The 288,358-nt window shown below is 40.8% G+C and overlaps 2 protein-coding genes across 9 annotated transcripts; one reads left to right on the top strand and one right to left on the bottom strand.

The window, feature by feature from the left end:
• Positions 1 to 49,062: 49,062 nt before the first annotated feature.
• LOC136115555 (uncharacterized) lies at positions 49,063 to 70,874 on the bottom strand. Of its 6 annotated transcripts, XR_011736560.1 has the most exons (5): positions 68,834 to 69,769; positions 68,600 to 68,662; positions 59,874 to 59,945; positions 57,464 to 57,572; positions 49,063 to 57,310 (listed from the first exon to the last, which is right to left on the bottom strand). XR_011736560.1 is itself a non-coding variant. In XM_071802416.1 (4 exons), the coding sequence occupies exons 1-4, from the start codon at positions 69,343 to 69,345 to the stop codon at positions 57,566 to 57,568; spliced, it is 654 nt and encodes a 217-aa protein (XP_071658517.1). In that variant the 5' UTR covers positions 69,346 to 69,769; the 3' UTR covers positions 49,063 to 57,565. The 6 variants fall into 6 exon arrangements, 2 of the variants coding, with proteins under 2 accessions (XP_071658517.1, XP_071658518.1); XM_071802416.1 differs by having other exon boundaries at positions 49,063 to 57,572; XR_011736561.1 differs by lacking the exons at positions 68,600 to 68,662; positions 68,834 to 69,769 and adding an exon at positions 70,525 to 70,874 and having other exon boundaries at positions 49,063 to 57,572; positions 59,858 to 59,945.
• On the top strand, positions 69,485 to 183,471 carry ZSWIM6 (zinc finger SWIM-type containing 6). Of its 3 annotated transcripts, none has more exons than XM_065860568.2 (14): positions 69,485 to 70,019; positions 131,893 to 132,249; positions 142,298 to 142,446; positions 142,976 to 143,126; positions 157,041 to 157,220; positions 158,764 to 158,940; positions 159,230 to 159,376; positions 162,297 to 162,443; positions 164,643 to 164,903; positions 167,727 to 167,862; positions 172,673 to 172,830; positions 173,353 to 173,516; positions 178,655 to 178,736; positions 180,860 to 183,471. In XM_065860568.2, exons 1-14 carry the CDS (start codon positions 69,509 to 69,511, stop codon positions 181,720 to 181,722), a joined length of 3,483 nt encoding a protein of 1,160 aa, XP_065716640.1. In that variant the 5' UTR covers positions 69,485 to 69,508; the 3' UTR covers positions 181,723 to 183,471. The 3 variants fall into 3 exon arrangements, with proteins under 3 accessions (XP_065716640.1, XP_071658516.1, XP_071658514.1); XM_071802415.1 differs by lacking the exon at positions 69,485 to 70,019 and adding an exon at positions 70,935 to 71,010; XM_071802413.1 differs by lacking the exon at positions 69,485 to 70,019 and adding an exon at positions 82,451 to 82,502.
• The last annotated feature ends 104,887 nt before the right edge of the window (positions 183,472 to 288,358 follow it).

The raw sequence follows: 288,358 nt of genomic DNA, 5'->3' as shown, positions 1-288,358 counted from the left end.
TTGTGCTACATGGTTGTCTCTTACGCTGTGTTTAACATCTTTCACCCTAAGTTGAGGATGCTTTAAAAATGTACTGAACACAATACAGTAAAAGCGAATGTAATAATGTAATGATTTCATGAAATTGTATCAGGTCCTTTAAAAATACTTTTTTACTATCTGTCATTTGGTTCTTTGAAATGTTGGCCAGTTCACTAATGTGGTCAGTAAATATGGGAAAGAACGTGAGATTCTGGCATTTGCCTTTTGCATGAGAGTGAATCACTTTGTTTACCACTTCTGAAATGTTTTCCTTTAGGCATATTGCACTTTGATCTTGTTTGTACTTATTATATATTTGATATTCAATTCAGAAACTTCTTTGACTGCAGCTGAACCAGGAGTTCTTCCTTGGCCCCACTTCTCTGCTAACTGGGGCAGTCTATAGCAGTGAGAATGCTATATAATGGTGTGCACTGATGTATTGTTAACTCTAATTTTAATGATGCACAAGGTAGGAAATTTAAAACTTATTTTCAGAGATGTTTCTTCCGTAGTTTTTCACTTTTACGCCCTGACAGGGCATTGAATTGCATAATCCCAAAAGATCAGGTACCAAAATGTAATACAATACAATCAAAACTGAACTGCACTGTTGTCTGTAATAAGCCATACAGATATATCAATATATCTGCATATAAATATATATATATACACATATATTTGTACACATACATGCATATATAAACACACAGAATAGTGTTCTGTCATACTATATTTGGGGATATGTGTTGTACATTCATGTAGTATAAAGGAATACTAAACAGTAATGTTTATCACTGCTATTTTTAAAGGCACTTGGGATTATGGTATGTGAACACCAAAATAATTAGATTTAATGCTTGTGAAGAACATGGAAAAATAAGAGGGAACTTAATTCTATAAACACAATTCTTAGTTACACCAAGGCTGCATTAAGATGAGCCTAATCATATCTACATTTATGTTTGCTTTAACGCCCTTGTGTCTTGTCTGAGTGATACAAAGGGACCATAATGTGGATATGGCTGTCTTTGTTGTTAGCCTTATTGTACTTATGTTAAACGTTTTTTCTGCTTTCGGTTTTAGTTTGAAGGGAGAGTTGTATATGTAACTATTTATTACTTGTTTGGCTAACAATTTTAGTATAAATGCAATGTATTAAATAACCTCACAGAATGCTGAAACTAGATATAGCTCAGACCACTTCAGTTTTCAGACCACTTTAGTATTATTCTAGCATTATTGTGTGAATCTTTCTCAGTTATGAATTGTGCTGTTTAAGAATACTACTGACCAAAATTCCTTCAACCATTGCATTTTACTTTTTCTCATAAAAAAATAATGGACAATAGAGTGGAATTACTTCTTTTTACAGTCTACATTTCTTTTTATTTATTGATTTGATTTCTGCAGCACCAATTTGATTTCTTGGTTTATAAGGGTACGTTAGTGTCTCTTTAAATCACTTGTGAACCTTTCAATAGCAGAAACCAGTCAGAGCAGCAGCATGCCCCTAGCTATATCTTGCATGTTTGTGTATTATTTAGTAAGTGAGGTTATTTGGGACTCAATTACACCGCATAGTTTCTTCACACTGTTTTTGTTGTGGAACAAGCAAAAGACATGCATAATGGCCCACAGCTCTATGTACATTTCAGCATTTAGCATACTGAAAGCCTACAAGATTTCAGTAAATACTTCGGTTCATCAGAATTTCCAACTGTGAATGCTCCTATTTACATATTTTCCCACAAAAAATAAAGACACTCTAGGGAGAAGTGTTATGAAACCCCACCTACATTGTTCTTTGTATTTATCTCTCAGGCCTCATCCTCTTTGAACGCCTGCAAGATAAGAGGGACTATGTAGCATGCCTGGAATGCTTCTAAATCCAGGGACTTGTAGACCAAAGGGGGAAGCAGATTCCAGAGCCCAGGGCCTCGCATGGGAAGTACTCTGTTATTCCTGAACTCCCAAATAGTTTGGAAGGCCTCTGATTTGGGGCTTTAGTTTTGGACCACAGCTATCTAACTGTTGTGATAACGTACAAGAAATATAAAGAAGAAAATAAAGAATATGTAGCTGCTTTGTCTAAGTATTGGTTAGCAGCTGTAATTCTGAAGGCTAGAAGTTTTTTCTCTTTAAACATAATTACTTCTTCACAGAGAATCTATATTTAATATGACAAAATTTTCTGCTTATTAAATATAGCTAGTTAAACTCTGTGTTTAAAGAGGAGAATTCTAAACAAAATAGGAGTCTATGTAAAAACATGAAGTGTCCATCTCAGAGAGACTGTGGCATTTTCTATTATTTGCTCAAGATTTACTCTTTGTAGAGCAAATAATGCAGTGGTAAGAGTCACGTGTTTGCCCTGTATGTTGATCCCGTACTGCAGATGTGTGCAGAGACTGCAGGAGATGCAGGTTTCTTCGTGGACTTGATTGTGGTATCACATTTCTTACACCCATTTCCCCTTCCCTAATAGATATAGTTAGAATGTAGAATTTCCACTTTTACATAAACTTTTTACAAACCAAACAATTACATGGGTTCAGGCCAAATACACTTTGCATTAAGCAGGAATTGAGAGGAGTAAAATTTGGGCCAGTTTTTATGTAGGTCGATTTAAAGAAGGTACACTGAATTTCATTTTTCATCTTTTTATTAGCTGTGCATTATTCCATATGAAAAACCATTTACCACTACTACCAGTGAGTCAAAGTATTTTTATTTGTAAAATCCTCAGTGGAAGCTAAAAGACCTCCTTTCCTGGATTAGATTGCCACCAGATTTTTACCAACAAAACAGCTGTATAGTTGGAAGTCATCTGCTTGTTGCTGTTATTGTAAAATAAAGTGTGCTAAGCATTATAGAGTAAGTCCATTTATGGACACTCACATTGTGTAAACAGGTTTTCCTGTTTACGTTGTTTGCTCCAAAGTGAATTAAAAGCAACAAAACTCAATTTTGCCTTGGTCATTAAGAAATTTGATGCTGACGTGGCTACTCAGTTCTTTGACAAATCGTTGTCAAATGAACTGCTTATTTTTGTGTCAGGCTGTCTCTCTCACCCATCTCGCTGCTATATAGACAAATGCCAACCCAGGTGAAGGAGCAGGACCTATGTGCCAGCATTCTCCCATACACACCCCACTGATTCTCTTTCGTTGAGTCGGAGAAGTTCTTCAGACACACACATTTCCCCCTGTCAGGGCATGGGGAAAGTGCACTGAGTAGAAATAACTGCCAGTGTTGGTAGCAGCTGACTGTTGCATTTGTCTGTAGTGTCCACCTACATCATCAGTAACTGAGTTATGGAATTTGTCTGCCACACAGCAGAATCATATCAAGCTTTCTGGATCCAAGTCCTTTTGGGGAAGAAATAGGATATGGTTCTCTTGGAGAGTAAGAGTAATACATAGCAATTTAACTGTAAATCAGGATTTTGAAATTTTGGCCCATGGGTTATCTCTAAACTTCAGAGCACATCAACAAGATCTGTCTCCAACAGCTGCCAATCCTTAGGACAGACCTAGGTTGTAGTGTCACCCACCAAGCCTTTCATGTAAACCAGAAAGAAAAGCTTCTAGAAACTACCATTTGAATTGGCTCTGCTAAGCATCGTTATATCTACTACCTCAATTTTCAGCTGTTCCAAGCAAATGGATGGTGCTATCAGAAATATTGTGGATGTCAGAGAAGTCTGCTCAAGCAGGAGTCCACAACATTTTTTTCTTCTACATAAAGCTGGGAATCAATCACTTGCATTTTGGTGCTGTGCTGGGAAACAGCTGTGCTCTGGGTGACCAACTCCATTCACTCATTTGCACTGTGCACGCTTTTAAGCATTTTGTCTGCATGGACTTCTCTCTCGAGCTCCTGGAACTGTATCCCTCCAGCTAAGGATGAGATTTCTTCCAGAAAGAAAGAACTGTTCTGTCCTTAATGCTCTCCTGTCCCATCCTCACCCAGAATCAGGTCACTTTCCCAGACGCTTTTATATCTGCCTCTTCCTCTACTTCATGAACTGGATTTTTTTTTTTTTTTTTTCTGCTTCTAATTCAGCTACATCTTTTACAAGTGTTAGTGAAAGGATTCATCTTGCCTACCTGCCACAACTGAGCCCTAATACCTCATCACAGCTGCTAGAAAGAAGTGCTAATTTAAGAGTGAAATTTATCTGACCCAACTCAGGTGTTCAGTTTGGGATAACATGAAGAGTAACCCTAGAAATGCCTACTTCTTTCTGCAGTAATATCAAAGGGACCTAATATGAGTGGATCATCCATAAACATCTACTTACAGTTCAGTTAATCTGAACTGTATGTGTTGCTCCTCTCCTCCTTCTTCTCATGCTGTATCATAATAGCCCTCCCACCAAGAAATTATGTGACTCCTCCTCATCACTCCAGAATTGTACATGTGTGCCTCAAGCACACATGCTCTTCAAACGCATACCTTGAAAACTGGTATAGCAGTCTCACAGCAAAGAGAATGGCATGCAGAAGACATTTTTCCTCCAATGTAAAATTAATTTGCACTGCATAGTTTTCAGGACAACCCTAGGCTTTCTTTTCATACTGCATAAATAGTATTATCATTAGTAAAACAGATTCTCTCCTTGCCTTCAGAAAGAAACACAATTTTATGTTTCAGTTTTGTATTTAAGTATAAATTTTTATATTTCCTTTGCCTACCACTTTCCAGAATGACATTGTGCTTACTGGATTGTATAATGAACTATTTGGTATTGCCGAAACAGGTTTGAAAGCAGTTTATAAACCAGAAAGTAACATCTGGAAGAGCCTTTATAAATACACAAGTGGATCTTTTCATTACATCTGAAAATTAAAAGCATTTGTTTTGAGATCGTGTGGCAATTTTTAACATGCATGCTGGGTTAACATCTTTGTCTGTAGTAAAAATACCAAAAAGCAAATAAAAATTTATGATATAAAAAGACATCTTAGTTTTCTTCTAATAAAAACAGTTTTATGAATAGCAACATTGTGTGTATGAACATCTATATGAATTTAAGTTATTGTCCATCACATAAAGGAGAATAGTCTGGTCTCTCAAGCCAGTACTGTCCCACATAACAATAAAATCAGGTAGAGAATACTGCAGCATCCTGGCAACAGAATCTCCTTGGAGTCATATGGTGAGGAGGTGGGTTTTGTGCTCTCATGCATATCTATGAAGCAGTGCACATGGCAAGACCTTTACCAGCTAAAGGAACATCAAGGTGCTTGTCAAATTGCTTTTCTTATCACTCATGCTCTAGCAGTACAACTCCTTCCTGAGTCCCATTTCCATTATTCAGGCCCCTCACAGGCCTCCCTGTGCTGCTGTGACCTGCAGAAGAGAATTGCAAAAAGTGATGAATGACCCACAGCTGCAAACTGGGATGCACAGGGCACTTGTGCTCTGGCTTGCACTCTTCCCATATTCATTTCACAGGAAGTGTGTGTGTGCATCATTTATGAAATTCTTTGTGTTAGGTGTGAGCACTGTAGAAGTTAAAAGGTAGAAATTAACAGATAAGCTGGCAACATTTTTGAGAATCTTTCTGAGACTCTCATATCTTCTACCTTTTCACTCAGCCTCTTGTTCAAAAGCAAGGAAGCACATAGGTCCAGAGTCTATGCATAGGAGCTGCTGTGCTCCACATGGAGGAAGTGTTTCTGTATACTGTGTAATGCTTTTTAAGTATTTCTGCAGGTGCTTGAGTCTTCTTTTTTTTTGGAAGTCAGCAGCTTGTCTCCGAATATCCCTGAGGTAGCCCAGCAAGACTCTGTAAGTAATTCTTGTTCCCAGTGTCTATAATGCTTATATAACAAAATCACGTATTTCCTTTAGGTTTTGAAAATAACTGTTTTCATTTTCACTTTGTTTGGTACTTGCATGCGTACACATCTAAAATGTTGTGGGCATCCCCTGGGGCTGGGTACAAGTGGACTGAATGGGATAGCTCTCACCTTTGGTAGTAAACTGTGGCCAATTTTTGTTCTGCTGTGCTATGTTTTTACCTATTCATAAGAAAAAAAAAAATAAAAAGAAGCTGACTATATTTCTGCTGTCCTAGACTGGACTAAAAATAGCTCTTTGTTGTATCTGTTAAACTTGGTTGCAGTCATCTTACCTAATATGGAGTGAAAATGTTAAGAGGTAAGCATATGAGAACCTGACAAAACTCTTATCTTCCTTTATCCATGCAACAACTATTCTATTTAAGCCATGTTTGGACATGCAAGATGTTTACTTTAAGAAAACCTAATGCCTGTTTTCTGTTGAGCACGAGTAAAGATTTGTAAAGAGAATTCCACTTTAGAGATTAAAATATATGAACAACCTACCCATTTATTTGTAGTTTTAAAATCATGCACTGGTGACTAACCACATGATTCAGTGCACTTAAGAGTCAGTGGAAGAATGTCTAATAAATTCAGTGGGTGCTGGATCAATTAGTATGGGACCTCCATTTTGGGACTTGGTCTGATTTATGCTTAGATAGATTAATGGATATAGATGTCTTTCTGTGTTCACAAGTGTGATACTTCAGCATTTTAAAGAAAATACACTAATGCAAATGGACATTCTCTCCTGCATTAAATGAAGTTATGTTAATATTTACTTTGAACAACTGTTTGCTTAGTGTAGCTAATGTGGAGCACAGTCTACTTTGTCCACAGCATGACATTTCCAAGTGTTGAGTAAATGGCTAAGGAATTATAAAATTAGTTGTTCAAAATTTAGCCAAAGGGATGATGCATTTCTGCAGAACTGTGTTTATATTCCAGGTATCAAGTAGTTTCTATTTCATTGCTCAAGTGTAATAAACCAATTGTAAACAGACGCGTTGCAAGATTTTTTTCCCCCTAATTTTTTAAGAAAAGTATTGCATTATGCCTTTTTTATATACTTTACATTAAAATCATATTGAACAGGAAACACTGAAAGAAAGCCCTCTCTGAGATTGTTCATACTGTTTATACAGTACTTTCCATGCACAAAAATACAGTTATGAATCCAGGAGTGAGCACACAAAGAAAACGACCTGTTAGAGTTTTTTTTCTATTTTTCCATGTTTATTTTATAACATACTACACTTCTATTTATAGGCTAATTTTTCACGGCACAAGCTGCCTTGTTTTTGTGCAGCTTTCTTGCCTATAGAAATCTCGTTCTTCTCTGCCTACAGTCATACCACTTTATTAATTTAATTTCGCAGCTTTCTTTTGGATGTGGAATAATTCTAGACATGTGATTGATAAAGGCCACTTTCAGGTGATGAAAATTATTGTTGCTGAATGGACTGTAGTCAGTACATAAATAATTACTGTGATTTCATAATGATGCCCTAATGTGGTTGCACATCACATTGTCAATGTTCAGAATAATATTTAGATGTTAATCTTTAATATTAGCCAAGTACAATCAGTTATATATAAAGCATGAATTTTGGGATATTGGTGTATGTTTGGGAGCAGGGCCCATATTTTGTTCATATTATCAGATTATAGCAAGGTTATGGGAGTATAACCACATAGCACTGGATTTAATTATTGATCATAGTTAGTGTTTCAGTCAATATATCTATTTGTAAAATAGTTGTATTAAGCAGAATTAATATGACTGAATTGGTTACTGCTATTGCTGTTGTTACTGAGCTGATGGATTTTTTATAATTAGTTGCTGTCAGATGTAGTTTGGTGCTTCTTGTGTTCTTCTTCAGGTAGTCTTTCATTCTGAAATGTATGGCAAAGAAAAAGAAACCCTATCTTTCAGCACCTGTTAGCTGTAAATATGATTTCATGTTTAACATCTATCCTCCTTTTCCTACTGCCATGCTGACATATCTGTCTCCATGGGGATGTCATGGTGAAATACCGGGTGGTCTATATCTACAACATCTCCTAAGTTAACTCAGGTGCAGGGAACAACCTTTTACAATTTAGCCTGAGAATCCTGAGCCTCAGTGTGCTGCTACTGCATACAGACAATGGATGAAATCTTGGCTTCAGTACACACGGGTGCCAAAGATCGTGCTGCCTTCTTCAGTATATCTGGGATGTCTCTAGTACCTGAAGCAGTAGTCCCCTGGAAAGGCTGGCTGTTCTGCAGTGGCACTGGTGGAGCAGCAGCTACCCAACCACAAGACTTTTCCTCCCAGGTGATGAACTGGAAGCAGCAACTCCTGTTGGGCTCTGACAAGAGGCACTGATTGAGGAGTGCTGTTTCAGGGTACAAGGAGCAGCAGCACAGCTGGAGTGAAACTCCAGCTGTCCACCAGGTACTGGGAGGTGTGACCAGCGTGTGAAGAGAGTGTGTACCACCCACACTGTGCTGCAGCAGTGGGTGTGGTAGCTCATGCAGCAGAGTGCAGAGGTTGTCACTCCTTGCTTGTTAGACCATCTCACCCATTGGCAGTCTCCCAAACTGCAGCTTACCACAGTCTCCTCCAGACAGAGAGCTTGTCCCAAAAAGACTGTGGCGACCCAGACAGAGGGCCTGCCCCGAACCATGACTGTTCAGGTCTCTGGCTGCAGGGAGCACCAGAGCCTGCTGCTGCTGCCAGGGGAGGGAGGCCAGCATTCCACCTGCGTGAGGTGTGAGCAGGTGCAAGATCTGCTCAGCATGGTGGTGAAACTTAGGGAGGAGGTCGAGAGACTGAGGACCATCAGGGAGTGTGACAAGGTTGCCTGGTGAAGTAACTCCCTGGTGTGCCAACCAGAAAGGCCCCAAGGAGATACTCCCCAAAATGTGATGGACCCCCCACCCTGTCAGGCAGAGTGGGGAGACCTGGGACAGCCCCTGCCCCGTCACTGTTGGGCAGAGGTAGTGGACCAAAAAGATGAAGAGGGTTAGAAGCAAGTTCCAGTTCAGCGCTGTGGGCAACCTCCCTCCCTACCTGCTTTGCTTCCCCAGGTGCCCCTCTGTAATAAGTTTGGGACCCTAGATCTTGAAGGAGAGGTAGATGAGGATGTGGTGCAAGGCCCGCCTACAGGGTCACATAGGAAGAGGCCGTTGACTCCACAACTCAAGACTGCCTCTGATACAAAAGAAACAAGGGTAATTGTAGTAGGTGATTCACTTCTGAGAGGGACAGAGGGCCTGATATGCAGAGTTGACCCTCATCGTAGGGAAGTTTGCAGTACCTGAAGCATGGATCAGGGATATCACCAGGACACTCCCCAACCTGGTGCACTCGACAGACTACTACCCACTGCTGATCTTCCAGACAGATGGGGAGGAAGCTGCATCCCGTAATCTGAGGGGAATGAAGAAAGATTTCAAGGCCTTGGGATGGTTGGTGAAACAGTCTGGGGCGCAAGTGATTTTCTCTTCCCTCCTTTCATTTATGGGTGCCAATGTGGGATGGAGTAGAAGAATTCAGTCCATAAATGATTGGCTACAAGACTGGTGCTACAGACAGGGCCTTGGATTTTTTGATAATGACTGGTTTTATAAGACATCAGTCCAGACAGTGATACATGGGAAAGGTTTATCTCACAGGGTCAAAAGGATGCTGGGGCAGGAATTAGCAGGGCTTATTTGCAGAGCTTTAAACTAGATTCAAAGGGGGATGGGGTTGTAGCTGGGCTTTCACCAGTGAGGCAGCACTCTAGAACTGATGAAGACTGGGAGGCCTCCCATCCCCCTAGGGTGAAATTGGTGTGCTCAGCTCGGTCCCTGAAATGCCTGTACACCAACCCACGCAGCATGGGGAATAAGCAGGAGGAGTTAGAAACCTGTGTTCCGTCAGGAGATTATGATCTGGTGGAAGTTACAGAGACATGGTGGGACAGCTCACATGACTGGAATGTGGTCATTGATGGCTATGTCCTTCTCAGGAAGGACACGCCAGCAAAGCAAGGTGGTAGAGTTGCTCTTTATGTGAGAGAGCAACTACCATGTATTGAGTAGTGTCCAGGCACAGATGAGGAGCGGGTTGAGAGTCTGTGGGTGAGAATCAAGGGGCAGGCTGGCAGAGGTGATACTGTTGTGGGTGTCTATTACAGGCCACCAGATCAGGATGAGGAAGCTGACAGGGCATCCTACAGGCAGCTGAGAGCAGCCTCACAGTCACAGGCCCTGGCTGTTGTGGGGGATTTTAACTACCCTGATGTTTGTTGGAAGGACTACTCAGCCTGTCAGTACAGTCCAGAAGGTTCCTCCAGTGCATTTCTGATAAATTCCTGATGCCAATGGTGGATGAGTCAACTAGGAGAGGTGCACTGCTGGATCTCATTTTCACTAACAAGGAGGGTCTGGTTGAAGCAGTAGAGGTCGAGGGCTGCCCTGGTTGCAGTGACCAAGAGATAGCAGAATTCACAATCTCATGTGACAGGAACAGAATACCAAGCAGAGTCACAAACCTGGACTTCAGTAGGGCCAACTTTGGCCTTTTCAAGCAATTGCTGGGGGAAATCCCATGGGAAAGGGTACTTGAAGGTAAAGAGGCCTAAGATTGTTGGTTAGTGTTCAGGGATTGCTTCTTCCAAGCTCAGGATCAGAGCATCCTGACACATAGGAAGTCAAGGAAGGGAGTCAGGAGACTGGCTTGGTTAAACAGGGAACTGCTGGGCAAACACAAGTGGCAGAGGAGAGTCTACAGATCGTGGGAGGAGAGTGTGGCCACCTGGGAAGAATATAAGGCTGTTGTCAGAGGATGCAGGGAGGCAACTAGGAAAGCTAAGGTCTCCTTAGAATTAAACCTTGCAAGAGGGATCAAGGACAACAGAAAGAGCTTCTTCAAATACATGGCAGATAAAAGTAACGCTAGAGGCAATGTAGGCCCACGGATTAATGAGGTGGGTGCCCTGGTGACAGAAGATACAGAGAAGTCAGAGCTACTGAATGCCTTCTTTGTCTCTGCTTACACTGCCGGAGGCTGTCGTGAGGAGCCCTGTACCCCTGAGGCCCCAGAGGAAGCCAGGACAATGGAGGAGTTTGCCTCGGTTGATGAGGACTGGGTTAGGCAGCAATTAAGCAATCTGGACATCCATAAATCCTTGGGTCCGGATGGGATGCACCCGCAGGTGCTGAGGGAGCTGGCTGAAGTCATTGCCAGGCCACTCTCCGTCATCTTTGCTAAGTCGTGGGGAACAGGAGAGGTGCCTGAGGACTGGAGGAAAGCAAATGTCACTCCAGTCTTCAAAGAAAGCAAGAAGGAGGACCCAGGTAACTACAGACTGGTCAGCCTCACCTCCATCCCTGGAAAGGTGATAGAACAACTTATCCTTGGTGCCATCTCAAGACATATCAAGGATAAGTGGGTCATTAGGGGCAGTCAACATGGCTTCACCAAGGGAGGCAAAGCGGTGGATGTAGTCTATCTTGATTTCAGTAAAGCATTTGACACAGTCTCTCACAGCATCCTCGCAACTAAACTCAGAAAGTGTGAACTGGATATCAGGTAGTGAGGTGGACTGTGAACTGGCTGAAGGAAAGAAGCCAGAGAGTCGTGGTCAATGGGGCAGAGTCTAGTTGGAAGCCTGTATCTAGTGGAGTGCCTCAAGCATCAGTACTGGGACCAGTACTATTCAATACATTCATCAATGACTTGGATGAGGGAACAGAGTGCACTGTCAGCAAGTTTGCTGATGACACCAAGCTGGGAGGCGTGGCTGACACGCCAGAAGGCTGTGCTGCCATCCAGTGAGACCTGGACAGGCTGGAGAGTTGGGTGGGGAAAAATTTCATGAAATATAACAAGGGCAAGTGTAGAGTCTTGCATCTGGGCAGGAACAACCCCAGATATCAGTATAAGTTGGGGAACAATCTGTTAGAGAGCAGGGTAGAGAAAAGGGACCTGGGGGTCCTGGTGGACAGCGGGATGATCATGAGCCAGCACTGTGCCCTTGTGGCCAAAAAGGCTGATGGCATCCTGGGGTGTATTAGAAAGGGGGTGGTTAGTAGGTCAAGAGAGGTTCTCCTTCCCTTCTACTCTGCCCTGGTGAGACCACATCTGGAATATTGTGTCCAGTTCTGGGCCCCTCAGTTCAAGAAGGACAGGGAATAGCTGGAGAGAGTCCAGTGCAGGGCAACAAAGATGATGAAGGGAGTGGAGCATCTCCCTTATGAGGAAAGGCTGCGGGAGCTGGGGCTCTTTAGCTTGGAGAAGAGGAGACTGAGGGGTGACCTTATTAATATTTATAAATATGTGAAGGGTGAGTGTCACAAGGATGGAGCCAGGCTTTTCTCAGTGACAACCAATGATAGGACAAGGGGTAATGGGTTCAAACTGGAACACAGGAGGTTCCACTTAAATTTGAGAAGAAACTTCTTCTCAGTGAGGGTGACAGAACACTAGAACAGGCTGCCCAGGGAAGTTGTAGAGTGTCCTTCTCTGGAGACATTCAAAACCCGCCTGGACACATTCCTGTGTAACCTTGTCTGGGTGTTCCCGCTCTGGCAGGTGAATTGGACTAGGTGATCATTCGAGGTCCCTTCCAATACCTAACATTCTGTGATTCTGTGAAACTAAAAGTGATAGGCCTGGTTTCAACATACAGGATTGATTGAAAATTACTATACAGTGGTTGTATTTCAAATAAAGTGAAATTGAAACAAATACATGTGTTCAACAACATTAATAAGGAGGGAAGTGTCAATGATGAGAAAGGGATATAGTGAGCAGGGTTGTTAAAGAAACATAAGGATAAGAACAATTTAGTTAAGATTTCTGTTTATATAGAGTTTCTTTTAGTCTTTGTACTTCCCAATTCCCACTAGTGTAGTCGTAAATAATCTGTCACCATCTCTATTTTACAAATAGTGAGACTTAAATGAATGGTGAAAATAAGAAATATGGGTTCAAAATTCGCCTTGAAATGTGACTGTCTCAGGGTAAATCCTTACTCCTCCTTACTGCCTCCATGCTCTCCTGCACTACTTCAGTGCTTGTGAGGCCAGAAAGGAGGATGACTCAAGAAGTTAATGCAGAAAATATGCAAACCCCCACAAGTAAGTATTTCTGCCGGTTTAGCCCCTGGCTCTGTGAGGTTTGACCTATCCCAAGAAAAGCAAAAGCAGTATGTGGGAGAATCAGGTGGGAGCAGGGCAGCTCTTTTACCAGCAGCTAGCTGGCCGATCAGTTTTGCCATAACATGAAACCTCACTCTTAGTTATTCAGAGCTTGGCTTCAGATATTTATGACTTCATCCAGAGAATATCCCATCTGACTGCAAAGAGAGCTGCAGGTGTCCAGCATTTTTGAAAAGACAGACTCAGGGTCTAAGGCAAAGCATCTGGAATTAGAAGCTGCTTTTGAATATTTGAATCTTTGTGATTCACTCAGTTGAGAAACAAGCCAGTGACACAGTCTTAAATAGATCTGCTGCCTCCTGCCTCTCAGCCATGCTCCCTGTGCAGTAATGCTCATGCTAGACCCTGCCATCTCCCACGTACTTTGTGACTCATTCTGTCCCTAAAATTATTTGCACCTGGTGTTTTATTAACAGTGTAATGGTTAAGAATATAGCCTTCAGAAGTATTTAATTAAACCACAGTAATTTTCTTATAATAAATATTCAAGCTTTTATCCTTAGCATGTTCCCAAGTATCTGTATTCTTCCTTGACATTTTGCCCTTGACTCTGTTTAGCAGCAGTTAGTCTCAGATGCACACATATGGGGAGAATGTAACATCCATCTCCCTTACTTCTGGTTCCTACTTGGTATGCCCAGTGTGCTCTTCTTTACTGACTTTAAATCCATCTTTAAAATCCCTTCCTTCCACAAAGCTCTCCTCTAGTGCTCCTCAGCAAAGACAGATCACTGTTGGGGTTTTTTTGTTTACTTCTGTACTGTTCTGTGTTGATAAGTCAGAACGTAATATCTATAGAGCTGGTACATTGTGTGCTTTACTAGAACAACAAAGGCAACTGCAGCCCTCATTAATATCAGTACTGCCATCGTTCCCTCAGAATCTCTAAACTCTTGTTCCATTCTACAGCATAATCAATTCCTTGTCTAAGAGTTTTGTATATTTTCTAGCACAAAAGTAGGCAGAGCTGAGTTTGTGAATTTGACATGCATATCCCAGAAACTGAAAGACAGAAGTCAGCTGACTAGCTAGCCAGCTAGAAATTTCTTTGATAGAATAACCATTTAGGATTGTTTCAGTGATAAAAGCATAGTATTTAAAAAGACACATGCCTGCATAGTGATAATAGTGTGAGAATTGTGGGCCTTAAAATGAACCCTGCACTTATGTTTGGTTTACTCCTTCCCATACAAACATGTTTGGAGTTTGTAAGTGGAAGAGAACCACAAGTTGATTCTGATATTTTTTTGGCAAGAGGAAGCCAGAGAGCCACTAAGCACTGCAGAATTATTCTCTTTGTGTACTGTTCTGCTGTCCAGTAGATCTTGCTTCTGTGCTTACATTAGCTTCACAGCCTGTATGTTGGGCATTTGGATTGTCTTCTGTGAAGGGAGATTTGCAGGTTTGAACTCACTGCGGATAAAGAAGGATCTGAACTTGAATTTCCCACTTCAGATAAATGCTCTAGGAATTAAGCTGGATAGATAAGTTACCTCTGCCACCAGGAACAGGGACTGAAAAGGCTAACAAATGCAATTGCATTTTGTGAAAGATCTCATTCTGTCAAATTCGATTGGGTGTGCTTGGAGAACATTTTCTGAGCAGGGCTTATGTGACACTCTCCAAGTTTCTAGGTCCTGTGGCAATTGTAAAGGGCTTGTCTGGTCTGGTGGCAGCAGTCACAAATCGGATAGTGCTTATGGGACTCTAAAGCACAAAGGCTGTGAGCCTAATTTATGAAATGGCCACTGTGTGCGTGAATGGTGACATCACAGATACGATCTTAAAACACCTCAGTTATGCCTAAAACTGATTCTGATTGCTCAAATCCATTGCTTGATCCAAGACTTCAAGAGTTAGCAGGCCAAAGAGAGCAGAATCCAGGGTATCCTCTGGACCAAACTTTTCTGCTCAAAGCTCAGCTTCTGCAGAATTCATCTGTGTAGGTGCGAGTGTTAAGTTCTCTCAGTGACTTCAAAAGCATGCTTGGCTAATATAGGTGTTCTGGTTTTGTTAAAAACAAGACCAATTCTCTATTAGTGATTTTTCTTTCAGCTAAGTTCTTCTAGGTGGCTGTACTTTTCTGAGTTTTAGCCTGTATATTTTTCCTTGGATGCTGTACTCAGTGCTGATAAGAAGACCAACGGAATGCTGAAGAAGCTCATGTTTAGATTTATTACTATGGTAGCCAAGAAAGACTGACTGATAAGTTTCATGACTGATGGTTTCATGACAATAGGGCTTTGTTGCATTATATTAGTCTCAAATAAGTATTTTTTTTTGTTCTAAGACATTTATAATTTCTGATTTCGATTCCTAAGGACATTATAGAAAAAGAAAAACATCAGTAGCTCCAGGCTGTCCACTGAGCTGATCCAATAAGGAGTAAACTCTGGGTACTACCCAAATGAGACACAATTTGTTCCTTGCATTTCAAACTTTAGCACTTCAAAGAGAAGAGTGGAAAGGAATTTTTAGAAGGAAATATTTGTCTTTCTTGAATTCTCAGTGATAAAGTGTGACTATAAATTATTTCATTAAAAGTAACTGATTTGTTATCAACTGAAGTATGTGAATAACCAGACTCAGGTGGAAAGATTTTGGAGCAACATTTTATATACTGGAGTACCATACTTTAACTAATATACTAAGCCTTTGTTAGATGACCTAAAAAATAGCTTTGGGAATAAGGATTGGGTTTTAAATGAGCTTTCAGAGACAAAGTATATTATCTGTGATTAAATTATACATTATAGAACAACATATTTTTTAAAGTGAAATAAAATTTGGTACTCTTATATCTCTCATAGCTGAGGCCAGCGAATTCAGATTATTTTTGTCAATCATAAGTGACGGGTTTAATTATCTACAGGATTTTGTGGACCAAAACTAGTATATTCACAGTCCTGGGGGTCCTTAACACCAGCCACCAAAAATAGTTCCTTTCTGTGAAAGTGTCTGATCTAAACCCAGCAGAGGCAGCTGCAAATGGAGATGAAATCAGGTTTGCCAATGACAGCTGAGTTGAGGGTCATAGTTCCCACCCAATTTTACTGTGTTTTTGTGTTTTGTTTTATTTTTAATTTTGTGGAAAATACACAACACACTGTAATCATGAGCAAAGAATGGCAAATGTTGTCCTGGATTCCTGGACAACTACACCACTCCTGATAATGGCAACCATCAGAACTACCAAGGAATGCTGAAACAGGACATACGTCACATGCTCTTTCCCATCTGTTTCTTGGGTTACTAGCTATGTGTTCATTTCACTAGGACAAAAGCATTTTTTATTATTTTAATAAGTTTAAAATGAAATATTATCATATGTCAGTGATTTTACTGGCCTTGGGGCAATGATTAACATGTGATAAGCTCCCCTGAGATCAAAACCATGAAGCTGTTAATAAGTTACACAATGTGGGCATGTAGACTTCACAGTACTGAATGTCTCCTGTAAAGTGTTTAAGAGTGGCTGAGCAAAATCCTGCCAATTGAAGCCAGGGTAGCTTTCCCATTAACTGCAGTAGACTGGGATTCCATGCATTGGGGATGGCTACTGGAAAGAATTTTGAGAATAAAAATCAATATTAGCAATCTGTTTTTCTCTAATTCTGGAACTTAACCTAAAAATCAACTTACTAATGGCTTCATGGTAAGTGTTTACAAATCTTGTGACAAGAACGACGGGGGGATATTTAAACTTGATGAAAAGTCTTGATTAAAAAATCAGCAAGGTGTGAAAAGTTTATTGCTCGTCATCTCCTCTCTGGGGGGACACCACCCTGCATTCCAGTCAAGTTACTTGCTTTGAAGTGTGAAATTCCTCTGACATTTCCCCCTGCATGGAAAACACCTAACAAAACCAGCCAAACAAATAATCAAATAAACAGTAAAACCAAAACCAAAACAACCTTTGATAGAAAGCTTATGAGAAACTACAAGTTTTTGGTAGCCAACCAGATGTGTCCAACCAATATGCTGTGGAAGTGCACGGGGGACAGATGCCACACAGCAGAACTGACTATTTACCTTTGACTTTCTCAATTATTAGCCTTCAGGATTATTCTTTATTCTCATTTTAGTCATAGTGATTTTATATCTTAAATGCCTTTGGGAATTTAAATTCAATTGTGTCAGAACTTTATCTGTAGCATCAGTTTTCTTTAACAGTAGAAAAATATCTACAGCAGGAGCTGACAAATGCTCTCCTTTACGTAGCAGCCACTGACTTTGAAATGGAAGAGTGCTTGTCTAGTCCAGCTCCTAATACACTTCTGTCTCTGTATCAGAAGCCACTGTCACTTGTTGACCGGCTGTATAGAATGGCTCCTGAGAATGACTGGATGTTGAGACAGGCCAGTTTTCTGATATTTACATACTGACCCTTCAATAGCTCATGATAGACATCTGCACTCTGAATATGTTTTTGAAATTCAGAAGTAAAGTGCATTCTGAAAGCTGCAGCAGTAGGGTTTGCATTCAGGTTAGCTAGGCCCAGAAAAAATGCCCAAATTAATCCTGTCATATGGATGTATTCTGGTGAAAGGATGGAAAACTTATTTGTGGAAGCACATCTGTTCCCATGGCACGCACAACTCAAAGCTAAATTGTCAAGTCTTTCTCCTCTGAATGAGGAAACCTGCGGAAGTTCTGGTAGAACAGTGCAGCTCTATAGAAAGCAGTATTTCTGTCATTTCAATTAACTGTTAGAGAGAAATTAACTTTTCTGATCATGCAGTTTTGCAGTTGGCAGTTAAAGACCACACAGTACTTTTCTATCGTGGCAGATTCTAGATGTTTTACACAGATTTGTCTGTCCCAGTGAACAGGAGTAATCAGGGAGAATCTTACCAATATGTCTAAATACCTGACAGTAGAGAATGAAGAAGAGGGGTACCAGACTCTTCTCAGTGGTACTCAATGGCAGAACAAGAGGCAATGGGCAGAAATTGAAACACATGAAATTCCACCTGAACGCAAGAAAACTTTTTACTGTCAAACTGTGCTGGTTCTGTCTGAGATATAATTAATTTTCTTTATAGTAGCAAGTATGGGGCTGTGTTTTGGTTTTGTGATGAAAACAGTGTTGATAATACAGCGATGTTTTAGTGATTGCTGAGCAGTGATTACACAGAGTCAAGACCTTTTCTGCTTCTCATCCCATCAGTGAGTGGACTGGGGCTGCACAAGAAGCTGAGAGGGGACACAGCTGGGACAGCTGATCCCAACTGACCTCAGGGATATTCCATACCATATGATATCATGCTCAGTATGTAAAGCTGAGGGAAGAAAAATGAAAGGGGTGGCAATCGGAGTGATGGTGTTTGTCTTCCCAAGTCACTGTTATGCATGATGGAGCCTGGCTGTCCTGGAGGTGGCTGAACACCTGCCTGCCCATGGGAAGTGGTGAACTGATTCCTTGTTTTGTTTTGCTTATGTGCACAGCTTTTGCCTTACCTGTTAAACTGTCTTTATCTTAACCCATCAGTTTTCTCAGTTTTACCTTTCCAGTTCTTTCTTCCATCCCACTGGAGGGGAGTAATTGAGCAGCTGCATGGGGCTCAGTTGCCAGCCAGGGTTAAACTGTAGCACAAACACTGAAACTGTTGTCCAGAAAAGTTGTAGAGTTTCCATCTGTGAAAATACTCAAAACCAAACTGGACATGGTCCTGGGCAACCTGCTGTAGCATGCTCTGCTTGAGCAAGGGGCATGGATTTGTTGATCTCAGAAGGTCCCTTCCTGCCTTTAATGATTCTAACAGTGGCAGAGACTCAGGGTAGACTCTTTTCAAGTGTGTCATTTCAAAAACCCAAAAGAAATAGCAGGGTATATTTCATTTCACCAGCACTGACAAATACAGGCTACTGTAAAATGCAGGATTTTTTAAAATCTATAATTGAGTTCCACGTTATCGTTAATTCTTTACCTTGCTGCCAACATTACTCTGGATTCATGGCAACATGGCTTGAGGGGGTTTTTGTTTTGTTGGGTTTTAATAAGCAAGATCTGAAAATATTTCTAATGTTAACAAAACTAGGAAGATACATTACGTTTTATCCTTTAAGTTGGGTGAATGACCATTGCCATGCCACAAAAACTATGCCACCAAAAACAGTTTATAAGAAATAGGACAAATCTCTAGAAGGGAATCACATCCTGAAATTAAAATGGAGAAATGCTTTTCCTTGAGGAGGGAAATTCCATTCAAGTGCAAGATCATATTGAGAAAGCTACACTGTGAAGACACGTTGTGAAGGCAAGTGACATGATTGTTTGATGTTTACTGAGAACGCAGCAGGAAAGAAGGATCTGCTTTCACTCTGCAAATGGTTGTCAGGGAAGCAAAAATTGACTAGTGTTTAATACTGAAGAAAGACAGGTACATAATATCGAAGTATTCATGTAAGCAGAAGTATGAAACATCCAGTACAAGCTGACACCATGTAATTCAGAGAGAGACTTAAGGGCAAAATTATAGTCTCACCCCTTAAGCTTGTGTTTTTTCCTTCATTTTTCTGATACCCTTAGAGTTTTTAGGTACCCCTAGAGGCTAGACAGAAATCTTTATAACCTTTTAAGTTGCATGCTAATGTTTATTCTATGTATCATTTCTCTAATAGACAGTGTGTTATTTCAATGAGAAATCCCACATCTGAATAGTCAATTTGATGGTTTAGAAAATGACTACTCTGATAAATGCACTGTAGTGTTTACAAAAATGTGTTTTATTTCTCTCTCATGCAGATTTAATCACTAGATTAAATGGTAATTGTGCAAGGTCTAATAAGATTTTAATGGCAAGAATTTGGAGCAAGCATGCTTTCGCATACATTTCTTTTGCAGAAAATCTGAAATTTTCAGTAGTTAAATGTCCATGGTACCTGTGAGCATTACTGTTTTGCTTATACAACTTATTTTATATTTAGATTTTTCTTCTTTCTCCCTCTTATATGCTATTCTCTTGGAGAGACACTATTTTCCAGAGAAAGAACATTGTTATTGCCCTAGAGATTAATCTAGGCGTTGTAAATCAATTTTAATGACACTTAAAATGTTCACATTGTTTTTGATAAATCAAAGTTTCTGATGATTCTTTTGAGGGCATGTCGTCAAAGTACGCTTATTACTACCAATAACTAAGACTACTCCTCCCCCGTTATATTAATGTACCTATATTATATAATGTACCTGTTACCTATATTGCATACCCATCAAGTTTAGATGCGCAGCTTTGTTATGAAGGAGATGCTGGTAAATAGTTTGTGGAATGTTTCTGAGATTATTTTGCTACATGAGATGACCTTTTATTTCTAGTTTACTTTTAAATCCATTGGTGATTTGTGAAAAACAGTTGTTTTGTGCTAATGTGGTTATATTCAGCGTGCCTGCACTGCTGTTACAAAGCTAGCCCATCACTAGATGGAGCACATGCTAATAAATAATTATTAATCCCAAATTTATGTTGGAATCATACATGATTAATACACCAAAATAAAGAAAGAAGGATCTCATTATATCATTCCCCTTAAAAAGGGTTGTTGCAATATTTCTTAAACAAAACTGGCAAACAAGTGCCTGCTATTTTTGATTTTTCTCATATTACAGTCAACAAGGAATTAAAAATAAATAATAATGGGATTCATGCTGTCATAATAATAATAAAAATAAAAAAGGACTCAGGGCTAAAAAATGCCAAATACTACTTCAGCATTCATGTAGAAGACAATCCCCTTGCCATCTTTGCTTTTTTAAATCCAAGTTGATTTAGCTAATTTGACAGCGTATGGCCCATATTTGACTCCGTTACAACCTTGTCCATTCACAACACCAGCAACCAGTATAACGGCAATTGAGAAATATTGCCAGGAGAGAGCTACTACAGGCAGTCTTAAACATTCTCTTCTTCAGGGAGTAGTAGGAGCTGAAGTGGAGAATGCAGAGCAGTTTCAGGAGCCTGGGCCATGAACAACTTGTGGATAGATGTGCAAGGTGACCATGCAGAGGCTGGTCCCTGGTGTAAGCTGCAAAGCTGTGTGGGAGCATCCTAGCAGGTTAGTCCATACGTCTGTTGGAACTCATGCGCAGTAATGATGTGCATACTGGCCTTTCTTCAGGATGAGCTGAGATGCTGTTGTAGGTCTTCAGGGTAATACCTAATTTGTCAGGTATTACAGTGCTCTTCTTGCATGCAATGGAAATATTCTCACTGACTTTGGTGAGTTTTGGGACAGTCTATGATTAGCTCATGATCATCCTCAAAAGATCACCATGGACATACGTATCTAATTTTCCATTTTAGAACTGTGATCTTCCAGCTGTGTTGTAATTACAAAGACCTATCAATTAAAAAAAAAATAAAACAATTTCTTTATACAATAAACAGCAGCTGACGCAAACAATCAAATAGGGCTTTTTAAATCACCATATAAATAGAAGTTCTTAGATCACTTAACACATTCCAAGCTTCACCAAAGTCATTGGGAGCTGGGAGAGAAGGAATGCTGCCTTGTGACAGTCTGATGTGCTTCAGATGCAAAACCCCCCACTGGCCACTGTTGCAATAACATGCCTGTAGGGAAAAGTAGAAGGGCACTCACTCGCCTTTTGGGATTACTTATGTAAATTGGTTCTAAAAGATGTTTCAGAAATTATAGCTGGAACACTCAAATGCATGACTAAAGCCTACATAGTTTGGACCCTTAAGGGCATCATGTAAGACTAGTCAGAGTTATACTGTTAACACATGCTCCAACCACATGCACACATGCTGTGTTGTTTAAGTCCATGACGACTTTTAACCTTTGATGTACTTGGGAGTATGTTCAGGGCAATGATACAGAACAATCCGAACTATTAAAAATTACGCTGCACACTTCCTTCTACTGGTGTGTGACTAACCATGAGATGGGACAAAAATCACACACAAGCTCACAGCTCAGTGCTATAAGACAGAAAAAAGAGACTGTTTTGACTACTTGGATCCTATGAAGTTTGTTTGTTTTTTGTTTTTTTTTTTTTTTTTTTTTTTTCCATTAAGTCTGAGGGGTTTTTTTAAGCATCTAAGTATGACACCTAATCCTGCTGCTTATACCCCTTTGGACTTAAATCCTATTCATCCTGTATTTATGGGTTTCCACATATTCCAGCAATTTCAGTAGCATTACATTTACTTAAGTCTGCAGTAAGATCAGAAGAAAAACAGAATAGAAATAAAAAGGAGGAGAGGAGAGGAGAGGAGAGGAGAGGAGAGGAGAGGAGAGGAGAGGAGAGGAGAGGAGAGGAGAGGAGAGGAGAGGAGAGGAGAGGAGAGGAGAGGAGAGGAGAGGAGAGGAGAGGAGAGGAGAGGAGAGGAGAGGAGAGGAGAGGAGAGGAGAGGAGAGGAGAGGAGAAGGAGAAGGAGAAGGAGAGGAGAGGAGAAGGAGAAAGAAGAGGAGAGGGAGAGGGAGAGGGAGAGGGAGAGGGAGAGGGAGAGGGAGAGGGAGAGGGAGAGGGAGAGGGAGAGGGAGAGGGAGAGGGAGAGGGAGAGGGAGAGGGAGAGGGAGAGGGAGAGGTCCTATTACTGGATCCCAGGCAGAAGATCCCAGCACCTCCCTCTCCACGTCCCCTTCTCAGGAAGCTGCAGAGAGCAATGAGGTCACCCCTCAGCCTCCTTCTCTCCAACCTAGACAAACCCAGAGTCCTCAGCCACTTCTCATAGGATGTTCCTTCCAGCCCTTTCACCAGCTTTGTTACCTTCCTCTGAAAGCGTTTGAGTACCTTCACATCCTTCTTAGACTTGTGGGACCCAGACCTGCACACAGTGCTCAAAGTGAGGCCTCTCCAATGCTGAATACAGTAGGACAGTCACCTCTTTTGATTCGCTGGTTATACCATGTTTGATGCCGCCCAAGACGCAGTTGCCCTCTTGACTACCAGGACACACTGCTGACTCATGTCGAACTTAGTGTCCAGCTAGCAAGCTCAGATCTCTTTCTGCAGGGCTGCTCTCCAGCCAGTCATCTCCCACTTTATACTTGTGCCCTGCATTACTCTGTCCAGGGTGCAGAATCTGGCATTTTGACTTGTTAAATTTCATCCTATTCACCATTTTCCAATGCTTCAATCTATCTAGATCTCTCTACAAGGCATTTGGTCCCTCAAGAGAGTCAACACCACCTCCCAGTTTGGTATCATCAGCAAACTTGCTAATGGTGTGTTCAACTCCTGCAGCCAGATCATGAATATATTGAACAGGACTGATCGCAGACTTGAACACTGAGGAACAGCACTGGTGACTGACCACCAGCCAAATGTAGTCCCATTCACTACAACACTTTGAGTCCTGCCCTTCAGCCAGTTCTTCACCCAGCACACTGTGAACCTGCTCATTCCACAGCTGGACAGCTTGTCCAGCAGGATGCTGTGAGAGACAGTATCAAAAGCCTTTCTAAAATTCAGAAAAACAACAACCACTGCCTTCCTTTCACCCACTAGAATGGTGACCTTATCATAGAAGGTTATCAAACAGATTAAACAGGACTCTCTTTTTGTGAACCCATGTTGACTGTGCCTGATGATTGCACTCTTCTTTCAATGCCTTTCAATAGTTCCTGGTATAATCTCCTCCATAATCATTTCAGAAACTGAGATTAGACTGACAGGTATGTAGTTTCCTGGGTCTTCCCTCACACCCTTTTTGTGAACTGGAATAACACTGGCGGGCTTCCAGTCAGCGGGGACGTCCACAGACTTCCAAGACCCTTGGGAGATCATTGAGAGGGGTCCTGCCATAACACTCACTAGCTCCTCCATTACTCTGGGATGAAACCCACCAGGCCCCATGGACTTGTGAACATTCAGCTGGTCCCTTACAATATCAGTGCTCACAAATGGGAAATGGCTGCTCCCACACCTGTGGTCCTCCTATTCATGGGACTGAGCAGCCCAAGGTCTATCAGTATTATCAAAGCCTGAGGCAAAAAGTGCATTGACTGCCTTCACTGCTTTTTCATCTCTATTAGTTAGATGACCATCTTCAACAAGTCTCACTCTAATGTATTTTAGACCTCTTCTATTAACATTCTTGTAAAAGCTGTTCTTGTTGTCTGATAGAACACTTGCCAGCTCCAACTGTACCAGAGTTTTGGCCTTTCATGTCTTGTCCCTTCATACATGACCAACTGCTTTGTAACCTTCCTGCAAAGCCTGACCTCTCTTGCAGACATCATATAATTTCTTTTTCCTCTTGAAGCTCCAAGGAGAGCTCCCTGTTCAGCCAAGCTGGTTTTCTGCCCCATTTGCTTGACTTTCAACACAGTCAATTTGCCTGCTCCTGTACTTCTAAAACGTGTTTCTTAAAGACTGACCAGCACTTGCGGACTTCTAAGCCCTCAAAAGCAGACTTCCAGGCTATTCTGCCAAGCAGCTTGCTGAATAGCTTCAAGATAACTCTCCTGAAGTCCAGGGTAGCAACTCTAATGTCCTTTTTTCTCATTACACTGAAAATTTCACACACAATCATTTCATGATCACTGTGGCCAAGACAGTCACCATCATCTCCCCCATGAGTCCTTCTCTAGTCACCAATACCAGAATATAATACCAGAGTGAAGGAAATAGTTCAATGTTGAAATATGCAGGAACAAAGTGTTGTCCCGGTATATAAATGAAAGGTCTTGAGTTAGTTACGATAGTTTTAATAGTTCTGATCTCTAAGTGATCACAAAATCTCATTCTATTGGATTGTACAGACAAATACGGCTAAGAATAATGGCACCAAACAGATGGGAAAGATGTGTATACTGAAGGCAACAGCAAGAAAAATCCCCTTCTAAAAATATATTCCTTGATTTTATGGAAGAAGAACCACACATACGTATGAAATGTAGATAAAGTTTAGAAAAATTCTAACCAGCAGAAAGGATGGCAGTGAGCACAAAGAACATGGTGGAAGTAGGAAGATGGGCTGTGAAGCATGGATCTTCTTCAAAAGGTCACAGCTCACCTCCTGTGCTCTCTGCTTTCTGCAGTAAGTCTCATATTCAGTGGTTATCCAAAAAGGCAGTTTATGTATTCTCACCAGCAGAACTTTTTCAGCTGAGCAGGCACAAACAAGAGCCCAGTATGGGCTCAGTTTAGTGACTGGGCCCTCTCAGGCATGTAGCAGTGTAGAAGTTTGCTCCCCACAGAGACCTTCAATTTGCTTCTGAGGTGTCTTTGAGGCCTGGGGTAAATTTGGACTAGTTATTTCATCTTCTTGTGCCTTTCTTTCCCAGCCTGTCAAAGCAGGGTGGGGGGAAACACAGAGGTGAGATCCAGTGATAAAAAATACTAGCTTAAACGCGAAGCCCTGAAAGTAGTGTTCTTTGAGGTTTTAGTATTAACATTACTCTTATTCAGTGAAGTCATTGAATTCCATCACTACTGATCATGGAGGGACTGTGTGCACACACATTTCATTCAGATATTTGTTCAGAAACATCCAAAAATTGCTTTTTGCAATCACCTTTAATTGCAAATTTGAGACTCTTTTATTAATGCTTGTCACAAACACTCAAAGAAAGCACTTACAAAGTATCTAAAAGTGTCTGCAGTGAGTTTGTTTATGAAGTGTATGTGCACATTTTCAACATACACAGCCAAGTGTAATTGTTACTTCTAATCAGAATAATTTAAAAAGCTTATTTCCTGGTTCAGTGCAATGTGTTATTTTTTTTCCGTGAAATGAAACTTTTATTAACACTGCAATTTCATACTAGGAAACTGTAGACAAAAACTAACTGCAGATCTGATGTGTAGTGTATGTGACATCATAAACAAAACCTAATCAGCCAGCCTTGTTTGTTTGTGTGTTAAACAAAGCAATGCCTTCCTTTGTTTTGCATCTCTACAGCAAACTTGTCACTGGATATTTTTTTCTCCTGTTTGCCTCTTTGGTGCATGTATATATATATCAATATATAAGTAACTGTATTTATATGTACAGTAGGTTAAACCCAACTCCCAAGCATATCACCTGTTTAGAAATTGTTTTTCCCTTAAAATAGCATGGATAATGAGGAATTCCCCTGAAGCATTCCAGAAGGAAATCTGATTTTTCAGCTTGGGAGAAATGGCTGCTGATTCTAAACTACCATTTCAATTTTTCTACAGCAGAAATACACATTTTCCCCAACCATAAAATTTTCTCATATTAGAAATGAGCCAGTCCCCAAGGGCGTGGTTATCAAAAGATAATCTCACCCCAATCTGATTAGAGGCATAAGGCTCATGCCTCAAAATGCTCCAGGGTATGATTATCTTATGATAACCATACCCTGTATCATGTCTTATTGATTAACTAATAAAGCTTCGGCATTATTATTCAGAGGAGGAACTAAGATATCAGCAAGAGATCTGATGTTGGAATGGGAAAGATTCTTTGAAGTTCTCCAAATAACCTCTCTTCTTCTGATTATAGCATCTCTCAAATTATGGGGTCATCAGGTGCCAGTTTTTGTTTCTTATTGGTCATTATATCAATGGTGTATTAAAACTGAGCCACACCGAGATATGTACTTGGGTAAAGACATGTTTACACTAAACTGCTTGTTTTGCATTTATATTGCAGATTTAGGTTGTACAGCAGAATAGAATTATGTTCTCTGGAGAGGATTTTGTAGTCCAGACACTGACTGCATTCTTCATTTGGGGCAGCTCTTAGTCTTGTGTATGGGTACAGTGTGGAGGGATCTCTGTTCTGCCAGCAGGTTGCACCCTCTATGCCCACACACTGTTCACAAAAAGGGACAACAAAGCCAGCCTTTGGGGTCCTAAGTCTCCCAGTCCCAGGCATCCAGAGCTACAGGCTTAGTAGAGCTGTTTATCCCTCAAATCTCCTAAACAGTAGCACAAAGAAGCCTTAAACCAATGCTGGAGCTTTAACTGCAAACCCACCTCCCCCCCTCTGTAGTGTAGTTTGTTCTGTACAAAAAAAACCCCCACTTAATGATGTGGGACTTGCTTGAACAGGCAATCTGAAGGCTAATGTCACAGCCAGCAGACTCCGATCTCCCCTGCATCAGTGAAAAGCTGGAATTATTTCACTGACTTCAGTGGAGCAAAACTGGGTTAATAGATACATCTAAGAAGAAAATATGGTTAGTGTATGCAAAAAGAACTTCACTGGGAATTTTCTCACAGTGCAGCTTCTATGTATTGATGGCAAAGGGGGAAATATGCCCCCTCTATTAAGAGTTAGATGCTTTTTTTTTTAAACAAAAGGCAATATTTACATCTGTATTGCAATCTCATCTTTGAATGAAAATTTAAAACGATGAAACATTCGATCAAACCTCTCATGTAGGGCTGTGCAGCTTACACCTAACAAAGGGATCATTATACAGCAGTGCAATCCACACCACAGTAATCCACTATAATGAATTCTTTGGCAAATTTGCTGTGTCTGTTGTGTTGCCATCCACTCTGTTAATGGAGAATGTTAATTTCTGGAGCTAGCTGGAGAGTTGTCATTGTGCCCTTTAATGCTGTGTGGCAAAAATAGCTTGCTGTTTCTCCTGCCAGCACAGCTGCCTTTAGGCTAGTCACAGAGGGAATGTGGGTACAGATTGGGCTCTGGGAACCACTGACATTTGCATTATCATGTTACCTACAACATCCTGAAGAAGGTTCACATGAGAAGTAGCCAAAAATGTTGTTTTCCTTCAGCATTCTCACAGATGCTTCCACCATGGTGGTAGTGTTGTCATTTTGTATTGGAAATTGCTAAAAGCTCTAGAAGAGACAAAGTGTTAAGACTGTAACCTGATGGTATTCAAAGTTTCTTTTAGAAGGTGAGTGATGTTATCCAGGGCATGCACCCATAAGAGGAAGGATAAATCACCCTCTAGAGTGTCTTTCTCTCACAACTGAAAACAGGGAAAGAGTCAAGATGACTAGTTTGGATGGGATGTCTAGTTTTTATCACAGCCAGGTGAGCTGAGGGGATTTCTGCCTTTATTATAACCAAGTCTTAACTGGTACTTGGGTTATTAATATACAGTTTTCACTGTTGCACTTCCTTTCCTGATCCATGTAGTAAAAGCTGCTTTGACAGGCTGCACATCATGGAGCTCTTTGCAGCAGAGCTGCCTGTCTTCTGCACCCAGGGTTTAGTGCCAGATGCCAGGCTTGCTCTCATCTTTCTCTGTGTAATGGTTCTCCCAAAGAGAAACATACAGTTCCTACTAAAGACACATCCCACTGAGGAAGTCTCCCCCTTCAATAGTACCTTTCTATTCCATTGTTAATTACTATGAATAGAGTTCATCCTGAATTGTAATACACATTCTTCTTGTCTTGAATAGGTTACAGCCCAGGTGTCCAAAAGGGAAGAGGCAGGGCAGATTTAGAAGCACAGAAAGAAAAATGCACCACTCATAAAATGGTCTTTTATTTAAATGTCAAGATATTTTATCAGTCTCTTCAAACTATGACAATTACAACTTTGTTTTTCTATGGTGTCCCTTAAGAGTTTTTGCAAAAGTGTTTCTGGTTTTGTCCAGACTTTTGTAGTGGAAAATGTCATGTTCTGTACATATAATCCTATGTACCATGAGCTTAATCTTGTTCCAAGGTTTTTCCTTTTTTTTTTTTTTTTTAAATTTTCAGAGAGAAAAAAAACAAATGGTTATCCTGACCATCAAAAATAAGGTTGGTATCTTTTAATTCCCTGAAACATCCTTGAATGAAAAGCACACCGTCAGGACAGGGCAGATGAGTGACTAATAAAGCAGAGGATGCCCATGCTCCTCACTGTACATCACACTTTCTACTCATCTTAAGCAAAAGCTCACCAGCTGAAGTGTATGCAGCAAGCAGTTGCCCAATAAGATGGGCAAGTAATCTGACTTGCACTTCAAGAGTTTTGTAATAGTCCCAAAGCCCTTTTGAAATGTACGAACTAATTTTCTGTTTGCAACAGAATTACTTTTCATGCAGGAAATTTTTACTTGAGTATAAAAATTTCTACTTCTTCAAAATCTGAGGCATATCATCATGAGTGAAAAAAAACTCTTGGGGCACTCCTTGTCAAATTCGGGTATACACTGAAGAGCTGGTCACAGATATACACACCAACAACATATGCTGTGAGAATGTCCAAAATATTATATCTGGAGAATACTAATCCAATATATATATATATATATAATGTAAGCACACATAGTTGACCATGAGGAAGGATTTATTGCTTGTTTGCTGATTTGTTTAGGTTTTTTTGTTGGCATTATCCAGTGCAAAATATTTGGTTTGGTTCATGCTTACAGTTACAGAGGCACTTCTGTAATGAAGGGTTAAATGTCAGTAACCTCACTATTCCCAGATGCTGCCTTATTCCACAGATAGTTTCACTGATTCAATAGGAAAACCTGTACAGTAAAATATTCTTTAATACCAGAAAAGGAATTAGAGCATAGTCTTGTGCTACTTGGGAAACAGTTTAGTCCACTGGAAGTTGAAGAGTAGTTTTAAAAAATAAGCATGTTATTTTCAGCCCTGCAACAGGAAATGCAGCTACCTAAATCAACACATAAAAAGGCAACCCATGGAGTTAAGCCTGATGCCTAAAAGTAGTAATACAAGAAAAATGATACTTTAAATGCTGTACAGTGCTATTTTAGGCAGAGGTTTTTGGCAGATATTTTTTTGTGAAGACCACAAAAGTGTTGTTATTGCTGGATAAAAATAACAGCTGCAAGGGAGGCTGAAATTCTTTCTGAGATAACAAAGAACAAAGGAAATACTTTGCATCAGGCTTTGTGTCAGCTTTAACAGCTAAATTGTGCTCTCAGCTCAGTGGGTAGGACTGCCACTGAAGGCATTGTGTGACCACGTTAGGCCATGCCCAAGGGGAGAATATGGCCGAAACGGATGACCAAATCCAGGGCTGAAGGCCAGTAGTCAGTGAATGAATTGTCCTTTCATTGAAAGCTCCAGAAAGTGAAGAGGCTCATCTCTAAGTCTGTGTACTCTGACAGAAAAGGCAGCAAGAAGGATTTATTATAAGCCATGTCAGTCCAGTGCCCTAGCTGACAGAGCAGCCCAGCAAACTCCAGTGGCAGCATGAAGGAGGAGGGAGCACATTGCAGTGCAAGACTGAGTACCTACATTTCTTGTGACTAAGTGGAATACACCTGAATGCAATTTTTGGAGTGCAGATTCTTTTTGTTGCTGCTCAGAAAATTAGTAATATCTCCAACTGAAATATTTTATTTGCAGGTCTAGGACCAAACACAATACAATTTCCAGTTCCCTAAGCCAGAAGTGATCCTTTGTATGCTGTGTATCAGTCTGGAATGTTTATCCTGTGCAAACCAAAGAACAGCAGGATAAAGCAGAGTTTTCTCATTCCTGAATAAGATAGTACATGTGCCCTGAAATGTTCTCATCTTGTAGACTTTGGTCTGTGGCTTCAGAAAACTATATGCTTTTCTGAGTCTCGAAGTCTTTCTTTCAACAGATAGGACTGGCTCTGAACATTTTGGCAGTGCAATGTGGGGTGAAAATCGCACATGTGAATGCTCTAAGGACATATTTTTTTAATTACTGGAATATGTGTTTCATTTCACTGCAAAGACAAAAGGCAGCAAGGATGAGCAATGTGGAAGTCCCTCAGAGACTGAAGCTAAGGTGAAATATAGCATATCCTGTCCTGAACAGTGGCTCTGAATCACACTGTCACAGATGCAGTGGCTGATCACCACCTTTATGGGGTGATAGACTGAGACAGCAGGATGGAACTCCCATCAGACACAGCCAGTGCCAGTAGCCACTCACAGGTGATTAAAGTAATCATCACCATCACTGAATTCCAGGTTGGAATGGACCACAAGAATAATTTGGTCCAATCTTTCTTGGCAAACTGAAGTCTAGCCAAGATGGCACCACCACTGTCTTCTGGTGGGTTCCTCAACATCAAACTTATTTGGGACCTAGACTAATGCATGGCCATGTGCATTGTGGTTCTCTTGAAAACAGGTTTTCTCATTTTGGAAAATGATAGTATAATTTACTTCCAGTTACTTTGGATGCAGCATGGTTTTTCTGATTTAAAAGCTTTTCTCCATTTGGGAAAGAAGGACAGAACAGAGTAACTTCATGTCGGATCCTTTCCCACTCTATGGGTGACTTACAAGTTATAATTTAAGCACAATCTCATGTTTTCCTTTTTTTTGCCTCGAGCTGGGCAATATGGACCCCTGTGAGATCTAAATCCAAGCACGTAAATAAATAAATCCCAAACAGATGTTACTGCTGAACAATACACATCTAAAGACAGGTAAGAGAATGAAGAGATATACACATGTTTGTTTGAATATGAACAAGATATTTGTGGCCTTTTTGTTAGCTTCTTACAAGTATTTCCATACTCTCTGATTACTGCAAAAATTTAATATAAAGTTAGACCAGAAGCAAATAAACCCCCGCACCAAGTCTGTAAAAAGCATGCGAGCCCCTCATGAGCCACTAGCACCTTGCTCCCACTCCTCCAGTCTGAGCCACCAATGCCCCCAGGCCATGGAGGACAGGAGGCAAGTAGGTAGGGCTAATCAGATGGGGTAATGAGATAGTTTCTCCACACCATGCCGCAAGTATGGGGTAATGGAAAGCAACCTGGCAGCCTTTCCTCCCCAAAGCTAAACTACCCAGTTTCAACAATGATTTCCTGTAAGGGAGTCCTCTAGGGTCCATTGCACTCAGCAGTATGGCTTGTTTGGATTCCGTATACCTTTGAATCTTGTTCTTAACATAGCACCTTCCCTATGGATGTTGTTGTAAAACCTGAGTCTTTTTTCTTTAGAAAAGGGGATACTGACCACCCAGTGTTCTGAAGATTGGAAACTAGCAGGACATTATCTGAGGCAGCCTAGAAAGAGATGCCCTATTGCTAGCTGAAAAGTATGTGAACAGACTCTCTATTTCTCTTTCTATGAGGCCCTTCAGTGTCTTTGGTCCACAGCCAAAATGATACTTGGACACTGTAATGCTGAAGGTCATTGTTGTTGAGTTGTAGGCACCCAATGGCATTTCTAACATCCAAATCTGATCCATGGATATGCTGGAAATTTGGCACCTTGGAGTACGATTTGTGGAAGGCAGCTGAGTGGGGAGCTGCCAAAGCTGGGCAATAGTGCTGCCAAGGAAAGGATATGTTTCAAATCGTATGCTTTGCTGAGAATTGACAGTGTTACTCTGGGCAACAAAAGATGCCATTTCTAATCACTCTGCCGAACTTTCTCCTTCCTCTGAAGGAGCAGAGAACTTCATGTTTGCCACTGAGAAAGCCCATGTTGCCCTGGTGCTCTGGAGCCTGCTGCAAGCCTTTGCAGAATGCCAGCTTGTCTCCACCAAGCTCTTTTCTTCCATGAAGTTTGCAGAGGCCTGAATAAGGCAGGCTGCAGATGTGCAAAGTGTACTGCCTGACAAGCTGTCTGTTACTGTCATTTTTCTTGTACTCCGCTCTGTGCCTGCTTAGTGTCTCTCTTTTTTTTTTTTTTTTTTTAATATATATATTAAGGCTGCAAGGCATTCAGGGAAGGATTTTGCTCTTTGTTTTGTGTTTTGGTCTTTGCATGACATTAGTTCGTTGTGGTCCTAGACCAGGAAGGAAACGCAGATTTTACTCTGTGTGTGTTCTTGCATCTATTCAGGGAATAGAAGCAGTGTCACCTGATGTGTAACCAGGAAGGCAGAAATTAGGACTATTGGTGGTGAGCTTTTCACAAACAGTCTGTTGGTGAGGAGTTACTCGCTGATTCTGATTCTGTCTCGCAGATAAGCAATTTGGAAATCTGGAGTGGTGGCAAATTTCAAAGAGTGCTTATACTATACACTGTATATTTATATGTGGCCAGCCACCTTTATATCTGAGCAATTCTTTGTTTGCTTAAGCAGAAGGGAGTGAAAGAGAGAAACCTTTGAGAATTTTCTTTGTCGTAGCTGAGATGGACAAACGACATAGACCAAGTTCTTAAGTACAAACAGCAGTCTTCATTTATTGCCACAAATGCCTTTTTATATAGTCTTTACCAGCTCAAGTGTCTTTTTGTTATTGGTTACAGGCTGCAATAGTAACATCTCATTGGCTAATTTTGCTATTGTCAATGTTACTCTTTTACTCCCTTCTCTCTCACGGGTACATCTTAATATCTCCAGATACTCCTTTACTCCCATCTTTCTCACAGGTAGGCCTTAATATCTTCAAGACCAATCTCTGTTCTCATACCCTCTGTCAGGGAATCCACAGACCCACTGTAGTCCCCAACATTTCCTCTGAGATGTCATGGGCTCTCTGATATCTGGGACAGACTTTGACTAAAAGGCTCCCATAGCATAGGATGGGAATGGTGCATTAGTTGTCTTATGTGTTAACAAAACTGCTGGTAATCAACAGGTAGATCTATAATAGCTGGTTCGGCCTGTTTCACTGCTAAATAAATATTTGGCTTCAGATAATAGCTAACATTAAAAAAGAAAAAAATCAACAACATTAACTTAGTAGAAGAACAGCTGGGGGATGGTATCCAAAGGAAACTCTCATACCAATGTTTATTTTTACCTATATTGTATTGAATTAATCTAACCTAATTTTTGTCATCCGAAGTTTAGATACCTCATCTACACTTCTTTTCTAGTCTGTGGAGGAAGTGCTGGGTGGGACAAATCGCCTGCCATGCGTGCTGTCTTTAGGTTATCTGTCTCGGATGGCATGAATGTGTCTCTGGAAGTGCCTGTTTTTCTGCTTTGTCTATAGGTGGAGGCTTGTGACTACCCCAGCTAAAAACCTAACTTTTAAACACCCCACCCTTCCATCTGTGCATTCCTCACCTTTCCATCTGCTCTCTTTCACTGGAAATGGAAAAGTTTTTTAAGTCAGGAATTGTCTTCTACGCTAAAGTGATGGTGAAGCACTGTTCCCCTCACTTGTCAGCTCATTGTAATCCCCAAGTCTGGGCAGGGAAGTCCTGGGCTGCTAAGACACCTCATCTCCCATGAGAACCAGTGGGAAGTGCCAGGGCTCCTGACTCTGCTGGGTGAACCAGCATCTTCTGGCCTCACAGGGCTTGGGGTTGGATCAGCGGGGGTTTTGCAGGTTACCTGTGGCTATGGTGCCCAGTAAATATGCATGTGCCACTAGAACTGAATGAGTAGAGGAACAGATGTCAGATTTGCCTAGGGAGTAGGAAATAGTTTTCCATGTGTTAATAGCGAGACAGACATGGAATATACATGTTTTTTCATGGGGAGGAGAGACTGGTAGAACAGCAGCTACATCCCCTCCTGAAGAGCTTCTCCTTTACCTCGAGTAATTTAATCTGTAGTGAACTGGTAACTTCGGTCCCTTGCAGGAGGTGTGGAAAGAAAGAAGACTGTCTGCCTCTTGCTTCTGCCAATGAAGCAAGAGTTGTTCAAGTCATTCATTCTTGTGCTCCATGCAATAACAATCAGTTATGGGCAAGTTGAGATGATTACCCAATTTCAATTTTCTTAGTAAAAAAATTAATAAACTGCATTGTGAAGCTCATGTAGAGCTAGCCAACTTAACCAGCTGCCAAATTCTGCTCAGGAAAGAAAGCAGACAAAAACCAAATACATTGTCACTTCACCTTAGCTAGCCCATACCACAAACTTCTTTCTCTCCACTTGTCTGCCACTCAGACATTTAGACAGGCTGTCATTATCAGCCACCCACTGCCCCAGTATTACCCCAATTTTTTTAAGCCCTACAGCACTTTCATTTGATGTGTCTGGTGAGAGAATTAAAGTAGATGAAGACTGAGGACACCTCTCCCTTAGGTAATGATATATTCTGATTCCCTCCAGCTATCTTCCTGACAACTCAGTCCTCCTCATCCTGGCCCTACTCCCCTCTTCCACAGACTGAAGAATAATTAAAACTCCTCTATGCAAGGCATGGCTTCATTCAACATTCAGCTTAAAGTCTGTTAAAAAATACTTGTGACAGATGGGGTATATTCTGTGCCACAGAAACAAGTTAGTTGGCATGCAATAGCAAGCAGGGAAAGCAGACAAAAATACCTAGTATGCAAAGGTCAGGAAGGAAAAGAGAAATAAAACACCGAAGTGTTATGTACTTTTGAAACACAACCTTAAATAAGGCCTCATCCATTTAAACAAATGCTAGACCCTGGAGGTACTGTCCTGAATGTATTCGGCAGAGGTAGTCTGAATTATATCTCTTGATTCATCAGGTATGCAAGAGACTTTAGGATGAGTTGGGATGTACAGTTATTTTGGAAATCTATCCATACTTCAAGGCAGGAGAGCTGCACCTTGGAGGTCTGCATCAGTGGGCCAAATTTCCTTACTCCAAACTGTACTGGAAAGCAAATGGGAGATCTTCAATCAAGTGAAACACAGTCACATTATCACATTAAGTCACCTTGGTGTGACTTGGGAACTTTTGGGAAGAAAGTTTCTGGAATAAGCAGTTTAAATACCATTAGGCTGTCAAAAAACACATACTGGGGTGATCCTGGAAATGTTCATTCTCAGAACTTGTTCTCCTCATCAGTGGTAGCACTGCTTGTCTCTGGTGTAGTTAGTCACATATTTGGATGCAGCATTTGGCACTAGCAAGCTTCCTTCCTATCTTAAAAACACAGGCAAGGAAGTCAAAATCTGTGCCCAAAAAACCCTGCAAAACTAATTTTTAACCCACACCCAGTGGTTCTAACAAAATGATACTCTCTCAAAAAAGCAAAACTTTCATGAGTTGTGACATTATCACAGCCTTGGAATGTGTGCACAGTCGTACTTGCAGAGTTACTGTTTTTTTTTTTTTCTTAATTATATTAAATAGTTGATAGATCTCATGCTATTGTAACAAGAAAAACAGGTTTGGTAAAACAAATGAAATATGTTAGTGAATAGAACTTGTAGCGATAATTATTTTTTAAGAGATAAAATAGGCAAACATGAGATTTAGGAACTGAGTAAGACTGACTGTGATATGGTTTCCTTAATTATGTGGACACACTTTCATGTTCCTCAAAAGAGGTATAAAAAATTTGCACTGGCTGCTATGCTCTCAAGCAGTTTATATTTCCTGTGTATTGGGCAAGGCAGCACACATGGCTCTAATCCAGGCTGCAAAGGGAGCCCCAGAACTGAGCTGGCTTAAAAGTAAACAAGATCTAAAAGGTGGATCCAATACATAAGTCCTGTGACTACTTCGAGAAAGGAACTCAACCAGGGCTATAACAAGAGTTCCTGTGGGCAAGGGACTGTGGCCAAAGGTGCCAGATGGTCCCAAAAGCAAGTCAGTACAAGTTTTGTAGGTCTTCTTTTTAGTTTCGTGACTTTCATAGATACAGTTTTCAGGAGGTGTGGTTTAGATATCAGACAACATGCACTTGATTAAGCTTATTTGCATGTAAAATCCTATGCCTGTTTCATCACATAATTTAATGAGCTTTCAGATGCTGTTTTTTCCTGTTTGGTTGGTGCTGGTAGGCATAAACTTTGGGCTTACATGGTGAAGAGACTGTAGGGATACAATACTGGGTAGAAGTATTGTTATCACCATGTGTGAGGTATCCACTCTGCACAGAGAGTTATGTATGTAACCAGCCAGTTACAGAAGAAAAAAAGGCTGTTCCGAGTTAAGAGATCTTTCTTTAGTAGCTAATCAGAGAGACTTTCTGCCAAAGTCATGAAGGGTAGAATGTATCTACCTTCTTACCTGGGGAGATATGCAGAAGGTGGCTTCCAAGAAGGGAATCTGCTCAGGTTTGTTAAGGAAGAGGTTCTGCCTCCTGACTCTGCCTCAGTCATGCTGAGCTGGCTGTACCAGGAAACGGAATTTCTTTCATGTTTGGACTTAGCTTTAATATTTTGTGGTAAATAGTTGACCTTCTTGCCTAAGATTCAGAGGAAGTTTTATGGGAACAGCTCTGCTGAAGGTATAGGCTTTAATATGGAAGATTCTGAGTTTTCTTGCTGGCATCTGTAACTAATAAAGGAAGAGGAGTCACTTTGCAAGTCATGCACTTTGCACTCTGTTGCCTATTATTCATGGAGAGACCTGGGATAACAAATAACGCACTGAGCAGAGCCAGCCTAACCATTTGGAAGAATATTCACACCAGGAAAAGCAGGGAGATGGGATGAAATAGCAGCCTCATTCCTGAAAACTACTTTTGTGAAAAAAACCCTGTTAGACATGGGTGGCCTTGATACTATTTTTTTTTACCTTAAGGGAAATAAGCTACAGCAAAGCATACTGCCTGCCAGTGATTGCTAGCTATGTCAATTGATTGGATAAAAGAAACACATTAAAGAGAATATTTTTAAAAGAGAAAATTGTAAAGAGATGTCACGTTCGGTATTTTTTTGTGAGTACATTGATCTGAGGTTTGTCCTTTATAAAAGGAATACCATAATTAATTAAGTCTGAATGCATTTTTAACACATTACTAGTTTTCTAACAGCACCCTGATGATCTAACCTGAGAATATGACTTTTCAGTAAATTGCAATGGTTTTGCTTCATTTTCCTTAGATGTGTTTGAATGTATAGTACATGAAGTAAAAGTAATGTTGGGATTGAGAGACCAAATATTAATATAAAAATTCTCCAACTTCAGGGTGCAATATTGTCATTGTGCATGTTGTGTGTTTTACAGGGGGAAGGTAATAATGAACTGCTGTAGGCTTTCCTTGGGACTGTGTATGATGAGTATACATTTGTTGTTCTTAGGTGTTTAGTCAGCCATCTGAATCATTGGGCTTATCTTAGTGAGAGTGTTGGAGCACATCTGAGACCAAACGGTTTCTAGACCTGCCTGCTTCATGTTACCTCTCTTTCTCCCCCGTCGTTGCTCTCCACCCATCTCCCTTGCTATGGTTTCCCTGCTGGAGATTTTCTCATTGCTCCTTCCCTATCCGCTCCAGCAGCTCCCGCAGCTCTGCAGCCTCCCTCCGTTACATGCGTACCCACTCTAGTCACTTTCCCAGCTTCTGTGACAACCTCACAGCTCCTGTGGGGTCTCCCATTTCCCACCTTTAAGTTTTGTTGCTGAATTCTACAAAAAAAAAAAAAAAAAACAAAACACCAAAACCCAACAACAACAACAACAACAACAACAACAACAAAAAAGGGAAGAACTAAGAAATCTGAGAAATTAAGTAAAACATGACACTCATGGAAGAGTTGTGAATGCTTTGGTGCTGATCATGCAAAGGGGCTCAGCATGAGCCCAGCTGCATAAGTCACCTTCTGCAGCACAACTGTGTGTGTATCTGCTGGTCCTGGCTCTGTCTGCATCGAAGGCTGTGCTTATTTTCACTACAGAGTTATAATTCCTCCACTTAGTCTCTTTTTTATCTGTCCCTACACAGCGAAGTAGCAGGCACACTTTAAGCCTTGTAACAGAACAGTGTCAAGAGAGTAACTGAGATTAATGTTGGCTGGAGTGAGAGTGAACCAGTGACAAGAGAGAACATTAAAAGTTCACTATTGGTGATATATGTTTTTTTCAATATCTGAGGGGCATTTATAGAAGTGGAACACTAGGTCTTTATTGATGCAGCTCTAGAGAGATGTAAAACAGTGCATTCAAACAGGTAAAATGCTGCTGAAAATAATTTTGAAAACATTGTAAATGGAAATATTGAATCATCATTCAAGGCCTCTTTTCTGTGATATGAACATTGCTGCCATTATTGGTGATGCTAAGTTAGCATTGGCCAACATCATTTACAGTGGCATAAACTCTGGGGTTAAAATTAAGTGGAAGTCTTTTCAGAGATGCCACCCCAACTGCAGTTATTTTCTGGGAGCGTGTGTTGCTTTTGTCTAGGATGGGGTTAATTCACTTCCTCCAAGCTCAAGACCGATGTGTACCTATGAGAACAGATCAAGTAAAGGGAGTAGAAAGCCAGGAAAGTAAGGAACTCCTGTCAACACTCAGGTGGAAGAAGGATGTTTATGTAAAGCGGAGAAAGGGACAGACCACCTGGGAGGAATATAAGGTGACTGTTAGAGTGTGCAGGGATGTGGTGAGGAAGGCCAAGCTCCACTTGGAATTAAATCTGGTCAGGGTTGTCAATGGCAAGAAGAAGGGCTTCTTCAAGTACATCAGCAGTAAAAGATAGGTTAGGGAAAATGTAGGTCTACTGCTGAATGGGGAGGGTGCCCTGGTGAAGAATGATACAGAGAAGGCAGAGTTACTGAATGCCTTCTTTGCTTACATCTTTACTGCTAAAACCAGTCCTCAGGAATTCCAGACCCTAGAGGTAGGAGGGAAAGTCTGGAGAAAGGAAGACTTTCCTTTGGTTGAGGAGGATCAAGTCAGAGATCATCTAAGTGAACTGGACACCCACAAACCACAGACTCACAGAATAATAGAATCACAGAATCACAGCATGGTTGGGTTTGGAAGTGACCTCTGGAGATCATCTAGTCCAACCCACCTGCTAAAGCAGGTTCACCTATAGCAGATCACACAGGAATGTGTCCAGGTGGGTTTTGAATGTCTCCAGAAAAGGAGACTTCACAGCCTCTCTGGGCTTCCTGTTCCAGTGTTCTGGCACCCTCACAGTAAAGAAATTTCTCCTCATATTCAGATGGAACCTCCTGTGCTTCAGTCTGTACCCACTGACCCTCATCCTGTCATCACACACCACTGAAAAAGAGTTTGGTCCCTTCATTTTGACACCCATCCTTGAAATACTTATAAGCATTGATAAGATTCCCCCTCAGCCTTCTCTTCTCCAGGCTGAACAGACCCAGCTCTCTGTCTTTCCTCAGGAGAAAGATGCTCGAGACCCCTCATTATCTTCACAGCTCTCTGCTGGACTCCCTCCAGTAATTCCTTGCCCTTCTTAAACTGGGGAGCCCAGAACTGGACACAGAACTCCAGATGCAGCCTCACCAGGGCAGAGTAGAGAGGGAGGATAACCTCCCTCGACCTGCTGGTCACAATTTTCCTAATGCACCCCAGGATATCATTGGTCTTCTTGGCCACAAGGGCACATTGCTTGCTCCTGGTCAACCTGCTGTCAACAGAACTCCCAGGTCCCTCTCCACAATGCTGCTTTCCAGCATCTAACCTGTACTGGTGCCTGGGTTTGTTCCTCCCCAGGTACAGGATCCTACATTTGCCCCTACTGAATGTCATTAGATTCCTTTCCGTCTGACTCTCCAGCCTGTCCAAGTCTCACTGAATGGCAGCACAGCCTTCTGGTTTGTCATCCCATCCTCTCAGCTTGGCATCATCAGCAAACTTGCTGAGGGTGCACTTAGTCTCTTCATCCAGGTCATTGATGAACAGGTTCAACAAAACTGGACCCAGTACTGACCCCTGGGGAACCTCACAAACACCAGGCCTCCAAACAGAATCTGCTCCATTAATCACAACCCTCTGAGCTCTGCCATCCAGCCAGTTCTCCATCCATCTCACCATGCATTCATCCAGCCTGCACTTCCTGAGCTTTCCTATAAGGATGTTGTGAGAGATGGTGTCAAAAGCCTTGCTGAAGTCAAGGTAGACAACATCCACTGCTCTCCTTTTTTTCTACACGGCCAGCCATGCCATCACAGAAGGCTATTGGTTTGGTCAAACATGATTTCCCCTTGATGAATCCATGATGTGTTAATACGATTCAGGCCAGAACAACTATATTTAAGCAATGTATTTATTAAAGGAGTATTTAGGCTGAGTCTCATATTTCAGTGATGCAGAAATAAGCAAACAATTATTTTTCCTCTTAAGGTGGAGTATATTAGCTTTTCTAATCAAGTTGCAGTATTAGAAGATGGTGCCTATGACACATAAGACAAGCATACCTGATCCTAAATGGATGCCATTGCTTAGTAGCATCAGTTTCTGCAGTACAAGGAGAGAAGGAAGTACTGAAATTGGTAAGAATTTAAATTCTGGGATACTTTAACTTGTTTTTATTGTTTTTAACTACTGAAGAATCACTTTCCTCATCTCCACAGTGCTAGTTTTATACTATATATTTATATATTCTGGGTTTGTTTTTTTTTTTTTTTAATGTGAGGAATCTTGTTCTAAAAATATCTAACCAAAAGGAGAAGGAAGATGCTTTTATTGCATAAGGATGATTATTTTGCACTAGTTTATAGATCTACTTGAGCAACCTGATATCTTTCTACAACAAGGTGGCCAGCTTAGTGGATGAGTGAAAGGCTGTGGATGTTGTCTACCTAGATTTTTACTAGAGCCTTTGACACCATAATGCACAGCATTCTCCTGGAGAAGCTGGCAGCTCATGGCCTGGATAGGTACACTCTTCACTGGATAAAGAACTGGCTGGATGGCTGGGCCCAAAGAGTTGTGGTGAATGGAGTAGAATTCATTTGGCGGCCTGTCACGAGTGGTGTTCCCCAGGGCTCAGTATTGGGGCCAGTTCTGTTTAATCTCTTTATCAATGACCTGGAAGATGGGATTGAGTGTACCTTTAGTAAGTTTGCAGATGACACCAAGTTGGGTGGGAGTGTTGATCTGCTGGAGGGTAGGAAGGCCATACAGAGAGGGATCGGGACCAGCTGGATGGTTGGGTTGAGGCCAATTGTACGAGGTTTAACAAGGCCAAGTGCCGGGTCCTGCGCTTAGGTCACAACAACCCCAGGCAGCACTACAGGCTCGGGGAAGAGTGGCTGGAAAGCTGCCTGGTGGGAAGGGACCTGGTGGTGTGGATCGACAGTGGCTGAACATGAGCCAGCAGTGTGCCCAGGTAGCCAAGAAGGCCAACGGCATCCTGGTGTGCATCAAGAACAGTGCAGCCAGCAGGACCAGGTAAGTGATTGTCCCCCTGTACTCAGCACTGGTGAGACCTCACCTTGAATCCTGTGTTCAGTTTTTGGCCCTCACTACAAGAAAGACATTAAAGTGCAGGAGAGAGTTCAGAGAAGGGCAACAATGGTGCTGAGGGGCCTGGAGAACAAGTGTTGTGAGGAGCCACTGAGGGAAGTGGGGCTGTTTTTCTCTGGAAAAAAGGAGGTTGAGGAGAGACTTTATCGCTCCCTACAATTACATGAAAGGAGGTAGTAGCATGGAGAGTGTTGGTCTCTTCTCCCAAGTAACAAGCGATAGGATGAGAGTTAATGGCCCCAGGTTGTGTCAGGGGAGGTTCAGATTGGATATTAGGAAAAAATTCTTCCTGTATTGGAACAGGCTGCCCAGGAAAGTGGTTGAGTTACCAGCCTTGGATGTACTCAAAAGACATATAAATGTGATGCTCAGGGACATGGCTTAGAGGTGGACTTGCTAGTGTTAGGTTAACGGTTGGACTTGATGATATTAAGGGTCTTTTCCAACCATATGATTCTATGATTCTGTCTTTTCATACCTGGAGATCAAAGCAAAGATGGAGGTCACCCTGGGGCACTGGCTACATCCTGCTGCCCTTACTCAAACCAAATGCTAATCCATCATGTGTATTATAGTGTTTTGTAGTATAACAGAACCTGTTATAGAACGTGGATGTGGGGAACTACGGTGCATCTGTGGATTCCCTGACGGAGGCCATGGGAACAGAAATTAGCCTTGAAGATATTAAGGCCTACTCGTGAGAAAGATGGGAGTAAAGGAGTATCTGGAGATATTAAGGTGTACCCGTGAGAAAGAAGGGAGTAAAAGAGTAATATTGACAATAGCAAAATTAGCCATAACATCACAGACTACACAAATAAACACCAAAATTCCAGCTCCTACCCGATAGATGTTCTGTATCACATGGTGTAACAGCTTTTAGTAAAAGGAGGGTGAAGGAGGAAAGTAAAGGGAAAACAGTTTGAGCAGGGTTTGCACAGCAGATAAGAGCCTTCTCAGCTGCTTAGTTGCTATCAGTTGGCACAGTTATGTAGTATCTGTTACAACTTCAGTCATTGTTGTTATGGGTTCAGTTATGATTTGTTTGCATTACTCATAATGTTCAAAACCCTCAACTGGCACTGCCAGAACCAGATTATTTTCAGCAAATCTTTCAGTGTATCTGTGCGAAGTTTTTTAAGCCTTTAACAAAGTTTGAAGTAAGGCTTAAATAAAACTGTTCCACATGCTCCCTTTAAAAGATACTTAGGATGGCTGTCATATGCATCTGATGTGCTTGTTCATTTTATTAATGTCCTGATACCAGCATGGCTCTGGCACTGATCCTGTGAGTGCCGGAGGTGCAGGCCAGTTGTTCGGCTGGTCGCACGGCAGCCAGCGGGCAGGGAGCTGTGATGGGCAAGTGCCGGCGCTGTGGGAGGTGTGTAACAGATGGAAAGGGTAGTGCTGGTTCCACCTCAGTCAGCTGCAGTATGAGACCCAGTCTTTGCCTTCACTGGATGGCTTGTGCAAATCCACGTTACCCTGAGGGTTTCTGCTCATGGCCTTCTTTCCCAGAATGCTGATTTCTCCTTGGTGCTCACCTCACTGCAGGACCGGGGGGGGGTTACATTGCAGTCAGCCTTTTTGCCTGTGCACCATGTTCAGCCTTTTTATACTTGTTGGGCAAAGTCCTAAACTAGTGCTTTGAGCCTCTACACTTCTTCCAGCTAAAACTGAATGGATTCTTTAAATACTAATGCTGTACTTTGAGTTCTTGAGGTTCTAAAAGGTAAACTAAAATTATACTAAACTTGCTGCTGTTCCTGAATGTACTGCTGTGTCCCATCTTCATCTGGTTTGAATGGTGGGAGCAGACTGGTTTCACTTGCAGGTTCTCACAGATGAGAACAAAATTATTCTTCTTGTCAGAACAGCAGTATTTTTTCATCATTATAATTGTTACATTCACCTCATTGTTCTTTCACCCTTTCTAACATTAAAACTAACAATAAACCCAAAAAGTGACAATGAAGCACATTCTGTTCCTCTGTTGCCTTATGGGACACTGTTTAGTTCATTATATCAAAAGTAAGGAAATACAGTAGTTGATTTGATGCTTTTAATGATCTCCTGGTTTTATTAAATGTTTTTATCCATTTTTCATGTCTATGTCATAGTCTTTTAGCCTAATTTTCCATACTTTCATATATATTTTCTGTCTCTTAAGACTATAATTTTATTAATACGACAGATACTGATGAAACAGAAATCTGCAACTTGTGCATGGCATAGAACCAGAAGTGGTACACAAAACTGGCATAGAGAGATGTATATTTATTTAAGCAATTTTTGTTTTGAGTCTGATAACATCTTGTAAAAATCACAGCAAATGCATTTCTCATGAAATTTCCCACAAATTATCTTGCAGCAAGTACAGAGTAACTGGGTGTTGAAAAAATGTGCTGTAGAAACAGCTCTAGACAAGTACAGTCTGTATTACTCAGGAAGCTGTAACATGTAAGTACTTAGAGTGCATCTTTGAAATATAATAATACATAAATTCCTAGTCTAAGCATCATCAGCACAAGGACATTTATTGGTGTGGGTGAAAACATTTTGGAGATAGGAAGCTTGTTTCTTTTTCTCTTTGTTTTGTTGAAGTGAAATATAACACTAAAAATGTGATGGGGAGCTGGCCTTGACTTGGAGAACTCCAGAAAGTCCTCAGCCTTGTTAATCACAGGTATTTGATTTCTTTTTCTTGTTGAGTCTGGTTGATAAACAACAACTTTGTCCATGATAACATTTAAAATGTCTTTTATTTCTATATTGGCATGAAAGAATTAATTCATTTCACATCTTAAAGTGTGAAACTGCATTTTCCAATAAAAGGAGAAAAAGGAGAGACGAAACAATCCCGCAGTGACCAGTTCTGCAGAGGCACTGGTATCTCCAGTTGCCTGTGGAGGCTTCAGCCCTGGCTCCTGCCTGCAAGGCCATGGTGGGTGGCTGGAGCCTCTTTCCTGCAGCCCAGCCCTGACAGCTCCTGATTATTTCTCTACAGTAAAGTATCCCTAGCAGGAAAGCAAGAAGTACAGAGCCTGGCTCTGTGGTCGGGACACTGGCCAGGGAGACGGGAAAACCTTTTTCTCCTGATGCATCCAACCGTTGTGGGGGCAGCCCCTTCCTTCTCCTCCTGCAAAATCCACCCTGGCCCAGGGATGCCATTCACATTTCTGTGGTGGTGGTGTTGTCAAAACTGTGACATTCCTGGGAAACATTCAAACAACTCTTACTTCTAGATGGAAAAAAAGCTTTCCACAAAAATGTTTCCACCTGCTGTGATGAACACATACTCCTGTGCACAAGCCAGTTGTTTGGGAAGTACTGTTCGCAGCAGCTGTTACTTGTGAGACCCTCACCTTGGCCTGGTACCCCATTATTTTAACTGGTGAATATAGTAACACAAAACTGAGGGGGCTGTTATGAATTATTTAAGGCCTTCACACTGCTGCTCACTTAGAAATCAGACCGTATGAAACCAAAGCTACTGTAGACATCCAGATTGCCAGGTGATCAAAAAAAGCAGTTGTTAAAAAAAATTGGCATTTTGTCTTCAAACTTCTTAGACTTAGTAATGCTGACAACATGTCTGCCAGCTTTACAGGAAGAGGAAACTTCCAATGCTGCCTATGGACATTCTTACAAAGACGAAAAATGTTTATTTGGTTTCTTTTTTTTTTTTTTAATGAAATAGAAACATACAACAAATGACTACCATAACTTAAAATATCGCTGTCTTTGTAACAATGCAAAGCAAAGCCTGCCAGTGCCCGGACTGATCGGACAGAAGTGTATCCAGCTAGATGAGTACTTCAAATGAAAAACAGAGGATAGGAGAGTTGTTCATTTCCATTAGACACCAACTTGTCAGGAATCCTTTCTCCCACCAAAGCAGCCCTAGGGCTGTGTGGAGCACCCCCACTTGCATGCCAGCCCAAATCTGGGGGCATATGCAGGGTGACCTCCCACCTCTTCTGCTAAGCACAGCACTGTTCCAGAAAGGTGCCCCTGGGAGGGCAAGGAGGATTGGCACGGCAAAACAGGCAACTTAGCCTACTTTAAGAGCCTTTTTTACAGAATTGCTTGGTAATTACAGAAAATACGTTCAGATTCAGTATTTACATTGTAATTGGATTTATCCAGGAAAATCATTTTGGATTTGGTGTGACAAGGTTTGAATTGCAAAACAAGCTTTGTAACTGCATTAATCAAGTCAGCTTGCTATGAGAATGACAGCCTGTTTTGCCACAGTGGGGTTTTTTTGTTGTTAGACTCAAGTGCCAAAATAAGCAGAAATGATGAGCTTGTTCTCTAGGGGCAAGTATAGGCCAGTGTGTTTTCAGTTCACCCTTTGAAGGTTTACCCACAAAATGATACAGGTGTAAGCCCTGCCAGAAGTTCCTTGCAGCTGAGAGGACAGCATGGGGACCCTGGGCGTGGGTCCATGGAGCACAGAGCCGTTCTCTCTAGCTGCAGCTCACCTGCACAGGAATGCTCAGTTTAAACAGAGCATCTGGAGGCTGGCAGTGTGGCTCCTTCATTCACTGCCTTGCTGGAGGCTGATCAGTGAGCCTGCATCTCCATAACCCTGTAGCTCGCAATCCACAACCAAAACTGAAACACATCCAGGGTGGGGATGCTTGCTTAGGGCTTGCTGGTGCTGCCCAGCCCCACAGAAGACCCTCGACTGCTACACACTGCTCCCCTTCCCCTCAATGGGGCCAGGAGATTGCCCTGGTAACTGTTTTACTCCCATCCCAAGGGCTTTGTGCATCTTTCTCCACTACGTGCTTGGGAATGCACCTATCTGGGCCCCTGATGTGATAGGTCTGTTCCTGTGGCTGGAGGAGTATGTAATGCTCTCTTCTGACCACATTATAATGGAAAGTTGGGGAGCTGGAGCCTGTGAGTGCCCCAATAGGAGGTAATGGGGTCCACCTCCACTAAAAAACATCAGATAAAGCTGCTCTGACGTAATAATAAGCCCTTACGTAAGCACTTTTGATGTGAATGTTCAGACAAGAAACATTCCTCACCAAGGTCCCATCCCGAACTACTTAATTAAAGGAGTAGTCCTGTTAATTTCAGAAGATTACTTGCCTACATATTTACCAATTCTGTGAAGAAAGTGGTGTATTATTTAGCCCTAAACAAATAAGGCTATGCTAAGTAGATTGACAGGTGAGACCATTAAAAGATGAAAAGGCAACACAGTCTGTTTTGTTTTGAGTGTTTGTTTGATTGTTCTTTACAAGGGTACAGAGTGAAAGATGTTCGCATTTTGTTTTTATCAAAAATAATCCAACCCTTTCCTAACCTTCATTTTAGGAAGCTAAATAAGCCAACATACGGAAATATCTTTGATTTGCCACTTTCCCTCCGAGAGTGGTTGCTGTACGTCACCAGGACACTCTGCCCCTGCATGGCTCCTGTACCCCAAGCACCTCAGCCAGCTCACTGTCCTAGTTCCTCCTGTGGTGCAGATCCACATGAGATCATCTGGAAATCTTTTGCTGAACCTGATAGCCTTCTGGGAGATATCTGTGCTGCTTCAGGTTAGGCTGGATAAGCAGCATCTAGAACACAAAACCTCTTTCAGAAGCATTAGGTGCATTGGTAGAAATGTAAAATAAAAATTGGAGAGAGTGTGATCATTTCTATCTAAATCATGGCTGCAGTTTCTTATAACTTTCTTCCTGAAGGCACATTTAAAAAAAGTTCAGGCAATTTTTTTTTCTGTACAATCAGCTAGAGGGCCTCAACACCAGGGTAGAAATAGAGAAGTTAGCACTCAGGCTGATAGCAGAGTGCCTCCGCATGTCCCTGTGAATTTTGATTTTACTTCAGCTAAATGCTAAGCCTCTGAAAACTGGATTTATGTGGAGTTATTGATGACTGTTCATATAAGAATTCGGCAACAACTGCTAAAAGATCTGCACTCTGATTCTTACCTTGTTTATCAGCACTCAAGTGTTTAGAGCTCTGAAGCCAGACAAGTCCTACACGCAGATATATATCTTTGCCAAATTAATGCCTTAGAGAAAAAATAGTGTTATTTTTTGCCCTTCCTAAAATTTCATCTTTCAGCTCAGAAAACAGAAGGGATGTTACTAGTTGCTGGTACCTTAGTAGTACATTAGTACTAGTAGGTAGTACATTACCTTTCTTTTGCCATCACTGACTGCTCAGAGGCTGTCACCTTCTATTAGAGTCCCAGGGTATCATATTCTGTAAGCTGAAGTGTTTTTTGATGAAAGAGACTTTATAAATATATTTAATAGTTTATTCTAATTCAGTGAGAACCAGTGTATCAGATCACTTCTATCATTAAGGTATGAGCCTCAGAAGCAACTCAGTCAATGATACAGGTTAAGAATATAAGCTTTGGTTTCTGAAGAAGCTGACAAATCAAGTCTAAATTAATGGGAACAAAAGAGATGTTTATCTAATTTTCTTTCTGCACAGTTACTTTCTGTAATTGCTCGGGTTTTGTCTCATGTACTTTCTCTAATCGTGAATATTGTCAAGGATGCAATGATAGTGAGGAACTCTTCTACAGCATACATTAATGGTGCTTTTTTACATATAACAGCCATATTACTTACTGAATGTAGGATTTTAGATTAAAATATAAATTTGGGTATTCGAGGTAATATAACTAAAAAGCCCTTCAAGGTAACTAAAGCAATTCCTTTTTAATTATAGCTTTATTATAACATGTTTATTAAAATAATTCTCAGCAAAATTAATTTCCTTCCAAGGAACAGAACACTGAACTAAAAGTAATTCTGAATCATGTACTAAGATAGCCAGTTGTGATTCAATTTAATCAGTACGCATTACATCTATTGAGTCCAGTTGCAGAGCTACCCAATTAATGTATCCTTGTTATGTCAGTTAGTCTGAACCAAATGCATACTACCAAGAAGGAACCAGCTATTTAATCAGCTCTGTTAAGACACTATGTTTCTTACTCTGTTACTACCTAAAGCTGCTACATAATGAAGAAAATATATCTGTCAGTAAAGACAGGAACTTGATATCACAGACTGAGACATCTGTTTTACTGCAAGTATCCAAACAGCAGGTAACTTTAAGATAAATTTTCTTCAGCATTGGTTTATTCTAACTAATTAAAAAAATAAAACAAAGGATGGAAAAAACACTTGAATTAGTGACTCTGACAAACTAACATTGAGGAAATCTTATTAATCTAACATTGCTCAATGGGTTGAGTGGCAAAGCAGCTTGGAAACCAGAGTGAGTGGAACAGAAAACATAAAAATACGGTAAGGTTTAAATAAAACATAAAAACATTTTCTGTATATGTGTGTGGAGGGAGAACCATTACATGTAAGTCAGTGTTTGATATGTGGCTTATAATTACAGGAAGTTTGTAAAATGTGCCATGATACCTGTCAATTATCAGCAGGCAGAAAACGCAGATAACATACATAATTCATCAGCATACTGCTCTTTGTTGTTAAGACGACTGATTTAGCTCTATAACATAACTGCTTATTCAAAACAAGACATTTAAATTCAAATGAAATACTGTTACCTCTTCAAAATGTATTCAGTTATTATACTGATTCAGACGTATATATATGCGCTGCTAAATGTTAGCAAGGAAGACTAGAACTACACAAATTTATGTGTGCACGCAAATCTGTGGTATTACGTGGAAGAAAAGAGTTGTTATCAAAATCAGTCAGCTCTCATATTCTTGCATGAGAGAATGTCTTAGCCAATTCTAACTTCTAATAGAAAACATTTAACAATTAAAATTATTTTAATGTTCTTAATATATTTATTATTTATTCTGCTAGTCTCACACAAACTATCTTAATACTTGCAAATATACTTTAAAATTTATTAAAAAATTAGTGTAGAGGTTAATTCAGCTTAATTTCTCCTGCTACAGCCTTTAATTGTGCCTGCTTGAAGTCAGATGAATCTTAATAAAAACGTAAACTAGACAAGGGCTAGCATTAAGTACTGATTGGATGTTGTGTGGAGGATTTCATGCTTTTCTATGAGTACCCTCACTTAAAATAAAAGAAATAAAAAAACCAACATCTACCAAGATTTTAAAAGCCTGAAAAAAATACAGAGGTTCTGGAAATTATAGTATCCATTGCTTGCGAGTGAAAAGACAGAAAACAGTTCAATGTTTGGAGGTACAACAGAAATTTGCGTACAGCATAAAAAAAACACAAAGAGGAAAGAAATAAACTGCTTTTATTTACTATTTCAGAATATGAGAAGAAGAAAACACACTGTGAAACCAAAAGGATATCAAATAGAAAACTCATCAAGGGAAATGGCTTCTACATAAAAGACTTGCACAGTTGGAGTTCACTCCTATAATGTGAGCAGGAGCAAAAAGCTCTTCTGTGTAAGCAGGATTTCCACGAAATTTGAAATTTTATGAGTGATGAGTGCATTCACATCTATATACAAAGGAAGCTGTGAATGTTGTCATTGTGTATGAAGGTCCATGGTGCTGTACCAAAGCTGCACTACCTCATGGGTGCATTTCCTTTATGATGAGGGTGTCTGCATTTGCCTGTGTGGGGTCTGATTCTGGATAGGTAGATGTACTTTGCAGCTAGAGTACACTACATCCTGTGTTATTACTAAATAAGTATAAAAACCTTTCCTGATGCAAATCTTTTTTATTCAGAAAATTATTTTCCTATAATTTAAAATTCTCAGTGAAATTTTGCTTCTTATTATAAAGTAGCTTCCATATCATGGCCTGTCCTCAACTGTAGTGATGACATTTTTAGGTCATACAGTATACATTACTGATGGCAGCAGGACCCAAGGTCGAGGAAAGCTTTGGGTTGCTTGCTCTACTGGATACACAGCAAGTGGCGTGGACAGAGTTATTACAGCTGCTATGGTCTTGCGAAGCTGGGTTTGGTCTTTTTCTCTTCACTTACATGACAGTCTCTAGCCCTTACTGCCTGAGGTTCACATGCTGTTTAGGCTGAGAGGATTTATGCTTTTTTTTTTTTTTTTTAAATGGCACTGCTACTTAGAAGAGAGAAAGAACGATCTATTTTCAGACCTTTTGAGCACTAAACCATTCACCAAAACACCTGTGGCATTTGGAGTCTGTGTTAGGGTCTGTTCAAACTAGAAGTGAGGTGGTGATTGACAGACAGCTCTACCACCTTCCTCAGGCAGCTACTGCCATGGAGGCAGCTGGCGTCATTCTAGTCTCTAGGTGTAGCTGCACCAACAGCAGTGGTGAGCATGGCTTGACTTTGGTCCAACAAGTTTGCCTGACATTAAATGGAGTATGCTAGAACATGGGAAGAACAGGATCACAAGGAAATTGAGAAAGACTGTGTGTTTTGTTATTATTTCTCAGTTTTTCTTAAGGCAGCATAAACAAGCATTCAGTAGAATGGGGTAGGAATAAGGCTCTGTAGCTGCAGCAGACAGATAAGGTAGATCAGGATGTCAGGTGGCAAGGAAAAAACAAACAAACAAAAATCCAGTAAATCAGAAGACATGTAGAGAAACGTGGAAGTGATCAGAAAAGGAGAAGAAAGGTAAAAAAGTGGACAAGGGTTCTGTCCTCTCCTCCTGGGCTGTAGTTAGTCAGAGACTCTCACTGGCAGCTTGGCCCTGGCCTGTAACCCTCCCCAAGCTTCTTTATTTCCATTACTGGCCTGAATGAGGCTTTGAACAATCTCTCACAGCTGAAGGGAAAATCCTACCAGTTCAGCTTAGCAAAACGTTTGCGTTAAGTTTTCAAAAGACAGTTGATGGGAATTGCAAAACAAGAAATTACTTATTACATCCCAGTTTATACAGCAGGACAGGCTGCAAAACTGGCTTTGTGGGAGGATCTCAGGCTGCCTTCCTTCCCTGTCTCTGCACATTCTGCCCAAGCCCAAGTACCCTCCTGCCCAGCTGCCAAGGTCTGTCCTTGCTGTGTGGGTTCTGGTGGTATCCTTTGGCTAGATCCGAGGAGAAGCTGCAGGTAATGCATCTCATTTTCTATTTATCATCCAAACTCATCCCTGACATAAGATGCTGTTTATTTGTTCCAGCAAACACAAAATTGAATATCCATAGTTAAGACCAGGTTTTGGTTAGCTGCAAATCAAATCAATTTGTCAGTATGTAAAAAAAAAAAATGCAAAGTGTTGCCATATTTGTGTCCAACACATAATATACGCTATTTTTTTATACATAGTGGCATTGCAAAAAGCAACATATTTTGAAGCACATGCAGAGTAGAGCCATTTCTCGTAAGTGGGTAAAGCTGTACTAAAACATATGTGCTGCATAAACAAAATATTTATTGTACTCACAAATTATCTGTACATGCTAAATGTGAAAACGACTGCACTACTGATTATTTCCCCTGAGTACACATAAAATAATGCCAAAGGGCAGAACATTACCAGACTAGTTCAACCACACCTCAGGCTTCCTGCAGGCTCACTGAGATGATGATCTCCATACATTTATTTGTCTCTGTTGCCCTTTCTCTCACCCTTAGTGATTACTTCACACACATGGGCACTGCATGGGAACAAGATGGCAAGAAGATGAGGAGTTTAAGAGCTGGAAAGCAGCTGCAGTTTGAGATGGGCAGAGGGTGTCATCCCTCTGTAATAAGATTGAGTCACCCAAATATTTGGACAGTGGTAAAACAGCAGTGAGGATGAAAACACTGAGAAGCTGAGAAAATGAAGGAAGAGAGAAGTCTGGGGAGATCCTTGCTTAACTTTTGCCACCAACCTACAGACAAGGAAAATTTGGCTGCGCTTGACAGTGTTTTATTCACCTAGGGTCAGCTGGGTAATTTTTGCCACCCTTCTGAAGGGTAAATTTGTTCCTTTTGCATGTAGCAGGCTCTGTTTGGTGATGTAGCTACAGCTACTGTCCAAAGCAACCCACTCAGGATCCCCCTAACAAATCCCATGACTGTAGTAGAACCTGACACATATTGCTAAAACATTTCTCCCAGTCTGGGATTGTAAATACCTAGTTTCTTTAGGCTGGTGGTTCATAACTTGTTATTGATTACACATTTCTAAGAAAACGTGACAATGGAAGAAAAAGCAAAAATACTTTCCCTGCCGTCCCCCAACACAATCACAATCAGAGGGTTTAAGAGTTAGCACTAGCTAGAGATTTCCTGAAGTATGTAGTAAGGTATCAAACAAAGGGGATGATGCAGAAAAAACATGAAGCAACCAGCCCTAGAGATGTAAAAGATGACCTTCGGGTAGCAGGAAAACAAAGTTTGTCTCCTAAAATCCAGCATTCTGTCATTTATCAATGCTTCTACTTATGCACATCATGAAAAGTTACCTTTAGGTCTACATGATTGTAATGTCTTTGCAAGATGTAAAGACAGTCAGACCAGTTTATTCTTTTTCTTGCTGACCTATTAAGGGTGGATTTTTGAGCATGGACAGAAACTTCTGTCATTCACTAAGTGTCCTCACTGGGTAGCAGCCACGGAGTATGCTTGAGCCAGGGCTGCACCTGATTTATAAAAACGGTGGTGTTTGTAGCTACTCGCTGTCATTACCAAAAGAAAGAGCACAATTGTATATAAATCTTAAAGTAATAGGGGAAATTTGATGCTTTATGGCAAAAATAGTTATTTACAGGCAAAATTGCGTAACATACTCTAGTCATATAAAAATGATGGTTTTTTCTGTGTGAAGAGTTAAATCAAGAACTGTAAATAAAGAAGACACATTTTCTTTGAACATATAGTGATAGGTACTTTACTTTCAGTATTGCACTCTGCAATAGGTCAGAGACCATGTTTTCTCTGAAACTCTTCACAAGTTCCTCCCATATTCTTGATATCAATTTTGTATCTGCGCAACTCATATTCTTTACAAGTTCAAATTGATACCACACATCAAGTAGTGCTCATATGGCTTGAAGATGATACATAAATCAAAACTAAACCACACTGAATTGACAAACCTAAGTAACTGCTTTAAAATATTGCATATGTGTAATACACATGATGTTCCTGGTCAGTATAGAGATTTCACTAGCTTCTAGCAGAGCCAAATTCAAAGGCTTTGCCAAGGGAGTGTTGGCTTTTAGGTATCCCAGGAAAGTTGTTGTCAAGGATGAGGTTAGTCTCTGTTCAACTTGCATTTTTGATAAAATACAGGACACAATACCAGTTACTCAGATTCAGGACAAAGGACTTCAATTCTCCAGTATGCAGTGGTCTGCTGGCAGCTGATTAACAGGTATTAAGATAGCTAGACTCAGACACATACTTAGGCACTTACCATTTTTCAGATTAGTTAAAGAAAGTAGCAGCTGCTTTTTATTAGAGTTTTCAGACGTAAAACTTCAGATGGCATAAATTATCAAATCCCTTGAAGTTGGCTGGAACTCTGATAATTTACACCAGATGAGAATCTAAGCTATCATTGGAGATACAGTCTCACTACAGGAAACCGAAATGAAAAATGCTGCCTAGTGGATAGAGCAAAAAGTCTGGAAAATCATTTGATCTGACTGTGTCAGTCAGCTCATACATTAAAAACAAAGTGAGATAGTCTGGGGAATGCCTGCCAGTTTGTGGATACGATTTCACTGAAATTTAAAGTGCAGATTAGACTCACCATTTTGTAGCAGAGACAAGCTTATATCTATGGAGACGAAACAGCCTTCAAGAGTACCTCAGTCAAGTGTACTTTCAGCCTGGAAGAGCAATTACATTGCCGCTACAAACAACTGACTGCTATCACAGCACTTTGATGTCAGCCTGGTGTGTATCCCCAGAAAATCTCACTGTAACTGTAAAAGACTTGGGCTCTTTCAGAAGACAAACCTCCTTCATTGCAAAGACAGAAAGAAAAACTGGGGAAAAGAGACAAAACCTTCTGCATCCTCCTTTCCCCACAGCCATGGATCAAAACTTATTTCTTTGGATGCCCATGAGAAAGGGGGAAATGATGGTCAAGTGTGTGTAGACCAGCAAATGCTGTGCTGCTTTCCAGGTTCTCTCCTTGTGACTTCATTGCAATACAAACAACAGCACCTGAGACACAAGACTCCACTAGAAGAAGGTAAATATTAACTGTGGAGGTCTGAGGGTCTAAGCCGTGGTTTCATGACAGTTGTACTTCGGAACCTCCTGTCTCAGTGAGAGTTGTCGGGCAGAGTCTTTACCATGAAGGGGACACAAGAAGATTCACAGTTAAACATGATTCTTACAAGCACTCAATAGGAAACTGGAATTCCCAAGGCACAGAATCAGGACCATGCACCTGAGAAGTTCAGGTACGTGGCACTAGGCCTAGTTAGAAAAGTGATGCTTTTCTTACCTGTGGATTTCCAGAGTACTTCAAGTACAATCAAACAGCTACCTGATCCAAGGATGGATGAGGAAGGAGTGACACATCACACGTACTCTTCAATGAGCAGTGACCAGTGAAACCACAAAGAACATGCAAGGCAGTCCGATGAGAATGTAAAAGATAAAAGCTACCCTAAAAGATAATAAAGAATCTCCTCAGCAGTAAAATATTGTTTAAGATCTTAGTGAGAAATTGACTTCATCTGAATAGAGGCTAAGCCCTGGAGCTACTGATCCCAAGGGCAGTAATTATTACAATAATAGCACAGCTCCTTCCTGGTCAGTGCTGCAATGAGGAGGAGACCAGAGTTACCTACTACTTCCATGACACTACTGTGGCTCTTCCCTGTCCTGATTTCTTGAGATCATGCAATTCATTAGCTTCTTCAATACAGGACAGGAAAATACAGGGTACTTTGTGAAGCTTTGTTAAAAAAAAAATTTAAACACATCCCTTCCTTACCAGTATCAAAGTAATTCAAGAAGTTGGGAGGCTTGCATAGGTCAACTTTGCACCAAAAGGTTGTTTAGAAGGATTGCTATCAGGTAAAAGTTTTCAGCTTGGAGGACATTTAACAGAAAAATTCAGATGATCAGTCATAAAGAAAAAATAGTAGCAACAGAGATAGAAATATCCAGTTGTTAGGGACCACTTGGAATGCTGATCTAATTGAAACATGCTCTCTAGCTTATTTTAAATTTCTTACATAATTATGCTCTGTTTTCAAGTTCTTCTCACTGCACAGAGATCCCTTTTGTGTAAGTTCATATTCAGGTTGAGTTCAGAGAGGCTTCATAGCCATCAGAGACAATACACTGTCCTTCTGCCAATGCGGTATTGCCCCAAGCTGCAAGCAGGCTGAAGTAGCCACTGTAAGGGATATTTGCATTTTTTATCGCTTGCAGAAAGGAGGTTTTCAGCCAAGCGAGGATGTAATTTTAGTCTTCTATGCACAAAGAGGGAATTGGTTTGCTGTATATAACAATAAGCTAATGTTACTGATTACTTCTGCACTTTTTACTTGAAGGACTAAGCATCACTTTACAGGCAAGAGTCTAAATACAAGTTGCAAGTTTTGGACAAGCTGAAAAATCAAGTGTCAAAATGGACATATTCCTGGTGTATTTAAAATCATGTAAGAGATAATACATCAGCTAAAACTTAATCCAAACCAGTATTCCACCTTCATATAGCAGCAGAGAATCACCAGGTATACTGTTGATTCACTAGACTGTGGCTCAGAAACCAGTATAAACAAGGAAAAGGAGTCCTAAAATTCCACATGTGGCTGCCTATCATCTGCGGACATCTTTAGAACAGGTTTTTATGCAGTCTGGATCCCTTATCACACTACACTATTTACAGATGATTATGCCATTTCTTAAAAGACTGCAGCTGCACTGAAGCTCCAGTACAAATGTTAGCACCCATAGACAAAAAACTGGACCATGAAGTAAGCCCACAGTAGAGTTGAAGGAAGAATCAAAGCCATCTTGGTCTCCATCAGTGATAAGGCTAGAACATCCACTATGACGATCTGCGCAGATCTGTTTTGTTGTAGAAGTTCCTGACAATTCCTGAACCACTGCTGGTTCAGTTAGAATATGTCTCTTAAGAAAGATCTCCCTTGAGGTTAAAACTCCTAGAGATAGAAAACCCATTATAATTTTTATCAAACAGTTCCAATGAATAAGTGCTCATTATTTAGAGAAAATTGTACCGCTTGGGTCTAGTCTGATTTTTTGAGCTTCAACATCCAGCAATCAGATCCTGTTATATATCTGTCAGGTAGATGGAAAAGGTAGGTATTAAGTTTCTGTTTCATTGCAGATACTTTTGGACTCCAGTCGATACATCTTTCTGTTTAATAAACCAAACAGAAAAACTTCCCTGTATCACATCACTTCAATTAATGAGTTTTCTGGTTCTTCACTCAAGCTTTTCTGTCCACCAAAGGTCTTCTTGAATCCTAAACTGGACAAAGCAAGTTTCAGCAAAAATTGTTTCAGTGCCAAAGACAGAGTCAGTATTGCCTTTGTAGTCACTAGAGATTTCTCTTTTTATAGCCAAGAATTACATGAGGTATTTTGACCAAAACACTGTATTAAAGAGTTCACTCATTGTTACCTTCCTTGACAAATCTCTCTGCACTTCTTCATTCTTCCTCCAAATCCCCAAATAAAAGCTCATTAACAGAATAAAAATTCCAACCAGCATTTTCAGATCTTCTTAGGTCCTGCAAAACACAAATTTCTGAAGATGAAAAACGCAACAGCAGCATTAACTTTGCCATAATGTGACTGAATATTAAGACTATGGGAATTATCTGCAGACATGATTTTATTCCCTCTTTTGTTACAGCTGTACCAATGGACTTGCTCAGAAATGATCCGGAGCAATTTTGTAAGCTGTACCTCCTAATAGCAGTGAAGCTGGAAGAGACAAAGAATGAGTGCACAGAAAGAATAAGACATACGTTTTTGTTGAACCCCACCAGGTAAGGCTGCCTTGCACAAGTTGGGCCAGTTAGAGAGCTAAAAGATCATCTGTCATGGGGATTATCTTCACAGGGGAAAAACACAGTCTGCAAATTTGCTTGATGATTAGATGATAGCGTAGTCTTGGATGACCACAATTACAAATACACGTGAAAAGGCTATGCAAGGCAGAGAAAGGGTAGCAGTCATGATGCATCTATGATATAAGACATTTTAAAAGACTGGCTGAAGGTTCAAAAGCAGAGTCGACCTATAGCATGGAAATTTATTTTTTCCAGAGAACACCTTGCTGAACTGACCTTCAATGGCCCCACTTTCGAGTGCCTTGTGTGTTCTTGAGCTCTGGTATTTGGTGTGCAGACCAAATGTAGAAGTGAAAACAACAGTCTGCTTTCACTGTTCACAGATGTATTACTTAATAGCTAGCCAGAAAACACTGCTTGCACTTATCTTTGCTACTTACTACATTCCCAATCTATGGGGGTCATCTAGGAGTATCAATAATTTTACACAATTTTTTGTACCATTTAAAACAAACATTAAATAATGCATGGCCAGAAGCAATTCCTAAAATAACCGTAATACAAATATACTGACTCAGCCAGAATCCTCCATTTACTATTTTGGTTTTGACTGTCAGTTAACCAATATTCTATCAATTAATGGGTCACATAGATTAAATTAGCATGACATATAAAAAGTGTCATGCAGTGGTAAGTCAAAATGTTTAGAAGAAATCTAGGTATTACATAAACATTATTGTTGTGTAAACATCATACTTTTTATCAAGTGTGTTATTTAATAAAACTGTGGTCAGATCTGTTTTTTGTGTACTTGTATTGACCAATGTTAGTTCTACTGATTTCCTTTAATAGCTTACATATCAGTTATACATTTTTTGCCTACATGGATGCTAGCCAATAATAATCTCAATTGTCCTATTTACCCTTTTTACTTCCAGTCCTTTTAACTTCATCGAATCCTCTGGATTGTCTTTCTCAGTTTCAAATTTATTGAAAACAAACAGTAGCAATACAGATAGCTGGTTGGTCAGTTTAAATATGAACGCTGAATTAAAGTTATCTGAATGTATCCCTTTAAACATAGCTTTGATGGCTAACACATTCCTGAGTGACTGCTTGGAATAGGATGTGTTTTCTCACCTTCCAAAATGATAAAAGTTTAGGGTTTACCTACATGCACCAAACATAGAAAAAATATTAAATTATTCGGTCCTTTGTGTCTTACTAGCAACACTTCCATCCTTTCTATAGTTCCATATGATTCTTAGGACTAACATAACCATCACTCTAGAGATCTTCTCGGTGACAACCAATGATAGGACAAATGGCAATGGTTACAAACTAGAACACAGGAGGTTCCACTTAAATTTGAGAAGAAACTTCTTCTCAGTGAAGGTGACAGAACACTGGAACAGGCTGCCCAGGGAGGTTGTGGAGTCTCCTACTCTGAAGACGCTCAAAACCCACCTGGACACATTCCTGCGTAACCTCATCTAGGCGTTCCTGCTCCAGTAGGGGGATTGGACTCGATGATCTTTTGAGGTCCCTTCCCATCCCTAACATTCTGTGATTCTGTGATCCCAAATTGTACCAGCTCCAGTGATGAGGGCAGCAAGGGACAGGAATGATGTTGTGTTCTCTGCAGATGTAATTGCCATTTACAGCACTGACTCATCGGAGGTAGTAATTCTACATAAAATATTCCATCAAAGTGGCTGATGTGTTATCCCAAGATGGTGTGTTCAGGCAATAAGAGCAGTCACTGTTCTGTGCCTCTGTTGAAAGGGCAGAATCAGCTTAAAATCTAGCCAGCCTTCAAAAGTTAGTTAAAAGCAGTTCTATATTTTCCTCCACATCTCCCAAATGACTTGTGAAATTTGCTTACAGAATCATGTCCTTCCTGCTATGTGACAGATGCACACAAAAGAAGAAACTGACTTAAACAAAAACCGTGAAGGTAAGTAACCACAGATAAAAGAAAAGAGTAACCAGGGAATTACTTTTGTTCAGTATTACTTGCAACAGCTGGTATGACTCGATGAGAAAGGTGTAGTTATGTTCACACTGATCCTTCCAGAAAGAAGTGACCTGTGGAGAGACATGAAGCAGCAAGGTATTATTAAATTCACCTTAATTCTGTCAGACCATGACTTCTCATATAAAAGATTTCTGCAAGAACATCACAACATTCAACAATAAAAAATATATATTAGATCAAGTTTATCAACAGTATATACCTGGAACAAAAAAGGACTAAAGCAGATACAGAAGTTTCTTTTATATTACCCTCCTTACACCTATTGACCCCACACCTTTCTTATTTATATGCAGACAGCAGAACATCCATCTTGTCTACAAATGATCATTATTTATTTTTTTGCAAGTAAACTTGCAAAAATATTTTAACTATCTTTGCACTACAGTTGAGCATAAAAGGCTAGTAGTAGTTGTATTTTTAAGTATACTTTCTACAAAATTGAGGCTGTTATGGGGCTAGTCAGAATTACTACTAACTATTATATTTCTACCATTATGCTTTCACTCATCAAGGTAAGATCTACACAAAAGATACCACAAATATTCTTGCTGAGATCAGCAAAAGCCAAAGTAGTAAATGTTGCATAATGTTCACTCTGCAGACACTGACGTGTACTCTCAATTGGACTGTAGTCTGAAATCTGATTTTTCAGTTCTCAAGCTACTTTCAAACACTTGTCTCCTGCATGCTAATTTCAGGCTTGTGTTGGCAGATCCATAAGGAGCATGTCACGAATGTTGCCATGGTTATACTCTCCATTTAGTAAACAGTATAAAATAAATCCACAGTTGACGGCAATAGTGCAACTTAGACCAATCCCCAGGTACTCTTAAAGTGGTTCCTCTTCATTTACGCTTAAAATCTGAGTAAGCAGAGACCGTGGTTTCATTTCCAAGTTGCCAGTGTAGGCGACACCATCCCTTCTAAGAAGTGTTCAAACTTAGCAAGCAATTTTTCACTCCTTGGGTCATCATTGCAGACAAGGTAAGGGATTCTGAGCAAACGGAAAAAGTTACCTTCCCCCCCTTAGCAGATGTGGTGACTGCGACTCATGAGTACCAGATGGAGATTGTCACCACAGCATCAATTATTGGGAGACAAAACTGTAACTTTTGCAGGGCCCAGAGCTATTTTAGGAGGATTTTCCTGACGCTTGAACCGGTTCAGGGCGGATCCAATTTCCCAGGCAGTAAATGCCACTTAGAGGGTGGAGTTGGCAAGGGACTCATTTACACATTCATCCTTCAAATCTTACTCGCATTAGTTCTGCTCTTCTCTTCCTCAGTTCTTCCATTCCTGAATCATACCCTAGTGATTTCATATTTTCTAGGGAACTTCAAAAGCAGCCATACAACTCCAGCAAGTAATCTTTTCTTTTAAAAAGAAAGAATCAAAGCTTTTATGTTTGCAGAAATAAATTGAAAGGTCAGAGTAGAACGCAAACCGACTCAGTACTGGTTGTCCCAAGTGTCTATGTGGGGAGCCTTGGTGCCTGCACTGCTGGCCCGGGCACAGTGAACACAGTGCTCAGGCTTTGCTGCTGCTCAGAAGCACTGAAACCACAGAAGAACAAGCTGATTTTGTGCTGTCTGTAACAAAGCTCTGAGAAGCACATACTAAAAGTACTAACTGAGAAGCAGTTCTGAGTTGGGGTACTGGAGAGATTCTTCCACCTGCTTCCATCTGGGTCCAACAAGAGTGTCAGACCTTCACTACAACGGGATGAATTCAGAGGCTCCATAGAGACCTGTCCTTACTCAGAGGCTCCACTTTTTGAAAGCACTAAAAAATGTATTTTACATGAACACACCAGAACAGACTTCTACCCCTCCCGCTCATGGATCGCATCATCCGCAGGATGACTGATGGTGACATCTGCCTAAGCTCTCAGTCACAGTATCTGACACAGTATCTCCTGCAGCATTGGAACCCCACCACACACAGTGCCTCTCTGTTCCTTCTGGAGGACCCCTGTACAGCCCAGCAGAGGACAGTGTCTAGCCACAGGACAGCTGCCCCATGAGTCCTGCCTAATTTATTGAAGCAAAGCAGCATGGATACTTATTAAGATGTCCCTTTCTTTTCAACAGTAAAACCGCCAAACTCATGCAACTCCTAATACTCCCCCTGCAAGAGGTTGGAAATATATGACTATATTGTTCCACCATAATTCCAAGTGTCGAAGTGCAGCAGGGGCATATCTCTCTGCTCATCTTAATCCCTGGAGCACAAAAGAAGAGAAAGAAGAATGCCTTGCCCTTCTATTCAGAGCAACTTCAAAAGTTAGATGTTCTTTAGTGACAGACCAGTGGAAAAAAAACCAAACAAATCCCCACTCCAAGACAGGGATTCCAGTGAGACCTTTGAAGCTACTGAAATAGAAGTACTGGTTTCTCCAAAAACATTTACTGCAGAGCTCTAACTATAGCTGATCTCTAGCTTATCAATTTGATTACAAGGCTTAGCTTGAGATAGGAGCTCTGGTACAATTTCCAAGACTGCAATACATGAAGGATAGGAAGAAGGTAGGTAAGTGGATGCAAAATTTACGGGACAGAAAAGCATAGTGCACAGTGAATGGGCAGCGCCCAAGTATGGTCAAAGGAAGATGAGAATGAGAAAGAAGGGACAGAAACAGGCAAATAGACAATGAAAATACCTACAGTTGGGGTATGAAATAGAGGTGAAAGTGTATCAGGATCACTCAAAATATAAATCAATAAGCTGTGTTTAAATTTGAAAGCTGACTGCTCAAAACAGATGCAGTATTCCACAGCTCAGTCACTCAGTGTTGTAGTGATAATTTGGTAAAACACATACACATCAGTCTAATTAGTGCTTAGGCTACAAAATTTCAAATACTTTCTGAAGCTCTGGGACAAATGCCGAAGTTTTAATTAGTTGAACCCAACCTGCAAAAGTACCTAAGCGGCACTTTGCTTAAGGACGGAATTGACACCAAATACTGCTATACAGATATAAACAGACTATGAAATCTGTGTGGAAAAACAAAAAAGTGAAAACAATTCCCCAAAATGTTATACTCTTGCATGGGTTCTTTACTAATTATTCCTCAGTGTACAGTCCTCTTTGACCAATTGAAGCTTAACCAGATCGCACAGCATAATTTTTCTGCCATACATAAAAATCTCTGTCTCTAATTTCATAGGGTGTCCAAACTATACAGAGGACCTTGTATTTAGAGCACTACCTTATAAGTTTGTCTCTGATACAACCTAAGAAAAGAGTTGTCCATAAGTCCTGACTAGGGGTTTCAGTCCCCGAAAAGCTAGAGGCAGGTTTACAATATTGTTCAAATACTCATAAACTAAGAATTTAAGTACAGTAAGAATCAAATTTTAAATAGGCTGTTAATAATAATAATAATTAAAAAAAATCTTAAAGTCCAGCTCAGTTTCCCCAGCATGCGAAATGTAATTACCAGTGACCAAGTCAGGGGAAGCAGACATTGTACTCAAACTTTTTGGAAGAATGCTAGTTATTCAAATGGAAACTGTTTAAGCGTTGCTTAGCTATCTCTGCCTTTTCTCTGCCTCCATACTTTCTGTGGGTCTTCAGTTATGATTTATAAAAGCAGAGAACTTCACAGAAGACTGGGAAATATCTGAAACAACTGCCACTCCGTTAGCTATACTTGCTTTTTCCTCGTCCTGCTCTCTTGGCTGTGCTGGTGGGGACAAGGAGGCACCAGCACAGCAAGAGTCCTACTGATAGGCACCACACCTCTAGAGCACACGAGCAAGAGCTTCAGTTTTTGGAATATTTAGCCTGTTGTCTTGTAAGTACAACTCTCTTGCCATCATGAACAAATCCAGACTCAGACTTCTTGAAATGTTTGTTTTTTTTTGTTTGGTTGGGTTTTTTTTTGTCGTTCCGGGGTTTGTTTGTTTTTGGTTTTTATTTTATTTCTTTTTTTTATTTTATTTTTTTATTTCTCCTTCCTTTAAAGCCATCCTATCAGCACTAAGCATCCTGAAAAATGCACTTCTGAGAATTTTTACATATGCTGTTTCTCTTTGCCACAGGTGAAAATCTGCATAAGCAATGCCTTTTATTCCTGACATTAGCTGGTAGAGGTCTGCATGTCCTTCTCCATGCAGAGTTTCTGCCCAGGAATTATTATATTGGCTGCTGCAGCTAGGTAGTTATTTGGTGAAATGCAGGGAAATATAAAGGAAAGTGCAGTTTAAAGCGAGGAAGCCCGAGTAGATTAAAAGGAGGTTTGTTAGTGCAGGGTGCTTATGCTCAAGAACGCAATAGCATCATGTTTCCTTTTAGACCATCAGTCCGCTTCACTTTCTGTACCTTACATGTGCTGAAGTGTTTCTATACATGCTGGTAGAGTGATTGCTGGCATTTTGCCCTATCACATTTTTGGTAGAGGACATCAGATCAGAAGACGATAAAGCTTAGGGGAATCTTTTATTTATTTATTTTTTTTAACCACTTTACCTCAATTAAGTGTATGTACTTGCAGCAATGAGAGAAAATACCTACAAGAAAGTAATTATAAAACCTGAAGTTTTCATCAAGTTTACTTTTATTCTGATATTAGAAAAAATAAAGTTTACAAACACTTGTAACAGGAATAACACTGGTTTTACTTTGAATGTTCATGAATTCTACAACGTATCTATAGAAGGTCACAACAAACCCACAGTGATGTTAAATCTGGAGTCCTCTCACAGACAGGATTTTCTGCTTTTGAGTTTTTGTAAATGGTTAGAGAATAAATTAAACTCTAAAGAAAGGTGAGACACTCTTACTCCTCTATTCTAAGACTTTGAAATTCTGAACCCTCTAAATCAGTTCAACATGCTTAATTTTAAGAAGTCACTTGCACACTATCATTCTACTTGTAACAGTGATGCTTTTATCCCCAGTAACTTTGTAGTGAGCTAAACTGTCCCAACAGATATCCCAACACAAGGCTCCTTATAAGGAAGAAATAATTTATTCCCAGGGTCTATTCTCAATAAATGTAAACTGAATGTGCTCATTCCTTGAGGAAATACAGAGCAGCATTAATTCACACAGCTCTGGGACTCTGGCGCACACAACGCCCTCCCGTTCAGTCCTTCTCAGAATGACTTCATACATCAAGTATCAAGCCACAAAAAGGCACAGGACACAGAAATCAATGTCAAGAGAATTCAGCACAAATTAAGATGTTTGTCTCATTTCATTATTCCAGAATACTGGTAAAGCATGCTTTGTCTTTTAAGTACATTTTCCTAAACGCTTTCAGCTTCTAATCTCTCACTCTAGTTTTGGAATCATCATCATGGAATTTAAATAGAATAAAAACCTACACTTTGAAAAGGCTCATTCAGTGCTGTTAGTTTATTTTCACTTTAGTAGAGAGACTCTAAAGAGCTGGCAATATTTATCCTACAGTATTTGATTTAAAAGGCTAGTAAAAGGCAGGTTCTTTTTTTTTAACTCCTTAAAGATAGTTTCTGAACAAAATGAAGGAAACTATTCTAAGAAAACGTTGTAAAACTGAAGATATTGGCTGATAACACTATCTTCTTCATTGACCAATGTTAAGATAACTTAACCAACACTCATGACTACTGTATTTTTTCCTGTATTTGGATTTCCAGAGTTACTACCCTTTAAAGTGCAGTGATATTCACTACCTTTTAGAGCAGTGTTTTTCATGTTTTCAAATGATGTGTTAGAATGCATTTGGCATCTGTAAAACCTCTGGCTTTCTTATAAGAACTAAAGTACCTAGCTATATAAAAACGCCTAGAGAAACAGGATAAGAAAGAATTGGTTTAGCATTGTAAATTCAGCTGTTTCAGTACGCTCATTAGTCTTTCTTGTATTTGATTATTTTAGTGCTGTCACCTCAAGCAATCTTTTTTTTCTTATAGCTCTAGCTCTGAGAACCCCTGTCTTCCCTCGCCAAGTTTCCTCTTCTTCTTCTTTGACCCCCTGCCCTCCCAGTGTTTAGAAATATTTTATGCAGCGCATAAATCCAGATTCTTGTTCAGTTTCAATACAGGAATGCTGAGTATCATCTTTCCAGATAAGTTTTAACCACCAGGGCAACTTCTGTTGGCCAGCATTAGGTTGCCTGCTGTCCATTTTGCTACATTTAGATGATTGTTTGCTTCTTACAAAGACAACTGTGCAGTTGTATGTGATCTTTCTTTTAAATTAGCACAACTGGTAGAATGCTCAAGCCCTGTATGTTTTACTGTAATCTACAAGAATGACTTTGAGTGGCCTAATGCTTTGAAACATTGATAAGAAGGAATTTCACTCAGTGGTGGCAACAGGTTTTTTTCCAAGTAGCTTATAGAAGAGCCTTTGATTACATCAGGAAGTTAACCAAGTTAAGGTTGCTGTTCTGCAGCCCATTCCTTCCTCTCTGCGTAACTCTGGACCTCCCAAAACTGTGAGGCAGAAAAGGAGGAAATGAAAGCTCAGGCTAGCAAAGTCTTTCCACAAGAAGAATATCCACTGAAAGAAAAACTAACTAGAAAATACAACAGAGCTCAGGTATGGCTTTAATTCATTTTACTTTCTTCCCTGGAGTTAACACACCTTCCCACCTCCTTTCAGAACATTAAAGGAACTCAAGGAGTAAGACTGGCAGGACAAAGGAACTTCAGCCTCAAATGATAATTTGCAAGCTGTTGTGGTGCCACACCAGTGCAGAGGAAGCCCAAGGAGAAGCATACCTGGTGCTCATGGCAGAAAGTCAAGAGCAAAGATGCCATTATCTCTCTGTGTGCTCCCTAGCCCAGAAATAAAAAGGCTTCACCAGCATCCAGTGTAGCTATTAATATGCATAGACTTAATGGGAAGTAGCTATTTCTGCTGAGTGGTGGATGGATGTAAGAGGTGGATCTATGGGATTTTCCACCTGCTTTTCTCTGGGATTTCTTAAGGAAACTTAATAATTCCTGCCAGATCTGAAAAGGCAGAAGAACTACTAAGTTGAGATAACTGTCACGTGGGCTACTTCTGCTTATTATGGATGTTTTATTGTTCCTTGGCTTTCATGCCGCTCTTCTTGTTTCTCAATTTTTACTGTAAAGCTTCTTTACTATGATGGGAAGAATTCTTCTGGTGGCATTAGTGTGTTATTTTTATTACAGCAGATGGCTAAGACCTGGTAAAGAACAGCCATTACCCGATTTAGAAGTGCATTTTTACTGACTTGCTTGTCACTTGTTTAAAACAGAAATAGCACTAGAAAAACAGAGAAGAAAAATTGCTTTGAGATTGCTTTTGAGACACCTACAAAATTTAGTTGCAGTTAAGTTTATAAATCCAGTAGATCATGTGCACAATACCTGTCTAAAATAAGGAAGAAGCCAGTTAATATGCCAGCAGGGTATTTGTGGATTTAGGAAACTGGCACCTCAAGAGTAATGGTTTTGTGTGGTCTACACTCAGAAGAACAGGCATCAGTTTAAACTAATTTCTTACCCAGAGGGTAGCTTTTACGATCCCAAAGAAGAAACAATTTGTAGGTTATGAAAAAAATAAGCTATGCAGAACATAGTTCAGGCCCTGTTTGCAGCCTGCAGTTTAAACTTGGTTAAAAAAATATCAGTCATTTTCTTAGTTTATAAGCTAGTGACAGCACAAAAAGAAAAAATTATATACCTAGACATAAAAAAATCCTCAATGAAATTTCACATCAGTGCTACTGTCTTCATTTACTAGCATATAAAGAGGTCAGTACATGCATATTCTAAACCGTCTTTAGGTTTCTGCTGATCTTTCTTTAAAGTCAAAGACAGCTATTCTGACGCAATTCATTTCCCATCCATTTTTAATAGAAAAATGCTGTTTATGCAAAGCTCTTCAACCCCCTGTTCACAAAATATGCTATTGTTCTAGTTTGGGGTCATGGTTGAAGGAAAAAGCAGATATGAAGTTTCAAGTCAACGTGATGCTGTTTGCAATTCTCAGACCTTATGCCTGGCACACTTGACATTCTTTCCCTGCATTCCCTGACAAAACCACCTCCCGCCTGCAGACCTTCCAGTCCAAGACCTGCATTGCACCACGGAAAATGCAGTACAGCTGGGTGAACCAGCCTAGGTGAACAGCCCGCGCCAACGAGCCCACTGGGCACCCAAATTATGGCTTCTGTACCGCATGTGAGCGAGCACGGCTCATTGCTAAATCCAAGCCAGGTGAACAAGTACTGTTTTCAACTGTGAGTCGTCAAAAATGCCATTTGCAAGCCAAAGTTCCAGAAAATTTAATAGTACAAAATGTTTATTGTTCTAAAACGATACATCAAAGTTTCTCTCCACAGGAAAGATAGTACTGGCTTTATTTGCTAGCTGTGATTATTTAATAATATTTTACATTCACAGTGTAGTTGTAATTAGGGTCAGAACTCCCTGCTAGAAGCAGAGGTAGCTTTTGGTATTTGTTGGGTGTTTACCCAGGGCTGTGCAGGAGCTCGACATCCTCAGCTTGACACTGTCGTTCATTTTCTCTTGTTTATTTTTACGAAGGCCGTTTAACTTGAGGAGTCGGTACGGCCCCGTAATGGTATGCTTTTTATATGAATACAGAAAAATAAAATTAATTCTTTCGGCTTCACTCTCTCCTGCAACCGCACCGCTCGCTAAACATTAACCGGGACAGATGGCCAAAGACACCAAGGCAAGCACAACGCGCTAACTGCGTCCAATTGACTCACCGCGGGTCTGTGGCGCCAAGCCCCTTCCCCTCGGGCGGCCGGAGCGGTTCCCAACCGGAGCATCTGCGGAGCGAACCGGCCGCCAGGACCTCGCACGGGGCTGGGAACCCGCCCGCCGCGCGCGCGCGCCACCCGCGGGGCCTGCACGCGCCGGGCCACCCGCGGCCCCGGCTACCGTAGTGCCACTAATAGAGGGGGGAAAAAATAAAATTGGGGCGCGCCTCGCTGAGGTACCTGCTGCGTAAGGGGTACCCGCTCCGTCTCCTGCTCCAGAGAAGGTTGTCCCCTTTCAGTACCCCTCTGGGACACGAATCTGGGCCTTTTTCCTCGTGTGGGCGCTTCTCACCTGCCCGCCGAGACTCCCCCTTCTTTCCGGTTCCGCCGTTACCGTATTTTCGGGCTGTGAGGCGCGGCTCTCCCCGCCCGCCGGCTTTCCCAGCAGAGGTGACCGGCCTGAGGCCGCGGCGGCCCCGCCCCCGCATTCCATTCCCTATATGGAGGCAGAGAGGGGCGCCGCCGGCCACGCCCTCTTTTCCCACCACGCGCGAGAGGCGCGCCCGGGTTTGCGCGCGTGACATCAGCGGGGGGGCAGACACGCGCGCCAGCCAGCCAGCCAGCCAGCCAGCCAGCCAGCCAGCCAGCCAGCCAGCCAGCCAGCCAGCGCGCCCCTCCACCCGCCCCCCGCCGGCGCGCGGAACGAGCCTTCCTCGGGCCTTTCTATTTACGTTCGTGGCGCTGATTTGCATAGAGCACCGCCCCCGCCGTTGGCCCCGCGTCCGACACCGCCCCCCGCCGCCATATTAGGGTAGAGGGGGCGTGTCCCGCGGGGGCTCGCGGCCGTCCGTTGCCTTCCTGGAGCCGTTTATAGGGTACAGCCACTTCCGCTGTCTGCTTAGAAGCGGCGCGATCATGGCGGAGCGCGGTCAGCTCCCTCCCGCCGCCAAGCGCCTCTGCTGCAGACCCGGCTATGGCTCGGGGTGCAGGCCGGGCCAGCGAGCGGGCGGCGCCGGACCCGGCAGCGGGGCGCTCTGCGCCGGACCCTCCTCCGCAGTTGCCGCTGCCGCTCTGGGGCTGCTGCCACTCGGCAAGACTCAGAGCCCCGAGTCCCTTCTGGACATCGCGGCTCGCAAGGTGGCGGAGAAGTGGCCCTTCCAGCGGGTGGAGGAACGGTTCGAGCGGATTCCGGAGCCGGTGCAGCGCAGGATCGTCTACTGGTCCTTCCCCCGCAGCGAGAGGGAGATCTGCATGTACTCCTCCTTCAACACCGGCGCCGAGGACCCCACCGCCGCCCCCGGGGGGGCCGCTACGGCGCCCGGCGGGGCCGCGGACGCCGCCGCTGCCGCCGACGAGAACCGCCTGCCCTTCCGCAGGGGCATCGCTCTGCTCGACGGCGGCTGCGTCGATAACGTCCTACAAGTCGGTGAGTCACCGACCGGGGCCGCGCTCCGAAGCCGGGCCGCCGCCACCGGGGCAGGGCGCCGCAGGCCTCCCCCGCCGCGGGGCTCCCTCTGCGTGTCACACGCCTGCCATCCGGGGAGCCGCCTCCCGCCGGCCCTTCCTCCGCGGCTCCGGCAGCCGGAGCTTCCCCCGGCAGCTCCTGTGGGGGTCCGGCAGTGCGGGCGGGGGAGCTGCCCCTCATGGCCCGGCCCGTACGAGCCCTTCGCTTCTTAGCTGTAATGCGGCCGGCAACTTCTTCCGCCGGTCTCCTCCCCTTCGCAGCAGGGACACGGAGTAACTCCCTCGCTCCGTGACACGGCCGCGACCCCCGCCGCTGGGCGGGCCACCCCCCCGCCTGTCCCTTTAACTCCCCCCCCGCCTCCGCCGGCACCGCGCCGTGCCCGCTCCCGGTAATTCAGTCCGTGTAATCCCGTTTGGCTCTGCCCCCTCCCAGCGCCCACCCCCGGTAATCCGGGTCATCGCCTTACCCTGAGCCACAATAGCGAGGAGATGCCGCCCCCCCATCCCGGGGGGACCGCCGGTGGAAATGAATCAGCAGAAGGGCGGCCGGCGGGGGAAGGAGCGGGGCGGGCGGGGGGGGTGGGGAGCGAGCGGGATGCACCGCCGTGCAAAATAAAGACATAAAAGCGGTGCGAGACCCCGGCAGCGGGTGTGCGGGGCGCTGGGTGGGAGGATGGGAGGATCTGTGAACAAAGGCATTTCTAGGGCAGCGACGGCGAGCCGGAGGGAGGGGGCGCGATCCGCCCCGCCTCGGGGGGTATGGCGGGGTTTTGCTTTGGGATGAGCCGCTTCGTGATAGGGCGGGGGGGGTTGCGGTGCGCTTCCTCCTCCTGGAACAATACCCCCCCCCCTCCTCTTCCTCCCCCCCCAGCCCCGCCGCCTGCCGCTGCTCTTCACCCGCTGCGGGCGCCCCTGGTTAACTCCTCCCTGCCTGCGTTTAAAGGGCTGCAGAGGTGGGTACCCCCCTACTTTTGGGGTGACTGTCTGCCCGGGAGAGGCTCCCCCGTGAATGGGGGAGAGATTCTCCCTGTCAGACAGCCCTCCTTGCCGGTGGGTAATACTCTTTGTGCGACCCGGCCACTTTGTTCTCGTTTTCGTGTTTGTGTCTTTTATTATTTTCCCCCCCCAGTTTTCTGTCGCTTCCCCTTCTCCTCCCCTGAAAAGGGGAAGCCAGACAAAAGAAGCTGCTGCTTGCCTTTTGTTAGCGGTGGCGGCTCGGGGTTGGGGGAGACGCCGGAATTCCCCCCACTCCCCCAAACCCCTCAAAAACACTGGGCCCTGCCCGCTGTGGGTTTGACTTGGGCAGCTTGCAAACGTGCCATCAGTTTTTTTCCCTGAAGGGAAGCCGTGTCCCTGCTCCTAGGCTCAGTGCCCTGCCCTTCTGCCTAGGGGCAGTTCAATCTTTTTTTTGTCTTTTTTTTTTTTTTTTTAATCTAATTAACTTTCTTATAAGTTTCATTTTCTGGCTTTCTCTTTCTAAAGGTCTGAGGGAGATCTGGGGTTCCTCAGGACTGGCAAAACCAGAAGTAGGGCTTTTTTAGTTTGGTTGGCAGCGTTAAGATTTTTTTTTTTTTCTGCTTTTGCTTGCACTTTATTCTGCTTGCAAGCAATGAGGAATGACAGGAGTGCACATAGGGAGGGTTTCTTGGCTGATTACGTTTAAACCAGGAATTCACTGTGAAAATAAAGCCAAGGGGCGATAAATAAAAGATGCAATCTTCTCTAGGAGACAGACACCCAGTGTGGACTTTGCTTCATTTGCTTTCAGCAGTGGAATAGGCCTCAGTGAGCAGTTGTGAAAGAAAAAAAGTAACTTTTTGTATGGCTTCGAAAGGGGAAGGGTGGGCACTGAGTAATGTTGGCAAGGGTCAATGTGAAGAAAGAAAATATGCATAAATACAACTGAAGTGTTGACTGCTGCTTCTGGAGCTCTTAAACGCATTCCAAACAAATGCTATACCTGCTGCTGAAAATACATTTTCATTTGTGGCTTTTTTTTTCTCCAACCTTATGTGAGCCTCTTTTGGAAGGCTGTGCAAAAATAGTAGTGGAAACTGGTGATATGAAACATGTCAGTTGTTCTGACGGAGGCTTTTGGCTTGTCTGGCAAGGGTGTTGTGGAGCACTTGGTTAAGCTGGGTCCTGCTGTAGGAAAGCTCTTGTGTAACTTGGGTAGGTAGCCGTGTCATTAGGACTGGCTCTTGCTGTTTAGATATTCCTTGTGAAGCAGAAAGGTACAACTGTTAAAGCAAATTCAACTGGAGTGAGTTATATTGGGTGGAGAATGAAATTGGTTCCATATAATATGACTGAATATGTAGCATTGAGGAGAACTTACTGTTGAGTGTATGTAAGTGCGTGTTTAGTGGCCATATAAATGTGGACTTATGTTCTTTGCTGTATGAGTAATGGAAACTCTGTAAATGTTTACTATTGTACTATGGAAAAGTGCAGTTATTGGACAAAGTACATTTTATTACATATCAGTTCCAACAGCCTTACTTGTAACAGTAACTATTACTATAAACAGGGAATGCAGAATTTGATTTCTGAGGGAGACACATATATTTCAGTTCAGTGGTAGTTAAGTGGAACCACTTGCTTCTGGATTTTGTTTTTTTTTTTTTTTTTTTTCAGTCTAGCTGTGAATAAACAGACAACTTTAGCATCATAACTCATTTCAAGCAGGAGAATTTAAAAAACCTTGTGTCTGTGCTCTGCTAAAAATCCTCATGTCATCCTGCTTTGTAGAACCTCAGCTTCATCTCATGGGTGTAATGAAAAGAGAATTCTAAATAAAAGGAAGATGACACATTTGTGATATACACTAAAAATGTTCATAATAATCAAACAGTAAAGTTTCTGCTAGCCTATTTTGAAGTGGAATGATGTTGTCCCAGCCTAATAATTAGCATCACTTAATTTTGAAAGATTTTTCACCAGAGAAGTTTGCTTCAGAATTCCATTTCCATCTAAATTATTGGTGGTTTTGTAGCTTTTTGATATGTTTCAGTTGAATGAGAAGGATTTGCTTTTCAGTCTATTTAAAAAAAATACAAAATGTGGTCTCCTAAAGCAAACCTTTTTTAACTGTGTAAAACAGAGCTTTTCTACCATACATGCTTTTCATTTATTTCAAACCAACTATTTTTAGTAAAAATTACATTCTAAACATGAAAACACTTTGTGAGTAAATACTGCAATCTGGAAGGAAAAGTAGAAATTGGCTGTGTTTCCTTTGGCCAAGTTTGTGAAGATGCCAGGAGACAGCAGACCGTTTTAGATGGTGAAGTGACTATTTGGTTTCTGAGGTTAGTCCTGAATTAGTATACGGTACTGTATTGTCGTCACAGCTCTGGCTGTCAAGGTTAGAAAGAGGTGTGATCCCTCAGTAGCATAGCTGACCTGAAGAGAACCCTTAATGCAGCTGTTCTAGGAGAATTAAAAAAACCCTTGCCTCTGCTGGTGTAGCTCTTCTTGCTTGGGGAAAGATGGAGACTGTCTTCACTGTAGTATTATAAAGCTTGGCTTTCCTACTGTACCTTTGTCCATGCTCTAAGTACTTGAAATGGTGTGTTGTGGTTTTTTTTTTTTTTGATATGTTGTATAAGTACTCCTAGACTATCCTGGTCTGTCTGTAATTTGAGGTTGGTTAGTCTTTGTTGTGTAGACCCTGCTTGCTCATACAGGACTTCCTTTAGGGTGTTACACTCCTTTCCAGGGCAGCATAAGGGTTTGTAATCACAGTAGTTGTGCCTCTTAGGTGTGAATGACAAGGGAGTGAGTTGGAGGGACGAAACTCCTAGGGAAGGAAAATAATGTAAAGAATTGACTGGCACTTACCACAGAATTTAATGTTAGTATTGTTAGCTAGAAAACTGCCTTGTCTGTGGAAGAGGGCTCAGCTGAACAGCATCATCCGTGTGGAATCAGAGACTTGTTTTTCTGAAGCCTCTCAATGATATGTGATCAGAGGGATGTAACCAAAATACTTTTACAGAAAAACAAAGTCAGATTTCTTAAATGTGACATAATAGTTGGAGCTCCCTAGGTGCTTTTTTCATTGATTCTTAAATGAAGTTAAAGACTTGGTTTTTTTCCCCCAATTTTTCTTCTAATGAGCAATATTTATCTTCTGACTCAGAGGTACTTTCATCATCTATGGTTACCGCTGATTACTCCTCCCCCATATTTATTTATTTATTAAAAATATGAGCTAAAAGTCGGTGATTGCTTTCAAAACCAGGAAGAGCTATTTTTTTCACCAGGAAGAAGAAACAGCTTTACAAGATTGTGTTGGTAACTGCTGAATGTAATTCTGGTGGAATATGTGTTGTACTCAGCAAATTTCTGATATTTTTAGTGGACAGTTATTCTAGTTAATTTTTTTTTGTTCTTTCTAGCCATTTTTAGTTGAAATAATGTGAAATTGTGGAGCGAGTAAAACAAATACAGTTTCTTCCAAGGCTTAGTTGTTTTAGTGCCAACAGTATGATGTGAGACACCTTTCTGTTGATAATATCACACCAAGTATTTTATTAGCAAAACTGGCACAAACATTTTTGTGCTGCAAGTTGGAATGTGTCTTCTAGTAGGTACGATGATCTTCACTGTTACATGTGACATATAGCAAATTGTTGATGAAACCTGTAGGACACATGGATTTAGTAAAAGATTGTTTATTTAAAGCAAGTAATACTAAATTGTGTGACAAAATGAGGGCTGTCATTTTTGGAGATGCACACACAGTGTTTTCCATTAACATCTTCTTATCCTGTGATACCAAATTGTCCTGGTACATGCAGTGACCTTTTTCCAAGGGGAAAAGGTTGTGTTAAATTCTGTCTGTTTGAGGAGGATAAGTTTATCTGCTGACATACTGAAGCAACAAGCATGGTTTCTTCCACAGTCAGCCTGATGTTGGGTTTTGGTTAGGAATGTGTGACTAAAACAAGTAATGCAGAATTTGTTAATAAGATAATGTGGGTAAACAAACGATGTCTGACTTTTTGCTGGACTTTTTTTGACTTAGTTCCAAGATTGCTGAAGTCTTGTGAAAATATCTTCATTGATTCCAGTTTCAGTTTACTTGAAGGAATAACTACCAATATTTCAAAATTTCTCAACAGAAACAAGTAAACTTGTTTTTAAATACTTTTTTCCCGGAAGGGGAAATGTGTGAATGTATTCTAATTGCCTTGTTAGATTTCAAATGCAATGCATTAATTAGAGAATGCAGAAGCTATTTTGATTGCGCGTGCATGTGTGCTCAGATGTACTATCCTTGACCTTGAATAATTTCTTTGGAAACCCAAAAAAAAAAAAAGAGAAAAGGAGGAAGAAAAACTTTCCTTCAGGACCACATCACTAAACGTGGAAAATTTTGTAAACTGGCTCATACGTTTTTTCAGTCTTTCTAAAAACAACTAATCTGAATTTCAAGAGAAAGTAAACATTTTAGAGTGATTTCAATATATGAAAATGGAAGTCTATACTACTGATATAATTATGAGTAGTGGGATAAAGATAAATGTAATAGGACAATGCCAATACTGCCCTATGTTTTATTTTTTAAGGAGAAAATTAATATAAATCAGTTCTCATCACAGTTTTAAAAACAATGAATCTTCCTTTATAGAAGAGTTTTATATTGGATTGACCTAAGAAAATTTTTGCGTTGTCTGTTTTAGGTCAGTTTTTGTGTTTCATTTTTCCCTTAATTTTAAGGCTTTCCTCACTTCCAAGAGAACAGTTTTCATTTTCGAAGCTTGCTTTCTGTTTTAGAAAGTGATTCAATCTCTGTATCTGATCAGATGTTTATGTAGCAATTCTTGAATTTGAGCCAGTGTCAAGCCAGCAGTTGATGCCTGTTTTCTCTCTCTCTGCCTGTACTTGAACTTTCAGAGATGAACAATTAATTAAAAGCAAAATCTGTGTGTGAGGATAGGCTGGAACTATTTAGGAGTCAGCACAGGACAAATGAGTTTCCTTAAAAATCAATTGCCAGTTGCTGCATTTTGCCTGATCATTTGCTTTTTTAAATGAACCTGCTAAAATTGAACCCTTGCATAAGACTCTGGTAAAGTTCTAATTAAAAAGTATAGCCTACTACACTGAAAAGAAGTATATTATCACATGCAGCACTTTTTACTGGTGAAGGATAAAATATATTAGATGTCATGCTCTAAGATATTCCTGCATGGCTTCAATTTTACTGTCACCTGCTATCTAGGTAATCTAGTTGTTGTGTCAAGACAAATTGTGTAGCTCTGTAGCAGTGTAGCAAAATATGAATACAAAGCTATGGTAGTATACCAATGCAGCTGACATCCCTTAGCTTGCTTTCTTTGCAGCTGTTTTTCTTTGGGGATCAGGTGGGAGAATTTACTGCATCTTTAAAAACACAAAACAAACAAACAAACAAAAAACCCAAAATACGACATTATTTTAACTGACAAAAACTATCCTAATTTATGAATATCCTGTCTGTGACAGGAACTAATTTTAAATTTTAAAAAGCTTTTATGTGCAACAAGGGTACAGATTCAATGTGAATTCTGATTGCCTGGAATACAGTCAGCCTGACAGCATGTGAATACTTGAGTACTGTCCAACAACTGCACTTGTTCTGGGAGATCTGTCTCCTTGAACTTCCAGTTTCTCCTCTCAGTTCACTATCTAAGGCTACCTATGTAAAATGCTTCTCTCAGCTGGAGTTGTGTGCAGCTTTTGATACGGCTTCATAACCTTCGGTGACCTGGATCACCAGTGAGGTCGGCTGGTACTGTATGCTGGTTTGCATTCTCCTTCTAGCTACAAGCCAATTACCATGATTTATGTGATGCCCTTACTGTGCATTGCCCTGCTGTCCTCTGACAAAGCAGCAATGTGCATCCAGTGTTTGTTGCCGCTGCCTTCCTATTGAAGGATAGGGTATCTAGAAAACTTGTGATGTAAGTCACTGTCTTAAAATGTTATTTTCTGACATAATTTTGCAGATGTGCAAACAGACCAGAGGAGCGTAGCTTTCTAATAGTAGCTACAGTATAGAGAATTCCCTTGTGGTTAAATCAGAACTGATAAAAGACCTGCTGTAGGAGCTGAGCAGTTGCGCGAAATACTTTTTTCTGTTTTGACACAACTCAGTATAGGCTGAAGTGTCTCCTACTGTGTGCTTTTTACCAACACTTATTAAGCCCTCCTGAAGAATGAAAAACAAATTGTGAAAGGGGACTCTTCAACAGTGTTTAAAGTGTATTTTAAGGCAATTGTGATGCGCACTGTCACCTGCTTTAAAAAGGAAAGCTTAATTTTTTTTTCTTCATTATTTTTTACTCTATCCTCCTTGCTGCAAGTGAGTGCATTTGACAGCCTTGAAATATCTGGAAATATTTGCTTTGGAAATGCATGGGCAATGACTGAGAAAGTCTGACATTAATTGGTAGGATGCAGTAAAACCTGTCAGTAAGTTTAAATCTACACCAGTACAGCTAGCTGATCAGATAAATCGGAGGTTCATTTAATAAATTAATGTGCTAAAAATTCAGGTGACTTACATTTTGTCCTGCTGTATTTAACAATCTGCCTGTTTACATAAGCCATCTTTCATTGTTAATTGGTGTCAGACCTTCAATACGTTGTGGGATTGTTGGAAAAAAAAGTGAGTGAAAAATGACATAATAGGAAGAAATTTCATGGAAGTAGGTGTTAATATATATCTTTATTATGCCTTTTTTGACAAAAGTTGATTGTATTCAAATGATCATTTTAAAGGCTGGGAAAATCAAATGTTGCATAGCTGTATGACTTCTAAGAAATTAGATACTTTGTTGTATGCATGCCAAGTTTAACTGCTAACTGGTTACTGACAGCCAGTAGTAATGCAGATACAGTGCAGGGAGTGTGCAGCTGACTGCAATGTTTAATTTATATTGACTAATGAAATAAAGAACATTAGAACATTGAGGCACTTACAATTGGATAGACTTGTTTTATAAAGTGTGAGGCAAATTTACAGTCTGTAGTAGAGGATCAAGTTTCCATGTATTCTGATTACTTTTGTATTTTTAAGCTTGTGCTAGAAGAAAAGTTTTGTGTTAAAGATTTTTACCAGCACTGCTTCTCTTGGATTTGTTTCCTTATGCTTAAAGTTTGACTCTTTTTTTATGCTAGTGGCCTGCCTTCTCGCTGCATAGTAGTGTTCTGCTATGTGTGCAAGGCATAGTGGCAGCACAGACTCTCTTTGGCACATCAGCTCCTAGCTTACCCTTGTCAAAAGCAGCTGGTGAGCTTTGTTATCGGTATTTATTTCTACATTCAGCTTTGGTTTTGTCTGGCTTAAAGGTTATAGAGCACCATTCCATATTAAGTGATTCATGATAGGATTCATTGTACATTTATGGAAAGTATAAATGAATACAGGTAGTGTGGTCTTCAGGGTTTCATATGCTTGGTGGTTTTGCTACTCATCTGCAGCTTTTCCTATGAAAGTACAGCAGATAAAATGTCTATGTTAAGAATTCGTTAACCAGTATGTCTATGGGTAATCTTCCTGGAATCTTCTGGAAAACGTAAGCAAATCAGCAAAGTTGAGCAGAGAACCTTACAGTAAGCTATTGATTACTTGCACAGCAGTTGCCTCAATGAAGTACTTATTCTGCTTCTCCTGTGTGTTGGAATACAATGCTCTGCTTTGGAAGGGTAAAAAGTAGTCTTAGTAAAGTATGTGTTTGCATATATACAAAGCTTGCTTCAGTGACCACATCAAGCATGGCTTGTGCTTCTTCAAGACAATACTGCTGTGTTTGTTGATATTAGGTTCAAGAACAGGAAAAAATCGATAGTCCAAATGAATTGTTTAACACATTAGCTAAAGAAAGGAAACCTTGAACACTTTTATTCAGAAATACTATGTTACGAGCAATGACAACTGGGACAACTGGCTGTGCTGCTGCTGCTGTTGTACATGTGAAATGAGTCTCAGTTGCTCCATTGATTTAGGTTGTAAAGTGAAACCTTGCGAACTGACTACAATTAGTGTCTTGGGGATAAAATATAAAGTTCATTATATTCCATATCTGTGTCTGGATTTAGTGTAGCTTTATTGCACAGAGGCATGGAACTTCATTTTTCTGCTTCTAGAGCAGGGGGATGAGGATGACATAGAATGTGTAGCTGTTTTTTAGCTTTTATTGCAAGCCATGGTAGATGAGAGAGACATCCCTTGGCTTTCCTGGTCAAATCTAAATGCATTAATTGAGGTGCCTTCAGCTAAATGTGCTACCAATGCATGAATTGTAGGCAGTGACTAGGAACTGGGCTTGATGTAACAGATACCGTGGCAGTCTTATGAGATAAGGAAGCTGAGAATAACTTGATTAGTGCTTCTTAAAAGTTTTAGAAGCAGCATAGCATGTAGTTTTACTGGCAGTTCTCAGTGAGCAAAGTACGTTGTCATGTATCCTGGCAATAATTTACAGGCTTGATTTCTAGGTAGTTTTGTGATGATAAATGTAAGTGGCTGTTTGGTAGCAGTGGAGAAGTGTTTAGGAGTAAACAAGAGTTTGTCTCATTGAATAAGATGTACCTGAAGAGAAGAGAGGTACTAAAATGCTGAATTGACCTTTATAGATGAGAGGCTAGGAAGAGACGCAGGGAAGTGGTGGTGCTTGAGATAAGGCAAAAGTCAAAGACCTCAGCAGATCCCTGAAGAGGTGTATTTAAGGAGGATATAGTCCAAATGACTGTTTCCTCTATATGGTCTACTTTAAAGGGCTATTAGTGAAGGCATAGAAGCTGTAGATTCTTTCCTACAAAATGAAACAAAGCTTTCAAAATGGGAAGCAGGTTAGCAAACTAACTTAGCCTTCCTCCAGTTTTTGAAACTGTGAAATATGTTTAAGTTATGAAGTGGGTGTTCTCTCAACTCTCTTTCCAACCTTACATCCTAGTTTCAATTTTATAAGATGTATCTGGTGCACAAAGGAAACTGCTTTTCCGAAAGTGCTGACTTTGTTTGAAGGATCTATGTTGGACTGTACTTTATCAGAAGCAGAAGCTATTTCTATTGAGTCATGCTGGAGGTTCCACCATTACAGTGGTAAAACAAACCCACTTCATTTCTGTACAGCTGTTTGAAACAGATTTATTCATAGAGTTAAATATGCCTTGATAAGATCACAGAATATGACTGAATTTATTTTACTATAAGCCGTGGTAAAGTTATAGTTTAATTCTCCTCAGCAGACAATAAATGGCTTAATTTGAAAGCAATGTTTATTGCAAAATGAGGAGACATGTTTTCTTATCTTGTTTTTCCCACAGTAGTGAATATTTATGGTACCCAGACTTGTGAACAACAGTTTTTTCTTTTTTTCCCAGGGCTGTATGTTGTGCTGACCTAGGAATAAGGATGGGGGTGCAGTGAGGAAAGAGGAATTTGCTGAAGAGTAATGCACAGCTTTATTAGGCACTTCTTTAGACAAAGGTAGGAAGTAGGGAGGTGGAAGCGGAAGACAACTGTCTGAATTGCTACAGTGGTGATCAGAATGATTGGAGGAGTTTTTTCTGTGGGTTAGTGGCCATGTGGAAAACAAACCTGATGTTGGTAGGGTTAAAAGATAAAGAGTGGAAATGTAGAACAAATGTGAGCATTGTAATCTCAGTAGCTAAGAGATCCAAAGTTTTGTTGGTTTAAAAGGAAGAACTTGTATACATACGGGGGACAAGGAAGGGTGCTGATGTGGTTGAAAAACTGAATACTCCCAGCATGAAGAGCAAGCTTGAAAGGAGCGAGATGGCACTAAGATCAAAGCTACTACTTTCTGATTATGCAAAGTGTGAAACGATAGCTAGTGCAATGTTAGACTGGATGAATGGAAAGAGATGTGAATCATGGGCATGCACTTCAGTGAATCCTGCCTGTTATGAGGTCCATCTTCCCCTCCCTCCTTGAATAACAAAAGGAAGTTGAGAAGTAGAGATAAAGTGTTGAGAAACATCTACTGAAAGGAGGAAGCCAGGGAGGATGACTGTGCAATGATACACTAGGCTGTGATTTTAGGAAGGAAAAGGAGAACCACAAAAGCCGATAAAGGTCAAATGTTCTGGGAGAGGAATCATCAACTTATAGAAGCACTGAAAGGTTAAGGAGCCCTGAAACACATCCAGAAGAGATCTCCAATGGCAGAACCACATTCCAGGCAAGGGCCTTGGCATACTCAATGACTTGGCTGTGGGAGCAAGAAGATGGTGATGTTGTGATATAACATAAGCACCTCAGGCAAAAATTAATGGGTGAAAGAGGTAGGGGAGTCAGCAGAATAAGAGGGCAGAATGCAGTTTGTATATTAGCCTAGTACATGTGTAGTTTGACTAGTAGGCATGGTGGGGTTATCTGTAGCTGTGTTTGCACCAGGCAGCCTGGGAGGGACAATTCAGCCTTGGTGAGGAAGTGAATGTCCTGAGCCTGGAGGTGGAGGAGTGTGGTGTGAGCAAGTAAGACAGAAAATCGTAGCAGATCCACCCATATTGCCGCTGATGCTGGTTTGAAGTGCCAGAAGTAGAGTGGGAAGGGTATGTTTGTAGGGCAGGGTGGAGGCAGGACTGCTGCAGAGGTAGCCTGCAGTTTAATCTTCCATCAGTAGCTGGTTACAAGTAGTGTAATTTGCCAGCAGCATGTTCTGCACAGGCTGGAGGGACCTTTTGGCTCATCTCCTGCAGAACTTGGTGCTCTCACACCCTGCTCTTCTCCTTTTCCACAGGCCTTCTTAGGGCCTATAGTCAGTTTGGTTTTCTGCAGGACTGAATGTGTTTGGGAGCAGGGAGCTGTTGTGAGGTTTGTTAGCAACGTGTGCTGTAGGTCCCTAATAGCAATGCCCAGTGTGGTGGTTACAGCTTGCTACCCCTGATGTAGGCATACTGGTGCAGCAGTACAGGGCGTCCATTAGCTTGAGCTTTGCCTGTCAACTCTTCAGAGGCTCTTGTACTGGCCTACAAAATCCAGCTTGTGTCATAAAGGTGGAGTGCTGATCAAAAGCCGAGACTGGTAGCCTACGCTCCTTGTAAATACAGGTTTAAAGCTAAAATAACAGCCTGATATCTATTTAAGGCAGGTAACCTTAGGCTGCCTGGCAAAAGGCCATACACTTTACTCTGAGAGAAGCTGAAACTGTATTTTCAGTTACAATTTAGCAGTGTTATCACTCTTGCCACTCCTTTTTTCTAGGGAGTTGGCACATTCCTGATGGACCAAACCTGCTGTCCTGCAGAAAGTTGCTGGTGCAGCAGCACTGCATGGTTGTGAGTACAGGAGTCCTTCTCCAAAAGCCCATGCCAGTGGAATTGCTCCCTCTTGACACTTAGTGAACTCCTCCAAGCATGGACTATGAAACAAGCCTATGAGAAGAAATGTTTTCCATTGTGAAACACTCTAGTCATGAATATGGTAAATGAAATAACTGACTCATTTGCTGTGTTGTGACTCATTTACTGCTCTGTGCCTCATCGTGTAACTCTTAAAACACAAAATGCACGTTGCTGTGCTTATAGCTTGTATTTTGGAAAGGTTTTTTGTTTGTCATTTGAAAACTTGACCCACTGAGGAGACCACTGTAACTTCCACCCTGAAGTTACATGGTTGCTTTAGGCTGGCTTAAATGCAGACTGCAGTCAAAGGGACACTGCAGTTCTTCTCAAGGTTGCAGCTTGTGCCAGGGCTTGTAGAGCTGTATGATGAGCCAGAGGACTGGCCTGATTTATGAATTCAGATCTCACTGGGTGAGTTTTACCTGGTTTATTGGCCAAGAGAATGATAGTATTGATTCAACGAACATGAGATGGCAAGAGGGGGCCCCTGAGAAGGGGAGGGCTTTTCTCTCTGTCATTCATGCTTAGACTGGCTTAAAGTGATCATGAAGCCTTGACTGATGCCTGGGGAAAGGAGATTGATGCTGTGCTTGGGAATTCACCTGTGGCCAAAAGTGGCCTGTTTGTTCCAGAGACAGCAGCATGGGCCTTTCCTGAGCCTAGGTTGTGTGTTGGGCCTGTGTGAGTGAGTGGTCTTTCACATCTCTCCATCCACTGTGTTTTTCTGTGTTACAAAACCTTGGCCAAGTGACAAGTACTTCTCCCACACTCCACCAGTGGTTAAAAGAAGGACAAATATTTACTTCAAAAGTACAAGAAGGGGGAAATACCTAACTATTTACTCCAGTTGTACATCTTCACTTCTCTCTATATCTGCACAGCTATTGCAAAAGGTGCTTTTTGCCTTCAAAGTTCATATCATTCCTCTTCTTCTGGGATGGTGCTGAGCTTCAAGCATAGCTATTCATAAGGCAGATATTGGAGGCAATTTTTCTGCTTATTATATTTGGTGACCAAATAACGTGTTCTGTGTTTATTTTCATTCATAGTGTTGACTTCCATTGCTAATGTAAGCACTTACAGCTTTTTGTCTAGTTAGGCCTGCTGAACGAACTAAGAATGAGCTGAAGTCTCCTCTTTGCTTCTTGAACTTTGATATGTTGCCAGTCAGCAGTCTCACTGGAGGTTGCAGGGTCATGGTGGTGTAGCAAAGACTTCAGTTGTTTTGCATGGTCTTTATTACTGGTAGTAATGCCTGAGAAAGAAATGGTGGATCATGACTTGGAGATCTCAGTCTGAGTTTGTAGGGCTGGCACATAGTAGGGGGAAGAACCCCTGTTGCTTGTAAACTGAGTACTTTTGATATGGACCGCACTGAGAGTCTCAGATAGCTTTGTGGAGTTCCAGTATCATTGCTGCTTCCCCAAGGAGAACAGCAATTGAGTGGAATGCTGGTGCTTTTGTGTAACTTGTTTAATGTGGAAGCTAAATGACAGCTGCTCCAGTAAGTGAGGCATATTTAGTGAAACTATCTGTTTCCAGGGCTCAAAGGCAAGTGTGTGATCTATTCCACATGGACTGAACTATTGCAAAACCAAGCTTGCCCATAACTGGTGGAGGGAAGAAGTGCATTGGAAGCCCTGTTGCATGCTTCACAGTGCAGATGAGTCCATTTTCAGGGCAGAAATTACTTCCCTTTACCAAAAAGAGATTTTGTGGGACTAAGTGGAGACCTGTCTGGGATAAAATGCTTTGACTTTCTCAAGTGCTTGCACTTGGGTTGATTAAAGCTTATTACTAGCTTTTTTTTCAACAGAAACCCACTTCGATGAGGAGGCATTGATCTGGGTTGCTCGCTTCCTAGAGCCCCTGTGCAGGTCTGCCTGGATAATTGTGGCTGTCAGGCTCATGAGGATTCATGAGCAAGAGACTGGGTCTTTTAAGTTGTACAGAGCTTAAGCAGGTTACTTTACCTTTCTTGGTTGTCTCCTGCTAGAAGGGAGCCTGCATGACCTCCGATCCTAATTGAAGCATTTACTTTCCTTCATAATCTTTGCAGGTGCTGTTTATTGTACACGCTTATCCAGACTCCTAAACTAAGTATTTCTTATTTGAGGAGAGTGAAGTTAACTTAGTATGGCTTCTTCCCTACTCCATTGCTGTACTGCTGATAGTCAGATCATATTTTAGGCTGATCACAGTGTTTAATGTGATACTTTTGTAAGCTGAATGTTTTCTGCAAGCCAGGTTTGTTAAAGTATCAGCTTGAACTCTTGTCCATGTAGTACAGTGAAGAGCAGGTGTATCAGTCCTTCAATTTTATACCAATTACTGTGTTTTCCTGGCTGTCTTCCTTTTAGCCCCTCTACCTCTCCCCCTATTTCCTCTTTGCTATTTTGAAGACAAGTACAATCAGGGGAAACTGGCTCTTCAGAACAGGGTATTGAGCTACATGCATTACTGTTGCTCACATGAAACTAACAAATAGAAAAAAGAACAATGCCCATGAGTAATGCAAGAGGTTCTTTAAACACAGACAAATAAAACAAAAGTGTTCAGTTTTGAAGCTTGACTAAGTTATATTCAGGGTAAGAACTATCCCAGGAAGGATCAAGGCTTCCAGGACCTGAGTGGGGGGAAGAGGAAAGGAGCAGTGCTTGTAGGCTTGCTTTACCTTCATAAAATTCTTAAGTTATTTCATCTGCTATGGGTGGATGGGTGTACTTTAATTACTGTATTTGCACAAGTCTGAGATTGACAGATATTCACGCTAGTCTAGAAAAAGTATTTTAGCTCACGTTTTATTTATAACTGAGTATGGTTTGTCTTTAATCTGGGGAAGCCTTTTTCTTTCCTCAGTGAATAAACATTATTTTATTGGAAAGACAATTAAAAGAGGGTTAAAAACCTGTGATTTTTGTGCACTACAGTTAAGTGAGCCTCCTGAAACCTGCCCAACTTAAAACTTGTTGTGACTGATGTTTCTTAATGGAACAGAGAGCTCAGAGTGAATTTTCTCATCACAGCTCTGGGGTTGACTGACACACAGTCTGCCACCAAAAACCAGAAGAATGCGCTTAGCTCTTTGCATACACATTTGCTCACAGGTTCAGAATTTTGAAAAACTGGTTCAAGAATCCTGACTTGCTCTTGCCATCCTTGCCAAAACCCTCCAGAAGCATTATGTAAATATCTTTACATCAGTTGCAGGTGAGGATGCTGCTGTGGTTGCATGGCCAGAAGCTGCTGCACGTCAGCTGCTCACTGTAATTTCCTCTCTTGAGACCTTTATCTTGCACCTTCCTGAAAGACAGCTGACCACTTTCCACCAAGGGATAAAGTCCTGTGGGTTGCTTTCCAGTCACTGTTGGGAGACTGTCCACAGGGCAGTTTCCATGGAGCGATGAATGTGCCACCAGCTATGCCTTTATGTAGTTTTTGTTGCTGCAGTAGGTGTGAAGTTATGCATGTTGTTTGACCTACTAGAGAAGTCTAAGGCAACTCTTGGATTTTACGTTTTGGAGGTATGAGGAAGAAGTCATACTGGATTCAGGTAACTACTACTAGTACTGAAATTGTGTGGTTTCATTCAGTCTGGTGCTATTTGAATTTGGGCCAGAGTTCCTTTCAGTTATGCTGTGCAGACGGCAGGTTTAGTTCATCCAGTACTGTCTTTAAATATCTATCTTTAAAGATAAAATTGTGTGCAAACTAGAAGCTGGAACTCATGAAATGACTTCTATCACAGAAGTTGTGCTAAATGCATCTAGAATGTGCACACTGATTTTTTTTGTTGTTGTTGTCCCAAAACCGAGGTTCTTTCTCCCCATTGTGCACGTAAATGAGCCAAATTCAGCACACAGAGTTCAGATATTGTTTATTACAGAGTTGAACAAGTCTGGATTCTGGAATAAAGCCAGCGCACACAGAAAGAAAAATAACAGCCATCAAATACAAAACCTTGTCACCATATTCTCATTCTCAGGGTGGTACTAAAGAGCCAATTGGTTACATATTTGCATATTGGTTACATAATCATTTTAGCATATAATAAGCAACATTCAGCTAAAGAACACTTTATCCAACAGTCTTGAGATGTGTTAAAACAAGACTCAACTAATTGTGCAGACATCAGAATGTCTAAAGCTTCAAGGTCAGTAGTCTCTGTAGTTTCTGATTTGGTATTTTACAAGTCACTCTTATCTTTGTTAGAGGAATGGACTGGCCTAAACTGAAAGATTTACATATCTTTAGGTTAGCAATTGCCAAAAGGATTCATTCTTTTAAGCAGTAATGACTACAGTTTGATAGGCTTCCATCAAGTTGAATCTGGTACAGATTTTGGATGCAAGTGCTGGATCTGTTTTAGCTCGGAACACTTGGGCAGAAACAACAAGCGCAAAATTGACTAGTCTGAATCTTTAAAAGATTCCCTTTAGTAGTTATCTTCCTAAGAAAGAAATACCAGGAAATAAAGCAAATAGAAGATGTTTTGTGTATCATTGTTGGAAACTTGGCTATTGGGAGGCCTCAGAACATTGTTCACTCAAATCAAGTGTGTGAAACTTGCTTTTACATAAGTGTGACTATTCCTGACTTAGACCATTGTTAATTCTTGGCAAACAGAGAAATTAAAAGCAGTGTGTCACTTTTGGAATTACTAGCCTGCTTAAAACAAGGAAGAATCTACACTGATGAATTTTGGTGAATAGACAGGTCTACACTGTGATTCTCATTGAGTTTCATGATGGTTTCAGTTCATTTCCTTTTCTTCCTCCCCCTGCCATGTTGTAGTGATGAGAACCTCATACTGTGTGTCATGAAGAGACAGTTGAGACTCGGACCACCTATTTGTAAGCAGAATGTGACACTGACCTCATTAGATGCAATGGTTGTGAACCTTTTGAAATCCTTCAACTCCTAAGTGCTAAAAACCTGAAGAACAGTCCTGATGATTGTAAACTTTTTAGTATCTTTTGCATTCTGGTTATTCTGTATACAATTTGACACATCTTGATTAAGCCTACTTTAATTTGGTGAAAATGAAGACAGTGAACAGAACACAAAAGAGAAATCTCGGCTGACAGTTGGAATAGCTTCACTCAAGTTGGTCATTTAGGAAAAAAAATAAAATATTTCCTTAGAAGATGGGATGAAGTAGGCATGTGTGATGTCTTTGTCATAATTTGAAGTTTATGCCTGAAATAAATATCAAACTGGGAACTGTACCATAATTTGCAGGTTGTTTTAGACAGGAAAAACATAGCAGGTGAAGGGAATCTGTAGCTTTTAACTTGTTCACTGGACGTCATGCAATTCTTGAGCGTACCTGGAAAGGTAATTTTTTTCTTTGACAGTATTTTGAGTTGATCTACATCTATGCTATTAGATTTATGTCAGACCACCTGGTGTTTCACTTAAAACAAGAACAGGACCTGTAGGAAAACTTTAATCAACCCTGTGTGCTGCTCCTCTTGCTAATGCTTTCACATTAGCACTTAGCAGGGGGATAGCCTATTTTTGCCACTCTGAGGTTTGATTATGTTTATCATGCTGCATACACAGACTAATTACACAGGCTCATACAAAGTAGCTGTGAGGAGGAGGGAAAAAAACCCCAAACCTCTTGGAATATATTTAAATACTTATGTATTTTGGAGATTTTCTTCCATTGTAATCACAAACTACTTGCCAGCTTTCCTTTTCTTCCAGTGGTGATAGGTTTTCCATACATCCACAGCTGTTTATTGTGTGAACAGCTGATGAAAACTCAGGCTTTCAGGGTTAAGGTGAACTGTGCTAAAAGGCTTTTCTTTTCTGCAGAAGCACAAATGTAAAGGCAGCTGGCACATGAGTGCAAATCAGAAACATATCTGGAAACTTAATTCCCCTGATTGCGGTGTTAGTGAAGAGCAAAGATTTATTTTTGTCTTACTATCTTTAAAGACGTTAGTATTTAGCAAATAAAACTGTATGCTGCTTTATGGATTGTGAAAAATGCTGTAATGCACAGAGAATAATTCTGTTAAAATAGAGGAAAGGAAGTGCTTGCAAAAGTGGTGCGATTTGTCTTGTGAGGAATGAGGGGGTCAGTGGGGTTAAAGCAGATTAAATAAATAAGCCCCGTAGGTCCTGGAGCTCTTGGGTTTTCCTGAATTCAGCATTATCATGGAGTGTTATGGAAATACTCATTCAAAATAAGCAGTCCCTGATGTTCTAAACCAGTATCTTGATGTGCTTGCTTTTGTAATGCTCTTTCTACAGCCATAGTAACTCCTAATTTGCATATGTGTTATTACTTAGATAACCTTAAAGGAATGCTACTCATCTCCCTCTTATTTTTTCTTTATATCTAAACCATCACCACAAACCCTTGATCTAGCTCTGTAACTGCTTTAGCTCTTGAGTTGTTTGTTTATTCTGCTGATTTGTTTATTCTGCTGTTTAACACTAGATCAACAGCAATGCTCAGACGGAGCTTTCTTAGGGAGAAATGCATGTTCTGCTTTGAAGGGTAGTGGCTACTAATATGTGTGACTGGGTTGGGGAGGGCTGTGCTGGCAGAAATCAAATCAGGTTCTCCAGGCACAAAGAAGAGGAACTTGAGTGCAACAGCATGATAACAAGAAAGCAGCACAGTTGCAATATACAGGCTAAATGACATAAGTAAGCTCTTGCACGAATGGAGCAAGGCGATGTTACCCAATTAATCTTATTCATTTGCTGAGAGTAAATGTATTTGCCTTGAAGAGCAAAACAAAAAAAAAGGCTTTATTACAGCCTTCATTATTGGCAAACAGATGTTTTCGTACTGTAGTTTATAAACTCTTATGAATCTACCAGTCTAAAACGCAGAACAGAAACTACTTTAATTTCAAGACCATTTCTAATGCAACATACTACCTATTTTAAAACTGTGTGCTATTGAACACTTTGGGAGGCTTCCTGAAGGAAAGAGGCTTGAATCTAGGAGAGTTACATGATCGCAAGTGAAATAACATTTTCATGTTCAACATTTCTTTGGGAGCTTTAACTGATACTGAATATTGAAAATACTTAAATTCACTAATTAGAATAAATTATTATACTATATTAGTTGAAGTACATTTTTAATCTTTTTGAGTTCTATGCCAGTCATAAAAATCTTAAGAACATCGCTGATTCTAAGTTCCATGTCTTGTGTGTATTGATAGGCATTGATCTTAGTTACAGCAGACTTAAGTGCTTAGGCTGCTTTTACAGAGGATAAAATGCAGTATGTTCATTGAACAATAGAAAACAATTTAAAACTGGTTACAGCCACCATTTTTCTAAGCTCTTTACGCTACTTTACAATTATTAGACTATGTTGTCTGTAAAAAGCAAGAGATTGTCAGACTTTACGGTTCTTTTTTTAAAAGGGCATAGTGCATATTTGAAAACCATTGAGTTAGAACAGTTCACTGACTTACTATGTAGAGGGTTATCTAAACACAGCACTCTCAGCACTAAATGATGTAGTGAATTATGCTATTCAAAATTTTATCCTGTATTAGAGATAAAGCTGAGGTGACTCTGGCATAGAAGGATTGTGGATGGCAATCACTCTGTCCCACCAAGCCAAAATGACTCATCTGTATTGTAGAATTGACACTTTTTTTTTTAATCTCATTTGTGGCAAGCTCTTTGTAAGCTATTGAAGGCACCTTTTGGGTTACGGAGAGCAGAGTTACTGGAGCTCAAGAAATCATTTTGAGTTCCCTTTGCCCAAATACTGGTATCAAGATGTTCCTTTTCCTGTTCTCCTGGCCCCCTCTCCAAATAGTTTTGTTCTGTGTTCATCTGTTGAAAATGGATAGTGGGATGAGTCTCTTGTCCAAGATCCTCACTGTTATAGGTTTTTTCTTATCTCGTGTAATTTGAAAGCTTGGTTGGTTTCTTTTGTAGTATGATGCTTTGATCTGTTCTTTTTCTTACTGAATTTATTGTGGGTTTTGTTTTTGAAAATTTGTATAAAGAGTCTTAAACCATTTTCAAGAGCATCTGCAGTTCTAGAAATGTGGTTCATCCTGTAAAGAGCTGTATGCCATAAGGCAAATTGAAAGTTAATAGTTTAATTTTTGTCTGCTGTTTAAAAACTTCATTGCCTCTGTAGAAAAATGGGGCTGCATTATACTATGACATGTATCTTCACAGAGTGTCATTGGACGTTCCTGGTGCTAACGTGCAGTTGAAGAACATCTACTCTGAGTGCTGATGACCCTTAAATTGAGCTCACGTGAATTACATGTGCTGTGAGGCATATGCTGCTAATGTGGAACCTATTGAAAGCTGATAAAGTGATGGCAGAACTTAAACCTAATTTTCGTTGGAAACAGAAATGGCTGGAGTTGGATTTGTAGAGTACTTTATACCCATCTGTAGAAAAGCATGTAGCTCAACAGTAGTTACACAACTGATCACTTGGTACATGTTTGTATTTGTTGGCACTAAAATGTCTTTTAAAAAACAAAACAAAACAACAAACTAGGTCGTCACTGGTTTCTTTCGAGCAATAACTGCTCCATGAAGAATGAGCTTTAAGAAGAGATTCTTAAACAGAAACAACACTGCCTGTTTTCTCTTGAGCTTTTCGAATCTTTCAGCAGGCATTAAACACTTCAAATTGTGTGTTTGCTAGCAGCTGAATTTAAGCCTTAGAACTTTTGGACAGTTATCGGTATAGCTTAGTCCTACTGTCTGCTTGGTGTGTGTGTGTTTTGGGTTTTTTTTTTTTTTTGGCTAGCTGAGAACTGAAACTCTTTAGTCTGGATTTTTGGCAGAGTTAATACAAAGAGAAAACTAATTCTGTTTCTGGGATTTTGGCCTCTCAGTCATGATTAAAGAATATTGACAGCCATGTGCTGAGCAAGGGGGAGGACCACCTCCCTCAGCCTGCTAGCAGCACTCCTCTTTCAGCAGCCCAGGGTGCCACTAGCCACCTTTGCTGCAAGGGCTCTTGTTGAATTTGGTGTTTGCGAAGACCCCCAGGTTTTCTTCTGCAAAGCTGCTTTCCAGTTGGTTGGCCCACAGCACAATACATTACACAATACAAATATTTGGCCACATAAACAAAATTTCTTTTCTGGCTGTTGATGGAAGATAATGTTGCATTTTCGGTGCATCAGTACAGATACAGCTTGCATTACTGCAGAGCTCTGAATGTCAGTGACCAGAGGCTTGCATGGCAGGTAGTGCATTGGAACTTGGTCTGTTTGTGTTCTAACTTTTTCTGGTTTCAGAGCTTCAAACTACCCTTAACCCCAAACAGCAGTGAAATAAAACCACTTGCTTACAAAACCATCACAACTCATTTGCTCTGCCTGTGCGATTGGAACAATTTCATGCATAACTCGTAGTTCAAGCTTGAATTTTTATCACCAGCATTAATGCCAGTTAGTGGACAGGGATTGGAAATGGTGCAGCTTTTACTTGGGAAGAGGTACAGAATTATTTAATGAATTACGTATTTTCTTCTCTGTTAGCATATTGTTTGTTACAGCATGTTAGTTTGTTACAGCTGTTTCTATGATTTGATTTGATTTCTGCTTAACAGAACTTTGTTTCAGGTGACCTGCTGATGCTTTGGTTCTCAGGTCTCTTGGGGCATGAGGGTGCTAGTGTAATGTTTACCTGGATTGCCCCTCTTTCCCTCCTTTTCCAGTTCTGCCAGGGCATCCTGAATAGAGCAAGACATTGGGTAAAGAGGAATTTAGGATATCTCCTGGAGAAATTTTGATTATTGTATCTTCTGTTCTGCATGCAATAGAAAACTGCTGCAACTTTTAATAAGTGCTTTTAATAGGAGGTAATCAGAGAGCTCTGCAGTAGTGTAACCTTCTGGTTTTATTACTAGCCTCAGCTGAAATGGAAACGGCGGTGTAGGTGGAGGTAGTGATCTGTCAGGATCTGTTCGTTGCCCTTTCTTTTCCCTCCTGGTCTCCCTCCCACCAACAAATGTCAAGATCTTTCTGACTCTTCCAGAATGTAAATAAAACTTATGATGAGTCTGCTACTACTAGGTGATACTTAAAAATTGTAATTGCAAAATACATCTGAGTGGCTACTTTCTGGTCAAGTGGCGAAGATGTTTTAATGTGGAGCAGGTAATGCTGTGAAAGTGAAGTAGTTTTCGAGACAATGATTAGTTGTCCTTAACCAGAGCTATATTTTTATAGGTTCAGTTTATTACAGTTGGAGAAAATGACAAGCAAGGAAAACAACTGAAAAATTACACTGGAGAAGTGACATTATTTAATGTTCTTTTAAGAAAAAATCTTTTCCCAGAAGTTATCAAAGAGACTCTGTTTCCACAGTCTATGTGACTTTTCTGTGTACAGTAAGACTTACCAAATAAGCATTTTCATGCAGGTGAAGGGGTAACTAAATAGCAAGTGTGTACTGATGACTTTTTTTACCTTCCCTGAAGAAAAGTGAGGTTTTCTGTTTGCAGTTTAACTCAGAAGCTCATTTAAAAATGGAGTGGTAGACAACTGATCCATGTTCCCCTCTGCTCCCTCTTTCATGCTGTTTGAGAAGTCACTTGTATTTACAGAAGGTAAGTAGTGCAGGAGGGACTTAAAAAACCAAGCCAAAATAAAACAACAAAAACACACACAGGAAAAGAATAAAAATAATTTAAAAAAAAAACCCCAAAAACCACCACAAAGAAATCCAAACAAACAAAATGACAATAAAACCAATAAGATTGTGGTGGTGTTGTCATTATATTGTTCTTGTTTTTTTGATTACACTTGAGAAATACAGGTAGGCTACAGTTTGGATAGTAAGCTGGTGTATGGATGGGAGACTGAAAAGTAAGCAATAGAACAGATGAAGATACAGACACCACCGTGCAAAATTTTAGCCCTCAGGAAAATATGAAGTGCAGTTAAAGATACAGCTTTATTATAGTTAAAGGAAGCAAGAAAATGTTCTGGAAACAAGTAGGAAATCATCTTTGGCTTTTAACTCTACTTCATGTACTTGACTGCTGCTTAGTAGAATTCTAATACATTGTTTCTTTTGCAAATTCTTGTGTTCTAAAGTGATATTTCTTAGGGGTATTTAGGAAAAAATTCCTAATCCATTTTTATTTTTTTTTTCCCCCGATAGTGAGGATCTGCTTATGTCTTTGAACACTTGGTGTAAAACCTCAAGCATTTTCAGCCTTTACCTCTGAATGTGTAAGAATGAAGTCATAGCCAGAACCTAATTGTCAAATATTCTCTGCATGTTCTGTGTATTCATTTAGGTGGACCTAAGCTGATTTATAATCTGTGAAGCTCTAGCCTTCCTACATACTTTTGAGGACATCTTGCAGCAGGTGGAGATAAACATGCAGGAAGAGGTCATGGTACAAATAATATGGTTGACTCAAAGTGCTTTGTTTAGAATACGTTGCAGAAATACTACTGTTGCTTATAAGGAGATGTTAAAAAATAAGTTATAGAAAAAGACATGGAATTGGCCTTGAATATGATACAGAAGATTTCATGGTAATTAAAGATAAGTTAACATACTGTGTAATGGATCATTGAAGATGTGTGGCTGGGTAAAAATATAAAATGTTTAGGGTCATGCCAGACACAGGAAGGTATCTCAAGTACAGCCAGAGGACTCATAATGATGACATCAGTGACAAGTGAGCTTTGCTGATTCACATTCCCTCCATGCCATGAACATGTCTAGTGAAGTATTCATTTCACCCATGCTATCCCCACTAAAATTTTGCCTTGCACCTTGTTTAAAATTATTGTAATCCAGTAATTGAAATTGTTAAGAAAATGTATGAGTGCAAGGGAGCTGAAGTAAATTAGATTCTTCCAAATAAGATGTAATTAGGGAGAATTCAGGGTTTTAGAAATCCACAGTGAAGTGACATAGGAATGGAAATTACAGACTGAAGGGCATGTTGATGGGTTTGAATTCAAATACCTAACCAAATGAGGCAAACAGATTCTTGCAGTCCAAAAGGCAAAGTTATTTGGGTCTAAGCAACTTGATTTGGCAGGGGTGTTCATGCAAATATGTGGGTAGGGTTTATGTTTGAGTTTTATTTTTTACTGACATGGAAACTGGGAACTAATAAAACTCATCTTGGCTTCTTCTGTTCAGGTCCTCTGACACCACAGTTCACCGTCACTGTCACTGGAGAGCTGTATGACTGAAATGACACTGGCATGTTTGGGATCCTCTTTAGAAATTCCGCACACTTTATTTAGTTTTCTGATCTGTTTTGTCAAGATGACAGTGACAGAAGAATTCTCATCAGCAGAGACTGTAAGCAGGCAAACCACAGTCTGGCTGTCTGTTTGTGCTTCAGATCCTTCTCTTGGTAATTAAGATGGCAGATTTGGCTAAACTTTGTCTTGCCTAAAATTTTGGGAACACAAAATAGAGCTTTGTGAGGTTCAGGCTTTGGTGAGCAGGTGTGCTTCTGTTTTGCTGGCACAGAGACCCTGTCTTTTCTTCAGTGTCTTTAGGTTAAGAAGTTATTTTGTCCAGAGATTAGGCCATGTCTTGTGAGGCAACTAGGCTGATGCCATATTTCCTCCTCAGTCTCTCATTCCTTGCAAAGCAACAGGAGAAAGTGACTTGCAAGTACATCAGTAGATTCTACCGAGCTCATTTCATTTGACAAAACAGGGAAGTGACACTTTTTCTGACCAGCACCATCCTGGAGGGAGAAGATAATGTAACTTTCTAGCTCAGAAGTAGATGTTACTGCAATCAAATCTGTCACAGTAGTTAGTTAAATATTTTGGTTTTACCTGTGAACCATTCTTGTCTTCACCTTCTACCATAATTACTATAATAAGGTTGTCCCTTCGATCAAAAGCCAGCTTCCTTGGAACATGAGACATGGAGTGAATTCTCAGTAGGAGTTTTGGCATAGCTTTGGCCTACGTGTTATAATTTATGCCCTTGCATGCTGACTAAGTATGGTATCAGGTTTTCAGATAAAATCTGAGGTAACCACCACTACCGAATGAAAAGACTTGAAAGGCTGTTCTTTGTAAAGATAATTTTTAAAAGTTACATTCCCTGAAGGAACAGCAATTAAATAAAAGGGTTGCAAGTAGAGAATTTTATTTAGGAGCAATAAGAAGGAAACTGTTTATATTACATTGTTGTTAAATTCTTTGTATTAAAATTAGGAGACTTCTCCAACAAAGTTGCCAGTCTGAGAAAACGGGTACTCCCTGGGAACTGTTTTCTTCTACAAAAATCTTTGGAGAAGATGGCTTAGTCAGCTATATCTCAGTTTTGCAAGGCCAATTTCTGCTTTATCTGTTGGCAAATTTCCAGGAGCTTACTGAGAGGTTAGGTGTCTGCTAATCTGTTTTAACTTTCACCCTCATCTTCTCCGAGAGACTCTCTCTTTACAAAGGCAGTCTGGATCAAACTTCTTGGGACCTCAGTACGGTTGTCATTAGCTAGGACAGTCCTTCTTAGTGTTGTTGTGTGTGGTGTGTTTTTTTTTTTTCGTCCTATCTTTAACCTGGAGGCAAAATCTTGTATCTGATACACTAAAAATTACTCCCCCCTCTCCCACCAAGCATTCTGTAAATAGAATTAGGGCCTGGAGGCTTTGTTACTAATTGTGAACATTACTGCTGTAGGCAGTTTTACTGCTATGATGTTTAAACATCCTTCAAGTTTGGCATTTTTACCAAGGTCTTTATTATATTTTTTTTAATAATGATTGCTTTTCTTGCATAGTAGATGTGATATTTCCAAATTTTTTTGCATTTGTTGGGGTGACTTTGAGTCACTAGTGCCTCTTAAGTTGGCCCCATAGCAGTTATACTGCTATGTTTCAATGCACTTGGCAATCCGGTTTGTTCATTTCATTTTATGTTGTGTATCAGCAATACAATGGTATTAACAATTGGCTTTTCTGTGTTGATGCGTGGCAGGAGTGTTTCCAATTGTTTCTGATCCATTAAAATGTCAATAAGAATGAGTAATTCTTCGGAAGAGCCTGTTTTGAACAGATAATTGGCCAGCAGCTTATGATCTATGTTTAGGTATCTGAGGTTCCTTCTTTGTGCAATGATTTCTGTTGTCCAATACATGGTTGTAAGGGCTGTTAATGCTGGAGCATCCTATTATACTGCTGTGTTTTTTTTGTGGTGTTTTTTTTTGTTTGTTTGTTTTGTTGTGTTTAATTGTGTGATGACACCCCTTCATTTGCTAGAATTGTGTTTCTAGTTAGCTGATGATGCTTCTTGGCAGATTATTGCATTTTATTATAAATCCTGTATTGTAGGCAGAAAGTACAGGAAAGTTTGTAGTTTGAACTAGAACAGCTCTCTGCAGAACTCCAGGATGTTGTGTAAGCAGTGTTCATGCTTTATCTTGTAGAAGCTTGAGATCTCAAGAAAACAGGTTTAAACTTTGCTAGTGGTTTGCAAAACTATTCTGAAAGAGTAACTAGCAGTGTATACCCTGAACCATCTCATAATGAAACACGAATGTCGGAACTTAGTGCTTTTTCCTTGAAATTGGTGTGGGGTCCACTTTTGTGTATTCAGGGTGCTTGTGAAAGTTTCAGACTGCTTCATCAGTGTTCATCCCGTGGTGTCTTGTAAGCTAAAGTAGTGCTGTTTTTATGTCAGGTTTGCATAACTGATGTGTATGTTGTGGGCTTTTTACAATTTGAAGGTGCGATGGTGAGGGAACAAGTGTTACTGGTGTATGTTTTTACCTACTGGCTTTGCATGGAAGCTGTTTGCTGGTTGTTTTGTATTTTTGGTTTAGCCAGTTTTATTTTGAAATTTACACTTTAAACTAGTAAAGACCTCTTAAAATAATTCCTAAAATGGGTTAAATATTTGCAAGTCCATTTTGCCGTATGCTGTGGCCAGTGAGGGAACTCAATGCACACTTAAGTGATTTAAGTTGTGGATTCACATACACTTCTTGCAGTGCCAGTATGAGCTGGAGTTGCTCTCAGCTGCTTCTTTCTGTCTTTACCATATTCCTTTACTTGTGCCAGCAGCAGTGGGGTTTTTGTTTTGTGTGTGGCCTGGTGTGCTGATGTGGGTCATGAAACTTAACCAGTGAAAGATGGTTTATTATTTTTTTTTTATCCTGGCTGGGTCTGTTCCTTGATTCACTTCAGGGCATAAGAACACCAAGAGGAGTTTTGGTGGAACTTCAGAGGATTGAGTAGAGGGCCAAAATGAGTGTCATTGTCTGGTGCAGTCTTTGGCAGCTTCGGTCACTTCCCTAGTGCTTAAAGTGACACATTACCAGGTCATGGGTGTAGGTATGTTAGCCTGAGGTGCTATGGATTTCCCAGTCCTAACCACAGGCCATCTGTGGAATACTTTTATTACCTTCTTTCTTCTGATCTGTGCTTATGCTAAGGGAGGAAATCTTTGTCCAAGGAGTAGCAGAGTCCCCTTTGTATCTGGCTTTTCTAGTTTCTCCTAGCCAGTTGTTAAATTACATCTGGGCTGTCTGCTGAAGTTTTTCTAAAAAACAGGATGGAAGGAGGAAAGGATGGCCATCCTCTGCACCTAAAACTAAGGAATAAAAATACCTGACAGTGAATGGTCCCTTTCCCCCAGGTGACTCTTTCAAGGGTTTGCTTTTTCTGATGTAGCTGTACAGGTAAAAAAGGCTGTGTAACAGCCTCAGTGGGCAAGCCTTCTTCCTACTCCTGTCTTTGCTGACTGAAAGAAAGGAATGTATGCTGCCATGCTTCCTGAAATATGTCCAGGTTGGCTGAGAAAATGGAAGGAGAGTTGTTCCCTCTGCAGCATCTGTTGTTCCTTAGGTCTTTGCAGTAGAGTTCATGAAATAGCCTGATGCTCAAAGCTGTGCTGACACACAGAGTGCAAGGTAGTAACAACTGCTTGAAATTGCTTTCTATCTGTGCACTTCTTAGTCTGCATAAATGAAACACAAGAGTTCAGTTTGCTCTTAAATAGAACTTGTGAAGAGTTGCCAGCTTCAAAAAGGGTGCAGTTTAACTCTGGAGTTTCTTTTTAAAAATAGTTGCAAAGCTAGTAATTTATATTTATCTGCAATAAAAATAAAGTTGCATGTTGGGTATAAGATCCACCTTAGCTCTTCTCTTGAAATGGAAATTTTACCTGTATGATCTTTATGCTAAATTGTCCTTTCCTTTACTTCCTTGTTCCTGTGGTACAGAAATTTTTGCTCTCTGGATTTCCTCTTTTGTATTGTTAGGGTTTAAAAGCTTTTTATAATAATTCTCATCAACCTTACAAAGAATGAGTGATTTGTTTAGAGTTTATACAGTATGATCTTTGGTTGATTTGGTAGAGATGTCCTTAGATGACAGAAGGATTTCCTCAGAGCTTGTGTATGCTACTGCTCCAGTTCTTCCCCATCACCTCTGCTCTTACTCACCTATATCCTACTGTATGGTGTTTATATTTTGTCATCTTTGTGCTAGATCCTGTATAAACTCACATTACCAGTCAGTCCTAGCTCTGAAAAGTTCATTCTTAAATTATGATGCAAGAGGGTGTAGCAAAAAAAAAAAAAGGGAAGGGGAAGAGTGAGTGAGAACAAAGATGTGAACGTGTGGTTTCACAACCTAAATAGGTACGTAATTACAGTGTTGTGTAATTGTCAAGTGAAGTGTTCAAAAATCATGATTAACAACTTCTGAAATAAAACACTTAAAAATAATAATAAAAACCCTAGGAGATAATTTTGGAATTCCATAGTTATTTGCCTCTTGTCAGGCTTGGGGGTTTGCAGTTTTTAAACTGTTCTCTGCTACTGGAAAGACAAGCTTAAAAATAATCCAAAGGCTAAAATGCAGACACAAATTAAACTTTACTGTTTTAAATGAGAGAAGCCCAGTGGCAAGTAGAAAGCCCTGGGAAATTTAAGATTGGTATTATTCTAGGAAGACTTTTGAAGGTAGCAGCAGCTGCCCATGCTTGTATTGAGATGTTCAGCTTTTTCAAATGCTAGGCTACTAGTGAAACATAAAACTGGTGATATTAAATGCTTCTGAGATTGTAACAACATGTAGACCATCAGTCATTTTCCTGTTTTCGAATCGCCAAGAGGAGCTAGAAGCAGCACATGATGTGATTGGCTTTTGTGCTGAGGATACATTTTCTTTTGAGGACTACTGAGATAATTGCGATTATGATACAATAAAAACCACCCAAAGGACATGGTTTTCAATGAGAGAGCTACTTGGAATCACCCTGAGGAAGTGTTAAACATGGTGGAAAGTTAAATCTAAATTCAGAATGTCTGTCCGCTTCTACATGTGAAAGTAATTGTTAATTTTGTAACACTTTGTAGTGTCTAAAACTGAGATGTACTAAATGTTTCTTAGCTCGTATTGTATCAACAAAGGTGATTTAGGACTGTTACTGGAACAGAAGAAGAAACAGGTGAGGCTCATGGAGATCTATTTTTAATATTTCACACAAGGTACCACAAATGAAAAACTACAAGTAGGAAGGAGGAAGCTAAATAACTGAAATCCCTTTAACACTGCTGTCAGTTATACAGTGGAACATTTTAGTCTGTTCATGGAATTGGCATTGTTAAGAGTATTTCAGGAAGACTGTCTTTATGAGAATCGTACACTGCAATGATCCACTAGATTAGATATAGCAACAGATCTTTTTCCAACTCAATTATCTATAAAATGTCAAAGAAATACAGTGCTCGCATGTTTGAAGCAGAGACCAAATTTGTAAACACCAAGAAAATGGGAAGTTGTGGCCCCCACAGCAAGTATTAAATCATCCCCCAGTGCAGTTGAGTTTTTTGCTGTATATGCAGATTCAATCTTGCCTTAAAATATGTATGTTGTAGTGGTTATAGTAGCTATGGGGAACTTTTATTCAAATAAGCACCCTGATTCTTTGAAGGTGTCAAACTGATTTGTTCCATGCATTTATATACTGGTGTCACTCATTCAGATAAAATGCTTTTACTTATTGTAGTTAACTTTTCAATTTGTCCAGTTTGCCACCACAATGCAATCTGTGCAAGATTTATAAAACTTAATATGAAAGGAGTTGTAGAAATGTTAGGTATTTGTTAATATTTGAAATCCTATTATCTGTTAAAATTGTGAGTGCCACATATGTTGCAGTGTTATAACATTGTAAAGCATCAGCTCTGGAGCCTTGACAACTGGAGCTTCTATGCTTCCTAATGCTGGTGGTTATAGAAGACTGAAAAATGGACTTTTCTTGAAACCATGCTTTAGACTGCATAGGTGGCATGTAGGGAATGTGAGGGAAGAGGCACCCTTTTTCTCCTGTCCTACCCGCTCATTCAGTTTAGGAGCACAGGTTGAAACTATGATCTATCTTTCAAATAAAAATGTAGTGTGAGAAAATTATCATTCAGAAGCCAAACCTTTTGTTTTGCTTTTACCTGTCCCTGAGCAATCTTCTGAGGAATGCTGGATGAGATGCCTATCGTTTTGTTTTCACATGTGGAACTTTAGAAATCAGAACTTGTTTTTCTGATTAAAAACATGAGCATCCATTTTAGGCAATCTAGTTCGTCATTTAACAAAAAGGTATGAGTTCTCTCCAACATAGTACTTGCCCCTCTTCAGACAGTAGATATTTTCTTCTTTGGACTTGGTCATTGGACATGTCTGTAAGAGTATGATTACTTATGTTGCAAATGGTAGTGGTGATCTGGAAACAGCTGATCAAAACTAGATGTCTGTAAAATGCTCACCTGCTTTTTGTGAAGAATTTTCTGTGTGGCAGTTGCACATTGCCAGCAATATACCTGGTAGCTGAATTAAAAACTATCTCTAACTTTACTATGACAATTACCAGATTATTTGATTCAGGTTTACAGTATCTGTAATGCTATGGTACTGTGGTGATACTGACAGTCAAAATCAAAGAATTCCATACAAATATTTCTGAAGGTGATAACTGTTTTAAAATGAGTGCCCCTTGCTGGATGAGGCAGCATGTACTGGGTGTTCGCCTAAAGGTGCAAAAACTCTTATGTTCTAGGAGAGTATCTTTTGTATGGCACATGCTAAGAAAATGAAAGCTAAACCTGATGGTGTAGAGTAGGAATCTTTGAAGGAACATTACAAAATGGCAGGCTGTGAGTGTGCTTTATCTGGGAATTTGTTCCCATGCTATTCTTGGCACTTGAACTTGACTGTGTTTAACTAGGTTGAGCTCTTGGTTTAACTTCACTCTTGAATTTTTTTTTTTTTAAAGGTTCGGGGATAGTGAAGCTTTCTTTGTCACTTTTCTTGGTATTAATTGCAAAACAACTGGTGTATGTTTGGAGGGGAAGCAGTGGTAGTCTGGTGGCTGTAGTCTGGGTACAGCAATCTAAAAACAGGTTGTTGTCTTCAGAGAGTCAAAAAACAGTGTGGGTGGGGTGGTGGGAAGGCATTTACTACACTGCTGTCTTCACAGCTTTAGAATTGGAACAGTGTAGTCTCACAAGTAGTAGTGCTATGTGAATGAAAAGTGGAAACTAAGGTTATGTGACCTTCAGAAAGCTTCCTCCTTTTTTTTCACGTTTGTAGAGATTATTGGAAATTATTTGCATAGCATGTGTAGCAGGCTGTTCTCGGTCTCCTTGCCACCTCTGGTTTTAGATCTGCTTGTTTGGAGTCTGAACTTGGGGGGGCCAGCTGGATGTTGACAGGGGCTGCACCTTTGTGTGCTCTGTGCTCTGCAGCCAGCCCCTGCCTCTGCTTGAAGGTTCGATCTGTGTAATGAGTGGCACTTTCGGGATTTGTGTACAAGTGTTGTGTATTAAAATCAGAGCTGTTTCAAATACAATCTCTGACTGTCAGCACCCGTGTTTGGATAGAACCAGAGGAAATTAAGGTGATGTGGCTGTGAATGTTACTGCCCCGTTTGCATCTGCTTCGGGGTACTTGGTTTGAGTTCCTCTTTTTCAAGCACGAAGTTTTGAAGAATAAACGTGACATAACTGCCTGGTCGTGGCAAACTCTGCTTGTTTCCATTGTTTCTGAGGGAGAGTTGTTGTTCTGGTGAGAAAGCGCTGCAGCTGTAAACCCGATTTTGGGGTGCGGGTGAATAAGGGGTTAAAGGTGGAAGGGGCCGAGGCATTATGCAAGCTGTTAAGTAAAAAGGAAGTGCATTACAAAATGCTGAGCTCAGTAGTCTGGCTCCCGGCCAAGTCTTTGCTTTCTTCGCTACAGCTGAGGGCTTTCTAAGCTTCCCACCAGCGGGCTCGTCTGAACTGTTGAGGAATGCGGCCGCCGCCGCCAGCTGACGTCAGGGCGGGCGGTTCAGCTGCGGGCCAGGCGGGCGGGCGGGGGCCGTGGGCCGGCTCTGCGCCGCCCTGCTCCCTCCCGGGTGTTCCTCCCCGCCGTCCTGCGGCCACCCCGCCGCTTACAGGCCCGTGTCTCGCTCCATGAAGGCGAAGTTGCTGTTTAACTGGAAAAAAAACAGAAACAACTTTGCCCCGCCCCCTCCTCTCCCCCGCCAATTTCTTAAACTAGTGGAAAAAATCTGTAGAAAAGTATTTTGAGGGTGGCAAGGTGTTAGCCTTTCAGATAAAAATTAATAAAATTAACCTAGTTTGGCTTTGATTGCCTTCTGGGTGATCCTCTCTTCAGCTCTATAACCATATTGAGTGCAAATCTATGGTTCTGGATTGTTACGAAACAAATACAAAAAATGAGCGTATCTGGAAAATATGCAGGCTGCAGAAGAGTGACAGAAAACATGTTCCAATATCAGCCTTACTGGCAATGTAGGTAAATGGAGCATTATTTGTTTCCTTTTTTAAAGGATTTTGGGAGAGCTGTTGGTTGCAGAGGGTTCTAGGCTGCCTGGATACTTGCTAAGCAGGTCCAGGCAACTTCTTTGAAGCTGCTTCCTTGGCTTTTTTAGTTCATTTTTTTTGGGTTACCTTTCCTCCCGTAACCAGTCATGTTGCTTCTAGTCTTTGCCCCAGAAGTTTTGCAGTTTTACTAGTGATGTTCCTTATCACAGGTCTCTACTCAATGTGCACTTGTCACTAAGTGTTGTATAAAACCAGCTAATCTTATTGTAAATTTGCGATAGAGGTTGCAGAACTCCATTTGGAGTTTAAATATAAACACATGATGAAATGAAGCTAATAGTCCTATGAAGGAGAGGGGAGATGGCCAAGAATCTTAAGAGAAGTCCTTTTCTCCTTGTTCTCTCACTTCATTTCCTATGAATGATGTTGCAGATGGAGGTGGCATCAGTGTAGGTACCTGTTCTTAATAATAAAGACAACAAATAAGAGAACAGTCAGCAGGCTAGAGATAACAACTTTGAGACTGTTAAAAAGAACTTCTTTGTGCAAGACAGGACTAGTTAATGAAATTCATTCTCAGATGGTATTGGGGTCAGGTCTGAAGTGGAGCCAAAAACACCAGATGTACTACTATGGAAACCACCTCTTAAAATTTGAGACATAACCTAGTTAGTGGTTGGGGCTTTAGGAGTCAGAAGTGAATTTGTTCTGTATTGCTGAGGTGCTGCATGACTCTGGGTGAGTCAGTCTGCTTGTGTGTATTGCTTTCTCCACTGTCCTTTTCCTGTCTTGTCTGTTGGAGATCATTATTAAATTTCATGTCTGCTGCTGGACAGTGCATACCGCAGTGGTGCCTCAAGTTCTGTCTGGGGCATCCAGGCAGTACTATTACAGTAGCATGACTACAAGGAAGCCTCTGGGTTCCCTCTGTGAATCAGACTAGTTTTACACCTCTAATTCTAGTGAGCACATTCTGGGATTACCTCTTTTGCTATAAAGTGACTAAGTCTAGTTAAATGCAGCATAGACCATATAAAAAAGGAGTTTGGAGCTTTCAGGCTTCCTAAATATTGCTGCATATTGAATAGAAATTTGGTATACTGGGTTTGAGCCATGAGAGACTCAAAGTTCTGCATTTCTGCAAGGAATAGACACCACATAAAGGTTAACATATTGCTTGCTTCTGAAACTCACTGTCAGAGGTTTAATGTGATGTATGGAGATGGATTAAACTTTAAGGTTTGGTATTTACTAAAATGTCTAAGTGTGCATTTTTCTTTTTTTGATTAAATTTATGAATTAGCATGGTAGAGGCAATCTTGGTTGTGTGGTTGGTTTTCATTGGTGCTATGGTAGCTAGCGTTCATTGTATATGCTGTTTCACTTCTCTTTTTCGGAGCCTATTTTTTTTCAAGGTGCAGTTCTCCTTGTTCTTGTACTTCAAAGTCTCTCATCATCATGATTCATGATGAAAGAAACCTAGCAGCAGTTCAGGTAGAGAGGCCCTTCCTCTGTAAACTGAAGGACGACATACCCAGTAATGTATCCCCTAAGAAATCCTGTGCAGCATGGCATTTATTGTAATTTTGAAATCAATGGAGATACAGAGCAGTGCTGCAGTACCTGTACCCAAGTGGCACATTGTTTTACCTCTGTGCTCCACTAGCTGATGGTCAGGTCTTCCACAAGTCTTGCCCATCTATACTGATGCAGTGTTAGCAGTTCAGTGCAATGTTAATGTAAGCATGCAGGAACAAGACACCAAAATGCTTCTACAGAAGCTAAAACAGTGTAATAGCAACTCCTTTTCAATTTTATAAGTTGTGTCCCTCTGCTAATGGGCGAAGAGTAATAGTCAGAGATCAAACTTCTAATAAACGCCGTATACTAGCTGCTTTCACTGGGTGATCCTCCTTTCCATGACAGGGTATTAAGGGCTTTTTTTTTTTTTTTTTGGCCGTTTGGGCAAAGGGGTATCACGGTATCACAGTATGTTTGGGGTTGGAAGGGACCTCAAAAGATCATCTAGTCCAATCCCCCTGCTGGAGCAGGAACGCCTAGGTGAGGTCGCACAGGAATGTGTCCAGGCGGGCTTTGAATGTCTCCAGGGAAGGAGACTCCACAACCTCCCTGGGCAGCCTGTTCCAGTGCTCTGTTACCCTCACTGAGAAGAAGTTCTTTCTCAAATTTAAGTGGAACCTCTTGTGTTCCAGCTTGATCCCATTGCCCCTTGTCCTATCATTGTTTGCCACTGAGAAGAGCCTGACTCCATCCTCATGGCACTCAGCCTTTATATATTTATAAACATTAATAAGGTCACCCCTCAGTCTCCTCTTCTCCAAACTAAAGAGCCCCAGCTCCCTCAGCCTTTCTTTGTAAGGGAGGTGCTCCACTCCCTTAATCATCTTTGTTGCCCTACGCTGGACCCTCTCCAGCGGTTCCCTGTCCTTCTTGAACTGAGGGACCCAGAACTGGACACAATATTCCAGATGGGGTCTCACCAGGGCAGAGTAGAGGGGAAGGAGGACCTCTCTCGATCTACTGACCACCCCCCTTGTAATACACCCAAGGATGCCATTAGCCTTCCTGACCACAAGGGCACAGTGCTGGCTCATGGTCATCCTGTTGTCCACCAGGACCCCCAGGTCCCTTTCCCCTGCACTGCTCTCTAATAGGTCATTCCCCAACCTATACTGGAACCTGGGGTTGTTCCTGCCCAGATGCAGGACTCTACACTTTCCCTTGTTAAATTTCATCAGGTTATCCCCCGCCCAACTCTGCTGCCTGTCCAGGTCCCACTGGATGGCAGCACAGCCTTCTGGCGTGTCAGCCACTCCTCCCAGCTTAGTGTCATCAGCAAACTTGCTGATAGTACACTCAATTCCCTCGTCTAAATCGTTAATGAATATATTGAATAATATTGGCCCCAGTACTGACCCCTGAGGCACTCCACTAGATACTGGCCTCCAACTGGACTCCGCACCATTGACCACCACTCTCTGGCTTCTCTCTTTAAGCCAGTTTGCAACCCACCTCACTACTCTATTGTCTAGACCACACCTCCTCAATTTAGCTGTGAGGATGCTGTGAGGGTACTGGGGCTAAATTTGCATCCTTGTATTGAGTTTTAATAACGAAAGAAACTTGAAATGCAACATGTCTATGCCTTACTTCTTTTCTAGATGCAGTAACTAAAAGGCAATGTCACGTGGAGTTTCTACAGTAGAGTACTTTAGGAAGGACTGTGATTAAACCACCATTTTTTCTTTCCTTCCTTTCCCCCACTAGGTCTGTCTTTGAGGACTGCTCTTCTGGTGAACTCCTGCAGCCAGATAGCTGTGAGCACAGTCCTCTCACAGCTGGTGGATATATTAGGAATAATAAATTAGGCAGCTATTTGATTAGGTAAGAAAATAACACTCAACAGAACTAGTTTCCTGAGTATTATGACTAGTGAAAAATAATTGGTTTTTAAGTGCAGCAAAAGGCAGGTCTAGTGATTCTGAGTAGAACTCTTTACAGAAGGTGAATGTGAAAGTTGTCATGGGGTGGAGATGGAAGTGCTCATCTAGTTTTAAAAGGCTGAGAGGTTTTTTTGTTGTTGGTTTGTTGTTGCTTGGTTGGTTGTTTTCCTTCTCCCCTCTGATTTGATGACTTGGGAGAATGAAAATCTTGCTTCATGCTTGCCTTGGTGGAATTTGGACATGGTAGAAATGACAAACAACCTTTCTGTCCCATCCCATTTGCTGCACCTCACTTCCTTTTCTGTCTCTGCTTCCCCAGGCAGTTGGCAGCTTTCACTTCAGGTCTGTCTGTCCAGCATCCCGTGTTGTCACTACACCAGGATGTGAGCCATAGTGGCAGTGTAGTTGGTGCCTTTTGTCTGGAGGTCCTGGGGAGCTGCAGGTGCTTCAGCTGAGCAGCAGCAAGGAGGCTTTGAATATTCATGTTTCTGGGATCCCTACATCAAATGCCCTTCTACACAGAGTGGGTTTGACTCTGGCTGGCTGGCTGGCTTGACTGATAACAGTTATTTACATGTTTGTCTTAATGCTTCTAATAACAGTAAAATAGCTGTATTCACAGCAGACTGTAGCTAAATGTATGAATGGAGCCTTTTCTTAAACTTTTGTTAAAATGTCTCTTCAGTCCCTGTAAAAAGTGGTTTTGTTAACTTTGAATTCCAGTGTCTTTTTGAATTTTGTTTTGACCACCTTCTGCTCTCGCATTATTCTGCAAAATTTAAACAGCATTTTCTTAACTTTCGGGTGGAAATGGCACAGCTTATTGTGCTGAATGTATCTGTTGTCTGCATACCCTAAGAAAGACACCAGTTGGCATGGCTTGGATGTGTGTGGCCCATGCTAGTAGGAGGCCCATAGTTAGGAAAAACTGGATCCTGCTCAGGTAGGATTTGGTTGAAGAGATTTTTCATTCTCTTTATTAACTGCTTCTTATGGCTCAAGTATGGATCATTATTTTCCATAAAACATGGTATAACCTTGTTCCAACCTTGAAACATACAGGGCTCTTTCGTACTAGCTGACAGATTCTTGTAACACAGTGTGGTACTTACGTCACAGAGATACTGTAATAGTACCTTGAGATACAGAGTCATCTGCATTTCTCCAGTGCTTTGAGATTTATTGTATCTGTAGGAACAGAGTGCAAGAGTAGAGGCTCGGTTTTGTCTGACCTCATGAAATTTTGGAAACTTTTCCTCTTGAGGTTATTTCCAAGTATGCTCTTTGAAGCAACAGTTGCTGCACAGACCCTTATAATTGACATGTTGATGTAAATCTAACTGAAATTAAAAATAATAAGAGAAAGGATTCACCAGTTTTTATATAGTTGCTCTTCCCTATCTGGAATAATATGGTGGTTTGAATAAGAGTTTCTTTAAGAACTTGCTAGCTGCAAAATTTGTAATGTAAAAGTACAGTATTTGGCTTTTTGTGCTGATAAATTCAAACTCTGAAAAAATAATTCCCCTGAGCTGGGAAGTAACTTCTGTGTGTAACTCTGTACTAATACTCTTTCTTTTCTGTTTCAAAAAATAATACAATTACAGGAAAGTGACAAAGCAGCATTTTTATAAGCAGATTTATGCAGGTTGGCTTTTTCTTTGCTCACTGATCTTTTCCATGTTTTGGCATAAAACAATGAGATACTTTGCACATCAACAAGTGGAAACATGAAGAAAATTTTGACTTCACTGTCCTGTGTAAGGGTGTGTTGTCTGAATTTTTTTGCTGCCTTCAAAACAGCTGTTTTTGTACTAGCAATTTACAATTGTATTTACTATGAACTAGTGCCTAGCAACATATAGGCAATACTTTTGCTGCTATGGATTACTCTGTCAGACTCTATGCTATCCAGTTGATTTTTAGCTAAGCAGTATCTGTTGAAGATACAGTGAAGTGTCTGAGTTTGTATGAGTCTTGCCCTGGCTGGAAGTTAATTGTTACATTTGGTAATAACTTCAGCTGTCAGGGATGCTGAGTCTGAAATGGTTCTGCCTGTGCAAGAGTAGAAAGGAGATTCTTCTTTTTGCCTGAAAGGTTTTGAACAATTCTTAAAAGTTTTTATAGTGAATGTGTCTTGTTTTCTATAAATACAAACTTCCCATTGAATGGAGCATTAAAAAACAGCCCCCAGTGAATTCTAAGTTACTCTTTTTGGCAAGTGGGGATGTTTCCCAGGGAGGCTGCCAATATAAACAACCTGTGTGCTACTTTGGGCTCCTCCTGATGCCCCACCTCTTTGAAGCAACTTACTATAGTTGGCACTGGCTTTGCTAGCTGCTGTTGCACAGGCTGCTAGAGTTGACCTGTTGGTGCTATTGTTTGGGAATTGCTGCCTAAAACAAGAGTGTCTTTAGCCAGCAGACCTCCATGTGGTGGGGAACATTATCTGCATTTTTGTCTTCCTGCTTCTGTCTACTAGTGGGGGAAGATTAATGCAACACAGATGACCAGATGTCAGAGAGCTGGAGGAAGCAAATGACCAGGTATGAGCTTTTGCTCAAACTGTACATGTTTGGAATAATTGTTTTTGAAGAACATTTGTGGTTTTGTGAACATCCTGTAAGTTTGTCAGCTTTTTAACAGAAAGACAATTCGTAACTAAACTGATGCTAGTTGTGAAGGGTTAATGAAAACCACAGGTGCTTTCAGAGCTAGGGAGTGGAAGGTCTAAAATTAGAGAACCAGGTCCCAAATACTTACAGTTAACTAGTTTAAAAGCACACAGGCTGTGTTTATTCATTTTTAAAATGCCAACACGTATAAATAATTGTATTTGTGTTATGAGTAGAGACATAGTTTACTAAAATCAGGACTAGCAAGATGATCAGTATTGTGTTAAAAATTGCAAGTCAGTGCAAAGCATGCTTGGAAGCTCTTGCTGTTACTGGGAATTTCATGTTGTGAGTATTGGAGCTTGTTTATGAGTAGCAGAGGGAGAAGGTTGTGTATGATATGCCAAAAAGTATTTCTTCAGTAATTAAACAATATTCTTGTTTAACACCATTTAAACTACCTGCTTAATTTTTAAGGTTTAATTAAGATGCAGTCAGGTTGTGCTGATATAAACATAAAATCAATGCCTAGTTTGCTGTAGGAAGAGGCTCTTTTTCCTCTTGGGGTCTGGTTATGTCTGTCTTTCTTTTAAGAAAAAAAAATCATTTGCAATTCAGAGAGAAGCAAATAGCCATTTTTAAAATCCACATCCTCAAATGTTAATTTGATGCTTTGAGGCATAAATGACCTTTCTAACCAGCCCAAGCTTGTCAAACAAAGGAATGATAGAAACAAGCTGCTTTGTTCTAATACAGCAGGCTGCTTTTCAGGAAGAATTTCAAAACAATTCTGCCTCCCTCTTCTCAACAACATTAAATTAAACTTTGGCCTGTGCTGTATTTGAATTTAGATGTGCATGCATCATGGGAGGAGATGGTGATGGGATCTAGACAACCTGTGCAAACTGAACTGTGAACCACAGGCTCCTGAAGCCCATGGCAGGTGAATAATACTTTAATCCATAGCTACCCCAGCTGCTATTAGCATTGGAAAAGCAATTAGGTGTGGATCAGAAGCTGAGGGGAGGATTAAAAGGAGATTTCTTGTTGGTGCAAAACTGAAGAGTGGGGGTGGGAAGTGGGGAGGAGCGAAATAAAACCACCACCACCACTTCTTGAAACCTTGTATTTAAGTGTTTAGATTGCTGTATCCACCTTGGAGGTCAGATTTTAGAAGTGAATATAAGTATTTTTCTAGCTCTTAGGGATTTTATTGAGACTGGAACTGTGTGTAAGTATATACTACACAAACAGGAAAAAAACACTTAATGCATCAGTGCAAGCTCTTTGTGTTTATCTGGTAAATCTGATAATGACATAAAAGGTCAGGGTGGAAGATACAAGGCAATATCAAAAAATGGCTTTATACAAGGCAATGCATTATTTTTTCTACCTCTTTCCAAAAATAAATTAAATTAAAATTGGTACTTGAATACTGTTCTTCCCTGCTAGCTGTGCCTGTAATTTCTGCAATTGATCTCTTGGAGAAGTGACATGTTTCTGAAGCAAGCACCACATTAGTAAACTTTTTGTCTAGGACCTAAGTACAGTTAGGGTAGTAATCTGGTGTTGCAGTTCTTGTATCTTGCAATTCTGTCTTCTCTGTATTTTATTTCTATTCACTCACTGATCTGCATCCAAAGAAGGAATATGTAATTCTTGAATTTGCTCAAGCTTTAGAAATGGAAAGTTGTCCTGTAATGTTTCTATTACTTATCTGCTCAGAGATTTACCTGGAATGTTCTGCTCTATAACCTATATTGGTTTTATTTATATAAAGCACAAACCTGCCATAGGTTTCCCAGCTTGATCAGAGGATGCAGACAGGCACTGGTAGTTCTCAAATGCTCAGCAGTTGGACAGTATCATAAAATTCAGGGCCATGTTATTACTGTTCGTTAATAATTGGTTATTTTTTTGTTAGGTTTTATTTTATCTTAGGGGTGAAAAATGCAGCATGTTATAAAAATATTTGAGGAAAGCTAATGTGGTTCCTGCAGCTTTCCTTTTTAGATGATCTTCTCAAAGCTGTTTTGTATTAAACAGAAAGAAAAATATCTTTCTGGTTTCTCTTTTTGGCCTAGTAATGCTTCATATATAAATCCTAATGGTAACTTTCCTGACACTTCAGGATCCATTCATGAAGGTATTTTACAATGACAGACTCCCTGTTTTCCATGGTGTTGTCACATGATTTTCTCAGTTGTGTGGTGTTGGGTTTTTTGATTGTTTATGTATATATGTTTTAGTTTATATATATGTGTGTATATGTGTGTGTGTGTGTGTATATGTGTGTGTGTGTGTGTATATATGTGTGTGTGTGTGTGTATATATGTGTGTGTGTGTGTGTATATATGTGTGTGTGTGTGTGTATATATGTGTGTGTGTGTGTGTATATATGTGTGTGTGTGTATATATATGTGTGTGTGTGTGTATGTATATGTATGTATGTATATCTATTCCTAGCAAGAGGAAGCTGTTTTTATGGCCTGAAATCTTATATAAAGCACTCAAATCAGTTCAGGCTAAAACTTGGCCAGATCCTGTAGCTGTGTCAGGCACAGTGGATTGAAACATATAACTTCTTACAAGGGTTAGCGTTATCTGACTCCAGAGAGGAGAAACAAAAGTAAAAGCCTCATCATTGCATTAAAAAAATCTGGATTCTTTCTAAAACATTGACATGTGAAAAACTGTAGGATGCAAAATTCTGCTCTCTGGATGAGAACAGACAGCTACTTTCTACTGTAGTGTCTGCAAAATCAGCCTGCAGAGCTGTTCTGTACTGTAAAATGCTTCATCAGTTTGCAGTCTTCATTCAGATCTAGGAACAAGCTGTGTCTGCCACGAAGAATGCATAAGCGTGTACCGAACTCGTACAGAGTTACTGGTAGAGAACTTGGGCCAACAACACGTAGCTCAACATACTGACATACGCATGAACGCTCATTAATTATCCCATAATTTAAGTTTGCAGTTGATTCTGGTAGTTGATCCAAATTGCTGTCAGATTGTATTTTCTTGCACACAAACACACATGTGCTTTTGCTTTAAATTGGTACAATTATTACAATTCTAGTTGTGCATATTTTAAGCAACTGATAGATTCTTTCATGTTTGCTTATTTAACTACTAAATGAGTAAATATCTGGATGGGGCTTTAGCAAGGTTTTAAGCACAGCAGAACTTAAAAAAATCCTCTGCTGTAATTACACTATCACTGACACTTATCCAGCCAAGGTTTATCTGCTCTCTGAGGCCATGGCCTTTTTTGAAATATAGAATTCCTCTATATGACATACACCTCTAAGATATCCACACAGTAATCTGCCAGAAATGCTTTTTCACCTGCCTGGCCTTGAGTGTGTTTTGTGCTGTCATGACAACTCAGTCACAAAGAGCCTTGGACTTGTGGTTTCCAGACCTGATTAATACAGTGTACTGTAATTAGGAATAGGAAAAATCCCTACAGGATCTTTTCCAATTTAAATATTCCCACTGCTTCCCAAACTTACCCAGCTTTCATTGTGCATTGTTTCATATTAGTCATAATTGAAATATTTATTTTGTTTAGTGTGGACCAGACACTGGGAAGAGTCCCTGGAATTTATCAGAGCTTCCAGCCTCTGAACAGCTTGATTTTTTTTGGGGCCTCTTTGAGAGGCTTGTAGGATTTGCTCTGTACCCCAAGAACAACCTGAGGTACTAGTACTGACAGCATTTCTGTGTCATACTTTAGTAGCATCAGTGGTTATCCAGAAGGTAATTGCAGATAATACAGGCAAGACTACTTATTTTGCTCTTGACATATTCTTTGGTCACTGTTCTTATATCAGTGTAGATCGGAAATGAGTCAGTGAGGAACATTAAAGCACTGAAATGGGAAAGAAAACAAAACACAAAACTATATATATTTAATTTTTCTAGGTAAAATGGTAACTGGCTTGATAAAATAGTTGTCTGTTTTTGTAATGTTAATTGTAACTAAATCAAATGGCATAACTTTGAGATCTTTTTTTTTTTTACAACAGCTGCTGTGTAAACGTGTGCAGAGCTACTGTTTTGGTAAACAAAGCCTAGTAGCCAGGTGGCTGTAGTATTTAAAAAGTTGACCGATATGGTTTGGGAAGCATCCAACTGGAATATGCTGTGCTTTGCCTAGGTACCTTAGGTTTAGCACACAGTGGAAGACTTTAAATACGTTATCACTGCAGTGGCTTGAAAGAGCAAATAGGCTATTATGCAGTATACAAATAATGCTTATTAAACTTGCAGTTGATTCTTTCTGATAGATGATCCAAATTACTCTCAGACAGTATTTACTTACACATAAACAGATGTGGTCCTGCTCTAAATCAAGATAACTATTCCAAACTTAGTTATGCATATTTTAAACAACTGTTAAATACTATGTGTCAAATAATTTCTAGTTTCATGAAGGCTTAGTTTTTCTAACAGGTTCTTTCCTCACTCATAGTCCATTCCATCCTCCTGCTTGAAAGGTTCAACCATAGTACATTTGGCTAGCTGCTGTATGACAGGAGAACTGCTGTTGAAAGAAGAATAGTTTTCTTGCAGAGTATGGATGCCCAAAGTACTCTGCTGTTCTTGTAATATTTTTAATCTCTTGGGTAATTGTTTAACATGGTGCATAAAAATAGTCAGTTTAGCGTTTTTGCCTAGTTTCTAAAACTCGGCTACGGACTAGGCTGGAAGATTCTTAGCATCAACTTAGGAACCACCATCAAATTTATTGGGAGATAATTAATAGAATCCAGATTTTGGTGACACAGCTATGGGAAAACAAGATCCTTGAGCTATTAACTGGCAAAATAATATTTTCTAAGACAGGTAGTAAGTATCATTAATAGATGGTGGCAGACATATCTCCTTATTAAAAAACGGGGTAGGCCTTCCTGCAAGGGTGCCTGCCTCTTCCCCTCCCTCCCCTGCTTTTGATGCGGCAAAAGTCTGCATTGTGAAACAGCTGAAGCAAACAAGTCAAACACTCCCCCCTACCCTCCATCCTGTCTAGACCGCCTCTTTCTCATGCACTGCGCTTCCTCGGAGCAGACATTACTCACAGGTTGCGTTCCTCGCTCCTCTGTGAGCAGCAGCATGGGCTCTGTTCCTTCCTCCATTTGGAGTTCACCTTCTGCTGATGTTACACATCCTTCTCATCTGAGGGGGGTCACTTTACCCTGCAAGCTTTTTATAAACTTGTGCTTCTCAGACTGCTGTTAATAGGATGCAGTTTTTGGCAACTGCGGCCTGATTTTGCTGTGGGACTGGGAGAGGTTGGGTGTCACACATACATTCTTTAGATTAGCAGTCAACCTTGCTGTGCCTTAGCCCGCTATTGCCATTGCACTTGTGCCCTCACTGCTTTTTCTCAATGTGACTCTGCACAACACAGGATAAAAGGAGAAACAGATCCCCCCCCACCAATGCAGATGCTTTTTGTGAATTATGAATATAAATAATACTGTAGTATTGCAAACATTAGCAAACTGCTTCTGGTGTGTTGGAAGCCTTTCCTGTGCCCTTTGAAGTGGTGGTCAGTAGTGTACAGCATCCAAATGTTGGAGTGAGTGTCTTTCTTACAGCAGGGCCTTTGGAGTCATGGGGAAAACAAAGCAAAACAAACTTCATTAGATCTTTGGAGGCACAGGTACTTACTGAGATTACAGTAGCTTTCTCTCTTCTCATTACCCTTAAAGAACACAAAGAAGGGAAGCCTCTCTACTTTCAAGAAAAGTGTTTTCTTACTGGATAACTCCAGGCCAGGACATTTGAATCTAAACAAATGTTGCGTAACAGGTAATTAAGCAAGGAAAAAAAAAAGGTTAAGTAGCTTGTTTTCAGTAAGTTTTACTCCTGATTTCAATATTAACTTTGAAAGAATAATGCCAAATAGTATTCATTTTGGACTGTTTGGATTGTGGAAAATCTTTAAGATTATTATTTCTTCCTTTACTAAATGACCATTTCATTTTAGGAATAGATCCTACAAATGTCCTCAGATGTCTTTTGTTTGACTGTAAAAATGACTTCCTATAAAAATTCCCCGTCTAAATGTGATAAACAATAATGTTGCAGGAACAGCTAGATTAAAAACAATAATTCCTGAAACTCACCTGAAATAGAATGCTTGTGACTGTTCCAGTGTTCACTTATTTGGAAGACAAACAGAAGAGAGAATACAAAGGTTGCTTTTCTTAATATCCCGGACAACCAGACAATTTATTTTTTCTGCTTAGCTTTTTCCAGAAATGAAGTATTATCCTGCTTGAAAAGGTGGTTTCCTCAGCTGTCCTTTGTTTTTCATGGTCTATAAGGTTTGGAATTTGCATTGCCCTCTCATGCAAAAAGCAAACATCACCTTTCAAAACAAAATGTGTGGACTGTGACATGCTTACCCTTAAAAAGAAAATAAGCTATTTTTTTCTGGCCAGTTTTATCTCTGGCAAGAATACTTTAAAAGCATGATATATTTGCAAAACCGAAATATAACTGTTCTATATTTTACTCCTGTATTTTATGCAGATGAGTAAAAAAAGAAATATATATTATCCTTTTTAAGAAAAATTGTTGCTCTACTTCAGGATTTTGGTATTCAGATTGTTTATTTCCCAGTGTACTACAAAAAGAGTTGTAGTTGTTAAATACGCTTGTGGTGTAAGAAATAGTGAGCGTTTTCATTGTGTGGTGTGTGTTGTTTTTTTTTTTTTTCTGAATCTGGCATAATTCATTTGGGAAGTGACTCTGTTTGCCCTCCTATGTTTTATAAGTTTAATAGTTGTGACTGTCCTTCCTCACTGAGAGGGTCACCATTGCCTCGTCTTGAGAGATATTGATGTGAAGTTTGAAGGACTTGCTACTTTAAAAAGATAAACTTTGTATATTCCTGTAATAGCACAGAAAAAAAGAAAATATTCTTCTTGTTGCTTTATAGAATGTCTAAAGCAGATCCAAAATGGAGAAGATAAACTGACAATTTTCTTGTTGTTTTGATTGCTTACAAACTCTGTGTGCATGTGACAGGAGGAGACGTTGGTCTTTCCTTGGTGCAGTCTTCTCAGCATCTGCAGTCCATGCTCTGATCAGTGATGCATAGCAGGCAGCAGCCTACTTCAGCCCTGTGATTTCTCTAAGCTCTCAGACAGTGCGGTGGTGCTCTGCTTTACAGAATTGGGTTGAACATCAGAGCAGCCCGTGTATGTGTTGGGTGAGCAGAAAGGCCCAGTCCACTGGAGTCCTTTGGTCCTCAGGAATGAGGCTTGTGTACTGCATAGAAAGAAAGGAGGGATAGGAAACCCTTGGGCGTCCTTTCATGTCAAAACAATGGGTTATTTGACTATCACATGATCACAGCAGGTAAGAGACTGGATTGAGGCTCTGTTTGGCGAACAAAGGCGGTCTCTGCTGGTTCTTTCTCCTCTGTAGATCTTTTTGTAGCTTGCAACAAGGAGAATGGACCAGTTGGGATTTTGTTCCTGACATTCTAAGGCAGCCTGAGGGGGTACTTCAGTGTTTTCATAGCCCCCAAATCCTCCTGATGTCAAAATGATCTGAAAACTAATTCTAGAGCAAATGTCTTCCTGCATAGTCCTGAGTGTCTAGTTGAGGTAAAGCTTTTATTGAAGTATACTGGAATCTCCTTTGCCTTGCATTACATGTGCCCTCCAACAGAGAACAGATACTCTCTGGGAAAGTGATAATCACTTCAATAATGCAGAGTACATTCCTTAGCTTTACTTGGGCTGCTTTGGACATACATAATTCAAGTTGAAATCTGAGCTGGGAACCACACGTGCTAGTGCTCGCTGCCTTCCAGGGTAGATGACCAATCGTTTTGTCACCTGGAATGACCACGTTGATAATCACTTTTCCCTGAGTTAGACATAGGGAGGATTGGTGACACTGCCTTAAGAAGGCATTTGACATAGGAGAATACTGAAGTCTTCCCTGAAGGACATGAATCATCTTAAGTGTGTTGATCCAATACTTGATTCCAAAAGCCATCTTTCTCTAGTTTAAAGCTTTGATTTCTTTCCTCTAAGGTAGTTTGATATTGTGAACAAAATTATTAATAATTTTATGTAATGAATCTTAATGTTACTGCTTCTAGTGTCCTATAGCAGAAAGAATAAAATCTGTTGGAAAGGCCACTGCTCTTAATACAAATATTCACATTTCCAGGGGCAAGAGTAGGCTGGAATATTTTTCCCACCAGCTATTGAGATGCTGTTGCCTTTCCACTTCCCTTTGTATCAAAACCATGTAAAACTACAGACTGGGGAGTGAGATCCAGGAAATAAACTAAATTATATTAATAGTGGCAGGCCGGGGACTTGACATGTTTGGTTATCTTACCTTGAGCTGTGGGGTTTTTTGGTCTAGAATAATCTGTGAGCTGTTCATTTGGGGCTCTATTCCAAAGAACACCAGGGAGAAGGTCTAATAAAAAGTACAATGTTTTTCAAAGGAGTAATGCTACTTACGAGGACATAATATCTGAACAAACAGGCAATGAACAGCGTATAATTCTGCACATTATGCAACAGCATTAAATATACGTATTAGTAAGGTAGCAGATGCTGTAGTTCTGAAATTGCCATGTGAAGTAGCAGCCTTGAGCAGCAGGGTGCTGCTCTATGTGAGACTCCTTCACATGTAATGAATAGCTAATTCCAGCTCTATAGTCCACCAGAGACTGGAGGGTATCAGGGAGGGGTAGGGTGTTCCAGCAGCCAAAACCAGCAGGATGTGCTGAGATATGCTGTTAATGGAGCAGCAATTCTGAGCTCTTGGGAGTGATTTGGTAAAGAGAGATGCTCATCTGTTACTTCATATTCAAACTAAGGAATTAGTGCTACAAACAGGCAAGCAGGCATGTGAAGTGCACATTGCAGGGCTGAGATGGTGATAGGCTTTGGTGCCTCTTCTTTCACTTTTTTGGGGGGTGCAACCAACAGATGAATTAAGCAGCAAAAACATACATGAGAACTGGCACTGAAGGGGTGAACAATTTTTTTGCTCATCCATCTTTCAGAACATGTGAGGACACTGCTTGATCCAATTAATGTATGTCACAGATTGAAAGACTCAGCTAGCAACTGAATCTGGCACTTGCTCTTTTCATGGACATTGTCTTGTAAAGGGTGAGAGTTAGGAGTTTTCTTGTTGAGAAACTTTTTTTTTTTTTTTTTTTGTCTGAGTAAGCAGCGTTTGACAAGCTTTGGGTATTCCAGGTTCATTACTGATATTATTCTGTGTTTTGAAAGTATTTTGAAAATAGTTGTCTATTCAAATATTTACATAGAACAGTGGCCCCATTTAACCTTAAAACATCATCATTGCTTGTTAGGACTAAGCTAGGTCTGTGAATCTGAACTTCTAAGACTTTCTTGGAGAATTTAAAGAAGGGCAGGAGGTATCATCTGTGACACTCTTATCCAGAGATTCAGACTGCGGAGACAAAAGGCAGATTTCTAAGGAAACGGCTGATAATGTTTGCAATTCCAGTATCTGTCTGACTCCTATCAGAGGAGGAAGCCTCCTGTTTGACTAAATAAACAGGAAAAAACACATGTAGGGAAAAGTAATCCTTTCTACATAGCCTAATTCACCTTGGTATCGTGAATGATTCATTTAAACCCTTTCTCAATAGATAAAAATAACCTAAGTCATAGTCAGCCTTCTGGAAGTGTGATTCTAGTTAAACAGTTTTTTCCCTTCCCATTTGACTGGAGAGGGTATGGATAGATTTTTTTTTTTTAAGGGAGTAATTTTGATTTAAAAATTGGGTGACTCTGGCCTTGTTCCCAGCTGCTTCCTTCAAGTTAGTCTGCTGAGACAAAGTGGGGGAGATTTGTGGAAGGGGATGGGGATGTTGTTGCAGGGATGTTGCAATTTAACCTGAACTAACAATATAACCACCTTGGCCTTGGCTCCCAGACAACCACAGTTTTAAACATTAACTCTGTCCCAGGGTGTTGTCTTCTTGTTCTCAGGCAAAATCCTGACAATGACTGTGCTAGCTACAAAAAATAAAGATTTCTAACTGCATGAAGGAAAATTAACTCATTTTCAGTCAAACCAGAAAAAGGGAACAAGACTGAGAGGATTTTTTTCTAGATACTTTGAGGTTCTCTTGAACTGTTCAAAGAATAAAGGAAAAAATCAATGGCCACCCATGCAAGGGGCCTGACTTTAAAGTATTTTAATTTATTTTGATGAGACCTGGGATATTGACAGTGTTGAAAGGCCCAGGTCTCAGTTTATGGATTTTCATCATTGTAACAGAAGCTAGATACAGAACTGAACTCTGTTCTGTATTTTTATGTTGTGATCTAGAGATCTACTTCAAATACTAGCAGATCTGAGTGTCATGGGCAATACTGAAAACTAATTCATGTGTAATTTTGTCTCTGTCTTGCTATTTAAGTGCACTGTGATGACACAGCCTTAGCCAGGTGACAGTGGTATGATGTAATAATCCAATGTGCCACTGAATTTAAGCCAGAAAACAATTTTTAACCATTGGTAATAACATCAACAACCTTGATATTAAGAGGCATGATTCATGTTTAGCTTTTCTTCCAGCTAAGGGCATTTTCATCTTTATCTGCATCTGCTTCAAAGTTCGTATAAACATCTGCTTTTTCTTCAAGAACTTGGAATGGTCTTTTTTTTTTTTTTTTTCTGGTCCCAGTTATGTAGGTTGCAGTAAAAGTTAGGAGCATAGGCAGAGAACCTTCTTACCGCAAAAAGAAGACCAGTATGTGTGAGACCTGCATTAAAAAGGAGATTTAGTACCACTACAAGGCCCATGTCTAGTTTTCAGAGAAGCATTGACAAACAACCTTAAGTCACAAAATTAGATAGCAGTGTGCTTTTAGCCTTGTGGTTTGGGTTTCATGTTTGTCAGCAAACCTAACCCTTGACTATTTTAGTAAGCAAGAAAAGCTAACAAAACGAGGCATTAATGACACTTGCACAAGCTTGTCACAAATACTAATAGTTGTAGTGTAGATAGGTTGTCAGAAGCTGAAGCCCAAAATGAAATGGCAAGAGAATGCAGGGATCTGGAAGGGAGAAAATTACTTTATCATTTCTTGAAAGCACTTGTTTCTTGGCTCACTGGTAGACAAGAGACTTGCCATCCTTGAGGTTTTTGTCTCTGTCTCCTTGTTTTGCGTTTACCCACAGTGCACTGTAAAAGTGAAATAAATAATGGTGGTTTTGCAATTGTTTCCTTTTCTTTTGTCAAAGGATAGTTGTAAGGTGTTCTTTGGCTTGTCAGTGAAAGCTAGAAATGTTATATGTTAACGGAAATGCTTTTTGTTGGGGTCTTCAGTCTAATAGCTTATGTACTGTAAAATCTGGTCTGGAGGCCAAACCACTGCATGCTGAATTCCTCTAACTTGCTTAATAAATCTAAATGACAAATTAGCTTGTGTTTAGTTTTACAATTTGTCCTCCTTCCTTAGATTGTTTGTTTTCTTTAATTTACCCTGGAAGTTTTGCTTCCTTAGTTGTTTGGTTTTGTCTTTTCCCTTCCTTCCCCTGCCTTTCCAAAGTTTTCACTATTTCCGTCTGTGTTGTTTTCTGGAAAGTTTTGATTTTCATGAGTATGAGGCATGGATTTTAAAAAAAGAAAAATATAATTTTTGCATTTTATTGTTCAACTCAGTGCATGTTAATAGAGGCTTAGATATCATGTTGTGTACTAAAATACTATCTAGAATCAAGGAGAATTAGTATATGGCTTTGGAGGAAGGGGTGGGCTCCTAAATTACGTCTTTAAGAAAATCAGAAATTAATCTTACGTGTATTGTTTGAGGAACAGCTGAGTGCTCTGAATGTGCTGGCATTGGTTTAGGGAGTAGAAGAACATACACCAGGTTCCCCCACATGTATCAACCTACTCTTACTTATTCCAAGTGCTTGCTGCGTACACAGCTCCCAGAAATCAGACATGCCAACAAATTAGGGCATGGGAACATGAGGGTTTTTTTATTTGAACTAACAGGTGTTTATATCTTATAAATATAAAAAGATACGTGAGCAACTTATACTCAGAATTGTGCCTTTGGAACTGCTTCTCTTACATGAAGCCTATTCATTCTGCATCTCATCTCTGAAAAGACGTGGTGCCTGTCTATATGGAGGAGTAATAGTATGGCAAGTCTTGTCAGCCAGGTTTGATGATGAGGTGCACTAGCCACTACCTCTGTATATTGATTGGATTTAGTTGACTAATAATTGGAAAAGCAAGAAGTGAATTAGGATATTACCTAGAAACTGTATGGAAAAACTGAACCACAAGAACCTTATTTCATACAGTGTGTCTGCTCATTGTGTGGGTTTAGGCTGTGTGCCAGTGTTATCAGGGGTATTCTGATGTGTAATATAAGTGACCTTTGCATGACCCTTTTTTTAAATGCTTGTATTGTTATTACAATAGTTCCTAGGGATTCCATTCTGCGTTTGGGGCTCCATTGCAGTGGGCCCTAAACAGCTGGAAAAAAGGTGCTTCTGCCGATGTTGGCTTTAGTGATGTAAGGGTGACTCACTTGTGATCTTGGTGGTTTTTCAGACTTTCATCCTGGAACTCTTTCAACATTATGGTTTCAGTGGCTTTTTCCCTGCTGCTTTGTCAGGAAACACTACGTTGTACCTCATTATTTTTGCTGGAATCCCTTATAGTGCTATGGTGATCAGAGGAAGTGGCTGAAAACATTCATCTTGCAAAATTTACAGTCCCAAATGAATTGAGCCACTCCCTTTGTCCTATGTAGTAACTGTCGTTTCTACACTTAAAAACCTTTTTCTCTTTTCAGTTCCACTTTGATTATGAATAGAACAGGATCCAGTGAACATCATGACTCTTGCAGTAATACACAAGTATTTATTAAAAAATTAAAGCAATAACACATTTTTGTAAATGCCAAGAATTAGGTCTTTCTGAATATTTAGTATACAAGTGAAAGAACAGGGGCATAATGAAAGGATCTCCCTTACTTTCTCAGAGTTTTAATGCCATTTTTCATTTGGCACAAGTGCATCATTGATCTCTTATTTTTTCTTTCCCTTTTTAAACAAAACTAGTAATGGAAGTGGGAGTGGCAATTTCCTCTTCTAGGCCAAGTATACTATTTCCTGATTGAAAGGCAGTTTAGTTTCAAAATTATATTATCTTAACCGGTTTGAGTGCAGTCTTAAATTACTCCATCAGTTAAATGTTTTGTGTTGTTGGAATGACCTAGAACCTCTTACTGCAGGATGGCTGTGCTTCAGACACCTGTGATGGGTTTTCCTAAACTCTAAGTATGGCTGTGCTAATCCAGACATTCTTTTCAGGAAGGAGTAAATTTCCGATATTTTGAAAATATTTTCCCAAGTTTGTCAGTGATTGTTATTGTCTTCCTTTTTAGGATTTTATCCGCTTCCCATTAAAAATACAGTGGGAGTTTGATCAAGCACTTTTCAAGAGGACGAGAAAGCAGTTTTTCCTAGTGATAAAACAGTGTTATAAGTCAAGCAGGTTATAGTTTTTTAAAGGTTTTTGCTTCTTGCTTTCTCCCATCCTCTGATGAAGCTCTGTGCTGTTCTGTGGCCTATGTTGTTATAGTTTAATTCAGTTTGTCCTCAAAAAGCCACATAGACAACCAGTGTTAATCACACTTCATTTGTAAAAGCAGAGCAATGTTGAAGCCTTACAAAGGCACTGTACAAACTAAGCTGAAGTTGAATCCTAACTTAAAAAAGTGAAGCTGATACAACCTGTGTGACATAAGCAAAGGGCATGTGGTAGCTGCAGTAAAGAGTGTGAAAAGAACAGAGATGTGGTTTGGCTGGTGGAGGGAAACTTTAAAAAGGCCAAAACAAACAAACAAACCAACCCTGAAATGGTTGGATTGGGTTCTACTTCCCTTTCTCTCTCCTAAAAATGATCAGATCTTGCTGGTGGTTTTCTTCAGTCTCTGATGATTTAATTTCTGCTCCTTCCTTTTCATGGAGGCAGATGATTCTTAGTTGAAGGTAAATCTTTAACTGTAGACATATAGTGTGGAATATTTTTCTCTTAGCAATAAGAATGTAAATAGTAACTCTAAAAATGACCATATTATAGATATTTGATAGGCAAGGCATCTTCTGTTTCTTAAAACAACCAATGGTCTCTAAATATTTACTTTCATAAATGAAAGAGCAACCTATTTCTTGTTGTATTGCTTTAATGTTATGTTATTGAAAGCAGGGGGTTTAATTTTGAGTTTGCTTGGTTTTATTGCTCTTCCTCCCTTGCAGTCACTTTCACATTCATGAAAGTTACTTCTGCTGTAGCAAGTAAGCATAATTTCTTCTTGAAAATGTTGTGATGGAAAAACTAAGTAGCAGTAGAAACTAAGTAGCAGTAGAAGCTGAAAAGATACTCTGTGAGATAGATACCCTGGGAATGATGCCAGCTTCTGCTCACCATAGAAGAGCAAATTCCTCCTCAAAAGCTACTGACAAATGTCATTGCGCTGATCCTCTGAAGACAGGTTGTAATTAGTTCTTGCTCTTGGTTACTCTCAGTGTATTCCCAGAATGCAGATCCTTGCAGACTGCACATCCTGCTGTCTCAGTCCATTCCCCTTGCAAAAAACGAGGACCTGTGAAGTTCACCAGCAGAGTGAAGGTTTGTTTACCAAAATGTAAATGTAGATTAGTAATCTGTTATGTTTCCAGCCTTTGTTATGGGTGAATGTAAACTTGAGCCTCATGTTGGCCTACATTTATATTTCATTACAGTTAATGTATAGACATTTTAGTGTACATTAACTGGATGGTCTGGGCAGTGTGGTTAGTTAAAAGCTTAATTATTTTTAGTAGCTCCACTTCTAGCCACTTTCTTGGGTATTAATTACCCTTTTCCCCCCTCCCCTTACTCTTTGTTTTGAATTTACTTCCAGTTTCTCTTCAGCACCAAAGTAGTTTTAATGACTCCCAATTCAGACTTTTGCTGCAGTGAGCTGCTGTATAATGGCTACAGCCAGTTTCACAGAACATTAGGAATTGGAAGGGACCTCAAAAGATCATCTAGTCCAATCCCCCTGCCAGAGCAGGAACACCTAGAGGAATATGTCCAGGTGGGTTTTGAATGTCTCCAGAGAAGGAGACTCCACAACCTCCCTGGGCAGCCTGTTCCAGTGTTCTGTCACCCTCACTGAGAAGTTTCTCCTCAAATTTAAATGGAATCTCCTGTGTTCCATTTTGTACCAACTGCCCGTTGTCCGATCATTGGTTGTCACTGAGAAAAGCCTGGCTCCATCCTCGTGACACTCACCTGTTATATATTTATAAACATTGATGAGCTCACCCCTCAGTCTCCTCCAAGCTAGAGCCCCAGCTCCCTCAGCCTTTCCTCATAAGGGAGGTGCCCCACTCCCTGCATCATCTTTGTTGCTCTGCGTTGGACTCTCTCTAGCAGTTCCCTGTCCTTCTTGAACTGAGGGGCCCAGAACTGGACACAATATTCCAGGTGTGGTCTCACCGGGGCAGAGTAGAGGGGAAGGAGAACCTCTCTGGACCTACTAACCATCCCCCTTCTAATACACCCCAGGATGCCATTGGCCTTCTTGGCTACAAGGACACAGTGCTGGCTCATGGTCCTCCTGCTGTCCACCAGAACCCCCAGGTCCCTTTCCCTCAACTCAGATAGCCTATTAAGTCTACCTCAAAAGTTTGAGGTTTATTCCATTAATTTACCTACAAGATTTCTTCAGGGGTCTTGATTTTTTTTTTAATAGCTGTCATATGATCTCTGTGGGGTATATTATTAGAAAAGTTGTCACATATATGAATAAATCCCCTGTCTGCTGGTGTCTCAAAGCAAGCTGTACTTTTCTACCTCTCAACTTCAGGGTTTCCAGCCTCACACTGAGATTTGTTTTATATTGTTTACTGCTGCTGTTATGATACGTTGTACTGAGGAACTGTTAAACTCTTAACATAGAGGAGCAAAGTCTGTTTTGCACTGATGCAACTGAGCAGCAACAAAAAGGCTTGGGTTGTATACCTGATGGATGGTGGCCTGCAGCCATGGATTGCTGGGCTTCTTGCCCTGACAGAAGTCAGTCAGTGTTCACACTGCTAGTGAATGTTAAGCCTTTAATTGAAGAGACTTGTCTCCTTCTCTTTTGTGAGCCATAAGCATCACTTGCCATAGCATCCTAGATTACAATTCAAGTACCACTCTGCTAGAGGTAGAGTTCTATGTTACTGCTATCCAGAAGGCATATTTTTTAACATCTCTTGTTTACAACAAGATTTTGCTGCTTTTGCTTTGCTCACAAAGCTTATGCTACAAACACCTAAAATGGGGCTGATTATATCCATATGAAATTAGTTGGAATGCAGACAACTTCCAGGTTTTGCAGAGATGTGATCCAAGGCTGTGAGCAGTGCTGATGAGAACATCATTCTGTAGTTTGTATGGGGTTTTTGTGGAGTGATTTGCAAGTTGTTTAACCACAGGGACAGCAGTGAAACCTTGAGGGACCCTTGAGGCCGTGCTCATGGGGTGCATGTTTTGTTCAATGCCTCTACCTCCAGACAGCATGAGCTGCTGCAATCTGCATCCGTCTTAAAGCAGTCCAGATCTTACATGGCGGTTGGGCAGGGGAAGGCATTTTGCTGTGTTATTTGCTGTTTGAACAGCCTTTCTATCTCTTTAGGGAAGAGCAGTCTGGATGTATGTATCCCATCTAGTTATGCATGACGCTGCTTGGACCACAGTGTTAAGCGGCTGCTTTTTGTGAACAGTTTGGCTTGAAGGGATAGTGGAAACCTTTGTCTAATGAATGTATTAATACTTAGTTGAACAATTCTCAGATTTGAAGGTTTGGGCTGCTAAAGGAAGTTCTGGATTTTTTTAAAAAGTGAAACTGTTGAATTCACAATGTTGGGACAAATAAATTTTGCTGTTGAAGTCACTAGTGCTGGCACTGTTACAGCATGCATGTTCTTGGATGTGTGCCTGCAGTAGTGAACTTTGGATTTGTCACTGGAGTGTGTGCATGGAGTTATTTAATGCTATTTCCACTGTTTCTCTTACTTGCAAAACTCCTGAAATATCAAATCCTGACTATTACCTTTATGAAAGGGAATGATGGAACCTGGGTGGTTGTTTGTGGTGGTTCCTCTGTTAGTGTTTGACTGCAGTGGTAATGCCAATTTTATTCTAGGTGGTAGTGCTCTCAAAGCACAGGCTTATCTATACCCTGTGCATTCATCACATACAGTAAATATCTTATGTGCTGCTTGTGTTAATTTCCCTACTCCTCATTACCTTTGTACCAGCATGTTTAACATACTTGGTAAGTATTTTCCATTTTAAATCAATGTTTTCTCTGGTTTATAAATTGACTGTTAACTTCAGCTTCAGGCTGAGTGGTGGCATGCAAATTTTTGACTTAATAATAATTTCAAAGTGTGGTGTTGATCTGTTTTTAGAGTGTTCCAAAGTACAGGCAAAACTGAAGGTAGGGTACTACTTTGTTATCTTAAAGGAAAACCACTTCTTAAAAGGCAAGATTTGAATGAGGTAAACATGGTTTAGACATTTGTTTGTGTTGGGAAAAAATGCAACCACTGGTCTAAGTTATGAAAAAATAGCTAATGGGCATATTTGGAAACTACTTTCCATAAGCAGTTCTAGTTGTTGTTTGGTAGGCAAGATGAAGCAGATGTGTTTTTCACTTTAATTAGTGACCGTGTTTTTGCCAGGTAATGTAGGATTCGGAATAAATCTTAGCTGGTAGGCGTGCAAGTTAATTTAAATGAGAGTTAAAGGTAGAGGTTATGATTCTGGTTACCAAAGTAAAGTTATGTAGGGGGAGGTTACCCACATAGGTCTTGCATGCTGAAGACTCCTCAGCTCCCAGAATAAGCTCTTCCATTCTTTTTCCTCACCTGCTATTTTCCTTTGAATGTAAAACAGCTCATGTGTTTTGCTGACTAGGAGTATATTTACAACTCTTGTAAACTACCTGAAAAAAGGGGTAGTGGATCAATATTAAGGAACACATCCATTCTCCAAATAAAATGGGTAGCGTATTTCCTAATTTTAGTATAATTTGTGCATAGTGAATAAGCGATGCATGGTGTTCTTAAAAGGTATGTGGCAGAAAGCTATTAAAAGCTTTAGGGTATTACTGTAATCCAGTTAAGACACTTTTATGTTTTTTTTGGTAAAGGATAAACAATACCCAGTGGCAATGTATGGCTGCATTTCAATCAAAGCTTTCAATTGAAGCTGTGCACATAAAGTGATGATTTTTTTTTGTAACCATTGGAACTCTTGACAGCAGAGATATATTTTTCATATATGCAATGCAGGTTTACATTTAACATGTTTTGTTAAAGTGCTATTATTGTATGTTCGTAAGAACAGCTTGCCGTTTTTAACCCGGTGATGTATTTGTTTTGATGTCATATTACTGGTATTTTGAAATAGGTGGCTAAGAAGTTTGAGATAATGGTTTTTTTCAGATATAGTTCCCTCAATAACAGTTTGCTGTATTGTTGACTGAATCACAAATTATTACAACTCCCCTTAAATGAGAGGTTTATTCTTAATTTCTTTTATTTTTTTACAGGAACATCTTAGAATTTGGAGTTATAAATTGCAGAGAGAAAATAAACAGTCTAAATGTTGGGTTGAATTACTGTTTATAGTAAACTTAAAAATTGTGTTGTACTCTTGTTTTATGTTCTTGAACCACACCACTATATAATTTCAGAGTAATTCATGCTGCCCAGCACTTTATGTGGCTTGTTGTTCTGATGATTTTTGTTCATTTTGGTCTGTATATTTTTAAAAGAATCTTTGAACTTGGGCATATGAAGGAAGGTGCTTTGTAACACCGTGTAACAGTAGGAATGAACTAATCTTGTGACATGTCATTGAGGATGCTTATGTAGTGCAGTAACTTTACTGCTTATCCCATTGGATTAGTGGAAGTCACTATTTCAAAATTTGTTTTTGACTTAAGTAACTAAAAGCCAAGCTGCTGCTGCTTCTCAGCATGCCAGCATCATTTCTCCTCTTTAGTGCCTTACCGTTTGAAGTTTCTTTTATTTCATTCTGCAGTATTTATTTTTTATGACAAGTGTGTATACTTGTGCTGGCAATACTATGTTGTAGTAATGTGAATTTTCATTTATCAGGCAGTTTTACAGTCCCAGAATGTTTTCAGTTAATGGACTGGATGCTGTCAAACAGATTTTGGCAAAAACTACTTTGTAGAATTCAGTGACTACTTAATGCTTTCCTCCTCATGGCACTTTGGCACAGTCCCCTTCCAAAAGAATGGCAGCTGAATTTTTTTTTTGCTGTTAAATATTTTTTGTGGTATGTTTGAGGTGAGCATTAAACAGAAGCAAAATCACTTGGTAAAGAGTTTCATTTGACCCATTGCTTTAGTGCTCCAACTGCTTTTCTAAACACATTTTTTCAGAATGCAAAGCCTCTGCACGTTGAAAATGTCAGCAGAGCTTGAATTACTGATCACGTGCTGGTTTGAAAACAGTAAAACATTTTGAACCGCAGCAGCTGAAGGGAAAAGGTGAAACATGCCTGCTCTATAAATAGCTTCTGTAGTGAACACAGGCTTTTCTGCCTGCAACTCTTTTGTTGTCTTTACATAATAACAAACAAGTTTTTTAGTTTAAAAGTGAAACATTAGTGTTCTTGATGTTTTTTTTGAATGGATAAATATTTCCAGAAAACATTTTTAACTTTGAGTAGAAGAATAATTTTTCCTTTGAAGGGAACTACCTCTTTGGAGTGAGGGTATGCAACTTTTAGCTGAAGGGACTTTTTCTGCTCTTTTGGATCTGTCAGTCATTATTCTCATGTCCTTGCATGGGGGTTGCTGCCTTCTACGAGCGTGTACCGTCTCCTCAAGAGGCTAGAAATTACTGCCAGTGAAAGCTATCTAGCAAAGCACAGTGCATGCATTTCTTTACCTGCTACTAACTTTTTGTGCTTTATTTGGAGAACGTTATATGGTTAGGTCAAAAAAGATTGAGGCTATGTCTGCAGGAGAGGAACAGCCTTTACTGTTGAGTGCTCTACACTGTTGTGGGCAGTGGAAAAGGTGGCATTTGATGTCTGGTAGGTTAAATTATTACAGCCCTACCAGGACTTCTGAGCTGAGATCTTCTGAATTTTTTTCATTGGTGTGTAGAAACCTTTTTAAAGGTCATATTTACTACCAAAAGTTTCATTCTTTAAAAACACAAACAGAAAAAGAGGAGGAAAACAGTGTTTCAGAAATACCAGGCATAGTACATCATTGTGGCATAGTTAATAGAGAGTTTACACATTTTAGCCTGCAAGGGCAGCTGATGTTGTTTCAACTCTGTAATTTAAGAAGGGTAGGTTAGATAACTTGAATATATTAGTGCTGACATTGTTTAGACCAGGATCCATGTTTATAAATGGTAATGCTTGTAAAATGAATTCTCAAAAATTCGCAGTATAGAAGGAGGGGAAGTCATGAGCTGTGTTTTAGCTGAACAGTGAAGGAACTTAAAGGCTAGCCTGCTCTTAACTCTAAATATTTCTGGAGACATTCATCTTTCTAGGAAGAATTTAACTTTCTGAATGCCTGAATTATATACTCACGAAAGTGGTAATATTGTTGCAGTAGCTGCTTGGGTTTGTTTGAATTAATAAGAGTTCAGGTACTTATTGAGAGTAGGAGGGGGTGAGATCAGGCCCTTTCAGTGGTCAAGTGTTAGGCTTTTCCTCAGTGCATACATATGATTCATAGGAAAGTTATATTAAAAAGAAAAATCTCCTATGTGGTTTCTTTGGGACCACCAATCCAGCTTTCACTTACTGGGACTTAGCCAGCTTAATTTACTTCAGGTTAAGTTTTAACAAAACCTCTCTTTTTGAGAGAAGGCACTTACAGCAGCATGCCGAGACTACTTGAAAGCAAACGGAAAGGCAGAGGGAGGAGCTCAATATGTGGTGGGCAATTCCCGTCCTCTTCTCTGTGAAAGTGTTGAGTGGAGACAAAACCAAGAATGCCACGTATTCCTGGGCTTTTCATCCACACCCCTTCCTCTCTGTACACTTTGCAGCTTACTGACTCTTCAGCTCCGGCTCTTACCTACTTGAACTGGTAGACATCCTCTTGCAAAGTTGAGGTTAGTGTGTGCATATGACCTTCAAGTCAGTATCAGAGTACTGCAGTTGAATGCAACCAAAAGAGTGATGTTGACTGTACAACCTGCCATGAAATGCACAGTGTAAACAAATGGAAAAAAATGACAGATTTTCTTCTTTGTTTCCTACAACTCAAAGAGCTTTTTTAAAATGAGATACAATATTTTGAACTAGAGCTATGTATGTATTTCTTTTTTTCCACCTAACTTCTATGTTGTACTGCTTCCTGCAGTAAACTTTTCTGGAATTTCAGGAACACTGAATCAGTTGTGAACTTTGAGTGTGAGTTTTCATTATTTCCATTATAAATAGTTAATGTGTAACATTAACAGTGTCCGTCCCAGATTTTATATGCGCTGTTGATTCAAGTTTAATACTGGTACAGTGTATGAGATTTACTTGTATTGCCCTCTATCTATGCCTCTGACCTAATGCTTGAGCTAAAATCCATGTCAAGCTTAAGTAAAATCCAAAATAAACACCCATTCAGTGATACTGACAGCCAAAGCTGGGCCTTCATGTTGGTCAGAGATGGGTTTAGGTATGATCTTCAGAGTTGTAGACCTTGGTCCAACAGGGTGCTGTGTCAACTACTGGCATCTTTGCTGAAGTGAACCTCTTTCTTGTGGTAGACAAGAAAATCTTGCTAGTTTGTCTTGTGCTTTATCACACCAAATAGAAAACAGAACGATAATGCAGACTTCTGAAACAGTGCACATATGTCTCGTTCAGTATGACAAATCTGATATCCTGTGTATAGGTAACTTCAGCAGTTTGTCTCTAAAGAGCTACAGAAACATAGCCATACTACTGGATTGCTTGGGTGAAGGTGGGCTTTAATGTGAGCTGAGCAGTGGGAGATTGAAACCAAAAATTGACTTGTCTCAGTGAGTCAGTGGCAGAGTTGAGACTAGGACCTGGGTTCATGCCACTAGAGTGCAGTACTTTCCTCTTACTTATTGAGACAATGGTTAAATTTCCTGATAAGTGCCGCAGGCTCTCTGGTGTGTGCTTTGGAAAATTGATACCAACTTGGTGAGGTACTGGGGGTTTCACATTGGTCTTAATCAGATGCAGCTTGGCTTTTGCAGCTACCATTTACCAAATAAATGTTTTCCTTAACATCAAACTCTTACGAATGTTGTGATGGAATAGCAAAGAGGGTTTGTAAACTAGCTTTTTACCCACCTTTTTATTGTAGATGGGAAGGATATGTATGAAAGAAAAGATTAATCATATTTGTCATTAAAGCCAGTTAAGATATATCGCTTCTCAGAAATAGATGATGACTTGGCTTTATTAGCAAAAGGTTACTGATAATGAGATACAGTATTTTATATAATAAGTTCTCTTTTCCCCCCTCCACAGGTTTCCACTTGAGTGGCACAGTGACAGAGCCTGCAATGCAATCGGAGCCAGAAACTGTTTGCAATGTAGCTATCAGCTTTGATCGTTGCAAGATTACCTCAGTGACCTGTAGCTGTGGAAACAAGGACATATTTTATTGTGCCCATGTTGTGGCACTCTCTTTATACCGGATCCGCAAGCCAGATCAGGTCAAACTGCATCTTCCCATTTCAGAGACACTCTTTCAAATGAACAGAGACCAACTACAAAAATTTGTACAGTATTTGATCACAGTGCACCACACAGAAGTTTTGCCAACTGCTCAAAAATTAGCAGATGAAATTCTTTCTCAGAATTCAGAAATCAATCAAGTCCATGGTGAGTTTGAGACTTTTTCTTCCTTTTGCTTCATTCCGTCTGGTTTTGTGCTTTTCTGTGACATTTGGGAGTGTGACCTGCTGAGGTCTCTTTCAACCTGAATTATTCTGTGATTTTGTGGTGTTTACTAAAGAGGATTGTATTACTGAACCCCTGCTTTAAGATGTTTGGAAAGCAGTAGTTTTCAGGAAAGATAAAAGAATTCATAAGCAATTAGCTGTATCTCTCCAGCACTGCTAATATATGGCCTGATTTGCTTCTCGCTTGTATTTTCCAGCTATGAAAAACTGAGTAGTGGTGTTCTTTGTACAGCCAGGAACTACCTTGCCAGCTTACCAATGGCATCTTTTTATAATTTTGTTATTTTTTACCTAATCTTCTGACATTGTGATTGTGTAATTTTGTTTTAATGGCAAAGCTTGAAAGCAAGTAGGTGTTAATTTCATTCATTAGATATACTTCAGTTATCCTTTGGGATTTGGTTTCTGTATGAAATATGAAACCTGTGTATTTCAGTGCCTTTTTCCTGTTAGTGCTACAGCAGCTGACAACATCAGCAAAGGTCTTGATCTTTCCTGTTCTTTCTGCTGCACATTGTTTTAATGGCTCTCAGTTTCTTGTACTGAATATCTTGTCTTTGTTTGAGGGTGCTGGGTGTGACTTGAGGCTTCTGAGGTGGCTTTTCTGTGGACCCTGCTGAACTGCAAGAGGGTAATTGTGGATTTGAGGTGCCCCAGCTGGTTTAAGAGAGCCCTGTGTTCCTGTGAGGTCACCTGGTAGAAATGTCCTCTAAGGTGACCAGAGCTGTAAGCATAATGGCAACTTAGAGGGGAAGAATAAGTTATCTAAATATCTAAAAATATCTTGTTTGGTCACTGACAGGAACAATTCTTCTATGTTAAATATTTAAGAGGGATGACCACTATTGCGAAGAATTTACACTTCAAGCACCATCAAGCTGCTTAATATTAGAGAAGGAAAAACATGTGTTTGTTAAATACAGTGTGGGCAGAACAAAACAAGGGAGTCTTTCCAATAACAGGACTCATCTGTAGCCTAGTTCCTCTCCTAAGGGTGCAGTGACCCTGGCAGGCCCAGGCAGGTGGTGCTACAAGGAGGTGAATTTTGGGAGCAGTGCTCTTCTTTGGCTTTGGCGGCTGTGGGGATGTGGCCAGAGGCATGGTGGTTGCTCTGGTTGTTATAAAATATAATGAGAAGGTGATTGATTGGCAGAGCTGCCTGGTGATGGTGGAAAGGGAAGCTAAAGCAGATGCAGGACATTAAACAATAGAGGAAGATGCTCAGATGTCGTAAGCCGAAGGCATGTATTGCATGAGAACTGGTGACAGCCTGAGCATAAGGAATTAAGGGGAAGGAAGAATGATGGTGAATATGAGCGTGGCACAGAACATTTAAACAGTCAAGGGTAATTAGGAAAGGGGAAGGCAGGGGTGGGAAAGGAAGGATAGATGATGACTGTGTATGGCTGTATTAGCCATATTATGTAAGAGAAATGACAAACTGTTGCAGAGTATGCTTAAACTTGATCAACATTAAGTCTGTAATTTTACTAATCAGAGGCATGTTGGTCTTTCTCAGCTATCTCCTTATTGTCAAATATCTCATTACTCATTAGTATTTGAAGTATTTTTAGGGAGATATTTGATGTTTGTATCACACCTCAAATAGCAGAAAGAATAGGAAAGAGCTAAGTTGATGATCAATTATGAAATGTCACAATGAATTCAAGTAGGATGGTTTAAAAATATTCACAAAACTAAAATGTTTCTTACACATGTTGCTGTTTTCCTAGTAAATTAGATTGCAGTATGTCTTTGACTACTGATATTTCTTAATAAAATACCAAAAACTGAAGCAGAAAATCCAGCCAGCGAAAGAAAATAAACAGCTGTTACCAAAGACATGGGTTTCAAAAGAGGAACTGTAGTCTCCTGCTTTTCCTCTCAGACTCACATGAAACTATGGTCTGATTTTTTTTTTTTAATGTTTATAATGATAAACAATTACAACATTCCTTTAAGGGAAAAGTAAGTTTCTCTTATGTACCAAGTAAGTGTTCTTCTGAGATTCATGCTGTAGTTCTATTATCTTGATCTTTATTATCTTTAAGGAATTTGATTAAAGGTAACCCCAAGCCTGACAGTTTTCAAGAAGAGACTGGACAATGCCCTCAGACACATGGTGTGAACTGTGGAGTTGTCATACGCAAGGACAGGACTTGAACTCAATGATCCTTGTGGGTCCCTTCCAACTCAGGACATTCTATGAAAAAAAATCTGTCTCTGGTTCTAATGTCATAGGCTGGTGAACATGAGATCACCATTCACTCCATCATATCTTTTGTGCTGCACATACTGAGTTTGTAATACAAAGCTGAGTTGTAGATCTGTCTTGCTTTGAACAGCTTAACCTCACTAAATTAATGTTTGAAGAGGAATTATATTGAGCACTGCTTAATGGCACAGGGTAAGTAAGAGGAAAAACTTAAAAATCTTGCTTATAAAAGTAAGAGAAGACCTGTCACAGAAACACCATAAACAGCTTTGATCAAAGAGAAGTCCTGAATCTGGAGTTGGATGAGGAAGTTATTTTCAATGTTACCTAGAGGTATTTTAATTTCAGAGTTATTTTATATAAAACTTTTTTTCTCTCATTGTGGCTGTACTGGTTCTAGTTGCCATATATTTCCTGCAATAGGCAGAATAAATCAGCTCTTGAATGCTATTTTTTTGTACATAAGAATGATCTGGGACTTTGAAGAGTTTGCACCACAGCTGTCTTGTTGACTTGGCTAGGGAGATGAAACAGTACTTTCCTTTCACAAAAGGTGAATTGGATAATTGTTCGTTTGCTCAAAATTGTCTTATGCATCATTGGATGACTGGCTTTGGCCACCTTCCTTGAGAAGGAGGATACGGGGGGAACTAGTGAAGTGACTGCACTGGTGACGTAAGTTTTGAAATGACAAATCCCTTTGAGTTCCTTGTTGGATATGAACAGAGCAATATCCTTTCTTGCTTCAGAAGTTAGTGCAGGAAAAAAAAGAGGATGCTGTTAGAAGTACAGCAATATTTTGTCCATTCACTAACTTCTTCAGGAGAGCTGAATGATTTATTGGGAACCCTCTTCTTTATTTGCCATGCAAATTTCTTCTCGGTGGTGATTATATTACAAGAGAGATTTGCATGGTTTTAGAGCACGAAAGCACCTCCTAAATTTGAGAAGATGAGTTGTGTTCTGGTTTTCTCATGTGACACTGCTACAGCTGTACATACTCCTGGTGATTTCAAAACTGGATATATGTGGGGTCTGATCTTCTGTACTGAAGACAGCTGTAGGTGTTCATACTGATGCCCTGACATCTGCACTGTTTTGAGCATCCTGGATGTAGATTAGGATCCTGCTTTGCCAAGGCTTTTTTCTTCCCTGTTAATTTTTTACCATTGTAGCAGAGGAAGCTGGCAGATGTGTAAATCTAGGGAGAGAATGGTCAGAATGACAGATTAGAATCTGAGTTTGTCATCTTTGATCTAGTTTCTCTTAGGTATGAAACTTCTACTTAAGTTGTTTGGAAGATCAAACTATGTTCTTGAGAATTTATGTGGAAATAGGAAGATAACTGCAAGATGCAGGAGAGAGAGAAGGGAAGGTCCATTTACATGTTAATCTCATATTAGCATTGAGTTGTTATTATGTGCATAGTGAAAAAGTGTCTGCTTTTTATGGGTATAAGCACAGCCTAGCAAACCAATTTCATTTTTACCTTTTAAGCTGCACTGTTTCTTGCCTGGATGTTTAGTGCTGCTGTTGAAATCTCTAGTCCGGGTGGAACTTGTATGGATTTCTCCAGACGTTGTCAATCTCTGACTCACAATACAAGTCACTTGCCAGTACAAAACCACATGGAGAAGAACTCAAATATAAGAGGGATGACCTAGGGGAAGCAGTTCAAATACGTTTGTCTTCCCAGAAGCAGAGGTACCTGGGTAGTCGCTTCTGTGTTTGTCCACCCAGATCTAGGCACATCTTCTGCAGATGTTAATCTGTGACGTTTATTAGGAGTGATGGTGGAGGTATTAAAGAAGGAAACATCTATCAAAAAAACTGCTTTACAAGAAGATTTCAGGATATCTAATGCTGTTCCTATACACTGTAAATTCCGAAGGGCAACCCAGAGGTACAGATGAATATGTGTTGATACGAACTTAGCGTATTTGACTGAAATGATTATTTTAGTGGAAAATTGTAGGGTAGGATAGGCCTGAAAAACAGAATACAATGTGTTGCCAATCTACTAGAACAGGGAGCGTTTAATGTTAAAGAAGATGCATTATTTAAAAAAAATGATTGAATCTTTCATACAGCCATGCTTGAACTGGCGAAATTGGTTGAGAGACTAGATGCAGAAGAATAATGTAGGAAATGGCAGCTGAGTTTCCTTTGAAGAAGGATGGAAGTGAAGTGCTCCAATGCTTATGAGAGCTGTTTGCTGAACCAGATTTTGAAAGGAAGTAACAAGACTGGTCAGAACTAGAGAAATTTCAGAAACACAAGTAGAAGTAAATAAGTAGTAGAATGTGAGATTGAATGTAACATTGATAGCTGCAAAATAGCATGAAAAAAATTTCAAGTTCATATTCTTTAGGAAAGGGTTTTTAAGACACATGGAACATTAAAATAAAACTTACTATATCTAAAATAAACAGTGAGATTCAGTTTTGAGACACAAAAAATTAAAATCAAAATAATGCATTCTAGTTAATACTGATAAGCTATTTTAGCTGCCACATGCAAGTAGACATTGAAACTCATTGCAGTATAATGTTTGTGGGAACTAGATTTTAGCAGGAGAAGGTGAGATATTGTCAGAAAATAAGTTTATGCTTTTTACTATGTTTGCACGTGGAAAGGAAATTTTTTGGGACAATCTCTTTGGGAGTTCAACAACTTTCCTCAGCAACTTGACATAACCTGTCCTGTCTTTATATTTGATGTTGTTACCAATTGGTGTTTTTCTTTGATGCTGTGTGCTACTGAACAGGTGTTACATGCCACCCAGGAGTTCTGAAATTAAGTACAAGATGAAGTGACTTGTGTCTAAACTTTGAATCATTTGGGGAATAAAAGACATAAAAATATTTTTGAATTATTCATTTTATGATCATTTGATTTATGTAATTATTGTTTAGAATAATTCTGAGCACACTAACATTTATAAAATCACTCACTATTCTGTTGTGAATCAGCATACAACAGTATTGGTTTCTACCTGGGACCATTCAATCTGCGTAGTACTCAGTAAGTCATGCTTTTTATTTGTAATAATTTTTCTATATCTTTTCCTTAATGCTGTCATGGGATGACATTTAATAAAATTTACTGATTTACGGTTCATTTTAAACTTTAAGATTTTTATAAAATGAAGTTCAAAAAAGTTTTGGTATGGCTATGAGTAATCTGGCATGGTTTCATGTGAAAACAACTCTTGTGATACTTCTGAAATAAGGATCAGGAAAGCAGTTCCCGTTTAAGATTTCTTTCTGTTGTTTTAACCACATTTCACTGTTGATCTGCAAGGGAGTAGTGTGCAATGTAGACAGTCCTTTTCCTATTTTGGTCAATGCTCCTTGCTTCACTTACTATTCAAGGTTAAATTCTGCATATGCAACACCATTTACTGAATGTGGTTGCTTATTTTGAAAGCAGCTGTGCTTAAAATTGCTATATAAATGATCAAAGTGCTTATTTTTTTTAAATGCTTCTGCTTCTTAGAACTTGGGAGTTGATTATATTTAACATACAACCTGTTGTGACCATAAATAAACAGGCTGTTACCCTGCTTTCAAATTTTATTTGGGTGTTCAGTATTAGAAACAGCTGGGTACAATATTCCTTTGATTGCAAAGATTGCAGTTTAGTAATGTTAGTAAAAGAGCATGTGTAAGTATGTATGGCTGTATCTATACACTGAGTATAAAAACTTTATTTATTGTAATTAATTTTAAGTACGTAACTTGAAAACTATTTTAAAGACCAGTCATGACAGAAGTTTAAAATGTCAGAGGCTGGAAGGAGGGAGATTAATATGTTAGTGTCTCCAAACTAGCACAGTTTAATTACAGGTTCTAATATTTAATATAATTATACAGTGCTTTTCACTTTCATGCTTTTAATGTGAACTAATTTATCCCCATGACACCCCCCTGTAAAGCACTTGAGCAATGCTTATCCTCAGTTCACAAGTGGGGAATCAGATTTGGTCTTGGTAACAAACAGCACTGCAGAGAAAGTCTGGGCTGCCCCTGTTCCTCTTGTCAGGCAAACAAAACCATCCATCTGCCATGCCACAGCCCCGTCGTGCCCATCTGGGGCCATGCTGCACCCTGATGGAAGCCACCACCTTGGTGTGGGACCTGTAGCTCTGCCTGGGGTTGAACGTGAGCCTTCCTGTGGCTATTGGCAGTGCTGCACCTTTTAGCTCCTAAGGCAGTTTCATCCCCTTGCTTGCTCAGGTGATTTCTCATCTACTCACCCAGTCCCACATTTTCAGAAGTGGCAGTGTAGAAATCCTGTCTGTTGCCCAGGTGTAGTCTGTGTTTGAGTGAGAGTGGAAACAGGCTAGATCAGTGTCCTGACTGTAAGTGAATGTAGTGATCTTGAAGTGCCTGGTTGAGAGACATGGAGTGGTCATGTCTCAACACTAAAACAAGAGTGACATGGGCAGTGGAAGCTCAGGCTTCCCTAGCACCACCACTAGGATCCCTGGCTGCTGCCATGGTGGGGAAGGGGTTTGTACTCATGCCTGATCTGGTATGCCATCTCCATGGTCTTTTAGTCCATGGTATTGATGAAGACTGCCAATAGTGTTGAAGGATCAGTGAATTACAACTGGTAGTTGGTGCCAGTGACATGTATACTGAAACTTCTTTATACATCCTGATTAATAATTTTTATCATCCTGAGTGTAGCCTGCATATAAGGTCTTGTAAGGAAAAATCCCTCCAAGTCAAATGTATCTGTAGTACTGTGCTGAAGAGCATTGTAGAGCTCAGACCCTCAGCTTGATATCTCCAACTTTTACAGTGTTCCAGTCTACTGCCTTGAGAATAATGCTGGTGTAAGTATAGCGATGCTGAGCCCCTGGGGAAGGTATATTTGGGATCATACTGGGAGAAGAGGTCTTGATGGGGGCAGTTCTGCTGGCCAGGGCAGCAGGCACCCCTTGTTTGTGTTAAGGAGCCCTGTTGTTAGAGAACCTGTAGTAGCTATGTTGAAATTTAACCTTCTAGCGCAAACTGACTGATGAGCTTTTGATAAAAAGTAAACAGTTATGGAAGGAATTCTGTGTTTTTCCTAAATAGGGAAGCTTAGCTGAAGAATCTTGGGCTATTTTTAATTCAACCTAAAAGTAGCCATACCAAGATTATTTAAACATAACTCTCCATTGAAGTGAGAGATAAATATAAGTGAATTTTGTAAGTCAGTGCTTTTATCTGGTTTCCTTTCACAGGTCTTTTATTTGTGTTTTAGAGCAATGAAATATTTAAACTAATTGCAAGGTGATACTGCAAACTTGGGTCTGTGCAACAGCTGCACTGCTTGTTCTCACGTGGCTTGATTTTCCTTTTTATCTTGTTCTTTGCAACTGAAGACTTACCGGTATGTGTTTCATGTGACTGATATGAAAGCCTATTAAAACTAACATGGAAGACCGCAGAGGAGTTTTTTCATTCCTTGATTTTGGTACTGTCTTGGGCTTGATTCCTGTCTTCTGAGAAACGGTGCTGGTTCCTGTGGAAGGCAGAAGAGTTCATTTGCGTCTTCAAAGACACAATTTCTTATTAATCTAAATATGTGTATGTGTGTATATATATATATGTTAAATATACAGCAGTGCCGTGTTCCCATCTGTAGGCTCTGAAGTTGGAGGCAGTTTAGGAAGTTGCTGAGATGGAAGATTACTTTTGTATTTTACTCAGCAACTAGTAGACAAGACATCCCTCTGACCCTTTAAAATTTCTGGTTGTATTTTCATTGAATCAAGATTCCAGCATTCCCTGTGACTGCTTAAAAACTTCACCAACATGGTAGAGCTAAAGTTGTAAAAGGAAGGCTTGAATCAATGTTTACTTCCTACACATCTGAAGAGTTGTAGCTATCTTTGTTTTACAAGATCTCAGTACTTCTTTGAAAAAGTGAGTTTTTACAAGCCTGACTGTGTAATTTTCCTTCCCTGTTGTGTGTTTTTTGTTTTGTTGTTTTGGGTTCATTTGGGATTGTGGTTTTTTATTTTTGTTTGTGGTGGTGGTGTTTTGTTTTGGGTTGTGGTGTGTGTGTGTTTTTTTTTTTTTTTTTTGTCTAGAGGTAATGGGGCCTAGAATTTAAGTGATAGATTGTGTAACGTGATTAAATATCTAACATCTGCTCAAAACTTAACAAAGGTAGATTCATAGAGTCATTGTGGTTGAAAAAGATCTTTAAGATTGAGTCTAACTATTAACCTAGCACTAGCATGTCCACTCTAAACCATGTTCCTAAGAACCTCACCTACACATCTCTTAAACACCTCCAGGGATGGTGACGCAACCGCTTCCCTGGGCAGCCTGTTCCAATGCTTGACAACCCTTTCTGTGAAGAGATGTTTCCTAATAGCAGAACTTGAGATCATTTCCTCTTGCCCAATCACTTGCTACTTGGCAGAAAGGACTAACACCCTCCACACTACAACCTCCTTTCGGGTAGTTGTAGACAGTGATAAGGTCTCCCCTCAGCCTCCTTTTCTCCAGGCTAAACAGTTCCAGCTCCCTCAGCTGCTCCTCATCAGACTTGTGCTCCAGACCCCTCACCAGCTTCATTGTCTTTCTCTGAACTCTCTCCAGCACCTCAACGTCTTTCCTGTAGTGAGGGGCCCAAAACTGAACACAGGATTCAAAGTGGGGCCTCACCAATGCTGAGTACAGGGGGATGATCACTTCCCTAGTCCTGCTGGCCACACTATTCCTGATTACACAGTTGTGACAAGCCCCAAGTCAAAATGTTAACTTGAGTCTTGGCCATGCTTAAAATACCTTGCATCTGGTATGATGGTGCACTACTTGAGTTGTTTCCCTGACTGTCTAGATAAATGCTTTTCAGCCTTTTCAGTTGGAATACATCTTAAAAAATACCCAGTGGAGGTGCAGTATTTTTCAGGAAAACAGAGATGGGTAGATGGTGCAAGAACTTGCTTTAGCTAATTTTGTCAACCTTTATAAGAGGCCACCAGTGGAAAATCACTGATCCCACTACAAAATTTGAATTAGTGCAACCTGTGACCAAAGCTCTGCCTGATGTAAATCTAGTCACTTCAGTCCACACTAGGCTAATTGAGGTAGACTTGACCTGAATTGTCTCTGTGCTGACATTGCCTATGAAAAAATGCTCCTTTAGAAGCACCAGAGTCTCACACAGTGGTGAATCTCATTTGTGATGGAAATGCCTTTAGTGCTTTAAGACTTTGGATTTGTTTGGGGTTTTTTATTTATTTGTTTAGCTTTACAGAACCATCCATCACAGCTCAGAGGCAACAAGGTGATGATCTTCCTCATGTTCATCAATAGCAGCACTCACTAGCAGTCATTTAAACCTGAGCAAGATTGCCAAAGTTACAGGAATTACGCAGATGTTTTGGGGAGAGCGTTTTTAACATCACAGTTGTAGGAATACTATGGAAAGTCTCATTTTCCTTGTAGAAGCATTCTAGCATAGCTGCTGAGATGGGAGGATAAAAACTCACCTTTATTTTAATGTTTTATTACAAAACATTTTTAGTTAAATACCTCTTCATAGGCTGTCACTTCTAAGTGCTTATGACTTCTGAGGAGAAATTTAAGTCTTTTTTTTTAAAAAAAAATGTTTAGATTAAAGCCAAGACATCCAAAACAGGACAAAACACATACAAAAACCCCTGCAGTACTTCCTTCCCCTGGCCCCTTGAACCTCTCTTATTTGTATGAAACATGATTATTTCTTTTCTTGCTGTTTACAGGTGCTCCTGACCCAACAGCAGGTGCTAGCATAGATGATGAAAACTGCTGGCATTTGGATGAGGAGCAGGTCCAAGAACAGGTTAAAATCTTCCTCTCCCAGGGCGGATACCACGGATCAGGGAAGCAGCTCAATTTGCTCTTTGCGAAGGTTTGTTGAGTACTCTAAACCTTCCTCTTTTCTCTCTCCCCATCCCCAAGCCAGTCTGTACTTCTTCAAGTCTTACTTGAAGACTTGTTCTAATACACGACAAAGTCTTGGGAACACAATGGCAATGTAATAATGAATTGTACAGCAATGGAATACAATCTGATGTGTCTCGAGATCAGTATAAGGATATGAAGGAACATTTCAACTGTCTGCAGATTTGCTGTTCTTTTCTTTCCCACTCCCAAAATGTTGGAGAAACCGGTAGAAATTAATCTTGCAGCAGGTTGCATGGTAGAACTGTGGATTACTTGTTGAAGACGTGTCTTTGAAGAATTGCAATAGGATACTGAAGCCAAAAACTTAAAATTAGGAGGGCAGACTGTTTTTTTTTTTTCTACTTGAAAATTTCACATCAGATCTATAAGTTACATTTTATTATTTAACAGAGGTGGAATGTTTAGCTCTTCAGCATACTGTCTGTATTGTGATTTCTTTTTTTCAAGTTTGTTTTAAAAGACTTGTTTTGTAGGTGCGAGAGATGCTAAAGATGAGAGATTCAAATGGAGCTCGCATGTTGACGTTGATAACAGAACAGTTCATGGCTGACCCTCGTCTGTTGCTTTGGAGACAACAAGGAACTACAATGACTGACAAGTATAGACAGCTCTGGGATGAACTGGGTAAATGCACAGACTTCAAAATCACCTAGGTGTTCATATGTATAATGATGAAGAAACAATTACATGTTTGGGATGGAGAAAAAATTTATTGTACTAGATAAAGCAGGTTAGAGTTTTCTGCAGTTTCACTTCTTTAGTTAGTGTTGGGTGAAATTGAATTTCTGATCTACAGCATCAGACTGTTGCCATTGGAGGAGAGGAAGCATGGTATGAAACAAGTACAATTGCAACAGGTTGTAAGTGGCTGAGAATCTAAAAAGAATTAAGCAAAAAGCAGGAATGTAGGTACACAACTGAGGGTAAGTGTATAAGCCACTAGTGGAAAGGCTAAGAAAGAAGCTAAAGAGAAACAGAAAACAAAAAAACAATATTAATTAACTGTATAAGAAGATACCAACAAAGAAAAAGTCCATTACTGAGGAGGGAAAGAAGTCAAATAACAGAGGGCTAAAACAATGAACACTGCTTTACAGGAAAGGTCAGTTGTGTCCAGATAAGTTGTACAACAGAGGGAGGAACAGAGACTGAAATAGGAAAGGAGTATTTAAACTGTGAAGGTCTGAGGACACTTTCTCTACAGTGTTGCGAAAACTTGCTGACATGCTTTAGAACTACTGCTTCAGAAGTTCTCAAAATCTAAAGGAGTTTGTGGTAGAGAGAGGAAATTCAAAACAACTTGAACGTAAATGTCACCAGTATTTTACAGGTGGGTAGGTGAGTGGAAAAATATTAAGTAACAACAAGCATTGCTTTCCTAGGTGTAAGGTACTGGAACAAACCAATTGGTGTGTGTGTAGAAGATAAAGGTTATAAAAGACAACCTAAATTATTTAAAATACAGTGACAAATCTAATTTGGTTTTCTGAAAGGTAATTTGTTGCGCATATGAGTGAAGGGATTAATGTGCATGTCTTAGCTGTAGTAAGGTTTTGGATGCTGTCTCAGCTTTCTCAAAGCAAGGTGAAGACACACAGCCTAAATGGAATCACTTTGTGGTTTATGGAATTTGGAGTGGTTACCTCTACTCTCAATCTGGAAAGACATGTTCAGTGTAGACTGAAAAGGAATCTGTCTTGAGATGTGTTCTGATCAATATTGCTATGTCTGACTTATGTGGCATGCAACACATAAATATTAAATAGCAAACAAAAAACTCAACAGATGATGCCCCATTGGACATTATGTAAACACTGCAGAAAAGAGAATCAAAGACCATAAAGCTTGTGATATATTCTAAAGGTCCAAAGTCAAACTATATCAAATTAAATCAAAGCAAGAATAATATTCTTCATTTAGAAAGGAAACACCAAAAGCAAAACTTAAGTTTTCTGCTGTTAAAGGTTAAAGATGACCATGATTGATTGTGTGTTGACTGGTGGGGCTAAGACTGGTTATAAACCTGTTTATCATAAGTTATGTTCACTGTAAATGAAGCATTAGGCTAATAAAGCACTAGCTGTTGAGATTATAGACTTCCGTGGTGGAAAGCCTTAATATCAGAGCAGGCAAATCTCTGTTAAAGAAAGTGTGGATATAACTGCTTTGTCTTCAAGTGTAACAACTGTTTTAGTATGCAATTTTTATGATGCCTTGTCTTTTTGGGGAATAGCAGTTTTTGCCAAGCGGGGCACATGCTTAGCTGGACATGTATGCATTAGAATTGTATCCCACCGTACTGAAAACTGGAGGGTCTCATGCTTCATTGCTTATGTGGGTTGAGCTGGTAGGTGGTGGCAGAGGCAGAAATGTGTTCTCCATCTGTTACCTGTAGCAGTTTTGCCACATGCTGTCAATAAACCTGAAAGGTTTTGTTAAATTTTCTTGTTTCATCAGTTTCATATTAACATCATTTTCTTGTCAGCACCTGTCTTAAGGTAGAGGAGGTGGAATCCCTCTGCCTGTGACATCAAATAAGCAATATTTTAGATTAATTGAATTTATTCGTTTACCTTGTTTAATCAGAATTATAGATGCTGATCCCCAAAAACCACAGTGCAGCCTCTAGCCTCACCACTTCAGCTGCTGTTTTTGCAATCGGAGGCTGACCCTGTTGTTTCAGTCCTGAACTCTGCCACCTATAACAGTCTCAAAATACATTGTGTACTATGGTTTCAATTGCAAACACTTCTCAGTAGTGTAGTAGGATAAGGGTAGAACTTAACTTGTTTCTTCCACCTCAGCTCATGTTTATGTTGTGAAATGTCTATTTCTTCCCCAGACCAGTAGGGTTCCTTCCACTGGTGCTTAGAAAGTTCCCTCAAAATTGCTGTTAATGAGATAAATCTCTCTAGCTTGACTCTTACCCTGTGTGAAGGTTACAAGCTGCTGCCATGTGTTTGCTTGAATTTTACCTTTTGTTTTTCTGGAACACAGGACTTTTTCCAGGTGAAATGTGCATCTCTAAAAAATGTGACCATGCAGAAGTTCAAGGAGATTTTAAGGGAGACCAGAGTTACAATAGCAAGCTGCAGAAGGAATAGCAAAATGTTCCTGGCAACATACAATCTGTGCCAGTAGTGGCAGAGATAACTCAGACATTGTGTTTAGGGGGGCGGTATTATCATTATGTTCTAAAATAATGATGGCTTCCTGTCTTGCCATCTTCTAGGATGTCAGAGAAATTAAATATCAATAAAGGGAGTGAGACAGGCCTTTGCATACTTATTTTTTTTAATCTTGTGGTCAGAGTAATCTGGGAATGGCACACAATGTGTTTAAAAACAATGTTTTATCTATGATCTAATTTATTTCACAGGTAGGTAGCAATTTAACATTGTCATTATGGAGAATTTTAGGACATTAAAAAGTATGTAAATACAGACTCTGCTTAGCAAAGGCTAGCTTGCTTATCCTGGTATGCTGTATGCCAACTGCTAGGCATATGGCCACTTTGTCAGTTCCATCTTGGCACAGGTTTTTAAGTTACTTAAAAAACTTCAGCTTTGGTCTTTGGCTGGGTCAGTTGAGCCTTTCATTAGAACTTAACTGATGCTTCCTGCCTGGCATTGGGAAGGGTACTGGAAGGACACATTGGGCTCTGATCAGAATTCCTGTTGAAGTTTGTGGTATATTGTTGACTTCAAAAGAAGCCAGATTGGGTTTGAGTGTTTGAAGGAGCTGATTTTAAAACAAAACAAACTAAATCCCACAAAACAAACATAAAAAAAAAAACCACCACCACTAAAAAACACAAATACTTCACATCTAAGTATGAACCTAGAAATTTTCTAATACAAAGTCCTAATTCTATAAGCAATATTATGATTCAAAAGCCTCACATTAACAAAAAGCCTTACACATAACTAGCTAGTCGGTTTTTTTAAGCCTTTAGATCAAGAAGAAGAATATAATAATTTCACTTAGGAGATTCCCCTATTGTACATCAAAGAATGGGTTGAGCTAAATGCTACTTACAGAACTCCAGCGGTGTAGTATTGGAAACATCAAGGTTACAGGTCAATGCTATAAGGCTTGCTAATATGCTTCTTGTGCTAGAATAATTTAGGTGGAACTTCAGTGACATGCTGGTGAACACTTCCAACTAGCCACAATAATGCATGAATGTACTTTCCAGAGTTTAGAGCAGAGTTAGAAGTCTTCATGTGTTGTTGTTTAAATGGTGTCTCACTAGGCACATCTCACATGCTGATCTTCAGGTGTTTTAACTGTTGGTGAGCATGGTTGAAGACTTCAGTGTATCAGAATGATTAATTATCTGAAGCCCCTTGGTTTGCCGTTTTAATTAAATTACATCGGTAAAATGGGGGGATATGGAAATGCACAGTATATATCTGCTGATGCCTGTTGAGCTGAGATCTCTGATTTGAAGAAAAGGTCAGTTAGCCTCCTTTGTAGTCTAGAGGGAAGTTTGAACCATACGATCTTACTACAGCATTAATTCATCTATCAAAAATTAAGTAAAAGTTGCTTGTTATCTACAAAATTGAAAATATTTCCTTAAAAAAAAGGGAAAATTTGACTTTGTGCTGCAGCCCAGGGATCATGATGTTTTTGAGGCTCTACTTTGGAATTAAATGTTGAGTGCTGCCAGATGCCAGACATGGAGAGGAGGCTGAGTTTTGTCAGTGAATGGGATATGCAAGTTAATTGGTGTTTTCTGCAGGCTTCTGGCTGTGCAATGAAATTCGGAGCCCTTTAGCCACATGGATAATACAGGACCTGAATACAAATGTCACATGTCACTCTCAGGGCCCACTGTGAAACAATACTGTTCTCACTCGAACACGGCGCCATTACAGATAATTTAAATATGGGGATTACATTTAAACTAAAAGCCCCATTTGCTTTTTACTGCAATTTAAATGTCCTCTTAGCAAAAGCTAAGTGACAAATTAAATGAAAAAGGTGCCCACATTTTTAAAGCTGTAATGCAAAACAACCTTTTATTGCTTCTCATGTGCCACGAATGAATCATTATACTTGTCAACCCTAAACCAAGCCATAATTGGACCAGCTACTGTTATCAAAGTGAGGCTGCTCTTGTGACAGCTTAATAAAGCTGAAACTGTTAAATTGAATCTCAGATGCTTAATCTGATGAAAACAGTCAAGTAGAAGAATCTCAAGTATCTACTGCTTGGTAGAATGATGGTGCCCAACAGCTTGTCAACATGTAGATTACAGGATCAGATTTTTTTTTTTTTTTTTTGTGAACTACCATTTTCATTGTATTTATATGCTCTTGCTTGCCTTCCTGATGTAGAAACTTCACATAATTTGCATGTTTCAAAACAAACTTTTCCAGTAGATTTCCTCCATTTTCATATATAAGCACTGTTTAAGTGGGAGGAGCGCTGGTTTTCTTAAGTCAAGGATTAGTTTCTTGTGGAACAAAAATAAGATGGCTATGCCATGGGGAAGAGGGTGTGTCCAAAGAGCTCTTTCAAAGCATGGTAGTGGATAAAATTGGTGAATGTGTTCTGGGTTTGCATCATGCTCATCCTCATCTCTGTAGGTCCTGTTGTTTTACAGTGTTGAGGAGAACTTAAAAGGTAGCTGGGCTGTCCCTCCATTTTAGTGCATATACTTCTCCTGTCTACCTCAAGCGCTTGTTGATACCTAAAGGTTTTAAGTGTAGGAACCTGTCATGGTATTGCCATGACACTCATGGTATAGAGCTTTCCTGAGTGATATCCTTAGAGTCTTTCCTGTTATGCTTAGTAAATGGGTTGTTATCATAAAGATATTTCCTGAGCAGAATAATGTGTCTTTGCCTTACTAGTTGCAGTAGCCGTAGTCTTGGTAGTGTTTCACTAGCACTTTTCCCTGTTGTGAGTAGCTTTTTAAATGTTGGAGAGGGCTGATGGTCTACACCGAGTTCACATTTGCCTGTATTTTGGCCACTTTCTGCATTAGAGTGATACATTTTTGTCTTAATTTAAAACTAATGTATCATTTTACAAGATCATGTCATGTAGCAAAATAGTACAATATATTTCCTGAAGGATCTTGCCTAAATTTTTATTAGTAACACTTTGTTCCTCATCTAAAACTTAATTCTAAATGTTGAGTTTAGGCAAGGAATCATTATAGGTTAATTAAGAGAAATTTAATTACTATATTGCTGTGAGCAAACTGATGATTGAATGTTAAACAATGCTTTTCTGATCTGGAAACCATTCTGAATTTTTCTGATGAAAGTGTATCTTTATCTCTAGAAAATACAAAGTTAGATTCTTGTAAATTTAACTAAATAAAGCTATTCTCCATGTATATTTCTATCTCAGGCATTCCTTCTGTTTGTATTTAGAGACACAAACTTACATGAATGGGTCATGCCAGCTGTTCTAAACAGATTATCTCTGCATAGTACATAAGTGGAGGGGAAAAAGGACAAAAGCAACTGGGGCTGTTGCCAATACACCCCTAGAGATATTACTTCCTACTGCCAGATTTGATGACTACTTCAAGGCTGCCATGAAAAAGAATCACTAAAGTTAAGCATTCATTACAAGTTTTGTTCTCCAATGCCATTTTTCTGGAGCTGCATACTTTGTGTAATGTCTTTTTAGGATCAGCTATGCAGCAGAAAAAAATAATTTTTGCCTATATTTTATGGTGCTTTGAAAATGATAAGCAAGGCTCTAAGTTTCAAATTTGAGTGCTAAGCTTATGTCTGTATTTTCATGATGTCTTTGAGGGCCCCAGGTTCTAGCTGCATCATATTCTGCTTTAAAGCTAAGGAGAGTGCCAATGCCCTGCTCCTGTAAAAAGTAAAGTTAACTTCAAATTTCTGAGTTAAATCAGTTCCATGTATTACAATTCTGGCCTTGAAGTGAAAGCTGTAGGAAGACCCATGTTTCAAAGTGGATGGCGCTTTGCACCATTTCCCTTGATCTTTTATCATGGGACTTCTGAGTAGAGTGATGCCTTACACATTTGTGTCTTCAACTGTATCATATCCAGTAGACTGTCTTTGCTTAATAGATAAACACATGTGCTTTCAGTTTATGCACTTAAAGTTACATCTGCTGTTTCACAGAATAAGCTGTTGATGTATGTCAGTGTATTGGAATGGTTTGTGTTCTTGGAGTCACTAAATTAACAGTACCTCTGAGTTAGCATCACAAGCCAGATTTGCTGCTTTAAAGCCTGAGTTATGGATGACAACTTAAATAAATTGCTGTCATGGCCCGGAGTGTCTCAGTTGTTGCTGTCATTCTCATTTCCCCAGTGAATTAAGACAGGCTGCAGTTCTGTGAAGATGAGTTCTGTCCGTCTTCTGAGGATGACTTCCTTCCTTCTTCATTATTGACATGTGCCATAATGATATTTGAAATGAGGGTATGTGAGGCTAGAGTATAACAGTAAGTGGGAGCTATTTTCAAATAGATTATTCTTTCCCGTGATTAAATTGCATTTATCAGATTTGAGGAATAATAGGGAAAGTAATTAGTTTATAAGCATAGCTTGAAGGTGTCATTTTTAATGCTGTACAGAAAGTTTGGACTTCCATTTAGTTCACTTGAATTGAAAGTAGTTTTACACACGAGCCAAATTTCTTGAAATACCCACAGTAAAACAGTTTTGAAGTTTTTATTCTTAAGTTGTTGAACTGATTTACTTAAAAATGTCCTAAAAAATGTTCTGTATTGGAGTTGTTACAAAACTCATTATGGCCCTGACTGTTTAATTGTGGCTACCAAGATCAAGGGCAGAGGTTTACTATGAGCCCAAGCTGATACTTAGCATTTTTTTTCCTTTCTCTCTTTATTTTTAATAATTCAGTAATGTTAAGCAGCCATTTAATTTTTCAATACCACTTCTACTGAATACCAAGGCTAGAGAGAAATAATATATTTATGGAGAGGAATTGCTGAATCTTCACTGGTTTCTTTGAGTTTTGCTATGGTCCAACTACCTGGCCTTGTGATATTTTCCAGTTTTATGTCTTGAATAGATACTGGAAAAACAGCTGAAATTGGAAAAGTAATTTAAAGTGAGAGGTGTCAGTCTGCTTGTCTATCAAAGCAAGACAAAGGAAAGCCTACATAATTTAAGGTATCTATGTAGACTTAAAAAAGGATAGGGAAGACACTTCTGCCAGACAAACAAAAGTTAGCTGAAGATTGTAATTGGATCCAGACAAATGTAACTAGAAAACCAGAAATAAGCTTAGAATTTTGAGTTGTGGTAGCCAGGCGCTAGACCAGCTAACCAGGAGCTGTGCTGATATTGAAGTATGCTGTTTTTGTAAAAACTCAACAATCACTTTTGGACTGGAAGACTAAAGTAACTCAGGAAATCTTAGAGTAGGAAAGAGTTACAACTGGAAAATCAGAATGTGTTCCTCTGGCCAGTTACAGTAGGTTTACATTCTGTGAGCGTATTTGTGGTAATAATACTTTTTAATGAACTTCCACTATGCAAGGGAGTGTTTGCACTTGCTTCACTTTTTTAAAAATTGAGAGGTATTTTCATCCTTTTATGAATATCTTGTTTGTTTGAAGAATTTATCAAACTTTCTGGTTTTGCATCTTCCTAAAAAAGTTAACTGTAAGAGGAATTCATTCATCTCAGTGATAAATTAAAATAGAGGTATGTTAGTGTGTTTACAGTTAGTAGTCACATTAACTTTTCTTCTGAAATTCATCAAAATCTCTGAAAATAGACTGTGACTGCTGAGAGTGTATAACCAGTTAAAATATTTGATAAAATATCTGATCCCTCTTTTGAGGAGGAGCATATGTTTTCTTCACCACCTAGCTGTAAATATCAGCAACTAGTTAAAATTGTGATGAAACGTATAAAGATACTCATAAGGGAGTGATTTTGTACTATATGTGCTAGTATTAGCAACGCTTTTACCTTCAATTTATTCTTCCTTAACAAACGAATGGTTTTGTGAATAATAGGGAAGTTCATCTGTGAGATTCATTAGCAGCTACTTTACGCTTTCCTCTAGCTTTGTAGACTAATAGCTCGTGTCGTCTTGTGGTGGTTACGTTGTAGGGGTACTATAGGTGCATAGAGGAGCATCTGATGGACATGTGACAAATCCTAAGTGCTCTTTTGGATTGTATACTTGGACTATGATATTGTAAACTGCTCCTTTCAAACAGATTTCTGTTGTTACATGAAACCCTTTGGTCAAATGGTAGAGTGTTTGTAAAGATGCAGCAGTTTTTAAAACAAACTCAAAAAGGCGTAACCCCGAACAACGGCTGCCTGCAAAATGACAGAGTGCTTGCTTGATTCCTTTTTCTGTTGTGTTAGAAGTTGAAAATGTAGGAAGAGGAGAGCAGGAGTGTTTTACTTCACACAGAGATCAGAGGGTGTAATTGGTGATAGCTTAGAATAGAATCTCAGTATTTAAATACCTATTCCCTCTCAGCCAAATACACATGTGCCTTTAACCCATGGAGCTGTAGTATGCAGCAAGAGAGAAAGGGAAACTTTAAGGGATTAGGCATTTTTTTTTTGTTCCTGGGTTACATCTCGCCTCCCTTAATGTGTGTTCGGAGTTTAGCGTGCAGAAGGGCAATGATTCCCTCTTGCCATCAGTGCTGCAGGTAATCTATTGCATTAATCAGCTAGCCAGTGTGAAATGCATGGGGAGTGATTATACTATCATACACAATACAATCAGCATGAAGCACTTGTCAAGACCAATACATCAAAGTTTAATTCAGTAATAGAATGAATTAGAGCAAAATGAAGCATTCTGTTCGCCAACACAGCACCTATAGAAATCCCGTTTTTTCTGAAGGCTGCACAGAGAAACCATAATGCATTAAGGAATTGTTTTTATGAATAAAATTGCACCTTGGATCCAACTGAGTGCTGAGAGTACTTTTCCTTGCGGTTCTTACCAAGAACAACACTGAAGTGCTTTGCCTATCTTCACTGTTCCATAAAAGCAACTGTTTAATTGGAGCATTCTCCAGTGGGACTTCTTAGTATGCTTTGTTCTGATGGAGATCTCTCTGTGCCTGGAGGAAGGAGGTGGCTTTGCCAGTCATTCTGAAGGCACTTGTCTTTCTCTTTGAGAAGCAATAAACACCATACATTACCTTCTTTGAGGTTTCCTAGTGGATGTCCCAGTGTAAGTGCATATGTGTTTAAAAACCAGATGTAAACCACTCCAGCATCTTTTGTTGATACTTCTAGGAGACAGAACCCTGTAAAGTAGTATTGTTTATTTTCTGGCACTTCATATGCTGGAAAGTGATGCTTTTGTAATAGAATTGATTATGCTCAAATGGGGCACAGTGGCAAGTATGCAGCAAGTGCTGAAACTGATTTATCTGTTGCATAAAGGGAATCATCTTGAGTACCTGACTCCATTTTCTTTGACATGATCAAGTGCTACTTACCTGGTAGCTTATGGTGTTTTTCTTTTAAGAAAGAGGTGCTCATTAAGGGGAAGAGCAAAGAAGCTTCTATTTCTTGCATATTTTAATTTTGCAAATGAATAGATTGATCCTAAGTATAGTTAAAAAAAAAAAGCAAAGCCAAAGTCATAGCCATTGATTACACAGGTATTGTAGACGTGGAAATGCGGACCTGAGCGTAGCTATACAGCAACCCTAACTGAGTAGCATAATATTTCTAGGAGAAGCAGATTTCTTGGGAAGACTAATCAGTCAAGCAGAATTGTTCACTGGCTTTTCAGTCATGGTCAGTGTCCTAGCTCCCCAGTAAAACTTTCCATCACCACCTTCTCATTTACTGGGGCAAGAGAAAAATATAATGGGATTTATGAAAGTGATTAATCTCTTGGGAGAATCTTTCTGTGTTCCTTGCACCTCTTTTGGCTTCATGATTACATGCATACACAGGTTGTGTAATTATTACAACACCTACTTTTACAGTGACTGAGTACTTCTTCATGTTTTTCAGTTAGCATGTATAAATCCTAATCAGTGTAAAGGTGTGCTGTCCCTTTCTCCCTGTGAATTCAAGGGTGTAGATATCTACTGAGAAACGGAAAACTACCAGCCATACATTTTCAAAAGGAGGGCTGTCTGAATTGAAGGTCTGCTTTAGTAAAGCTGTCTTTTTCCAGGTCAGGAGGATTAGTGTTGAACCAAAATAGGCAACTCTTCGCTGCGATGTGGCAGTTCTAACATTCATTCCCTTGTGAAGTTAATATCAAATTGGAGTTGCAGCATGTCTTATTTTCCAATTATCTTCTGGGGGAAAATTTTTTTATATATTGGATTGTGATCATTTTGCCACTGTGCTGTGAGGAGTTTTGTATTGGAAAGCTGTAGGTCACAATCAAGGGATCCAAATCAGAACTTCAGGTTTAGTTTAGTAGCCTGTAGTTCAGGGGGAAAGATGTGTCAGCCTGCTGAGAACCTGTATGAAAAGACATCTGGTACCTGGGGAACAGGAGACAGGAAGAAGAGAGTGCTGTTAGACAAATAGAGCATGGAAACACAAACACATTACCTGCTTTGCTGTTGTTATGTGTTTGCTATTTAATGAGGCATTTGCTCATTTTGCAGGTGGTAATGGTGACATCATAAAATCTAGTCAAACAGGTAAATTTGAGAATGCCAGGAATGTATTTTGGGAAACTTCTTTTGAGTATAGACTGTTGCCAACAGCAGTTTCCAGGCTGAAGTCACTGGAAATGGATTCAGATACTTTCCCCACAAATTGTGGGCAGCAGCCCTTTGTTTTTTCATGAACCATATCTGTAGTAAGGGGTAAGCACCAGCAGTTTCCCTGTATAGGAACCATTGGACAGAAAATAGAGAATCTTCTTTGTGGCCAATGTAAGCCTTCAGTCTGGTGGTGACATTTAAGGGCCAGCTCAGAGGCCCTTACACTGAGAAGCATCAGAGTGAAATAGAAAGAATGCCCTCCAGGCTCCTTCCAGTTGGCACATGGTAAAAATCTGGGCACAAGTGAACATTTTCGTTAGACTTCTCAGTGCTAGGAGCGGGGCAGGAACCAGTGAATTGAAAGAGCCAGTATGGAGCAGATGTCAGGGGAGGGGGAAGGCGCTTAGGGAGCAGGAGGAGGAAGAAATATGAGTACAGGCAAATGCACAAACATGGGCAGGAAGCGGGCAGCGGGGGAGAAAAAACCCAGCTGAAAAACCTAGAAACCCAAACAGGCTGAAGAGTCTGGGATCACTGGCATTATGCATTGTTCTCCCAGATGGTGGCCTTTGTAGGCTACAGGAGCTGAGCCTGAGGCTCTTTCTGTTCCCTTCTTTTCTGATGGGGGAGTTCTGTCTCTCACTCCTCCTGCAAGGAGCCAGGCAGCCATGAAAGCAGAGGGAGATCTCAGATGTGCATGCAGGTTGCCCTGAAGTCAATAGGAGAAGGGTGCAGTTGGGTTTTATTGAAATTCGAAGTGTCTTGTGTGGGGTTTATTAGAAATACACTTTCCCATTTGCTTCGTTTGCATAAAAATAGCCTGGGTTTCTGAGACTGCACTGCTAACAATGTAGTTATGCTTGACATAGTTTTCCTCTTTAAACAAAAGTTTTTAAAGGATTTTGGTACTTCAGGGTATCTGTTGCCTCTCCTGCCTCTTAGATGTACCACACGCAGAGAGGAGCTTCTGAAGAGGCAACTGAATTCCTTTGCTTCTAGTGTTGTTTCTGAGATGTGGAAAAAGAAAAGGCCACTCATTTTGTAGGGCCATGGTATAATCAGTAGTGTGTCTTCTGCCTTGCTGAATGATTGAGTTACTTAGCAATTGTGGTTAAGGTATTCCACTCTGCTTTGGCTTGAGTCTGAAAACACTGGGAATCTGGTTAACAAAGTATTAAATTGTCTTATTTTTATTCTTTTTTTAGATGCTGAGAGGTATGGTGTCTCCATAGTGCCCTCAAATGATACTTGATTTTGAAAATAAATAAGCAAGCCCGAGTTAACTATTCTCCAAGGCTTTCCAATATGCCTCATCTTCTGTTTTGTTCTGCAGATTGCAAGTCATTCTGTCTTGGGCAGTACTGAATGCATTAATGCCTAATAAGAAGAACCAGTTATAATTTGACTCTGTTCAGAGAGTGAAGTGTGTTAATGAGTGTGTCTAAAGAATGTCATCTGATTTGATTTTAAAATAAGTTTTTGAAAATAGTATTGTTGTCATTATTCACTCTTATTGTAAGCTTCAGACACTGGGGGGTAAGGAGGGGACAGACCACCAAACCAAAACAAAAAACACCCGCTGTACAGGATTCAGCTACTGTGCAGTAATAATCTGCAGTAGAGTAGTGTCTCTCTGGTGTTTTGCGGTGTGCCATATCATATACTGTAGTTTTTAGATTTCTTTAATATTGCTCCCCTACTCTATATTGATCTGAATAGCAGGGGATTTGCAACCTTAAGGATCAAGCTGTGTTTTCAATGGCTCCTGTGTTGTGGGATAGTGACAGACCACGTTACTTCAGGAATGAATGTAATGTGATGGACTGTGCTCTGCATATCAATTTTGCATTCTTAGTTAGCAAAAGAACACTTGAATATGAGAATTTGATTATACTAGAAGAACCAGCTGCATTTTTTTTCAGCATGTCATGAAGATTGCATAGTTCAAGCCTTATATTCTATATCTCTTGTAATATACAAGGCATGTTCTTAATGAGTAAATTAACTGTTGCTAAACAGTACTTTCAGATGCCTTCATGCTTCTGTTGAAGTTCACACTGATGAAGAGACTGCTGATTTAGAGAAAAACGTTTCCATTTGAAAGTTGTTGCTAGAGGCCCTGATGTATTTATGTCTGCCCTGCTCTATAGTCTCAGGGAGCAGGTTCCAAAGTGATGGTATGTGTGAAATGTCAGCACAAATTAGTTTTCCTTCTAGCTCTGCAAACAAAAAATGTACAACAAGTTTCCAGTGTAACCAAATTACAGAAGTAATTGCAGTAAAAATGTTTTATTCCCATTAGACTGTATAAAACCAGTGTTTACTGGATCTCTGAGACCCAGAGTTACATAAGTCAACTGGTTTCCAAGTGTAGAAGTATATGCTTACACAACACGTATCATACTAATGCACTACTTTGGTTCCTGTAATGTGATACTGGAAAATACATAGTTCTTGTTCATAGAAAACATTTGGTTCTGGTACAAAAATTAGAATAAAAACTTGGGTCATTTCTTGCTGTAACTTTATGTGAATTCCTGTTTGCTTTTGACTGATGTTCCTGTCTGTCACACATTGTGAACTCTGGATTTTCTAATACACTTACTGCCTTTTAATTGAGAAGGCTGGCTTGGTACCGTCTTTCAGCTGCTTCAGATGGAATACGCCGAGTCAAAGATCCTGTGTCGGCAGCTCAGTCTGCCTGGTATTAGGTGTAGCTGGGAAGCAAGCAGTGTAGCTTTTGAGGGCAGAAGAAGTGTTACAGTATAGAAGTTTGCAATTAGTCATTGGCTGCTGCTTTTTTAATAGAAAACGTAATTTAGCGATTTTTTTAAAATCAGGTGCTCTGTGGATGTGTATAGTCTTAAATCCCCACTGCAAGTTGGAGCAGAAGGCCAGTTGGCTAAAACAGCTGAAAAAATGGAACAGTGTGGATGTTTGTCCCTGGGAAGATGGAAACCATGGAAACGAGCTGCCCAATTTAACCAATGCTTTGCCTCAGGGTGCAAATGCTAACCAAGGTGAGCCTAAACATATGCACTGACTTGCAACATGTATTATAACCTCTATCTTATATACTCTAGCCTACAAAATTCAGCATTCCTTTCTGGGACAAGTAACTTTCCTGTTGAGGATTGACCAGCCGAACTTATTTTCACTAATACTATCCTTGCAGAAAGGATTAATAGGTGGGCTTTTTGTGCTGGGGCCACAATGTGTTCAAGTATTTGTGTTTAGTTAGGTCTTCTAACGTTTCATTTGGTCCTTCTAAATATGTGTTGAATGAAAATTTGGTGTCCTGAAATATGTAATGTAAAAGCCTATTGTTTCTTTTCTTGGCTGTGATCTTGTATTCCTTCTGCTGCTGGGTTTTTTTTCTTGTTTGGGTTTTTTTGGCAGTTATAAAGCCTTTGATACCTGTTTATTTATATTGCAACTACATTGAACTTGTGTGTGAGAAACTAAAGCAGCTATCTGTGAGATGTGCTCTGTATGTGCAGTCTGCGTTGCCAGGTGTAGGGGGGAATCAGAAGCAACACTGCTGTCTTGGAGGAGGTGTCACTTCTTACTCGATGTCATGCTTTCTAATGTAAAATGCCATTATCAAATCTGAAAGAAGCCTTATTCAGTCCCCTTCAAGCAAAGATGGCTACTTTGCTAGTAACTGGAGAAGATGCAGGATACTTATCTGGGAAAAAGCACTTAATAATTCTCAAAACCCCCAGTATTTTGATATGTATTTAATGTAATTACAATAAAGTTAAGTGCTTGGGAGGTGGCATGGGAGGTGACAGATTTGGACTTAGATGGGGTTTTCCATGTTTCTTGGAAGATTACATATCCCACAGCTAGCTGGGGAGAGAAGTTCATTCAGCATGTAACTCCCTATAGAGGTGTTTTGCTTTCTGTATCTTGTGATGTTCAGCCCAACCTGGGCAGGCTAGTGGTGACTCTGACATGGCATCTCAACAATCATAGGCAGTGCTGTGTCAGAGTGATTTTGCCATAGGAAGGTGTCCAGTAAGGATTGTGTCAGTCCCATGGCCTCAGTACCTCACTTTCTTTACCATATTTGTATATGTTTATGACAAATTATACAATTGTTCAAAGTTAATGTTACTTCTCAAAGAGAAATACTAAAAATCTTTCATGCGATGTTTATCCATCCCTCCATCCTGGCAGCTCTGTGAGGAGGAGAGAAGCTGGGGATGCTTGAGTAGCTGCGTGCCATACTTTCTAGTTTGTTTTTAGGGGAGTTCTGTATGTCCTGTTGAATGTCCTTCATCTCTAACTGTCTCTCTGCAAAGTCCTGTTTAGCATCAGCTGTGCTGGTTTGTAGATCTCTCTGAATGTGAAGTGAATGGCGCACACTTCATCCAAGCTGTTGGGTAGCAATAGGATGCGAAATGTCATCTGGCGGCTGCTCGGTGCAGAGGGGTGTGAGGCGGGCTGCCCTCAGCTGGGGGATGGTGAATAGGCAGAAGGCAAGAATACTGTGAATAACTGATTCACATATGAATGACTAAAATCTGATGTAGCTTTCTGAACTTGTGAAAATGATAGATTCATCGAACAGGCCGCATCGGACGGTGTTCACTCGAGCCATTGAGGCATGCGATCTGCACTGGCAGGACAGCCACTTACAGCACATTATCAACAGCGACCTATACACCAACTACTGTTACCATGACGACACTGAAAACTCACTCTTTGACTCTCACGGGTGGCCCCTCTGGCATGGTAAGTGGCTAAACCGGAAAGACATTTCCATGACTTGCTGCTTTGTTCATTTTCTATGGCATTATTTTTTGGGGGATGGTGGGGAGATGAATGAAAAGCCTGGCAAAAAGAACAGAGGCTCCCTTGAAATGCTGGCTCAGAAGTAGTCCTTTAAGTCTCTCTTGCATACTTTTAAAAACAAAAACAAACCAACCAGCCAAACAAAAAAAGCTCTTTTGAGTAACCTAGCAAAACAGACCGTTGCACACATGGAAGCATTGCGATTCCTCAATTATTTTCTCCATTTTAGAACATGTTCCTACAGCCTGTGCGAGGGTGGATGCGTTACGATCTCATGGATACCCACGAGAAGCACTGAGGCTAGCAATAGCTATTGTTAATACCCTAAGAAGGCAGCAGCAGAAACAGCTGGAAATGTTCCGGGCTCAGAAGAAAGGTAAATGTGGGGAAGACAGAAGGGCAAAGGACGTGCAGAGCTGATAGTAACACCGGACTGGAACTTTGCATGAGAAAACCGGTTTTGAAACTAAAGCAAAAGAGGTGACTTGAATTCTTTGGTGATGTCACATTCTAGATGTCAGAGGCATTCTGCCTTCTGAAATATGTCTGGCATGGTGGAGCCTTCGTCCCAGTCAGGGTTTTTGGTTACACAGTAAAAATATTCACCCTGTGTAACTTTACAGGCTTTTAAACAGAGCTTTGCATTTGGCATGTCAGGTGTTTAAAATAATATTTTTCTCTGACATATAATTTAGCTGAACTGTGTATTTCTCAGGCAGTAACCTGAGGCTGACAGTGAGGGTAACAATGAGGCAAGGTCTGCACTGTGGAAATTCATCAAATTGGGCAGTTTGTTCCCAATGAATCTCTTACAATGCTTAACATTTTAGTGTTTCTGAATAGAGGTGAATTGCTTTTTTGTGTGTTTTTGAAACATGTTTTTTAATAAAACGTTCCATGGTGTTCCTCTGAGGACTACCTCATGTTTTTGAAGGAACATTTTTCTTTAGACACAGTTTCTATGCCACGTGATCCTTGTTACCCAAAGTAATCCCACACTGAACTTTGTCATTGGTTTGAGGAGGCAGTAGAAGAAGGGGATGGCTTATGTGTTTGAAGAATGCACATGGAAAAAACTGGAATTGCTTTCTTAGCTGCTACAGGAATCCCTTAATTCAAATTTTATTTTAAATCTTCATTGCTACTCTTAACCATGTGCATTCTCATGCATTCTAGGCAAAAATACCAATGTGAAATTATATGTGCAAATTCTTAATTTGTATGTGCTCAGATGTTTTTCCAGAAATAAGCATTTAGAGGATAAGGTAGACACCGGACTGAAAAAAAAAAAAAAAAAGTTAGCTGGTAGTTCCTGTGTGCCTCCATTTTTTTTTTCATGATAGCCAAGAAAGGTTTTGTCAGAATCTTGTATCTACAACAGTGTTCAAAAAAACCTAAGAGCACTTTGTATTACTACTTAGGAGAATTTGCTAGGTCTTTTTATCATGTAATGTATCTGTTCTTAACAAGTATTCCCTTAAAGCCTTTGCAGCATTTTTAGCTTCTCAGACTGGGGGGGTCAAGAAAGGAGGGACTTGTATCATTCATTGTGTGTGTGTGTAGGTGCCACTGGCAGGTGTGAAGGGTCTGCTGCAAGTCTGCTGGCCACAGTACTGCTCCTTTTCATTCCCAACTGCTAATGCAGTATCTAGACACTCAATACTTCTGATAAGTTCCTTTTCCTGTTAGTAGCTTCTGTAGCTGTCAACTAATATTCTACTGTTATAAATAAAGAATGGAGTGTATGAAATGTGATCCAGCCTGCCCTGAAACAAATGTTTGTTGTTTCTGTGTTGTCACTCACCGCTTTTTTTCCTTTTTTTTCCTCTAACGTGTGAAATTTAAAAGAATACTTGTTTAATACCACAAGATGTGTTGGTCTTGTCTATGAGCAGATGAATTCTGCAGCTACAGCTCAGCTTTAGGCTTTAGTTCAGCAAACACCACATGCTTCTACTTAGCTTTTATTCATGTGACTGATCTGACACCTGTGTAACCACTTGCATGATTTAAAGTTAAATGTCTACATGACTGGAGGACTGAAGCCTTTTTTTGACATGATACGAGTGCAGCTCATCAGTAGGCACAGTAGATTAAACAAATGAGTCAGTAATAAGTCACTGTGATAAATCCTTTTTGGTAATGTTACTTCTGCCCGTTGTCTTTAGCACATGCTGTTTGTTAGTAAGACAATGATTTACTTGTTTGTTTTTCATATTGTGTATCACTGGATTCTTTAAAACAAACAAACAAAACCAACGAAAAAAACAACCAAACAAAACCAACCAAACAAAGCTCAACTGTGTGGCTTTGTTTTCCTTTTGTATCTCTACACATTTAATTAGGCAAGAAGCAGGATTTTAGAGCTCTGTTGTAATACATATGGTCAATCAGAATGATTGCACTTTTTGGACAAGAGAGAACGGAAGCACGTGTGTAAGAGGCAGAGAAATGGAGCATCCATAATGGCTTGTATAAAGTTTTTAGATGGTCTCACCCATAATGTATCTGACATCTCATAGTTAGTTGTGTGTATGTGTCTAGGAGTTGGAGTCAAGTTGGAGTCAAAGGGGAGCTGTTGCAATAAGACTCTTAGTAAAAAAAAGGTATCTGGGGCATCTATTTCTTCAGTTCACTGTGCTAAACAATTATTCCATGTTCTAACTGAATGATGGGTGGGGACTACAAAACAATGTATTCATGAAGGTATTTGTTGACTGACATTTTAGAATGGCAAAAAAACTACTTGCTCCACTTAAAGGACTAATTTTTCTTGTATATGTCATTTAACCATATTATTTTTTTAAAGGAGATGTTATTGTGAGTTTATTACTTCAATAAATATTTAGATGCAAGATAAGCTTATACTTTATTTATAAAAACAGAACAAATTTTAGAATATTTTCATTTACTTCAGAGCCATCAGCTAAACTTAAAATGTAAAAATGGTACTACATCTTGTTGAGTGAGGAAAAAGTTGTGAATATTTTACAGAAATTCTTTGCTGTAATATGAAGTAGGAGATTTTAGAAGACACTATGGTTGCAATTTTTGACCCATAATATTTGCTAGTGCTTAAAATGCTGTTTGGCCGTTGTTCTTTTTTTTTTTTTTTCTCTTTCAACGTATTTCCAAAGGACAGTTAATTTACCCTGAAATATACTATTTTTTCCTTTTAAGCAGAAGTTACTGGAAATACTTTTAATTTTGTACTGAGAGCATTTTAATCAGTTTTACTTTTATAATTGTTTTGAGGAGCTAATGTGCTCACTCTCCCTCCCTCTTTTCTGTCACAGAACTTCTCCACAGAGGAGTAACCTCAATAACAAATCTTGAAGGTTGGGTGGGACACCCTTTGGACCCCATTGGCACTCTCTTCAGTAGCCTTATGGAAGCCTGCAGAGTGGATGATGAGAGCTTCCATGGATTCTCAGACTTCATGGGTAAGGCCAAGCAAAGGGAGCAATCTTCCATACATCGTCATTCACTGGAGGCATTTTTCTATCTTGTCTTCGTGAATAAGCTTCAAAACCAATGTTCTTACAATGTAAGAACTCATATTTGCTTTCCTTAAGAAAACACAAGGAAGAAAAAATGTTTAAGGTAAAATGTTACAGCACTTAATTACCAGTTACTCATTCTTGAACACAATTCCATATTTCACACTTAAAACCAAATAAGACTTTATAGCAGCAGGCCTTTCCACATGTCCTCTTTCTGAGAAGTCGCAGGGAATCACAGAACGTTTGAGGTTGGAAGGCACATATGGAGATCACCTTGTCCAGCTGATCTGCTCAGAGCAGGGTCACCTGGTTGCCCAGGACTATGTCCAGTTGGGTTTTGAATGACTCCAAGAATGGTTATAACTACAGCCTTTCTGGGCAGCCTCTTGCAGCGTTCAACCACTCTCACAATAAAACAGTATTTTCTTATGCTCAGATCGAATTTCCTGTATTTCAGTTTGTGCCCATTACCTCTTGTCCTGTCGCAGGATACCACTGAGAAGAGTCTGGCACTGTCTTCTTTACAATCTCCCATCAGATATTTGTACATTTTGGTAAGATCCTCCTGAGCCTTCTCTTTTCCAGGCTAAATAACCCTACCTGTCTTGCTCTCATTATATGAGAGATGCTGCGATCCTTTGATCAGCTTTGTGGCCCCACACTGAATCTGCTCCAGTATGTCCATGTACTGGGGAGCCCACAGCTGGACAGAGCACTCCAGGTGTGGGCTCACCAGTGCTGAGCGGAGGAAAAGAGTCACCTCCCTTGACCTGCTGGCAGCACTTCTAGTGCAGCCCAGGATGTTATTAAACTTCTTAGCTGCAAGTGTACATAGTACTTCAAATTGATGACATACGTAGTTGGTAAATTATATGATTTCTAAAGTAGCGTGGTTTAGGATAGGATGTGTACGCCCATTTTAATTTCAGTATTTGCTTCCCAGGAGTTTAACTGATTAATTTCTTATGCTTGGTCTCTTTCTACCTCTGTGACAGCTTCTTATCACCACCTGTGTAGACAGAAACTGGATTCATCCCTCTGCTTGTAGCTCTTTCATATGAACATCTGCAATCTTCTTGGAGCTTTGCTTCAAAACTCTAATTATTCAATTAGATTTTTCTTCAATAAATTTCTAATTCCACATCCACCACTTCTAGAAGAACTTTTAATTAAAAGAAATTGGAAATCAGATTCTTTGCAATTACAAAAAAAAACCCAAACAAACAAAGAAAAACACACACACACACACACACAAAAACCCAAACAAAACAAAAACCAAAAAAACCACCACAGCCCCATGAAATGAAACCAGTGTGTGTTGAAAAGTAACTTCCTCCTACACACGCATATGCAATTGACCAAATGCATTCAGCCTTCTTATTTGTTGTAGTTGTCCATCTGCTTACATCTGTTAATTATAACTTTTTATTCCCAAATTAGACTGTAAAGTGCTACAGGTTTGCATAGAGTTTTGTCATGTGGTGTGTCTGTTAAGTGCCAAATGAATTGGTAGTATTCTTTAGAGAATCTATGGCTTGGTCTGTTTGAAATTTACATGTAGTTTTTACTAAAAGTAAGACTTCTAGTGTTAATAATATATATTTTATCATAAATTTAACTGTAACAATAAAAAACCTGAAGAGAGTGCTAGCAAACAGAGGATGCCTTAAAGTTGTGGAGTTGCCAGACCTGTTGTATTTGCACAGTCCTAATAGCTTCAACAAAAATCTCTGCAGGTGTATTAGCACCTTTTCTTTCCTCTTACACATCAAGGCTTTAAGGAGATGCAGAAATTGGTGGGGGAAGAAAAATTGAAATGGATCTTCCAGTTTTGGCCTTATTAACACAAAGCTGGAGAAACTGCCTTTCTCTGAATCTTGCAGTTTAAAAATGAAAACTCTTACTTGAGTGGATTGTCTAAAACCTAATTGTTTTGTGTATTTCTGCCATGTGGAATTGGATGGATTTCTGTCATGTGGAATTTTAGATTGGATCATTGGATCTTGACACTGCAGTAATAATTTAAATTGTTTTAAAAAATAAGTACTGACAGAGGGTGTATTTGTAAATGCGGAGTTATAGGCATATTATGGGTTAGAATGTTTTGCTGATCTGTTATCTTTTTGTCACCCCTTACAGAGAACATGGGGCAATGCAAATCCCTGGAGTACCAGCACCTGCCTGCACACAAGTTCTTAGAAGAAGGGGAATCTTACTTAACGCTGGCTGTGGAAGTAGCGTTGATAGGGCTGGGACAGCAACGAATAATGCCAGATGGCTTGTATGCACAAGAGAAGGTTTGTCGAAATGAGGAGCAGCTCATTTCTAAGCTACAGGAAATTGAATTGGATGATACTCTGGTGAAGATTTTTCGAAAACAAGCAGTCTTCCTATTAGAAGGTAGCTCAATATAGATGCTAACTGCTTTAAACTGTCTTCATTTACACAGGCACACACAATTAGTATTCCAGTGGAAACACTCTTACATACTTCCAGTGTGTTTTTGATGTAGAACTCCCATCTCTTACAAAAATCAAATATACTTCAGATATCATGTGAAAACAGAAATAAGTGGTCAAATATTGAGGCTTAAGGCCTGATTTTGTGACTAAATTTTGACTAAGACAATTTGTCTTTGGGAATTAGCTGGTGGGCTGCAATAAAATCTTTATTAAAAAGCACATATTTTTGCCCTAGCTTTTAAAAAGGCTTAACATGTAACACTTAAGCTTGATGTTTGGAGAGTATTCTCGTGGGTTCTGAGGCTCCTTCTGGTTTTTGTTTTTTGAAATGAAATAAAAAACTTTAGATTGAACCAGTTAGCCAAAGGCATGGTCCAGGTTTTGAGTGCTTGCCCACAGGATGGTGGGGAGTGTGGTTGCTGCTCTAGATAGGTTGTAAAGGCTGTTACACAGCAGTCAGGTTTTGCTTTCTTTCTGGAAGACATATTTTTAAAATTTCCTCTTTAATGGAAGAGATGCAATATCTTGTTTAGGGTTCTCAGCTTTGAGTCACTGTTTTTGCCCAGAACCCTAAAGACTTTGATACCTACTGATGGTGCCATTTGAAACTGCAGACAAGCCACATCATGGGGAGAGTTTCCATTGTAGTGTGGCTATACTGCTGCTTTATGGCCTTTGGACAAGAACAGTTGCTTGCTGGATCCAGCTATTAACCACTATACAGGCATCCTATGGATTATAAAATCAATTTGCTGCATCTGTTAACTGGTAAGAACATTTTATGTGGAGAAGACAGGATTTCTCTCAAGTGTTCTCTGAAAATTCTAGTTTACTAATTGATCACTGAAATTGTCTCAATGTTTTCTTAAAGTAGCAAGCAAGTGATCATAGCAGGAAATCTGCTAATAGAGCTGCATACAAAATTGCTGTGGTGAGCAGTGTGCAGCAATGATCTAGCATTACTGTGTGATGACAAATTTCCTTCCTGCAATAGCTTCAGTTTACTATAGGTTAGGCAGAAACTGATGGCTCACATGGAAGAAAAACTGTGCAGTGATTTAAGATGCTAATCATATCAATTGTGGTTTTATAGTTAAAGTCCTGTAGATATAATAAAGAAAGCTTAATCCAATATTAAGCTGATTTCCATGCTGTTAATGCAGATTAATACATGCTGCATGTAGCTACCATTTGAGTGTGTGGGAAAGTGGAACCTAAGACTGTTTTGCAAGAACTGTTCTAATATTTTTGCCTCACTGCAAAGTTAACAGCAGAATATATTTTCATATAAATGCTTTGTCGCGTATTCTTTGTGTCTTAACTGAGTTTCTGACTGGACCACCAACTGGCAAACATACATGAAATGGCTTCTTTCATTGAAGCAATGCCAGCCAGTTTTGAAAGGCTTTCAACTTCATTTTAAATTATTCTGAGACACACTGTCAACTACTAAATCTTCATTGACATTTCCTTTGTAATCAGGCCCAGTCTTCAGAAATGCCCACCTATAGAGCTCAGAATTTTTTCATGCCTAGTGATTTTTATCTTTGCATGTTGTGCTAAGCCACCAGCAAGGAAAACATGGCTGAAAAAGCCTGTCTGTTTCTCCTTGCCTGCTCTCCTTGTCTGCTTCAGTGTAGAGTTTGCCATGTTAGTTTGAACCACTGCTGGAAGCTGTTTGAATGACGTGTAAGTGTAGCAAAGAAGTGTGCTCATGTGATCATTCATCCAAGCGTCATGGGGTTGGAGTATCTAGTAGAAGAAGTAATAGTAACTTCTAGGACTGCTGTCTGCTATCTGTGCAATAGCAGTGCAGTAGTACTTAATGTAAGATCCTTATTCTGTGTCTTGAACCTGTAGTCACTGAAGTCAAAAACTGTTTGAAACAGTTTTCCGTTTAACAGGAATTATAGTCTTAAGGTTGCAGAAAAAATGTAAAAATGGGATTTGTATGCATGGTGAACATCCAGAACTCGGCAAGGAGGTAGTTGCATTTAACTTCTTGACACTGCTGTTATGAAGTTGAACTGGCTGCACTGAGTGCAAACAAAATCCATTGCCCCAACAATGGGAATAATTTTCCCAGAACAAATATGATCTTTAAGACCCTGTGGCTATAATGGACTAACAAAACCAGCTTTGTTGGAAGATCTGACCTAGTCTTCTCTGGAGACAAAGTCCAGGCCAAAGGGTTATTTAAATGCCTAGTGTCAGGTGAGATGTTGATAGGGTTCATCTGCTGCTATAGTGATTGGTTATGTAACTTCAATTTAAGATATGCATTTTTCCACTGTAACCACTCTTCTTTTTTCTGGTGGATTTGTGATAAAGCAGTCACACAGCAGCAAGCTGCTTAGGCATTCATATGCACAATATAACCACATGGAGGTAAAGCTAGGATTATCGCTTTCTACTTTTGCATAACGTATAGGCTTGCTGAATGAGCCCTATGGAGCACTGGAAACATTCATTCCTTTGTATGTGCATGGGTAGTTCACTTAGTACTATACAATTTTCAGTCTAGTTGTCTCAATATATGTTATTTAATATGCTTGTAATTCATTGTGATATGTTATGTAATACATATATGATATGCTTGTAATATATTTCATAGAAAAGAGCAATATAACTTTACCTTTTGTACAGCAAATTCTGTCTTTTAATACCAATTCTACCTGAAGGTATAGTCAGTGTTTATAAAGGTCAGAAATTGGGTTTTAGTAGTATGTAAAAGCTGAAATTCTCTTTCTCTTTTCTGCAGCTGGACCATATAGTGGTTTAGGTGAAGTCATCCATCGAGAGAGCGTTCCAATGCACACATTTGCCAAGTATCTCTTTACCTCTCTCCTACCTCATGATGCTGAATTGGCATACAAAACTGCACTGAGAGCCATGCGGTATGTATTCATGAGTTGTCCAGAAAAATCACATGTAGCAGCTACAAAAAGGGGAAAAAGCTTGGCATTCAAGATCTAGTCTCCTTTTTTTTTTTTTCCCCCCCCCTTAAAGAAGCATCCTTCCCTTTAAGGAGAAGTTATTTAGGTTCTGTTGTCTCTAAAAGAAATTGGTGTCTGTAGTAACTACAATATAATAATTTATAAATGTTCAGTTACTGTTTATCTGTGACTGTAAACCAGCATTCTCTGTTACAAGTCTTTCTAGTATAGAATCCAACTCTTCAGGCATGTGGTTTTGTTAGATATTGACGGCTTTAGCACCTGCATTCTCTCAGTAATGTGGCTGTGTGTATGTGTGATGGTAGAGGGAAGGGAGTGAGGAAAGAAGCATCTCACCAGCAGTCTAGGGATCATGTGTTGCTTAGCCTGTTTGGTAGGAGTGTTGGTTCCACTGGCTTTCTTTATAAATTAACTCTCAATGATAGATTTTAAAACATATGGTGTGGTTTGAGCCAGTACTTTTTTCTTGTGCTTCATAATGAAGCAGTCTTGGCCACTTCTGGGTGAGTATTGGGATTTAAATGGAGTATGTCATATCACGAAAAGAAAGTCTGACTGACATCCCATTTGTCTTCAGTAATCAGGAAAAAGATGTTTCTCAGGAAGTGCACGGTGTGTGCTAGCTTTATCTCAGAGCAGTCCAGATTGGTAATGGCAGTTAAAAAAAGCCTTCTGAAGGAAGTGTCAAGGATCTGAATGATCGGTGATAAATCTATTGTCCACATACAATACAGGGAAAAAACTGGTCCCATCTGGATTGCCTAGTTGCTGTCAGGAACCTTGTAGTTGATGGTTGACAAAGAACAGCCACAACTGAATACTAAGACCAATCAAGTCCCAGATTAATTATTATCAAGAATGATTGCACAGTGATTGGAGGACACACTATCCATGTAAGTAGTATTTAGCTTTATCAGACAGGTTGTGTCTTAGTGTTTTGGAGTTGTGTGTTCTGGAGCTAGTTTCACCAAAAAGCTAAATGGGGAGAAAATAGTTCTGTGTTTAAAGGACTAAACAGGGCGGCATGCACAAAAACAAAACATAGCTACTATCAGGTCAGGCCAAAGGTCTGCGTAGTCTGTCTTTTATTTGCCTTTAAGAGTGTTTAGTACTGGATGTTAAGGAGGGCATCCAAGAAATAGGAAGAATGACCTTCCATACTTGCTGCTCATAACTAGTGTTTTAGGAAACAGATTGAGAACACAAAAGGGCATTACTGATGAACTACTGAGAATATTAAAATGTATGATCAGAAAGGTATCTGGGCCATGTAAGTACACTCCTTCTATTGCAAGTTACATGCATCAATACTTCTGGTCATATCAGATCAGCAGGACAGCACAAAATGTGGTGGGTGAGTTTTGTTGGTTGTTTTTTGGGGGCTGCTTTTTTTTTCAGGGAAAAAAAGGTCAATTTTATAAAGTAGACTTGTGTCCTTGTATTTATTTTCAGTCACTACCTAAAAGTGTCTCTCAGAGATTGATTGTGTGGTGTTTTCTTCCTGAAACTAAACTACTGAAGCCATGCTGAAAGGCTGGAATAGACATCCATCAGCATCTTTGTGCAGTGCACTGAACACTTCAGTGAACATGACGGCAGCATGCCGTTCCTTTTGAACAAGGATTTGGGCCTTCCCCAGAAACCAATCATAGCTGAAAACTTATTTTCTGCAAGTTACCGTTCTCAACTGGAAAAACAAGCAAGACAATGAAAAATCCACATGGTGACATCTCAGTTTAGTTGTGGGGATCTCCAGCCATCTTTTGGCATGAAGCTCTCATCTCAGCCAAAGTTACTTCTCAAACAGATCAGTGTAAGAAGGAGTTACCTGTTTGTTTCCAACTGGTGAAATTGCAGGAGACATCAGCATAATCAGGGCTGTTCTCCATAGCCCTTTTGTCATCACTTCATAAGGAAGATGAGAGTTCAGTTCTAAACAATAATCAGTCTTTCTGTATTTTGATATTTGGCACTCTTCAGAAATGTGGACTCAAATTGTGGTGATGGCAGATTTAGACATTTCCTATTCCATGTCTGTCTACATTCCTCAGCGCTTCCCAGATTCTCTTGAAGAAGGTTACTCTTTGCATTCGCACCAAAGTTGCAGTTCAGTGTATAAAGGATTCCCAATACAAAACAAATGGAAAAACTAACTTAATACTGCCTTGAGTGGGAAAGAAGAAAGCAAATGTGAAAATTGAATGTCTGTCTCATAGTTGTGAGGTTGAATGGATCAGAAGAGAAAAAACTTGGAGTATCATTTCTTCCATGGAAGAGGGGAAATGGCCGTGGCAAAGACAAAGATTTCATGTGGAAATTAGTAAAGGTGCTGCATAAAAATCTGTGTGATTGCTCATTATTTTGGAAGTGGAACATGTTTCTTCACTTCAGCATTTATTAAACAAGTTAAATTCCCAAGGCCCCAGCCAGTTGCTCTCCAGACAACTGTTTGGAGTCAGTCTACGTGAGTCGATGACCCATGATGGCAACTCTGGAATAGTTTGCCTCTCTGTAATCAAAATCAGCTGTTGCTGTTTAATTTTTTGAATCCTATTTTCGTATGTGGAATACTCAATATGGAAGTTGAGACCATAAAACCTTTCATGCATTCACCTCAGGTCTACAAGGACGTGGTTGTGCTATTCTTGATGGTCACTTCTGTCTGCAGTTCTCTGCTTCCAGCATTGAAACATATGGAGTGGAGCCTTGGAGAATGTGGATCTGCAGTGACCTAGTTGACTGCTCAGTTGGAATCTGAACTTGAATGTTTGGCTTAGTTTGGCTGATCCCTTATTAAACCTCAATTTCACACAGGCTTTGGGAGCCAGACTTTAATGGTGATGTTTAATCACAAGGTAGCTTTGCTAAAACCTGGCAAAATAATTGAAGTTTGGAAGGGGGGAAAAAAGTGAAGAATGCTAAATCTTCTTGTGCTTGTTCTGATGTTCTCTAGTCTTGCCAAAATTGCATGAAAGCCACCAATTCACAGCAGCATTTCTTTTCAGAACAAAGGAACATAGAAGCTGGTAGTGAAATTCAAAGTGACAAAAGATTTTTCCCAACACAACCTCTTTCTTTTATGCTCTTTGTCTATTTACTGTTACTCATAACCTAATAATGCCTTTTTACGTTAGGTAGTTGGGATTTTTACTGTTTATTGAAACCATCTAAGGCATCTCTCCCCCAGCTTCTGTGGTTCAGAAAAAAACACAACGAAACACAACTGAGGAGTTTACATGTATTTTATTTGTATGTATATAAAGCTATATAAAGAGGTGTCTCAGTGGAAGAGATTTGACTTTGATACAAAACAAAAGAGAAGTCTTTATATATTATCATGCACATGCACGTTTCTGAAAATGTTAGTATAACCTGCTTATATTTATTTACATGTGTTGATGTGTCTGCTAGATACCCTTCCTTATATTCAAAATTACCTTTCTCAGGGTAAGATACTCTCATATGCTTCAAAACCCACACAATACTGATTGAACTGCAGCAGATATCTTAAAACTTACTGCGAAAAAGCTGTGCACTTCGGTTACATAAAGAATGTAGGCATTTAAGTGCAAGAAATTGTGACTTATGTTTAAATGAGCTTATACCATAAGAAATATTCTATCATAGAAAATGCAATGCAATGTGATTTTTCTATATTCAGTAGTTGCAGTTTTATTGACAAAAGAGATCCAATTTCCTTTGTCCTCCCAGATGACTTCCTGCTAAAAAATCACTTGCATATGAAAGCTGGTAGAAACAGAACTAAGATGTTAACCCTAATCAAAAAGGCAAGCACCAGAAACTCTTTTCTTCTGGACATTGTCTGTTATTATCATTTGATGTCTCATTAACTGTTCATGTCCTGAAACTATACTTAATTGTGTTGAATAAAAATGCTGATTTTTGTTCACTCCTGCTTTTTGTATTGGCATTTATATATTATCTAGTGTATTGATTGTGTGTAGTGTGTTGTAATGGCCATCAGCTGGGTCTCTGTTGTGGGCTGTCACTTGTGTTGTAGTAGTCAACAACACACACATTAATTTTAATTTTTGAAGTATGAATTCTCCTTGATGGATAAAACAGTTGTTCAATTGCTTATTTAAAGAAATTTTTGCTTCAGGATTAGAAAATGGAGTCTTAAAAGTTAACTGTAAGGGAAACTTTCCCCTATCACTCCTGTTTGGGACCTTAACATCAGATTATGGTACATTATAAAAAATGTTCTTAGGCTAAAGTTTTACGGACTTTTAAAAGTAGTCGTATTTGAGCAGAGAATGTACTCTTTGATATGTCTGAATTTATTGCATGGTCAAAATTCAAATTACTTGTTGAATATTCCTCTACCTTATGTTAAGAATTTTCAAGTGAAGAAAGTATGTTCCTAATGTTAAAAAATACAAGTTCTCAGTACAGTGGAGAACAACTTCACTTTCCTTCCTGAGGCCTGTGGTTCAAAGACTGAAACAAGGCAGGGAAAAAGAGCTACAGTTCCATGAACAATGCAGAAAGTCTCTGCTGCCTTGGCTAGTGGATGGTTTAGTTGTCCTGTGAATTCTTGCAAATGCCCACTGATGTCAACAAGTTTAGCAAATGAACTTTTAAGATTCCCCCAAGAAAATGGGTGGTTTATCTCTATAGTCAAAGAGGTACATTTCATAAACAAGGTCAAGTGTTCTTGCAGCTTTAGTTTTGCTCATGAGTAGCCTAATGTAGTAATTATTTAATAAGTGTTTCTTCCTTGTTTCAGGTTGCTAGTATTGGAATCTACGGCTCCTTCAGGAGACGTGTCCCGCCCGCACCACATTGCATCAGTTGTTCCAAACCGGTATCCCCGCTGGTTCACTCTAAGTCACATTGAATCTCAGCAGTGTGAGCTGGCATCAACCATGCTAACAGCAGCCAAAGGTACATTGCTGTCAGTTAGGTACTCAACTAAATGTATGCTTTTAATATTGCATGGAGTAAACAGGTTATAAAGCTTGCATTTACAAATTGCAGTCTGACAGGAGCTTGAAATGAGTACAACAAACTGAACCAGATTAAACCTGTCACTTAATTTACTAGCAAAGGAGTTAAACTAGCTAGGTGGTAGCCAGATTAGCTTGATTTGTGGCTGATGAGACAGCTTTTTGTTCTTCTGACACACAACATAGACTGAGATCCAGGTGTGGATGAATCAGTTGTAAGATTCACAAATGGGGATGACTTTTGGCCATGTACTGCACTAACACCATCAGGCACTAGAGGAGTTTGTGCTCTCTTGTATCTTTCTTTCCTATGTGATTTAATTATGGAAGGATACTAAAAACAAAGTGTGTATAACTGAAACATTGTATCATTGCATGGCAATGGCAGGCACAATTATAATGCATCTCTAGATGTTTTGGGAGCGTGTTCTGTTTTGGTGATTGTGTTTGCACCTTGCAGGGGATGTTCACAGGCTGGAAACAGTGTTAGAATCCATCCAGAAAAATATCCACTCCTCATCACACATCTTCAAACTTGCCCAGGATGCATTTAAAATAGCAACGCTTATGGACAGCTTGCCAGACATCACTCTTCTGAAAGTTTCTCTGGAGCTGGGCCTTCAGGTATTTCCCTAGTTCTTTATTATTACAGTAGAGGAAAGGAATTGGATGCAGTGTTGGTGGGTATAACACTTTAAGCACTGAAGACCATACACTCTTTGGGATCTGTCTGGAGTTTTTTAGATTCTGCACAACTGAGTGGTAAACACAGACCAGGGGTCTGTGAAGCCTGTTTGTGCCGTCCAGGTGGAAGAGAGAGCTGGGAGTGACTGGCTGCAAGGCACTCTTCTGTTCATGGCTGAGACAGGGCCAGTGAATTGGGTTCAGGAGTATACACAAGACTGGCTAGAAAGCAAAATTATTCTGCTTGCCAGTAACGTGCTATATTTTCTTCATGGACTTTGAGGAGTTTCTTGCCATTCCTCCCTTTCCCATAAATGAGATTGGGTAGGTGCTTGTTGAATCACTAGAGAAAGCCAAGGTCAACCATAATGACCTGTTTCTAAGATAGACTAGGCTAAGAGCAGCCTTCTCACTTCCTTCATCAAAATCCTGCATTGCACGAGCTGTGGGATAGTCAGATGCATCAGACTTGGCTTGAGGTGTACAAGAACCTCAGATCAATTTTCATGCTCTTACATCAGACTTTGCAAGCTAAAAGGAGACAACTAAGTTTTAGGTGTCTGGAGTAATATTGCCTTACACTGATGAATCTTTGAATTTACACAGTTAATTTCAACAAAAATAAATCTCTTCATCCCTCTTCAGGGAGTTCTTCAAAAAAACCATGCAAAGATCAGAAAACCATTTATTACTTTGCATCAGTACACAAAGCTCCAAAGACTTGTGGGGAAAGGATATTATCCCAGTTGCTTCTCATGACAAAGAAAGGTACTATTTGCCTATTCTAGACATTTGGAAGCTGAAGTCTTAGTCAGAAAGCTGAGATTCTATATGCTTTTTTAACCTTTCATATTCACAAGGTTGCTGTGGGAATCTGATTTGTTTGTTTGTTTTCACATCTTGCTATAATTCTGCCTTAAATGTTTGTTTACTTGAGAGAAAGATCTTTATGATTGACCTGTGCATCACCTCAAGCATTCACCAAGTATCATTCAGTGGTGGCAGCATATTCTGAATACCACTGTATCCATGAATATCCATATGTGGTTGAAAGTGTTGTCAGAGTGTCTTCATTGAGATACAGCAAGAAAACCATCATGAAACCGTACTTTCTCATCAATCCCAGAGTTTGGGACAAACTGGTGTAGAATTTGTCCACTGTTCTGTCCCAAGCTTACAAACCTGTTTTAAGAATCTTAAAGGCGTTTGCTTTCCAGAAGGAAAGTACATACTATTTTCCAGAAGGAAAGTACATACTATTTTTCTCTACACAGCTGTGTAGATTTCTACAGTAATGCTTTTCCTGCTTCCCCCTTCCCTGACTTCCCGACTTAATGGCAATTAGATTGTCTGTATTCACTATCTAGTATCTGACTACCTATGACACTTGTGTGCCCTGGAAAACTTTCTCCCCTCTCATGGTGTAATGGAAGCACCCCGAAAGTCAAATTAGTGAGGCAACAAGCTCCAAACAGACTTTCTTCTAGCCAAGACAGTTTAGCCAAGAAAAAAACTAGAAACAGGTTTTAGCCAAATTATATAGCACTCCAGCAACACTATAAAACACAGGTTTGCATACCAGGTGAGGAAATTATTGTTGTGCGACTACACAAGAATAATTACAACCTGCAGTGTGCATCTATGCACTCGCAAAAAACAGAACTAGGAGCCTCTTTTGCTCTAGGGTACCCTGCAAAGAATAATAACTTGCCAGCTGGCCAAGGGGAACAAGGGCTCACTCAAGGATATATCCAGAAGGAAAATCACTCACCAAAGAGGAGGCAAGGGCACTCAAACCCATGAATTCTATTTGAGTGGTGTCCTAGTCTAAGGGGAGAGCTCTGTTCACAGTCCCACTGCTCAGAGGAGACCACTCAAAGGGGGTCTTTGGCTGGGGCTCTGTTTCATAGCCTGGTCAGATCTGGCTGTGGTCATCATGACTATGGTCTAGAAGCTTCTCAGCTTCTCTTGGCCACCTCCTTTGTTGAGCATTCTGTCTGTTGACCAAGTGTCCCAGCCCTCCTGCCCCATCAGCCAGGGGGAGGTGAACATGAGGAGTCACCATGCACTTGGGTGGGAGAGCATATAACTGTCAGCCCCTTGATATCAGCCCAAGTGTGTAAGTGGGGACGGGCACAGTGGGACACAAAAGGTGCTAAAGAGCCATCAACTGCCCTATTGAAGGATCTCATAGGGGAATTTGCAACTGCCACAGTGGTAAACTGAACAGCAGTGTCCATGCAGGTACACTGTTCCACCTCAGGTACAGCAATGACAAGTTGGCCTGTTATGATATCAGCAGTTTCACAACTCTTGTCACTGGCATCTCTGTGACAGAAAAGCCCCTTACATTATTCTAGATTTAGTAGTAATGTTTGGACTCCTGGGTTCTTTCTCCCTGTTTCCAATGGCACCATGTGTTATGTGACTCAGAATAAACTGTCTGGGGTCATCAGTATGGCCAAATGAGCATGGAGCATCTCAGGTGTATTCTGTCCTTCAGAACCTTACTGGTGCAGATGCTGTAAGATCTGCATGTACAGGAGGGGCTTCTGTTTCTCTGTCTGCCTGTTGTATGCTACATCAGCACAAGCAAGTATTACTGCACACATGCAAACTGATACTGCTGGCAGAACTACTGAGCAAGTTAGTGCAGGTGATCACTTAATGCATATTTGGCAAGTGGTGTCCTTTCCCTCAAGATGTATGAATGAATGAATGATAAAACTGCTTCCAGTGTGCATGATGAAAAGGTTCTACTTCAGTGCAGGGTCTAGTGGCTGGACATTTATTGTATCACTTATGGGTGGTGAGATCGTCTGTTCTTCTAAACTAAGAAATTCATATAAAGGTCAATCAAGACAAAGTCAAGATTAGTCTGTGTGGAAGAGACCTTGGCTTTCAGATAAGCTATGTAATTTCCAGAAACTTCTCATAATTTTCAGACTTATTGGCTTGTTGAGAAGCTCTCTTCAATTGATAGCACAGATCTTGGATAAATCTTGGACAGATGTAGAACTCCCTTTTAGGAAGAGATAGCTCAAGAATGTATTGAGCAGAAGTGAAACAGTTCTTCGGCTACATGTGCTAGAGTAGAAATTATCTTCAGCTCCTTCTTGGTTTATTTGAAATCCTTGGGTTTTTATCGTCAGTAAATGACCTCTCTCTTGCTCTTCTCAGTTTCTCAGTTTAATCAAATGAAAGGAACCTAATTCCAGAATAGTTAATCAAGAAACTTTTCCATGTCAAGAAACTAGATATGGTATTGTTTTTTGTTCTTTAGTTAGGACTGTCTACACGGGGGCTATTGTTAATGTCCACTGTATATGCTGAAGGCTTTTGGGACTGCCAGTCCTTTTACACAGACTGCCACAATGAGAGAAGTCATCAGAGAAGTTGTCATTCACACTGTTGGGTTTTTTTTCTACTTCCCTCCATGACCAGTTGCAGAATTCAGTCATAACGGTGTATTTTTTTCTTGAATTCACTCTGCCTGGGGGAAGCTGAAAGTTGACCATGGATATTGGAAGAGTGTTAGCCTTCAATTTGTGTCTGCATCAGCACAGGAAGTTACCTAGACTCCTTCCTTTTGATGGACAGAATGGGACACATAATTGCACTCCAGTGCATTTTGACTTGGGCTGCCTGTTTTTCTTCCAGAAAGACTTCAAGCAAAGGCTGGTTCCATTATTTGCTTTAGCCATATTTTAAAATGTGTTGGGTTGCTCCTTACAGATCAGTTTACTGTCTTTGAATGCTATTCTCTAATCTAGCATTTAACTTATGGTTTAGTTAAAATGATACCACAATATCTGAGGCCAACAAAGCTGGCCTTATCCTGTAACTTCTGGTGGTGTACAATAGGTCACCAGGGTCTCAAAGTGGAAATGTTTGGAGGCCACCTTGAAACTGTTCATAGTTGCTTATAACTAGACTTCTTAAAGATCATATCTGCATTTGTCCTCCTCAGCCATCTTTCCATCTTAATTATCTTATTTGTAGCATAGATAAAGGAGAGGTGGCAGGAGTAGCGAATTTGACAGAGGGTTACATGTCACTTTGAAGTCACCTCAGGATTGGGATGGGATATGGGTTAAGAACCCTCTTACAAGTGCTTCTGGCTCCAAGCTGGTTTATAAGTGCATTTATTGAGTTTAATATGTAAAGATTGTCTCTGAGAGCTCTATGATTGACCTATTATGCTCTTTCACAGTATCACAGTATTTAATTGCTATGAATAGTAACATCATGGTATGATCACTGATACTATAAGGGGAAAACTACTTTCTTTCTTCATCTAGATATCTGTGGGGTCTGTCCAGGTAGCTGAAGCAAGCCTTTACATGCAATTTCCATGCAATGTTTGTTTTACTGAATCAATATCTTTGCCTATGTTTTGAGAAACAATGTAAACAATAATCACAAGTGCTTATATCAAAGCTTATAGCCCTTTTTTCTAGGATTCTGATGGGTTTACAATGGAACTTCTTTGCAGAGACTCATTGTTCAGAGAGAGAAATCATCACTGTGGACTTCTTAATAATACCTGGATATGTCTGGAACTTTACATGTATCTTTACAAAACAAGCAGCCAGTCAAATAACACTGTACTAAGTCCTGTCTTTATTGTTGAAGTCAATGAAAAGAAATGCAGATGGCACAAAATTAAAGGTGTTATTTTGACCAACAAGAGTTAACATGTTTGAACTTTAAAGGCTACTATGCATAGAGGGAGGAGGCATGATATAATTCAATTTCTATAATTGGTTAGTCATTTTTGTTGCTTTGAGGGGTGCTTTTCTGTTATTTCTTTTTCCCCCATGGATGAAACAGTCTCTTCTCTAGCCTTGAATGATCTATAGTCAGAATTACTCTCTGCATGCTATTCTAAGAGAGCTGAGGAATATTTTTCAAATCTTTTGACATCTCAGCTAAAAAACAGGTAACAGAGTGGAGACGGCAAGTGGCTGCCATTTTGAACCTCAGTGTGTTTGGGTAACTTAAAATGCATAATTGTTGGTATATTGCTTTGGTTTAAAATAGGATTAATTACTATTTTGTTTGTATTGTTTTAATAGGTGATGCGAATGACGCTGTCAACACTGAATTGGCGACGGCGGGAAATGGTGAGGTGGCTGGTAACATGTGCAACAGAAGTAGGTATGTTCTGAGATGCTTCTCTTGTTAGCTAATTTTAGAGGGCTTGATCTTGCTTTTCAACACCCAGGTTCTGCAGTGTCCCCCACTTTCTATGCATCCTTTGGTGAAAAGACATTGTTGCAGTAACATGTTTTGGTTTGGTTTGGTTTTTTTTTAAGACGCAGACCAAGCAAGACAATAATTGAGTAATGTAGTGTGACTTCTTTCCCTTGCAAGCCAAGGGTGTGCATAACCTCATGGGAAGTACCCACAGATTAACCCTGGTCCCCTCCATTATGGGTTTGAATTTGAGGCTGCTGTAAAGAAAAGGCTAGTGGTTATGGGCTATTGCATGTGCTAAAATTTTGCTTGCTCTGAAAGGCAGGTGAGAGAGAGCTGTGTGGTCAGCTATGGGAAGAGGAACCAGAAAACTGGTTAATGAAATGCCGAGGATGCCTCCTACTGTGTGGCAGACAGGATCTCATGAAGGGGTTCTCATTGAAGCCCGTGGGTGGGACCAAGTTTAGAATGTGAGGGCGGAGCATAGTGCACTCAGCAGGATATTCTGTTTGTTTCTGGGCTTTGCCATGGATTTCTTGTGCATCTTGATGAGGCGTCCCTTACCTCCTGTATTCAGGTTTAACATCTGCATAATGAGGATACAGAATCTGAAAGTAAAGATCAATGTGTTGAAAACCGTAGTTCTAACCAAAAAAAAAAAAATCAGTTGTTGTGGTAGTGGGGACAATAGAAGTACATACAATAAGGATCAGTTTTAATTGTCCCTAAAGGTAATTGTGGAAGGCATGTTTCCCTACTTCATTCTTTTACACGCATCTGATTTGGATTGTATCGCGTAGTGGCTTCTTGAGTTTCAGAACTTCAGAGGATTACAGCTGCTTATTCTCTTTATTAGTTTATTCTTTCCCATATGCTTATCTGGGAAACTAACGTTGTCAGTAGCATAGGAAAATACAGCTTGCCTTTGTATGCCTTCAGCCAGAAAGTGTTTTGTGTCTGCAAATTTTTGTACAGTGCTTTTGTTTTATTGCTTTTATATCTTTGCTAAGATGATTATTACTGAGGCTATCTTACAGTTATTAGTGTCTGGGTATTATTTTGTGCAGTTGCATATTGGCAAATAAAATGCTGGGTTTAATGCTGCTTTAAATTAGTTTACGTATACTAATAGAAGTATCCCATAAAGAACCTATAATGTCATGCAAAGTACTCTTGAGACTTAATCATGTTGGTAAAGCAAGGAATCTGTTTATTTAAATTAAGATCTGGTGTTATCAGGCTGTGCTGAGTTTTTGCATGTAAGTGAAGAGGTGTGTGGGAAGCATCAGAGCCCTACAGAGAAAATGAGAACCTCCGGGTGTGGTTTAGGTACACTCACAGATGTGTGTAAACTACCTCTAGCAGTAATAAAGCACTCTAGTTGGCTATAAGGTTCAATTTATAGAACCCCTTAGTCACAGTTTGCCCCTTCCTCCCCCTACCAAACAAACACACATGCCAGGTATAAAATGATCCTAAAGAAAATACCTATTTTGGATAAATCCCAGTAGTTCATATTGCTCAGTATTTCCCTAATGAGGATCTTGCTGTTCAGGTGCATATGTATTGGATACAAGATGTATCTATAAAGCTTGTTGGGAGGAGGTAGGGGTTAGGATTTTTTAAGTGTACTGTGGTGTTCTATTAAGAAAGCCACTTAGCATACTTGCATATTTCTTTGTACATGTGCTGTGCCTTGCGATGTGCAGTGATTAAAGAAGTTAGAATTGCCTTTTGAAAGTGTTCAAGGTGAGGGCTGCTCTTCAGCGATATGTTGAGACCAAATGAGCCAAATTGTCTTAAATAACAAATAAAACAGTTCAGTTGTCACACCAGGAGATTAAAGTTTATCTTACAGGCTTTTTTTATTCTCTGCATTTGGGTGATTGCTACAGAGTTCACACTGTAGCCTTTGTTTTAATGTCCATTTTCACCCATGCTGTCTGGTTTAGCCATTCTTGCTGAAGTGCATCCCCTTGGATGTACTGGCAATCTCTTAGGACTTTGCAAATGTGATCTCTTGTGGAACATCTGTATCTGCTAGTTTTTGTCAATTGTGGCTAATCCTTTCTCTCTCTCCCCAGGTGTTTATGCACTGGATAGTATAATGCAAAACTGGTTTACACTTTTCACTCCAACAGAAGCCACTAGTATTGTTGCTACAACAGTGATGTCCAACAGCACCATTGTCCATCTGCATCTGGACTGCCATCAGCAGGAGAAGTTGGCCGGCAGTGCTAGGACGCTTGCTCTACAGTGTGCCATGAAGGATCCTCAAAACTGTGCCCTCTCTGCACTGACCTTATGTGAAAAGGATCACATAGCTTTTGAGACTGCTTACCAAATTGTTCTAGATGCTGCTACAACTGGCATGAGCTACTCGCAGCTTTTTACTATAGCACGATACATGGAACACCGTGGTTACCCCATGCGGGCCTACAAGCTGGCCACTTTGGCCATGACGCATCTCAACCTGAGTTACAATCAGGACACACACCCTGCCATTAATGACGTTCTGTGGGCATGTGCGCTCAGCCACTCCCTTGGGAAAAATGAGCTAGCAGCTATAATACCTCTGGTGGTCAAAAGTGTCAAATGTGCAACAGTACTGTCAGACATTTTGCGTAGGTGTACTTTGACCACTCCTGGCATGGTGGGACTTCATGGAAGGAGGAACTCTGGTAAGCTCATGTCACTGGACAAAGCCCCTTTGCGGCAACTCTTGGATGCCACGATTGGAGCCTACATTAATACAACTCATTCACGTCTCACTCACATCAGCCCACGACACTATAGTGAGTTTATAGAGTTCCTCAGCAAGGCTCGAGAGACCTTCTTAATGGCTCATGATGGTCACATCCAGTTTACACAGTTTATTGACAACCTAAAACAAATCTACAAAGGCAAAAAGAAACTGATGATGCTGGTTCGTGAGCGGTTTGGTTGATGAAAATGTGTGAATGGGGGGGGTGGGGGGGTGGGAGGGGTGGTTTGTTTTTACTTGAGCCTGCCTTTGTATCCTTTTTAACTTAAAGAAACAGAGCCACACCGGTATTATGTGTATAGTTATACTGAGTTTGCAAACTAAACTGTCATGTTGTGAAAGTTTGTGTGTTTATTTTTTTTTTTTTGCTTTCTTCTGTTTTGTATGAGAGAGAGGTTAAAAAAGGTTTGGTTTACACTGAGTATATGTTGTCAAGTGGCAAAAGCCCACGTTGCTCTCCTGTTCTTTCTGTATACGTTCACAGCCTCAAAAACAAACATGTATTGCAATGGCTTTAAAAACCAAACAAAACACCTCCATCCTGTGATAAGTACCTCGAATGGATTCAGCTTTACTCCTTTGTAACTCATCCTTACATTTCAGTATATTAAAAAAAAAACCAACAAATGAAATACTAATACTTAAAAGGCTGACCACGTGGCTTTGCAGTGTTGTTCATCCAGAAGCATGGCACACAATGCTTGTGCATGTGGAAACTTAGCAACTGTCAACATACATTCTCAGGGATTTATCAAAAAAAAAAAAAAAAAGAATGAGAGCATTTATTGTACTGTATATATATTATAGTATATGTCTGAATATTGAAAAATATAACATTAACTAATTTATAAAAAAAAATCTATGTAATGCAAAATACTTGAAGCTGCAGTAGCTTGGTTTTAAACAAAAAAGAAAACCTATCAGAAGGACTAAAGTGCGCCTTGCTTCAGGGTTGGCTCAGGTGGTGAACTATATGCTGGGCATCTATGCAGAGCCACCTTTTGGATTGCATGGTTGGACTGATACCTATTGGGGAAATTTTATATATATATATTTATACAACTCGTGTATACATATATATGTATACACTCATACACACATGCTTGTAACAGGCACTATAGTAAAGAGGGACAACAAAAAATACACAGCCAGAGCAGCAAGCCTTAGCATTAAGAATACAGTATGCCAGAACTGGGGTTTGTGCCTCCTAGCCTAGAAGACTTAAAGAAATATCCTTTTTGACACAAAACGCAAAATGTTTTCCAAAATGATTGACATGATATATTACGCCTTTGCAGTGAGCTAATAATAAGCTAACCTTTGTGCACAAATAACATATATATATATTATATATATATTCTGCATAGGTATTTTGACTTTGTGCAGGACAGAAAGTTGTGTAGGTATGACTGTTCTACTTTTCAGTTTGTTTTTTTAATATATTTTATTTTCTCTAGAATTACTCAAACAAAAGCAGCCTTCTATCTTGCCTTGTCTTAATGCTTTAAAATAACCAAACTGGAGATCTAACTACCAAACTGTTCATTATATTATTAAATACCAACTTTGGTTACAGTATAGTGTCTTTACTTTAGCTGATGGTTCTGTATCCTTGTGCTTTTTAAAGCAGTTTTTATGTTTTGGTGCAAAAGTTGTCCAGTGTCTCTTGTTCCCTTCATTAGAGAACATGCTAGAGGTATGTTTGTAGGTATTTTTGTTTAGAAAAACTATTTCATGCTCTCCATTTTATTTATTATAATAGGTAAAAAGGTTGTACTTCATCACCCATGTAAACATGCTCATGAAGTTGAAAGTAATTAAGATTTGATACACTGATATCAATTTATTTATGTAACTAAATCACTGTTTTATAAACTTGTTAATGATCAACAATTTTTTTGTTTTGATTAAAATTAGTTTTTTGAAAGTTGATTCTGTGTCCTTTATGGTATCTGTTACTGGAATAGAATAGAGTAGATGAATTTCATAGGTCTTAAATTCCAGCATGCAACTTTAATGCGTTATGGTGGTTAGAACTGTGACCACCAGGTCCAGGGAAGAAATGCTTTGTTCCTCAAAAATCTGAGGAATGGCAGCATTCACAGTTGCTGGTGGAAGACATGGTGCGTCAGAGGAGGGACCAAATGCTGCCTGTGATTGTGGTCTGTACAACAAAAATTAAGTTTTGACATATTGCCTTGGTGGGGTGGTAGAGTGTGTGGAAGTATATTCCCACTGTATGCATTATTTGGGTGACCATGAGAGTTGAGATATGCTGTGAATATATACAAGAACTAGTTCTTGCTATTCTTGAATTGGCTTTTCTGAACTATTTTGTGTATTTTGAGCCATGCAACTCACACCACCCAGCATGGAGTTCTTGATCACCAGGTGACAGCCAACATTTCTGCTTTTTTGGAGTTCTTGTTCAGTTGGACTTTTGTGAGTTTTCTAGCCCTCAGTGAAGAATGGGATACAGCATGGTTGAAAACTGAAGAGGAACCTTCTACTTTACCAACATCTTTATCATCTTTGAAATGTTATGTGATGTCACACTTGACTACATGACCTGAACACCCTCACTCTCTTCTTTTTAGTATCTTCAGCGGAAAAGAGAATTGGCGTGCAGCAAGAAACTATCAGAGATGCCAGTGTACCCGTGAATTCTGACAGAGAGGCTTGTGTCACTGGAAGATTAAGGAGGAAAGAACCTTTGTACAACTTGTCATGTAAAATATGAATCTTTACCAAACCTTGCTAAGAACTAGTACTAACTTTCTGTAGCTTCTATTACTTCTATCCCTTCCAAGTATTCAATCCTCATTACATTTTTCCTTCACTGCTTTGTCCTAAATGAATATACTGCTACAGACAGTAAGGAACGAGAGGGATACTCTATTCTGTAATAGTGTTTCCTTGGGGTTTGGTTTGTTTATTTTGTGTGGGTTTGTTTTGTGTTGGTTGTTTTTTGTTGTTGGTTTTGTTTTTTTTTTTTCCTATAGCAAATAATTCAGTATTAAGGATTTTGTGGTTATTACGTGTATTGCAAAACTGAAGCCTATTTTAAGACCAGGCTGTAGAATTAAATGCAGTCCTTATGGTTGCTACCTGCTTTTGATGAGCACAATGGCTTACTCTTCTTTCAGAACTTCAGATGGAAGTTTATTTTACTTGTTTTCATGACTGAGTAAAATCTCTTTTGTGTCCTTAGTGATGCTGTGCAGTGCAGTTCACACCATGTTAGAGCCCTCACAGACCAACAGAGGCTTGGCCAACTTCTCTAGTAAATATATCTAGATATGTACTGCTCTTTGATTTGCAGAGCTAGGAAGAACCTGGGAGTGGGATTCCATGAAAAAGCTGAGGGCTCTTTTGGTGACAACAGTTCAAATATCTCTGTAACTTTAAAAAATATGTGTTGTAATTAATTCTGAAGCATAAAGAAACCTTATCAACATACGTCTGAAATTCCTTCAGAGCCATATGTGTGACTTACACAACTGAACACCACTGTCATTGTCTCAAAGTGTTTGACTTTTCAGCAATCCTTTAAATGAGAACTTTTTTTAAATTCAGGATTTGTATTCAGTAGTGAAGGGAACTGAGCATGGATCTTTCATATGACAGGCTACCATTGCATCTTCATTCATTTGCTGAGTTGATGTGATATTTCTGTATTATGAAATTGTCTTGCAGCCCAAGAAACTGACTTCTGCATATAGGTTTGTTTTCAGATTGCCTTTATTCTGCCAGAACAGAAGATGGCGGTTTTTCCTTACTCAAATGGCATTACATTTATTTAACTTCATAGTGTTTCAGTACTTGCTTCATTTCCACATCCACTTTTCTCATTAGAGAAAACTGCACAACTTTTTAGCATGAGAAAGAGAAAGAAAAGCATATATGGAAGACCCAGACTTGAAGGTGCAAATGTGTGCTAGTTTGAGTGAAAGTGAGTTGATTTTCTTCATGCAGTTAGAAACCTTCCTTGTTTGGATTTAGTTTGAGAACAAGAAGATAACACCACAGGACAGAGTTAATGTTTTTAATTGTGGTTGTCTGGGAGCCAAGGACATTCTGAGCGCCCTGCCCCGACAGGCGTGAGGAAGGGGGGCATAGATGGGACAGGCCTTGAATGACATCCAGACTGATCAAAAAGAATACCCTGTGCCATTAGCACCGTACTTCACATTTAAGGAGAGTCAGGGTCTTATAGCTAGGTTTTTCAAAGTGAAATGGAGACTTGCTGGGTGGAGTTCTGTTGGGGAGTTTCTTTGGTTCGGCCTTTTGCCATCCTGCCGTTTTGCAGAGGCCTCTGGGCCTTTCTGCCTTTTTCTCTCTTCTCTCTCTGAGTCTGGCTTTCAGGATGTGAGGAATTGCATTGAGTATCTTTTCTATTTTCATTTTATATATGTAATTATTATTAGTAGTACATTAGTGTTATTTTATTAAACTGTGTTTATTTCAGTCCATTAGTTTCTCCCTCCCTTTCGATTCTCTCTCCTGTTCAGGAGTGGGGGACAGGGGAGCAGTGAGACGGCAGCTGTGGTGCTTATGTTGCTGGTTTGACTTAAACCACAACAAACTGAAATCCAAAACCACCTCCCTCAGAGTACTTTATGTCTAATTTTCAAAATCTTTGTTTTAATGCTATAGCAGTGGAGTTAAAACTAGATTGTATGTACATGACAATGAATTTATTAGATAGTTTGAGATGAATTGCAGATAATATTCTGAGGCTAGAGCTGCAATGAGAAGACTGGGTCTGCATTTCACCATGGTTGTCTAGTAGAACAGATGATGCTCCTTTCAAGGCAATGCATCTACTAATAGGTGCTATCAGTGCTATGGATGACCAGTTGACAGTTCTTGCAGTACAGATTAAATTCTGGAGGACTCTTTTTTTTTTCACTAGCAGAAAGTAAAATTGGCTTTCTAGCATTTTTGAGGCTAGAAGATACTGTTGAGTGCTTTGCATTAGTAAGTTTCCCTTCTATAGAAAGATCATCTTCCATCATTGTCTTTGTATATCCATACAAATTTTCGTGCTGCAAGCTTTCAAATTCTCTCCGTGAAAGTCACTTTTCAACAATGCTTTAGTGTTCTCCCAAGTTAGAGTTGTTTTCTTTCAGGTTTGTCTAGTAGCAATTAAGCTTTTCATGTAAGTGGGTATAAGTAACATAAGTGCATCAAAACTGGGGTGCTGCGTACATAGAAGGAAATCTTGCTTTCTGAGTTGTCCCAATTTAGATTTGTAATTCCAGAGAGTGGGTTTGTGCTAGAAGTAAATTTTATTTCACTGAGATGCTTTAAATTTGATTAAAATACAGGCTGTTACTCAAAAAATCATCCAGCTTTCTATTTCTGCTTATAAACAAAAATCCTGGTGATTCATCTGCTTTTAATACAGTACAGAATTTGGAAAAATAGCAATATAGATGAAAACTTTACAGAATTGGGAAGTATGATGCCATAAAATATTCTCTTGCTTTGTAGTTCCGGCTAAAGTATGAAGTGTTCGTAGACAGACATCTTCCCATCCTTTTAAGTGCTTGTCTCCTTGAAAGCAGACTCTTTGCCAGGTTAAGTGGAGAAGGAAGAAGCACAAACCACGAAGCGTTATGTTCAACCCTTGCCTTCTGAGAATGCAATGTGTAGTAGAGATATGGGGATGTTACAGACTACACTGAGTTGAGATGAAAAGCTTTGTAAGATTCTTATTTGGAGAGACAAGGTGTCCAGGTAGCTTTACTTGAGAGAAGACGTTCTAGGATTTGCCTGCCCTGTAGAAGTGTACAGTGAATACTGCACATGGGAAGACAAGCGTGTTACCTCCACTAACCCCTTTGTCTGTCAGCATCAAGTAGCACCTAGCTGTCAGCTGAAATGTTTGCGATTCATCCTTGCAGGTGGTATCAGTGTCCCTAGAATTAGTAAGAGTAGAGCATCCTATGCTCCAGGAAAAAGAACCTGCCTTACAAAGAAAATTGCGTCAGCTGCTATAGTTGCGGACATCTGCAAGGTCATAGGATCAGATAGGTCTATTAAAATGTACTGGCTACGAAGCACTAGTTGTTTTGAGAACTAGCCTTGACAGAATTCTATAGCTCTTGTTGTAGAGTGCAATTATGACTAGAAAGTACCACAATCATGAAAATGCCCGGGAGCCAGCCGGTGAGTTGGCTTTTACTGAATTTTGTGCCAACTGCTTTTCATTTTTATAACTTTCCTTTTGTTCTTCTTTAGCCTTCATCTGTTTGTGTATGTAATTTCAAGAGCTTTATATTTCAAAAAAATGTTTACGTGGAAGATGATGTACTTGTGGTCTGATGATGCAGAATAAGCAGTGGAGCTATTGCTTGGTAACTGTGGTCTGTGGTGTTGGAAGTATCTGTGGAGCAGTGAATGAGAAGTGTGAGCTGTAACAAGTCACACTTACTGCAGAGGCTGGTGAGCTAAGACCTGAGGCAGCAGCCACAACTGGCAGGCAGGACCAGCACTGCCTGCCTTCCCACCCCTCTGACCTTGGAATTGCTTGTCTGACCACAGAGGAGTCTTGGTCTGTTGTCCCAGGCATCAAAGGAAAATAACTGTTCATAGAAGGATTTTGGAAAGTCAAAAAATGGATGAGGGTGATTAAGGACAGAGCTAAATATTCCTCTGGTGGAATTGCTGGAATTACATCAAGGCTAATCTTGGCAGACACTTTTGGGAAGCCTGTTAGTTATAAGAACAACAGTGGTGAGAGAAGTAGTGCCAAATTCTGCCTGTTCAGTGGGCAGGAAAAATCATTTGGGGTTTGTGGCCTCTGATTCCAGATGACCTGAATCTCCTTAAACAGCACAACGACCATTTGTAATGCTTTCTTTATTGTTTAGCTTTTCCAATGCACAGGGAAACAGTCAAGCAGACTGCAACTCATCTCTTATCAGATGCATTACAAAGGGTATCACTGTAGCCCTCTGTCTCCTCTGAAAACAAGGGGTCTGTGACAAAGGTTGGCCTTGCTTGGACCATCTTGCCTACATGTTAGGGAACCTTTAGCAGCAGGAGCAAACCAGTTCTGAAGCCTAAGGTTGCAACAGGGAAAATTGCATGAAAAGCTTTCCCGGCAAGGTCCTATTTGTATAATGCTTAACAGCAGTTGTTCACTTAAGTGAGTGGAAATCATGGTTTCTGAAGAAAATATTCTTTCTTTTTTGCCTGTAATTAACACTTTAAGCATGTGCAGTAGATCAGTATGTTAACTAAAAATATCCACAAATAACCACCAAATTGGAAGACATGATTGTCCTGCCAACTTCTTGCAGAAAGGAACAAATGTAGTTACAGAAGAGTTTCTTCAGTCATGCTCTGCCTGCCTTGCCAGGAAGATGGAACTGCAAAAGGCAGTTCTTCCTGAGAGTGCGCTGACAACCATCACCCCTTTCCAGCTAGTTTTGGTGGGAGAGAGGGTAAGGACGTATTTTTGGAAGGTGTTTTGCTTCCTGAGTTTAAAAGCCTTTTTTCTCTAGCCACCTGATGGCTGATTTCTGTGTGTGGTGTAAATGCGGCAGTAGCAGTAATTCTGCCCGCTTACTCACAGTGTCTTTGCTCCACCAGCCCTCTGTGTCAATGCAAATGTCTGACCCAACACATACTTTGGTACACTGCATTTTTTACTTCCTTGAGAAGGCTGTCTCCACTCACATTATGCTGCGAGGTCTGGCTACTTTTAGTTTTGAAAGCTGAGCTTCTCCATCCATTCTCAGGAATCCAGGTTCTAAACTAAAAACACTAAGTGCTACAAGACTTCTGAAAGTCTGTTGTAAGCAGCATTGCTTGATTGCTACTTAGTCATTTAGGAGGTATTTCATACACTGTCTACATCATATAATGGGCAACTAAGAAGTCTAAGAGACATGTAGGGAAATTGTAGTGTGAGATGATACCTAAATACTGAAAAAGAAAATTCAGCATTGCCTGGTGGAGAGGTAATTATAGAGGGAGACTGTACTCGCAGAGTTTTCAAACTGCTCTGAGCCTCTCAGTCTTTTAAGGGAAGGCTATTCCATATGAGAAAGATTAACTTGCACTAGCACACTGACTTTGGTCTCACAGCCTGCATTTTCCCAGCTGTCATTGCAACAATCCAGGACTACTTCTATAAATCAGCAATTCTCTTTTCCATTTTACCGCTTGCAAGTGTATACAGTATTATAGTATGTTCCTAATGCTGGGCTGGATTACCTTAATGTGGCAATCAGAGTTCAGGTTTGGTTTTGTTTTGTCTGGGGGTCAGTTCCTGCCTCTCAGTTGAGGAAGAACTGGCTGTGGCTCATTAGAAGGGACACAGTGCTATTGAGAGTTTGATGTCATTCATTTTGTGAGCATATTGACTTCCTTACTCGGGAATTGCAGGCTTTTTTTTCTTTTTTTTTGGTTAAAGGCAAAGATTTTTCCAACATTTGCTCTTCCAACAGAAAGAATCAAATCAGCAAAACAGTAATTACTGACAAGAGTTTGGAGCACATCACTAAGCATACACGCTGCCAAGGCACAAGTTCTCCATTCCCAGAAAAGTTCAGACAAACCAGAAAGGATTATTTGGTCTCTTAGTTGCCTGTTGTTCAGTACCCAGATGGTCTGTTTAATTTGGGGGTGTGTGGGTGACATCTAATTGGATACACTAAAATGGCAGTGACTCTATTCAGCCCAGTATGAAAATGCTAGTTTATGCACCTGTCTGTCCTACTGAACTGGAGAATAATGTGGATTTCTGGCACACTTGCCATGTTGGCAATCTCCCTGTGCTATCTGGTTGCTCGCTCTGCTTTACTAACAATACATCTAGGTTATCTGTTACCAGCAGCAATCCCGAGTCTTTGTTTTCTACTGATGGGAAATAAAGTGAAAGACATTTCTGGTGTTTGGACTGGTGCTTACGAAGTGCAGCTGCACTGATAGCTCTAGAGCTGAAGGCTGAGCTTTAGCAACTGCTGAGTTCAGGGCCTTGAATTTGCTAGTAATTTCACAGGGGTTTTGTCTTTGTTGCTATTCAAGTGTGTGCTTGCAGGTGAGTTTGTTCAGTAGGGGTAAATGAAGACTAACCTTGTGGTGTGGGGACAGGGGAAGTGTGCAAGTCCAAACATGGCTATTAACCACAGGAACGAGTTTTTCTTCAGATTGCAGCTGGGTGAAACATTTGTGGATTGGTGCATGGAACCGGCTGGCTCAGTAGCTGATGTCTGTAGCTTTGGTCTTTCCAAGCACCATGGACATCCTGCAAGAACATTCTATGGCTGAGCCAGAGGACAGCAAGGGGGGAAAAAACAACGTTTGTTTGTGGCCACAACTACATGGCTTGATAAACCATGGGCATAGGTAGCCGTAGAGAAATTGCTTTGTTTCCTTCTCTGGTACTGAATGCTTCTCTACTGGACACGTGATGGTGAGGATTAAGGCAGCAGAGCTGGTCTGGTTTAGGGCATGTGGCTGAGAGAGATCATAGATCTTTCTTAGAACCTCCCTGTATTGGGGTATCCAATCCCATCTGTGAGCCACTGTGCCTTTGTTTGAGTGAACACTCTTTTGCGCAGTGCTTGGCTTTCTGCTTCTCACTTCCTTAAAGCACTTTGCTAAAAAGAGGACTCGGAAGCACAGTGGAGTGCACAGCCTGCTCCTTCAGCAGCTGGCGGGACCTGGTCTGTCTCTGCAAAGTCCATCATCCTTGGGGGCACCAGCCCAGAGCTGCTGGGGTGACTCCCCACCTCCATCCCTGCAGCAAAGTGGGTCCCAGGAGGAGGCCATCCTGCTCTGCATAGAGAGAAACAGCACTCCCTGGAGATTCAGAAATGGGCATGGAGGAGTACACTAGGGAGGCTGGGGAAGGAACAGCCAAGCAATGGAAGAACTTTTAATTTCATTTCATTTATTTTTTTTTTTTTAAACAGCTTAAAATAAAAAGCGGAACACAAGTGCAAAATAAAACTTAAACAAATGGCTTCTTGGCAGCTCTGTTTTATTCGCTGATGTTTTGTGAATGTATCAAAACTCTTCGCAGCCTCGTGTTTAAAAAAAATTATCCTATTTAAAGGTAGCCTTTGTAAGTGCCTGCTAAAGTAGGTTTTCAGACTGCTGCTTGTTTACCAAATAGCTCATTACAGGCCTGCTGCAAAAATGTGCATGGGGAGGATGAGGGAGGCTCCCTCCTTAGGTGGAACTCCCATGACACTAACAGTATAACCCTCAGGAGAAATGGGTATGGTATAACAGCAGTTGCTTTTAAGGTTTGTAAAACAAGTTATAACTGGCTACAACAGGAAGCCAGTGAAAATAAAGAGCTGTGTCAGGCTGAAGACAAATTATTCTCTAGGTTTAGTTCATTTTGAGCTACAGCGCTGTGTTAAGGACTAAGATTCCACAGTTGCCTATATACATGTGTATGTGTGCGTGCACAGTTTCTTAAAGTCTTGGTTTAGAAACCGCTGAATTGTGTCTGTATCTGCAAAGTGCTGCATTTACAACTGAGTTTATAAACCCCTATTTTCAAGTGTTTTATATGGAAACACTGACATCTTTTAATATGTTGATGCTGATGGGCACAACCATAATAAATCCCATAGAGGTTTTAAAAGATATATCTGTAGTTCTGGGAGGATATACTGGCTTCTGCTGGAAGTGAAGCTTGTAATTTCTTTTCTTCAAACCATTTGAATCTTCAATGGCTTCTAAGAAGCCCTGGATTATATCTAATGCTTCAGATGGTGCCAGTATGTAGAAAAATAACGTTTGATATCAAAAAGCTTTTCCAATTACAATATAGGAACCACAGCCCTTTTCAGAACGTAATTTTTCTGATATGTTACAGTCCATAAAGGCATTTCAGCTTCTTCCCTAGTTTTTATTTCCTGAAATACACCCCAATATGGAGCAACATTTCTAGTTTTTTGTATACTGGGTGCAATTGCTGAACTCCTGCTTTTGTTAAAATTCCTCCCAGGAGAGACCTACCTTGTCATTAACTTTATGCTTAATCATTTTCTTACAGATTTTAACACAATTCTGACTTTCCTATAAACAGTAGACAGAAGCACGCTGCAACATTTAGCATTAGCTGCAGCTCACAGCTTTTACCCAAGCTCCTGTGAGTGCTTTCCAATAGGATCCTTCCCTTCTGCCAGCTGGAGGCAACCAGCTTGGGGCTGGAGTGGGGCAGCTGTGCAGCACAGCTGTGCAACATTGCGAGGTTGCTCGAGGCCGTGAAGCTTGCCTGCTGCAAAGCAGATCTTCAGCCTGAGTGCAAGGACACGGTGTGGAGTTGAGCTGTGGTCCTGAGGGTCATCCTCACCCTGGAAAGCAGCCCAAGCAGGGAGCAGGGGTGTTAAACATGGGAGTGCTGCTGTTCTGTTGGACATTGCTGGAGCCTTTCCTGGGGCTCACTACCACGGTCTTCCCTTTCTCTTGCATGAGGTCTAGTGACAGCACATTTTTTCTGTGGTTGGTGGTGGTTGTTGTGATTCCTTATTGTCCCCCACAGAATAAAATGTACCCTGGCGCAGAGTCTCCTGGTGTGTGCCAGCAGCCTGCTGCAGCCTCCTGTCCCAAGAGAACCATGTGGGATGAAACTATGTTGACCGTAGGGTGAAAAATTGTGCAGTATGTCTGAAGAGGCTCAAAGACAAGGCAGGAAGTGTTGCATCGTTGGACTCTGGGGCCATGCTTTCACAGGGAAGGGAGAAGGGGGCCAGGCTGCCTTGGGGTAAAACACTCAGCTTGGTGCTGACAGGAAGATACTGAAAAATTCCTGTGTCAGCAAAAACAAGGTGACTTGCACTGGGTGTATTCTGAGCCGTGATGTGAACAGTGGTTATTACAACTGGGGCAGCAGAAAAGAGTCTTATAGAAGCAGATGATTGACTGGAGGTGCAGTATTACACAAATTCCTTTTGTATCTTGAGCAAGTTCCTCCTGCAAATCTCCCAGAAGCTTCCTAATTTCCAGTGTGCAGCAGAAGGTTCATAGCAGGTAGGTGCCATGTCAGCTGGCAGGCGGAGCAGGGAGCAAAGCAACCTTCTTCATAACCTCAGGCCAGCAATGCAAGCTGCAGGCTGGTACAATGGGACAAACGTGCGGTGGGATGGACACAGGTGCCCTCAGCTCACAACGCTGGCAGGTCTGTCTTTTTAACAATCCAGGCAGTGGCTCAGCTGCAGTATTTCCAGTTACGATTTCACATCTATGTACATGAGGAGTTCCTTGGTGCAAACGTTAGGTGGGAGCACACAGTCTTTGATATAACCTACACAGCCCCACAAAGGCACCAGCTTCCTGGAAGTCTGCAGTTTGTGCACATAGGTCTAATATGATTTCTTCTTCAGAAGAGCACCACAACTTTTAATTGAGGATCCTGAATCTTCATGAGCTTGTTTATCAGATTTTTTTCTCCAGAGATCCAGTTTTCCCTCTAATGTGCCTGTCTTCTGCATCTGTCCTGGAGAGAGATGGCTTTCTCAGGTTAGAATCATAGAATTGTTTCAGCTGGAAGAGACCCTCAGGATCACCGAGTCCAACCATAACCTAACTTAACTTCAGCACTAAACTGTGTCCCTGAGAATCTCATCTAAACACCTTTTAAACACCTCCACGGATGGTGATTCCACCACTTCCCTGGGCAGCCTGTTCCAATATGTGACAACCCTTTACAGGAAGAATTTTTTCCTAATATCCAGTCTAAACCTCCCCTGGCACAACCTGAGGCCATTTCCTCTTGTCCTATCACTTGCTACTTGAGAGAAGAAACCAACACTCTCCATGCTACAAACTCCTTTCAGGTAGTTGTAGAGAGCGATAAGGTCTCCCCTCAGCCTCCTTTTCTCCAGGCTGAACAGCCCCAGTTCCCTCAGCTGCTCCTCATCAGACTTGTCCTTCAGACCCCTCAACAGCTTCATCACCCTCCTCTGCACTCTCTCCAGCACCTCAATGTCCTTCTTGTGATGAGGGGCCTAAAACTAAACACAGGATTGAAGGTGGGGCCTTACCAGTGTTGAGTGCAGTGGGACGATCGCTTCTCTAGTCCTGCTGGCCGCACTATTCCTGTTACAAGCCAGGATGCTGTTGGAATTTCTGGCCACCTGGGCAGACTGCTGGCTTGTGTTCAGCTGCTGTCGATCAACACCCCCAGATCCTTTACCTCCAGGCAGATTTCCAGCCACTCTTCCCCGAGCCTGTAGCGCTGCCTGGGGTTGTTGTGACCCAAGTGCAGGACCCGGCACTTGGCCTTGTTAAACCTCATACAATAGGCCTCGGTCCAATGATCCAGCTAGTCCAGATCCCTCTGAATGTATCCTGTTCTTAAGCAACATGTTATCCCAAGGGGGACCTGTAGTGTGTGACTCTGGTGGCAAAAAAATCAAAACCTATGCAATGAAGTCTTCAAACAAGGCTGTACTTTTGTGAATTGTGGAAGTTCACTTCAGTAAACTTCAGAACTGCAAATAATGATGAGAAACGTACTGTTTGTGTTAGGCTAATCACAAATACAGCAGTGGCTATGTTACTCGAGTACATCACTCATTGCAAGTGGCTTTGTGACTTCCTGTGTGAATGGAATTTGTCAAACAAGGGTGAATGTTTGTATTATGTTAGTATCTAAAGACAGCAGTGTGGGCCTGTGTCTCCTTGCATCACCTGTGCCTCCAGTGCAGGCATGGTAACTGGCATGGAAAGAATGATTCCATTCAAAACCATATGGCATTTCCCTGGCAACCCCTTTCCTTCCTGAACCTGCTACCTTTACCAGAAAGGAGAATGGCTGCTGCTGTTCAGTATATTTTGGTTAATCCACCTATGTCTCCATTGTGCAGATAGTATCAGTGTGGAAGCATGTGAACCTCAGATATAAATTGCAATAATATAATTTATGTAGTAGATGGAAGGAAAATTAAGTCATAAGTTGATAATACTTGTGGGATTGTTTACTGTCTTCCACAGAAAAAACCTGGAGAGATCAGGAACAGCAGGCTGTTTAACTTTCTGACACAGCTCGATATAAACAGCTTTATCTGAATAGCATCACTATTAGCACTAGATTTCTCATCTGTGCATTTTGGTTCCCCAACAGTGGGACAGTGGATGAGTTGGATCCTATTAATAACTTGTCTCAAAAATACCATGTAAAATTAATAACCATAGAGAAAGAGTGCTTTCCGATCTTGAGAGAATTAAAGAGTGTCAGATGCAACATGGTTTTCAATATGTAATGGGAAATAAGCTGTGTTCAGGGATTTCTATAATAAAGATAATGCAAGAGGGTCAATGAACTTTTGTTTTGATCTTATCTGCTCTGTAGAAACTGCTCTAATGATGAATATAGCTACAAAACATTGGTATCCAGAAAGACAAAGTTGAATTTCGTCTTTCTAAACTATGGCAAATTGCATGCTCCTCTTGGCTTATACCAGAAGTGACTGTGGGAATTAACTGCTATTGAGCGGCCTTTTCTGAAAATGATGATAATCAAATGCTATGGTTTGCTTGGTAGGGACTTCTTAATTAGCAAAAAGTAATCAGGTTGGATTTTAAAATTTGTTTTTCCAGAGTAGCCCTCTGTAATCTGCAGGGCACAGCAGAAGGCAGTAGGCCAGGGCAGTGACCTGTCCAGGCTTGAGTGCTGACAGGTCCCTTCCAAGCAGCAGGAAGTTTGCAAAGTATTAGAAGAGCACTTTGACATGGCTGCCAAACAGACTGGCTGGAAAGGAAATTTTCTGTCATCATAGGCTCTCCTGACAGATTTCTCACAAGTAAAGCTGGTTCTGTTACTCCAGACTTCAAAAAGGGCAAGAAACAGGACCTGGGTAACTGTAGACCAGTCAGCCTCACCTTCATCCCTGGAAAAGTGATGAAATAACTTATTCTTGATGCCATCTCAAGACATATCAAGGATAAAAGAGTCATTAGGGGTAGTCAACATGGCTTCACCAAGGGGACGTCATGCGTAACCAACCTCATAGCCTCATGTCATGAGGACATAACAAGGTGGATAGATGATGGTAAAGCAGTGGATCTGGTCTATCTTGATTTCAGTAAAGCATTTGACACAGTCTCCCACAGTATCCTTGCAGCTGAACTGTGTAACTGTGGACTGGATGATCAGGTAGTGAGGTGGACTGTGAACTGACTGAAGGAAAGAAACCAGAGAGTCATGGTCAGTGGGGCAGAGTCTAGTTGGAGGCCTGTATCTAGTGGAGTGCCTCAACAGTTGGTACTGGGACCAGTAGTATTCAATATGTTCATCAGCGACTTGGATGAGGGAGTAGAGGGCACTGTCAGCAAGTTTGCTGACGACACCAAGCTGGGAGGAGTGGCTGACACTCCAGAAGGCTGTGCTGCCATCCAGCGAGACCTGGACAGGTGGGAGAGTTGGGTGGGGAAAAATTCACTGAAATGTAACAAGGACAAGTGTAGAGTCTTGCGTCTGGGCAGGAACAACCCCAGGTTCCAGTATAAGTTGGGGAACGACCTGTGTCATGTAGGGGAAATGGACCTGGGGGTTGTGGTGGACATCAGGAGGACCATGAGCCATCACGATGCCCTTGTGGCCAGGAAGGCCAATGGCATCCTGGGGTGTATCACAAGGGGTGATAAGTCGAGAGAGGTTCTCCTCCCCCTCTACCCTGCCCTGGTTAGACCGCATCTGGAGTATTGTGTCCAGTTCTGGGCCCCTCAGTTCAAGAAGGACAGGGAACTGCTGGAGAGGGTCCAGTGCAGGGCAACAAAGATGATGAAGGGAGTGGAGCCTCTCCCTTATGAGGAAAGGCTAAGGGAGCTGGGGCTTTTTAGCTTGGAAAAAAGGAGACTGAGGGGTGACCTTATTAATGTTTACAGATATATAAAGGGTGAGTGTCATGAGGGTGGAGCCAGCCTCTTCTCGGTGACAACCAATGATAGGACAAGGGGCAATGGGTACAAACCGGAACACAGGAGGTTCCACTGAGATATGAGAAGAAACTTCTTCACAGTGAGGATGACAGAACACTGGAACAGGCTGCCCAGGGAGGTTGTGGAATCTCCTTCTATGGAGACATTCAAAACCGGCTTGGACTCCTTCCTATGTAACCTTCCAATCCCTAACATTCTGTGATACTGTGATTCTGTGATATTCAGCACTAAATATGACATTGTAAACAAGAAACCTAAGGGGAGCTGAGGAACATTGTCTGATGGTTAATTTTTTTTTAAAGTCTATTGTTCTGAAACATGTATTGTCATTTCTGATTACAACGTTTTCTGGTTAAAGCCATGTGCAGACTGTTCCAAATAGTTGTCAGCACAGGTGCCTCCACTCGTCTCCAAAGACCACTACAAGGGTCGTACTACAAGTGTCCTCAGCAAGCAGAGGTTGACTGTACTGATTTGTACCGCACCGGGTAATGACAGATTGCAGGATGCCTGTGGGTTATCTCATGCATTCTTTGCTGAAGTGTGTTCAGTTCTTAGGTGATATTTTAGGAGTACGTATTTTAGAATAGAGAACCAGCAGTATGACTTTTGGTTCATAAGACTTTTCAGGATGGTACAGAGGAGTGTCTCTGTCAGTCACAGGTGTTGTGCCCACTCCATACTGATATAGCAGCCTGGGGTCTTGAAGGGAAAGGAGGTTGATTTCACCCAAGAGATTTATGCCACAGTAGGAAGTTGATAAAGTCACCTGCCAAGGCACCTGGGACTGCGTGGCTGGAAGAACCTATAGGTGTGCTTTGTTACACTAATTCACAGATTATGTAAACTGTGCCCAGAAAGACCAAAGCAAACATAGGCTGCTGAAACTTTTATAAGGACTGGGACAGTCTCACTGGCTTCAAGCTCATTTTTGAATAATAGCCATTGTTGTCTGCAAGAGAGTGCTTGCTTTGACTCTGTTGATGTACGTGTCTCCTGTTATTCCAGCCAGTCCTCCCCCAAATGCAAGCACCTCCTCCACTGACATTCTTTTAGTATGGAGAGTGAGCAAAAATATTTTGTTTATAGCTACAACAAACATAGGTTGTAATTTTTAGAATTTGTGATTGCAGCTTTTAAAGGCATGTTTATACTAGCTTTAGTTAGCTATGAGAGCCAGAGCCACGTCATGCTCTTCAGCACAGACTACACAAAGTAGGCTTGCTACATGCTTACTCACATGTTTACTTTGGTGCCTAAATTCAACAGAACAATGAATAATTATTTCCATATAGTATTTCCTTTATTTACACATATTTCTGCATGTTCAGCTGGGAAGGAAGAATCCCTAAATTCACACTTACAGTAAATTAGCTGAATATAATACAATGCATACATATGTGTAGTAGCAAAAGAGGATGATCTTCATACATGAAATCTGAGAGAATTACAGTCATTGTGTAGGATATATCTGCAGAAACAGACCAAATGAAACAGTTGGAGTCACTGAAGAGCTAGATAGATAGGAATTTGAGGAGGGAATAAAAAGTCAGCAATGTGTATTATTCATAATTTGTCATTTGCAGTTGAGGAAATGAAATGCCCTTTGACACATATGAGGAAGTTAATGATTTATTGAAAGTGGTGGAAGAAGTATAAAGCCAAATAGTAATATAAATCCCTGGGGATGTTTTGCTATAGTCTTTTACACAGCATTAGAGCCACTGTAAATACTTGGACTAAGAGGAAAATTCTGGCAAACATTTGGCTTTAAATGCTTGAGATACAAAACTATTCATTCTTTGAAGTTGAGAGATTTCATTCTTGTCCAGCATCAAAATACTAAACCTGCTACCTTTATTTAAAAATCATTCAAATTCTCTTTCACCCTACACTCATCCTTTTTTTTGCTGGAGACGCCCCAGATGATGAATGACATTACCTACAGCACCTCAGCTTTGTGGTCCTCTTGTCACAGCAGGACAGCCCTATTAATTCACAGTGATCACTGTGGGCATTGCATGAGGTTTGCCTTTGACTTGGGAGAATATTGCCATCATGCACTTTCAGTAGCCAGTACAAACTGAACCATTCCGTAGAAAGTGGTTGGATGGAACAAAATATTCAATGACTTAAAAAAGTCACTATTGTATATAATGTAGTAGTCATTATGGAAATGTAGTGAGCCAACTTGAGTAACTGTTTTACAAATCATACCTGTAAACTTTATTTCTGTATGCAAGCCTAAATGAGCAGTAGTGTAACTTCCTGAACTGGAAATCAGCAAATACTCCTGAGAGGCAGTATTGCTTTAACAAATGATACATATGCAGTTATTTGTGCTTGGACTTGATCCTACAGAACCTGACTTTTCTGATGTGAACACTTAATGGTCTCGTCCTTCTGCTTCATTGCAGGTTACTCACTTTGCTTTACTTTGTAGACTAGGAAGTCCATGCATTAGAACATGGATGGAAACAAGAAGAGGGTATAGAGAAAACTAAACCAAGAAATCACCTGCCATGAGTCCAAGGAACAGAGAGCACATGCTATGAAAGTATGATTGCTATGGTCTTTTAAATAGCCCTCAAGCCACTGCAAATAGTCAGGCTCAGGTGAAAATAAGGGGTGCTGGAGAGCTAGTTTGTGGCTGTCTGTTATGTGATAATGCCAAAGTTCATCTAAATTCTTGTGTTTTATCATTGGACAGTGCTTTTCCTCTAAATTATCATGGAAATGATCATCAATACACACACAAAAGGTAGCAGATCAGACTTTGTGCATGGTAAGCAGGAGAAAAATCTAATGATGACTAAGTTAGCAGTGAAAGTGCAAGTCAGTTCGGTGATTTGAACACCAGGAAAGTGCACACAGCAAATAATAAGGAATAGTGCTATAAGTGGCACCTAAGGCAAGAGAACAACAACCACATGTCAGTGTCAAGTAGCTCCATTCAGTTGCAAGATGATTGTGTCAAACTGACCAGGGTTAAATCAGGCTTTTTTGAGTTTAAGTGGCATCTTCTTGCTGTTTGAACACAAAGTTTCTTTGTTTTTAAAATGCCTCATTTTTCGTATGTGCAAGAACGTATGATTAATAATATTAGACCGTACCATCAGACCTCTGTCATTTTTTTCCTCTATGCCAGATAATTTTAGCAGCCAGCTTCAAGAATGAAGGTACACACTTCAGCTGACTTTAAACACAACAGTTCCAAATTCTTCCATGGCACTGAGTTCATGCTCTAGCAGTTTGGCCACAGAAATCATCAACCATTTAAGCAAAGTTCAAACACAGCTTGACAATGCTGCTTATAGCCTGGAGTAGACGCAGCTGAAGATGAGGAATGCCTAGTGAGTTTCTCCTAATCCTGCTGCAGGGCAGACACATCTGTGTTGTGCAATGTGTGTAGCCGACTGGCCCAAACAGTTGACAAAATGTTTTTATTTTGTCTCTTGCCAGTGAAGTCTCTGGCACCTTTCACAAGTACCTCAGCATGTACTGACATCTCTTTTCTGTGAGAAGAGTATGATGATTTGGCCTGTTTTGTCTAGTCTCATTTTCTCCTTTGATTTTTTTTTCCTCCCCAAATGATAGGTACTTGTAGTGCAGTGTGACGACTTCCCAGCTGCATACCCCCTTTGGACAGTCCCTTACATGATCTACGTGAAGCTGTGTAGTCTCTCAGCAGTGGAGGAACCTTTCAATATGTGTTGCCATCAGCAGACCAGCCCTTAGCCTTCCTGCTGAAGGACTTAATATTCCTGAATCAGCCCAAGCTTCCTCTTTCTTGCCCAGTTGGTTTTTCTACCCGTGAGCTGATGGAGTTATTAATTTTGACGCAGCTGCCTTCAGATTCACTAACCCAGTCCCTTACAGGGCTCTATGCCATATACATCGCCTTTCAGCTAAAGTTTTCCTAGGACAGAAATGCACTAGAAAGGTTCTGCAGAGACTGTAAGTGAATGCATAGATGAAAGTACAAAAGCAAGCTCAAAAGTACTGGTTTAATCTGATTGAGATAAACATTTACAGCTTTTCTGACCTTTTCCTGTAGATTGTGTCATGCCCTTCATCAAGTTCAGTGTGATTTAAAATTTAGAGCAACACTTCCTTTAGGCTGTTACGTTAAAGTCCAATGTGAGTGAATGTTTAGGCTCAATCTGAAATTTTCCAACAACTTCCAAATTAATAACCTGCAGACAATTGGCAGAAGGTTGGCTGCACATGCCCATTCATTGATCTCCAACAGGGTCTCTTTATACACAAAGGCAGAGGGATGAAGTAGTTGCCCCGTTACTGCTTTGAAATAAAGATAATTTAGTAATATGACTATTTTTTAAGGACCTGCTTTTGGCAGCTTGTTTTCTAATCTTTAGTTCACAGGCTACTTCCTTATTTACTCTACTGAAAAACTGTCAACATCTAGGATAAAGAAATATTTCTTATTACCTATAACTTATATTTTCCTCTGCAACATCAAATATTCTGAGGCTGCTCTAGTCTTTACTTAAGGCCATAGATCTGTATCATGATGACATGCATAGAATCTCTTAATGGGGGTGATACACACAGGACTTTAGGAAATCAGCTTTGACTTTGGTCAAGGAGGTAGGACAGAATTTAGGAACATGTTTTGGAGAAGCAGCTCATATCCCTGCAGGCTCAGGGACAGGAGTGACCATGTTTCAGCCACCTAACTGCTGTACTCCTGGTCCATGCCAACAGTTAAAGTCTCCCTCAGCCTGAACCACAATTGTTCAGCTCTGAACACCTCTGACTATAGCTCTTTTAGCCATTACTGTGTTTCTGTTCATTTGTATCCCTCGTTCCACCTCCATCCTTCATTTCTGTCCTGTAATTTGCTTGAGGTGCTATACCAGGCCAGATCCTTACCCCAGTGTCAGAGGACATTTATTTTCTAGTCAGTGAGTGGCCTTTTCCCACTGTATTGTGTTGCTAAATCAGCTTTTGAGGGACTGGAAGATAGAAACATTCTCTAGATGCAGCTATTAAACCTCCTGCTGAAATTTTGTCCAAGTGCTCACATCTCTAACACCCCATTCTTGTGTTTACCGTGTCATGTATAGTCTAGACAGCTGTGGTGCACCCTCCCTGGTGACGAGCCAGTCTCAAGCCTGTCTCAGGCACCTTGGTTGTTTTGGCTAAGCCTGTGAACCCTGTTGCTGCTCTTACCTCATATCCAGGAGTGAGGCAGGCAAGAATGCATCCTCTACTCATCCCTTGCTTGTGTGTATGCCACTAAATGTACTACAATAATGTAGTGTGTTTATTATGGTTAATAATTTGCTATAACAGGTTTTGATTTTTTTTTTAACATCACGTCTTTTTATAAGGTGTAGATACACATATAGTTGAACATCTCTCCTTAAAAGGGGAGAAATAAGGATGCTTGAGACAGCAGGGCAGGAAGGGAATTCATGGATTCTTCAAATGTTCATGCTGCTTAGAGATAACATCTCAACCCCATCTGTGACCGTAGTCCCACCATCCCTCCTGTGCCTGAAGGTTTCAGCAGTTTGAAGTTTGTGTATGGATGTTGCCTCTTGGCCCCTGCTGTAACTTCATGGTTACTGGAAAACAGTACTGATTCACTCTTCCAGTGCCTCTTCCACATCCTGTGTTTCTTCAGACTTCCCCATTCTCTTTCCTTCTCTTTCCACCTCCTCACTCCCATCCAGCATTGCACATCCTATTTGGAGGCTGCAAACCATGCTGTGCCAGGTTATCCTGCACCCTGGGATTTCTCTCCCTGCCCATGGTCTGAAGCCTTTCTCACTGAGCACCTTACCTGGCCTATAAAACTGTGTAACAACATAGGAAACTTTCCAGAATCAGTCATATTTTTAAACCCTTTGAATTTCATATGAGAATGAATCACAGAAGGACTCATTTTCTTCTCATAGTGAACAGGGACCTGCATTAAATTTGAGAAGCAAAATGATTTGTAAAGCAACTGTGTTTGTTTCATGTTAAGACATCTACCTTAAGCTTACCTAACTCACCCTCTGCATTTTTTCCTAATTTTGAGAAAAAGACACTGTTCTCGTCCCTCATCCAAAGAATGAAATTAAACATCTTGTTTTAGAGTCAAACATTATAGGCCACAGTGAATTCTCCCTTGCCAAAAAACAGATAAACTGCTGTAGGTTGACTCATAATAAAACGCATAATCTCTGTCTCACCAACAAACCAAATTAATCCATTATTCACACAGCTCAAGGAAAAGACCTGCTTTGAATCAAGGGCTGGAAAATGGACTTGATATTGCACTTGACTTGGCTGATCCTCAGAAAAGGAGGACACTTGAATCAGCTGCAGCCATCCTCAAGCGCCCAGCCATGCGTGGTAGGGGTACAAAGTGTGACGAGGTGGCCTTAGGCACAGACCAGGTGTGGACAACAGTACCAGAGTGTCTCTTTACACCACTACCCATAAGGCTGGCCACAGCAGCCTCCATTTTGCTGTCCAGGTGCAGGGGAGCTGTGAGTGTGGTGCTCTTCCCTGGAGGTGGCCATCATTACCTCGGCAATGCTCCCAGACAGGCTAATTCTCAGAGCAAATGGCCCAAGGTAGAGCATCTGAACCAAGCCTGCCATTCGACAAGTGTTGTGTTCAGTTGTTAGGCTGGAGCCTGCTGCTTTACTTTCCAAGTTGTATTAATTTCAGTGTACATTGCTGTTGGCTGTGCTTCTCAATAGCTGGTGTTTTTTGTGCTACAGATGGAAAATAGGCACATACAAGGAGCTGTCTTCAAATGCGAGCCTTGAGGGGCCAAACTTGAGAGCATTAATGCATGTTTGTGTTGTGCCACCAAGTGCAGGCAGCAATTTAAAAGCATCTGCACCTTTGTTTACAGAGGCTGTGTTCAAGGACTTTCCTAAGTGATGTGAAACAAAGTAGATGTGGCAGGAAAGTGTGCTGCTCAAGCAGCTCCTCAGCGTCCTCCTCTGAGCGGGAGAGCATCTAGGCTGCTTAATTGTCTTGATGGGCACTTGCATCTTCATGCTGACACAAGAGGTTTCATTGCCAGGAAAGCAGGAGGAACATGCTCAAGCTAATGCATTTGAGCATCCTAGGAAGCTGGGAGGTGCCTGAGTGAGATTCCTTCAGCTGAAGGAGGGCCCAGCCTGTACGTTGTCAGAAAGAGCTTGAAATGTGTTGTAGGTCACTCTACATTCACCAGCAGAAGTTGTGACTGTCCTACCATTCCCAGCCCCTGCGGGAAGGATTTCTTCCTTTGTTATCATGGTAAGATGAGGAGCATTTGAGGATGTCTCTTGTGCCCCTTTCTCTCCAGTTTTGCCGAGGTGCTTGCCTGGGCTGGGTCCTTGGCCATGCCAGGCACTCTGGGGTGGCTACAGCAGCACCCCTGGAGAAGGGGATCAGTTATTGCTGTGCTCACCTTACACAACACTTTTAGGGCTGTATAAATATCAGTTAACCCTTCTAGCATCTGAATGATGTTATTAACTGTGTGTTATTTAACTGAGGAAACCAAACTTATTCTCCTGGCTCTTGGGAGATAAGGGAGGAGTGGGTGCTGGAGGGCAGCATGGTCAAGGGATGACTCATCTCATCCCCTCTGAAGGGGAAATGAGACAAAACAAGTGTTTCCCTACACAAGACTTCCCTTTCTTCTGAAGGACAATAGGAGAAGAGAAACCCAAAGTGCAGAAGGAAGGATGTAAACCAAGAGGAAGCAGGAAAAAGGATGGAGTAAGACAGAGTGGCAGAAAGAAGGAGTAACTGCCACAAAGCAAAGATGTGATTGTGAAAACAAACACCAAATGACAGAGGGAGATAGACCAAGATGACATCTCTGGGGAGATGGATTTGCTGCAAGGGCCATTCACTGTGTAGCTCCAGTCCTCTGGTAGCATTTTCTGCACAGTGTTATCCTCATGTTCAATATTTCTTGTTCAATGGACACCGTAGGTGAAGGCAGGCAATGGCAAGTGTGTGTGAGTTCAGTTGTTCAAGGCACAAAAGTCTTACATCTTGTTGTACCTTATAGTTCAAATGAGCCAGGCACACTAGGTGTAAAAAATGCAAGGAAGTTTTTCAATCTGTCTATCTTCCCATGTTACTGCCTCTTACAGCTGGATATTTTGGGTAACAAAGCACAGGGTACAGAGCAGAAACCACCATAATTTTTTGAGGCTAAAACTCTGGACCTACAAAACCAATAATTATTAGAAATACAGGGTCTTGCACAGGGCTTTTTTTGACGTATTTCAGTGGTTTGTTGCTTTTTATTAAAAATGTACCCATCAAATGTTGTTTATACTCCTTCTTCTCTATAAAACTTCTACCTTCACAGCTTCTCCGTGGCCTTTCCTCACCTATGGCATGTTGGTTTCTATGGCAGCCCTGGAAGACCTTACCCCTCCTTTTGAAAAGGTATCTGTCAAAAAGTTAACCTGACTTTTTCATTGGAAATGTGAAGGACAATCTCATGCCTTTCCTTGGGCCTGTCCCTTCAGGACCTCCCCTGTTCCCTGCCTTGCCCATGTACCTTCAGCTCTCTCAAGGCCATGGCACACAGAAAACTGGAGGAAGGCAAAGTTTCTGTTAGCTTTTCCCCAGGCCTTGCAATGTGCTGCACCTCCTGTCTGACAGTGAGGAGTGACATGTGAGAGTAATTTCCAGGGTCAGTGGGAGAGAAATAATTGAACATTATCGAGTGCACCCTTAGCAAGTTTGCGGGTGACACCAAGCTGAGTGGTGCAGTTGACACACCTGAGGGACAGGACACAACCCAGAGGGACCCAGACAAGCTTAAGAACTGGGCCCATGCAAACCTCATGAGGTTCACCAAGGCCAAGTGCAAGGTCCTGCACCTGGGTTGTGGCAATCCCCAGTATCACTACAGGCTGGGAGATGAAGGGATTGAGAGCAGCCCTGCAGAGAAGGACTTGGGGGTACTGGTGGATGAGAGACTGGAATGAGCAGACAATGTCCATTTGCAGCCCAGAAAGCCAACCATATCCTGGGCTGCATCAAAAGGAGTGTGGCCAGCAGGTAAAGGGAGGTGACTCTGCCCCTCTGCTCTGCTCTGGTGAGATCCCACCTGGAGTCCTGTGCCCAGCTCTGGAGACCTCAGCACAGGAAAGACATGGACCTGTTGGAGGGGGCCCAGCAGAGGCCATAAAAATAATCAGAGGAACGGAACACCTCATCTATGGGGACAGCCTGAGAGACCTGGGGTTGTTCAGCCTGAGGAAGAGTCCAGGGAGACCTTATTGTGGCCTTTCAGTACTTAAAAGATGCCTATAACAAGGATGGTGATAGACTTTTTAGAAGGGTGCGTTACAACAGGACAAGAGGTAAAGGTTTTAAACTAAAAGAGGAGAGATTCAGGCTAGACATTAGGAAGGAAACTTTTTACAATGAGGGTGGTAAAATACTGGAAGAGGTTGCCCAGAGAGGTGGTAGATGCCCCATCCCTGGAGACATTCCAGGCCAGGTTGGATGGGGCTCTGAGCAACCTGATCTAGTTGAAGATGTCCCTGCTCATTGCAGCCGGATTGGACTAGATGACCTTTGAAGGCCTCTTCCAACTGTTGTATGATTCCATGATTCTATGAATTTACAAACAAGGGGCCAGATTCAGATCATCTGCTCAGGACCTCCTATGTAGACCTTGCTTTCTTGAAAAATTCAGGTGTCCAAACCCAGCAGGGTGGTTCAGACCTCAAAGCAAGACCCGTGGAATTGATGGGAGGGATAACACAGCTACAAAGGGTAACCCCCAAATTCCCAATACTGTAAAGAGCAATCTGGAGCCAGTCATCAGGAGACATGAAGCCAGATGTTCTTCTCCATTCCTGCTCCTCCTGATGGCTGAATCACAGCTGTACCCTGGGTGCTCTGTATCCCCTCAGGACTCAGAGCATAGTGACCACTTTGGTGCTGGGTGAGCAGCCCTTTCTTCTTGGATGGTGTTTCTCACTGTGCCAGTGCTACCCTCTCCCATTGCTCTTGCTGCAGTTCAGGGAGTTTCTCTGGAAAAGGGCTTCTGATCAGGATTACCTTCTCCCACCAGCTGCTGGGTTACAAAGTTATAAAATCAGGTTTCCTCGAGCTGGCTTTATTTATTTATTTTGTTTGTTTGTTTTGTTTGTCTTCCCCCCTCCCTCTGGCTTTAGGTCACTCATCATTTTGACTGGTGAAAGGGAAAAATTCAAAATTAAGGGGGAGGGTTTTTCCTACCTGCAGGATTCAGCTGTAGAAGGATGGCCCCATGGGAGCTGTTGGGACCTGACTGAATGCCTTCAGGCTGAGAAGGAAGCTGAACAGAGATTTCCCATTTCCTAGGTAAGCATTCTGCCCACTAGGCTAAAAGCTGACTTTATTTATTTGTTTACATTTACAGTTTTGTTTCACATTTTATTGACTGCACACGTGAGCACACAAATTTATTCTGTTAGGAACGTGCAAAGGAATTGGAAATGTTAGAAGTATTGGTGCAAAAGTGCACATGACTTATTATTCTGAAACATACAACTTGAAAATGCTTCTTGATCCGGGGAGAAGAAATGCTGTTTGTCTTCAGCAACCAATCACACAGTCCAGCTAGTGAGCAAGCAATAACCATGGCACAGCATTCACAAGTAAGTACACAGTCTGCAAGATGTTCCCATGCATTATTCAGTGAATAATTCTAAATAATGAAAACACTGAAATTTGTGTGTAGATATAATAAGAGGGACCAAATTAAATGCATTGTTCAGTAGGAGAAGCTGACCCAACTCTAGTTAAGAACAGCAGCAGCTGTTCAGAAAACCTGGGGGTCCATGTAACCTGAATTTACTGTGCACTAGCAGCAGAAATCCAAGTTCAGCAATCTGTAGTGGGTGGGAGGTATCATTCAAAGTGAGGAAGCAGTTGCCAGAGTACATAATTTTCACCCAGAGGCTACAGCTTCACTGCAGAGTTACCTTCTGAGTCATTTTCATTTTCCACGTTGACTTGTCTGGGGCTGACCGTGGCTGGCTGAGAAGCAGTGGAGGTGCTGGGCAGCACCCCCATGGCACCGGTCTGAGCTTTGCAGCACATGGTGCTCCCAGCATGGCTGGTTTGTTGGGGTTGCTCAGACTCCAGACTATCCCCCCACCTCACATTACATATACATTGAGACCTTTGGGTGTAGATTAGCTTTGAAGTAATGGCAAGACGCAAGTTATCATCTGAATCACTTCTTGTGGGCAAGATAGGTACTTATTAGTATCAGTCTGGGGATTTTACAGCTTTGCATACATTTAATGGTTTTATTCTGAGCTGCAGCACACATTCAAGTAGAGTAGAATGATAACTTTTTCTTCCCTTCAGATGCCCATGAAAGTAATCATATGAGGTAAAAATAGCTCACGACTAACACTTGGAATTTTATTTCTCACATTATGATCTAGAGAAGAGGGGCTAAACCTCATAGCTGTTGTGTCAAATTTCCCTGTTGTTTTCAAAATGTTCCTACTGGATGCAAAGCAAAACCCTAGGAAAGTTACTGAGGGGTAGCAGGCAATAACACCAGATTTATAGTTAAACAGGAAAAACTATACTATGGAAAAAAGTTTTGCCAAGCAATAACTTGTTATGAAATCAAACACAGGTAAGCAAATTGTAGTAAAAAGTTGCACATGCTTGTATTGATTTTTGACTGCATTTTTAATTTTGTCCACACAGCCAATGTGTTGCTGGCTTGCAATTAAGACCTGATAGTGGGAGAAAGAACAGTAACAAGAAATTGAATCAGTCACTTGTTTGATAGCAGGCCAAAACTAATAGTATGGAAAGAAAGGAAGGAACTTATGAAAGATCTACTTACTGTTGTATTTCCAAGGCTCAACTCTTTAGCTTTAACAACACTTAAAATACCAGTCACACATCATGGCTGTGAAGCTAAAATACACGCTGTTTTCTGATGATTGAGTGGTTTATTTATTCTAAAGGCACCAGAGGAGAATAATATCTTGGGACGAAGTGGCTTGACGAAGCAGCTGTGTCTGTTAATTGTATTCTGATTTGGCATTAAAGAGTAAGTGTGACCTCCACCTTTGGGATTTGGTAGTGAAAAAGTTCTGGCCAGTATTTACTATTATTATTACTAATAATAACAAAACAATATTAATTATTGTTATTTGAGGAGTTACCGCTGTGGGAAGGGAGTTTGGATTATTAGGCAGGGATGAAGTGGTCTGACGTGAACAGCTTCAGATTTTGGAAAAACCTATACCTTCTGCTTTCAGTCATATGGTTCTAAGGTTGTTGTCCCAGGAATTTGGGCCAGAGCTCCCATGGCCGGTTCTGGAGAGGTCTCAGCTGCTCTGTCACTAAAGCCAAGGACAGCAGGTCCTCTTGGAAGTTGTGGTACCCTGAGCAGCTCTGCAGTTGTCCTTGCTTTGAACAGCTCAGCCTGGGACTGAATGGAGCTACAACAGCCATCTTTAAGAACACTACAGAAAACCAGAAAGGACCCATGAGTCCTCTAGAAAGGTGCAGAAAAATGTCTTATCCTTCTATCCCCAAAGCTGGTTTCATAACCAAAAATATTCTTTTGCAAAGTCTCTGAATTAGGTTCCTTTTCAGAAGAAATTAATAATTTGAAGCTTGAGGAAAAGAAGAAAAACAAAAGTTATAACAGTTAATTTAGGGAAAATTACAAAAGACATAGTCTGTCCTTTCTTTTTACCTTCAACACAGAGAGATACTGGCAGACCTCAAGGCTAAGCAGAATTTTATACACATTTCAGCTTGCTGAATGAAACTTTGAAGGTCATTTTGTCAGAGTTTACAACCATGGGAATGTGACACCCGATAGGGAATCCTTAATATCAACTCTCCAATAGTCTGATTTTGTTTCAAAAAGCATTTTTAATTAAATAAACATCTAAACAAGGTGTATGATTGTTGTGGCTTAACCCAAGCTAGCAATACAACCACGCTAGCCGCTCACTCACCCCTTGCCCCAGTCTCCCCAATAGGGGAGAGAATCAAAAGGGAAGGGAGAAACTTGGATTGAGACAAACACAGTTTAATGAAATAACAAAATACAAATACACTACTATTAAATACATATATATATATATATATATATATATATATATAAAATAGAAATAGACTATAAAATAAAAGATGCTCAAGGCAATTCCTCACAAACTCCATCCACACTGAGCAGCCAGTCCCAGGAAGCAGCACCTGGTCCCAACAGAAAAAAATATTTTATTGCCTTTTTTATTTTAACTGAAGCAATCAAAACTTTTTTTTTTCCTCAGTTTTTCTCAGCATCATCCTTTTTCTCACCAGAAAAATGTCACTGTCAGATTTGGAATGGGCTCATCTCCTTTGTAATGACATTCCTTCAATACACCTCTAGCTTTGAATATAGCTGTGCTGGCTTTGGCCAATTTAAATCAGATTGGATGAAACACGGAGCATGACTGCCAAAACCAGGAGCTGTAACCAGGTTAACTGTGAGCCTCACCATTTACCCAGGCTCTCGGTCAGGCTTTCTGGCTGTGTTGAGTTCCATGTTGCTATAACATCCTGCTGGCTATACCCACATCAAACTACTGTCAAACCGCCTTGCCCACATATGTCTGCCCGAGCAGCTGGTCTCAGCACTGATTGTGACAGTGACCTCCCTGCAGTGCTGGCACACTTCTAAGGCAGGATCTTTCCATCATCACAGTCCAGACCTGCAGTTTGGAGGGGAAAATCTGCAAAGCAGTCATTGCAGAGTACTAGTTTCCAAAGATTTGTTATCAGCAGTGTGGGAACAGCAGCTTGAGTAAATTGAGATGAAGATCAGAAAAATATTTCCTGTCTGTGAAAACAGAACAATGCATCAGGAACCTGTGTGAAGCCCACAGTTTGGTGCTTTTCAGCTCCAAATTGTAAGGAGCAGCCCTGGAACGTTAGGGAAGAATGTGACTGCTCTAAATGATTTATCTTCATCTCTGCTTTTAAAAATCTGTGCTGTGTATACTAGATACTTACTGACACACCAGGGTTAATGTAACTCTGTATAAGAATAGATTGCAAAGGCACATGTGTTGATGCAAGCACACGTTGTTTTGAACGATACACTAGGGGTGCCCTAGCCTGGTGGATGATGTGAGAGCAAGGGCAGGTGGCACACACCTTCAGCCAGAAAGACGTGTTAGTACTTTTGTCTCTTCCTCCCCTGCGACAGCATGGGCCTCATATGTCTCCAGTACTGGGCTCACCTTCCATGTGCATCTGAAACTGCAGAGTTAGAAAGAAGGTACAGTCTCATACTGGAAACACCAGCACACTGCTGGGGGGGGGTTGGGGGGTGTGTGTGTGGTGGGCAGGGGCAATAGACGGGAAAAACGGAGAAATTAAATCCCCCATGGCACCAGGGAAAATCTCCATCTGGAATATAGTTTCAGTACAAAGTTCTTGTGAAGCTTTCTTTTTTTTTTTCTAAAAGACAGAGAATTTCCTGGCATACTTTCATCTGGAATTTATTTGTAGTACTTACATTTGAATTCAGTAAAAGTTATCAACACTGACAATGAAAAGCTCAGTAGCTCTACAGCAGTGTCACAGATGATGCTAGCAGGGCCTTTGGCATCACTTTATATGATTAATACGAAATTCTTTGCTGCTGCAGTATATCACTACAGTGTTTAACATCTTCTTCTCGATGAAAGCTGAAGGTGAACGTAGGTATATTATGCTAGGAGGCAATTCATTATTCCAGGCACAAAATCCTTTGCTACAAACCACAATACAATCATCATTCAAATGGACCACACACAACAGGAGAAAATTATCCAGAGAAAAACATTTTTTTCATCTTTCCTTCTGCAACTTTTTTTTTCTTTTCCAAGCACTGTAATTATAATCAGGGAAGTAATTTGGATATGTGGAGCATATGGGATACAGGGATGTCCTTTCAATTTAATTTTGCACACAACTACTCCGCAGTTAGGATAGCAACAGGCCCTCTAGTTGGCCTTACTATACAACAGCCCTTTTTTTTTTTTTTTTTTTTAAACGGTGCATTTTTTCAGGTTTTCATGCTAAAATCAGTGGGGTAAAGATTTAGTCTAAATTTTTCTGTAAGTTTTTACTTTAGGAATTTTGTTTTGGCTTGTATCATTCCCTTACTTTTGGCGTATCTCAGCAGGCATTTTCTGTTCATTTTTATTTTCCATGCCATTATCTTTCATTTCACTCACAGTACCACGGGAATAGATTTTCCTGTAGTATTTTCAGTGGACATGTAATAGAAAACACAGTGCACTTCATGTCCCTTTTGTCAAGCCGTTTGTTGTGTCTGTGTACATGTGGATATGGAGACACTGTATACATTTTAGTGGTTATAGACTAATCCATTTTTATCTGGTGGAAATCTAATCTATTCTGTGAAGACAACCATTGTGTAACAGAAGAAAATAACAGGAGCACTGGATAAAGAATGCTAAACAATTAAACCTTGAATGCACAAATCTCATTACTGTATTCCTTTTGTGTCAGACCTGCTGTATTCTGCTCTGCTGTTGATGACTGGGGTTCCCACTGACCCAGCTATCACATAATTATGAAAAACAGGACATGCACAACAATAACTACAAGAGCCTGTGTGGTGCAAGTAGGACTGATACAAGATGGTGCAGCTGGTGCTGACAGTGCCCTCTCCTCCCAGCATAGCAGGGCTCTGCCTGATCCCTCACAAGTTGCTGTTTGAAGGATACAATACTGTAAAACAAACAAACAAACAAACAAACATATGTGCAGAAGAAGGCCTTAAGCATGCTGAACCTGGAATCATTTTTATAGTATCTGTAGACGTTTCCAAGATGTAGATCTTCCTTGCCTTCACTTTTGCTTTACCACTGTTAGGAGCTCCGTCCCTCCCTCTTCACACTCTGCTCTGAGCAGGCAGGTTTATCCACTGACCTGAGATGAGTGAGAAATGCCAACCTTTGTAAGCAAGATACTAATGTTGGCTGCTGGAGGTGTAGGAAGCACTGCTGGCATGAAAGGAATGTGAGGACCTCAGAGGAAGAACCAGGTGAAATTGTGAATAGAACTAACAGATGAGGTATGGAATTTGCTGCAGCATATACAGGGTCACTCACACACTGGGGAACAAACATTTTTGCTATAACATTGTTGGCTAGCTACAGAAGAAATTCCTGAGATCCACTGCTGAGCATGAAGTAGCTATAAATATAATGGAGCTGTGAAAAAGTGCAAACTTAGGTGGCATCATTAGAGTTAGCAAAAGATTTCATACATGCCGGAGGGTGCAACACTGAAGAGATCCCATCTGAAAATGTGTGTATAGGTCTGGTTTCCTGTGTTTAGTGAGGGTTCTTAGGTGGCAGTCAGGCAGAGGGAGGCTCCTAGGACTGCCATGGCAATGGAGCCTGCCCTAGGGGAAGGGTTCTCAGCTCCTTGCCTTTGCTGGCAGAGGGAGGAACATGACCACTCTCCATAAATACCTTGGGAAGCAGAACGATGTCAAGAGGAAAAAGAGAGAGTTACAGCTAAAAGAAAACACCAACTTAAAACCAAATGCTTAATTAACCATTGCATTGCATTGTGCAGCTATGAGTTTGCATACAGCTCCCCTCTTGGTACTGTCAGACCCTGGCACCAGTGGATTGAGTACCGCAGGTAACTTCATGGTAATGTATTTCATCTGAGCTGTATATAGAGCACTTACTGCTCTGGATGTGGCAGCCCTTGTCATGGTGAACCACTCATTCAGGACAGTGAGAGAGAGTTAATGTGGTGACTGCAAAGGTAAAAGACTGACCTTGCACAGGAGAAAGTGGTGTACATTGCCTGGCTGGGTAAAGCTAATGTGTGCTAGCACACAGCCATGAGTCAGAAGAGAGAGGAGTTATTTGGGTATTGTCTGTGTAAGGCCCACCTGCGACTCAGGCTCAGTGACCAAGACAGCCTACAGCTCCAAACAGTGCTTCCGTAAGTTTTCCCTTTGTGTATATCAGCTTTCCAACGGTCACTGATGCAAATCTGGCTCAGACCCTTAGTACAAAGACCTGGCAACATGAGCCTTCTTGAATACTTATAAGAGAAATGGACTTATGTTTCAACCTACTTATTTTGTCTGTGGTGTTAAAACTCTGCCAGAGCCTTCAAAGTCTTGGTGATGGTCTCAGGACCATCAATGTACTGAAAAACCTCCTGCATTTTCTTGATGGTGAAGTGATTTCTCTCACCAGCACAAAATATTCTGGAAGATTTTGAAAAAATATATTCTTCTGTAGCACTTGTGTGGCTGTCTTCTCAACAGATGTATGGTATTTAAATGAAATACCATCCAGCACATGGAGTCCTGCAAGAAGCAGTAATTTCTTCTGAAAATTTACAAATTACTTGCCCTCTAGGCTGTTGTAAATGGTTATAAGCTTTGCCTATTGCACTCATTCCTCTGGAAGAGAGGAGTAGTAGCTGTGTTGTGATGTTTAATATCACACATGGAAGAGCAATATTTCTCCATCATGTGCATCGTGGTAAGCTCAGTGTCCCACAGTGCTGGCAAATAAAATACTTCAGAGTTGAGCCACTCCTCAAAAGCATCACAATTGCTCCAGAAAAAGTTAAATTTGTTGAGGTAAGCCCTCCAAGGTTTCTCCGGGATTTCCAAGCCCATCCCATTTGCTGCCCAGGGGAACATAGGGAGCTCGCTCATCTCCCCAGCCCCGCAGGCACCCACCACACAGAGAAGAAATGTTAAAAATGCTTTCTTTGCTCTGGTCTTTAACACTGAAGATGGGCTCTGGGACCCCCAGAACCCTGGGCTAGAGAACCATGGCTGTGAGAATGAAAATCTCCCAATCAACCACGAACTTGTGCAGGATTTGTTGCTCCAGCTAGATCCCTACAAGTTGATGGGGCTGATGTGATTCATCCAAGGGTACTTAAAGAGCTGGCTGCTATCATAGTGAGATCTCTCTCCATGATTTTTCAATGGTCCTGAGAATCTGCGGAGGTCCTAGTTGACTGGAAGCTGGCAAACATTATTCCAGTCTTCAAGAAGGGCAACGGGGCTGACCCTGACAACCACAGGCCTGTCAGCCTCACTTCTGTGCCTGGCAAAATCATGGAGAAGGTTGTTCTGGGACTTATTGAAAAACACTTGAATGACAGTGCAGTCATTGGTCCTAGCCGGCACAGGTTCATGAGGGGAAAGTCCTGCTTAACAAGCTTAATTTTTTTCTACAACAAGGCTACCCATCTAGTTGCCCAAGGGAAGCCTGTTGATGTGATCTTTTTGGATTTCAGTAAAGCCTTTGATACTGTCACAGTATCCTCCTGGACAAGATGTCCAGCACACAGCTGGATAAACACACAGTGCAGTGGGCGAGCAATTGGCTCAAAGGGTTCTAGTAAATGTGGTTATGTTGGGCTGGTGCCCAGTGACCAGTGGGGTTCTGCAGGGATCCATTTTAGGGCCAGTGCTCTTCAATGTCTTCATAAATTACTTACTTAGACTCTGGACTTGAGGGAGCACTAGGTGAGATCATCAATGACACAAAACTGGGAGAAGCTGTTGACGCTCTCGAGAGCAGAGAGTCCATGCAGAGGAATCTGGACAAATTGGAGAACTGGGCATTCACCAAATGTATGAGGTTCAACAAGAGCAAGTGCTGTATTTGACACCTGGGACACAACAACCCTGGCTGTACATACAGACTGGGGGACGAGAGGCTGGAAAGCAGCCACATGGAGAGGCACCTGGGGGTTTTGGTTGATAGCAAATTGAACACGAGCCAGCAGTGTGCCCTGGCAGCCAAGAGGGCAACCGTGTCCTGGGTGCATCAAGCACAACATTGCCAGCTGGGTGAGGGAGGTGATTGTCCTGCTCTGCTCTGCACTGGAGCGGCCTCACCTGGAGTACTGTGTGCAGTTCTGGGTCCCACTGGATGAAAATATATAAAGCTACTGGAGAATGTTCAGAAGAGAGCTACAAAGCTGGTGAAGGGTTTGGAGAGGAAGCCATATGAGGAAAGACTAAAGTCACTTGGTTTGTTCAGCCTGGAGAAGAGGAGACTGAGGGGAGACCCTATTGTGGCTACAGCTTCCTCACAAGAGGAGGAGGAGGGGCAGGCATCAAACTCTTCTTTCTGGTGAAAAATGACAGAACCCAAGGGAATGTCAGGAAGATGTGCCAGGGGAAGTTTAGGTTGGACATTAGGAAAAGGTTCTTCACCCAGGGGGTGGTGGAGCACTGGAACAGCCTCCCCAGGAAGGTGTCACAGCCCCAAGCCCAACAGTGTTCAAAAAATAACAACACCCTAAGACACATGGTGTGAGCTGTGGGGTTGTCCTGCGCAAAGACAGGAGTGGGACTCGATAATCCTGTGTGTCCATTACAGCTCAGGACATTCTATGATTCTGTGTCTGGAGTGTCTGGGCTTTTGATCACCTATTAGGATAGAGTGGTCTAGAGCAAGGCACCTTGGAAATTTACACAAAATTAGAAAGTGCAAACAGTGTTACTCAAGCCCATCTCTGTTTGATGTGGTTTAGAAAAGCTTTTATTTGTCTTCAAAGGACTAATAGTTTGCTCTCTCATTTCTCACTAATGAGCCCTTCAGAAATGTGAAATACTTCCATGTTGAATCTATTTCAGGAAATCTCTCTTCTTTCCAATTTGGCTGCTCACACAGACGGAGGCAGAGACAGTCTTATGGCACTGCAGGCACAGGTTTGGCTACTGGTGACTCCACTGCAGACATACCCTGAAACAGTGTTTGGCCGTGCATCATTGCAGGGATCTTATATGTATGCCTTATCAAACTCCCCTGCCATGGCGTTGTGCAGGGGGAAGGGCTGAGTCAGGCAGGGCTCTCAGCTTGCCCTTAGCACATGTTGCCTGCACTGTGCCAGAGTCCCCTTCCCATGTACGTGTGATTGGTGAAGGTCACTGGGCTCCTGCGAGAAGACCTTTGCTCCCACTCCACAGCTCCTCAAGCCCCTGTCCAGCTGCTGCAAACAGGTTTACCATATCCACTGTTTCTTATTCGCAGAATGTACTTGTTTTTCTCCAGACTACTACTGACCTCTTGAATAGCTCTCCTGCCTCCAGAAAAGGCAGTTTGGGGTAATTTCTGGAACCTACCTCCCCTACCCATTTTCCCCTGTTTTTTTTCACACTCCCCCAAGATGTTCTTCTATTCCAAAGCAGGTATTTTCACCCAGGGTGTCACCAGTCCCTTTCAGTGTTTTCCTTTATGTTCTGTCTTAACTGGCAATACATTAAGCTGCATACTTACAGAAATACAGAAAGAAACAGGAGCCTGAAAGTCATCTTGATGAATTGATGCAAATTCCCTCTCCTACCTCTGTGCATGCTCAGGGAACAGGAGAGCAAGTTCAAGACCAGTATAGAAAAGGGTAATATAAAAATAAAACTGAAAAGATGTAAGGAAAAGTGTATATGACATGATAGTGGGAAGATATTTAATATCAGCAAACTATCAAAGCAAGCTGAAGCTTGTGACTCTATGGTTTTGTTACTTGTTTCTGTGCTCTTGTCTGACCTTCAAACATTGTTCATTTTGTTCACAGCATGAGTAATAATCAGACCAGGCAAAATCATTAAACACACACAGAAGCTCAGTGCAATGACTGGTGTTACACCACTTTAGCCCATGAGTATTTATACAATTGGAAGGGGAGAGATAATGGCTGACTTTTCTGAGCTGTGCTGTATATACACAAATGTGGATGTGCAATGGGAGTAAGGAGGCATGTAACCTGGCACACAGAGCCTCTACGTACATGACAAAGTCTCGCTGCCTCCATGCCTGCTGTCTGCATCTCCTCCTTCCATGGAGTCAAACCAACTTTGCTTTCTACACATTCCTAAGAAGTGCTATGGGAATTCACTGGTTAAAACCCAGAAAATGCAAAAATGTTAATGAGAGGAACTGAAACAGTCCATTTTGAGCATTTCAGTTTCCCCACCATCACAGTACAGAGGGCTGCCCATGTTGAAATGCCCCTCAGGTTGGCTCCTGACATGAACAGCCCAAGTGGCATCTATGGTGTGAACACTGTGCTCAGTGATGTTTCCACCTTCCTTCTGAAGGCCTAGAGATCACTGTATCAGATCTTCTGCCTGGTGAAATTAGTGAGCCCTGGTTAACGTAAACTTTAGAATGGCTGCAGAAAAGTAGGTTTGGATTTTTTTTTTTTTTTTTAAATGCAGATATGATTCCATCACTTGCCTGGAATAAAGTGCAGGACTTGAGCGACTACCTTGGTTCTTGCTTTAGTTTTTTTTTTTTTGAGCATTCCAGGTTTGGCTCCCATCCTCCCATGCTCATGAAAATGAAATTTTAACACATCAAAGCAGGCATTAACAAATTAAAAGGAAGAGCATGCAATTTCATATGCAATTACATGCCTTGGGCATGAGACATTTGTTCTCCAGTATGATGTTCTCCAGTACGCCATGGAAGCTCAATGAATTCCAGTGTACACTGAAAATTTTTTTTGGAACTAGAGAAGTAAATAGAATTTTTTTACCAGCTGTCAGCACAAATACATAAATCTTAGGAAAGGTATAATTTATTTGTCTGTATAATTTTTTCTAGTATTACAATTAGAGCTGTTTTGATAACATAAATTCAGAAGCACATAGGTTTGGGAGGTACTTGCTGTGCCACCATGTCCAGTTCTCCACTTTTGAAGGCAACTGTATCATATAATGACTGCTGCAAACTGCCTGAGTAGTATCCTAAAGATAGCTTAGCACTCTGTTTTCATTTTTCTTCTTTTCCTGGTGTTGCTGGAAAGACATAGACTGTGGACTCCCCATTTGATAATGAGTGCTTCACAAATAATGAAATAGGGCTAGATTTGTTAAGCACTTAATTCTTGCTTCCTACTAATGATACAATGAAATTCTACCTGGGAAAACATTAGTCTTACTAAGAGCAGTCTGAAGATCTACTGCTTAGAAAAACAGACTCCCTAAGAGTGTGGTGCCCATGCACAGGTCCTAAATTATGGAACCTCTCCGACTGAGAGCACTATGAACAGCATGTATAGAGCCAGTCTTTGGATAACCAATCTGATAAAAGTTGTAAGTAGTGCATTGTGTTTATGTGGTGTGCTCTGTGTAATCCTCAAAATTGATACTGCTTTGTAGGAAAGCTTAGGTGCTTTACTATCAAGACAAGTGGTGCAAATACATTTTTCCAACGTATCAGGCTCTGCTAATATGACATTAAAAATACTTTAGATGGTGTTTGCAATTGTTAATCCTTTTCACTTGCATAGATGTATTTTCTATCCTAATTATTATTTAAGTTTTTCACCAGACATTCCTGACTGGGTGATATTTGTAAGGGCTGCCCTGAGTTCTTGAGATTTCCTTCCTTCATGAACAGAGAGAAATGGTTTTCTTCAGATGTTCAGAGCAGTGCATTTGTGCTCCCTGTTGGCATAAACCACCCCTTCTGCCCCCAGCTCCTCTGCTAGGAGCCTTCCTGTGTCCAAAAAGAGTCACACTGTCTTTGTGACCACTCAACAAGCAGTGGTTACCATGATCAGTGTGCTTCCTCCTGGAGGGCTGCATGCTCTGGTGTTTGTTGTGATGGAAAGACTCACACTAAGCGCAGGAGACAGAAATTTTCTCACTACCTGCAGAGCTACAGGACCAAGCCCTGAGTCCTCCTGTTGATTACTTGCGTCATACAAGACCTTTCATTAGCTGAGCAAGAATATGACAGAGGTTAAATCCCTGTGCACTGAGAAACACACAAAACCAACATATCTTTTAGAGGAAGCACCCTAATTAAGCATGCAAACTTACACGAAAAAACATAAAAGAGTGAGGGAAATTTCCAGAACACCATATCTACTAAGAATCCCTACCATCAAAGCACACTTCCTCTTATTGGTTGTAGCCCAGCACCTTTGGGGCATTTGAAGCTCAGTGAACTGCATCCAAATCCTCATTTGATCTAATTTCTGCTCCCCACTATGTATTAACCTGTGTTTGGCCACACTGCACACAAAGCAGAGTTTTGCTAGGAATGTGTGAAGGGGTGCCAAGGCTAGCCTGAAAAAAGAGCTAAGACAGCCCAGCTCTTCTGAATTGAACTGAAGTGGATGGGAGTCGTGACAGGTGCTTGCAGATCTCCAAGCTCTGTGGACACACTGCCCAGTGGGTACAGACCGGGGCTGCAAGACCCCCAAGCAGACCAGCACCTGCAAAAAAAAGTTGTTAGTGCTGAATATGCTATCCTCGTTACTGGGTTCAGCAGAAAATTTTTAAAACACTACAATTACCACAGAACAAAACAACATACAGCTCATGGTCCACACAGCAGTGACTACTGCTCAGCTCTTTATCTTCTGGAAGTTCAGTAAAATATTGTATTAAATTCCAGCCTTGATACGTATTGCAGTGCAGAAGCAGCTGGTAATTTTGAAGGAATATTTGTGTTAACTGCTATGTTCTGTGGAGACTTATTATAAAGAAACGTATTCACAAACTCAGTTTGCTATATTGGCAATGGAAATTGGGAGAATCACTGAAAGGAGCTGCCTCTTATTCTTTTTTCAGGTTTAATTTTATTGAGAGATGCAAATTATTTGTTAAGCACATATAAAACAAAAGAAAGAGAATGAACTCTATGTTGTCACTGGGCTCTTCAGTCTAAACATCCCACTAAAAATAACCAGAAAACCCCAGGTACCAGGTGCATTTTACCTTGGCTTTACACTATACTCTTAATGAAAGGCCTTAGAAGAAAATGACTAAAGAAACCACCTTAAAACTTCAGCATTTTCATGTCAGTCACACGCCAGGTCCCTGTTTGAAGGCCAGGTCCCTGTTTGAGGTCTAATGTGTTTGGAGAGCAAAAAGAGCTGTGTGTTATCAGGCAGAATCCCTTTAATACACAGGGAATTGGATCAATTTGACCCTGATTGTCTCTCTGCACTTCATTGTTCCACTACTTCAAACAGCTGGCCCTTGGCATTATCTTAAGGAAGAGGCTGATTGAACTGTAGGTCTAGCACTTGTCAGTTGTGGATAATGTTGGCTTCAGTCAGTCATGTTCACATATAAATGAACCATGACAGAGATAGACTGGTGAAGAGAAAAAGCAGTTTTACTGCAGGTAACATTCTTGCATAAATACAACTGAAAATACAGTCTTCTCCTTGGGAAAACAGCATGACATACGTAAAAGAGGGATATATTATCTCTTGTCCTAGCAGGAATTTTCTGTTTCAAAATGGGTACCTTGTGGGGAGAAACAACAAAAAGACTATAATTATGAATGCTACTTCTGTTCTGTAATGTGAGATAATGAATGAGGCTCCTGCTCATCAATAGAAGAGGCTGCTGCATAGAGAGAATTGCAGGGGCATTGTTGTGACATCAATTCTTCCTTAGAGAAAGGTGACGCACATTTGAGTAAAATCGCAGAAATAGAAATCCTCTTCCTTTTCTCTCTTCATTGTGTTTGTTTTTTTTTTTGGTTGTTGTTCCCCCCCCCCTTCTTTCTCTTTGCTTATCTAGAAATCAGGCATCTCAAAAAACCACCTCCTATTCAAGCCAGAGAGTGACAAAACACTATCCAAGTGCAGAGCTCCCTAATTGGAAAAATATTAAAACTGATAAAAGCTCATTTCTATCTGTGTGATGTCACAGCAACTCTGCTTTGTACAGCATGGAAAAAAATTAAAAAGAGAAGGTAGGGAAGGGATTTTTCCTGAAGCAAATACAGCTCCAACACACATTCAAACCAATTTGCCTAAGTGTCTCTCCTATTATTTTTTTATTTATAGCACTTAAATTTCTAATTAAATACTAATTAATACTATCACCAGAATTGTCTCCCATCCTCAGCTCTTCATAGCTTTGTCACTTTGATTAATGCACAGTCATTTATTAACTTATTTAACAAGCCGCGGTGTCTCATGACAAAACAGATTAAATTATCCCTGTAACAGTCTCATTATGGCAAAAGAAGGAGTTTTAAACTCAATAAAAATTATCCTGAATAAAGTTAAAGTTTTTTCATTGCAAACTTAGAAAATGGAAACAGAGGCTTGTTTGACTTGTAATATATGGAGTTGTATAAAACATCCATTAATAAAATTTATATGTTCATTTAAGCTTGATCATTGCTGTGCTTCTGTACCTCTGGGTGGTTATTATTTAACTTTTGCTGTCTTTATGAAGATGATTAATGTTCTGACCAGACAGGGACTAAAATACCCACTAGAATGAGATAATTAGGGGCATAAATAATGTTTAGGTCCTGCGTTTTGCTTTTTTAATTAATTGTTTTGTTTTCCAGCCTAAACTCGATGAAAAGGTAATCAGAGTTTACCTGAGGATTATGACGACTTTGCATGGAGCAACTTCACGGTGCCGGGGCAGGCTGGGAGGCGGCGCTGGGGACGGAGCGGCTGTGCCCGGCGGAACGGGAAGCGGTGCGGCGGAACCCCACTGCCGTCGGGGTGCCCCACTGCCCCCGGGGAGCCTCACTGCCCCCGGGGAGCCCAAATCCCACCTTCCTCCCTCCTGTCCCTGCCGGGAGGGGAGCGGACACCACGTCTCGCATCCCGCAAAAAGAGCCTTCCTGCCGCGGAGCAAAGGAGAGATGGAAACGCCGAGTTTGCGGGTTATGAGGGTACCGCTACTGAGGCGGCGCCGGGAGCCGCTGCCGGGCTGCGAGGGATGGGGCGGCCGCCGGAGCCTCCCCGGCGCGCACGCTGCTGAATCTCGGCAGACGGAGGGGTTTCTGAGCTGCAGCCCTTCTGGTATTTGATTTCCACAGACAGGAAGGGTTGAAGCAGGCAGCAGTTTAGTGCATTTGCTCCTTGCAGCTTCATTCTTTCCCCGGGTTGTTTTCATAATGTTGTATTTATTATTATTCCAATTCCCTTTAACAAGGAACTCCCTGTCATTCTGCCTATGTGTGCCTTAAACAAGTATAAATAATATAACAGTAATGTAGTCATTTGATTGGGAAAACAGAGCCACCCCTCCTAATGCCCAGTTTCCCTGTATTCCTGTGCATTCCCAAATAGGGAGCAGAGATGACAGAAGCAGTCTAAGCAGTAGTGAGCACATCAGGAGGAAGGCAAAGATATGCTCCTGAGCTGAGGAGATGTGGAGAAGACACTGTTTGTTGCGCCTGAGAAAATAAATCAAGTGATACTTCAGGGGGCAAAAAGAGCACCATGACCTGATCATCTAAAATAGGTTGTCAGAGACTCCCAGTGACTGCATACAAAGAGCAGCTGCACTCCAAATAACTTTTGAGATTGGACATTAAACACTAATTTTACCATCTATGAGGTTAGACCCTACTCAGGTAAATAAAGGTAATCTTTCAGGGTTTTTTTGCCTCCAGTGACCTGGGTTTCGCTGTGTAACGTGACCCAGTAAAGCCAATTAGTATGATGGTCTTTTCACCAATCTCTGGTGAATATTTGGAGCAAAATGACACTTTCTAGCTGCAGAGCCTTGGGACATGAAAAGCAAAAGTATGTAGCAGGTTAAAATTAAAAGCCAATGACAGCAGTCTCCGTAGAAACTACTCAGCTCCCTGTACTATTCTTGCCTTTCTTATGGCATAAGTCAGCTCCTCTTCTCTTTCGCCTATTCTTAAAATCCACTCCTGGGTTTTCGTTTTGTGAAAACTGAAGATGGGTGATGGCGGGTTGCTTGCACAGATAGAGGTCAAGCTTGACAGGACACAGCACCCAAAGACCTTTGCCCAGGTTCATTTAAGAGTTTGGTAATGATAACAGAGTCTGGGCTAAGCCTAGGTTAAATGTCTTCTGGATTCCTCCTATTAAATAAATCAAACCAAACTATTCCTCAGAGAAGAAAGAAGCACAGAAAAACACAGGAGTGAGGAAGAAGCAGGCAGCACTTTACAGGATTGTTATGCCATAATGAATGCTTGCCAAACTCTGACTGCACAAGAGGGCATGTCAGTGCCTATGCAAACCAGACAGTGGGGTAAGCTTCTCCTTCTGCATGCTAGAGTAGAAAATTTCCATCCTGTTACTTCTCTATCCTGCTCATGTGTCCTCACAGGCACCTTTCATGTTGCACTCAGTCCCTCTGTGAAGTTTGTGGGTTGCTATGAAAGCAAGGGCAGCTCGAAGGACCTTCACCAATCTGGAGTCCCATTCAAAACCTGGAACTTCAGGGCCAAAAAGATGGCTGTGGAAGAATTCAAGGATTTTGAACTTGTGTTGAGTTAGACAGTATGAGGAAAGAGATTGCTATAAGTAACAAGGAAGTCATCCTAGATCCAAGATAAAAGAGATGAGAGGAAAAAAGGACAAAATGGGTCTGAGCTAGTTAGAAGACACAAAGTCACGGAATCAGTTCCTAACAGTGAAATGTCATCAGATAGACTACCAGGAAAAATGAAGGACTAAAATTAATGAGATCTGGTTTTAATAGCTGATGCATACACTATGAAAAGCTACTTACAGGTTGATCTTAAAAATAATAACTAAAAATAACAAAGCTTAGATGCTGATTTCCAGTTCCTAGCTCTCCTGTTCCATCTGGACAGAAGACTGGCTGGAAGCTGGAAACGTGAAACATTGCTATTAATGAAACAGCCAGCCCCTAGAAGATGTCACTAGACATTACAGAGGGTACTCAATAGAAGAGGATCTAATTATGAGGAAGTCCCAAATACCTTTTTCAAATTAAAACTCAAGATTAAATCTCTAGGTAATCTTCCTCAGGTTAGAACAATAAACAGTCTTATTAATTTACTCATAGATCTTTATGGCTTCATTCCTCATGTACAATACCTTTATTATACAAGTCTCAGATCTCTCTTGAATAGCAGTTGTCAATGTTGCATAATTTTCCTGAATTGTAGTGTGGTTGATCTTTCTGTAAAATATCTCCATCTTTAAATAGTTGGTTACTTGTCCCCATTATCCTTATGAGAAGGTTGTTTAGCAACTTTGTTCCCCTGGGGAAGACTCTGTTTTATTTCCATCTTGCATCTATTCCTGTCAATCATATATACATGTGTTTTTGCCCAGCATTGTCTCTTTGCTTAAATCAAAATTCCTTATCCCTCTATTTGTAAACATGGATGACAATCTCTCCTAGATTTCATTTACTCTGCTAAGGAAATTGAACTCTTTTCTGCCACATTTCATAAAGACATGTACCTTGCTGGTGGTTCAGATTGAACCCCTGCTTTTCTGATACCAAAGGACTTTTTTACTGGTGTTTTGTTTTGGTTTTGTTTTTCCCAGTCAATGTAACCTTCTGTTTTCTGGCCAGGGTTCCTGTCACTGGTGTCTCAGCAGACTGACTTCATTCTGACTATAAATTTAGTCCTAATTGTATTGTGGTCACCCCAAGATAATCCAGTGCTTCTGAGATGACGTCGTGATCCTCATCTCTGCTGATGATGCCTCACATCTTCGTGATACTAGTAGATTTATCTAACACAATACTAAATTCTGTTTCATGTGTGTCCATGTACGTGCACGCCTGTGAGTTTCTATACATGCTTTTTTGTACATGTATATAAAGAAAAATAATAAGTAGCAGTCTTTTCGTTGTTTGTTTGTTTTTCAATACAAGAATTTCCAGTGTACAAATCCAGAATGGGATTTTTCAGTGGGGTTCATAAATTAGATAGCTTGGTCCTATGAAATGTCATACTGAGGTGTCTAACTCCCTTACTCTCTTAAAGATCTTAAACTTGAAGAAAAGAAAAGAAAATGACTGGAGCAATTTCTTTTATATTTATTAGTGCAAGCCAGTATTTGTAAAGACTAAATTTGCCTGGACCAGTTTATCTGGATCAGTTTAACTAAAGACGGTTTAGATCATTAAATGAGATATTGTATACTTCATAATTTTCTTTTATTTTCTTGATAAGAGTAACCTGTGAAATTTCACAGTGTGAGGAAATGTGCAGCATCTAACTGCTGAAAGAATTGCATTCCTACCAGAAAAACCAGCACACAGTTACCTTGGAGAGCAGGGAACTGTTGTCACTTCTTGCTCAGTGAATGAATAAGATGAAAAGTTAAATTTCAAGGTGGAGAAGCACCCAAGAGGTTGCACAGACTCCCTTAATACCCAAGATGCCTTTGACACCACCGCATAGGTTCTTCTGTACTTTTTATACAGCAGAGTTGATAAATGCATTAAATGCTTAAAGTATTTATTGGTTCTGGGACAAGATACAACACAACAAAAAATGAGATTTTTCCCTACAATGCTACAACATACGAAAATTGAAGCTGTATTTTTCCCTCACTCAGAAGCATTATGCATCAATTTTTTTCTTCGAAGAATTAAAATACAGAAATTCTCTGGTAATTGAAAGTTGCAGGTTTGTAGAATCAGTTAATATTTATCCTGTTTTTAAATAAGTCATTGTGGGAATCAAGGAAACAATATTGCTAGCCATGATCTCTTTAGTACGTTCCAATTTAACATCAGCTGTTAGGTAAGATTTAACAAGATATGTCAATTTAACTACATCAAATTAGATGACAAGAGACTTCCCTGTCAGGAGAGGAAAGAAAGTTTTGTGTATGTGGAAAGGGGGTAGTAGAGTTGGTCTTACTGCATACTGTGTGCACTAACATGATGTTTAATTATCTAAGTGAACTGAGGAAAGGCACTGAAAGTAGAGCTGTAGATAATTCTGTTTGCAGCAGAGTAGGAGCGAGGCGACCTCTGCAAGTGTAGCTTCAGTGCATTTGCTTCAGCTGTGATCTGGGACAGTTCTGGAGACTGGTGATCCAGCCTCCACATCTGCTTAATCCTCCACCTCTGCTAATGTGTCACCAAAGGTGGGACAGTTGATGCTTCTTGTAAGTATGCATGGACTGTCATGCTTGTTGTCACTCTGTGCAGATATGACATCAAACCCCAGCTGTGCTTTGACTGTGAAAGAGGCTTTGCCTGTTTCCAAAGCCATTGCCTTCCCAGTCCTGGACTGGAAGAAACACACAGGCTTGTGCTAGGGATGTGCAGCAGAGCTGCAGCACAGCAAAGGGGAGCCAGGCTGGCTGACAGCAGGTGAACACCTCAGAGGTGAGGGCCGGGTCAGGATACCCTGGAGTTTATACAGGGAAGTACCAAGGGACCGGTATCAACGGCAGTAAAGTTTGTATCCCCACCAAAGAGCAATATCGTTGAAGCAGTTCCTTTTTTCCAGTGCAGAAAATTACAGTTTTTGTGGGTTTGCATGCACGGATGTGTAAACACAATCATGAAACATCATTGGGGAATCTGGGAAGGTATAAATCAGAAAAAATATTGCTGACAATCAGCCTTTGTAATATGCTCTGTAACTCCACGAAGAAATTAATTTCAACTGGTAAATGGAAATTCTTTGTATTAACATTTTGTAGTCTGTAGGCTGGAAGTTGCCGTCTGTTGACTGTGGGTGCCTCAGTTCACAGGGAGTTAACAGCGTGAACATCTGAGAGGACCCTGCTCTGTGCTCTGCTTCTGCTTCTCCTTCACAATGAAAGATGGGAGGTTGCGTGACACATTCTGGGACTTTGAATGTAGTTCTGTGGCCTCACAAACATATTTCATACCACCACTTTCGTGAGTTTATCCTGATCCATCCTAGAGTCAGTTAGATTTCTTGCTCCCAGTATTGCTGCTGGAAGTTTGTTGTAGAAGGTCACTTCTTGATGGCCAGACACCTCCTCTGATTCTCAGCCTGTGGGTATTTGTGGCCATTTGATATCCTTTGCTTTCCTTCTAGCACATCATTTAGCTTATATAGCACCTCTCCTTTCCCAGTACTTATAAGTGGCAGCTCTAGTCCATTTTAGCCTTTATTTACTAAACTAGACAAGTTGTATTTGCCTCTGCTCCCCAAAGAGTCTCCCATCCCTTAGCACTGCCGGTTGTCTTTCCTTGTATCTGTTTCTGTTTTAACTTGTGTTCCTTGAAACACAGCAACCAGAACTGTGTGTGGATGTTGTCTCCCCACGGCCTCATCTCATGGCATTGCTGCTTCTTATACATCCTTGGTTTGTATTTGCTTTTCTTGCAGGACCACATGGTAGCAGTAGCAGCATATTGTCATCCTCAGAGGGATAAGGGTATCTTAATCTTTTTCCTGTTACACCATTTCCATCTGATGAGCTCCCTGTTTTTAGAAGAAATCTGTGTAATTTCCAAGTTCCTGATCTTGCGTTTGAGTGGTTAAATTTAATCCTGTTCTGTAGTCACAGTCTCAGTTTCCTTCAGATATTTTTCCTCTGTTATACTCTAATTGACCCTGTGGCAGGATGCAAACCCCCCTTTCTCCCCCCTCTCATTCAGTATGGAAGGAGTAGGCACATCTCCCTCTCTCTCTGCTACTTGAGGCTAACAGCTTCTTTTGTTTGGCCCCAGAGCACCCTGGCCAGGGCCATTAGGAGAAGGGATTGCCGAGGCGCCTGTGAGCCGCTGGGCACCTGCGACCAGTGTGTGGGATGTTTGGAGGCTTCAGGGGCACCACACAGCCAGTGTGGGGGTGCAGAGAAGCTTCTGGAATGCCTACAGTCAGATCTGATCAGCCAATATAAAAACGGGATTCTCGTCGAGACTCCGCCCATTGTCACGGGTCTCTCGGAGCACGAGCGAGATGCTGCCCGAGAGCCCCCCCGGATGGAGACTCCGCTTGCCTTGCCGTCATGTGTGTGAGTAAAACTTCTCGCAGGATTGCGAGTATACTTATACTTTCTGTGCACATATGCACGTGTAACTTTCCATGCTCAATATGAGCACGTGTAAAATTAATCCTCGCATAATCACGGGTGTATTTTTCTCCATGCTTCCACCTAAGCACATGTAACTTTCCGTGCTTAATACAAGCACGAGTAACTTTCCGTGCACATTTACATGCGTACTTTCCGTGCTTAATACAAGCACGTATACTTTCCGTGCACATTTACACGTGTAACTTTCCATGCTCTGTACAAGCACGTGTATAAATTCTTTCCTCGCACAATCACGAGTGTATTTTCTTCCCGTGCTTCCACATAAGCATGTGTAGTATTCCATGCACATTTGCACATGTAAGTAAGTTAACCCTCACAGAATTGCGAGTGTATTATAAAATTACCCTCACAGAATCGCGAGCGTACACTTTCCGTACTCACTACGAGTACCTGTATCTCTTTAAAAATAATCCTGCACCGTGTTCAGGCAAGTGTGTACTCCTCTGGGACTCAGAGCCACTTCCGGCATTGTTTTGGGTGAAGCCACATGCATGCACTCTGTGGACCGCCTGTTTTATTAGTTGCTGCCCCTTAATAATTTTCCTCAACTGATATTTGAACCTGTATTTAAGTCACTTTTGGAGTGCTAAAACCCTGTTTCTCACCAGTTTAATAAAAGTTGTTTTGGACCCTGTTGTCCCTTAAACTAACCTCGAGGTGCCTCCGTGACAGACCTTAACTCCACAACCCAGCTTTCTATGCCATGCAAGAGAGTGAATTAATTCTGCTCTGAAATGTACTGATAAAAGACTGCTCTGGTAAATCTCTGCAACTGTAGTTCTCTTCCACAGAGATATGTTGCTTTATCTCTCTTTTGGTTAGTTTAATGCATATTTTAAAATCTGACTCACTCCTAATTTTGCCATTCTAACTACTAGTTTGTCATGTGGCACAATATTAAATAATAGGTAAATAATACATTTTATTGAGATAGAGTCTAGATTAAATCAAACTTATTTTTAGAAAAATCTAATACTTCAGTAAAAACAGGATACTTATTTGCCCTGTTGTGATTCACCTCTGCAAAGTTTCTGTTGCACTGTCTTGTGTCTAAAGCCTTTCATAATACTGAAATGAGCCTAACAGTCATGTTGTTCAAGTCCTCTTTCTTCTGTCCTCAAATACAGAGTCTATGTATGCTACTCTCCAGTCATGCAACACTACTTAAACTGGAAAGATTTTTTTAAAAAATATCTTTGCTCCTGGACCTGCAATTTCACATGTCAGGTCTGTTACTGTTTCGTGTGGCAATTGACTCCCCACATTCTGAATATCTACCAAATCTACTTCTGACATAGTTCTATCTTTAGTAGTTTCAGTGGTTATTTGAAACACAGCAGCTCTGTAATTTATTTCTTCGTGGAGTTACAGAGCATTTGGTAAGACATTTGTCAGCTATCACATCCAAGAATAGGTAAGCTGTACCATTAGTGGTTGCACTTAACCTACATCTGGGAGGTCAATGACACAACAGTAATAAATCCCTTGTAGTGTTTATCTCTATAATAGCTTTATAGAGATATTATCCACTTCTAAATGTGACCCTGTAGCTGACAACAAGTACTATTCTAGGTGAAGTTTGGAATTTGATACTTTGATACGAATCAAAGTTTCACAAGCTGCTCGGAGTTTCTCAACATCCTCAACCAGCAGTTCAAACAAGTACACTCCTTTCAAAGACAGTAATGCCTGTCTGACAAATATTTACGCTCTTATCTGTGTATTTCCTTTCTCCATTTTTTTTTTTTTTATTTTTACCTGATTTTTTAATCCTTGCACGTCCAAACCTGAAGAGGAAATTCTCTCTCCTGCATTTCTTCTGTTCCAAGTCTTTTAAGCAGACACTTATATCCAGATGAATTTCAGCTGCTCTACAAATGAGAAGTTGAGCTATCCAACAGAGTATCCAATAGGCTCTTCAGCGCATTGCTGTATAAATAAATAAATAATTTCTTCTGCTGTCAAATCATAGATATCATTGCATGCTCAACAAGGTAAGAACTGCTCAGCTTAATTTTAGTCTTTTTCCTTGCTTAAATGTCACACAATGGCATTACTAATACAAAAAGAGATGTCAGAAGTGGTTATAATTAGATAACATTAGGCAAATTATAATATTTCTGTCTAAACTGCTTGTGCAGAATGCTGGCTCAAATCCACCCCAGAGGAGACTGCCATTCTGTGCTACATGGGAAATTATATGAAATATACACTCATTGTTATGCTATCCCACATTCAAAAAATATTTTCATCAAAATGGGAAATAAATGATAATTTTACTCTCTTATTGTACCAATTGTGCAAATAAAATGTAACCTTTTCAGTTTTCTGGTGATCTCTTTGACTTTTGAAATTACATAATCTTGACATAAATAATGGTTCATTATCTTCTAACAAAGGCACCTAGGAAACTAATCTGCAGCATTATGACTGTGAAAGACAAGCTCTGGAAAATACTGCTGCAGAGGTCTAGAAAGTTACTAGACAGTTGTTCTTTTGGCTTTCTTGCTGGAAGTTAGCTTCTCAGTAGCAGAGTGGGTGGGAAAGAGTGTGACCTCCTACTTTGGCTGCTCCAGGGTGGGTACCTCTGTGTTTGCTCAACCTGCTGAAAGAAAGTGCATTAAGACAAGCATTTCCTTCTGCCAGCCCAAGGTGTGCTGCTCAGTAGGAAGTGACAGCAAAGAGCAAATGAACTCATGACATTGTTATCTACTGCACCTGTTAGCCAAGTGCCTGTATCAGATCCCAAACACCCATAGATGCTAGACAAGGACTTACATTTAAAGCATGGAAGTATGGAAACATTTGTAATTTGAAGACCTGATACATAAGTTTTTCATTTTGAAGACAGCTGGTATTTTGTTTATTTACGTGAATGGTTTAATTTCAGTCCTGATTGCATTAAAATGAAAACTCTTTCTGTGTGTTACTAGTATTGTCCCCATACAGTTTGTTTAATGATGACAGAGGGCTGAGCAGACAAAGCTATTCTTTGCCTCACGGGATCTAAGAGATAGAAACAGAAAACAGAGAGTACCTTGCCAAAGACCGCTCTTAAATATGTCCCCTATCCTTCTAGTTAATACTAGTATGGAAAGAAATGCATGTATGCCTGCCAAGTCTAAGGCATCTACTTTTTCTGTATAAAGTATTTTCTAACATTTGGTCCTCAAAATTCACAGTTGTCATCCTCTGAATACATCCTGTCTCACATCCTTTTCTGCATCTATTCCTGTTGAAATCCTGTATTGAGGACAAATACTGTTCATCACCAACCACATTCTTTAGGCGCATATGCTGGTACCAGATAAAAGTAGAGCAGCGTATGTATAGCTTCTGATGGAGGATATTAATTCAGAAAGGGAAGTACTATCGCGCCATTATTTCTGAATGGCTATCTTTCTTTCCTATTGGTCTTTGGGGTTGAAACATTCATGTACTTCTCAATATGGGTGCATTTATCATGCTCTTCTAATTCGTTATGTTGCAAGTATTGTACACCACACCTAACTATTCTACGTTGTTGCTGAGTGCATCTCTGTATGTAACACCCATTTCTTAAAAAGAAATCCATGGCTGAGGCAATCTTCAAGAGCATGCTTGGGAGTGGGGTTGTGCTGGGCCCTTCGAGTGCATAAGAGCCTCCAGAAGGCAAAGGTGTGAGAGTAGACCGCTTTGCTCCTCTCCGGCTGTGTTCCCAGCTCTTTCCCTACCACTGCAACCACAGCTGTGGAAGAAGAGGTGGGAGATATGGAGGTGGGAGACAACCCCCAGATGATTGACTGATGACTCCTCCATGCCTGCAGGTCAAATACCCTGAATGCCCCTATTGTATCCCTTTCAATGGGACCCAGCAGATTAGGCACGAAAGCTTACTAGATGGCCTGTAGCAAAACCTCTACTTACTCTGTCTGTAGCCATGTTAATGTCCTGGCTCCCACACCAATTTGTTGTGGTGAAGTTTGCTTCTCCCACAAGCCCATGAGACAGATGTGTTTATTTGGAGAAGTATAGTCTTTTACAGCCTTTTATGCCTGTTGAGCCTAACTCCAGCATGGAGTTCATGGAGAGCAGCTTTGAATTAGGTGCATTCGTTCAGCCTTAATTCATGGATTTCACACAAAGCACTACTGATCACACAGTAGGTAATGCATGGCACCAGGATGTACAGCTTCTCTAGTAGAAGACAGTTACAGAATTGCGTGTCCTACGATGGAATATACAAAGGACAAAGAGCTGGGTTCTCTCTCCAAATTTACAGAAAATTAGTGCATCAATTTCCATTTTGCTATTTTGAATCTATCAGGTTCTGTGAGGAGTAATCATGGATAATAACCAAATGGGAAAAGCAACAGACCCCTTCACCGCCCTGCTAACCTGATTACCCCCTCCACTGCTGCAAGCAGGACTGAGGCCCCTCCGCTTCAGCCTGTGTCACCACCAGTCACACACTGGCTTGCAGGGAAGTCTAACCCCATGAACTACCCAAAACTAATGCTTCAGTTGTTTCACCTCTCAGTCTGGATGTGGCGTGGGGCTGCTTTCTGTCCTTGGAGGACAAGGGGAGAGTGAGGAAGGGAGTTACTCTCATATTCCTTCCTTCTCAAGTTGCACTGTGCATTTACTCTGCACTTCTGCTCCCAAACTCCTGTCAGCTCCAGGAGAGTAGATTTGCAGAGGGTACAACCAGTGCCACACATCTCCTGTGCAGCAGGGAAGGGCAAGGGGTGGCCAAACGGGATGGCTCCATGTTTCACCAGGCCTTGTGCTCTCTCAGGTGTGCGGCTCTCTGAAGTGACATTGGGGAGGACTGTGGAGAGAAGCTTCAGGAGTGAGTAAACAGCTCAGATACCCTGATACTAGAAATGAACAAATACTTAGTAATGAATAATGTATCGATGATTTTCATCTCTTTCTGATTACAAATAGTCCACAAACAAGTCATAGTTTATCAAATATTCACTTTTGAAAATACCAGATTACTGTGAATAATTCATGAGGTACAACTTATTCTTGTGTTCCTTGTTTTAAATATTTAACACTCAAAATATGAGTTGGTTTGATTGAATGTGTATGCTGTGTGGTACAGCTCTGTGATGCCCGTGTATGTTCCCATGCCTGTGAGTCAGGGATGCTGATGCTGATGCACTCAGGGAGTTTTCTGAAGGATTTCCTCTCCAGTATGTCATCCAGTGTAGCAGCTTTCCTGCATGAACCCCCAAAAAGCACAGACGGGTTGGAAACAAACCCAGGCAGCCATGACCAAGTCACATCAGAATTATTAGCAGCTTTCTTTGATGTACAAGTTTGTGACACATTTAGGGTTTTGCTGTCAAGGTCTGTTCTGGTCTTTTTGAAAATATTCAAAAGCTTCTCTAATGCAAACCAGCTTCAATCAAGCACCGCTATGTCTTTATAAACCTTGCATTACAGTCTTTTTCACAGACACTGAAATCAAGCAGACCTGCCTCTCCTCCCCTTTTCCTGCATCATTTTGGACTTTTACTCATGAGTCCCCAGAGATAACAGTAAGGACTCAGCCCATCCCCTGAGCAGGAGTTCACCATGCCATATGGTCTGAAGATGCTTAGCTTTTCATTGTACTCTCTAAGCTTATCCAAGACAGATATTTTACTTCTTTTCTTGTTAGTGTCATTTGTGCTCTTTGCCTCCTGACAACTACTATTTTTGTAAAGTTTTCCCAGATCTCTGAAGCTGTATCACAAATACTGTTCTCAGTCTCTCATGTTGGAGCTATTGCATTCCTGTAAATAAGAAAAAGTTTACTGGAGCAGGACCTTGAACAAGAACCTGTCAGACAGCTAAAGATCCCATAAGTCAGCAGATCATGAGGTGTCTCCTGCATTCTAATGAAAATATATTTTGTTGGAGATTTCCTGATTTATCTTTCATACTAGCTATTTCATTTCCTACAGCCTGGCTTCTGGAGAATACCATGTCTCCTTTTCTGTCACTGCCTAAATAAGGGGAAAATTACTGCCCCCTGTACAGGTTGCATTAAACCATACTGGAAAAAGGGCACTAGACAGGTTAATTCTACAAAAACTAAGCTAAATATATCTCTGCATATGCAGAGCAATATGTAATAGCAAATCATATGGCAGGTGAGGGAGATTTCTCAGAAACTCTCACTGTAACTGGATTTCTCAGCTGTAGGATAAATCAGTCCCAAGGAGATCTTTTTCTTCCCTTAATTTTGAGTAATTTTGCTACATCTCATGGGTTGTAGTACCACATCTTCCATATGCTTCAGTGGAGCATGTGAAATGGGACACAGTCATTTGGGTTCCATATGTGTGCCCTTCTTGATTCACTGCACCATGCAAAAATGAGGACTTGTCCAAACTAGAGGATAAAGAATGTGGAATTTTTCTGATTAGCATCATCAGGCTGTTCAGACTGGTTAAAGAATGAAGGAATGGGAAAGACTCCAAGGCCAGCAAGACCAATTATTTCAAGCAGCAATATTATATAGCTTGTTTTTAGCTGTGTAGAAAGATTAGGTATTTTCTTCTACTGTGCATGCTGCACAGTGGTGGTTATTTAATTCATTCTGCTTCTTTTGCAGGTAGGAAGATAGAAGTACACACTTCCACATAGGTGTATAAATTCACGCTCAAACTTCTGAATAAACAATCTAATGTTCAGAGGTACTCTGTGTTTCTCAGATGCCATAGGTTAATATCACTTACAGTTAAACATGTTAACTGTTGGCCCCTGGGTTTAATCACAGTGGTCCTTGCCACGCTTCCGTTCAGGTGAAATTTCTGACTTGGAGAACTTGCCAAAAACTCTTCAGTCCAGTTACAGGTAGACCTGAGAATAAAAAAGACCCTCCCAGCTTGGTACCTGATTCGCCTAGATATGTTTGGCATTATGTAAGGAAACCTCGTTAGTGGTTGGTGTCTTATTTAGTGTTTTGCATCTCCAGGAGACACTGATCTCAATTAAGGTAAAACAGAAACTCCTGTATTTTTGGCCACAGCTTATGGTTTTGCAAAAGTGAGCTAGAACTGTCTTCTGGAGAAAAAAAAAAAAGGAACATCTTTGCTTTCATGTCTCTTCTTTTCTGTCTCCTAAGAGCTAGAGATTCACTAGCTTTTTGTTATGAAATGAAACCACCCATGACAGTCTCTGCTGTGATCTAAAACTCCTGATGACTACACAGTTTGGGTCAGAACCAAATGGCTTGAGTTCTAGCATTGATTTTCCGCTAAAAAAGTTGTTGTGAGTTTCACATGCTGGTTTTATCCCATTATTATTTCCCTCTCCAGTATACCCTTGTCTTGAAACTCCTCTGCGTAAGTTTGCTAGTGTACACAGTAAAGTAGGTTCTCAATTTAATAATACTTTCTCATGTGCTATCGATCTACTTCAAATTGTTCTTGTCTCAGAGATCACTGCTCCTCACCTTCCTGGAGAAACTAATTTTAACCTAATCACTTAAATTTACACATAAAGTACACATTGCAATTGGAGTACCTAATATTGCTGAAAGGAAAAGACTTTTAGGTCTGGGGTTTTGGGATACTTTCAAGAAGGCAGAAAGAAATGTCTGAATCTTGATTTCCTCAGGTGAAAGAGAGGGGGAAGAGGGAGAAAGAAGATAGAAATTCTCATATAAAACAAGGGGAGTGATAGAGGGTGTCTGCAACGTGTCTTTGGTGAGGGCTGTTCCACAAGGTGGATACCATATGTGAACAACCCTCTTACTGTAACATTTTTTATATTGGAAAATCAAACCTAATAGACTTGCCTCACTTCAAATCTCTTTACAGACAAGATGATAAAATAATTTATCTCACTTGTGCCCAGGGTATTGCTGCCCTGCTGGTTCTGAGCATCTCTGTACATCAGTTGCCATGCAGGGAGTAGCCAGACATTCATTCTTCACTGCCCAAGAAGTGGGAACACCATAACAGAGATGCAACCAGGGGAAAAAGCTGGGATTTCAAATGTTTTTGTTTGACTTGGCTTCAAAAATCAAATTTAAGAAAAATTGAAAGAACATTTTATTTCAACTTCATTGTATATAATTTAATTTTGATAAGGCTGAAATTGTTCATTTTGAAGAAGTGAGGGTTTTCTGTATGGGTTTAGCTTCTCCCTTGTGTTGTCTTTCAGGTGGCTCGCGCACTCAGGGCCTTGCTGAGGCCTTGGGTTCCAACTACTTCACATTTTCCAATAAAAAACAATCCTATGGAAATGTTTTCAACAAACTTTGCTAGACAGGAAATGTATGTCCAAGTTAAAACTCATGACTGAGTGAAGGAGGAAGACATTATCTGTAACAGGAAAACCTCAAGTTGCACGAGTGATTTTAACCATTAGCCTTGCAAGCAGACTACTAGAAATACAACAAATGGCATGAAAAATAATGGTAAAAGCACTGTCAGTGTGACTCCCATCCATGGAGCTAACAGTGGGGAAATTATTTGTTGGGGAATATTCAGTGCAACTTGCAGCTTGTTTCCTGACCAGCAGCAGAGAGGACCTTAAGTTGCTAAAGCTGCTGCTTCTGGGGAGATCAAGAGTGGATCAGTTGGCAGGAACTTGTCATGAGGCTTTGAGAAAGAGTAAAAACATTACTGCAGATGATGAAGTAAAACAAGCTGTGCCCAGGAGTATTTCTAGGCACTGAGACAGCACCATCTGCACAGCAAAGTCCTGATGATAGCCCCAACCCAGGGCAGCTGACAGGGCCCCGGGCCCCAAGCACTCTTCAGCGACCGTTCCCACAAGTGGCTTTCATGCAGCTACACAATTTTGGTGGGTTGGAGTGTTTGGTCTGGAAGATGTGGGCTGTTGGCAGCCTGTTGGCCTCATGTGCCAAGTTTGCTCCATCACATGATCTCCACAAGAAGCTCCCAAGGAGTGGCAGAGCTGTGAACCCCTTCTGCTGTGCTGGAGGGAGCAGTGTGGTACCCCTGGGCCTGCCACCTTGAGACAGATGGATTCTCTGGCCACACAGTCTTTTATATCTTACAAATTACTGAGTTACAATAACGTCCTGGAAATTAAAGTTAAAATACCCTGAAAAGGGCAGATCAGTACTCAGAGAGATCCTTTTGGGAGACCAACACAAGACTCTCTATCTGAAAGATCATCATATTGGGAGCATCTTCATCAGAGATGGGTTTCATCTCAGAAGCTGTCAGTTCATCAACCCCACATCTGCTTTAGGTTACATGCACTAGTGCTGATTTCTCTCCTTTCTCTGCTAAGAGTCCTTCGGATGGCTAATCCATCTGCAGGTATCTCTGTTTGGCCAAATTATCTCTGTTTCTCCAGACTGCAGGAGAAAGCAGAGTGGGAATGGTTGTCACAGAGGACATCTTTAAGTAATGCAGTGCTCATCATCCTAAAAATAGTTAACACAGAACTGATTCAAAGCATGTTTGGCTTAGTGGGAGATTTCGATTTTGAAAGGGTCTGGACTGAGGTCACAGGTGGGAATTACTGAATAACAGAAAGAAAGGTCAGGATGGAAAAGGATATGTTTCTGATGAGATACATGGAAGGCTGCTCCAGAGCACCAGAGCATCCAGTGTAGGAGGTTCATGTTTGAAGCATGAGAAAGCAACAGATCAGAGGGAACCAAGTGGGGAAGCTGCAGGAGCAGAGGTCTTTCTGTGGAGATGGGAAGGTCTTGATGTAGTCAGCCTGGGAGCTGGTGGGATCATTCACCACCTCCTTGCCCCAAAAATTCCAATGAAAGTCTGGACAGTGGTGGTTAGCAATCACTTTGTTTTAGATTTTTAGCCTCACTGAGTTTTGCGGGTGAGCTGGACCCCAGGGAAGTGGGGAAAGCAGTACTCCTGGTAGCCCATTTTTCCTGAATCTGTGCTATTTTTCATGGAGTGAACAGGTGCTCCATGCTCACACTTCCTATATGTGACACTTCCGCCTGAACATCACTGCCCAACTGTAGTTCTCATGGTTTGCAGATTTTAAGGGGTTAGGCTTGCTCCATGAGAGCCAAAGTGGCATGACCTCCATGCCCTGAGCGGCTGAATGCAGTGGTTTGTCTGCAAATCAGTCTTTCATGTATGTCCTCCTGCTTATTTGATTTCCATGAGCTGTAATTTAAGTAGGACGAAACAAACACAGTCAGGAAATCTTACGGTTTATGCCCTGTGCACTGATGGCAGATGATGCTTTTTAGTGGATTCAGTCTTCCTTCACAGCAGGGTCAGTAGTAAAAAACTCACCTGCACCATGAATTATATGTAAAACTTTATACCAGTTTGTCTAGAACAGGGTGCAGGACAGAGGATTGCAAGTTTTCCCCACCTGTAGGTGGTGGGTTAGTAACTATTAAGACAGCTGTTGCTAGAGCCTGCTTCTGTATGCACAAGGGGAAATGACTAGATTGTTTTAAGGAAAAAGGCATGAGGAAAAAGGAGGTTTTAATAATTTTGTGCCAAATCTTAAGGCAGGAATGAGACAGTAAGAGGTTGATAGTGAGTTTTCATTGCACAGGGAGATGGAAGCTTAGTTGGTTTCCTAACCCAAAGTACTGCGGTTTCATGTGCTTAAGGTGGTATCTACCTCTTTAATGGGACTATGACTCAGAGAGCAGGTGATGGCTGCTTCTTTCTGTGTACAGAGCTATAATCCTTCTCAATTGTCAATGACATAAATTACTATTATTTCCTTACCAGATCAAACATTTTCCTTAAATATGTGAAAGAAAAAATGTAGGTTGTCTACTGAATTTTCCTCTTAGAAAAACTGTCTATTCTTCATACACAAGTTCAATGAAAGTTCAAAAGTGGTATGTTAACAGCCTGCTCTGGAAAAGTGAGTTGTCAGAGACCAGAAAAGAGCAGAGTGCCTATATCTATGAAGTGAGTTAAAATAAAGAATAATTCAGAATTATGGCGCTCCCAGGTTATTCTTAGTTCCTGGAAAATGCTGGAATAATTAACACAAACCATTTTTAAACATCTAGGAGAAAACAATGTGAGTAGAGGCAAGCATAAATTTGCCAAGAATAAGCAATGCCAGTCAGTTTAACACCACTTGGTAAGCAGCTTTCAGAGAGAGAAACAGGAGTGATCCAATATTTTGGTTTTAGGGAAATTTTCATGCTATTTCATATGACTTTTTGCTAACATAAGTAAGAATGGCCTTGATGGGGAGGGGCAGCCTCTACAATGAGGGCAATATTATCTGAGTGACCAGGATGTACTACTAAAACAATTGTAGGTGATGAGGTTCCATAGGAGTCAGTCCTTGTCTGGTTCCTCTCGATATTTTCAATATTAATCTTTATGGGGGGAAAAAAAGTACACTTATTGAATTTTCAAAAGGCATCTCACTGGGACTGAGCATGGGTAATTTGGAAGATAAAGCTAAAAATAAAGATTATCGTGACAGCTGAGGAAGATGCTCTGAAAATGCAGAGCATCAATAATGTAAAATGCAAGGTAATATTCTTGGTAAGGTTTCAACAAATAAATGAAGGATAGAAACCAGCTGGCAAAATATAGGTTCTTCATGACACCATTGTGAATCGTGAGCTAAGGATGAGGAAATACTTGCAAAACCAGCAAAAGTTATAGTAGTATAAACAGAAACTTAAGACGTGAGAAATCCTTCCACTCTGTTCAACCCCAGTGAGCCTGAACCGTCTGCACAGCTGCAGGGCTGAGTCCCATGTTGGGTAATGTCTTTTGAAAAACATGTAGATTAACAGTAGAAAGTCCAGAGGAGACCACTAAACCTGATCAGGAGTCTAGAAAGGAAGTGAACAAACCATCTGGGTTTTTTTTTAGCCTATGTTGCAGAGGACAGAAGGAGGAATCAACCCTAACAAACATAGCAACACAAAATCACGGGAAGTGATTATTTGTTTTCCATATCCATGGTGACCAAGGCAAGACATAGGCTTAAGCTGAAACAGTTTAAGTTCAGGTGAGACACTAGGAAAAGCCTGCCACTGGGAAAGCTAGTGAAGGACTGGAACTGAAAGACTGAGCTATAAGAAAGGTCACCCTGAAAAGGGCACACGGCTGTGCATCCTGCACACTCCTTGTGGGCTGCTGGCTGGTGGACTTGTGTGCTTAGAGAGAGGAGAAAGACATCACATAGTGCCAGCCTCCACTTCATACAGAAAAACTCAGCATAATTTCCTTTTTAAGACTAATGATATTCCTTTCTCCCCTGGCCTTACTTATCTCAACCTTGATGGATTTTCCTAACACCAGGTCTAGCCTACTTACGAAATCTGTGAAAAATCAGACACTATATCCAGAAATGGATTTGATGGTTTGTTTTTTTGTTTTTTTTAAGACTTTATTGAAAACCATACCCAGAGAAGAGGTAAATATTTTATTGGATGAAACATCCACTTGACATCTTGAGCTGTGACTTAAAATTTGGGATCACAATTTATTTCCTTACACTTTTTTTTTTTTTTCTCCCAAGAAAGGTATTGATATGAGGATGGCAAGTACCACATGATGGATGGCTGAAGGAAACCTAAACTTTGGGATGTTGCTGAGGAAGGATTAATCTTGTTTGGTTGCTTTTGAAGTAAACCTCTAGGTTTCTATCCTGCAAAAACAAAGTTCCAAGTACAAATTGTTCAGTCTGGAGGGACACCTGCAGTCCTAGGAAGAGTCTTTCTAAAGTCTCTCAAGATACTCTTTCACAGCTCATCTATAACCAACACCTCTCCTCTGGACAGACGTCTTGGAGTGAACTCAGCAGAGTCATGCTGCTTCAGATTTTGGGTAAGTGAGAAGAGCGTGACTTGTATTTCTTTCTCTGACTCATAAGTCAATGGAAAAGATTTTAATGTTCTCGGAGTATATTGCTTCCCCAAATGAAGTATCAACTACGTTACCTTCTATATGACCGTGCAATTGTGAAACACTCTTCGAAGTGACAATTCTAAATTAAAATGATGTGCACTTTTAGATAGGTTTCCCAATTCGAAGCATGGTAACTTGTCTCTCTTTCCAGAGTAATATTAGAAATGTGAACGAAGTAGGCACCATTCCCCGGTTCAGTGTTGTTATATAGTTTAATAAATACTGCCATTTAGTGTGGAAAAAACTCAGTTCATTTTTATCATATGCAGTAACATGGAAAAACATTATGTAGCAAGTTCATTGCCTCTGACCTCATGCTTGCTAAATGGCATCCATAAATACTGAACATGCCTGTGACATATTTTTGGTGTCTCATATTACATGTTTCTAGAGTTTAGGGAATGCCTGACCAGGGGTGAACTTGTCTGGCACATCATCTTTTTTCCAGAACGTATTGTTCTTGGATCTGTCCCAAAACATAGACAGGGACAGTCCAATGTTTCTGTAGACAGTCTTTTTCTTTTCCTTGGGCAGCTCAACTTTTGTTTTGGATGCAAATTAATCCTTAAGGATATCATTATCTAAGCGTGTTTATTGTTGACAGTTTGTCCCTTAAGAAACATAAAGAATGTAGAATCAGCCAGTGTTCAACCAACTCATTTGTTTTGAGTAGTTCTATTCATTGTTATTCAGATTTTTCATTAAATGCCAAAACACACTGAAGAACACTCCTTTTCTACGTCCCTTCATAGTTTATTACTGTTTTCTGAAGGTGCTGTCCTGTTATCCTTGACGATAATGAAAAACTCCGCTTGGCTTCAATATCAGCAGAAAACTGGTCTAAGTGAGCAGTTTTGTCAGTTGGAATTTATTTATTTCTGTAAAGGGCTTAGTCCTGCGAGTTACTGAATGTCTGCTGACCTGATGACATTCAGCTTCCAGTGATGTCCTTGGGGGCTGAGAACACTCAGTAACTTGCAGTACTCCATCAAAACTAACACCGAGAAATAATTTCAAATAGAGTGTTAAAACACAAAGTAACATCTTCTCAGGCATCTGTATTTCTTATCACAGCATAAAACCTGAATGCTGTGTGGAAATTATACCTTTTCAGATATAACAACTTTTTCCAAAGTTTAGACACATTCTCACACTGAGAAATGTTTGCCACATTCTGTTCATGCTCATAAGGTCGTGACTAAGATAAATAGACTTTAGAGAAACATTTGAGTGGGAGTGTGTGGGAGGAATTTCATATTACTAGCTCATTTTTTTAGCAGATAGAATTTTAAAAGCTTGTTGAATTTTATTCTTGACTCCATTAGAAGGAAATATGACAATGGTTCCTATAGAATATACATTCTCATAGAATAGCATGATTTAATTTCGTATGAAATGGAATGTTTTATGGAAAGCTACTGAATAACATCGAGGAAAACAACTGTAAATCCTGACATTTAAAGCATGGCAAATGGATGGTGATGGCAACAAGACTTTAAATAACTTTGAAAGGGTGTAAGATTTGGCCCAGTTTCTCTCTGAGCAAGTGACGATACTCCCAGTGTGCGCTAATGAGAACTGGATGAGGCACCAAATCCTGAAGTCTTTATTTGGCATACCATAAATCCCCTCTCTGGCACAGACTCAGCTGAGAGTCTGCCACTCCCACCAACCTCCACCAAGTTGCTTCAGAGACTTGCAGTGGAGTCAAAGCAAGACTATTTAATGTGTATTTCAGCTGCAATGACAGATTTCCTTTGGGTAAGATGAAGATCATATTTGAAAGCCACAAGTAAGGCATTGTCCAGTGAGATTTCCACAGGAGGGAGGGTGAGGAGTCACTATAAGTAAAAATGGACCAGGAAGTTGCAGGGCATCCAGCTGATGAGTTTAGGCCTTTTCTCCAGGTTTTATCAGTCATAGAGCTATAATCTGATCCATAGACAAGTGTATCTCTGGTTAACAGGGCGATAACTGTGAGCACAGGAACAAACAGTCCAAAGTGTGAGCTCTTGAGGGACAGCAAGAGATGTACTTCAGCAAATGACAGAGAGAAACGGGATAGCCTTAGTGCAGGAGCTAAGTAGAGGAGTCAAGGAGAAGTCCCAGGTTGAGGAAAGCTGGAGCCATGGAAAGTAAAAGATAAGAAAGGGCTTAGCAGAAAAGATTGAGAGGTTTTATGTGTCACTGTCCTCTGTTGTTTTCATCCCATCTTCTGCTCTCACTGCATCCTGTTGTGAAAGAGTAAAGTTGGATTTGTGACATAACTGTAATATTGAGTAGACTAATTATTCGGTAGACTGAATATTACAGCCACAGGATAATGATTTTACTGAAGAATGAACTCAGAAAGAAAGTTGTTATTTTAGACCAAGTACCTGTCTAAATCACAAAAGCAATAGAAAAAAGTCTATAAATAAAACACTTTTTAAACCATATAAACTGCTTTCCCTATGAGCCCTTGGGACAAAAAAGTCCAGTTCTAGGAGCAGACTGAAAACTTACACATTTTCCATGGCGGCTGGTAGGGTCCTTTACAAGCCAAACCCCATGTGCAGTATCTTGCACATTCATCTGTATTTATTAGTTGGACTGTCTCATTAACCCTGCTCTTCCCTCCTGTGTGCTTAATAACATCTCTAGCCTTCCTCAGCCTGGGACTTCTTGGCAGCAGCTGTTGCACAGGGGACACTTGAGACACTGCTTTGCAGCCATCTGAAGAGTGTGGGACTGCTCTCAGGATGAAGGCTCATTGTGCTATTCCCAGGGACTAGCTGTGCAGAGCATCCCATCCACTGGGCCCCCACGATGGCTAACATGGCTTGGGTTCTGCTGTTTATACTGGGAAGCTGAACAGAGGGAGGGTTTGCAGAGGTACCGTGACACTGAGGTGTCTGTTCCAAGCATGGTGCCTAGTCTCCCTCTTCCCACAGGCAGTAGCAGGACAAGCATAATTGTAATTATTGTTTATAGACCAAATGAATAAATTTTACAAGGAAAAAATTATTTGCTGCCTAGTGCTAGTTATGTGCCACTGCCAAGTCTTATTCAACAGCTGTGGTCAAAGGTTTGCCCACACAATTTGGAGGTGCACCCAACCTGCATTTGCTGCAACACTTGACGGTGTTGAAGGCACCAGTGCTGTTTCTGCTTTCAGCCTCCCGTGCCTTTAACTGCACTCTAAGATCACTAAGCAAGAATGCCTGTCAAGAAGTAACGAATATTTGCCAAGCAACCATGCTAATCACCTCATTTTGGTCTGCTTGTACACTTACAGCAACATGACTGCATGACATGACTCGCTTGGTATTCAAGCAAAAAGTCGCATGAGCCACTGGGAGAATGGAAAAGCCACCTGGAAAGACCTGGGAAGCACTGCAGTGTGGGAAGGACATCGTGTTGTGACCCCGGGAGTGAGCTCCAAGGGCTGCCAGGAAATAGGTTTCCTCTCTGGAGGGGTTGTGTTGGTGTGCATTGGCTTTGTTTGGTTAATTAGACAGATACCGCATCTTTGTCCTCATAGGCAGTGGTGATTCACTTTCAAGGAGTCACTGAAAAGTCAGGAAAGGGATGGAATAAAGAAAATTCACAGCAGGATGTTTGCTATGCTCCAGCTCCTCTGCATTCAGCCAAAGTTTTTTTAATCCTTATGTTCAATTTTTCTGTCACATGTTCATTTCAAATGCAGGCTCAGTGTTTTGAAGGGAACTTAGTAATGATTTTATCCAGATTCACATTATTTGCAATCCAGAGGGAAAGCATGCATTCTTTGCAAGGCAAATAGAAAACATATCTGAACACAAATCAAAAGAATGATTACAGCACACACGCTCTGTACCCATTACCAAATCCCTAGGCTCTTTCTGTTTGTTTAGGTCCTTTTTCTTCTGCTGCTTCTGGTTGGACTGGGTGTAAACTCAGCAATGAATAAGGATGGTTAAAATGGATAACATAAAAGGATGTGACATTCTTGAAAGATCCCATGTTTCAAACTTAGATTCAAGGGAAAGCTACCAAAAGAAAGCCTCCCGGTGGTCTCAACTAAATCTTTCTTTAACACATCAGAAGTTTGCATAACAATCTGTCATAGGTTGCACTTCTGATCCCATTTCAATCTCAGACAAGCTCAGATTCACTGAGTAATGAAAAATGGCATTTGCACAAGGTGGAGAGAAAAAGGATTTTTTCTACAGCACATTATGTTTTACACTGCTCATGATACGGCATTTCATATCCCATAAAAAAAACATTATCTGTAACTTACTGTGCATGCTAGAAAAAGCAACTCTGTGTCTTCAAAATAGATGTCTTTTTTCTGAAAACATTTCGTCTCTCACATTTCCCTACCCACAAAGTAACCTGTGTTTATAGGCAGATCGACTCAGCTCCTAATAATGACCTAGAGTAAGCATCTGACATGCACTGCTTTCAAGCTCCTCTTTGTTTAGGCATGAATTGTTCATTTTCATGTCTTTTGTATACTGCCTAAAGGAAAGACAAATGATACAGGGGATGTTTTGCATTATCAGTTGTGGCAGAGGTTGTGCCTGTGTTTATCTGATCCTCCTTTATTGCATTACAAATGGTAAGATAAACTGCAGGGTATACAATGGTCATTAATTTCAGGGCACATTTTCACATTGGATTTTTAATTTAAAATGTATTAGATACAAGATAGCCACTTGTCAAGGTTCCTAGTAATTTGCAAAACCTGTGTCAATCTCATGTAATAAAAAATTTCTTCCCCATATCAATGCTCAACTCATTTTGAAATATGAGTGCCTACTCTGTTTGCTTTAGCAAACACTTATATTCCTGCCTGCTCAGTTTCACAGTCCAATCACCATTGGCAGTTTTGGAGTGTCCTATCTCACTGAGCTGCCACCAGCCAGTGCCAAACAAAAAAGAAACATCAAAACCTGTTAAATGTGACACTACACAGGGCGAGAGAGGTGGAGCAGAAGAAAGGAGTGTGGTAGGTACGTTCCTGTAAAATGCCTGTGTATCTGATTGCACCCTCTGTGATCACTGCAATTGTCTGTCTCGGGAGAACTTAATAAAATCAATACAGAACTTTAAAGCAGGAAAAATAACACAGAGAGTATATGCTTTTTTTGTTCTGGGCTTAAGAATTCTTTGCTACTTGACAGAAGTTGCTGTCATATACACTACTTGCTTTATCTGAAAGTAACTGAAGCTCCAAACACAAATCTATCAATGAAGCAACATCAGTTTTCAGCTCTGGACCTTGCAAACAACAGCCAGTTTTCAGGGTTTCTGAGAAAAAAAATTTACAGCAGAGGCTGTGCCTCAGCCCAATGTCACCCCAAGAACTGAAGCACTGGTATAGCTGAGGTTGCCTCATACTTCATAGCAAAGGTAGGTCTTTTCAGCCTCTCATGGCTTTGCCATGGTTTGATCTGGCATTTCTATGCTTCCTCCTAGTGCTGGTTTGACTGAAAATGGGTTAATTTTCTTCATGCAGTTAGAAACCCTTATTTTTCCCAGCTAACACGGTCATTATTTGGACTTAGTTTGAGAACAAGAGGTAACACCCCAGCACAGAGTTAATGTTTTTAATTGCTCTGGTCTGAGAGCCAAGGACACTCCGAGCTCTCTGCCCACAGGTGTGAGGCATTGAGGAAGTGGGGCAGAGATGGGGCAGATCTTGACTGACATCCAGACTGATCAATAAAAGTATTCCATCCCATTAGCATCATGCTTCGTATTTAAGGAGGAGGGGGGATCTTCCTCTCTCTCAGGCTCTTTCTCTTGTGTGCATTTTTTTTTTCCCACTCTTTTCTGTTGGAGATGAGGAAATTTTTTGGCACACGACATTTAGTTTGGCCCTTTGCCATTTTGCAGAGGCATCTGAGCCTTTCTGCCTTTTTCCTCTCTTTTCTCCCTCTGGGATCAGCTTTGGGACCAGGTGCAGTTTCCTGGGACTGACTGATAGAGCTTGCGAGGAATTCCCCTGAGTATCTTTTACTTCTATCATATATGTATATATATGTACTAGTAGTGTATTAGTTTTTTTTATTTTATTAAACTGTGTTTATCTCAGTCCAAGTTTCTCCCTTCCCTTTTGATTCTCTCCACTATTGGGGGGAGTGAAGGGTTGGCGGGGGGCAAGTGAGCGGCTGTCATGGTTGTATTGCTAGCTCAAGTTAAAACACAACACATGAAGGACCACTAGGATGTGGCTAAACTGCAAGACTGGAGGTGGATCTGCTGCATCCTGAAAGAATTAAGTGATCTTTAGTCCAAACTTTTCCCCTTGCAGTCTTTGTTTTTTTGAGAGCTGTTTTATAAGTAACCAGGAGGATGATATTTCAGGTAAATGCCATTCTTCTTAACTAACACAGAGACATGAGGAACGGCTTTGTCAGATGCCTTCATATGCTCAGTTGCCAGCAGGTGAAGACCAATCTTTGAAGATACTGCCTTTTTCCAACCAGGTCTTTGCAATAATCTTGAGCCCCAAATTTTGAAGCCCACAGCTGTGTGGCATCTCCAGGGAACTGCTTCCAGAGTACAAGGAGAAATTTTTCCCCTTCTCTGTGTGATCACCTTACTCCTCCCCACCAAGACAGAGGAGGAGTTACCTCCTTTCTGACACTACAGAAGCAGATCAGCGTTTTCGTTTCCACAGAAATTCTGCTTTCCTTGCGAATGCTCTGGGCCTTTCTCCTCCCACCCCTCAGTTGGGCTTTTCATCTGGTCCCCGGGAGAGGCAAAAGGTGGTTGGTGGCAGAGACTTTGGGGACCCAGACCTCGGTGCTATACAGCCTTTCTCTGCGCGGCGGAGAGGACATAGCCAAGGTCGACTGGGGAGCTGCAGGGTGGCATTTGGATTATTTCACTGGTTATTTTCTTGCTCCTTATAGCTCGTGCGGTGTACCTGGACTGCTTCAGAAGGTCTACTGGTTCCAGCTTGAGAGGACAGCAGAGGCCCTGGAGTTAAACAGGGTGCAAGACTCTGGACTTGTACGCGGTGCCGACTCCAGGACACTACAAGATGTAGTGTATCTAACTTTTTTGTCTCTTTCTGTGGCTGTATGGATCTGCTCCAGCCCAGCTGTACAGCTTTGTAGGAGGGGAAATGGCAACAGGCTGGGCTGTATAGTTTTATCCTCAGCTGCACTTCAGAATTACACTTTTCTGAGGGTTATATGCTGCTATTGATTGACTCTAAATAACAGTAGCCAAGCTCATGGCCTTTGATAAAATATATCTTACTTAGGGGCTAATAAAAACAGAAAAGAAACCACATCCTGGCATACAGGACACAAAACAGTTAGCAGGTGGGTTGGGAAAATGAAGATTGAAGTAATTTTATTTACTATTATCAAAAGTGCAAGCAGGTGAAAGCAAAGTCAGCTATATTGTTTCACCTGCTGTTATTTGCCTACTCCCAATGAGCTGTGCAAGCAGGGTGCTGTGCAGAGAGAAGAGGGTGACTGTGGACAGTTAAAAAGGTGCTCTCAGACCAGAGCAATTAAAAACATTAACTCTGTGCTGGGGTGTTATCTGCTTGTTCTCAAACTAAGTCCAAATAATGACTGTGTTAGCTGGGAAAAATAAGGGTTTCTAACTGCATGAAGAAAATTAACCCTTTTTCAGTCAGGTAAAAAGCCATGCAGGGGCTCAGGGCTATCTGCAGAGGAGAAACGGATGTGATGTGAAGGAGTTAAAAGGGCAGAATTATCATTTCCAAGTCCTTCTCTCCCTTTTATCACACCGCTGTTCTCTGCCAGTAAGAGTGTGTCAGCACCAACTTGCTGCTACGTGGCATGTACATCACAACACAATATTGCTGTGCCACAGCTGCCTGTCTGGGGCTAGTGAAGGCCATGCCAGCAGTCTAGTCACAGCAACATGAAGCACAGTGCCTGCTAATTGTTCAGAAATTTGACTTGCTGCCTGGACTAGTTTGGCATCCCACGCTGAACTTCATGCTACCCCATCTTGACTTTCCTACTACCTGGCTGGGCTTGCTGGGAGCCAGGTTGGATGTGCCTGGGACACATAAGAGGTTCAGCACCCACTGTAGCCATAGCACACCATGTTTGCCTCTAGAGAAAAATCTGCTGCAAAACTAAAGAAACATGTAAAATAAGGTTACTACCATAACCATTTCCTGCAGCCGTTAATCACCTCACGGTCCTGCAGGTTCCAAGGGTTTGCTCGTGAGTTGAAGGATCCCTGTGACAATAACCTCCTCATCAAAAAGTGATCTGGCTGGAAGAGGAGTTCTGCTAAATTCAGTTAACAGTATTACCTCCTTGTGCTCCCCTAGCTGATGTTCAGCAGTGCAGTGACAGCTGGGCTGGTATTACGTCTGTCAGACATCTAGAAAGCAGCAATTTCCCATCTGGAAAAAGCATTCCTTCCCTGAACGTTAAGGTTAAACTTCTTCAGTTTCAGATGCTGTCCCACATTAAACAACTGCTTTTCTTTCCAAATCAAAGCTGAGTGAATATTTGGTGGTGAATAATTTATCTGATCGTTGCTGCTTTTTCCCCTCCCCTCCCCTCCCCTCCCCTTCTTCTCCTCTTCCCTTTCTTCCCCTCCTCAAGTGAGTCCTGTCATGGTTAGTGATGTACCCCAGAAAAACTTAGTGTCCCACAGTGGGAGACACAGAGACAATTAGGTGTAGAGGCAGATTTCCTTTGTCTCCTTCCAGAGGTGGTTCACACTGTATTTATTTGCAGAATGATGCTGGTTTGTGTGACTGCACCTAGGTTGTCTTGACAGCAAGAAGTCTTCTCCACACTCACCTTCCACACCTCCTGACTCCCAGATGCTGTTTCTAGCTGAACCAGACAGGCTGCATTTTCTGTCCTAGAGACCTGGGGTGTGATGCTTTGCATCACTGCTGCCTTAATCACAAAGATGACTGTGATTTGATGGGAGAGGAAGCCATCCCTGCATAGGGCTGGTGTGTCTATGTGGGTCTATGAAGCAAGCTGAGGTCCTCTGAGAGGAGAGACACCACGGAAATGTAAGATCATCATCATTGTTACCGTTAAACACACAAAGCAAGAAAATGAGTATTTTCCTCCATATAATAAAATCACTCTTTTGTGGTGGAGTGTTACAGCACATCCCCCAAAGAACATCACCCTAATCAGTTTATTAGACAATCGCAGAAACAAGAGGGTAACAAAGGGGCAGAGGGGGAGAGTTTCTTTCATCTATTGCTTTCCTGCAAGGAGGGAAAGGCGGAGGGAGGGAAAAGGGAGATAAGAAAGAGCTGTTCTCTTTCTGCAAGAGCTCTCCATTTATTAAAAGGGAAAATGCCCGGAATTTGTGGTGAAGAGACCCCCATGTCCATATTCATCCTAAGGTACAGAAAGGCTGACTATATCTGCCTTCTGCAGTTTCCTAGGGCAATAAAAGAGACCAAGTTTCCTCTGTGTTCCCACATTTCCTGTGATTTTCCAGTGAATGCAGCCATCTGGGAGGAGAGGAGATGCAACTTCCCTGGCTGGTACCTTCCCAGCCCTGCGTGCAGTGAAAGGGAAGCTGAGGGAATTTGTCTCTTTCTACCAGCTTCAGCAAGCTTTGTGTCAGGCCCTACAAAAACACCCCAGAGCATCAGATCCTAATTGTCTTGGGGCTTATTAGGCAAATGCATAGCTGAAAGTAAAAAAAAAAAAAAAAAAGAAAAAAATTCTCTTCCTCCCTACTGTTTTTCTTCCCACTCTCACATTTCTGAACTTAAGATATTTTTATTTTACCTTATATTGTAAATTATGACTGACAACACCATGTAAGAACATTAGGAAAATAAATTTAAAAGACAAGATTACCCCAACATCAAAACTGGCTGATAAAAGAGCATTTTAAAAATCTTTTTTTCATGTATATGGATTAGCACACTAAGGAAATGGCAGATATTAGCTGATGATAAATGCGTGTAAACATATAAATGTATGTGACTGACTGGCCGTTGAGTCACATCTGAAGGGATTGTTCACTGCTAACATGGAAAAAAGACTGGAAATTGTTCTGGTTATCTCTCACATAAATAAAAGCTATATAACTGAAAGCTGTCCATGATTAATTTGAAGGTATATTTCTTAATTTACCATTTTATATTTTCTCTAATAGCAATGAGCATGCAGAAGGATTTTAAGTTGGGCAAGTTCTTACCAAGATAAAGGGTGCTTCAGTAATTCTTGTTACACTGAAATAAAATCTAAACATTCCCTGTGAAGACAAGAGAAATAGGCTTGATGCCTGGAATTACCAAGAAATGGTTTAACCAATGGCTGTGTAAAAGCCAGAGGATTTTGTCTGCACAACGGGCAGGTATAACCTCAGATATATGTAATCTGTGAATTTTAGTTAATTTAATATTGTGAAGTATTCCTTTAATGTTGTGAAGTACTGCGGTTTACAACCTTTCCTGCTAAATGTGTTTAGATTGCTTCTTTATGGAGCAATTATCACAACACAAGGGATGCAAATCTTCAGTCATTCTTCTCCTGTTCTCAGGGTCCTCAGTCTGTGGACTGGATGGATGGGCAGAAACAAATCCTCAAGGAGAGAGTGTGCAGATTACAAAATCTGCTGGCCTACTTGATATTGCATCTATTCTTCCACCAAAGCAATTACCCCGTGATGTGGCCAGTGCCCAGAAAAATCCACCTGCTAGAAAAACTGAAAGACCTATCACAAAAATGAATGAGACTTAGGAACATCCTTCCTTTAATTCAATAGTTTCAGTATTTGTGAGCCCTAGCAAAGCAGCGTAGATGGAGAAGAAGACAAAAAAAAAAAGGCTTTTTTGGAAGAAGGCAAAGGAGCATTTAGTCAGAGTGATAATGGATGACATTTCTCTGCTCCTGTGGAGAACGTGACTGCTCTCCAGTCTTCTCCTCATGAGCCACTGTTTGCCTTCACTGGTAGGAGATTACCAGAACCCAGATCCAGTGTTCCTCATTTGCACCTGCATGGCGTGGCAATTAACATGGGTCTGCTCCTGCCCTTGTTATGTATTGTCTTATTTACCATTAAAGCCATGTATACTGTTTTCCACCTGACATCAAGATCTTAACTGGTGGGTCATCTTGGACCATGGACTTCAGCAGGGTGAACTTCAGCCTCTTGAAGGTCCTCCTTGGAAGAATCACATAGGATAGATCTCTAGGAGGTAAGGGGGTCCAAGAGAGCTGGCTAATATTAAAAATTCACTTCCTACAGTTTCAAGACTGATGCAGCCCTATGAGTAAGAAATCAAGTACGGGGAGTAGAAAGACAGCAAGGATGAGTAAGGAATTCCAGTCAAAACTCAGGTGGAAGAAGGATGTTTATGTAAAGAGGAAAAAGGGACAGACCACCTGGGAGGAACACAAGGAGGCTGTTAGTGTATGCAGGGATGTGGTGAGGAAGGTCAAGTTCCACTTGGAAGAAAATTGGGCCAGGGATGTCAAAGACAGCAAGAAGGGTTTCTTCAAGTACATCAGCAGTAAAAGGAAGATCAAGGAAAATGCAAGTCTGCTGTTGAATGAGGTGACAGATGATACAGAGAAGGCAGTTACTGTATGCTTTCTTCATTTCCATCTTTACTGCTAAAGCCAGCTCTCAGGTATTCCAGACCCTAGAGACAGAAAAGGAAGTCTGGCAAAAGGAAGACTTTCCCTTGGTTGAGGAAGATCAGATAAGAGATTTTTTACACACACTGGACATCCACAAATCCATGGGCCCCAATGGGATACACCCACGAGTGCTGAGAGAGCTGGCAATGTTATTGCAAAACCACTCTCCATTGTCTTTGAAAGGTCTTGGAGAACACGAGAGGTGCCTGAGGACTGGAAGAAAGCCAATGTCACTCCAGTCTTCAAAAAGGGCAAGAAGGACAACCCAGGAAACTACAGGCCAGTCAACTTCACCTCCGTCCCTGGAAAGGTGATGGAACAGCTCATTATGGATGTCATCCTCAAGCATGTGGAGGCAAAGAAGATTATCGGGAGTAGTCAGCATGGGTTCACCAAAAAGAAATGGTGTTTGACCAACCCGATAGCCTTCTATGGTGGCATGACTGGTTGGGTAGACAAGAGGAGAGCAGTGGATGTTTTCTACCTCGATTTCAGAAAGGCTTTTGACACCATGTCTCACAACCTCCTCATAGGCAAGCTCAGGAAGTGCAGGTTGGATGAATACACAATGAGATGGATCAAGAACTTACTGGATGGCAGAGCTCAGAGGGTTGTGATCGAAAGTGCGAAGTCTGTTTGGAGGCCTGTAGTTAGTGGGGTTCCCCAGGGGTCAGTGTTGGGTCCAATTTTGTTTAACATATTTATCAATGACCTGGATGAAGAGACTGAGTGCACCCTCAGCAAGTTTGCTGGTGATACCAGACTAGGAGGAGTGATTGATACACCAGAAGAATATGCTTCCATTTGACAAGACCTGGAGAGGGTGGAGGAGTAGGCAGAGAAGAATCTCATGAAATTCAACACAGGCAAGTGTAAGGTCCTGCACCTGGGGAGGAATAACCCCAGACACCAGTACAGGTTAGGCATGGCCCTGCTGGAAAGGAGCACTGCAGAGAAAGACTTGGGAGTTCTGGCTGACAAGTTGACCATGAGTCAACAATGTGCCCTTGTGGCCAAGAAGGCCAACAGTATCCTGGGGTGAATTAAGAAGAGTGTGATCAACAGGTCAAGGGAGGTTATCCTCATCCTCTACTCTGCTGTGGTGAGGCCATATCTGGGGTACTGCATCCAGTTCTGGGTTTCCCAGTTTAAGAAGCACAAAGAACTACTGGAGGGAGTCCAGTGGCAGGGTACCAAGATTCTTATGGGTCTAGAGCACCGTTCTTATGAGGAGAGACTGGGGGAGTCGGGTCTGTTCAGCCTGGAGAAAGAGGGTTGAGAGGGAATCTGATCGATGTTTATAAATATGTCAAGGGTGGGTGTCAGGAAGATGAGACCAGATGCCTTTCAGTGGTGCCCCATGATAGGATGACGGGCAACAGGCACAGAGTGAGGCACAGGATGTTCCATCTGAATGTGAGGGAAGAATTCTTTACCTTGAGAGTGACAGAACACTGGAACAGGTTGCCCAGAGAGGTTGTGGAATCTCCTTCTCTGGAGACATTGAAAACCCACCTGGACACATTCCTGTGTGATCTGCTCTAGGTGAACCTGCTATATTAGGTGGTTTGGACAAGATGCCCTCCAGAGATCCCTTCTGACCCCAACCATTCTGTGATTCTGTGATTCTGTGATCTTATCTTTGAAGACCTTGTGAGGGCTGCAGCAACATGGATGTTAGACGTTTCAAAGCAATGCCTTTTCTTGCTTACCCTCATACTTTTCTCTAAGATACCTGCTTTCAGATTCTAAGTCCACCCCTTTCATTATATCACAGCTTTGTATGTCATTTTGCTGCAAATGTTCAACTTATGCACATTCTTTTAAACTCAGCTGCTGCTGAAGAGAAAGATGGTTCGTTCATGCAGCCCTGCAAAACCTGGGACTTGGGTCCATGCACCTTATTTTAAACACTCAGTGATTCAGAAGGAGGCTGGGTGTGCAAAGAGTCCTGAATCTTGTATTGCTTTCCAGGATGCAAGCACTATGGGATTACAAAACTGGACCAGTCCTTGAAATAAGATTGGTTCAAGCCACTTCTGATTGTGTCAACAAAACAAAAAGTCAAGAAGGTAATAGAACAAAGCAGCTGGTGCCCCGAATCAGAACAAGAGGCATTTTAGAGATTTTACGTTGAACTGGAGACAGCCTGGGCATTGCTCACCTCTCAAGAACACTGCTGCTCCAAATCAACCATGCAAACACAGATGGACCCCACCCCGTGTCATATTGGGACAGACACAAGTGGACTGCAATTTCTTTTTATCTAGTGCCCAGTGCTGAATTTGTTCCTGGGTTATAACTGGTAGAGAGGTGATGCCACCTCTTCATCCAGTGTTACCACCTAAGCTCCCTCTTTTTGCTAACCTCTACTTCTCATCAAAGGACGCTTCTTCCCATGAAGCTCAGTTCTGCTCTCAAAGAATTGTTAACAAATAGGTAAGAATGCACATATTTTTTAAGTTATAAAATAATGAAATTAATAAAAAATGACATCTGGACTGTGTATGCAGTTGCTTCTGCCACCTCCCCATGTGATTCCTCTGTGACTGTTCAGGTGGTTACACAGCAGCAAAGCAGAGATGTCAGGTTACTGCAGTAATTTGGAAGTGACTGGACTAAATGATTTTCCATCTTAACTAAATATGATCCTGTGGTATTCATTCTATTTGTTATTTTATATATATAAAAATATATATTTTACTGTCAGGTGTTCCATAGCATTTTGAGGAAGCTAGCTGTAAACTTCTGCAAGATATTATCATTATATCTCACTCACCCCTCCTCTTCCATGGTTTCTCTAAAAGTCCAGGAAAGCTCAGGCTGCTTATTTGCTAAGAGTGTTCCCACCATGACAAAAAACAGTCCTTGACAAGATAGCAGCAGAGCTCAGTCTTTCTGTGTATTAAATCTGGTGGTATCTGAAATCTGGATGGGTAAAATCAGTCTACCAAATTTTCTTTGTTCCAGCTTCTACAAAAATAATTACTACAAAAAAAAAAAAAGTGGTTTTCTTGCTCAGAGAATGTATTTTATTTTAAGAATGGGGTGCTGTCGATAGTAAAGGTGTCGCAGAAAACTTGGCACTGAAGCAAAGTGATACATTGTAAAGGAGCAACATACCTGGCTCAGGTGACTGGAAGGCTGAGCTGACACAACCTAACAGAAACTGCAAAATTTATCAGAAAATTTATGCATGGAAAACGCTGTATTTACCTTCAAAGGTGAATGACCTGAAAAATCTGGTATGCCAGTCTTTTAATTGTTTGAATTGTAATTAAAACAATAAAAAGTATTAAAGATCACAATAGGGTCTATTTAGCACAGTTTCTTCAAAGAAAAACAGTGACTCTCCAATCACCTAGAATACAATAATAAATTAATAGGAGATTAAAATTATTTGGACTTTTAATAAGTTTTAGTATAGTTCATCAAGAGAAGTTGTAAGAGAAGCAAAGTGCCCAAATACACAGAGGAAAACCTCTCCTGCTTCAGAAACTGGCGGAGAGGCACAAAAGAAGAATAGGCTGTAAATTTTTGAAATGGCAAAAGTTAACACTGGAAACTTTTGAATATGTTTTTAATAGAAGAAGTTTGTGCTAAAAATAATAATAAAAAAAAATTAAATCACATTGCGTCATAGGAACATGTTAATTTCAATGAGATTTGCTGTAGAAAAGGTCAAAATAAGTCATCTGAACTTTACAGTTTTAATTACATTGCAACGTTTCATTATAACTAGAATTTCATTTCATGACATGAGTATTTGGGTAACTATTTTGCTTGTACTTGCAATATACTATAAAAGTCAAATTGCTGAAGCAAAAATATTTGGGCAAAGTTGAAATAAAACATACCAGAATCTCACTTTTCTTAAATCCTTTCCTAGAACGTTTGTTCATCATGAAATTGAAATTTTGCTTCTGGATAAGAATTAAAAATAGAATAAAAAGAGCACAGGGTTTCAGACTACTGACGTTTTGTTTACGATGGTGCTTTGTTTCATTTAATGATAAAAAAAAATGAATCGCGTCCCACTGTACAATTAACATTCCCTAAACTGTTTGTTAAAATAAAAGGAAGGAAGCTGGGAAATTGAGTTAGAGCTCTTGCAATAACCTACAATTAATGTTAATCAAACACTGAAGAGATTCAGAGGAAATCCCCATGCTGAGAAAAGCAAGATGAACATGGGCAGCAGTTTGGCAGGTGAGACTCACTGTTGCTGCCTGAGCTGTAAGGGAGGAACAGTCTATCCTACACATACATTATTTTTCAGATGCTAAGGGCATGTCTACAGGGCAAATCCACAATGAGTTTCCAGATTCAGTACCCAACAAAGTTCGTTCTCTGTGCTTACCAGTAGTGCTGTGTGCAGATATTAGTAATTAGGTGCAGATAGTAAGAAAATACAGCCAAAGAATAATATTCCAAAGTTTGTGAAAGTCACTTGGGAGTCATCACTGTGGACAAATGGATGAAGACTTTAGCTTAGCAACTGCAACAGTCAGCAAACTTACCAGGGCATAAGGATCCATCATGAAGAACTTGAAGAATAACACACAAGAGACCACAGTGCAATTATATATGTCAAGTGTGCACTCTCACCTGGAGGGTTGTGTTCAGTTCTCACCACTCCACCCCAGAGATGTGACAGAAATGGTGGTGAAGCACTGGAACAGGCTCGCCAAGGAGGGGATCATGGCCCCAAGCCTGACAGTGTTCAAGAAGACTGCCCTCAGACACATGGTGTGAACTGTGGAGTTGTCATATGCAGGGACAGGAGATGGACTCAATGATCCTTGTAGGTGCTTTCCAACTCAGGACATTCTATGATTCTATGAACTCAGGGACAACTTCAGAGAGGTTTACAGGGCTGGAACGGTTCTTGTGCTGTGAGATTTGGAAAAGACCAGCAGTAGTCATGTCTGTGTTTTGTTCTGCAAGGAGCATCCCAAGGTTGATAGGATGATGAGGGCTGTCCCCTAAGTGAGCACCAGCACTGAAGTACGTGTGAACAAGAGCCTGTGCAAAGGATGTGTGTGGCTCCAGCCTTGGGAAACAGCTTTGCTGGAGCTTCCCTGCACAGGCTGATCCTGCAGACAAAGCACCAAAAGAAAGGGACACAATGAAAATACATCAAATACTAAATCGTACAGAAAGGGTACATGAAGGATTAATAAAGCTGTATTTAATTAAGATAAGGTGTCATGTTAGAATGAAATAATTGTTTTGTTTTGTTTTGTTTTTTTCACACAGCACAGAAGGCAGATTACAGAACTCACTTCCACCATACAGAACTGAACCAGATTTAGCAAAATTCAGAACAGAATTAGTAGAGGTAGAGTGCAGGAATATCCAGTGCTAAGTGACAAATAGTTTTGTGCAGTGCTCTGTAATTATAAACAGTCTTGCATTTGGGTATAGTCTTTCTGTAATGAGGATTGGACAGAAAAAATATCTTTCAGACAGAGTTTTGCGTTTTTATACAGTACTGAAAGCCTTTGGACTTTGTGGAATTCTGGAAACAATGGCAAAGACCTAGTTCACAGAGAATATGATACCAAATATATAACTGTTCTATCAATTTAGGAAAGGCCCTAGAGAGAACAATACCATCTGAAGAATTCTGCAAACAGCATTTTAGTTACATAATAAAGTTATATTTTCTTTATTTGAGCCCAGCAAGTGTGTTCTGTGTGGGTAAGGATAAAGATCCATAGTTTCTGAAATTGGTTTGATGATATACATCCATGGAGAGGGATTCATCCCACCCACAGGTTCTGTGGGTGAGCTCCTCATCCTAGAGGATCTCTCACATGACAGCAGGAAGGGCTCCTAAAGCCTTTGGGTTTTGCTGCAGGTGTCTTCCCTGCAGAATGGCCAGAGAATTGTGATCCAGCATGGCTGCAGTGGTCAGGAGTGGGCAGCCTTGGGGCATGGGCCTCTCTAGGTGGCTCTGGCGTGGGAGACGAGATGATGCCCCAGCCCTGCCCATGCCTGGCAACGGGCAAGGCTGCCCACTCCTGCTGGCTCAGGTCTGCTCCATGAAACCTCATTCTCTAGCTTTCTGGGGTGACTTCTAGACAAGCTTTGTGGTCCCGCCCCTAATAAGCACATCTCATTGCTTTCCTCTTTAAGAGCTTTTTTAAAAAATCTTTTGCATGACTTGAAAACAACCATCAAAACACAGTGGTTCTGTGCAGCTAAACCAATCAACTCAAAGCCAAGCAGAATGAAGCTCTGGCAAGATAATACTCATTGGCAGCTGGGAGGTTCCTTGCCCAGTTCAGTGACATTGCTTTTAGATTCACCTTTTATCTGATGCCTGGGCAGCTCTAACTGTTCCTAAAAAAAAAAGCCATTCTGTTTCATGAACATCTTTTTAACTAGTTGAAATTGTTCCCATGTTTGTTTAGGTGAAATCAGCTGATCTGCAAATAACTGTACATACCTTGTGCAAATTTAGACAGTGTTTTCTGTCCTACAAATGCCTGAAACTACTACTTACCTATTTCAGTTTTTCCTTATGGATTAGAAAAATTACATAATTTCTTCTTCACTGCTGCATATGGAAGCTTTTTGAGCATATAGTAGATATCCACGTGATTTAAGTGAAGCTGCCTGTTTTTAACACAATATGAAATCTATCTGAATATAAATACATTCTATATGGCACTTTGTGTTAGTCTCTTGAAAATATTGTAATAATTAGTGGGGAGTCACAACAGAAAGCCTCTTAATTCCGTGCTGCTACCCTCCCATTCCTTGGTACCACAGATGAAACAGAATGGGTCACATCTTCAGTATTATGTAGGGGGGTGTTTGATATGCAGTACTGCATTATACACATATTCAAAACTCTAATAACACTAAAGTGTGAAATCGCTTACTCCTGAAAATATTCATGGCAGGATGCAGATGCAGACTCTTGCTTCTGAGCCATCATATACGTCTGAATCAATGACCAGAACTGGCAGCAGTCTGCTTCAAGGAATCCATTACCAAGGTCTGTCACGGTGCAGTTTTGTGTAGAGAAGCTGAACAGTAGGATAGGAGCATTCAAACTACATACACAATAAATCACCACAAAATTTTGCTATATTCAGTTTCCATAGCACCTTCTATTACAACTGACTTTTTTTTTATATACCAGAACAACGATAAGGAAGAGGTTTTGCTGGAGCCTAGGCCTTTCCCATTGTGCCACTGCCCTCAGAATCAATTTATTTATTCTTAGACTGACCTTGGTACCCATTTTCCTCAGTATTCAATTCAGCTGTAAAATCTTGAACTTCTTTAGACCTTCCTTCATCCCCTAGATACAAAGTGCAAGGGACGTTTGTACAAGGAAACTGGAGACTGAAAGGCTCTTGCAAAGAAAAATCACAACTAGATAAATAGACCTGAATGCACTCAATCTAACACGTGCCTCATTTACACAAAACACCATTAGCCCAATCCTGTTTGCTCAGAGTACAGCAGAGGCAACTTGGCTTGCATGTCTAGTAGGGTGCTTTAGACAATACTGTGTGTCTTCAGACATGCAAGAACTATTTCCATAATATATAAGGAAAAATACATCATGTTTAATCCATCATGACTGGGTTCAGTGAGCTTAAGGGTTGGATTTATTTTTTTCACATTCTTACATCTCTGCCTGCATTAATATTAGGTTGGGATTGAAGTGAAAACGAAGTGCCAATTTCAGCGTACAAGCTAGGGAAGACAAGTGACAAATAAAACAGAAAAGAAACCATCTTTCCAGCCAAAGAAAAAAAAATCATGTTTAAAATGAATAATCTGCATTGCGGAAGCTCTCGCTGTCTCTCCGTGCTCCATGCAAGCCCTGCTGGGAAACCATCGGTGAGGAGCAGCCTGCTGCGCCTCAGGGCACTGGCCATGGGCAGAGGGGAGTGAGGAGGGCCAGGATGGGCTGCTGCAGGGTGATCGATGTGCCCCAGAGGAGAAGTGGGCAGCAAATGTGTGGCAGCCAGCAGAGCAACCTCAGACTGTGAGCCAGACATCGTAAGCCCTTCACCAAAGGGTCTTCACCCTGCAAATGGTGTGGCTTCCAGAATAGCCATGCATGCCAGGAGCTGAGCAAAATGTAGAAAAAGCAAGCAGTCTTGGAAGAAGTACAGGGAAGGTGTTGGTTGTCCCTTCCAGCTCTGCTGTGTCACTGCAGAGATCCTGGCTGCCAATTTGCCAGCAAATGCCTCAAGTAGTCCAGAAGCCATCTAGGAAGGGCTATGAAACTGTGTTCAGGTCACTTGTTGGTTTACAGAGAACACAGCATGGCGTACCATCATGGGATGCTCTGCCACCGTGCCAGCCTTCAGCTTTCCTCCCAGGCAAGTTTCTATTGGGGTGTGTCCCATGATTGAGGGGCAGGTGCAGAAGGCATCTGGAGCACCTGTCTGTAAAGACACTGAAGATGAGAAAGCAAGATCTAGGTGTAGGACTGGCAAGTTTCTTACATGTGTATTTTTGTCTCAACAGTAACAGCACCCGCTCTGATTCCAGGATACCTCTTTCCCTCCACACTCCAAGTCAGGGTTGGCTGGCGTCCACCCACATGGTGATGGCTTCCTTGACTCCAGAGCAACTGTGGGGGAAAAAAAAGAGGAGCAAGCCTGTAGAAGTGTTACAAACTGTATTAGCATGAGACTTCAAAATAAAAGAAATATCCTTGGTGTGACAGGGAGTGCAGTTGTACTGGTGATGTGGAGAAACCCCATAACTGGCCAGGGCGTGTGGACATTAGGACTGCAGGATGTTTCATTCTTGTTACCACAGCCAAGCAAGCTGCTAACTCACTCATTACACTTCAGCTAATGACTAAAACAAACTTTGCAGAGGGGATCATTTCACTTACCAGCTGCTCTTACCCATGCTGCACAGCATGAAGGGTGCGACTGAGGCAGCCCTGGCCCCTCAGGGGATGCTCTGTGCCCCAGGGATGGGGTCGCTTTCCTCTGGGGGATGGTGGTTCTGGAGTCCACGGGTAGAGGGTGGTCACTGGGGGCTGCCAGGCTGCTCTCTGTCCACCACAGCTGCCCACATCTCACTGCCACCTCCATCTAAAGAGTGAATTAATAACCAGGAAAGGCGACAGAAATGGGGTCTGGAAAGGTATCAGTGTCTGAATGTCACCGTGAGCACACGGCGCAGGAGTGTAAAGGTTTCTTTGCATCCCTGTGTTTACTGCTGTCTGCGCGCTGACTTGTTTCCTGATACATGAGCCATGACTTGAAAGGAATTCAGGCTCCAGCACATTTTACATCGCACTTCAATGTGGCCTCTGGGACTGAATAAGGGCAAATCTATTACACTGTTGCCATGGTGACCCTGGCACAGCCGCGCTGAGGAATGCTGATGCTGGTGGCCCCATGCAGGGTGGTGGCACAGGCGAATGCAGGGACACCCCAAGGAGCACAGCACCCACATCCCCTGACTTGCCTGCGCCCAAGAAGGGCACCCTGGCCATGTCAGGCAGTCAGGGTGGCAGAAGACACTGAGTCCTCCCCCAGAGGTCCAGCAAAATTAGTCCTTAATTTATTTTGAGGGGAGTCAGGCTCCTGCGCAGTAAAAGTGAGAAGGCCATCCTTTGCCTCGGTTGGTAGAGGCGGTGCAAATGCTAGTGTCCGGCTCTTTAGGGATCAATGGCAAGCCTGAAATGACGACCTGTGCTTACTAAGCAGTGCAATCACAGTGATGGATTTTAATCATTAAAATGATTTCATAACAAAGAAACAAAGGAAGTTGATCTTCTTTTACTTCTCATGAGCAATCACAGCTTCATAAACATTGATTCTTCTTCCTTGGATGAACTTTATTTTCTATCATGGACACAAATGTTTCATTTTGGTAAATTCTATTTTATCTTTTTTGCCTTCATCTTTTTCCCTTTTGAATGGCCAGTGATGGAAGTTCATATTTCCCCTTTTTGTTCAAGCAATGATGATACAGTTTGTCATGAGCTGCAATAATGACAATAGTTTGATTCAAAGCATCTCAGCTTCAGCATACAGTAACTAAGCCCAGGAGTGAAAAGCACTAACAATGGGAGACTAAAGCCTGCCTCCAAAGCTTGATAAGATTATTACTATAGAGCGCAAAAAGCTTTTGCTTTCTTTTCTGCTGCTTTGCAGACCTCATAAGGCCCTGCTCAGATTTCTGCATAGTTAATTTGTCAGTTTATAAATTACCACATTACGTTAACGCCGAATGCTTCAAAACACAAATATATGCACAGAGGGCTTGAATATTTGAAGTGGTTTAGTACTATAGGGAAATAATTTTGTTGTCAAGCTGTGGCAGATATAGAAGTGCTAGGGGATACATGACCATTTCATCAGGACAGTGTCGATGATGGCCTATGAACATCCAAGGGGGGAAATCATCTTTTATCACTATTGCGTACCATGCAGGTCCAGATGGAGGATAAAACATGCATGAGTTGCCCGCAGCTCTGAAAATAATTATACTCATTTGCCAGAAATGTAGAAAGTGCATCCAACCAAGTTACCACCCATCATAGTGACACTCCGTTTGCATACTGATGAAGTTTAAAGCCAGAGACAATGGTGTTGGTATCAATAGTGGAGGGGGCTGGGAATCATCAGTGCTATAGGATTAATAGTGCCATCATTTTATATTATGCAGCATTTCACTTATGCTGCATATCAAAAAACTCCTGGCACTGATGCTCACCTAGCTATTTACAAGATTGGCTTGGTTTAAGACTCCAAACATAACAAGAGATTTTGGGGACTGGGGAATGAAGGCTATTACATCCACCCCCTGTGAAAGCCTTCTTGACAATTACGTGTGATGTGCTGTGAATGTGTACACAGATCTACGTGTGCTGTGTGTATACCAAGGGAGTCAGACATGCTACGTATACTCACAGTCTCTCTCTTCCTCTCCAGCAGACTGCACTGTAATATGAGTGAAAAATAATATGCACATGCTAAGCTCTGGTGCCACTGCAGAGTAATTGATGAATGGGTTTTTAAAGTGTAGAATGAGAATGAATACAAGTAGGACCCAGGAGAATAATTCTTTATATTGCAATCAGCACTGCTTATATGTAGTTGGTTTAATAGTAGAAATCAGCAATAAAGAATATAGACTTTTTATTTAATCCTTACCAACTGAAAAAAGAAAATTATTTTGGAATACTTCTTCCATGATTAAAGTTGAACCATTTGAGAGTATTGTTCTGTTTTAAACCATTGTCAACTAAAATAAACAATTAATGATATCATAAAGTCAGATTATTTTCACAATTTATTTAAATAAGTAATTGTAGTTATATACACATACACAGACACTATGATGTATGCATAATATGCATATATGCCATTTTGTCTGTTCCAGTACTACTTGCATTCCTTAAAATACGTGTGGTAAAGTACTAGCTCAATATGTTTTTGCATATTGTGCTTGTTATCACACCCCAAGTTAAAGTATGCCTTCAGAAATAAAATGACCCCTGAAGTAGTTATATTATTCATTGATATATATACGACCTTTTCCTATTCTAATGAAGAGCCTTAGGTACAGCTGCAAGTATGCTGGCAAGCATTAAGAAAAGGATGTTAACATAGCACATGCCCAGGCATGGGCAGAACATCTTGCTCATCTATACAATGACTATTCTACAGTCTATTGCAAGCTAGAGAACATGTCTAATAAAAAATGTGTAAAGAAGTTATGTTTTATAAAAATATAGTTTATGCTTCCAGTTTTATTATAGTTCTGTTAAAATTAGTATGTAATCACCATAATGACATAAGGACCCGAAATGATCTCTGATGTAATTTCATAGATCATTTCTGTGACATCAGCAACGAATCAGGCCTATGTGTTTTATTGTTAGATAGAATCTCAACAGCTTGATATTTTATGCTTTTAAGGCTTTAAAAAATATTTTTGGAAGAAAAATGGATGATGGAATAGTGAAAGTGTGCTTGCTCAAAACTGTAGCAGATTGACCTGGACCTAAATACACCACTAGGCAAAATCAATTCTTTTCTTGTGCAAGTAAAAAAGAGCAGAGGAACCCTGGACTTTGCAGTCTCACTGCTTGTAGGCTCATTTTCTTTTCTTGGTGACACATTTCACTAAGTCATAATGCTGTTTTTATAAAGTCTGGCTGCCATCAGAGGTTGCCGGGCAGTGTGCACAAATGCTACTGTTAGCAAAGATGGTGATGTGAGTAAGGAAAAAACTAGAAACTGAGATACACCAAGATCAGATCTGCAGAGTAAAGTCCAGGACCAAAAGGATTTAAAAAATACTTGATTGAATTAAGGATAGCATTAAGTACTTAAAACGTCATTACAAAGAGGTATTTCTACCAGAAAAACCAAACAAGGTCCCAAGGTTATTTTCAGACCTAATTATGACAACATCATCCAACATCTAAATAGGAAAAAATCCCAAACCCTCTAACAACAACAACAACCAAAGATTAAATCACCACAATGAACAATACCTGCCACTACATATATAATGAACCTCAGAAAAATTCCTGAGTCTCAGAAGGGAGCAGTAAAGAACATGAAAATGCTGGATGTGGCAAGGACAACTGGAGATGGCTTTAACAGGATTTCTCCCTGCCTCTGCAAGCTGTAACCACCAACAAGGTCGCAGATCATCAGAAAGCAGCTTTATTTCTGGGAATGAGTGGTTCTGAGACTTTTGATGTTCTTAATAGCTTTCAGCTGATTAACGCAAAGAGGGCTAACTACGTCATACATAAATTTGAGGAATCCTGCGCCCTGTATAAATGTATTTGCTTTCATAACATTCTTCAACATATGGTTTATATGTTTTTAAATAGAGACAAGAGGAAGAAAGCTTGTGAAGAAAGCTTGTGAAGTGGACCCATGTGAACCTCATGAGGTTCAACAAGGCCAAGTGCAAGGTCCTGTGCTGGGGTGGAGCAACCTCTGGTATCAATACAGGCTGGGGGATGAAAGAATTGAGAGCAGCCCTGCAGAGAAAGACTTGGGGTACACCTGGGTGAAAGATTGGACATGAGCCAGTAATGTGCACTTGCAACCTAGAAGGCCAATTGTATCTTGGGCTACATCAGAAGAAGTGTGGCCAGCAAGTGGAGAGAGGTGATTCTGCCCCTCTACTCTGCTCTGGTGAGACCCCACCTGGAGTCCTGAGTCCAGCTCTGGAGCCCTCGGTATAGGAAAGACATGGACCTGTTGGAGATGGTCCAGAGGAGGCCACAAAAATGATCAGAGGGATGGAACACCTCTCCTATAAGGACAGGTTGAGACACCTGGGGCTGTTCAGCCTTGAGAAAGCCCCAGGGACACTTTACTGTGGCCTTTCAGTACTTAAAAAGAACCTATAAGAAAGATGGGGACAGAGTTTTAGCAGGGCATGTTACAATGGGACAAGGGGCAATAATTTTAAACTAAAAGAGGAGAGATTCAGGCTAGATATGAGGAAGATATTTTTTATTATGAGGGTGGTGAAACACTGGCACAGATTGCCCAGAGAGGTGGCAGATGCTCCATCCCTGGAGACATTCAACGCCAGGCTGGACGGGGCTCTGAGCAACCTGATCTAGTTGCAAGTGTCCCTGCTCACTGAGGGACATTGGACTAGATGACCTTTGAAGGTCCCTTCCAACCCACACTATTCTATGATTCTATGATTCCAGAGAACAAGCAAAGAAATCACCCCTTACAAGAAAGTCAGAATTTGCCAGGCAAATGTAGTCGGCTGCTTCTGCCTAAAGCTGAGGGAAAGTAGAGTACTGTACACCGTGGGCACCAGGGGATTCTGTCAACTGGGGAGTGATTTAGGGTTCTGCTTACTGCAGAACAAAGTTTAGATTTATCAAAGAAAAGTGCAACTTAGGAGAGTCCGGTGGCAGGTCCACTCTATTATTTACTGCATGGGGGAAATATGCCAAGCTGAATGCTGCGGACCTTCTCTCCACGGGTGTGCCACCTGCTCATGGAGCAAACTTTCAGATGTTTTCTCTCCTGCTAAATGTTCACTCCAGAGTTTGTATTTTAGAACTCTGGAGGCAAACTTTCAGGCAAGGCCTGACAACTCTTCACAGAGTGAAGTTTCCAGGACCAAATCTGGAACTAGTATTGAGCTGAACACACTATGGCAAATACGTCAGTCAAGACAGTGCCCCCCAGTGCATGGAACAATGGATTATACGGCTTCAAAAAATTTCAAAGAATTTGCATAGTGCTCCACTTACAGACAAGAACAACAGCATCATTACAGAAAAATCATCTGCAAAGCATTCTCCAGTATCATGGTTCAAGGTGAATGGAACATTAACTTATACTGCATATACAGAAATGCTGGTTGAGACAGCTAGTCCAGCTTTCTGCTTAAAGCAGGACTTTTACCAGCACCAAATCAGGTCTGCCAAGGGTTTTTCTGCCACAGTCTTGAAAACCTAAAAGGATGGAGAACCACCAGTATCTTCCAGTAACTTGGCCCAGGGCTGCACTGTCTGCCTTTGTCAAGCTGATCTCAGATGGCTCATTCAATGATAACAGGATGGGAACATGTGCCCACATAGTAACTGTGATGTGAGCACAGCAAGGAAAGCACAGACAGCAAAGACGACTAATATAACTGAAAACTTACAGATGAGGTTTTTTACTGAACAAGGGGTTTTGGGTCAAGGATATCAAAATGTCTTGAAGGCAAGTGTTTTGCAGCACTAATAATTGTTGAGGTCTCCCTCTGAGCTAAAGTCTGTCTTATTCACAGGTGCCTCTAAAGACCATGCTGGTGCTGTGCTCATATCTCTGTAAGGTCGTATCCGAAGAGTTTGAATGTATATGCTGTAGCTGTCAGTAGAAACTGGAAGTCAGTATGCTTACAAGTGCAAGGATGCTTAGCCCTAATATGCAAAAGTCTTCAGAACTTTATTTCTGATAGTCCAATGTCAGTGGACAGTGATCATACAACATTCATCATGATGACCAAAATGAGCTTCACGAATGCTATCCCAGACTAAGGGGATTTCACTTTCTCTGAAGATTTATGATTCGCTGTTTGAATGTAATCCTGGGAGAGATCAATCTATTGTAAAAGCACTTGACAGAGCATTTGACAAGTGCAACAGAACAAAATCCAAGAAAATATTTCATACAGGTATCAATCAGTGTAAAAAAATCTAAAATGAATTATGGATTCTGACTCCCAGAGATACAACTGGAAATGAGACCAGACTGTTGGTGAAACATAAAAAGTGGAGGCACTGTAGATGTGTCTCGGAAAAATAAAACATAGGCGTGTCACAGGTGATTGTTTCCACAATAAAGGGCAATATAACTGGAGATGTGAGAATGCATATTACAGCTATTGTTACTAGGCATAGAAATCTTGACTTTGTAATGTCTGACAAAGGCTGTTTATGTTTGTAGAGCAGGACTTTCCAGCAAGGAAGCCTTGTTGAGATGAGATGATCACTAGTCCCTGTTATCTTTCATTTGGTTTGGCACAAAAAGGTACCAAAATGTTGAATTTATATTTCTTTGTCATTACTATTTACTGTTTCTATTATAGAAAGTTACCCAGGAATTACAACTTGTCCTGTACCAATGCTGTAGCCAACAAAACTTGAAAAAAACAGAATGTCTGTGTTGCTAAAAGGTAATCTTAGTTCCACTGGAGAACTGTGAGTGTGCAAAAAGAAATAAAAATTAAAAAAAAGAAAAGGAGAGAAAGAAAGAAGAAAAATGGAAGGAAAATTAAACCAAACCAAAAAGATGACTTGGCATCCCAGAAACTATGTTCGTTTGAGAAAAAGAATGTTATTATAAGTCTGGCTGCAAACAGCACCAGGGCCAGAAAAGGAACAGCTGCTGTTGTGTGAGGGTGTCTCCTAAAATGAGTAAAAACTACCAACCACGGCTGAGCGATTCTCCTAGCCATAGAGTTATAGAATCATAGAATTGTTTGGGTTGGAAGGGCCCTTCAAAGGTCATTTAGTTCAACACCCTTGCAATGTGCAGGAACATTTTCAACTAGATCAGGTTGCTCAGAGCCCCATCCAGCCTGGTATTGAATACCTCCAGGCATGGGGCATCTACCACCTCTCTGAGCAACCTGTGCCAGTGTTCCAACACCCTCATTGTAAAAATGGATCAGACTTCCAAAGCTGCCTTTGTTCTGTGTACCTATAGCTTCACCTCTACTGAGAAGTGTTTTCTTCTCAGCTATCCATTTAAAACATAACATAGAAATGCAAAGGGATGTATGAAAACTTGACAGTAAACAGCATTTCCTTGTGCAGTCTCAGTGCACTGGCATGTGAAGAGGAACCGGGAAACCTTTCTTCTCAGGGAGTCTGCCAAGGCATATATGTTTTCCAGTATCCCTGAGCTGTAATAGCAGAAGCATATCATAAAAAGTCATGTGGAAGGATTCCTTCATGTTTAGACCAAATTAATTGCGTGAAGCTGATTGAATGTAACAGTTAGAAAGTCACTTTTCTTAGTCTTGGTGGAGACTCTTGATCTGGCTTTAGTACAGCACTGCACACATCAACAACCTACAGCATTGCTTTTGGCACTAGAGAAGTCTTTTGCCATGTGGTTGGGCTTAACATGGAAAGAGCCATATGGTCTGGACACAAATTTAGCATATCTGCAAGCAAAAAAATATGCTCAGGAGCTATACGTCATATCCACATCGACATACCTGGCATCTCTGTGGTGAAACAAAAACTGAAAAGTCACCCCAGCAGTAAGGTTTTTCTGACAAAATTGTCTTCAAATAGCAAAGGATCTGTGTCTTGGTAACTCTGCTCTCATAGCTCTATTACTCCCTTAAAATCCTCACCTTGCTGTGGCCAGCAGTCTATATAAAGTTTTGGGAAGAGGAAAAATATATATAGTTACTTATCTCTGAGTAGAGAGTAAAAAGAATTCTGTGGAACTGAAAAATCTTTGTGAACTGGAGTATTATATAAAAGGAGACAAAACTGCAGTTCTGTTTTCTTCTAGGTTTTCAGCAGAGACAAGTTGGAGCAAAGTAAAACCTCTAGAAATTGCCTCACATGGAGTGAAGCAGCAAGGCAGCACTGAGTTGCAAGGGGACGGGGCTGCAGGAAGGACCATTATTCACACCAGGTGTGATTATGTTATGCTGTGTTGTTGAGACCACGTTGAAAGGATTATTTCTCTACTGTTTTCCTCTACTGTGTTTTTATGGTGCCAGGTGGTTTGGAGACCCTTGATTTACATCTAGCTAGAGAAATATGGATGACTAATTTAAAACTAGTTAACTATGCCCAGGACTGTCTTCTCAGATTGCTGAACTCAGGGTTTTGTTACAGTGTTCTGCCCCGCCCCCCCCCCTCCCTTTTTTTTTAATATACTTCTGTTATATAGACAGTTTGCATAAAAATATTGTAATGTCACCCATTCCTAGTCCTGTATTAGTTACTTTTCATATTGTGGCTGGTAGATCAGTGTGCGTAATTTCTGTTTAATGTTTTCAGTCTCTTAGTTTCAAACTGAGATCTTCCTGAGTTTTGTTTCCCTCAAAAGAAAAGGAAAGGTTGATAGCCCCTCACCTGGGGCCTTCCTGTGCCAGTGCACTGGGGAGCATTTGTGGCTCCAGCAGCAGGTCCTGTTTCCTCCAGAGTGGTGGTGCACCCTGGGAGAGACACCCTGGGTGATGTGTCCTGCTGATGGGCTCCTAATCCACTGGCCACCCTGCTCAGCTGCCCACGATCTGAAATTTGTTTCGTCCCTGATTAACTCCTTGGTAGGCATTACTACCTATTATACTCTCATGTCATACCAACATTTCAAATCACAAATCAAAATAATCATGAAAAGGTCCATCAAAAGGACCATCAGATAGCACAGAACTGAGTGACCTACAGCTTTGGGGGTTCTTTGGTAACGTGGGCAGCCAACGTCTGTTTTGTGTATTGCTGTAGGGGTAGTTTGAAGAGTGATTCCTTGCCTGGAGGAGTTTACATGGAGGTCAGATAAAGGTGTAAGAAATGAGAGGTGTCATTTAAGGTGACATGTTTTGTTAGTGGCTCACTGTCCCGGTTTTGTTTAAAACAAGGTCAATTCTCTTTTAGTGAATTTTCCTTCCAGCTAAGTTCTTCTAAGTAACTGCATTTTTCTGAAGTTGGCTGCTTGTTTTTCAGATAGTGCTCCCTCTGTAGGTCATAATGGTAGGAATGGTACGCAGAAGAGGCCCAGGTTTATTTTTATTGCTATGGCAGCCAAGGTTCTTGACAAATTTTTTATGTTGCATAAGTGAGAGGAGCGTACTCACAGGGAGGGCAGACAGAACAGAGGACCGAAATTCAGCAACGAGGTGTTCCATGCCATCTACATCATACACTGTATGGCGTGATTTCAGCACCCCACAGGTTGCAGCTTCACCAGGCTAGGAAATTAAGTATTTGGTTAGTGTATTTTGCATTATTATCTCTTAGTAGTAGTATTATTAGTAAAGCATTTTTAACTTTCCAACTTTTAAATCTCTCCCTTCTCCTCCTATTCCCTTTCCTTAGCGGGGAGGACAGGGGTTAAGAGAGACCAGCTGCCACGGTTTGTTGTCACCCTGTGATAAAAGATAAATGGTGACACTGACCTAAGATACAGCCCAGATTTCCTGCTGCTCAGTCTCCATATTGCCACTCACACTAAGTCTCTTGCATTTGGACAGTACTGCCTGACTCAGACCCTGGGAACTACTGAGACCTGTCTTCCCATGCCAGCTAAACTCTGGATCATGTTTGTCCCTGGTGTGATTGCACTGGTCTAAATGTATCTTTGACTAGGAACTTGGCTGGTTTTATTTGTCATAAGATTTTGTTTGGATCATGCCTTTTTTCTGTTTCTAGCTGTGGCAGTATTAGCCCAGTCAGGCTTAGAACGTACCTCAGGTGCTGAGCCCACTTGTTCTTAGCTCTATACAGGTACAGAATGAAAAGGTACCCCTCATGCTCATTGAATCCAAACATATAACCACCTACAAATGGTGGATGATGACAGGCAGGCAAGAAAGTATAAAGGAACCACTACTGAGGGCAGATCAAGCCCTGCCTTGGACTGGAGGAGGACTATGGGCCATCACAACCCCAGTGCCTCACAGGAGATGGACACATGCAAACCAAGTGTGGCATCAGCAGGAAGTTTTCAGCTCCAGGATCACATCACATCTTTACACCTGGCCAGCAGGAGTGGCTCTTAACAGACATTCACATCGTGACCTTCAGCAAGTACAAGTCATGACATGGGAAAGGCAAGACACCAAGGAGAAAAATGGATATTTAAGTGCAGTTTCTTCCCAACAACAGCAAGGACAGAATGACAAGCAATACCTGGCTGTTTGCATCAAAGTAAAAAGAGAGATGATTGCATCAGGTAGGTCTGGCAGAGGAGAGGTCGAACACCTCTGCCTTTGTAGTCGAGACAGGGAAAGAGAGGAAGTTCTAGCATGTCGGAGAAAGATCAGGCAATGGATGCACACAAGGTGTCCCTGCAAGGTATTACCTTGTCTATTGCCTGACTACTGTTCGACACGTTAGAAGAATCCTTAGTGACATCTCTGCTCTCCACACTGAGTCTTGGATTTCAGTGGGACCTAAACAAACTGGATTTTGGGGGAGGCTTGGCTGGGTAATACAGACTGGAAAACAACAGACAGCTTTAGTAGCATGCATTCAAGATGACTGCAGATCTCTAATGGTGGGGGTGCCCAAAAGGCCTGGGTTTTCTTAACTGAGAAAGAAGACTCAGAAGGGGCAAGATCACTGTGCAGGGGTCAGTGACTGGTTTGCTGAAGGAAGATAAGAGCAGCTATGCTCCCTGTAACCTCCAGGGGAAAGAGAGACAAAAGACATAGTCAACTAGCGTAAAGGTGGAAAAGGGATTAAAGAAACCTCTGAGTACAGTAAAAGGACCAGTATTTCTGTGATATCAAGAATTACCTTGGTTAATAGAGTCATTTAAAATAATAACAGCAAATAGCTTGGAAGGGACACAATCCAATATGAATTGTAACTATACCTGAATAGACATTATTACATCAGGGGAAACGTAACAGGAGAAATGAACTTGTGCTTGACACTGCATGGTAGTCATAGGTTCCCACGGTGACTCGGCTTTATTTTGAGCTCTTGGCCTTGTTGGTTTCCATATTTCATTGACTCCTCATAATCCATGGAGAATTTTTGTCATCCTTTCCCAGTGTTAGAACTGGTAAAGTGTCACATTCAGTTAATTATTTTTAAGGTGGAGACTCTCTTATATTTCTTTTGTATTTGATTTCCTCACTCAGTTTTCCTAGAGCACCTCTCCACCAAACTAGTCCCTGCAGTGACTGATCCCAAGTGCAGCAAATTTTTCCCAATATAAAAGAAACCTGAAATACTGCTACTACTACTGCTACTACTGAACAAACCCCAAATTGTGAAACTAAAACCAAGCATATAATTTTAACACAAAATGGTTTAAGTACTTTCAAAGTTGCTGATAAGCTGTTATAGAGCTGGACTATATGACCAGTACCGAAGAATTCACATGGGTTTTAAACGGCAACTTATTGTCAGAGAACTGTAGATGACTGAAGATTCACAATCTCAATGGAATCTTTAAATTGCCATTTTGAAATGAAGTCTATTAGTAGGCCAGAGCAATTAAACCAATTTTAAAGAATGAGAAATCTATAAAGGTATATATATTTACATTTGCAGATACAGTATATAGGGTTGGATTGAATATACTATTTTTCTCTTGATAGTATGTATAGATACACAGTTCCTACATTCATTTGTGAAAATGTCTTTCAAATGTATTAATTGAAGCTAATTATAGAGGTCTAACAATTCTCCTCATTTAATGCTATAAAATTAATGGCCCTTCATTTTTATCTCCAATGCAAATGATCATGTCATCTCCAACTGCATGCAACTCTCTTTTTCACATGCTCAATATTATTAGTTTTCTTTAAGCAGAATTAGAGTATGTGGATTCTGTGAGGTTAGGCAAGAGCAATGTCACCTGGTACTATTTCAAAGCTTTTGTTATGATGTAGTATTCCTTAACAAATGGGATATCAGAAATGCATACTGCAAAAATGTTAGACAAGTGAGATCTAAAGGTTGTGGCCTTAGGATAGCACAGACAACACCAACAATAGCAACTCATACATCTCCAGCATCTTCATATGAGATTAGCCAGACATTACAACAAACACTTGCAAGAAAAGGGGGATACAAGTACTTCTGAAAGAATATGCCATTTGGTTTGAAAATACTTCCATAGAGCTCCATCCAGCTCCAGCTGAAGTGGCTTGAATGTTAAAGCCTGTAACAGTCTTGTGGTGTTTGTGGTTTTTGGTTTGTTTGTTTATAAACCAGTATTCTATATTTGTCTGAGAGAGAGTTTTTTAAGAACTAGACAGGTTTCACCTAATTTTCTAGAAGTTAGACATCTAAGCTCAAAGCATGAAGATGTGCATGATCACATCATGTATTAATTTTCCTCCATTTTGGTTGTCAGTCAACTACTTCTGCATGAGGGTGACAGAGCAGACATCTACCATGCAAGAGTGAAAACCAGACATAATTTTTAACATGTGTTTCTATCTGTCAGATCTTCTGCTTGCAAACATGGCAGATGAATGCTGCAGTCAGAAAAAAATAATTTGTAAGTGAATGATTTTAAAATACATCCTCTGTAAGAGTGAATTCAGAGTAACTGTCTGTCTCCTTTGGTTAGAAGGGATATTGATGGAAGGGGTCTTGTTCCAGATGTTCTGGGGAAGTATCCCAACTTTTCTGACATGCTGTGGCTAGTGGATTTAATAGCTCCTGTCAACAGTGTTTCCACTGAGTTAAAAATACAAGACAAACCAAGACTACAAAAACAGTCACTGTCCAGATCAGCTCTGAGCCAGGCACTGGTGACTGTCCACACACCTGAAGCACTGAAAATCCTGAGGAAAAGCTCCCATCATAGGTATATTTCTTCTGGAGGGCAGGCATCTCACTGGAAGTGCCAGGCAGCTGCACATCCCTGAGTGCAGAGGGCAACCTACATGAGGGAGAAGGGGATTTCAAATTTCAGCCCTCCATGTTATCTCTGTAATAAGGTGTAAACAAAATTCTCTTTGTCTTTTTGCTTATCTTCAGAAAAAGATACTACAACTTCCACTTGCACCCAGACATTTCAGACACTGCCATGGTGCCCACGTCTGAGGTTTCTGGTGAGTGTGCAGGGAAGATTCCTGCCACTTGAAAATGGGTGTTGGTGCTCACTTTGCGTTCCATGGAAAGGTAGACTTGAGGTTCAAGATCATGTCACCAGATTGGGTGCAATTTTAGCATTTCCAGTGGCGCCTGTGTATGAACAGACTACAGTTCTAATAAGTCAGCTCCTGTCTTAAACATTGCCAAGTATTTGTGTCTCTGTCCAGTAATGTTTTGTTGATAGTTAGTTAAAGAACATCTGTAGCAGCTGATGACTTTTCCCAATTGTTTGAATGGATGCTGAAATGGCTTCACGTATGAGCCTTTCATTTAGCATTCAAAAGTCAAAGTCATAGAGTCACTTGTTTTGCAACTCCACAAACAGTAGCAATGGGATGTTATTTGCTCTAAATCTCTACATCATGTTCCATGTGTAGTTTTTAATTGTCTTTTTGATAAAATTAAAGGTACTTTGTCAAGCATCAACATCAAATTTTGCATTCCTCACTCTATACAAGTTGTCTTTGCCATGAATCTTTTACCTGTTTTCTCAGTTCTCTCAGTAACATTGCAGTCTCTGATGCATTACATACAGACTTCTAGATATTGAGTTAGGTCTTCCTAATAGCTCTTGTTTGGAAAAATGACAGATTTCTTCACTCTTCTTTTCCATTCTGCTTCTTAGATGTGTTTTTAAATACATACATACATATATGGCAATCCCGTTAGTAATTACTGTTCTTCTAGACCATAAATTTAATAAATACCTGGGTAAAAACAGAAGTCAGTTCTCGATGTTTCATGTTAGGAGTGAAAAACCCTGATGAATCAGAAGTCTAACAGAGTGGAAAGGTAATCCAAGGCTAGATACCTACTTTGCATGTGATTTTAGTTATTGTGAAGAAACAAATCTTTGAATCTCAGCACCTCTGTAATTTTGGGAAGATCCAGATCTGTCCTCAGTATTGGAAAGGTGTATGTATTTCTCTAAGCTGCTCATGGTTTGTACCACCTACCTCTGTATTTTCAGTCTACGTGTCATGCACTCAGAAGGCTGTGCTTTACTTTAAATTGCAGGGTTTTTTTAAAAAGTGGACAAGCTAAAGGCTGAATCTACATTATTGAGGCCAGCTGATTTTGCACAAGATGTGAAGCTGAGAATTTTGCCTGTTTTTTTCAGAGAATGGCAGATCCACCTGTGCTCATCTGGAAAGGCTGTAGACCACCAGTGAATTAGAGAACAGCTGTGCAGTGAGTGTAGTGTGTACCAAAATTTAGCTCAAGACAGTAAGAGAATGGAGGTGGAAATGCTGCTGCACATGGACTGTGCTGCTTGTTAGACAGGACTCGGGAATGCAGCAGGTGCTGTACCAGGACACTCATCCTAACTGTAAAACATCTCACAAAATGTGTGTCCTGACAATGGTGTTAACATTCTGTGAAGGATGACTCCAGGTCTAAAGCTCAGAGTCACAGATCTGTTCAGGATGCACTGCAAGGAAAGCAGTGAGGGTCACTTCTGTATCCCTTTGTAGAGCCTGGAACTGTAGAAGGGATGTCCAAATATAAAGGAAGGGAGACAAAAAGGCGGTGGTGGGAGAACAAGGGAAAAAAAACAATCAATCCTTGCCAGCTAAATTTTAAAATCAACTGAGAGCTGCAACTTTGTGTTAACATTAGGCAACCCAGCTCCCTGATGCCTTTGTCCTTTATGCTCCCCCTGGAGCAGTCTCTAGTAAATTGCTTGGATTTGAGTTCCACACGATCCCATTCTTATTTCTATTGTTATTTTACTATGCTCATGATTATAGAGAAATAAAAAAGCCGTAGGATTTTGAATTTGTGACTGTTTCAGTCCTCTTGCATCCTGTCTACTGCTGGATTGTTGCTACACTCTACTACAGACAAACAGGGATTCCCATGGTATTAGAAACATTTCAGCAGTAACAATGTTAGGGTGCAACCCGGAGTAAATCTCTGTGCAGCAGTCTGTAACATCGCATATGGTGCCTTTTGGAAGAGGAAAAATACCCCAGAATATGGGGTGGCCATGTAATTTTTCTTGTTACTGGAGGATGCTATCTTTGGAACTGCATCCATCCAACAGCATGGTGGATTATTTGATATAACACGAATAATTTCATTTTGTGCTTTAATAATTCCAGAGGAAACTGTGATGGAAGGAACCCCAGTCTGTGGACCACATCCCTGCACAGACTTGCAGCTGAATGCAAGAGCAGCTCCATCCCTGCTCTGCACCACGGTTCTGCTCCATGGGCAGCCATAGCGGAGCACAGCAGAGTCACACTAACACAGGGTGGTGATGGGCGTACATTTTCCCCTTCTTACTTGAGGCTTCAGTGGAGGATTTGACTAAAGCAAGGGGGTTACGGCTGAGGTTGTTTTGCATAGCTGCTTTTGCTCATTCTGCATTTTGGGGGGCAACATGTTGGAATCAGTAATAAAACGATCCTCTGCCTTCCAGCTCATGTGTTTGGTGTCCCAAAGGGCTCCCGCCATACATGGTCAGCAAGCTCCAGGAAGCCAAGTGAGGGAGCAGCGCCCTGTTGTGTGATGCACCAGCAGCCTTTGACAGTTTCATAAGTGAAGCTCAGTGCCTGGCTTTGTGTCAGAGTGACCTCTGGGTCAGCTTGCTATTTGCAGCTGTCCTTCCCAGGTCTCCCTACTGAATTTATAGGAAAATTGCAGTGATTTTAACAACAGCTTATAGAGTTATTGAGATGGGCTAGATAAGAGTAAATGAAACAGAAATCTTTGAAATAATTTTAAAAACCACTGTCCTCTCTGAGATGAGTTCTAGCAAAGACCTGTTTCCGCTGAAATCAGGAAGCATTATCTGCCACTAAATCAAGGAGATCTGGTATAATGAGAAGATGTCTATGTCAGTCCATCTTCTCTTGCTGCCTGTGAGATAGCCCAGTGGTGCCAAGGGACTTATCTGATCCTCGATAACATCTCTTGCAGGGTCCCTGCACAGCAATGCATATGGTGGGACAGGAGTGGGAAGTCTCTTCTGAGCATACCTGTCCATTTTGGTTTGCAGAAAAGGTTTTGAGCAAAGCTGCATTAATCTACACACCTTCCAGCAGCAGTAAACATAATCTCTGTCTACAATTATGCAGTGACCAAACTCCAAACAGGGAGTTCAAATTAAGTTAATTTCTGAGGTGCCTTATTTGTAGATAAAAGTATCTTCAATATCATTTTGGTGGTCATAAATGCCTTGAGGGCATGAGATGTGCCTACTGCCCATTTACTACTTGCTGCTTGCCAGACCTACAAAAGTAATTAGAAATATTGTTTTCAACACTATCTCTTGTCATGCAGGTGTTGTTTTGTTGTTATCGTTGTTGTTTGTTTTTTAAAAAAGCTGCAATGCTGATCTCTGTTTCCAGATGCCTCACATCTACTTGAACATCTGTACTAGGCCAGTGCTGGTCAGAAAACATGATCCTTAATCCTGAATGTTACTGAACTATTTGAGCAGATCCAGGAAAATATCTAACAGAATCATATAATTGTTTGAGCATAACTAGATCTTTCCAGGAAGACTTTTTAATTTTTCTGGACAGATTGTTATTCAATAAAATGGATGTTTGGGTTTTCTGAAACTGTTCACTTGGACTCAGGAACAAAAAATAAACCTTGAAAAATGAAAAAATCTTGATTCTTTTCTGACTTGAAAAAAATAACCATATGTTTTCCATTTAAGAAAAATCATATGTTGAGGAGATTGACATATTCCTTATATTACACTGGAAAAAATGTTAATGCTACCTGTCTTGTTCTGATCAACATTTATGTCCTCTCTCTGGAAACATTTCAGCCAATAAAAATAGGAAAATAATAAAAGAAGATGTGTTACAACGTAACGTGAAAACAAGTGAAGAGCCTAACAGGTGTAAGATTTGTGAATTTTATTCATTCAAAGTTGTAAATGTTATAATATTTCCCTGGTCCACATCCATAGCACTGTTTCCTTAAAGACAACGGATTGCAGATTATTTTGCTGGGTTGAGTTTTATTACTTCATGCTGCTACCCAAATAGTGGGTGGCTGCCAATTTCTTCATACATGTTGTTTTAGGCCTGGTTACCAGTTAGGGGTCTTTCTAGAAAGGTGTTTTTTTTTTTTTTTTTTTTCCCTTAAATAGACATTTTAAAAGTTAGATGATTTTTTCTACCTATAAATGTGTAAACGTCTTAATAAGCATAGAGGCACATATCTGTGTAAAGTGATCTATATTTATCTCCTACCTAACCTAATAACTGCAGGTACTACAGTCCAAAAAGTGTGTGAGGTTGAAATGACAGAAAAGTAAGGAGAGAGAAACTAATCACAATGGTATAAAAGCAGTTTCCTATAATTTCAGGATAAGCAGTTAACTGAGAAACTTAAAAATATTGATATAGGAAAGAGGTATCACATTGAGATCAGTTTATGACCTCATTTACACCACCAGCAGCCCATCACAGAATCACAGAATGGTTGGGGTCGGAAGGGATCTCTGGAGGTCATCTCGTCCAAACCACCTAATAAAGCAGGTTCACCTAGAGCAGATCACACAGGAATGTGTCCAGGTGGGTTTTCAATGCCTCCAGAGAAGGAGACTCCACAACCTCTCTGAGCAGCCTGTTCCAATGCTCTAACACCCTCAAGGTAAAGAATTTTTTCCTCACATTCAGACGGAACATCCTGTGCCTCACTCTGTGCCTGTTGCCCGTCATTGTATCCTAGGGCACCACTGAAAGGAATCTGGTCTCATCTTCCTGACGCCCACCCTTGACATATTTATAAACATTGATGAGATCCCCTTTCAGCCCTCTTTCTCCAGGCTGAACAGACCCAGCTCTCTCAGTCTCTCTTAATAAGATGCTCCAGACCCCTCGTCATCTTTGTAGCTCCCTGCTGGACTCCGTCCATCACTGGTGTCAGCTTTCTAGGTTATGTACCATTTCCAGGAGTGCACATGGGCTGAGCAGCTGGTCATGACATCCCTTGATGGCAACAATGGCTGCTCCTGGCCTTGAGGTTCACAGCTGGAACACAAAAGACCTGTGCATATCAGCCTTCAATCCTTGGTGCTAACTGCTTGTTGCTGTCTGGACCAATGGCTTTGCTAGATTTATCACTCCTCGAAGTGCTCAAAGACCAGGTGCCCCTCTTCTTGTGTGATTGGTTCTGGGTGTTTGCCAACAATGCAGATATCTTATACCAGGGGCTGCAAAATAAGCAACTTGTGGCTCTTTTTTGAGTTACACAATCTAACCACTCACATGCCAAGACATGCACTTGTGATGTGCTTTTCTAGGTCATTTTCCTTAGTGCCAAGACTACTTGTCTGCAATGTCCTTTCCCCATCATCAGCCAGACCCCCTTGATGACAGCTGCCACAATCCTCCCTTGCCCAATGAGCTGCTCACCCAGGATTTCTTTCAAACCACTTTACACAGTATTGCTTGAAAATGTGATACTGATATCACCAGAGGTAGGTTTCCACTGCTAAATTCTGACATGCAAATTAATTTAAAATGTCTTCTTTCTTTTTCTCTCGGTGACTGTGCAAGTTGTGACTGAAGCAATAATTGACAGATTTTCTCTAGTGCAGCTTTTAAGTAACTGTTGAGGACACTGATGCCCAGAATAACTATATAGAACAGTAAATATAAAATAGTTTAAAGAGAAAACAAATGAGTCACACCTATCTTTTATATCAAGAGATGAAAATGTCCACTTTTGGAGACATTTTCCATCTTGCTGAGAGGGAACATGCAGATCTTTGCATGTCATACTCTACCATCATTTAGTAGGGAAATCAGCTGTCTTCAATGAGGATATGTGGGTCTAATTGAGGGCAGAATTTCGGCCTATATCTCCAGTCTCACTGAAAAATGTGTTAATTTAAAAATAAAACAAGGCTCTGGAAATTTTTCAGGATCCTATTAATTAATTTCAAAAGTTTCATTAGTTTGATGGAAGAAAGGCCATATACAATAACCATCTGCCAGCTGGTGACTCATGATTTTGAAGTAGATCTAGGGACACAGTTTCAGCCTCTGCTTCCTCTGCTTTACTGAGCAACCAGAGAGAGTCTAAAGTAGCCTCCAAAGACCCCCACATATACTGGCTTGGATGTTCTCCATCAGTGTCCCCACTCCTGTCCTCACCTTTCAATGGAAAGGCAACACTGGATCTACCAGTTAGCATGGCAAAACACATCTTTTAGGGAAGTGCACAGTCTGCTGTAAACTGTATCACGTTGCTTTCACCCCAGAAAACGTCATTCACGGGGAAAGAGTACAACGAGCTCTTCTGTGTCTGCCCAGAGCATCACCTTCGTTTAGATGGGGATCTAATCCCACAAGGATTTATTCCAAAGTGCCACCCCAAGAATAGCATTCCTGGCTGACACGTTTGTCATGTCCCACTGGCTCCCAGATGTGATTTGCATGATGTACAAATAAAACCTGTCTTTCCTCAGTCCTGGTCTTGAAGACTTGAGTGAATCTGACAGCCATTCTAGGGTCTTTTTTTCTTTGTTTTTGTAATGACATGTGAAAGTGCAAATTCAAAAGTTTCCCCAGAAATGTTGTCTTATATATTTTACATTTCTCCTTCATTAAGAGACATAGCCCAGCATGGGAGTTTACTGAGAAGCTGACTGTTCACTGGGATTCACTAGTATCAGGGATCAGGACTTTGTAAATACATGAACAAGGAAAGACAGAGCTGTGGCTGATGCTACTCCTGGTCCTACTCCTGCTGAAACCAACAGCCAAACCACTGCAGTCCTAGGACCAGTGGTGGGAGGAAAGTGGGACAGCTGGGATGGGCACCTGAGATGAACTGACATTGGTGGTAGGATATGAGACATGCAGCAACAAAGGGTAGTAGCAGAAAAGGACAGGGTCTGTTCATGGCTGTACGGGGGGAACAGGAGTACTGCAGCTGTGTGGGACCTTAGAATTATAGAACAGTTTGGGGTGGAAGGAACCTTCAAAGGCCATCTGGTTCACCCCCCCTGCAATGAGCAGGGACATCTTCAAGTAGATCAGGCTGCTCAGAGCCCCACCCAGCCTTGTCTTGAATGTTTCCAGGGATGGGGCTTCTACCACCTCTCTGGGCAACCTGGGCCAGTGTTTCACCACTCTTGTGCAAAATTTCTACCTTATTTCTAGTCTGAATCTCCTCTCTTTCTGTTTAAAATCACCAGCCCTTGTCCTATCGCAACAGGCCCTACTAAAAAGTCTGTCCCATCTTTCTTATAAGCCCCCCTTAAATACTGAAAGGCCACCCCAACTCTCTCAACCTGTCCTCACAGGAGAGGTGTTCCATCCCTCTGATCATTTTTGTGGCCTCCTCTTTACCCTCTCCAACAGGTCCATGTATTTCCTGTATTGAGGGTTCCAGAGATGGATGCAGAACTCGAGATGGGACGTTGCCAGAGCAAAAGAGAGGGGCAGAATCACCTCCCTCAACCTGCTGGCCACAATTGCTTTGATGCAGCCCAGGCTATGGTTGGCTTTCTGGGCTGCGAGCACACATTGCTGGCTCATGTCCAGCTTTCAGCAACCAGTATCCACAAGTCCTTCTCCACAGGGCTTCTCCTAATCCCTTGATCCCCCAGCCTGTACTGATACCAGGGTTTGCCTCAACCCAGGTGCAGGATCTTGCACTCATCCTTGTTGAACCACATGCGGTTCGTATGGGACCATTTCTCAACTTCGTCTGGTGAACAGTCTGTGGCCATTGATCACTGCATTTCAATCACAGGATTCATCCTACCAAGTTTCAGTAATGGCAACTAGATTGTAGTTTTCTAGCAACATGGTAGATTCTGACTCCTGTTTGTTGTTCATGCTGTGTTCATTGGTGTAGAAGTACTTCAGCTGAGCTGTTCGCCATATCACCTTTTTAGAGGAACACACCTTAATTCCTTTGAATTATTTCACCAGTGTTCCTCTTTTGGCTCCTATTACCTCAGAAGGCCGTGGCTCATCTCTGTAAGACTGTATTATTCTAAAATAGGGTATCTTTATTCCAGTGTCACCATTATCTAAGATATATCAGATACATCTTGGCAAATCTTTGCAGTTAAGAGCTTAAGATGAGTTGCACCCTTAAAAATTAAGAATGGCTTAGATATATCTCAGCTTTCCAGACAAAGAGGACTTCTGGCTGCTAGCCATGAACTAGCAACATTTACCTCTTGGTTCAGGAGTTTTCAAGGCACCAGTTATGGAGTGCCCACTTAGTTTAATCAGTTATACAGAGGGCACAGAGCGAATTCAGTGACAGGACATCACCTCTCAATAAAGAAAAGAAAAAAAATACAACAAAAATATTTTCTTCACATTTATCTTTAAGATACTCTCTTAATCAGTAACAATGATCATAGTGGCTACCTAAGGAGTTACACTGGAGTCTATTCATTTTAATGTTTGTCAGCTAACTCTGAAAGAATATTACCAAAGCCAATTCATCAAGTATATGAGTATACCTCTCTCAGGCAGCTTGGTAAAACAATGGCCAGGAAAAAAAGAGGTGCACCAATTTCACTAAGTAAGACCCATTAAATAATGAAGATACCTGCCATACTGCCCATTTCCTCTTGGAGATTTCAGTGGAGGTATGTCACTGCCTTCCAAGATAATGCTGTCCCAATAAAATAAATATGTCCTTGCCCCCTACATCAGGCATCAGTATCTAGGCACTTTAAGTTATGTGTCTCCCTTGAAATCAATGAAGGCACAAGGACATTAGATTGAGGAGAATCAGCCCCTTAAAATGGTTAAGGTTGTAGTAAACATAAGGGAAATCCTCATTTCAATTGCTTATCAGCCGTGCCCACCTGATTTGTAGTGTGCCCCATGCTGCTGCTTTAGTCTGCAATGGTGGGGTGCTGGGTGCAGCCACCTGCTCTACCATTGCAGCTGCTTGCCCAATGCCTTCTGAATCCCCCATCTCTTTTGAGGTATGGATTTGCTGCTGAGTTTGGGGTGATATATTTTCCTGGGGTGATAAATTCATGTTGCCTATAAGGCTTTCTCTTGTGATACTACTGCTGTCTGCAAAACTTGTTTCCTGTGCTGGATGCTGGCAGAGACATTTTGGAAAGTGGAGAGAAATGTTAGGTTCTCAATATACATGTTGGAGCTCTCAATGTTGCTTTCTAGTTCCTATGGGCTCTAACATGAGTTTCAAGGCATGGTAGTATTCCAACTTTGGGTGCTCAGTGGGACAAAACATTAGCACATGACATCCATGCTTCATCACTCACAGTCAGGCGATGCGACACGCAGAGAAGACTCCATCTCCATAGCATGGTGTGGTCCATGGGAAAGCCCTCAGGGTGGGAGTCCCGTGCTGCCTGGAGTGGAAGTCATTGCAGAGTTCTCCAAAGGCTTCTCTGTGCCCTGACTTCACCTCACCCCCTGAGCACTGCTGGGTGCTTAGGAAGATTTCTTGCATCTGGGACAGAGCTGAGAGTCATAAAGAGAAAGCGTAGGGAAAGCTCCTGCTGTGTTCAGCTGAATTAGAAAATTAAAGTACAGAAGGCTAAGGAATTTCTTGATTACTTGGTTAATTCAAAGATCTGTGAATTTGGGTGTTTTCTTATCCTGAATGAATAGCCTTTTTTTAAACACTGCTTTTTCCTTTGCACATTTAAACAAGCAACATCTATACTGCTTAGACATACTGTTGTTTAAAAAATTCTCCTGTGTTACTGGGGACACAGCAGTTATTAAGGAAAGACAACCATCCCGTTCAACTATCACTACTAATCAGGCACAAGAAAGCTCCATCCCTCCATTGATTTATATTGATCTCTTAGTTTCAGTATTATTAATTACACAAGTTATTTTACACCAGTTTAGCGGCAGCTCTTTTTCCCTGATTCTTTGAGTTAACTCGTTCATTTGTAATTCTCCACTGGAGATCTGAAGTCAAGTCACTGACTTTGAATGCAAATAGTCACAATAGGCAGTTTCTGCAAACCAGAATAAAGTTATTAAAAGGAAGTAGTGGCTTCATTTTTATCTGTTTATGCATCTCTTTCCAGGAAGGAAATCAGAAAACACTTCAGATTACATTTATGTAATAATACCCAACACTAGGTTTCTGGCTTGCACATATTGCATACTAAATAAAAGGGTTAATTTAGTCCTCTAATCTATTGTTATAAACCTAATTATTTTACATGTCTTCATTTAATTAATGAATTGCTGCTTTTTACATGCATCTTCTTCCCCATTGCTTTTGTTTAACCCTCCTGGTGGGAAGGGATAGATTAATTTTGTTGTGCCTTGATGAAACTGTATGCTACATTAGATTTAACCATTTGGCATGCACTGCCAACATCACCATTATGCATAATGAATTACTTTTTGTGAGTCCCAAACTAACATAGACCTTTGATGTTCCTCTGTAGATACTGCAAAAACACAGCTGGTAGACATACAAAGTTCAATCATTACTTTGCACTTACATGAAACCTAGAGGTTGACACAAGAACACAGCTTTTGAAAATTTTGCATAAAGAAATGGAAAGTTGACTTGAAAAAAAAAAAAACAAATGCTTTCAGGAGATGGAAAGCTCATTAAGTTTTGCTGTTATCTACTGTTAACTGTGTTTGATATGTGTATGCATGTGGGTGGATGTGTGTGCTGGGTCTGCAGCCACACATGGAACTGGGCAATGTGTGCTTTGTGCTGGGACCAGCCGACCTTACTGCTCTCTGTGCAGTTTACCTGCATGCACACGCATAATGCAGATTAACATCTGTTTCAGCTGCTGAAGCTTGTAACATGTGAACTCTTTGCCCCAGCAGCCCATCTGCTGACCCTGACACGTTCTCTCTTGCCCAGCTTGGTGCCAGTGAAGTGACGTAGGGAAATAATTGATTAAATCTGCAAACCAAGCTCCCTTCTTCCAGGTCCTGTCATCTTTGGCTTCTTTGTTGCTGTTCGTCATAGGTGCTCAGCTTGTGCATCACCAGAGTCAGATACTTGGTGACTTCTTTTACCACTCCTCCAGACATCTGGCTACACCTGAGGACATAGGTGTCCCAAGTGTGACCTGCACCAGCAGAATCCTTTCCCAGGAGCATGACAGTTGAGTTATTCAAGGAGAGGAGAGCTAAATGTGGTCCCATGCACCTACTCCTGTGCCTTGTGCCAGAACCAGTAAATGTCTGGCCACTGCAGCTCAACCTCCATCACACCCACATCTGTCATCCCATCCGTCTGGGACATCTCACTGTGAGGAGAGTTACAGAAGATGTTTGTCAGGGAGAAACAGGAGTTATTTGCACCAAGAGACAAAAGTGACATTCCCCAGCATGTGTCTGTTAATTACTAATTGGCCAACCTGTGCTGAGAAGTTTCTACTTGTAGCCTTGCTGTCTTGTCTGCCTCCTCCACTACTTACCTTCAGCCTCCATGTCCCCCACTCTGAGCACTCAGCTCTGCCTCTTTCACATATGTCCCCTCTGAACTCTGGTCACTACCCTGTACTCGCTGGACAGAACAAAGCTAACTCCAAAGCAACACTGAACCCTTAGGTAGAGAGCAGCAACTCTGTGGGAACTGCTTTACTGGCTACATTACCATTTAAGTCATGAAGTGTATGTGTATGTGTATGTGAGAGTTCACATGCCTGAGCAAGATAAGCAGCATTTGGACCAGTGTTTCTAAAGTGGATTGAATTTAAGAATGATGATAATGCATTTATGATACAAAGATATTTTCTCTCAAGAGGAGATGCTTTCAGATTCACCTCAGTGATTATTGTCCCAATCTATCTTTTTATTTTTTAACCTTAAAATCCTGCTACAAGTTCTGCATCCACATAAAACTATCTCTACTGTGACAGGGCTTAGTTAGTTGGATTTAACTTTGATGTTGACCTTGCTCTGAGCAAGGCCATGGAGTTTTCCAGAGGATCCTTGCAGTTGAGCAGCCCCTGTGACCTCCAGGGACAATATCCAGTAGATGTTCTCAAACTGCTGACCCAAAGCTATAGAAGTGATTTCCAAGTACCCATAAGGGCAGCTTCTACTTCATAAAACAGCTGGAGGAAGGAGTTGCTCTGTTACCTTCTCTGTCTTAGCAGAATGATTAGTTCTTTCCCCAAGGACCAGATATAATTTCCACTTCTGCCTCAGAGGATTCATTTTCTTTTGAGAAGGAGCCTTACCTACCACAGCCTAAGTTCCTGTTGGCCAAAGATTAAGGAAAAGAAATTACCATAATGAGCACTTACAGGGAAGGCAAGGTCTGTAATAACACCCTGCATTCTTATCCTCCTTCTGTCACTCTTCACTTATTTCATGTAGCCAGTGGACGAAACATATAACCTTCAGAGAAATATCTGGCATGAGGTTTCTCCC

This window comes from Patagioenas fasciata, chromosome Z, assembly GCF_037038585.1.
Source record: "Patagioenas fasciata isolate bPatFas1 chromosome Z, bPatFas1.hap1, whole genome shotgun sequence".
In the NCBI taxonomy this organism is placed as follows: domain Eukaryota; kingdom Metazoa; phylum Chordata; class Aves; order Columbiformes; family Columbidae; genus Patagioenas; species Patagioenas fasciata.
This window is presented reverse-complemented; position numbering and strand designations above follow the sequence as displayed.

Excerpts from the sequence above, each read along its gene's own strand:
- ZSWIM6 (XM_065860568.2), top strand. The coding sequence starts at position 69,509 with ATGGCGGAGCGCGGTCAGCTCCCTCCCGCCGCCAAGCGCCTCTGCTGC. Across the intron at positions 132,250-142,297 it reads AGAAATCAATCAAGTCCATG|GTGCTCCTGACCCAACAGCA; the intron begins GTGAGTTTGAGA and ends TGCTGTTTACAG. Across the intron at positions 178,737-180,859 it reads AACATGTGCAACAGAAGTAG|GTGTTTATGCACTGGATAGT; the intron begins GTATGTTCTGAG and ends CTCTCTCCCCAG.
- LOC136115555 (XM_071802416.1), bottom strand. The coding sequence starts at position 69,345 with ATGCAAATCAGCGCCACGAACGTAAATAGAAAGGCCCGAGGAAGGCTC. Across the intron at positions 68,663-68,833 it reads GGGTACCCCTTACGCAGCAG|ATGCTCCGGTTGGGAACCGC; the intron begins GTACCTCAGCGA and ends TTCGCTCCGCAG. Across the intron at positions 59,946-68,599 it reads CTTGGCGCCACAGACCCGCG|GTCACTTCTTTCTGGAAGGA; the intron begins GTGAGTCAATTG and ends GTCTCTCCACAG.